The sequence below is a fragment of the Tetranychus urticae genome, chromosome 1 (genome assembly GCF_039701765.1).
Source record: "Tetranychus urticae isolate SD_2017Ah chromosome 1, NJAU_TeUrti_SD_1.0, whole genome shotgun sequence".
In the NCBI taxonomy this organism is placed as follows: domain Eukaryota; kingdom Metazoa; phylum Arthropoda; class Arachnida; order Trombidiformes; family Tetranychidae; genus Tetranychus; species Tetranychus urticae.
Window position 1 is genome coordinate 4,804,504 of NC_142958.1, and position 242,828 is coordinate 5,047,331.

The following is a 242,828-nucleotide window of genomic DNA, read 5'->3' on the forward strand; positions in this document are numbered from 1 at the left end:
TCTTCATTTGATTTTCGATATAATTTCAATTTCATTTCAATATCCTCTTTCATTATCATCTTTTATTATCATCTTTTATTATCATCTTTTCTTATCATCTTTTCTTATCATCTTTTATTATCATCTTTTATTATCATCTTTTATTATCAAGTAATTTTAATCACAAAACCAACATGTCGCAAAAATTTATAAAAGAACAGAAAATTGATTTATTGGAGTTTTATCTAGGGGCAAAAAAATCATGTGTGCAAGCTTTGAAGGTGGCTAGGAATGTCTGGAATACATAAAGAGCCTGATATGATTGAAGCATTCTATAAGGCTTAAGTAATTTGTATTGGGGGTCTTAATTCATTCAATTTGCACCATAAACTCCATGAATACAAATTACTTGACATAATCAAGAAACGAGTTGTTAATGACGGTGTGCCTTACATTGGTTGGTCTGCTAGATCTAATGTAGCCTGTCCCGATATCCGTACTACTAACGATATGCCAGTCATTTCAGCTTCTAGTCATTCAGCCTTGGTTCTTTTCCCGTTCAATATTAATCCACACTACACCGAGAAGACTATTCCTACTCATGGAGGAGAGTCTAGAAAAGATCGACTCAACAAAGCATTTGCAGTTAAAAGTCACCCAATTATAGCTCTTCCTGAGGGTACTGGAATCAAAGCGAAGGAATAGCGATCCCGAATGAATCTTAGTAAACATATTAGTACTGCTTTTCGTTCTTTCGATCAAATTTTAGTTTTCTCGTCATATCAACATCTTATCTTATATCTTGCTAGCTCAACTGCAGAGGTAATAATTCTTACAATTTTAGTAAGTCCAACGGACTGTCACCTGGATCGAACTGCGGTTTTTATCATCCACCTTGGTTATTCCAGCCAGGTAGAGCAGCTTCTTGAGCCTGAAAAACATTGTTAATATATCGCTTGATTAAACTGGTTTATCAACTGAAACTTCGCCGGGAATCAAAATTTCCATACTTTGCGATCTTCATTATTCCTACTGATTTCACCTGATGGCTCAGAGGAATCAGATGAGCTGTGATCGACTGAATTGAGGTGTTGTCATTGGTAAACTGAAGAAAGTCCAGAAGATGCAGGAGTTGGACACAAATGTTAATAACGATAACTTTGTCTGTAGACTTTAATTATTAATAAGCGAGGATATGTTTGATATTGGAAGATGTGAGATGTTACATTTAAAGTTAGAAATACTTCAAAATAAGGATTTTCACTATTTTTTTAACAATGAAAAATAGCTTTTTTTCAATCTCTCTTAATGGTCGATGTTTCCATAGGTTGCTTTCAATTAAAGCACTGAACACATGATCTGCACAACCATAAGTTCGAGTGCTAAGGTTATTCAAGGTCAAGTCTTTATTTGACCTCTTATTGACATTGATAGGTCATTATCTGAAATTGCAAAATTTTTCTGACTCGAAAGTGTTAGTCACATGTTCATAACTCATACCATTGGAAAGATGGAAAGAATTTTTCCTGATTGCCTGCATGTTAAGTGATCCTCATATCCTTTATCCAGTATGAATTATGAACATGTGACTAACACTATTGGGCCAGAAAAATTTTGCGATTGCAGAGAATGACCTTTCAAGTCAATTAGAGGTCAAATGAAGATTTGACCTTGAATAACCTTGAGCACTCGAGTTTATAATTAAGCAATCTGAATAAGCTTATAGTTCAAGTCTGAGGTCTTGAGCATTAACCGTTCGTGAGTTATGCCTGCATGGAGGCGTAAAATGAAAAAAATGCCCGACACCTAAAGAGTTGGAAAATTTATTCAAATGGAGATTAGGCTTTATTCAATATTTGGTATATCTGAAATTCAAAAATCGATTATTTAATCTTGACTTAATTGCATTGTGTTCATTATCAGACTCCATGCAATCGCTCGGCCCCTGATGGATGTGAACACAATTCTTTTTAGAGTCGAAGTTCTTTATTGCGTATAAAAACAAAAAGAATATAGCATAATGGCAAAAACGAAACACGCAATGTTTAAATACAGTTTAAATAACAAGTTAAACCGTTTCAATTCTTCAGGAGCAATGCTATTTGAAACTTTCTGTGTGCGAAGTTAAAATAAAGACGAGAGATGGCGCTATAAAAACAGAATTTCTACAGAATTTTTATTGTTAAGAACTTATTCCTTTAATATTTTTATGATAAAGCCGTAAACATCTTCCAATATAAGTTAAAATCCATTTTTGCATTAAAATTAATATTTGTTTGTTTCGTCGTTGTTTTCATTATCGTTGGATGGCCCTAACATTCAAAACTACCCCACTTTTGTCATTCGGAACAAGCTCACCATTGCTACATGCTTAATCGATCCGGAATTATTTTTAATTAGATCGTTATCAGATTTAGTATTAAGGTGCATCCGTCTTAGATTTGAACGCAACATGCTACAATTTACTTAAATGAAATCTATTTGCTTGGTTTAAGCTTACCTATTGACACCTTAACCCATTAAACCCATAAATGATTTAAGTGCGTTACATTGGATTTAAACAATATTATTCAACATTTGCTTTAATCTCAAAGGTCTTTTCATTTACAATTAACAAATTTTCTTTTCTTACAATCAATTGATTTTTGTTGCTTGTAATATTTACATTAAATAAACCAACTTAACATAATATGTGTACATTTTTCGTTATCACAGAAATGCTTAAAGTATGATGATTCGCATTAATGGTCAATTCATAAGTGGGCAATGCGAAATGAAATGATTGTATCAACATATGACAATAATAGTAAATCAGGCTAAAAGGTAAAGTAACGAAAAGAGAAGAATTTCTTCCTTGTCTTTCTCTTTACTCAGCGCAGTTCTCGAGTTAATAAACACCGAGTAAGATTCGATTTTGCACGATTTGTATTCCTTGAATTGATTTCCTGGCAGCGTTAACAGGCAGCGCAGTTTATACCATCACATTGAATGTGCCATTTTCACGTTTCGATAGTCAATCAATTTAATGATCAATGTGCTTCATGCAAACAGATCGATAGTAATTTCGCCTTTTCACGTTGACCTTCATCAACAGTAAAAGGCATGAGTATTTGATAGCGTCTTTACTGTTGCCACGGATTTAAAGACTCAACAAAATTGTTAATTGTTTATCACTTAGAATGTGCATCTCTAGATTGGACTGAAAAACTTAAACGGTAGACTCGAACTTTGGACTTCCACCAATCAAATCAACTCGAGTTCCTTTGGCCATTTCCTTTTTATATTCTAACGTGCTACTTTTCCTTTCAAGTGTGCTTTGAGAAGATGAATTTCTAACGATTGATATTGGCTCCATAGTTATGCATTTGTCCATTCCAAATTTATCTGAAAAAATTTGAAACAAAAGTAAGTCAAAAGTATCGCAATTGGAGTAAAATAGCTTGAAGCTTAAAGTATTAGCGCTTAAGTTATGCACAAAAAGGTCAATCTTTACCATAGGATGAAATAAACTTGTCTTCGTCTTTACTTTTGTCACAGTCAAAGTTATTGTTTGGTGAACAGTAGCCAATGGAAGGTATAATATCAGGCGGACCTTTACTCGCTTCAACTGAATTAAACTGATTTGCTCGTTGCTCTTGTTGTTGAACTGTTGTGGTTGTTAAAAGCATTTCATCGCAACACTCGTCATCACAACAGCAAACCTCTTCACCCTCATCAAACATGGTTCCACCTGCAGGGCCAACCTGTGAATTGTCGAGATCAGAGCGCGTCAATCCGATGACATGCCGATGGGTACGACGAACTCTAATGATGGCAATGATTCCAAGAGAAACGAGTATCAGTGTGACTACAATTATGCCCAAAAGTAAAGCCATCAACATGGGTTTCCCAGTAAAAATGTTGCGGCCGTTTACTGTCAACAAATTTGATCGTCCATTGCCAATCAACTTTTGAGCAGGCTGTGAAGTCTCACCAGATAACCACATAACTTGACTTGAGCCACGTGAGTGAAGTGAAAAACATTTGATTCGATAACTTGTTTCGGGTGTAAGGTTATTGATTAAAAATTTGATCTCATTATTGTGCATCAAATTGATTTCTGTAAATAGATGAAAAGAAAAATTAGCAAAGAGCAGAATAGCATTGAAAAGGTGCGAATTCAAAGATGATTCGCTTATCAAGAAAAACAATTATGAATGAATATTAGGAAAGGCACACGAAAGAAAGAAAAAGTGTAAAAACTTTTCTTTCGAGGTAAGAGTTGGGACTTTTACAGAGAGTTAAGTTTGTAGGGGTTAAATACTGACAAGGGAGCTTCCCCCAACTGTATCTGAAGGATTTTTATGCGACATAGCGCAATCGATAAGGACATATTGTGAGTCCATTTGTGTCATTGAAAACTTTCTCTGGCAGTTTTCAAGAAAATCAAATTTCAAGTTGAAACTTAGATTGCCTTTCTTACAAGTAAAGAACCAGATCAAACTCATTTTGCTGATGAAAATTTCGATAGTCAACTAAATGTACTTTATTTGTCAAACAAAATTCTCTATTGCCGGACAACGGCTGCTTTAAACCTGCCTCTTCGAGTTTAAAGAGCAGAAACTTATACATTCATTACAAACGGTTGGTAAATATTGACAATTCAACACTTTTTTTGCAATTTATCTACAGTTTTCACGATATCACCATCACCTTTGAAAACTTTTGATCCTCGGCTTCTTGGGCACTGTCAATCAGACAATTTTTGACTGCATAAATGAACTTCCATATTCCTACAAACCCACTAAGTCTCAACTCGAAAGTCAAAGTTTCTAACATTCCTTTTGAGAATCGGATTCATCAGATATCTATTCATAATTGTATGCCTTTGTGGTAAACTTACCATATGAGTGCACTTGATAGGGCACATTTAACGGTTTGGACACATTAGCGATAGGATATGGTTCGTTTTTGCGGAAAACTTGGCAAGTGAAAAAAGAGGCTGGATAAATGAATAGACCACGAGATGGGTTGTAATTGTCTTCTCCTTGTTTAACCTCTTCTTGAGTATAATTGACTCGAACATCAGGTAAGCAATGGACCATAAGAGATTCGTCACTTTGATTGGCAATTCGACATCGAAAGGATAAATTTGGTGGATCTGGAGAAAAAGAGAATCCAAAATTGGCTCAATTTCAATGTTAATGAAAAAACTTATTTCTCGCAAATCGCACAACGATTAAGCCAAATTACTCGGTCAACAAGTCTTGTATTGAATGACAACCTTACAGGTTTAACCATAATGCATGGTCATTATAACCGTCATTAGTTTGATTGGTTTTCATCGAGACTCGTGAAAACAATAGATTGGGCCTCTTAGTCAATTAGGTTTACCTTGTTTGGCTCACTGTAAGCCCATCATTTATTTAACGACAACAGTGTCGACTTAACACCTTAATCATTTGCTGTTTGGTAATTAAGATTTACTCTGATTTCGTTGAATTCACTCAACTGAACAATCTCAAGTTTTGTGGTGAGAAAAAAAGTGTTTCAATTTTTCGTTATTCATTCAATTTTGCATTAAACCATTCAACTGTTTGTTTTCACCCAACAATATGATAAATTGATTTGGAGAAGAAAAAAGTTTATCCAAAATGGATGATCATTTACTGAGCTTTTCCAGTTGACAGTGTTGAATGAACAACAAATATCTATCAACTGTTAAGGTCAAAACTTTTGCTGGATGATTACTTGAGAGATGATAACCTCAATTTAAGGAGCTAAAGAGAAAGGTGAAAGTGTCAGAATAACAATAAAAGACGAGAAAAAAAGAGGGAAAAGTAATAACATGAGCTTCGATTATATTTCCATTTAACCTTGATTATTGTTGAACATTGTATAAGCTCAAGGAAAACAGGCAAGTTATTGTTGAGGCTTAAAGGATATTTAACAGTTAGGATCGTCTTGGAAAAAATGATGATGATGATAGAGAGGATTGGGAAATGGTGAAGATGAAAAGAAGAAGAAAAAGTGAAAACAAAAAGTGGAAAAGGAATCAGAACAACTGGGAGTGAAAAATTAAGACTAAAAGTAAAATAACAAGATATGATTCAAACATGATTACTGGGGAGAGAAGAGGGATGAGAATAAGAAGGATGAAAAAACAGGATAAGATGAAGAGTTGGAGGTGAAGGATGGCCAGGTTATGATATTTTCTTGTAATAAAGACTTTTGTTTCTTTTCCTTTTCTTTTTATGCTTCTTCTTTCCAAGTTCCATGTCCAAGCTTTTTCTGCTTGTTTGTTGCTCATTTTTTGACCCTTTTTCAGGTCTCCAGTCTTTCGAGTACATAATGATCATGATGATGCTCAAAGAAACAGAGTTGATGTTAAGGTGACAGGATAAGAGTTAGAGGAAAGGAAGGGAAGAAAAAATGAAACAACAAGGAAATGAAAAGAAGTGAAATGATTGAGATAATGAAAAATGGTTCATCGAATCATTTCGATACTTTTCTCTCTTTCTCTTTCAAAGGAAAATTTCTTTCAAAGTTGAACATTAATCAGATTAAATTTTCGTTTACACTTTCAATTCATCAAATCTTGTACAAAGAAACTCACTTTGCATGCGACCTTTTCTCAGGAAAAGTCGAACCTGAAAAATTGAAACATTCACATTTCAAAATCGAAACTTGATAAATATCTAACAAGAAAAGTTGCTAAGTGTATGGACAGAATCGAGACAGAACTATCATTGAACAAAAAAATATACAATAGTTTTTATAATAATATATTCATAAGAAACTCAATAAATGATGAACGGAATTTCCGCCGTTTTTTTAAAGATCATTTAAAAACGCGCTTAGCTTCATTTGTTTAAAAATCTATTTACGTAGAAACAGTAGAAACATTTCATTGGGAAAAGTTTTGCGATTTGATTGAACTCTACTTCGAACATGAAATTGTCCCTTGTTAAGTTGAAAGATTTTTTTATCCGTTCAGTTCATCACCACAGATCTGATTGAACTTGAAAATCGAATAAAAATTGAATCGAAAATCTGGAGATTTGAAAATTTTATCAGAAATGTTTTCTTCTCTCATTTCTATCAATTCAAGACTTGCCCAAAAAGTATTACTTAGGCACTTCGCCTTGTAAGTCTGATTAAACTTGACCTTTGAAGTAAAACGTTTTTAACTGTGGCTAGAGTTTAATAAAATTTGAATTTTAATCAAAATTTTGCAATTAACTTGTTCACCGAACTTGAGATTATTCAATTATGATTTGCACCAAGAGTTGATTAATGAGATGGACTAATGAAAAACTTTTGTCTTGAAAGTTTTCGTAACAAGGTTTTCCTGGGTTTACAATTTGAAGGCTTACCTGATGAGGTTATATGAAATGTACAAGCTCTCTGTTGAAGTCCTACTTCATTTTTGGCAATACAGTCAATCTTTCCATAATCATTAGGCTCATGGGGTGAAAAGCTTAAAGTTGATCTGCATAACAGTTTTCGATGGAAGAGCAAGATGGCAAAGAGTAAAATCAATGAGATAATGATGATAATGATGATGAGCACAAGATTGAAGGATAATGGAGAGAGTTGTTGTATGAAAATGAGAGTAAATTGTTGGTGAAAAATCAAAGTTACTCCAAGAAGGCGGAGTTGATGGTATAAAAGGTGGATGGATGATGAGAGGTTGGGAAGGAAAGGTTAAATGATTGTTGAGTTGATTATAATGAGTTTAACTATGAATAAAGTTAATTCAATAGTAAACAGAGAAAGTAAAGTAAGCGAAAGCAAAATGAGAGTAATATTGTTAAATAACAACTAATATGATGATGATGATCATTTTGAAAGATTTTTCCTTCTATTATTTCATTACTATTTTTTCCTATTAAGTTTTACACTTTTACTTTTCTTCCATTTACTTTCTCTTCACAATTATCATCAACAACAACAACAAAACAAATGTTACATTACCTTGTGTCATTAACTTGGTTAAACTGGAGCAACTCGGAATTGTATTGATGTTTCCATTGGAAGGAAACTCGAGATGGATTTGCATCCACATCACATTCAAGATGAATTGTCTCATGAAGAGCTACTCCATAAACTAAACTATAAGGATGAGATGCAAAAGAAGTTTTTTTTTCGTCCAATTTTTTTGTTCCAAAGTTGAAAGTGTATCCAAAGTAGAGGATAAAATATGTTTACAATGGTAAAAAGATGATGAAAGGAAAGGAAAGAAAAATGTTGAATTCAAAGATTAATGGTGGCCATGGAATGGAAGGAAAAGTCGATCAAAATTTTTCATGATGATTACAGCAAATGGAAGAGGACAGGGAGTGGAAAATATAATAACAGCCAAATCAAAGGCAAAGTTAATGCATTTTTGCTTTTCTTTTTTGTTCGACTTCGATTTTGAAATTTGTTGAAAGATTCTGCAAGAAAAGGTCTTTTCTTTCAATCAGAAAATTCCTTTATCAATGAAATTGTAATCAACCGTCAATTGGTTGTAAAATTGCATTTAACTTGATCAGAAACGACAATAGTTTGTTCTTTTTTTTTGGTCAAATTGAAATTAAAACTTTTTTGGTCAACAAATTTTGTGAAATAATTTCATTTTCGGACTTTCGTTTTGAGCGATGCCAAAAATGATTCATCATGAAATGGAAAATATGGAATTGATTGTTGATAATGTTTCAAAAGGCTTTTTTGTTTGTCTTTGATAGCTTTGATCTGGGTTTTAGGATGCAAAAGACGATCATGATCATGGATTGAAAAGTAAACTTTTTTTTCTTTTTTCCAATTTTTCTTTTCTTTTCTGGTGACAATAGCTTTTCACACATTTCAACACTCATTCCCTGCAAGTATCTATTCATCATTTTTTCTCTTCTTTTTCAACCTGAGAATGAAAAGTGGTGAAATTTGATTTTCCATCAAATGTTCAGTTTAATGTGCTTACAACTTTTGCAGTCTTTATTCATCTTCTTTTCGTCCTTTTTTTGTCGGTAAAGAAATGGTAAAGTGAAAGTTGGAAAGGTTAAATAGTTTATCTTTACTATCAATCCAAGAAGTAAACATAAGGATAAAGTGTTTTGGATAAAGTTCATGGTAAGATTGAATGTGAACAACATCTTCTTCATGGCTTCAAATGGGCTGAAAAGATGGCTTATGAGAAAGGTAAACAAAAAGGAAAAGGCAACATTTAAAACGATTAGTTTAATCAAGCAATCATGATAATGAGGTGGAAAACTTGACACTTGCCAGATATTTTCCAATAAATTTTTCTATTAAATTCAATTGATGGCCCTTTTTCGCCACACAGATACTTTAAAATCGTGGCATAAGCACGTGAGAGTAAACTGCAACTAAAAACATTCAAAGAAACAAATGCCACAGAAAACGAAATCACCAAAAATCGAAGACGAACTCATCAAAACATCATAACAATTCTATCAAAAGTTTTGTTCGTGTTGTGTTCGACCACAATCTCATTCTAAAGTTAAAGATCTTCCTAAGATCAGGCAATATCTTCTGAAAGAAGCATGATGGAAATGTGCTTAAATGCGTCTGGATGCGATTGTCCGATGCTCATTCGTCATGCAGTGAAGCCGTTAAAACGTTTAGCTGTAATAATCGCAATGAGTTGGATCGCAGTGGAACTAAATACTGATTAGCTTTAAATTTTTAAAACTGAATCATCTTCAAGTTGAATATTTGAACTTCTAGCTCAGTAGCTGTGTAGATGAACCCAATGAGTAACCAGAAATTAAAGTCTATCATGTTTAGTTTAGAAGAGTTTTGAATTGTGTTTAATTTAGTTTCACTCATTTGTTTGATTATTAGACTAACTTACAAAGTGTGTTCAATATATGAATTCAGATTCATTTTTGTGTAAATAAACGGCTTTTTAGCGATGGTAAAAAAAGCTGTGTAGCATCGAAATGTTCATTTTCTCAATCATTTGCCTGCTTTTAAAAATATTTATGTTCAATGTGCAATGATAGCTGCTTGAAATACTTCATGATTGAATTGTTTCTGTTTCTTTTCTTGATCATCTTTTTGCCAAACTTTTATCCATTTTCCTTTTGCTTTTTACGCTCATCCATAAGTGTATCGGCAAATTGATTGAATCATCTTATTTCTTGTTGCACTTTTTTATTCCTTTAGCTTTGGATAAATGTGGCTAACATGGATAATGGTGTGAGCCTTTTTGTTGTTTGCTTTTCCACTTTAAACACTTTGCAAAGTTTCATCCATTTTTATATGGTCAAACAGGGAGTCGAGCAAAATTTGAATTGAAAATTAAATTCCACTTCACATGATTATTCAATGAACCGAGGATATAAAATTGGAATAACATCAAGTGTTACAAGTTTCTCTTCTTGCCATTTCATGTTTTCACTTAAAATTTCTACATCAAATGTAAAATGGCATTCTTAACCAACAAATAACGCCAAAAACTTTGAACCAATATTCAAGTTCGCTTCAACCCGACTGATTAACCTTACAATTAAAGCATAATCGAGAATCAATACGAATTGATAAATGATACGAACCGAAAATTGAAAAGTCCGAAAAAACTTGGAAAGCTGTTCAAACACTTAATTTCGTTAGACGGAAAAATGGACAAAAAAGTCTAAAAAGATTCTGCTTCTAGCTTCTACATTCTAAAAGCTGTATTTAACGAATTCAGCTTTTTATTTACTTAGCTTACATTTTATGTCATTATCGAGTTTACCTTTTCGTTGAAGAAGATGAATGTTCAACTCACAGGAATTGCATAAGAGACTAAAAGTTGAATCTGATGATTTATTCATTCAAATGAATGAAATGTTTTGCCGTCCAAAAAAGCCATCAGTTTAACAAAACTTTCAAATTCACTTTACAGCCTCGAGCACAAGTCAAAGTGTCTCAATCATTTCATTTGGCAATTGGCAAAAATGAATCAACTCAGCACTTGACAGGATCAACCTTTTGTTTAAACTTTTCCCTGATGAAGAAATTCAATCATTTCAATAGCCATTTGTAAACATTGTACTTTGTATCTCTTTGTTTCCACTCGAGCACTTTAAAAACTAATGAAAAAAAGGTTAATTTAGTTGAGTTGGAAAGAAAAAAAAATGTTGCCGAAAAGCAAAAAAAGCAGATTCATTCAAATATTACATTTATATCTGAATCAAGTTGTTCAATCGTAACGAAACAACTATTCAATAATAACTCATATTTTGCCTTTTTGCACATTTACCATTATAGTTTATATTCTGGTGCATCCCTAAGGCAATAATTTTGATGAATGATACTTCAACATTTTTCACCTCTTTTCTTCATGTAGAGACATTTTCATTCTCTCTCCACTTTCTCTCTCCATTCATGATGGTCAACATTTTTCCACTCTTCTCAACATCTTCATCATCTTACCTCATCTTTACACAATCCTTGCACCTTGTTTTCCTCTTTTCTCCTCATCATCCACTCCTTTTTTATCCAATAACATCAAGCTTCATAAAATGCCATTTGCTCTCATCTTTTTCTTCCTTTTCCCTGAACAACCCACATTCTTGCCAGACTTTGACTCACACGTATTGTAATAACATATTGACCACCAAGTCAACCAAAAATATCGAAATGTTATCAAAATTCCTTGAGGCTAAACATCTTTTTTCGTTTTTTTCACCAAAAGAAAGAGCAAAGTAGAAAATTATAAGCTCGAAAGGTGGATGGAAAATGAAAAATCACAGAGAAACAAGTAAATGCATTCCAATGATACTCAAAATTGAATAATGAGACATTAAATGTTACAAGAGATGTTCGAAATTCACTCCTTCTCCAGATCGATGAATGCGAAACATTAACATTCTTATTGGCTTCTTTGCTATTTCCAGGTCACCTCACTTACCGACGACTATTACCTCTAAATTCTTTCAAACGCAAAGACATTCTCATAATCTTAATAATCACCTTTCGTTACTAATGTACATTCAGTTTGAAGAAGCCACAACAGAGGAACTGTTGATCCGTTGAAGCTGGTTGACGCAGCCGAAGCGACTTCGATATCAAAGGTCGAAGTGTTTGTTTTCCCCAAACTAAACATAAAATATAAACTCAAACTGTTTAGCAATCCCAAGAAATAGTTTATCTTGGCAAAGTTCAGTTTCATTTGAAGATGTTGTTGTTACAAATGAATGAAGCGAGGAATATCATGTTTCAGATTATAATTGAATGAGAATCAATTGAATTTTAACTGATTGATTAGGAAAAGTAATGGCAACAATTTATTTGGTGCCAAAACTATTGACAAACTAATTGACTCGATCATATTTCCTCTCATAATTAGATAGGCTTTTGTTGACTAATGATAATCTTTCATGCTTTTTATTAGCTGATGGAGTTTAAAAGCACATCACTTTATCCTCAGTCGCTTTTTTCACTCTTATTATTACCATTGGATAAAATCATCATTACCATCATCATCATCATCATCAAAGATGTCATTTCACCATTAATCTTTCCTCTTTTCTCATGACTTCACAGGAAATCCTTCTTTAGCTACTTGTGTTGTTGGTTATGAAACAATATTTTTCATTCCTCAAATCATCTTTCTTCTTTTACTCTTCTTTTCACTCTTTCCTGGATCTTTTCATGATGAAAATTTCACTTTTTTTTCACTTTCTTAACAACCTTTAGAGCAACTTTAATTTCAACTCATCAACACTATTTTTTTAGGTGAATAGTCTCAGTTGACTTTGAAAATTGCCCAAAACCATCATTTACCGGATCAACTTTTATCCATCAACAAACGCTTGATGCCGCTTGATGTAACCGCTAATTTTGTCAACTGATTAAAGAGCTAAACTATTGACCCATTTCAACTGTCATTTGTTTTCACCTCAAAATCTGAATCCATCTGAATGGCTTGATATCAAATGTCAATTAAGTGTCGAGTAAAAGCCTGAAATTATCGTGAAAATTGAACTATTCAATTGTTGTTTTGGCTCAGCATTGGTTGAGAAGCTCAATGGAAAGTCATTGTCAAGATATTGTGATGAAAGATCATATTAGTTGAGAAATTAATTGATGGACTAAGTAATGTCTTGGTATTAATTAAACTTTTTACTCCTTGAAAAAGGTCGACATGGAGTGACATGGCTTGATTGATTACCATTTTAAGTCAACCTTTTTGTGTCTTGGATTACATTGAGTATCAAAAATGAGTTGCCATAAAAGGCTTTAAAATTGCCTTCTTTTCTGCTTCCCTCAACAATCAACGTTTAATTGAATGATTAAATAATGAAACAACAAAGTTAAGCTACTCGACTGAAACTGTGAATAATTGAATGGATTGATTGAACGTGAGAGACCGTATCATCAAAAGCTTTCGATATGAAAATATTGACGATTTGCTTGGAAAAGAAATTACGGCAAAATTAGCAAAAACAAAGATCAAGAAACCCTAATGAAACTCGGGAATTCGCTAACACTAACTGAGTTTCCAAAGACAATGTTCAATAAAGTTATTTTTCCAAAGTTATTTTCAAATCAATTTTTCTTATTCTTGGAAATCTCTGGGCTGTAAACTCCGATCGAAACATACTTTATATTTTTAGAAACAGCACTGAATATTACAGTAGAAATATTGTTGAAATCAATCGCTGGCAATTTTCTTATTCATTAACTGGAGTAAATTTTCACGAATTGAACAATAAAATTCATTGGTATTGTAAATTGTCAAGATTGAAATGATTTTCAAACTTTTCATTTCTAACAAGTTTTTCAGCTTACAAATGCAAATGGTACCAAAGAATAGTTGAGAAAAGAAAGTAGAAAAAGTAAATTCAACTCGAATTTGATGATTACACAGTCTGTAACATTACTCATTGTGACAAAAAGGCTGAGAAATAAAGTGTCTCTGAATATTACTTGGAATGATTGTACAACGTTTCAACGAAAAGCAAAGTAAAAACGAATAGAGAAAATGGCCTCAACAAATGAAGACACAATTTGCCTGTTAACAGAACAGTGAAAATGCCTTTACTCTTCAGCATTTCAAGTCAAATTATCTGGTGAGCCACAAAATTCAAGAATAATGTAAATTGTTGTAAAAAGAAGAGAAAAGAAGAAGAAGAAAAAAGGGAAAAAACATTATTTTCAACTTTTCTAATGTACTTTTATTCATTTATTGTGATAAATTTTTTCTTCCCTTTACATCTCTTCATCTCGACTTGTCTATCCAATAAGCCAAGTTCAACATTGAAACTTTTTTTTCTGAAAGAAAAAAGTAAAAATTCTTTTTCTTCAACCATTAAGTTTAAACAAAAGTTTTCTGAATAATTTTACTTCTACCTGAGATACAAAAAAAGGATTCTTCGACCTTAATCTTGTAAACTCCAACCAGGTGATAAAGATTAATTCAAATTATTGCTCTTCATCTCAGCGGATTTTCTTGCAATTTTAAAACGTTACTCGAGAAGAGGGAAGAAAAGCTAAAAAACTTGGAAACATAATAAAAATATTTTTCTTTTTCTTCTAAACCAGAATCTGAATTCTTCTTCTTGCCCAGACATTATTATTGAAGCCATTAACTTTTCTGCTTCTGAGTTTTGGCTTCTTGCTTGCATGAATTGACTTAAGTCAAAGGAATGGGAACAATGGAAATTATTTGAAGAAAAAAAAAGAAGTCAAAAAAAGAAGAAGAAAAACGCACGAAAAGAATTAATTTACTCCTTTTTATTGCACATTCAAAGTTCATTTTCATATACAAATGCAAATTTTAATCTCGTGAAATTGATAAGCAACTGAGAAAATAGAGTTTCAGGGAAATTGAACAATATTGAATTTGGAAGCTCGTGACTCAATAGCGTTCTCAACATTAACCATTTTAAAATTTTCCAACATTTACAGCTTAAATCAAGTTGCATAAAAGTTTTGATTCAAACAAAATTATCGATTGAAAAGTGAAAACAAAAAGTTGTCATTAACAACAGAGTAAAGACATTTCGATGGAAAAATGAAGAGTAAATGGAAATTGGTAAAAATTTCGAGTTAATTGGAATTATTAAGCTTTTCTTTTCCTTCGATAGCAATTTAAGGTTGAGAAAAGAGCAGATAATGATCATGTTGGATGAAATGGGGAATTGTTTTGGTCGTATTTTTTGAGCTCGACAAGAAAGTGTTCAATTTTAAAAGTGCATCAACTTTGCCTATTAATGGGCTGAAAGAGGAAAGTGTAATTGTTGGGAAAAATAAAGAAACTCAATTAATACTTACATGTTTTCATTGCGACAGAATGGAGCATATCTAATGGTAAGGTTAATTGTATTGCTTAGTGCAGCACCTTGATTGTTACCTGCTTCACATTGATAAGTACCACTTTGTTTACGAGAAACACGTTGAAGTACCAGAGTTTGGTTACTTTGAATTACTCCTGGAATGAATGAGAAAAGACAAAAAGGTTCATCATTTAACTCATTCAAAAGGCTCGAGTCTTCATTCATGCAAATCTGTCATCCTTCCATTCAATACTATTGTTTAGGTTCAACTTTAATCGATCTGTTTGCGAAAAATTAAGTTTCTTTTGAAAACGAAAGAAGGAAAGAAAACGAATTCTTTGTGCCATAAAGCGCTCTAAGAACTAGCTGTTTTCGTCTAAGAAATAATGATAGAATGCTCGTAATAGACTTAAGTTTTCATTTCGTCGAATGATTAGGATTGGAATATTAAGTTTTGATAAATTTTCTGTAAAATATTTTTCTTTTGGTGCAACAAGCACTTTTAGCATTCGATTTTCAAAATTATTCATTTTTCTTTCAATTTTGTTTTAATTAGAATTTTTCGTTTTTGTTTTGCTTGGAATACTTACCATGCTGAGAATGAAGAATATCACTATTAAAGCGCCAGATAATTGGACGATTGATATGAGGATTAGCATCAATTTCACAGTCAAAGTAGATATCATTTCCTTCTTGTAGTGTAGTTAGTGAGATTGTTGGTGATCCAAGTCTCAGGGAAAGACGAGGTACATCTGATTGGGTTTTTGGGTGAAAAAAGCAATGATATTATTAGCATGGAAAAGGGGAAAAAGGTGATAAAGCGAATAAGAAAAAATCGAATATTTGAATATCGCTAGATATCAAGATGAAACAAAATACTTGATGAGCGATTCTTCAGTGAATCAAGAAAAATTAAAAAGTTCGCTGAACACGATTTAAAGAAGTCATTTTCAAAACTTTGCTGGAATAACCATTGATATTGGAAAATAAATTTTGATGTAATTTGTTCACTTTACCATGTCTATAAACAAAAGATAATTGTCCAATAAAATGAAGATTGAAATAATAATGGTTAAATAGTTTGCCAAATTGAAAGTCAACACTTGAGATTTGCTTCCTAACATTGCCATTTACCTTGGGCTTGAAATTTAAATGGCTAACAAATTATGAGGTTGACATTAAATAGATGCATTAATATAATGACAACAATTGTGTGATAATAATTTACCGAGAAAAGGCCTCAACAAACGATGTAAAATGAAAAGCTCTTGATCTTTAATTCAATTTGCTTCAATCAATCAAACTAATTTTTTCCTCTCAATTGGCGAAATAACAAGGAAAATTCATGTTTTAATAAAGTAGAAAAAAAATGTTTTCAAATAAACTCGATTCAGTAAAACTCGAAAATAAAACAAAACATTGCCTTGAGTGAATAAAGTTGATACAAGTTGAAGCCAACATTTGCAAATTTATTAATCAAAAAAGACTTATTATTAACCCGTTTAATGGATGATGAATTTTGACAGAATTTTTCACCTTTTGTTGAGAATAGAAAAGTTTGTTTTTTCGAATTGAATATTTGATTATTCAACTTTAACCAAACAAATCGTTTTAATGCGATTTAACCGTATTCTGTGAGGCTTCCTTATCAATGAACTTGAAGTTTACATTGGGATTGATTTTGACAGGGAATGGAAAATATTGGAGAAATGATTGAAAAAGAAAGAAACTGAGAAAAATTTACTCTTTTCTTCTCTTCTCCTTTTCTTTACATTACTTTATTATTTATCAAGCAAAGTGAATCTAAAAAGAATCAGGTGAAATCAGTAAACATGAGACAGAGATAAAGCATGATTGTTGATGATTTGGCTGAGGCCAAGTTGTCATCACCATAAGACGTTTCACCCATTGTTCAACGTTATTGATGATGAATTTTTGGCTTTCTCTTTCTCCAACTATTCCCATTCCCATCATATCAACATTATGTATTCAGGAAAGGAAGGAGAAGTGAAGAGAAGTTTTGCCAGAAAAAATGTTGAAATAAATTCAAGTTTATCGGTTTATGTGTATTGAGTTATTCATTGATAATCATTTGTTATCAAAGAGCAAGTTTCACGGACAAATAAAGAATTCCAATTGATTATTGTGCTTTTTAGCTTTGAAAAGAGAGAAAAGAAGAAAATTTGATTCAAGAGAAAATTCAAATTTCAAGATTTTGCTATTTTACTCTCAAACTATCCAATTGCTTTCAACTTTTGCCTTCTTTTACTTTATATTTTCTTGTATAAATTGCAAAATAATATCGAAACAATAATCTGATTTACATGAGAGAGAAAGTTGGGAAAATTGAAGAAAAAAACAAATCCAATGAGAAAATTTTCGCCAATTTGTGTCCTTTTCTCTTCTCTTGTAGTGAAAGTTACTTTTGGATCGATTCCTTTCTAGTATTTGATTCGATTCTTGATTGTCAATTTTTTTCTATTTTCATTTTTCATAACTCAAACTCTGTCTTTTTGCTTCCAATTAGATTTTATTGAATCATATCCAGTGTTCAATTTGATAATTTGCAAATCAAAAGAAATAACAAAACTGAATCTCTGTGAAAATAGAAGAGAATTAGTTGAAGAATCAGTTTATGATTTGAATTTGTTCTTTCTTGCAGCTCTGTTTTCTATTTTTAGTAACCTCGTCGATTTTTTCGACGTCGTCGAGAAATGAACGATAGCTTATATCAAATTCGCTTGAACAGCTTTCATCATTTTGATTTTGGTTTTCTGAGCGATCTAAGGTCTCCTGCATCTTGGTGTTTAGCTCTTCTGATTTACTCAATTCCGCACTCAATTAATTTAGATTTTCATCATGGAATTACTTTTATTTTCCTAGCTCATTGCACTCGGACTATGAATATTAAGTTTCGATCAATTTCAATATTTTTTGTTAAAATTCTCTTAATTTGGTTTCCGTTTAGTTTCGAATCCTTGATGTTTTGACTTCTAGAGAAAGCAAATGCTATCGGGAAAGATTTTCACTTTTCTCGTTTAAATTGTTTCTTCTAATGATTGTAATGTCGACACTTTGTTAAATATTTCATAGCGTGATTCAATGGGAAAGGAAAAGCTAATGGCCTTTTGCCTTTCTTTGAATCGTTTTCATCAGAATCGTGTTACTAATTATCAGAATGAAATGGCGAAAAACTTGAAATTAAATGTAAAAAGAGTAAACAAGTTTTTTTGACAAAAAAGGCAAGAAAACTAAAGAGAAGAGAAAAAAGATTATCATTATCTTTGTTATTATTATGATGATAATGATGATAATGGAGGCAAAATGAATGTTCAATTGAACCAAAAGTGAATTGAAGTGGTAAAAGGGAAAAGAAAGGAGAAGAAATACTATTATTAAACTAATAGAAATGATGAGCGAAAAGAAATACAAAAGATAATTCTGGTTTAGCTCATTGTGAGTGAGCAAACCATTTGCAAAATAATTTTGATAATGACATCAAAATGTTATCAAATTACGTTCAAGTCTCGATAAACATTGCCAATTTTGCTTTACTATTGATCGGCCGAACTCGAACAAAACTTTCATTATCTTTTCTTTATTCACTTGTTCGATGTTCAGAGTTTTTTGACTTTAAAAGAAACTCTTCAAAATATTGATATTTCGTCTTCAACTTCTCGCTCAGCATTTCAATGTTACTACAGGACAAAAGATGATAATGTTGAGATTATTGTTCAAGGTGAAAATGCCAATGAATAAACTGAAGATTGTTAGTCTTGGAAAATTAAATCTCGAGTTTACTTCGAAATGCTTTTTTCATCAAACATTCAAATAGTTCATTCCTGTGGTTAACTTTACCTTGGAATACTTTCATTGCACTTCAATATTTGAATTAGAAAACTTTTTTTCTAATTTTGCTTTCATCTTAATTGCACATTTTTAGATGATACTTGATAGCTTCTGCTGCTTCTTCAGATTCTCAGAATCAGCATTTTCTTGAATCTTTATAATTTTTAGCTTCTTTCATGTTCGGATAAACTTGCATTATAGCTTTTTAAAAGCAAAAGTTTGTATTACTTCTTGAAAATCAATGTTCGATTCTTTACTGAAATTGACTTTTAGTTTGAAGTTTTCTGATTCACTGAGAAAAGATTGGACTCTGATTAAAGGTAAACAAAGAATAGAAATAGAAAAATGAAAAATTGAAATTCACTTCACTTACAGTGAACATCTAATTTAAGGTTATCGGTTATAGTTGATCCTGGAATCTTTGGATTCTCGGCTGTACAGATGAGGATTGCATTGTTGTGAATTTGTTTGAGCGTTAAAGTAATAGTTGTACTGGTTTGATGATCACCTGATGGAAAGTAGACAATAATGAAAAAAACGAAAAAAAGAGAAAAGAAAATTATTATCATAAAGAGTGAATAGAAAAAGATCGAAAATTTATTTTGAAACAGAGAATTAAAATGTAAATCAATGAGTTCTAAAAGTTTTATCGGTCTCAATGAGACTCGATGAAAGTTTTAGCTTGCTTGAACATCAAAAGAACAGAAATTTTAGTGTTAATAATGTTGTTTTCAATGTTATTGAGCAAGTTTTGCCTCAGACTGGTTTAGTGAAAATGAATTTTCAAACTTACCGTTGAGCGGAGTACTGAATCTTTGACCATCAAAAAACCAATATAAAATTGCCTTTGGTCGAGATCCAAAAGTATTGCACTCAAAAGATACTTCACGATCAGCAACCAGAACTGAAGTTAATTGAGTTATATGGACTTCTGTTGGTTTCACTAGAATTGAAAACAAATCAAATTATAAGTTGAGTTTCCTTTATTGGTCTACCTTACAAACTTGCATTTAAATGGACACAAAGTTTGTGGTAAAGGAGTGAAGAGTAGCAGAGGTGAACAAGGGCAGAGCAAGGTTTATTCAATGAACTCATTATCAAAAGAAATTAAATTTTAATACATTTCGATGAACCTTGTCCATTATAAACATTTTCAAGTCAAGTTATTGCAATTATAATCTTGGGAGGCTACTTTAACCATCATTCCGAGCAAACTTTTACATCGATATTGAATGTTATTAGATTATCTATAATTGAAAAATTCAAGTAATCTTGACTGAGAAATGTTTTCCTTTCATTTTTTTATTCAATTTTAGAGTCAAGTTTAGATAAAAGCTTTACATCTTTCCATTGATCTTTTTTAATTTTCATCAAATAAACCTTCATCTAATTTGAACATGAAGGATTTCAAGTTTCAATGTTTGCATCAAGAAAGAAAAGAGATTGAATATGAGTTTGAGACAGAAGCTAATCTGGACAGTAAAAGGATAATGACAATCATGATGATCAAGTTAATTGGAGTAAAGAGATGAAAAAAGAATGGAAAAGGTTGAAAGAAAAAGTGAGATTAGAACAAAAATGGATCAAGGGAATGGGGAAACTAAGAGAAACTGAGAGTCTGATGAAAGATTAAGAAAACGAAAGAAAACAAATAGTGATTTCATGAAAAATTTGCTTTCATGGAAAGAGAAACGTTACATTGCAAAGTGTCCATTTTGTGTGCACAAAAAAAAGTGTGTTGAGAAGGAAGGAAAAGAGATAAAAAAGGATGTAAAGAAACGCAAAAAATGCGAAAAAATGGCAGAAAACAAGATTGAAGAAAATTATAAGAAAAAAATGATAACTTTAAGAAGGTTTTTCATTGTTGGCAACATGTTAACACGGTAAAGGTAAAGGGATGTTTAAAAGGTTTATGTCCAAGGGAGTTGAAAATGATAGCATTGAAGGATGGGCTGGGAGTGAAATTGTAATTGCACTGAGAGTGGAAAGGTGAAGGTGAGAGATTTTTGAGGTGAGAGCAGAAAAAAGTAAAGAGGAAAAAAGATGAATAAAGAGGGAAAGGGTGAACTTGAAGAGAATCGAGAAAATTGTAAAGTAAAACTTACTGTTCAAATCTAATGTAATAGAGGTTGTTGATGGAAGGGTTATATTGTTATTTATGGCTTGACATGTGAAGATGGAAAGTAAATTGTGACGAGCTAAAGATGTTATCATCAATTGATTGCTTGTTACTTTTATTGGATACAAAATTCCAGTGTTGAAGAGTGAAGAGAGAAAGAAAAGAGTGAAAAGGCGAAAGGTTTTGATTAGCTTTAAACGTTTCCAATGATCAGTCAATGATTGGGAATCAGGGAAAAATGAACACAATGGAAATCATGGAAATGATGATGACGGTAGAATGATGAATGAACATTTAATGGCCAATGTTAATTGTAAATACAAAAGAGTCTCTTGAGATTTTCGCATCACTTTTGACGGTTTCATTTCGCTCGAGCTTTCGTTTGCAACAACATTTTTCGTTCCAATTTTTCGACTAAAATGCTATTTTGCTGGAATTTTCAGATTTTTCCAATTTCAAGAAAAGATTCTATTCGTTTCTATAAGCTTGACATTCAACAGTAAATATCGAGTTTCAGGCTTTTCTACGTTTTTCATTTTCTTTGATTTGAAATTTCTCTGCTTTTTCGAGTTGTGATTTTGGTGCGAAGTTTAATTTCGTTGAAAGAAAGAAATGAATCTAATTTTGTCGACTTTTCTCTCCATTGGTGTCTCAATGTGTTGACAAAATTGAAACTCTTTTGGGACTAAATTGTCAACTATTTGGATTAGTGAATGTTGTTGTAGCAAATGAAATGTTGAATGAAACTATAAAACTTGATTAACTATTGTTGAAGTGAATGCATAATTTATGTAATGAGAAGATAAGCAAAGTTTCAAATTTTGTTGCTTGAAACAAATTAGTTTACTCAATTGCCTGTTTTGCATTTTTCAGATTCACAAATTTGCTTCTTTGCTGGTTAACAAAATTAATGGTTATCGTCGTAATGATAAATCACTGTTGAACAGCATTAATGAACACAGTAAAGCATCAAACTCGACATCATCATTGGACAAGTTTTTGACTTGATTTGCCAACAAGAAACTTGAACAAATTTACTTACCATCTTTATCATTGTAATCAAAAGAATCATCAATGATATTATCATCTCTCCACCATGTTAATGAAGGCCTTGGTTTACCTGGGAATGACAGGGAGTGATAGAGGAAAAGAAAGAAAAGAAAAAGAAAAAATGTAAATTTTCAATTTATTCATTTACTAATCAATTTGAGGTTTCTCCTTCTTCTTTTTCTTCCTACTTTGCGTTTATGTAAAAACGCAATGAATGAGGAAAAGTTAGACTTTTGTGTTGTTTGGTGTATGCTTAATGATGTCAACGATTAGCTTTTAAAATCAATTGAGTTTATCATGGTGGAAGCGTGAAATCGATAAAGAAATGAGTTGAAGAAAAGAAAAGAAAATGTAAAGAAAAGGAAAAAAATCCCTTTTTGACTTTCAAATGATCCAAGTGATGCAAATGATGCTCATGATGATAACGTAAACTTTTCTTCTTCTTCTTCTTCTTCTTCTTCTTTACATGAAAATTCAAAGTGAATCTTCATTTTTTACCATCAATTGTATCGTCTTGTGTTTCAACAAAAATGTCAACCCCAAAATAATCATCTCAACATGGCAATATATTATCACGAAATTAATTTGTAGAAAAGAGCATTTCTTCTACTTATCATTCATCAAATGTTCAACTTGGAAAATCCGTTTTCACCAAACCATTTTCAACTTTACAAGTTTAATTAAATTTTTGCTCTTTCATGTTGCTCATCAAAACAGGTTGAATAGAGACTACACTTTTAATAAACCTTTTCAAGACTTTTCATAAAAGTACATTAACTTGAAAATCTTTCAGTTCATTCAATTTGTTCACCGAACAAACCGAGAAAATCTCAAATTCCACTGGAAAATTATCGTTAATTCATGAATCAATTTTCATCGCTCATTTTAATTTGAGCAACAATAGAAAAAAGTAGAGAAAATTATTTTCCAAAACAATCATAAAAGGTCAATTTTTTTCGTTTGTTGATCAAAAAAATTTTTCTTTTCGATTCACTCATTGAATCAAATTTTACTCCAAAATTGGTTGAATAAAGCCATTTGATGGAAGAATGATAATTCTCAGTCAGAGTGCCAAAGTTTCTTCCATTGTGATTCGAAAGATGGTTTTTTCGCTGAAAAATGATTCACTTTTGGCAACGACAATAATAGCAATGATAATTGAGAATCAAGTTTTGCCTCTTTCAATATTTTCCAGTAAATGGTCAAAGTGTATTGATTTTGATGGGTTGAACGCCCCGAGGTACAAAATGTTTCATGATAATGGTGGTCAAAGAAAGACTTGTGAGATGAAAATGATGTATCTATTGAGAATGGTCAAGATGTGTTTTCAGGAAATATTATCATGAAACATTTTGTTCTTATTAACACTCTTTTCATGAGTTATTTACTTCTGATGACAGTAACATCATTTTTCATTCGTTTTCTATCTTTGCTCTCACCATTCATCGACCTCTTTTCAATATCATCCTAATCTAGTTCAGAATTGAAGTCACTCGTCTTTTTCCTCAGTGATAATCTCTTAATATTGACTAAATAGTAACTTTGTTTAAATTGATTTTTCATCTTTTCTCCAATCATGAATTGAAAATAGTTTGAAAACTTTACGTTGATGTGTTCTTTATCCTCGATTTCTTGTGAATTTCGTTAGCTCAACGCATCTTTGAGAAGATTAAGTCAATTTTTGTTCGATCATTTTACTTATATTTTCTGAAAATCCGATAATCCGTTTGATTTTGTGACGAAATTGGAATATTTAATGTGAAACTTTTATCAGTTTTGAACAGCTTTGATTCATAAGTGCTGTTATGGCTTAGTAGATTAACTTGAAGCTCGATATTTCCCATTAACTACTTTCTAAGTTTCTGCTATTATACTTTACCTTCAGGCAATTGAATCACTTGAACTTGTCTTTCAGTTTTTGAAGCTGATTGAACGAGGTCTGTCAATTGTTAGGACAGAACTGAAAAATGGTAATCGAAGGTTGCTATAGCTTTGTTCAATCGAATTTAGAACTTTAAAAATTGAAGACTTTGTGCATGAACACTGATCATTTTGAGTGAAACGAGAGGATTAAATGGAACAGATTTACCAAAGTTCATTTAAACAAACCATTTAAAAGCGAAACTTCTTTGCATCAACTACATTTCATCACAACACAGTTAAATGATTTCTGCATTTTCTTAGTTCTTTCTGTCAGATATCGAGTCCTTTTATTATGTGCTTTGATAAGAGTCAGACGATCTTCATTCGAAGTAACTTGTTGTTTAATTCTTGTCCACTCTTCTCAGCAACGCCATGGTTAATCATCCAAACTCAATATTGATATTAAGATGAGACGATTGATTGAGATAATTTTTCTATTCATCAAAAATTCTGAAACAATTTTGGAATTCAATCAATTTGCAGATTTCTTTTCACGATTCAAATAAAATTGCTCCTCGTTTCATTATTTTCAATATCATGGATCATAAAAATTATTATGTAATGGGAAGCACAGAATTGAACAAATTTGCAAAAAGATAAGTGAAGACATTTAATGAAATTGGGAACAAGAAGATGAGGAAATAAGAAGGAACAGAATGATGTGCAAAAAATGAGATAAAGTCACAGTTGAAGTGAAGAAAAGCACTGGAAAAGATTCATGAATTATATTCATGGAGCAAAGAAAATGATTGGGTTAGGATGAAGAATGAGCGCAATTAAGATGCTTCAAACTCTATTAATTTTTCTACCCTTTTTGATGAGCTTACTCATCATTTCACTCGAAAATATCATTTCTTCTGAACTCTTGTGACGAAATTTGGATCTGATAAAGATTTTCAAAAATCAAATTTTCTTCTTTGATCAAAAGTTTCTTATTGTGAGTGAATCGCGATAATTGGTTTGCAGCTACGTTAGTAGCAAACGACTGGAGCCAGTCGGTTTAGGTTAGAACACTTTAATATATAGCAATAGGTATTTACAATAGGTGAAGTGGAGAGTTAGGGTAAAGGAGATAGACTGGTTAATGTGCCATTGATGGCTACTCTATTTATATCTATGGGTTACGCCATCAATGGCTAATCTAGAAAGTACTAGAAGGTGAATCATAGGGGACGTAATGATTGCAACATTGCCTTGACTATCTAACCGACAAGTCAAGGTTATCTAACACGCCCGCTCAATCATGAAGTCCTAACGCATTGGTGAACCTTTCGTGCTTTACTCTTGCTAAGCTCTTCGTCAATACGTCGGCAATCATATTGTCGGTTCCTTCATGATCAATTCTTATTGATCCTTCTTCGACTCTTTGTCGCACAACATGGTACTTTATATCAATATGCTTGGTCCTTGCATTTGTAACGGGATTGCTTCCAATTGAGATTGCACTTGTGCTATCACTGTAAACTTGAATTGGGGCTTTCACATAATCTCCGTGACCAAGTTCTTTCAATAACTGACATACGCCCATAGCATCATTTGTTGCTGTAGCCAATGCTACGTACTCAGCCTCTGCTGAACTCTGGGCGGTAACTGTTTGTCTTGCCGATCTCCATGCAATTGCTGCACCGGCCAAGATAACCACATAACCTGATGTACTTCTTCTGCTGTCGGTGTCAGAAGCCCAATCCGCATCAGCGTATACATGAAGCTGCTTTCCTGTTCGTCGGTACACTAAAGACTTATCTTTAGTTCCCTTTAAATAGCGTAGTATACGTTTTGCCGCCTGGAAATGATCCACTCTTGGATTCTGATTAAACTGCGATAACTTGTTAACAGCAAAAGTAATGTCTGGCCTCGTATACACCGACAGGTGATGGAGTGATCCAATCAAACTACGGTAAGTTTTTTTATCTACCGACTGGGCGTCTTTATCAAATTTCAAATTTATTTCCATTGGGGTATGAGACGCTTTACAATCACTCATTCCATTCAATTCAAGGAGCTTTTCAATAGCAGTGCGTTGCGTAATCTGAATTCTATCTTTATGTCGGTTAACCTCCAGACCAAGGATATTCTTTACTTCTCCTTTGTCGTCCATGTCAAAGTATTCTGACAACATCTGCTTTACTTCTCTGACTGCATTAAAATCTTTAGCAGCTATAAGCAGATCATCGACATAAACTGCTATCAGTACGCCTTTCCTTTCATATACGCACTGGTCGCTCTTCATTGACTTGAAACCATTGCTTTGAAGTGTTTCATTCAACTTCAAATACCATTGTCGCCCGCTCTGTTTTAGGCCGTACAATGATTTATTTAGCCGACAAACTTGACCGCCTGGAACTCTGAATCCTTCAGGCTGGTCCATGAAAATAGTTTCATCCAGTTCTCCATTGAGGTACGCCGTTCGTACATCCATCTGATGTATGCAGAGACCTTTCTCCATGCAAATTGCTATGAACGTCCTCAGACTTACTGGGTTCACGACTGGAGCAAAAGTTTCATTATAATCTTTACCGAAGCGTTGAGTATAGCCTTGAGCCACAAGTCTTGCCTTGAATTTATCGACACTTTTGTCAGGCTTGTACTTGATTGCATATACCCACCGACAACCAACCATACGTTGATTACTTGAAGCTTTGGTAAGAGTCCATGTATTATTCTTCATTAGGGAATTGTATTCACTTTTCATTGCTTCCCACCATTTGTCGGCATATGGACTATTTGTTGCTTCTTTGAATGATGATGGGACTTGAATCTTCCCGTCGGTTGATTGTAGCAAACCCAGTCGTTTCTCGTTTCTCTTACAAGATCGATCCCTCTTTTCTCGTTCTGGGAGATCTCTGTATCTTTTAGTATACGACCGTCTTGTTGTACTCTGCGATTCATCTATCGGTCGTACCGACTGGTTGCTCGTATCCCGATATTCATCCGCCGGTCGTACCGACTGGTTGGACGTACCGACATCAACATCTGAATTGACATCTTCTTCTTCAAAATCTTCAGCATCTTTGAAACTTTCGTCGTCGGTCACAGAACTTCTCTGAACTTCTTCAGGCTGTGTACACTCTACCGACCGGTCATCAATTTTAGCTGGATAGAAGTCAATTAGGAAATCATTGGCGGTTTCTGATTGAACATTTTCAATGAATCTAACATCTCGTGCCTTCTGCACCTTCTGAGTCTTTGGATCAAATAGGCGGTATGCTTTAGACTCAGAACAATAACCGACCATAATCATCTTTTCACCACGCTCGGCGAATTTACTTAAACCAGGTTTCTTATGTAACTTGAACGCTGGGCAACCGAATACGCGTAAATGTCGTACGCTAGGCTTTTCTCCATAGAACATTTCATAAGGAGTCTTTCCATTGATAGCCTTTGATGCAGTGCGGTTTCTAATGTAAGCTGCCGTCGCTACTGCTTCTGCCCACAGTCGTTCATCCAAACCTGTATCATTTAGCATTGATCTTGCCATCTCAATCAATGTACGATTTGCTCTCTCAGCTACACCATTCTGCTGAGGAGTATACTCGACCGACAACTGATGTCGTATTCCTTGATCTTTGAGATAAGTCTCATACTCATTATTAATGTACTCTCGACCATTGTCCGAGCGTAACGTCTTCAACTTCTTGCCGGTCGTTCTTTCCATTACACATTGGTACTCCTTGAAACAATCCAATGCTTGACTTTTACTCTTTGTAAAGTATATTTTAACCGACCGGGAATAATCATCTATGAAGGTGATGAAGTAACGTGCACCGCCATAGGAGTTGATCCTCATTGGTCCACATACATCTGAATGAACCAATTCTAATACGCTGCGACTACGTGACTGAGACTTTGGAAATGGCAATTGGATCAATTTATTCTTTAGGCAACATTCACATTGCGTATTACTAATCTGCTTTGGCTCTAACCCGTACACCGACTGGGACTTCATCATCTCTCTGATGGTATCAAAATTAACATGGCCAAAGCGTCTGTGAATGAGCATCATCTGGTTTGTCAAACCAGGCTTCAACGTAGCTAACTTGGCTGTAACGACATGCTTGTATACGTACAGACCATTTTCATGTTGAAAGTTCATTACATTCTCTCCCTTTGCATTGGAGATCCAGGCTACGTCAGATCTAAAGTTAACATAATTTCCTCTCTTTAGAAGAACACCGACCGACAAATAATTACAATCAAGTTTGTTGGTATACAATACATCTTTGATCAAGACACTAGTTGAACCGACCAGCATTTCAATTTCACCAACTCCAATGATGGGTATTTGTCGTCCATCAGCAACAGACATAATATTGCTTTCTGGTGACTTTAGATGCTTGAAATAACTTTTATCACAACATACATGTGCCGTTGCACCGCTATCTAGGATCCAAAGGTTCCGGTCGTTACTGGATCCTAATGAGAGTATTTGTGATTTTCCGGTCGTATTGTCTTGATGTCGGTTAGCCGACTTGCACTCAGATGCTATGTGTCCAAAGCGATTACATTTGAAACACTTAACTCTACGCTCTTTGCGTCTCTTTGTTGTCTTTATTGCAAAGGCAGCATCTGAAGTTTTCTCCTTTCCGGTCGTCTTCCTCATCTCCTCTTCCAAAAGCTTTGTCTTTAAAACTGCTGAGCTGGGCGGTGTGTCCTGACTTGTCACAGCAATCACGAACATCTCATAAGCTTCGCCCAGGCCGACTAGCAAAGCCACTGATATTAACTTGTCATCTAGCGTAACTCCTAAGTCCACCAACTGATCAACGACAGCAAAGTATTCAGCCAAATAGCTTGACATTGAAGTAGTCGGTTGATATCGCATAGTAATTAATTTCTTGAACGCGGTGAACAATAGGGAAGGTCCAGTCTTCGCATAAGCATCTTTCAAAGCATTCCAAACTTCTTTGGCGGTATTAAGATTCTTGAACAGACGGTAAGCTGAAGGCTTCACACTTAACGTAATCTCAGCTTTTGCTTTTTCATCTCGTCGGTCCCAAGTCTTATCATCGTTGACTTTTTCACCACCAATCACGTCCCACAGATCATTGTGAATGAGGACACTCTTCATTTGGATACTCCAAGTATCATAGTTGTCGTCACTTAATTTCTCGACTTGAAGGAACGCATTAGACGCCATAACGTATTGATGACAGAAGACTTAGCACAAGTTAAAGATAACTATATTAAAGGTAACCAGAGCAAACCAACCACGCTCTGCTACCATGTGAGTGAATCGCGATAATTGGTTTGCAGCTACGTTAGTAGCAAACGACTGGAGCCAGTCGGTTTAGGTTAGAACACTTTAATATATAGCAATAGGTATTTACAATAGGTGAAGTGGAGAGTTAGGGTAAAGGAGATAGACTGGTTAATGTGCCATTGATGGCTACTCTATTTATATCTATGGGTTACGCCATCAATGGCTAATCTAGAAAGTACTAGAAGGTGAATCATAGGGGACGTAATGATTGCAACATTGCCTTGACTATCTAACCGACAAGTCAAGGTTATCTAACACTTATTTCTGCCAATTATATCAGGTGAAACTGTCTTTTGTAAATTCACTCCCAGTCATTCCCCAGTCAAGAAACCGGAAATTCAAGATTCAAAGAAAATCAAAAAGCAAATGAACAAAGTAAAACAAAGAAAAATGAAAATCTGGCTTGAATAATAAAAAGATGTAACAACGAAAAGATAAAGGAAACTGTGAAAAGAAAATGAGACAAAAAATCGATTCATGTTATTAAATTTACTCCCAGTACTTTTTGTTCACTACAATAATGCCATGAAATTATCATTGGGAAAAAAACTTGTTCTCACCATCATGAAGCAGTAAATGATGAAAATGACGTTGAACATGATTCCAATGGAAATAATATCCGTATCAGTAAAGATAATAGTTTTCATTTTCTTTTCTTTTCCATCCAAATGAATACAGAAAAAACTATTCGATTTTTTCACTTTTTTTTATTGTTCACCAAAAGAGTAAAAACAGAAAGAAGTTTACACAGAGTTTCATTTTTGCATCTTAATTCAAGCAGAACCCATGATTCCATGCTAATGTTTCAGTTATTCAATGTGATGAATAAAGAATCAAAATTGAAATGTATAGCCAAGGAAAAAATAGTAGGCTGGAAAGGCAGCATTTCCATGCCAATCTAACTCGATTACAATGGATAATGTTGATCAACATTTGCTTTGATTAATCTTGTTATCACATTGTAAATTGAATTTACTTTAATTCACTTGTTTTTTTTCTCGCATGTTTTTTGCCTTTTTTGATGCGCAATCAACTCAAATGTTTCAATCTCACATGTTGCTCGAAACTCGGGAATCTGCAAACTTTTTCATTCTTTCACGATAAGTTAATCATGAACATGAACATGATTTTAAATGGTAATCTTTATAATTCTGTGATTACAACTGTCTAGCAATGCAACATAATTAGAAGCTGGAAAAATGATAAACTGTATTTACACACGATTATCGTCATTATTATCATTTCCATCAAATTGCCATTATTATCATTAATAACAATTTTTTGTTTACTTTTTCTCAATTTACATTCTTTTTCATTTTTTGAAACATTCCCTGTAACAAGCCAACATTTGTTTACCCAAAAGACTTTTTTGTTTCAGGTAAAGTTTCTTGTACAACTTGGTGTTTGCCTCTTGTTCGTGCTGGTCTTTGGTTACCTTTTATGGCAACTTTTAGGTTTACAAATAATGGCAATTGTCTTGAGGATGTGAGATGTAAAAATAATGGTAAGGGATTCGTTGGGGAAGGAAGAAGGGCAACTGGATCAGGAATGCAAAACTGGTTGAAATAAGTATTGATTTTACTTAAGGCTCTTTAAGTTTTTTTTTGTTTGGTAAAACTTTACCCATGTAAGAGTATTAAAAAGAGAATCAAAGAGAGAATGTTTCATTCCCAGCCAAAGGTAAAACTGGAAACATGAAAAGGTAAATCTTTGTTTCACTTCTAATTGGATGTTACTTTTGTTTGGGTTTTAACCAAACACACAAACACTTGCATTTGGATACAAGTTTTGTTTTCCCTCGTCTCGGAACTCAAAAAAAACAATTGCTAATAATATTATAACACACAGAAAATTGGATAAGGTTAAGACAATGAAATATCTGGCTAATCAAGGACGAGAAAATAAAAGATTCAAGTGGATTTTGTCTGCTTTCAGTTGAGTTTGTTGAGGAAGGTAAAGACAATGAAGGGAGAGGAAAAAGGTGAATGAAAACAAACATTACATTCAAATAATTAGATGATGCACAATACAATGGGCTTGTTACATTGTTTGCTTTGTTTTGCTTCACTTTCATCTAATTGTTGAATTACAATTGAGTACAAAAGCAATCGAACGTTTGATTGTAAATTTTCAAAACGCACAATTAGTTGGGTGCAGTTTTTCTCAATATTTGTTTGAATCATATTCAGACTAAATCATTATTTGGGATTCATTCAAAGCGTTTTGGGGAAGGTAGGGTTGAGAAATCCAGATCAATTAGAAGGAATAACAAAAAGACAAAATCAAGACGATTGAAGCCTTATGCAAATCGACCGAAAAATAGAGTCGAAGCTCTAAGGTCAATAAATGTCATTTATTTATTTAACCTTCAGACGACATCTCAAGGTCATTTTCATGGGTGCCTGAATTTTTCTATAATAAATAACTTGTTATGTTTGCCAGTATTTATTTGCTATTTCATGAGCTGAAATAGCACATCGTGAACCACAAGTCAGATCTTTCTTTTAATAATTAAGTGAACTTGTGAATGAATATATGTTCAAGGTTATTCAAGGTCACTCCGTCGTATAATATCTAAAGGACATTAGAAAACTGTTCACTCAGAGTTCCAGCTTTTATAAATTGCTTGCTGTTTGTTGCATGATAACTTATAAAAAAGATGTGGATGTTTACGTACTGCACCCGAAAATTTTAATCTCTTGCTGAGTGTGAAATTTAACTTACTTACCTAACCTAACCTGATCTAACCTCATCAAATCAAACATAGTTCGCACTCGCCTTTCGTTTTTATTTCAACGGTATAAGTTATAAGCGTGTGGAATAGGGTGTCTTAAAAATGTTATTGGCTATGAATGAAACCTTTTTAATTTGCACATGAAGATCGTTACTTCGCAATGAGTGAGAAATTTAACTTACTTACCTAACCTAACCTCACCTAACTTTATTAGCCCAGACAAGTTTACAAAGACGTTAGTTTAGTGATATCGAACCCTATATAAGAATTCTGTACGTGAACTGAGCTATTTACGAAACAGCATGATTCGCTGTTATAAAGCTAAATTAATACTCTCTTAATGAGTGCGAAATTTAACTTACTAACCTAACCTAACCTGATCTAACCGCATCAAATTAAACATAATCCACGCTCGCAATTTAGTACTGAAAGATAAGATATATTGCAAATAAAACTGCCGCTATAAAACAAACAATACTTGCGTTTTCATCCTGAATGCCTGTTTGCAGTCGATAACATTTTCTAATTTCAAAGTGATCACATAGAGAGTAACTTTTATTTGTGAGTCTTATTTCACCTTTCAGATCCTTAATTATGTAATTCCTAATGTCTGGGTGAATTTCAAACAAAAGTATTAAATAGTTCTTTTACCAATTGGGTGTATTCCTTACAGGTTAAATTTTTCCTTTTTAACTTGTTTAGACCATTCTATTGTTTAATATCTTTTGCCAATTTTTCCGTTCCTCTTTTAAGAACATCCTCATGAACTGATAAATCAAATCAAACATAGTCCAAACTCGCTTTTTATACTGAAAGATAAGATATATTGAAAATAGAAAAACTGACGCTATTAACTAAAATACTTGCGTTTTTATCCTGAATGCCTGTTTGCAGCCATAAGTCAGAAAAACCTTAAGTTTGAACGTTCGAGGTCATTCAAGGTCAATGCCTTTTTGACCTCTGAATGACATCTGAAGGTTATTTTCTGAAAGTGGCCTAGCAAGACTGCAATGTGTCATTAACAATTACTAAAATGTCTGACGATTACACTAGTAGAATTATAAATTGGAGTACCGTTCTGTCTGATTAAAATTTTTTCAGATCATTCAGTATTTTTCAGTAAAACTCATGCTATCCAGAGTGTTTACATACTGTTCAGTTAATTGGTTTTCATCTTTCGACTATCTTGTCAATGGTGAGAGTTTTGCATATGTGAATAGCATAAGCCAATTTAAAAAATTTTGACCTCTCAGAAAATGACCCCGAACGCAAATTAGAGGTCAAATATAGGATTGACCTCGAATGACCTTGAGTGTTCGAATTTTTGATTTACAATCGGCAAAAGCTCATAGTTCAGTCTGAAGTCTGTATCATTAACCGTTTGTGAGTTATAAGTTAATAATTTTCTGCCAAAGTCAAAATTTTTATGCAGTTAATAAAAGTGATCTTCCTTCAAAAATTTGCCATTACTTTGAAATAGATCACAAGAAAAAGCGCCTTGACTACTTTCTATACGACTAATTGAGTCAAGACTGGACAAAACTTTGTACGAGAAATTTCTATGAACGATGATTAGGCTTATGAGTAGTCATTCGATTCTCAGTTGGAATTTCCAATGATATCGTTAATTGTTTTTGTTCCCTCAACTTCATAAAAATTTCATTTTTTATATCAAATTATCAAGCGAAATAAAATTCTCATCATCATCATTAACAAATAATTACAATCTCATGGTACACATTTTTTTGCTTCTCCGTAAAACACTTTGTTTTCTCTGTTTTCCCTCTTTCGTCAGTTCATACAAACATACTAACACACAAATTGATAGCATTCATTTAGTCGACTTAATTTAATTTTGCTCTTTTTTCAGGATGAAAAAGCTTCTTGATTAATTAGTATTTGATGAGCTAATTAGAGTGGCAAAAGTAAAAACCATTAACTTTTTTTCTTCTTCTCCTCAGAATCAGTTAAATCCAAATGAAATGAACATGTCAAGATAGCAACAAGCAAGAGCAAATGTTTGAAGAGAAACGAATAAAAGTAAACTCAGAATAAGAAGACAAAATAGAAGGTAAATTCAAGTTGCTTCATTAGAGTAGAGAAAAATTGACCGTCAAAATTGTTCATAACTCGAATCACTCATTTCAATTCGAAAGATATGCAAATAGAAAAATAAAAAACGATTGATGACATTAAAAGATTCAAACAATTTTCCACTTGCATTCAACATGGGAGAATCATGTTTTTCTCTCATGATATTCTCGTTAGAATCCATCATTGGTTTCGAAGAACGCAAAAAAAGTAAAAAATTGATCCATTTTTGATTGTTTCCATCACCATTGATCATCCTTTATCTGTTGAACAAACTGAAGCAAATTGAAACAAACTGTTCAATCATTAAATATCCATCAAAATGGCTTACATTCTCAATGTTATCAATTTTAATTGATTGTTGGTTTTCCTGCTTCTTCCCTTTTTTCATTTCTTTATTCATTACCTTTTCATTTATTCATAATCTTGATTTGTTTAATAGAACAAGAAGTTTTTGCAAATTGAATGATAATTCAAAATAATGAATCAAAGTAAACAGTAAACTTGAAAGTACAAGAACAAAGGGAAAATTTGGCCAAACTTAACCTTTATAAGCATTTTCATTTGTAAACATTTCTTTTTCTTTCAACAAAAATATTCTCGATTCATCTCATATTACAGAATTGAATTGAACATGATATTTAGCTATTTCTGTCTTGCAACTATTTCTATCTTTGGGACAATCTTTTGACACAGACAAAGTTGAACTTGGAAAAGAAAGGCAAGATTAGTTGAAAGGAATAGAACATGAAGTTACAGTGGTTCATCAATAAAACAGATAACATGAAGATAATGATGATGATGAGGGAAAAGTGGAACAATAGGTAAAAGCCAAAAAGAGTTTGGAATATAAATGTTGTGAGAAAACAGGTAAATGGTGAATTGAATGAGAAGCAAAAGACAAGTTGAAAGATAAACCTTGTTATCAGATGAATTATATTTTCAGGGGAAAAAGCGAAGCAAAAATATTCTGTCGAGTAAAGCAAGTTGATGAATATAAAAAGACAGAGTAAAGACAAGCTTGTTAGCTAAACAATGAGAATTTTTTCTTGCCTCTTGTCGCTCTCGCTCTCTTCATTGCTTTACTTTTGCATAACATTGCTGTTTGATCAAAATAATGTGAAATGATAACTGATGGAACAAGAAAAGGACGAAAGAAGAAAAGTAATCTTGAGAATAGCTCGAGAATAGTTGAGCTTTTTTTCTTCTTCTCTTCATCCAAGTACAATTGATTCTATTACAAAAAGAATGTGCTCAAATGAAATTTCATGAACAACACTGAAAAAGAGGAAAGCAAAGGGAAAAGGTAAAGATAACTGTAAAAGCTAACTTTTTGTAAAGTTGAATAACAATGAAAGAGGATGAAAGAGTAATGGTGAAAAGTGAAACAAGTAAATGTTGAAAAACAAATTTTATTGATATTTTTGTATTTTCTGCAAATCTATGGCTTACAATAGTCAAGAGTAAATGTTGATACAAGAAAATTTGAAAACATCTAAATAACACATTGAAAGATACAGATGTAAAAAAGGATAAGAGTTTCACTTGAAATTTAAATTTCTCTCTATTTTGCTTTCCATTCATTTCTCAATCTCACATGCAACCTTTAAAGATGATCAAATTGTTGAACAAGTTTCAAAAACATTGTCGAGATGCAAAAGAATTGACTTTTCAACTTTATTGTTGGTTTTAACTAAGCATTGTTACTGCTGTTGAGTTTACAACTGAAAAGCAAATTTTCAAAATATTCTATCCTGGCTGTTGAATTCGTTTGAGAAATTTTCTGCTCGAGGTTAAGATCGTCTTGAAATTTCGACTTTTGATATTATCTAATCGTGCGAGTGTGACGAGGAGTAACACACCGAAAACCCAGCTTTGTCATCGGAAAACTCAAGCTTGGTTTCTGTGCGGAAAAGTTGGAAAGTCAATTCAGTGAGTGAGTGATTGAAAGAGCGAAGCGAGAAAAATTCATGTAACGATGTTTGGAAACCTAAATGTTGATAATCTTGGAGCAGCGATCAGTCTCAACTTGGGTTTTAGCTCAATTCGGAGTTTCAAGGTTATTCAAGGTTAGTCGTTTATTGACCTTGAAATGTCCTTCGAAGGTCGATTTAAGTAATGTAAAAGTATCGGAATGTTGGCGGAAATGTTTTGTAGATTGTCCTTTTATTTTTCCTTCTAAAGCAATGAAACAGAATTATCTGAAGAATGATGCTGATTAGAAGAGATTATTCACCCTCCAGTAATATTCATTATTGCACCTTGATGTTATCATTGTTGTAACTAATCATCAAGTAAAGACACAATTGTTCTTCTTTTTCATGCAATTCTTCTCTTCTTCCTTTGGCAATTCAATCCGATTAGTAGATGAAAATAAAAGATAACCTTGCATCATTGGATACATTTGAAAGATAAACTAAATTTAGACTCAAAATTTTGTCATAAAAGGTAAAGTAAACAAATGAACTTGACGTAAAGCTTTTTTTATTTAAAAATTTTTCCAATTCTTTTAACCAGGTCTGAAAAAAATCATAACCACAACCAGAAAAACAGTAAACTTTATTTTCCAAGTTGAGGCATTATTCATAATAAGCCAATTCCAGCGATTCAACTCGATGGCTTCAATTCATGGTAATTTACTTTTCTTCACAAGGAAACCTCTCGAACTGATCAATCTATAATGAGTAATGAATGAAGATATTTAATTATCATTGAGGTAAAAATGTCGAACACAACATTCATAGCAGACAACTCCAGCCCATTGCTTATAAATGACTGCATCTAATAAATACTCTTGTTCAGTAAAAAGTTTCAACAAAATGAATTTATAAATATCCATATAAAAGGCTGAAAATTTTTCCAAAAAAAGGAAATGCTCAAATCGAAATGCTGGCAGCTTATTCCGTCTTCGATAAGGCACAATGTACTGATAGCGACCAAGAAAAATTTCGATATCGATTGATCAATTTGTGAGGTTCTCTTGTCAAAGTCAACTTTTCAAATGCAGTTGGAAAAAGAAGCAAAGTTTATCGCTTTTGTAAGGTTGCTAAAGTTTCCATCATTAAAACTATCATTGGAATAGCGTTTAATCATTCAGTTCTTTTATTGAATAGAAAGCCATTTATTTGTCCAAGAATTCGAGAATTGGTTGTCTGAGAAGAAAAAGAAAAAACTCGCAAAACTGAATCGAAAGCTATTCATAACCAGACATTCAAATGAAAAGCATTTTTCTTTTCGCTCTGCCAGACTCAATTCATGAAAAGAGTGACACTTTTTTGTTTCCCTGTTGAGCAAAGGAAAGAAAAGAGGGAAAAAAATCCTTTTACTTTTCAGTTGCGAGTTGAAATTGTTTGATAGTAAATGTCACTAAAAGGTTATCGAGATTTGAATGGCTTGAATGAAAAGTTAAACATTATTTTTATTCACTTGAAAAGAAGAAAATGTTTTTCCAATTAGAAAACTTATCGACGAACAGCAAAATGGACCAAAAGTAATCTCATTATAATGAAATGTGTTCATGTCCATGGTCATGTTGAACAAGAATGGAAACAATTCTTGTTCATCTGGAAAGAATCGAGTTTCATCTTTTTACTATTCTAATCGATATTTCTGCTTTTTTCTTCTATTGATTTCTTTTTATTTCACAAAAAAAACATTCATATTTGAGTATCATATAGACTTTTGTTTTTTGCTTCTTGTTTTATTGTCATTTATGCACTTAACTCATTTTGCCTTTTCTCGTAAAGTTGAAAAGCTTTTGGCATAATATTGTGTTACCAACTGCTGTTGATATCAACTTGAACTTAAACATCAATCCCAGTGCAATTAGATTCGAATTGTGAATCGCCCAAAGAAATGGTTGATGTTTCCAGGCTAAAACTTGAATTCAACCGGATAAATCAACAATATTTTTCATAATTTGGAATAACTTTTTTTCCAAATCAAATTGTTGATTCTAAATTCATTGTTCATTAAAAGCTTAACAATGAGTCAAAAATCGATCGAAAAAATCATCACTTGGATCAAAAGAGTAAACTCGAAATTCACCTTTAAACTCAATCGAAATTATCCAACAAGATCGAGATTTCGGACGAAAAACTGTGAACTAATGTAAACGGAGCGAATCCTGATCAAGTTTAGAAAAGCTGTTTTTCGAGAGAAGTTTTTTCGATGATTTTCGAAATGACAGCACAATTCGAAAGTCGGATTATTTTGAAAAAGTTGAACTTTCAGGTGAAGAATTGAAGAAAATTTATTCGAAGAAATTTTTCAGTTGAAAAGATTAAATTGAGATTCACTTACCTCCTACTGTTACACAAACCAAACGAAGTTCATCGCCTTCATTATATGGACCAATCAGTCCTCTTAACTCATTTCCTTGAACATCAGTTATTATTGGTTCTTCTGGTGGAACTGGTTCCATGAGAATCGAAAAGTAAAAAAAACAAGAAAAATGAGCAAAGAAAAAGCAAGCCCAAGAAGTTGGTAAAAAAATTGATGACTAAAGTAAAGGGAAAAGGGAAAAGGTGGATTCCAAAAACATGAACAGAATAATCAATTAACTATCAAGTTGAATTTAATCAGCAAAAAGCGAGTGATAAATTTTTACAACACGTTATTCGACTCTTCTAATTGACTCACATCATCATCATCATCTTTATCACATCATAATTCTTGCTCATCATCATTATCTTGATCAAACGAAAAAAAGAAGAACAAAAAATTCATCGATTTCATGTTCTATTCATGTAGAGTTACTGTTGACTTCAATTGACCTCCCACTCGACATTTAAACACAGAATTTTTGATTCTCTTTTCCCTCAGCCTCGAAACACTCGATGATAATCAAGCAATTATAGCAATCAATAAACAATTAGAGTTCTATTAATAAATTTTCGAGAAAAAAAACATTCTTTTGTAGTGACGAGACTGATTCATTTTCATTGCCATGAACGTGATCCTTGGCTACCCTACGTGATGGTCGAAACTGAATGTTTATCAATATTTACTCAACCCTTTACACAACTCGACGCTATCCATTTCTTACCATCAACTGTTCATTAACATTCCAACTGGCGACTCGAACATTTCTTGTACTTTACCACAATTGGTTTCGTTCCGCTTTCATTTTCCTTTCCTTGTTCCATGCAATCATTTCTCTTTGCCTTCCGATTCCATGATGAATATTAATATTCATTTGTTTTGTACTTTTTTCACTTTTTTTCTTCTACTCTCTTCCTTCATGATAATCATGATTTAACGCTAACCATTTGTACAACACTCATTGTTATTATTCTTATAAAGTAATATATTTATTTATGAGTTAACAAGAAGAGAAAAAAAGAATCGAATAAAGATTATGAAGAAAAGATAAAAAACACGGAATTTTGAACAGTTGATGTAAATATCTTTTATGCACAAATCTTTGTTTCTAATATTGGAATCGAGTGAAAGGGAAAATGTTGAAATTCAAAGGTTAACCTGTTCGGTAACATTTAACCTTTCATTATTATTAATGAGCGAAACAATGTAATTAACCATGTCTAGACCTCATCTTGAGTGTAACCTCTTTTGGGTCCAATTTGTTCGTCATGATAAATTGATAATAAACTTGCAAATTATACATGAAACACTCTCGTCTGATGCATTGATGAGAAAAAATGAATTGATCAATTTTACATGATTAAATTGAACAGTTGCTTTTCTCTTGGAAAGGTGCAAAGCTTTTCGTTTAACAAATGAGCTGACATTTGGTTACGTCAAGCCTTTGGTTAGACAAGATTGGTAAATGTTGCTGTCTGCTTCACTGCTTGCTTTGCAATTCAATTTGTTCAATTAATTTTGTTGGTCAAAAAATTTAAACAGTAAAATGATAAATCTTTCAAATTGCTTCTCTGGTATAAATATTGGTAAAATTATGCAGTCAATGAACTTTTTTTTTCTCAATCTTTTTTCCCTCTTCTTTCAGTGTTGGAAAATGCAAAACTTGAAAATCTTTCAATGCAATTTTCTCTTGAATGTAAATTTTTCATGGCTTTTTTCAGCTCGAGATATTTCATTCTATTCATGCAAAATGCTTCAACAGTTCGATATACTAGTAATTTGATAACATTTGTGAGGCGTCAAAGCAAAGAAACGCTTCAATTTAAAATTCTTATCAAAGTTCTCTACATTTGCATGACTTTGTTTCTAACAACTTGAGATAAATATCCGTTTCAAGTTTTCTTCATGATTATCTTTTCTATTCAATTTTCAATGTTATCTTCATGAAAGTATCTATTATTGAAGTGACGAAATGCCAAAAGCATCTGAAAAAATCTTATCAATTTTAGATTAATTTCGATTTCGATTTTTTGTGGGATCGCTTTGAACTGCTAACGAGTCTATCTTCATTGCGCAATTAAACTTTTACTTTGATAGCTTTTATTCGAAAATTCATTTCATGGATATTAGCAACTCTTATTGGAGCATAATTTATGATTAAAGTCCTAAATTGAATAAGTCATGGTTGAAAATAGGCGATAAAAAGTGATCTTGAAAAACATTGATTTCTGCCTTTTGCTTTTCTTCCAATAACATAATGACTTTTGTCATGACTGTTGAAGCATTAAACTTGAGGTTGACGGTTCAAGTTTCAATCAATGTAAGGTTAAGTTAGATTAACTTGGATTAGGGGAGAGAGAGAGGGAGAGGCGAACAAAAAATGGTCCAATTTTTAAGAGAAATTACCAAACTTCTAAATCAGATGTTAACAGAAATGACAAATCGAACAGTAATAGTATAAATTGTACTTACCGATAACTTTAAGACTAATTACAGTGTTTAAAGTTCGAGCTTTCTTAAAGTCAACTCGACAACGATAGACACCAGCATCCATCAATTTAATGGGATCAATTTGTAAAAATGCTGGTCGATTGTGTAAATTGAAATACGCTCGACCTGAAGAAAGTAATGGGAAAAGAAGAAAAAAGTTAATAGAGAAATGAGAGAAAAGGCAGAAATGGAAAATGTAGAAAAGAAATAAAGTCCAGAGAAAAGAAAGAAAAAGGGCAAAGAAGAAAAATCAGTGTAAAAAGACGTAAAGAGTGCAAAAGGAATATCATGAAATATTTGACGAAAGAAGAGAAAAGAGTGGAAAAAATGAATCGACTGAATCATGATGCATCATCATCTTAAATTTTGTTGGTCTAAAAGAGCAATAAAAAGAGTGAGAAATGGTTTGAACTCTGAAAACAATCAATGAGCTTAAATTGATCTTCTCATGAGCTTACAATATTTTCTTCCTCTTCATCCATTTGCCATGAGTTACAATACAGGTAGCAAAGGAAAGGGAACAAGAAAGGTTAAGCAAGAGAAAAAATGAGAAGAAGAAAAAAATTTTCTCCTTACCCTTCTTGTTAAGAAGTTTCACTCCCAGTGCTTTTCTTTGCACTTTTACACCTCCTTCCTGCTAATCATCATCAACAACAATACTCTTCATCTTTGTCTCTTTTACCATCATCATCATCATCTTTACTCATTTCACATATCGTTTACCTAACAAAAGGCTATTCTATTGGAAGCGATTTTTCATTTGGCAAAAGACCATATTTAACTTACGCTTAACGTCTTATCTTCACCCTTACTTGCCTCTTCATCATAATCATCATTTTTCGGTTTTTTCTTCTTCTCACCATTTTTTCTCGCCTTCACTTTCCATTATACACAATGGAAAGTTTATCATGAAATAATCCATCATTGAGTTTTGGCTGAAAACTAAACACCAAAAAGATCGTTTCTCCCCTTTTCACCCATCAAACCTCTTCATCCTCACCATCATAATCATTGTCTTCTTAAGGAGAATAACTCAGTTTAAGAAAATTATTTTGCTGTGATTACTGGGCTACGCCTTTAACTAGGAATTGTCACAAATAACAAACAATCCATCTTGCTTAAAATGAGTTTGTTATCACTTTTACTTGTTCTCACCCTTTTTCGAAGTTGATTTTCTCGAGTAAATTCTCAACAGAAAATGAAGGGAAAAGCCTGAGAGAATGATGAAGGAAAAAAGTAGGCAATAAATGAGGCAACAGAAAAACATGAAAGGTAAATCTTTTTTTTTCGTCTTCTTTTCTCACTCGCAAATAAAGTTAAGCAAAGCTTCAAAGTCAGTTGAGTTTCCACCACGAATATCAATTGATAGCATTACTAACTTTCAATCATAACAATATACTTAAACGATTATCGAGCTTCTTAGTTTTCGATTTTTACTTTTTTTCTCATCACATTTTCCTTCTCTCTTGTGCTCATCTTTATCAGTACTTTGCAAAGTAATTTCGTGCTATTATCCCATCTTGAGCTTAGGAATAATTGATTAACAAAACTTTACAATTCATCCCGTTTTAAACTCTTTCGACCGACTCGGTTCGATATTGAATGATATGGAAATATTTGTGGTTATCTTTACTCGAATGACTACGATTCATTGAAATGATGAAGATGATTTTACTATTTATTGCAAATTGGCTTCACTTTTTTATTCAACCAAACATGAAATTCATTTTAAATTCATGTGATATCATGTTTAATGTGGTAAATGATAAACACAAGTAAGGTATGAAAAAAGCATTTAACTTGTGAAAGAAAGTTGAAGAGGAAGAAAAAAAGGTTTACATCATATGTTGATATGTGTTAAGTTTAATAGCAAGAAAAAGGTTGAAATACGTGTTGAGAAGAAAAGGTGAAAATTATCTCATCAAAAGGGAAAAATAAATAAAATGCAATTCAACGTGAACAACATTTTGTTTCACTTTGAAAGTCAATCCTCTAAAGGGATTCTGCACCTCTCAAAGTTTAACTCAATCTTTTATTTACAGGGCATTTCAGCTAATTTTACCGATGTTAAATGGCTATATCTTTGCCCCATAGTGACCTTGAGGTTAGATATTTTGTTTATAGAAATTTCGGCGATACTCAATTGTCATATTTCAAGGTCAAGGTCATTCAAGGTCATTTGTCGGAAATCTTTCCTAATGTGTTTAGAGGTCAAAAGAAAGTCAAATCATAATTTTCAAGGTCAAATTATCATACTGAGCGAGTTTACATCATTCTGTCACAAGTGCTTCGTGAGATATCTTGATTTGAACATAAAGAACGTGATCAATGCAGAGCTTCGTTAGAGTTACCCAGTCATTACCACGTGGAGGTGAAGTTGCGATTGAATGACCTTTGGGCAGTTTTGATGACCCGGATGCCCTTGCCTACCGGGTACAGCTATTTAACTGTAATCCTTGTGCATCTTCAGTTGCTTTCCTTCCAAAGCCACACAGGCTGCACACCTAACAGCAACTGAAGCACAAGCCTTCCTTATTTCTTCCTGATCAATCTCATGGAACTCTTCGTAGATGAACTCTTTGAGGTCATCTACGGTTCGAGGTCCTCGCGCAAAAACTCTGTCTTTCAGACGCCCCCAGAGGTAAAAGTCACAAACGGTCAGGTCAGGAGATCTTGGAGGCCAATCCCAAGGTCCTCTTCTTCCGAGCCACTCAGGGAATGTCTCATCCAAGAGTTCCGTGACCTGTTTTGCGAAATGAGCAGGAGCTCCATCCTGTTGCCAGATGAAGTACTCCTGCCAATCTTCTCTTACCTCTGCGAGCTTCGGAAAGACAAAAGTTTCGAGCATCGCTCGATAAGAGTCCCCTTTGACATTCTCAGTGTAAAAATAAGGCCCGATTCTCCCTCCTGCCCAAACCCCACACCACACCATAATCTTTTCAGAGCCAAGATTATCTGCCTCGAAAGTCCTATTTGGATTTGACGAGTCCCAATAGACACAATTGTGCCTATTGACAGTCTGCGATAAAGAAAATATCGCCTCGTCAGTCCAAATAACCCTTCCAAGGAGATCATCTTGGTCTTCAAGTCGGACTAAAACCGAATCACACCACTCAACTCGTCTGTCAAAGTCGTCCTCATTGAGTTTATGCATGAGTTTGATGTGATACGGTTTGAGTTTAAGATCTTTTCTCAAAATCCGCCATGCTGTGGTGTGGGACATACCAGACAAACTTGCTATTCGCGATGCGGAAAGAGATAAGCCATCCTGAGATGCCTTAGCAGCAATATTGCGAACATTCTCAATTGCTTCCTCAGTCCGCACCACTCTTTCCCTCTTTCTCTGGTATGTAACTGAGCCGTACTCTCTGAAAACTTTGTAAAGGTGCCTGAACGTTCCAGGAGCGATTTTGAGGAATCTCTGATTCCAGGCACTTCTGGCGACCCTCAATGCTTGAGTGCATGATTTTTTCGATTCCAGAAAGAATTCCAATAAATCAATTTTTTGTGCTTTCGAAAACTTATGCGACATTTTGATAATAATTTGATAGATGAAAATAACTTGATAACAAGAAATGTAATGAAAGTTTAATGAAATTTTGAATTGCGATATCTCACGAAGCACTTGTGACAGAATGATGTAAACTCGCTCAGTATGATAATTTGACCTTGAAAATTATGATTTGACTTTCTTTTGACCTCTAAACACATTAGGAAAGATTTCCGACAAATGACCTTGAATGACCTTGACCTTGAAATATGACAATTGAGTATCGCCGAAATTTCTATAAACAAAATATCTAACCTCAAGGTCACTATGGGGCAAAGATATAGCCATTTAACATCGGTAAAATTAGCTGAAATGCCCTGTAGAATCAACAATGCAGTTTTATTGCAAAATAAAAAGCATAATTGAAGCTTTTAAGAAACCTAAAAAGATGTAAATCTAAAAACTTAATACTCAATTCGACAACAAATTATTTAATCGTCATTTATTTGCTTCCAACCATAAAAATGGATTTGATTTAATATTTTTCCATTAGTTTATTTAGCATTTTTAGTTATCAGAATTTGAAATTGATTATACAAGCTGAGCCACGATCATGACTGATCGTAAATTTCTTTTGACCACCCAAGCTAACCGTCTTTTCACGGTATTGTCCACTGCCCAATCCAACACATCTACCAAATCAACTAAATCAAACAACGTCACTTTGTAAAGAAACTTTTTTCAACAAAATTGTCCATCATTTTAGAGTGGCTTTTTTCACACGTATTCAGATACCAATGACTGCATAATTTCAAACCTCTATTTATCCGGTGCATGGTTTTTCAGGGACAAGCCTGCTCTCCTTTGACAGTCTGCTTCTGAGCCAGTGATCATAATTAGACAGTTATGTCCCCGCACTGAATGAGCAGGATGCTATTACGCAGGCGATTACCTTCCGCACCCCTCCCATCACAATGAGCGTATGACCGCAGCAGAGTGTACACGCGAAGGACTGAAAGGCAACCAGGGAGACACTTAAGCTCCCACTTGTAAAGGCATCGCCGCCTACGATATCCTCCAGTGCCACCGTCCGGATGCGAACACCAGACACCAAGGGGCGGTGTCCGGCGCTCTAACCATTAGGCTACACCGAAGTCAGTCGATGTAGTCAGTCAGTCAGTCGCAGAAATTTCGACTAACAAGGGAAACACCCGAACCGCTCTCGAACTCGAAAAGGAGGATCTAAACAAGCGAAATTGGAAAAAATTAGAGATCACTGCCAGTTAATGTTCGCGGAAAGCCGCCGTGATGGCAATATTATTCATTACTGGAATTTACAAGAATGGGCTAGAGTCAAAGCAAGTGAAGTTGGATTACAGGACTTTAAAGCTTCAGCAAATTTTTTGCATAAGTTTAAAAAAGCCAACAACATTGTTAGCCGGAAAGTTACCAAATTTGTTACAAGAAGGGAAATAGCTGGTGAAGCTGAAATATTGGAAACGGCAAAAGCTTTTGTCAATGAGATCAACCAATTTACTGATGATGAAAGTATACCAGATGAATATGTCTTCAATACTGACCAAACGAAGATTGAATATGAATTGACCGGTAATCGCACTTTATCCATAAGAGGAGAAAAGGAAACATTGGCTCGAGTGCAAAACCTGTCATCAACAACTCATTCGTATACTGTTCAGCTGTGTATAAGTAAAGCGGGAATATTAGGTCATCGAATCTATATTTGTCTACAGGAACCACAAGGACAATTTGGCCCGCAAGTTCGTAGGAAAGTTGAAGAGGCAATGGCGCAGTTTCCATCTGTTCATGTTGACGCAAGCAAGAGTGGGAAGATGGAGCGGAAAAATCTCATAAGTTTTGCTAAAAATGTGTTATTTCATGACCTTGAAGAAAATAATCTATTATTACAAGACTCCTTCACCGGTCAATCTGATCATACAATTTTCACTGAAAATATTGGAGATAAAGATTTGATCATCAAGAAGATTCCTCCTAAAACAACAAAATACATTCAACCACTCGACGTTTATTTCTTCCGCCAGTACAAGGTTTTAATGCGAAGAATTACTGATTATACTCGAATTTCTCTTGCTATTGAACAAGCCGAGGAAAAATTACGTGATCGTGGATTCATCATCAAAATGAATGCATTGGCCCATAATCAGTTATCTGCACCTGCTTACAAACCGATGCTTATCTATGCTTGGCAAAAATCCGGATACAAAGTCACTCAGGAAATAAGCGAGTTTAAAAGCGTATTGGAAGTCAATTTCGCAAATTTTGATGACCCTTGTGTCATTGAGCAATGTGGTAGACATTGTTTCATAGTTTGTGCACATTGTGACGAGCCCTTTTGCTTTAATCATTTCGTTTTGTCTCCTCATTACCATAGCTAATAGGCAAAATCCTCAACTTCATTCGCTGTTATTTTCTCTCCCTCTAATTTGCTACCCCCAATGTTTTGCTAAAATTAAAGACTCATAATAGTCAATCGAAATATTACTAAATCATTCATTTTCGATCGGAGCGGTTCGGGTGTTTCCCTTGTAAGTCGAAGTTGATACGTTCATTGACTATCGACTAAGTCGACTCAATAACATTTGACCAAAAAACAGCAAATTTTGTCTGTCACAAGGATTTGAGAGGCTGAGCAAAATCATAAATTCGTTTATTTTTAAAAAGACAACATTGCTGCCAGCTAAAATTCAACAATCAGCCATTAGTGAATTCAAAAGGTTAATGTGTTCCGTCAAAATGAGTATGAATGACATTATTCATCATAATAACAGTCAAATTGCTGAATCAAGCTGCGTAATGTTGGAAGAGTTGGAAATGATCAGCCAAGCCAAATACACTTTCACCAACAGACAAGCTTTAATCGATGCTTAGTATACTCATCAAGAAAATCGAAAGAAATGTGACGGAAAACAAAAGTTCCTCCAGAAAATTTATGATTTATATTCTAAGACATCCTTACTTCTGAACTTAACTTGATTTTGACTATTTTTCTTTATTATTCACAGGATACCGAATCTCAATGTAATATCCAAAAATTTTAAAAGAAAGACTGATAAGAGTGAAAGTCAGTGTTAGTCAAGTCAGTCGGTCAATAATTAAAGTCGACTAAGTCTACTTTTAGTCAGTCAGTCACCATAAATTCATAAGTCAGTCAGTATCGACTGTTTTCGGTGTCTAATCATAATAACCTACCTCAACCCTACCATATCAGTATAAATAAACTTTTGAATGGAAACACAATTAAAAATAAAATAAATACAGCATAAAAGCCGTAGCTCGCATGTTTTCTTTTATGTTCAGTTGCTCTTGATTCTATCCATCGAGTATTTGGAGCCTTGAACTTTCCAGGAGGGAAGCTAAAAGTCGCGATCAAGGCGAAGACCAATAGGGTTATGGATTATTCCTTTTCGCCCAGTTTATTATGGACGTCTGTCAATACAATTTCTGCATGATTCCGCGCAGCAGCAGATAGTACAGCTTCGGTATTTGCATGGTCTTTGAATAAAATTTTTGTGGCATTCAATATAAGATTGTTATTTCTTGATCTCTTGAAATATAATTATTAACAATCGGCTTGAATACATCAAAATGGGGATTGTTCTGATTAGTCCAAAGGTCGTTCAGGTGATGCAAACAGAGGAAGAGTTAAAGATTGAGTTATAGATGTTTCAACTTATGTCAAAGAAGTTTGAGGATAAAATCAGAACATAAAAAGTTATGATTTACGGTTACCTTTTCAAACTACAAATAAGTTGCCGACCTTTACATCTTTCGAGTCAAAGTAAATGTTGAGCATGCTAACGAGGATCAGAAGCTTATATGCTCAAAAGGCATTTTACGTTAATATATTTTTGAGGTCTTCTGCTTTTATGGCAACAGTTGTCTTCGACACCGCGTCAGTCAGGCAGACGAAAGAGCTGCATGCATTAATGATGGAATAGACAGAGATGATTAAGGAATTTGCAGCAGATGAGATGCCAGTTGATTGATAGTCAATCTAGGTTGAGTTTTATTTTACACAAACAATCAGGTGAATGGTTCGACTAAGCTTTGTCGAATTTTGCAAAAATAGCAGAAGCATCAAGACTAGCAGCAATTTTTGTCGCATTTTGAAAGTATAACTTAGCATAGTCATACTTTAAGATCGTTTTCTTTCCATTTATTCAGAAGCGGACAGTTCTGCCAAATTGGACTATCAAACAAAACCCCCTTGTCCAAGAAAAAAACCATTTCGTGTCAGAAACGGACTTTTGAATGTTTCTCTTCAATCTTAGTTGCTAGAGAGATAAAATCGCTCCAACTAATCGTAGTTCTGAGTTACGTGTAACACTTCGCGAACATAAGATAGGTGAAATGCCAAGCAGAGTGTTTTACGCTGAGTTACCAATGCAAAGTACATTAGTGCAAGAATTGATAAAAATTAATCAGGTTAAATACCGGGCGTTTTTTCATTTTACGCCTTCATGCAGGCATTACTAACGAACAGTTAGTACTACAGACTTCAGACTTGAACCATAAGCTTATTTGGATTGGAAAATTCGAACGCTCAAGGTTATTCAAGGTCAATTCTTTATTTGACCTCTAATTGACATTGAAAGGTCATTTTCTGAAATCGTTCTCTGAAAAATTTTTCTGACGCGATAGTGTTAGTCAGATCTTCATAACTCATACTGACTAAAGGATATGAGTCATCCCTTAACGTTCAGTTAATCAGGAAAAATTCATTTATCTTTCCAATAGTATGATTTATGAACATGAATCGAGTCAGAAAATGACCTTTCAATGTCAATTAGAGGTCAAATAAAGAATTGACCTTGAATAACCTTGAGCGTTCGAACTTATAATTTTGCAATCTGAATAAGCTTATGGTTCAAGTCTGTTGTTTGTAGTACTAACCGTTCGTGAGTAATGCCTGCATGGAAGCGTAAAATGAAAAAAAACGCCCGGTACCGGAAACTGCTCTGGTTAGAAGCATTACTCTCTCACGTTGCTGATAGCCTAGTCACACCAACAAGTTCGGGCAAGCTACCTGGCTTTATAGTTAAATAAATTGAAATGTTGCAATTAGTATTGAACAAATTTTTAAATCTTTTAAATTGAAAATAAAAATTTATCTCAATAAAAACCTTTGCAGCGCTTATTTGTTACAAATGATCATTTCACTTACTTCTCTTTACTCCATCTTTTACACAATTTAATTGAATTTGACTCTTTTAACGCAATAATTGGCCCAGTTTTGACTTCTTTTATCCGCATTAATTCACTTGCAATTGAATAATACCATTATTACAATTGCAAATTACTTTATTATCTACTTTTCGTTGTCACGTCATCCTTTACTTTAATACATCAAACACTGGATTGACATTTCTCCTTCTTCTCCCTCTAACTCCTTTACAATTCAATTTCAATAATTCATCATTACATAAATATCGATTTCAATTTATCAGAGAAGGAAAAACACTTTTCACTCTTGATGTGCAAATCAAAGTTTTTTCACTTTTTTTCTCATGGAATACTTTACAATTGAAGAATATTTTTTTCTCAATTTCAACAAGAAAAAGTATATAAGAAGACAAAAAGTCATCAACATTTAAGGTCAACATTTTTCTTTAGGAAATTTTCCTTTTTACCTTGTTCCTTTCATGAAATGTATCGATGAAAATGAAAGAAAAGAGTTGATTTACAACCAATTTTTGGGTTGAAACTTGTTCACTTATTTGCTATTTGTGATATTACAATTTTCCTTTACTCATTCCTCTCTTTTGCATATTTCATCATGTTTTATTTTTCATGGTAAACTTTGAATCAACAACTCAATCTATGTAACTAGATATGTATGAAATGAGGCAAAAGGCAAGTGACTTTCTTTACTTTGCCAAAATAAATACACAAGTTGAGTGGCGAGGTAATATTTCAACGAGAAAAACTTAATTTCCTCTTCATTATGGGAATTGATCTTTCATCTTGTTCCTTTTACTTTATACATTTTTTTGCTTCTTGCTTTGCCTTCCCAGTGAGCCTGAAATCGTGTTTGATATGACGTTACAATTATGATGGATAAAAACAGAAAAATAACATGTTTACCTTATGATTAAGGCGAAATGAGATTATATGAAAAGAGAGAAGAAAAAGACAAAATGAAATGAAAATTCCATGTGTTACAGAAAAAATTCATGAAAACATTTTTCTTTTTCTTTTTAGCCTTAAAATCATGATTGTCTTGATAATCCTCAGTTTTGTTGAAATGAAAAGCATTGAAAAGTTAATCAAACTTTTCGATCAAAAAATGTTGATGAATTTTTCGTTATTAAATTACTCAAAGTTTTATCAATTTATGCATCAATTTGATAGTCTTGCAGTCGACTGTTAGCAATTGTTGCAAGGTGATTAAGTGTTAAATGTAAGGCTAATTTGGTGAGAATATTAGAGAATTTAATATTTGTGAATAAAGAGCTTGAAATTACTTTTCTATTTTAGGTTCTGAGTTCTCCTAGAAATGATTTTGATCTTGCGAACAGAAAACGAAAAAGAATTTCGAAGTTTCAGTTTTCTGGATTTTTTGGTAACAGGTTTGTTGTATTAACGGTTCATTATTGTTACCGCAGATGAGGAATTGAATAGGTGAAGAAGAAAGAAAGATTCTTATTCTTGGTTGAGGAGAGATTATTTGCTCGATCCCAGTCCTAGTTGAACTCGAAAGACCTTCGTAATTGGAAACAAATGGAATTGCATTCAATTTGTCATCTTTTGATTCTTTTCTTTCCTTTTTGGGTTATCTTTTTCAATTCAAACCAATTTTTGTGTCAATAATTTTTCCCTTTTCAAAAGCATTCTATTATTGATGATGAAATGTATTTCAACAATCATTTTCCTATTATCTCAATGCTTATGTTTATTTCAATATTTAATTTTCTCCAGAACTGGATATTTACTTTTGTGGCCAGATCACCTTTTGTTGTTTCATGTTAAACATCAAAAGACAAAAGCTATTCATTTGAATTGCTCTAAACCTTCCGTCTGTTTGCTTCCAATTTCACTTTTCTCGACCTCATTATTTCCCTTTCAATTGTGAGATTTAAAAAGATTACATTTCTTATCCGATTAAATCATCGAAAAGTATTCATTTTCAGTTTCATCAGATGATAGTTTTACCTTGATCCTGTGAACTCAATCAATTTTAAAGGTCGAGATTCCTAGACAGAAATGCCACATTCCATGTTTCAGAAAATTGTCTGTTTGCTTATTCGATCTTTTAAAATCGCATTGGTTCTATTTCGTTCGTACCAAATCATCTCTCTGCATTCAACCTTCCAAAGAGCAAATGCTATCAGAATCTTGATTATAATTTCCGATTTAATCATTTCTATTTCCGTTTATCAAGAATCACAAAGGGAGGAAGAATAAGGAATAGAACTGAAAATGTAAAATTAAAGCAGAAATAATAGGAATGCAAATAGTCTTAGGATAAAAATTTGTGAATTTTTCGAATTCTATTCTTTTCTTTACACAAAGATTCAATTTTTTCGACAAAAATACAGCAAAAGAGTCTTGAAAATCTATAGAGATTCAAATGTATATCACTTAATGTTCCTTCATCGAATCCCAAGGCAAGTTTATGCAAGGTAAGAAAAGGCAAAGACTCTTGCAAATTCACTCCACGCTTTGATTATAAAGATGGGAACAAGAAAAGTAGGAAAGTCTGTTAGCAAGATGAAGCATGATAATGATGAGGTAAGTTGAAAGGTTGATGTAAAAGTTGATTGAGTACAAGGAATGTCAATCCATGTCAAGTTAAATGTTTATTAAATTTCGACTATTAACTTAGTTGTTTGTCGAGCACACTCACTCCTACGTACGTATCATCTATCATCAGCTTGTTAACGTGCAAAAAAAGTGTTTAAACAAAAGAAGATTTTCCCTCCTTTAGTCTTGATTCATCAACAACTGATACTCAATGTTAGCCAAAAGAAAAGGTTGAAAAAAGAAACTCGAAAAAATGAAACGATAAAAAAAATTGATGAGCAAAGTTATTTAATGAAATTACGAGTTTAATTATCAGAACTTTGAATAATTTTGATTCAATAGAAGATTCACTTTTTGCAATCTCACCAAATGAAAACACATTTTTGCCTGAATTGGCGTTTATCTTGGATAAGAGCTTGGATGGCAAAAGGTTGAAAATCAAGTTTCGAGCTTCTTTTCATTTCCAACTTTTCAAGCTTAATCATCAACTTTCACTGATGAAAATGATGCAAATGGTAATAACTTTTTTCCCTACAAATTTTGTCATTTCAATGAAACATGAGAATCAATAGTCAACAATTTAACCAAGAGTTGTGAAAATATCATTAAAAGCAATTTTTTGAGGAGAAAAAAGTTCAACTTGGTTTGACAAGATGAACAAATTCCATCTCTTCAGTGGAATTGAACCTTTGTGAAACTTTGAATCCAAGAGGTTCATCTATTGACTGAAAATCTCATATTCATTGATGATTATCTCATGTTGAAAATGGTACAATGAGTTTTGGAGAAAAGTTTCTCGGACTAATTCTTTGTTTGACTTTACTCTGAATTGGCTGATAACAATAATGATGATGATGATTATGCATCCATCAACCTGCAATTGAACATTACCTTACATTGACTTTGCATTAGATGAATTTCGACTCTTTTTTATTGACCTAAATCGCAGTATAAACATTAGAAAACTCGAAATGTAAAGGGAAAAGTAAAGGCAGAAAAGTGCTCATTTAGAGACAAAACTGTAAAAAGTAAATGTCATTACAAAACATTTTGCTTGATAAAAGGTAAATGAGTTGCAGTTGAGTGCAAAATCAAAGCTTTACGAACCTCTTAAGCATGGAGAGTAAAGAGGAGGAAGAGAAAAAAGGAAAAGTCAAATGTTTCGATGGAAGGGTCAAATGGGTAAATGCTCGATATGAGTGGATACAATATAAATGGTCACCATATTTTGTTGCCATTTGCGAATACAAGAGAAAAGAGAAAAGGTAATTTTCCTTGAAAGGCTAATTTACGTCGAAATGTACGGAGAAAAGCACAAAGTGAACCTCATTTTTGCTGCTAATAAGCTAATGATGGTCAAAAGGTGAAACGTTATTTTCCCTTTCATTTCATTTTCCACTTGAAACATTCATCTTTTTTAGTTTATTGAAATTTTCTTTTTCATTCAATTGCAAGATATTCATTTTTATAGATTTTAATGAAATCCTTTCAAGCATTTTGGCAATTCTTGAGCAATAAAAAGGCACTTTTCAACGATAATTTGATAATGATTATTGAACTTATCGATTCCAAGTTGAAGATTCATTTTGAGCAAAGAATTGTTCATTTCTTGTTTGCTTGGTTTCTAGCAGTTCCACTGACAATTGATTGCAATAAAAATGAAAATCTTTATTTCCATTTTTTGCTTCCCTTTTCCTTCGCTGGTATTTTGACACAATCAAAAGTGTCATTAAGGTTAAGATTCAAAGAGTTGAGTTGAAAGAAGCAAAAAAGTTGAATAAAGATGGCATTGTTGGTGTAAAGGTAAAGTATCAAGTTAAAGTAAAGTTGAAAAGTTCCAAGTTTCCAAATTTTCTTTCATTTTCCTTGTTTATATTTTGGCAACTTTTTTCTTTTTTACTATTCTTTTCATTCTTGTACACTTTTTGCCCTTATTTTTCCATCAGCAATACAAACAATCGAAAAATTTTGTTTCACTATTCTGCTCAGGAACTTTATGAATTGTCTTTACAGTATAAACACGGTGAATCACCTTAATCATCGCACACATTGAAATTTTAGTAAAACTGTGAAAGGCAAAGAAACGAAAAAAACTGTGTAAACTTGAAGCTCAACATTTCTGGTCACTGAACTGAGGCAACAATAAACAAGACCCGAAAACAACATTTTCATTGTCTATTGCATATCCACTTTTACTCTTTACCTCGTTGGCCAACAAAATATCAAGTCAAGGCAAACATTGAAGCAACTCTATTTGCATCAATTCAAGACATCTTTTTGTATCCCATTACAGGCTATTTATTTGTCAATCACAACTTTTTTTTCTCTCTTCTCCTGTTCAAGCAGATCAGCTTGAAATTTTCATTGTATTCAAGATGATTTTTTCTCCAAAGCCTTTGTCCATTTAATGGTTATTGAACACGGCAATTGAAGTACAAAAAGAGTGAGAAAAAAGTGAAAGGTCAATAGTCAGATTGGGATGGAAAAAAAGTCGAGATGAAAATAAAGGCAATCCATGAGTGAAGAGAAAAAAGGAATGGAAAAAAATGAAAAAACGTACAAGAATAAACTGAGCTGTAGAAATAACATGAACATAATTCATGGTAATGTTGAAATGTATTCAAGTCCAGTTGGAAAATGATGAGGCGTAGTTATGATGAACTTTATCGAAGCGTGAAAAGTTTCTCTCATGATTCACTGCAACCTTGATCAATATCTTTTTGTATATAAAAAAGCAACTTGCACCTTCTTATCATGTCATATTGATGATGATATTTTGTACTCGAGTTTCAAAGGAACAATGAAAGAATTTGAACAAGAGAACAAGGTGAAAGGACGAAATGAAACGAAAGACTTGAAGCTCATTGATGGTCGTGGCCCTGGCTGGTTGGGTGTAAACGAACATGAATTTTTGACTAGACAAGCTTCAGTGAAGCTCACCTGGCCACGTTTGAGGAACAGAACAGAGAAACATAAGTAAATGTCAATTTAATGAGCATCAAGTTCATTCTCTTACAAATGATTGTTAGCTGAATCAATGTTGGGATTGCTTTCAAAAGTTTTACAAAAAAACATTTTCTCTCGAGCAGTAGTTCTGATGAAATAAAATTTACGAGTAAAATCAATTTTTCATAAACTTTCATCGAATTTATGGAAATTCAAAATCATTTATTCGAACTTTTTTGTTCAATTTTACGAATTGATGAATGCGATTCTCAAGAATAAAAATCTTGAAATTTTTGCAAAAAAATATTCGAATAAAAATGTCTCGTTTTTGTAATCATAAAATTGACTTTGATTTAAAGTTTGGAACGAAATTTTTATGGAGTTTTTACAGCTTTTGAATGAAGTTGATTTCAACTTTAATATTGGCATTTAAACATTTAAAGGCTCATTAAAGTGTCAAAGTGAAAGAGCAATAATAATGGTCATTAAGCATTCACCTTCAAGTCAATCAAGTTTGAAAGCAAAAGTTGACCCAAAAAATGTACTTTGACAAGTTTAATTTTCCATCAAAAGTGGCCATCTTTTCTCGTCCTTTTTTTTCACCCAAACATTATCTCAAAATAGTTAATCAATTTGGTCATCAATGAGTTGTAAAAAGATAAAGAAGAGAGAGAGAAAAGAGTGTTTAACTGATTCCACACTGAACCATTAATTAAAGTTGTTGTCGTGATTTTTATGCACAATTTTAACAACCCTTTTTGCTGTATGAATGTGACTCTTTCATTTCTCCCTGGATACTTATTTTCTTCATGTCCACTTGACAGAGACAGCATGGAACCAGCAAAAAGATTTAAACAGAAAACCAGAGAAGAGAAAGAGATTTTCTCTCTGCAACCTTCTCATCATTTTATCATGAATTTAATAGCAAACACTCCCAGCTACACCCTCCCACAAGTCATTACTCCTTGTTAACTTTTCTGCTCCCATTTTGAGTAACTCAACAATTACGGTTACAAAGCATGTTACACATCAATAAACGACTTCTTGTCCCTAACAGTGTTCCCTTCACTTTCCTGTTAACCCACACTTGTCCTTGCTTACTAATTTATCTGCAATCGATATTCAAGTTGAACATCATTTTCATGCCTCAAACCTCAACATGAGCTTAAAAATTGATAATCAATTCAACTCTTTCTCAACTGACCAGTAATTATAAATTCAATTAATTGACATCAACTAAAGATAGTGTTTTGCAGCTGTCGAAGTAATTGATCGTAAAAAGGGTCTAAATTGAGTAATTATCTATTAATTAAAGAGAAGCTGTTTTGGAAAAGTTCTAGATGTAAACGATGAAAATTGGCGAATTATTCAGTTTTGCCTTCTTCTCTTTTACATTTTCCAGTTTTACATGCTAATTTCAGGCTCATTATCAGCCAGTAAAGAAAACAGTAAATGATTAGTTTTCTGGACAAAAAAAGTAGGCAAAGATGGTAAAGATTATTTTGTTGATGCAACTTGAAAATGTTATCTGCTGAGTGTGCAAAATGGCCGCTGTGAGTAAAAGATGTGATAAAGAGGATGAGTGGAAACGTGACTAATGTAAAAATGAAGGATCATGTTGCTAAAGATTTGTTATCTTTTATTGATTCTTGTGCATATTATATCATCAAAAGGGAAAAAAATGTAGGAATGGAAGAGAGTGAATGAGGAAAAGTCTTGTTCAGCTGGCCTCACTGATGAATATGTGTGCATTTGTAAAAGATGGGGTCATTTGAGTTAATCTCGAGTCAAAGCAAAACAAAAATAGTCATCATCATTATCTTTATTCATTATCATTCGATTCAAATTATATTCATCATGAAAAGGTTACCAAATGAGTTGACCTTTTTTTCTGCCAGTTTTCTTGCAATCACTTGAGAATGACAAGATAATTATAAATTCAATCTTTCCAATGAACTTCAACGGAAAGGGTAAATAGCTGTCCTAAAATGCATCATATACCAAGAGAAAACATTGAATTTTCATCTCTACTCATAGCATGGATGGATGATGAATAGACAAAAATAGACATTCGATTTGCAAAGGATCAAACATTTGCAACATAATTGAGAGAAGTTCAAGGATCGAAAAGAATTTTCCAATTCATTCCACTCGAACTTGTAAAGAGAGAAAATCCGTTCAAAGTTCTGTCGAAACGTTACGAAAAAAGTTAAATTTTGAGTAAAAAAGAAAATACAAAATTTTATTGCGAAATTCAAACATTTAAACCATTCCTGATTTGAAACGAAACTTTAGTTTTTCAGTTATTGAATACATAAACTGGGAGTGAAGCTGGGAGTGAGTATCAGTGAGTAAATGATATGAATGAATATCTGGGAGTGAGAACGTGGAGTGAAAGCAAGGAGTGAATTGAAGGTAGTTTATTTTATTTACTAGCTTATTTGGGCGATGAAAGAGGCGAACAGGGTTGAAAAATGAAAAGTTGAAAATCATTTTAGGCTGGCATTGTTTTTTATCTCATTAAAAGGTGATAAACAATAAAATGGTATTAAATGATTTATTGCTGAATTGAGTCGAAATTTTTGTTTGAAGAGAAGAGAAATGAAAGAGAAATGCTCAACAAAATAGGAAAGTCACCATTTTTATTGTAAAAGACAATGTATTTCATTTGAATAGTTTATCCATTTTTGTGGGTTTCCATACTATTTTAACCTAAAGCTGGGAATGAGAGAGTTAACCATAACTATAAATCATTTCCAGATAACATCATTTTCATTTTTGGGAGAAACAATTGTTAACCCAAGTTGCTGGATAACTGGGAGTGTGTGAGTGAGCCAAACAATAATAATCATAATAGAGGGAAGAAACTTTTGATTCGCTGGATTAATTAGTTGGAAATAATGTTTATGTTAGCAACAGAAGAAGAAAGAAGAAAAAATTCTGTTATCAAATGCTTTATTCCATGCAACATTATTATTATTATTATTGCAGTTTTATTGTTCCTTGTAACTTATATAAATGTATAAATCCACAATTAATTGATAATTATCTAACTTTATTCATTTCTATTTTCTTCTTTACATTTTCACCTTTGCCTAATTTAGTCGACCAATTTCAAACGCTTAACCATTGCCATAACAGTTCATCTTTATCAATCAAATGGAATGAGGTGAAATGATGATTTCAACGAAAATTTTGAATTCCTTTTCTGTTTAACTTTCACTTCAACATTTGCCTGTAAATCTACAAGAAAATAATTTCCTTTTCAACTTAAATTCCCTGTTTAATGAGCAACCCAGTGTTGGCCAAGAAAAGAGGTTGAGCCAAAAACTCACACTTTATCTTTAATTCTGTTTACCTTTTTCATCATTTTGCTTCTTCTCCTCTTCTCATGTCTAATACAGATTCTTCTTGGCTCAACTTGACTGATTTCAAAGGCAATTGAATTCTGTGTTCGGTCAACTATGTCCATCTATAGCCAACTCATTACCTGTTAACAGCAAGTCAGTCGAGAAAAATAAGCAAGTAAACTTGTAGCAAGGAGCAAAATAAAAGAGAAGAAGATGAAGATGAAGAAGAAGAAGAAGATGAAAAAAGGAAAAGAAAGGTAAAAGGACGAAAACAAGAATGACCAATTGATTACCTGTACAAATGGTGAGATGTGATATTTCATCAACATTCAATATAAATTGCAACTTCTCTCAGTTTAACCAGGTTAACCTTCACTTGGTTAAATTTGTTTCCTCATTTTTTGCACCTTCATTCAGCTCAATTCAACCCTACCAAGTTGATCATTATCTAAACTCCCAGATAATTATGTTCAACACAAAGTAAAGGTAAACACTGTTTTTGTAGACTTTTTTTCCTTCCAAAGAAAAACAATCAACAAAACAACAAAATTAACTCTCCAATGCTCATTGCCAATATCATTTTCAATATTTCCATCTAAACAGCAAACACTTTGATAGAAAAAAACTCCAAGTTATTTTGCAAAGAAAAATATTTACTTGCAATTTCCTCACCAAAAGTTGACATTTCACTGAAAATTGGTTCACCTTTTGTGAGATGTGATAATTCACTTGCAAACTTTTGGTGAAATAGCGTCTAGATTATCATGAAAAGAAATTCAATTGAGAAAATTGTGCTTCTAATTCGAGTTGAGCAACTTTTATTTTTCGCTTTTTTCATTATTTCAAGATGTTCTCTTGGATGGATTATCATATAACATTACAATCTTCATTTATCATGAGCTATTCCAGGTAATAAATGAGCTTTTACTTTTTTCTCCTTATTCTCCTTGCTTTTACTTTTCACTTTCGTTTATTCATCATAATTCGTTGTTGATTCATTGAACAATTCATTAAACTCTTTTTGATCATTACAATGCTGTAACTTGTAAAATGATTATATTCACTTTCTTTTGATAAATTGTTGTTCTCCTTGTAAGCCGATGTGAAGTGATTTGAATTATCATTACAAGAATATTCATTTACATTTTACCAGTCAACATGAAACTATCTCAACTTTCATCCTCTTTTCTTCTTCTTCTTCTTCTTTCCCTCATCATATTACTCGGTGCTAATTAACATGAGCATAATTTGCAAACCAACAAATTGCAAGATTTGCCTTTTTCTTCCTTTTCCCTTCCCAATAATATTGTAACACTGTTCAGCTTCATTTACAGCCGAGAAATAATAACAGTCCAAAATGATTACTATTTAAATCATCATTGTGCTTATCAAGATAATTAATATTAACATCAACATTATCATTAATACATTATTGTTTTAATATGATAATTTTCGTCTTCACAAGACTAAATTAACAGGCTCAATGGAACAAGGCAAAAATGAAATGTTTATTTCCATTTTGGTTTCCGGAAAGGCGGAAACATGAGATTCTTGGTGTGTCATGTTTGCTAATTGTTGAAAACTGATTGCAGTCCATTAGAGTTTACTTATCAAGAGAACAAATTTTTACTAATTGTTACTCAACATTAGACTCGTAATCGAAAAAAACTTTGAAAGTTGTTCCAAACTTACTTCCTACTTGAATGACTTTCCACGTGAAAAGTGGCAACACAATGTTCCACTTTTAGTGTTACAAGATCGACTCTTTCCCATCAAAGCTGATGATTGAACACGTCTTTGCGTGACTTTGCATTTCTTTATTTTTATGAACATTTCGTTTTCTTAAATTTAGACTTTCTATTTATGGATTGTCTTGTTATTTATTTTTGACTTTTTTCTTAATTTCTTCTACCGGTAACCTTTCAATCTTGATCATGATGATCTGGAGTCTAGTCAAGATGAACATTATTCAAAATTACTCATAAACTTACTGTTTATCAACTTGTCAGCTTTTGATTGATAGAATATCTTTTTTACTGTTTTTACGGCGATTTCTTCATTTCAGTTTCATATCCGAGAATCATCACGGCATTTGATAATCTGTTATATAGCTTATACTCAAGCTATTTATGGAGTGTAATTACTCCAACTGGGAGTCAGTTTTAATTTAGATATTACGTTTTTCAGCAGATGAAAGCTTATCTCATTTTTGTATTTGCCAAATGCATCCAAAGTTTTATTTGTCCAATTCATCATGAAATTGATATTTAGTGGGAGAAACCTTAAAATGTTACATTTACGAACTTCAACTTCAACCGATTCATTCATTTGTAAAATGGCTAATGAAAGTCAACAGAAGATCAAGATTAATCGCTCAATATTCAAACAAACATAAAAATTGTTTTCTGTTATTGCTTCTAATTATTCATTCTGACAATAATAAAAATTTATTTTTAAAAGTTCAAACTTTTCCATTATTATTCCTTTTTTCCATTCCACTATTACATCCAGCCCTAAATTTCATTAAACTTTTTGAAATTTTCTGTCAAAAGTCAATTTAAATTCGATATCAAAAATTATTCATTTTTTAGATGTTCCATTATTTAAAGAGCATTCTATCATGTAGAGATAAGTTGTAAACTACGGTTATAATCTTGAATCAAAATGGTCCATTCCATGTTGGGAATGAAGATGATGATGATATAACTTAAAGGATCTTAAATATTGCCGATAAAGCGAAATAAAGAAAACAAGGAAAACTTGAAATAACAAGGAAAAACTATTGTTTATAGCAAGAAAAGAAAGGCAACATTTTCATTGTTGAAGAAAAAAGTATCTTTCAATTCATTGGCTTGTTTGGATAAGCTTTTTGTGTCCAAAATCTGATGAACCTGGTAAATCTTGGGATAATATTACAATAAGAAAGGCGCAAAAAGCTAAAACTCAAAAGCTGAGTTGGCAAAGACGAAGAGAGAAGAGCAATGATTTGTATGTTTTGATATTAAATTGTACTCTTTACTGTCATTATTACATAAAGAAATGAAAAACAAAATTTTGCTTCTCACAAACCCACAACTAATCCCTTCAAGTCTCAACTTTTTACTTGCTCTTCTTTTTCATTCCTTTAGATTTTATTGCTTTCAGCTACTTAAGGTAAAGGTGAAAATAATCTGAATCACCTCTACATTATCACTGAGTTTCTCTTTGGTATTAAGTAAAGATTTTTGATGAGACAGACTTTCTTTTCATGGTGATAGAAAGCCATTAAAAAATGATTGAATTTTGAGATACTTTTACTTTTACGATTTATTATTAAAGTTTCAAGGGCTTTCAAATGTTGAAGAATAATCTGATTCAGTTGCAACTGTTAATTTATTAATGCAAATGCAACTGATTTTTCCAAGTCTTTTTTTCTCCGTCCAAGGTAATAATTCTCATTAGAAGGTTGAAAATCAGATTATCAGTTAATTGCATGTTTTTCTGGCTGTCAAATGGTTCAACCATTTGATATGGAAAAAGTTTCAAAATTGATTCAACTAAACTCACGCAATCATCAAATTAATTAGATGAAATTTGAACTTGCTATGAGCATTACCTTGAGTCATGAACATTTTTTACTCTTAATAATTAACCAAAATTCTGATTATAATTGTACGGTTCTCATTAAACTTGCAGTCCACTTCGTTAATGAAATTCAATTTATCGTCAAGAAAATATCCATAAAAGAGGAAAGTCAGAGCATCAACTTTGATACCAAAACCAACAGATTGAGTCAAGAAAACTCACCAAATAAGAATAATTGAACCTCAATTTAGCATGTGAATTAAAAGTCTGAGTGAAAAACACTCATTTGAGAACCTCAAAAAATCGAAAGTAAGAAATGCAAACGAATCAATAAGTTTTGCTTTAAATAAAATTGTCTCTTCATAGGACGCAATCTAATAGCGGAAATTTTTCTTCTATCGCATGATGAATTTTTTCGTTTGAATAGTTGAATAGAGTTTTCATTTTTACACAATGGTTACCAATTGCAATCGATATGCGTTTTGTTCTGTTTCATTCAATTTCATTTGCGATCAAACGAAAATAAAGTTTTGTATTGAGTGTTGTTTTGAATTGAGACTGAACACTCAACTTTCAGAGTTCAATATTAAATTTTTTCGTTGTTTTCAAATGCTGAACTTCATCAAATTATCATTTTTTCTTTACAATTTGCAGCTGAACGGATGAATTTTGAGATTTCATGTTGTTCCTTTATGCATAAATGTTAGTCTTTGGTTCAATAAAAAGTCTCATAGAGAGTTTTCAGAGTTTTCAACGAAAAGGAAAAAAATAGCGAAAATGAAAGGAAAAGAAAATAGAAAGTATAATAATGAGAAAAGAAAAGTAAATGTTGATATGAACACATTTCAAGATATACATGTATTTATATTTATGTAGCTGAATATAAGGTATGATATATTTACCTTCTAATGATGGTGATGTTAAAGTTCGAGCTTGTTCAATAGTTCCTAAGGTGATGAGGAAAGAAAGGGAAAAGAGGTAAGAATATCATTAGCCAAGAGCATGTCAAATTATTAGGTCTTTAGTATAGAGAGTCAGGTCAGTGGAGCGATAAAAGGCTCTACAAAGTAATGCATCTCGTTTGTCATCCAAACCTTTTTTTTCCTTCTTCTTCTTCTTCTCTTCATTTTCCCATTTCTTCTTTTCATCCATCGACCAACTTATTCCAGGTACATGAACATCAATCTACATGATACAACCACCTTTATATCTTGCCATTCGAACAACCTATTCGCCTTTCATCTTCATCATTGCCGTCATCATCATCATCATCTTCACATTTTCTTGTCTTCTTTTTTTCGCCTCATCTTTATCCACTTTCATTTTTCTTTTGTTATTTTTCTTGGTTAACTTGTCGAATGTAATAACAATATTAATATTGCTTTCGCTTTTCATGTTGTTTCGACCATTATTTTTACCCTTATTATAATAATAACTGATTTACATTGAGATAAACAGTTTAAACTGTATTCAGTGAAACATGGACTTTATCATGTTAATATATCAGATTGTATATTGTAATGTTGAAAGTGCAAGAGAATGATAAACATGAATGAATCATGGAAAAAGGTTTGACAATGTTGTACATTAGAACAAAATTGTCTTTTCTTTTCCTTTTTACCTTTTCACATCCAAAGAGAGAAACGACAATTTTGCCAATCCAATTGAATAATTTATTCATTAAAATGAAGTAATTGACCATCAAAGCACAAACAAAATCAACCAAATTAAAATATTTGCTCCATTTTCTTGCTCTTCACCCAGAAAATGAACATTAAAAGTTGATAATTAAAAGCAAACTCCAGAAGCACATTTCATCAATTTGTCTCAATTGTTTCCCTCTCTCAATAAGAACTAAATTCAATTTAAAAGCAAAATTCCAAAGAGAAAGAAAAGTTCGAAAAAATTTGCTGCATTTCGCTCAGAGCCAAAATAAGTTGACTTTAAATGCGACTTTTAAACATGAGAGGAAAATGGCTGGAAAACAGACAAACCTTTTCTTCTCGATTAACATTTTTCCCCAATTTCCAATTCTGTAAATGTTTTGTTCACATGAATATTAAATGATAAACTTGTGCGTTTCCACTGAAAGAGAAACATTTAAAGCTTATTAACATTGTTTGCCATAATTATTGTAAAGTTGGACAACAAGGAATGATTAGTCAAAGTGTTGCTCTGGTAAAGGTTGAGGTTGACTTTGAGAGCAAATAGTAAATGGAAATGACGACTTTTTCAAATGAAAATCTAGTATCAACAATATGTTCTATTCTTTTGCTCAGCATCATCATGAATTCAATTGATGTTCCATTTGCAGAAGAGAGAAAAAACATGATGAAAAATATTATGTTTTCATTTCTCTTTTTGCACCCTTTTCATCACAATTCCATCAAATTTTCATTCCAACCATTTCTCCGTCTCTTTTAATATTTACATTATTCTTGTCACTGAATTCCCCAGTCTGTCAATTTTTCGCTCACTTTATCAGTCTCATGAGTTGACCAACCTTGGACATCAACTAACTTCAGAGGCTTGCGGCTTCCAAAGACAAACACTTCGCTAATGACTGTGATAATGGCTCTAATAACATCAATCGAGCAAAAGATTTTCCTTCTGTTCTAAATTTCATCGAATGATGAATTTCGAAATTTTATGAGCAATTCTTCATTCTTTTGGTTTCTTTTTTTTCTGGTGAAAAATGTTTTACTATTTTATAAGTTGCAATGAAGTTTTGTCAACAAAATGATTCAGTTTATTGATGAATTGGTGTGGATTGATTGAAACAAGAAAATAGTAATTTGAAAATTGGAATAATGAGAAATGAAAATCAAAGTTGCACCATTTGAACCAGAACATTAATCATGGAATATGCAATGGAATCGAGGAAAAAGGAAAGACAAAAAAGTAATCAATAGGCTTGATATTGATAGATTATCATTTTCACCCTCAATTTCAGAGAAGTATTACTCTACATGATTAATAGAGAGAACTTTTTCTGTCCAATTTGTGGTTCTGTGCATTTCATGATCTTCCAATTAACATTGAATGTATCAATGTTTCCAATTGGAAAAGTGAGGGAAAATGTTTTTACAAATCTTGTCTCAATTATAATTTTTCAATGTTTTTAAATTAAACTTCAAATTGACTGTCTTTTTGTGCCTCCAATGAAATGCTGGGAAAAATTGCCAGTCTATGAATAAATGGATGCTAATGACATTACCCTTGAGCTAATAAATAACAAGAATTTATTGCACTGGAATTGAATGGAAATGATCCAGAACAGAATTCATGTTTTTCTTTTTTTATTTCAATCGATTCATAAAGTCAATGTTCTAGTCTTTTAATAAAGAAATGTGGAATAAATTGATAATAAAATAAAGGAAAAGCAATAAATTGAAAGTTTTATTCATGATTAGAGTTCTTTTGATTTTTGCGTTCAACTTTTATTGATATTGTTTTCTAATTGTTCATTCTTGTTGAACGATGAAAAGAAATGAAATTGCTTCTAAACTTTGCTCATGTTTTTAGTTTACTCGATTTGAACTTTTAATTCACAAGTAAAATCAAATGCTGAGAATTTTTCTTTTCTCATTCTAAAGAGAAACATTTCTTTATTTCAAATTTTCTTTCGTACCGTCATTAGTCTTGTTGAATCTCTCACCTCATTGAGTTGGTAAACAGTTAAACCATTTCAATTGCACTCAATTGAACCAAATGATTGACTGGCATTAACATTAAGTTGCTAAAATTATCAACATTTATCTTCGTTCTTATGGTTAAAGCTTTTGTAGACTCTTCGAATCTAAATCAATCAGCTTTCTGCTGTCTTTCAGTTCTGACGAGCTTTCTTCAATTGCAAAATGAGAATAAAGTTCATTAACATGAAACTGTTATTCCAATAACAAGCATAATCGGATTTTGATATAATTTCATTTTTCTTTAAATTTTGTTCTTTTGATGGTCAATCCCTCATTTCATGTTTTCCAAAACTTGTTCTTTACTCTGCACAGTTGTGTATCGAATTTTCCTCGAGCGTTCACATAACATGGAAATATTTTGTTGACCTTTTATCACTCGTATCACTGACTTTTAAAACTCACTATTTATCAATTTTTGGAGGTTGACTTACCTTTTCTTGCATCTATTGTGTATATTGGTGCTAAAGCGTCATCCTTATACCAAAGTACAAGAGCAACTGAATCATCTGAGGTTGGCGCTGTAACATCACAAGGTAAAGCAACTTTACCCTTAACAACTGCCGTGTACAATATGGATGCTGAAAAGAGAGAGAGAGAAAATTCAATTACAATCATTTGCATAAAACTCAATATTGACTTTACACAATTGATAATCACGTTTGAGCTTCAGTAGAGCTTCGATATTATTTTGAAAAAGTTTTTAGCGCTTTCTGTTTAGTTCAAACTACGATATAAATTGGTTTCTTATTGAGAAATACTTTTCGAAATGGTATTTCTCTTTGCTCAATCTTTCGTTATTGGGTAAGTTGTGATTGAAAACGACTGAAAAAAGTCTATTTATATTGAGCATTTGAAACTTACCGAAAGGCTGAGCATCATTAGCTGAAGGTTGAACTTGACCATGGTTTACATAACACAATTGATATAAGCACAATGTTATGATCAACTTTTTCATTCCCAGTATAAAAAGAGAGACTGATTAGAGGAGAAATTTTAATGTGAACTTTTACACTTTAAGCTATTTTCAAAATTTTTATTCTTTGACTATTTTCTTGTCGCTAACTATTCATTTCACTTCTAATTCACAATTGGAATGTAATTTTTCATTTAAACTTATCACAGTAAACTTGAAAGAAATTTTGATGACAACGAAATGGCCGATTGTATCACAAAGTATATTATCGCTGGCATAATCCCGACAAATTGATGGGCACACAAATGTTGATATTTCAACTTTTCATAATAAAAGAGTTTTCTGAAAATTTTTCAAAGAACCACAATTTTATCAGAAAATTGACAATAAAATGGAGTTTGTCTAAAATTGTGAAGCACACACTTTGTTGATCTTTTAATCCTCACTTAATAATCCAATTGGATTCTACAACAAACTCAAGATCGACTTTAATCACCAAATTTAAATATAAAAATTGATTTCTTCAACAATTTGTCAACTTTATCGGTTGATTAACATTAAGCGTAAAATTCTGAAATAGACGAAAAGATGGGAAAAGAGCAGAAAAAATAAGTGAGAAAACGATTCTGACAGTTCATGGCAAGAATTTTCATCGAAATAAAAGTTGAGTTGAATAGTGACACCTATTGGTAGCCATCATAACTATGAAAAATAAGTTGTTCTCCAAATCGCCCATCAGATGGCAGCATAGAACAGAACTCGTTGTTCAACATTCGATTCTGTCTCATTGATGATTTGACTGCCTTTTCTGTTTGAATATTTGCTCTGAATAAAGATAAAACTTTCAAGCAAGTGTCACACTAAGCTACTAAAAGATTTCCTCCTGAAATGTTTCAATATTGAAAATAGGAGAAAAGCAAACAACCTCAAGGGAGTGAAAAAAGTGATAACAGATAATAATTAATGATAATCATTGTTTTAGCAGAAAAAAAGTCTGTTACAATCAGTTTCAATAATGTCAAGATAATGAGCTGAACAAAAGAGAAAATTTCCACAATTCGACTCTGAAATTCCAGGTCCCATTAACACTCTCAATAGCATTAAAATGTCAACAATCACAGTGAAAACTAAACAAACCTTGATTCATTTCAATCTCAACATCTTAACATTGAATTAATATCAAATGAGAAATGTTTCTTTCTCAAGTTTTGGTGAATCGCTAGGAATTTCAGAATTTCAAAGAAATTGCAATTTTCTAATTGATGCTTTGATCTAACACACAAGATCTCATTAAGAAACTTTTCATCCACTTAAAACTAGAATATTTTTCCTTTATTTTTTAGATTGAATCTTTGATTGTAAATTCACTTCAATTTATACCAAAATTATAACCTCATCATGAAATAATCTCAACAGCATTGACAACCTTTTTTATACAAAAGCAAAAAGCTCAACAGAATAACAAAATGTTCTTGATTTGAATAAGTTTGCCATCAACTATTTCCTGTTGGTCAATTGAACCAGTAACAATTTCCTTCCATCGCTATTATTGTCCAAATGAGATTAAAGGTTCAACTTTTCAAAGCAAAATTTGTTCAACTTGAACAGTTTCAAATGAACAAAAAGTTGCTGAAAACATGAAAATTTTGAATGGAAAACGATTAACAAAACTAACAGAAATACAAAATGTAATAATTTCAAAACTTTTGTATCTATTTGCTTCGATTCAAATGAAGGTACTCTACGTGATGTGAAAAGGTTTCAAAGGTCATAAAAGTATAAATAGAATGTCCTTTTCTGGTGCAAAAAGTAAATATTGAAAGGCTATCAATAATGACATCAACAATATCGATGTATCAACGGAATGGAAAAGTAATCAAGAGAAAAAATGAGCCTAAAAAAGAGTCTAAAAAAAGACTGAAAATCAATTGTTCGATAATGATGAATATCATGGAAATGTAGCAAAAAATAGCTCAACATCAAGACTCGAGAAAATGGTGAAAGAAAAAAAACTATTATGTTATCATTTTCAGATATCAAAATTGTGACAAGTTAGTTAAATATCGAGTTTTGTTTTTTCTCGAATTTTTTTTCTTCCACTTTTAAAACCAATCTGTATCTATTATATCGAGTTTCAATAACATTGACTTTTGCCATGACACAGAAAGTGAATTAATAAAAGGCTGGAAAAGTTGGAGAAAAAAATTCTTGTACAAACTTGGAAACCAACAGAGAAAACGATATAAAAATGAGAGAAAAAGGAAAAAAATTCAACATTCAATATCGTCGCAAATGGCAAGAGAAAAATATTCACCATTGGAATGATTTTTCTGGACAAAATTGATAAAACAAAATGAAAAGTATTGGTAAGTGGTTAGCGAAGGGAAAGAATTTCGAAAAAAAAAGTTCCAACTCTTTATTCGTTTCATTTTTCATTAAATTGTTGAACATATTTTTTTCTCATTCAACTTTTATCGATTTACACTTTTTTGGAAGAAACTATTTCAATCTACAAATGCATGTGAATAGAATTGATTTCATGGAGAAAAAAATGTTTCACAGAATTTAGTTTTCCTTTATTGACACAGTTTATCAAGTGTCCAGTAAAGGGAGTGAAATAAAGCGATTCAAAATGATATTCATAAGATGATGGAGTTGACCCAAAAAAAGCATTTCCAGTCATGAAAATTGATTCATTTGGGCTCATTAAGGTTGGAACTTTTTCTCTCTTTTCTTCTCTTTATCACATCTCTATTATCATTCTCATTATCACCACTTGAAGACTCGACTTTATTGATTAGGAAACATTTTTTTCTTCTCTTGGCTGTTCTTTTAATATGAACATAAGGGTTGTTAATGATGATGATAATATTGTTATTTGGGAACAATTAATAAGAAATTAATGACGGATAATTGAACAAATAACAATGAACAGAAAAGTAAAGAATCAGTCTGATTAGGGTCAGTGACTGTGGAATAAGAAATGTTGGTAAGGAAATCAGTTGATGATGGGAATAGTGAAGAAGGAAAAATTCTGGTCTTTTTGCTCTTCTCCTCTCTCTCCGATAAGTGAAACAAATGAATGCAAGTTGCCTTTTTTGTTGGTGTTTCACTACTGATAAATGAATAAACGGATGAATAGTTGGTTGAATAGAGTTTTGCTTAAAAGCTCAATCCAAGCATAATGTTAATACAATTTTCATGTGTTCTGTGTGTGTGTGAACAGCTTTGAATATGCCTCTTCATCATTTATGTATATCAATCTTGTTTCATTATTTATATTTCATGTTAACAATTATTTGCATACAGTTGCGGATCAAAGTGGAAATTGAATTTTTTTCTCGTTCTGTCCCGTTTTAGAAGTTTTTTTGGAAATGATTTTGTTGCTTGTTGTTGCTTTGGTTTACTGTTAAATTGAATTGAATCAAATTGGGACTTTAGGTTGCAGCTTAGCTGAAGCTCCATTGAGTGTAATTCCGAGCACAAAATGTGTTGGGAAAAAGCGTTTAAGATTATAATGATGATGATAAGAGACGATCAGGTAGATGATTATCTTAAGAGGATAAAGTCAAACCTTTTGTTACTGTTCAGTGATTTCATTGCAAAACTTGCTCTTATCCTTTTACTTTGTTCAACCATTTTTTCAGAGTTTCAGAGTATTTCAAATTACGATTATCAGAACAGTCTTGGAGTTGGAGTTTGCATTGGATTTAATGTTTCTGGCAAGGAATGAGATAATACAATGATTTACTTTGCGAGTTGAGCAATAATTTTGCGAAAAAATCATTCCTTGAATTTTTCTTTATTAACCAAAGTACGCTTGAAAATAGCGAAGCAAGTATATAGCGCAGGAAAGGAATGAAAATAAGCGATGAACTGATTAACAGCCATGAAAATTGTGGACACAAATTGCCACAGATTAATCAAACTTGAACATAATCAAGATCAAAATTGGTTCAATTATCGAAAAATGAAAATTGATGAAATTCTCAATTCTATTTTGTAGCAAGTTCGAAGTTGTCGAAAAGTTTGAACGAATTTGTTAGCTGTATCGATTAGAATGAATGAGCAATTATTCAAATTGTCGAAACTTTCATTATCAGAGTTGCACCATGAATCACTCTGGAAGAATATCAATTGAAATGACAAAAGAAGCAACGAAATGTCTCAAGAGAACGAAAAAAACGATAACAGATAATAAATAAAGATAATCATTGTTTTTGTAGGGAAAAAGTGTTAACAATGAATTCTATCATCTGAAGATAATAATTATTAGAAAATAGAGTGATAATGAAAACATTTATCGACTTTGGAATTTGACTAATTCCAAGATGCAAAATGTCGAGATTGTAAATTCCAAATGAGCCAGATTTTTTCACGAATTTCACTCATTCCATTGTAAATCATGTGTTCTCACAAGTCAAGAAAAGAGTGAAAATTCATGAAAATCCATCAACATTCAACTCATTTGGGTCATGACTTTTCACTGTTCACCTTGAAATACACCAAGAGACATGAACAATTGAACAAAGTGTCAAAGGAAAAAGATGAAAGTGAAAAGGTGTAAACCATTAGAAAAGGTAACGATGACAAAAAAATAAAGTGATTTTGTTGTTGCTCTTTATCCAAATGTTGATACAGTTGATTGTCATCAATTTATTCAAACAATTGATTGATGATGATTCAATGTTAATGATACAAGATAATTCTTCACATTTCATAATTCATTTTCGCACCTTATTCAACACAAGATACAACTTTCTTTTCTTGCTCAATCTTTCATGCACTTACAGTGATAAATCAGTTGCAAGTCAACATCCTTTTATAGTCGAAATTGAATTACTTTTTCTTCCATTATTCAGAGCAAAATTCTTGGAAATTGAAGAATCATAATTTTTCCCTGAGAAATCAATTTCCATGTAAAATCACAAAACATCAAACGAACAAGAAAAAAAACGAAATCAATTTTCTTTTGACCAAAATTCTGGAAAAACTTCACAAGAACGCAACTTTGTTCATCTAAAAACTGAACTTAAGAAATTTATGAAGAATGCGATAAAAGAACATTTTTTTCGAACCATAAAAATGTAAGAATAAAATCGAAATGGAACAAATATGAGCGAAAATTGATGGAAAAATTTGATTTTAGGATTTTCTGCTGTAATTTAAAGTTATCTGAAAAGAGAGAAAAAAGTTGTCTAGAAAATTCCAAAATTGTCCTGATTTGTATCGATAAGGTAAGGAAAGATCATGACCTTAAAGAAAAGAAGCAATTTCAGAATTTTATCCCTTATTTCAGCAGAAAAAAAGAGACTCGAAAAGAAATTCAAACATGTTGTCAACCATTTGGTTCGCTTCTTTTCCGGGTAAACATTCCTTACCTCATTGAGAAGGTGAAAAATTGTCCCATAAAAGATTAGATAAAAGGTTATAAAGTGAATCTAAAAGAAGGAAAAAGATGAAGATGAAAGGAAAGGTATAAAATGACAAGTGAGAACAAGGGAGAAGCTTGGAATTGATAAAAGGTTAAATCAGTTTAAAATGAAAATGGACAAAATTCATGAGAAGTGTCTCATGAATTGTAATGTAGAATGGACAACATTTAAACCTTTCTTTTATCTCAATTTTGTAGCCAATCTAATAATATTTAAGAGTTATTGAATGAGACACAAAAAGAAAGCTTTCAACACACTTTTTTTTCCTGTTCACCTTTTCATGAACATGAGATGAAAATGGTTGAAAAAAGAAATTCTTTTCTCATTCTCATTGTTTCTATTTTTTCACCTGGCAAACCTTTGGGAATGAAAAAATTTCAATTTCTCAGAGCAACGATTATAATGATATTTTCTAGATGAATGATATTGTCCAAAACGAAAATATTCTAGGGAATTGCATGATATGAAAGTTTGATGGATGAGGTTCATGACAAAGTCGACAGACAATTTTCCCGATTCCACTCGCTAAGTCATGTTATTGAGACCTTTTCAAATTTTATCGCTCAACGGTTTTCGCTCATTTCGACTAAACCAGAATCTTCACGGATCTTTAGTGTTTCGGAACAATTTCATCCTTTTCATTATTAACATGATTGTATTTTGAAAATACCGTTGATCGGTTAGTATAAGCACATAAATTTATTGTTCGAAATCTTTGTGAATCAAATCAAAGCTTCAAGAAGTTGATCAGTCTTGAATGAGATGCAGAAAAAAGCAAAAGGACTCTAAATGGACATTTATCAATATCAATTCAGAACTATCGAAAGCTATAAAGATAAAAATACCAGAAAAAGTCTGGAAAAAAGGATACTAAAGTCGACTCAATCAACTTGGTCATTCGTCATCAGAGTTGAACTTTTGACATTTTGACATTACAATTGATTGATGATTCTTGTCGCTCTTGCTTATACATCATCACCTGAATGTTTTACCTTGAACATCTTCCAACATTTACACACAGACTGGAGCGACTTTGAAGAAAAAAAATATGGAAATAAAGTCCAATAAAGGTTCACTGAATACCAAGTGAAAATTTCAGTCTTAGTTTCCTGTCAACTGATGTTCTTGTCATTCGACCGCATTTCAAGTAAATCAAAGATGAACTTTTCACTCTACATGTTGCAAGTTTATGATTACCGAGTGAACCAAGTGAAAAGGCAAATGAAGACAAAAAACACTTTTCAATCTTAATATTGATATAAACACCTCTAGGCTATTGTGACTTGTAGCTTTGAATAAACAAACTACTTCGATAATTAAGTTGCCGAAATGACATTTCCATGATAATAGAAATTAATCAAATTCTTTTTCAATATTCTTGTTTATACAAAATGTTGCCGAAATTTCATTCCAACAATCATTCAATTGCAATTAAATACAAATTGCTTGCTAATTTTGTTTCAATTTGAATCATTCGAGGCGATAAAATTGAACATTTTCTTTCCCTGAATCTGTTTATCAAACATTTTCTTTCATTTAAATTGCAGTAATAAATGCAAAGTTTACTTTAAAGACTATTAACTTAAATATCAATATTAATGATAACTTTGTATTTCTTTGCATTTCCATCAATCTATTTATAAGAATTTTGCGCATTTTCTTTTACTCCTTTTTTTTCGTTATCACGTTCATCTCAATTTCAAAGTTCGAATGTTTTTTTATATTCTACTGAATTATCCGTCTTTTTCTTCTCCCTGTCAATTCATCTGATTGATCTTTCCTTCATGAGAAAAGAAGAAGTTATTGAGAAGAAGAAAAAAAAATTCCAACACTTTTTTGTAGTTTCTTTCCTTTCATTGATTCAAAAGTGAACAACAATAAAAAAGAAAGAATGATAATTCAAGATATAACTATTCAGGATATCATGTCAAGGTAAGTCTGAATCATATTGGAATCAAAATTGTCCATCATTTGAATTACAGAATAATAGAGAGCTTTAAAAGTAGATAAAGGTTTTGTACCAAAAAAGAGTGTAAATCAAGTTGAACCAAAAGTGTCAAACAGAAAGCAACTAAAATCTTCCAACATCCAAAGAAACTTCCAAAGTGGACCTTTGGAAAATGAAATTTTTCCAAATTCGAAAATCGAAAAATCGAAAAATCCAAATTTTCGAAATTGGAAATTTTCTTTTCTCTTTGCCTCAATTTTCGTCGTGATCAAGTAATTGGCAATAATCAAGTACAAATGAAACAATTTGGGATGAAATTTAATCACATTAACTCATTTGCTCATTAGATCCTTCGTTAATCAATAAACACTTTCATCTTTACTCTTGATTCCTGTTGTACATCTTTGTTTCAATTGTAATTACATTTTACCTTTTCACTGCCTAATGATTTTCGCCGTTCAATCTTCTTCTCCTTTGCGCTTGATTATGTTAAACTGATAAGAAGTTAATCTAACCATGAAAGTAAATGTAAAGAGTGAAAACTTCGAGACTGGCAAGTCGAAAGAGTATAAAAGTTGAATAATAAATAATCATAATGATATCAAACGTTAACTTTGAAAGTTAATAGGGAATGTAAAGAGAGTGGAAAAAGTTGGCCAAAAAGTAGCGAGTAAAGAGAAGAGAAAAATTGATAACTAAATGTCATCAATGTTAATCACTCAGCTTTCAGTTAAGCTGCATATCATGAACTTTTCCATCTACAAGAATGTTTCTTCATTTCTTCTGTAAATTAAAGGCCTGTGGTTAATTATAATGAGCTAATGATGATTATAATTACAACCAAGTTTTCCATCATTATCATGAAAACTAATTCCCTTCTTTTTACCAGTTTTTAGTTTTCGCTTCTAGTCTATGCTACAATCTTGTTAACCACTTAATATAACTATTAATAACAGCATTAACTTCATTTTATTGAATATCTTTTTTTTCTTCATAACATTGAAAGTCTTCAAAGTAAATGTAACTTTTACCTTCAATTTTCGTGTTAATTAATTTTGATCCAATTCATTTTTTCTCTTTTCACTCAACTTCGAATCATGTCAATTTTTCAGGTTAACTTTAGCCTTTTTCCCAACTAACCAAATAACACCAATTAGAGTGTTCATCAGTGCATTCCAATGTTGACACTTAAATTGGAAATTCAATATTTTCTGTGATCAAACATTTTGATCAGTCATGAGATGGAAGAAAAAAATGTTCCATTTAGAAAGAGCTTTGCTAAAGATTTTGTCTTGTAATGAGTTTGTGCAGCTTTACTCGAAGTTGTTCAAAGTTATATTCAAATTTAATTCGATATAAAGTATCAAATTTTGAAATAATGAGCTTGAATAGAGGAGTAGAGAAGAACGAAAATCTTGATCTTCTCAAGTAAAGATATTGCCCATCATTTCATCACGATATATTGAAAAGTCAAGTTTTGATATTCAAGATGAAAAGCGATACAATAATTGCCTTCTTCATATTAAAGACGCTTTTGCATTATTTGCACACGTTTGTTCCCATAGCTTAAAACCATTTCAACATTCAAGTTGAAACTTTCAAGAAGCAGCAAGAATAAACTCGAAAGACAATTCGTCAAGATCATCAATTAAGCAACCTTAGACTATTCAATTCATCATTTGCATTTTACTGGTTTGATTCACCAAACTATTGAGGCTTGCCAAAAGTCATATTGGCAAACAAGTTTTAATCTAACCGATAGTCTGACGTTACTGAATCGAAATATTCCTTCGGGTTACTAAGAAACAGGATTCTCTTCTAAAACAACTCTTCACTTCGAATGGGATCTCGCAGAGCGACTAATATCTTCTCCCTTAAACTAATTGTGCTTGTTCCTTAAGACACAACTTATCTGTTGACCAGCTCAAATGAGGTGATTATTATATTGGTAATAGCGCAGTTGATCCAAGTGATTTAGCAATTCAAAATATTTTTATCCAAAAGCACTAATTAAGCATGTAAAAGTCAAAATCTGTCAATAACTTATATCCATTTGAACAATGCTTGTTAGAGCAAAGATTAGTGTTGAAACAAAATTGCTGTTGAATGTTAGTTACGAGTTTTGATCTTGAACAAATTTCGAGACAAATCGAGTTTCATGCTCATTAGTTGAAGCTTCATTTAACAGTGGAAAGAAAACGTAATATTCGCTGAAAAGATGGGTTGGACTTTTTTTATTTCTACTTTGTCTGTAATGTTTTTGATAAGTGTATTGAAATGTTTCATTTTATGGTTAAACATAAGTTAATTCAACAGTCAATGGACAATTTCGTTGTTGCGTTTAATGGTACAACATAAAAGGAAGAAAGGTGATAGAGAGAATAGGGTTAATCACACGGAAATAAGAAGAGAAAAAAATCAAGAGAGATTAGGGAGTGAGAAAGAATAAGATGATGATTAAGAAGAGAGAAAAGTTTAGTCGAGTTAATGGTCATCAGGAATTGTTGATACAGATAAAACGAAAAGATTATGTTGAGAGTGAGACAAGTTTATCTTTTCTTCCTTTTCTTTTCTTCTCCAGCTTTCCTTGGGAGTTAAACAGGAACAATCTGGGATTGATAAGGTTGAAGCAAGACTGAGAAGGTAAAGTTGACTAAAGAAGAAGCAAAATGGCTAAAGGATGATCATGATGAGCAACTAAAACTAAAGTGAATGAAAGCATCAGGAAGACACGTTGATTTACCTAATAAAATCAGTGTAAACATTGGTTCGTTAAGTTTAGTATTGTTTTGCTTTGTTGCGCCCTTTTCCACTCTTTATGTCCTTCTGCTCTTCTGTTCAATCCCTTTTCATGAGCAATCAAAATGAAATGTAAAAAGAAGCAAAACTGGCGACATTCACTTGATAATTAATCTTCGTATTAACTTGAGACTAGCAAATAAGCAACTTGCAAGTGATGTAATTAGCTGCCTTGAATAACGACCAATATCTGATCAACATTTTCTTGTTAATTAACTTTTGTCCAAACGAACCATCTTTCACTTTATCTCATTTCTTTGGATTCCCTGTAAGACGAAAACCTCAGACAAAAAAGGATTCTTTTCCTAATTTATTAATCATGACCATCAATCTAGATAATTAACATTCTCTTCTTGGCCCAACTCAATTAAACTCTTTAAATTTAATTCGCCATTTCAAAATGATTTTGATTCAAATTGAAATGGAAAATTAAAATGCATCAATCGCTTCATCGAAGTATTCGAAGCATTTTGTTCAGAACATCGCTTTGTTTACTTTTTGAATTTTGGTTTTTCGTTTTCTTTTTCTGAAGAGAAAAGTTTTTTGTCGTTTGATCGATTTCAGAAGCAATGTGCTAATGCATGCATGAATGGAAAGAAAAGCAGTCGAAATTGATCTTCTGCTCCAAATGAAATTCAATCATTGATCCATTGTTATCATGATGTAAATAATGAGAGAAAAGATGGAAGACAAGATCAAGAAATGAATTTTGATTTGATCAAACTTTAACATTATTAGAGCAGGTAAAGAGGGAAAAATAAAAGTAGACGAAATTTTGATCGGAAGAATTGAATCAATCATGAAAATAAGGATTTCCAATTCTCTAGTTATTAATATTTACGAAAAGTAAGTTTAAAAGAGCGAAACCGCAATTTTGAATTCGAAACTCTGGAATTCTGTTTTTATTCGAAAACTTTGCTTTAAATTTGTTTCCATTTAGTTTGAAGGTTGGAGGAAATGCAATAAAAATTTCAATGTTGCTTCAGTAATTGATTTGTAATACTAATTGTGAAAGCTTGCTTCATTGCAATTCGTTTTTATTGGAATTTTTGAGTTGAATGATTAAGAAAAGCTGAAAGTGTCGGAAACTTTAATTAGATTGAAGTACTGTAAACAAAAAGGAATCTGATTTTATCCAAAACTCTAAGTTGATTGAAACTCATTTGAATGTTGTTTACTCAATGTTGGTGCCAATATTGAAAGACAGTCAAACAAATAAAGAATAAGAAAATGCAATAAAGAAAAGTAACAAAATTTTGAGTGAAAAGAGGAAAAGACATGAAAGAGTGGAAGAAAAAGTTCCAACACTTTATAATGCCATTTGAAATTAGATTGATATTGAGTTGACAATGGTTGCTGCTGCAGTTTTGATAAACTTTACGAACATTTTAATACTTTCAGAGTGAAGATTGAATCACATTTGATGAGCCAATTCAATGAATATATCAAACTTGATGCTCAATAAAAGTAGAGACTCGATTGATTAAGCTCAAAAAGAGATTCTCTAAAAAGGAAAAGTTTAACATTTCAAAAAATATTGTCATTTTTGAAGAGTTTTCATCATTCCGAGAAAGTTGCAAGACTGAAATTGAAATGATTCAATGATGAGTCTTGCTTTGCCTTTTATGAAGAATAAGTTGAAATGAACTTTTCCACATTAATTGATGGATGAAATGACCAATGATTAATGGAAAAGAGAGAAAATGGAAAAAGTTCTGAAAATCATTTTTGTTCCAATGACAAGTTTGTTCAACAGAACTTATTGTTAAATTAAATGAACTCAAAATGAGAGTTCATCTTCCACTCAACTGCACCTTGCTCATCAACCAAAGTAAATAAGTTTCTGGTCAACTTTTCTGATTGGTTTCACTCTTGGAATCAATTGTTTCCACTGTCGGATAATCATTGTCATTGTTTCCAAGTTTCATGTTTACACAGATTGAGGTTAAAATGAAAGTTTAACGCAAATCTAACCTTTGATTACTGATGTAACAAAAAGTTAATACAAGAGTTTGATTGATAGTCTATTGTGCCTTGAATAAATTACATTTTAACAAATAGTGTTGAGGTCAAGATTATCATGTTTAACAGCATTTTGAGAGGCTACTTTAGGTCAATTGGCTCAAGGGTTTTTTCAACCTTTTTTTTCTCTTTTCTTGACCAAAGAATTGTTGATCAAACTCATGGTTGTCAATAATTTTGTGAGCGCCAAATGAGAAAAAAACGAAATTCGATTATGGTTCAACATGAACTTAAGAAAAGGTGAAAGGAGAAAAAAAAGTTTGAAAAATTGAGTCAAAGTTGATATCAATAAATCATAGTGGTTGAGCCTTTCGAAACATCGAATTGAGTCAATCTTGTTCACCATTAGTTAACCTCAAAAGTGTGTTTCAATTGCCATTATGAGACTATTTTTGAATCTCATTTTTACCCGAATTTTTATATTCATAGAGTTACAATGTTTCAACATTTGTTTCCACTTGGAATAATCTTGTTATGGTCAATAGAAAAGAAAAGATTTGTTCTTTTTTTGGTGGTTTTTTATTTCCAATGTAACCTTGTTTTTCCATTCTATTTTCAGTTTCCATGTGAAATGAACTTTGCTCAACATTAACCTCATTGGATATGCAAACTGCATAAACTTTACTATTCCTTTTGTTTCTTCTTCACTCACCTTTATACCTTTTCTTTTCAGCCTTTCATTACTTGGAATCATCAGCATTCATCTTGTTTACCCTTGTAGCCTCGACTGACCAGTAAAACTACATTCCAATTGATCTCAAACGTCCAATCAATCTCAATATGAAAGTCGAGATGAAAGGTTAGAGTTAAAAAGGAGTTTCAACATTCACTTTCTTCCACTCGATAGACAGTAGGGAAAAGTGAGAAATGCTGAAACAAAACCAAAAGAGAAAAATCTTTTTTTTACCAAACATTCGACTGAAAGTAGAACAGTAATGCTCTTCTTATATTCATAAATGCTTTCGATTAAACATTATCATTCTTTATGTTACCTTTGAATGATCAACTTTTCCTTGAACCACTTTGCCTCGAAAAGATTTGGATAAATATTTTTCTTCTTTTACTTTCTATTTACATCTTATTGCCTCTTATCCCCTCCAATGATGCACATTAATAACGATAAGAACAGTTATTCACAAGAAATAATCAGTCGAATCTGTTCATTGCAACCTTCTTAACATTCATTGAAATCTTGAACACAAAGAACAAAGATTTTCATCTTTAACTTGATCAACGAAACGAAACGAAAAATGCAAATTTTTAAAAACAATATTTCGTCCAAATGCGAGTTCCAAGTTTTCTAATCAAGTAAAGTCTCATGATGAACGTAAACTTCTTGACATCTTTTTCTTTCGTTTTTCTTCGTTTCTTTTTGCTACATTTTGCTGAGCAAATAATCTATTTTGATGAAAGAAAAGTTACCTTTTTCTTGCAATTCTCAGTTCTGATGAATGCAAGTTGTTTAATACAATTAGTAGATATTTGTTATCACATTTTTCCTCCTTTCCTTTCCATTCATTTTCTTCTTCTTATTCGTCTTATTTTCTTATTCCAATCAAGTTACAAGATTAATAAGAATCATGTCGTTCACTTGTTCTCATTGACGTTACTGCACCTTTATATTAATCTTGTATTCAATCAATGTGTACACTCGATCAATCCCTGAGAATCATATACATTTCTAACCTTATTATCATTCCTTTTCTCTCTCTTTCACTTTAACATTTCTTCTTCTTCTTTCTCGTCCTTTTATTTTCTCTGATATTCTGTTCCATCATCTTGTCAATAGGTTCAATAGTAAATATTGTTTACAAGTAAATTATTGTAATAATGATAACATGAAACAACATGTTCTTGTGGCTATTTATTGTTACATTTTTTGTTCGTTTGACACTTTATCTTCTTTACTTGATATTATAGCTCAACTTGTAACTTTACTCAGTCCAATTTGTATCTACTTTTACAACTCATGACCAAAAGGTTTTACAATTTCTATCATTTTTTTTGTTCCCTTCATTTTTTGATAACTTCATTATTTTTGGATTCTTTTTTTTGCTAGATTCTATTGATACTTTCTGCTATCGAATTTTGGAAAGAAAATTCTCAACAACCGGAAGAAAAAATGAAACAGAAAATAACTTCATTTGGCATTGCATTTAAAACAAAATGAGCTCAAAATTGTATCATTTTTTAAACGGCAACGTTTTGCTTCAGTTGATGGTTCGTTGTTTTCATTCAATTATTTCGTCGACTATCAAGTTTACTTTTCGAGAATATTTTTCATGGATTTTCTTTTTGTTTGCTTCTTGTTGGGAGAATTGAATTTTATACCGATTTGTTGGAGTTGAGTCAGGTACGATTTCATTGTGATTTTTGTCTCGGAATTTTGAGTCTTTGTTTGAGGTGTTGCACTTGATTGAGAAGAACGAATTTAGCAGAAAAATAAGGGAATTCTGAATCTAAGTTGGAAATTCTTGGATTCAACAGTCAGGCTGATGAACTTGACAAGTGAAACCTGATGAAAAGATAGATGAATCTTTGACAAGAAAAAGTGTGAAAAGGAGAAAAGATTTGTCTATGAGATTGATACAATGAGCGAAATAATCTTGAGAAACTTTCTCTTCACAGAATCTTTATCTTCATCTTCATTTTGTTTGACCATTTTCTGTCTTTCAATGTATTACATTCTTCTTTATCAGAGGAAAAGTGCAGAGTAAAAGGGAGTCACAGGGAGTGAAAAGTGATAACAACATTTGGACATTTTTATCGTATTCTAATCAAACTGTTATTCTTGCATATTGGTCATTTATTTTACCTCTGATTCATTGAAAATCCTGATAATCAACTTGAACAGGAAGAGACAGATAAAACTTGAAGATGGTAAATTGAAACAAAAGATAAAGGTTCAAATTAAGAGTACAATGACAGGGATCAGCGTTTGGAGTCGAAATTGATGAGGCAAGTAGAGTACAAATTGACAGACAGATCATGCAATACTAGAACTTACTCTGATTGAGAAAGAATCGAAAAAAAATTTCCATTTTTGCTATAAAATGTCTTATCGATAATAATTCCCTTTCTTATCAATTTCCTTCTTGTTCTGAAATGGACTTATTCTCTCATGCTATTTTTCCTTTATGTGCCGAACTCAGACACAACCGATAAGCACTTCAGTGGCAGTCGATGTCAGTTGCTGAATCCAGAAGAAACATTTTGAGGCTAACAAATGAGAATCTTTTTAGAAACGTTTCCAAATATCAACAGTTAATCAATTCCAATAATGGATATGAAGATAACAAAGCGTGGTTAGAAAGAGAGGAATTTGATATTCTCATATCTGCATTCCGCATAATCTTTCTTATCATCACTTTCCATCTTCGCATAACCAATATCATTGAATCATTTCTTTTTTTCTCTGCTCATTTCCATACAAATCTAGATTATCTTCATCGCTCATTTCTCCCGCTCAGTTTATAAAGAGGAGAAAATTACATTTTTTCATTCTGATGAATATTATTATCATTATGATGACTTTTTTACACCAAGAAGTTTTGCCTCCATTTTCACGCTCAATTAGTTTCTTCACCCAGTCCAAGTTAATCAATATTTTTTTACTTCAAACTCACTCAATTTACAGATTAAGTTGATTACGAGTTTAAATTTGAAATTGATATCAACTGCTGAACAAAATCTTCCTCACATGTTGACGACTCTAAATTTCGCTCCAATACATAATTTAAAATATTTATTCATTCAAATTTGGCTTTGAAATAGCGTCGAGTCAATTTGCTCTTTTGGTTACGAAAAACTTTTGTCTCATTCTTGAGTTGCATCCGTTCAAGAGTCAAACAGGATGTTGAAGTTAAACCAAGAAAATGGAATCATAGATGATAAGCTTAACTTTTGAATAAAATATTCATACTTGAATCAGAATTTCCATTTATGCAAAAGAATTTACCAACAAATAAAATTGATCAAAAGTGAAAACAATTTTGAATGAATCAGGAAAATTGTCTCGACATCCTCTTCAATCTGTAATATCTATCATGCCTTTTCCTTCCTCCACTCTTGTCACTGTCATTCATGTAAAGCACCCCATGAGAACTCGAAGATTCTTAAAAAATCCTTTGTTTTCACTCCATAACCTACGCAACTCCCAGTCAATCCAAAAAAGTTATGAGAGAAAATGGTTTTTGCAAAGTTGACAAACTTCTTACGAAATATTTGAAACGAAAACTGAGTCATGTCTGATTACGGTTTGTTGCCAGAGCATGGAAAAGCGAAGTAAAGATTCTCACTGAGCTTAACAATTTTCAAAATTCACTTTCGATTTCTGTAAACAAGCTTTCAGAAAATCTAAAAAATGAAATGAGCTCAAACTTGCCAAAGGAAGCTTTTGGGGCGAAACTTGAATGTGTCAAATTCCCAGTGTCATTGCAGACGATTTCGACCTTTGAAGTCAATTTCAAGATCACATCGATTCATGTGATTAGGATGAAGAAACAAAATTCCTTTTCGAATCCAGATAATCATTTGAATTGAAAACTGACCGAACTTGCTGGGAGTGAAAAATATTCGAATGAGATGCGCCACAAGAAATTTTCGCACTCAATTCAACAAATAAAAATGCATTGTATCCAAAAAAAGGCGAATCAAAGTGGAATAATAAAGAACGAGAAAATAGACTATTTTGTATAAATGAATGTATAATAATAAAAAATATCAGGGATGTTGAAGTGTTCCACATTCATTAACTGCCTTTAGCAATATCAAACCTAAATGTGTTTTTGCTTTGTAAACTGTTGGGAGTTTATCTTTCTCATTAGGTTGATGTGAATGCACAGACACAAGGCTGTAAATATCGTTGCTGAGCGAAACAACTGATAGTAGAGAGGAAAAAAAGAGGCGAAAACTAAGCAGAATATTTTGAATGAAAAAAAGGAAAAGAACAGCAAGTGAAAAGGAATAGAAAAAAAAGTTCAATGTTTATATATTTATTTAGACAGCAGCGAGAGTAAAAAGAAAGTAAAAAAGAGAATGGAATTGCAGAATGAATGCAAACTATTAAAAGGGGTTTCAGAGTGAGTTTCAACATGATGCCATGGATTGTGAATATTTTATTCGTCTCATTGTTTTTGTCTCAACAGCAAATTGCTTACAAGTTGAGTTGTAAATGCTGCATCATCAGTTATCATAGGAATGAAGAAAAGGCCAAAAAATGAATTGTTCATTGTGAATGAGGGAAAACGAGGCAAGAAACAATGGCAAAGATTTTGTTGGTACAGAAAATGAGGGAAAAAAAGACTTGAAAACAATACCAGATAGCATTCATTATGAAAAAGTAATAAAGAGCAAAAAGATTCTGAATGTTGAAGAGAATGGAAGAGAAGCGAGAAAAAAAAGTTTAATAAACGTTGTTTGCTTTAATCTTTTTCAACCTCGTTTGTTTCCTACATCAATGGGAATATTCATTATTATGCTCAACATTCATGTATAATTAAGTCAGCATTTCAATTGGAAAGGTCAAAATGAACGGAGAAAATATTTTTTCAGGGAATGAAAAAAAAACTTGTCATTCTTTTCAATTTCCACCAATGTGCATGATATACTTTGGCTTGTTTAATGAACATTTAATTCAATCCAAAAATTGCTTTTTCTGTCACAAAACTTTTTTACTCCAACCATTTTTGGTTTCAAGTTTTACGCTTATGTTTACACTTTCAACTTGAACAAGTCAATTATCAAGATGATAGTTACACTGATTAATCATTGTAAATTAAGGTAAACACTGCAAGATTAACATATTATGCCATTAAAAAACATAGTTACTCTTTAGTTATTATCATTAAGGAAAGAATGAGGAAAAAAGTGAGGAATGAAAGGAATGAGGTGAAGGAATACCAACAAATCCCAGTTACATTGTTAAACTAGGAATTATCAAGATGGGAATTAATATATTACCTATAAAATAGATTGATAATCCATAAAGAAAAGAGGAAAAAATTGAGACTAAAGAGTTTACGATTTGAGGTGAGGTTTGGGTATATGGAAGTGAAATGAAATTGATGAGGGAAAAAAAGAGTTTTGGGAGTGAAAAAAGATTAGAAAGATTCTTGTTGGAATCGTTGCCATCATTAGAGTGAATAAGAGTAAAGTAAGAAGAGGAGTGAAAAAAAAGATGAACCACATTATAACTTGGATGATACTTTGAGCATATTATACATTCATGATGGCAGTCAACCGGAAACAGAAATGCGAAAAAAGGTTTTTCAAGAGTAAAAGAGACTCGAGTATGGTGAAGCGTGGAGAGTGAGAGTGAGAGAGCAAATAAGATGGAGAAAAGAGAATGAAAACTGTTAACGTTATAATGTGAACAGAATGTTTTCAACTGAGAAAATTATTTGCTTCATGTTTCTGTTCTCATTAAAAGCTGATAATTAAGGATTTGATTAGAGGTAAGTTAATGACTTTTAAGGTAAACACTTGGGAATTGTGAGGTTTTTAGAGACATTGTTTGACAAAAGGCTTTCTTTAATGCAAAAAGTATTCTCTTCGATCTTTCCTAAACCAACTATTCTCCAAATTTACTCATTTATCCTTAACCTTTCATCCTTTTGCTTCAACTTGCGCTGCATTATCAGCTCAAGAGCCTCCCAGAATACATTGTAAATACAGTTTCATTGCAGAAACACCAAGAACTTCTTATGATGTCGGTCACTGCATGTTTACTTACAAGGGAATAAAACTCGTTGGACAGACCAGTGAAAGTTGGTTGGTGGGTGCTGTGAAAAAGTATTGAATGTGAAATACGCGATTATCCCTGAAATTTCTGGCGACTTGTAACTGACCGGGATAATTCCTTGTAGGTGAAGCAGTCTGTGTAGCTTGATCGCTATCATGTGATATCATTTCAATAAATATGGCTTCATCGTTCAACAAACTGTTGAACTTCAATATTCGGTCGGAGATGCGCTGAATAGCTTGCATTGGAAAACTATCACATTGTTATCGCTTAGCAGCTTTTCAATACTGGGAGGCAAATGAGGGAGTTGTATTGTTCTTGGAGTGAATTTGTATAAATTGATTCAGAGTGAGTTTATCATCGAGATGATAATGATAATGACGATAATGATGATAATAATGATTCCAAGAGAAAGAATAAATTGACTCTACTATAGAAATTATCATATAAATTTATATATATATATTATATTTATTTATATGATTCTCCCTGTTGGCTATTAATCTAGCTTAGTTATCATCAATCAAGTGAACATAAATCAGGTTAACCAGGCTTTCTTGACAAGTTGTCTTTACGGACAAGATAAATATCAATTGCACGCAGTATTAAGCAAATAATAGAAAAAAAGAAAGTGAATCTTTTCAGCATTAAGATGTTCATTTCGTTTCTTCTTTTATTTTCATCTCACAATAATAATAATAAACTTCTATTACTTTTCGCTAACTTTATTCTTCCCATTCGTCTATTTTTTCTCGTCTTTAATGCTTTTTTGTTTCACAGTTTTTCTCACATATCAGATTGAGCCTTTTATTACTCACTTTGTTCATCAGGTAACTTTGTAATATTGTTTTTATTCATTCAAACAATAAGGTTTTCTAAGAATAAAATTCTAAATTCAATCCCTGAAGTCAATGCTGATTTCAATCGAGCCAATATTCGACGCTGTTCGATAAACCTGGAGGTGAAAATGATCCTGAGATTAATACCCAAGTTATCCTTGATCCTATCTTACGAAGTCTACCCGACTCGTATCGCAAGATATCTTATGTTTTATATCATAGAGATTATACCACTGTTGGCTTATTTGACCAATGTTACAAGCCTGAGGTTGCTTTCGTTATCAATACCCTTCAGCCAACTTGGAGTGTTTTGGAGCCTGTCTTAAGACCAGCTCGTATGTATTTCTTTGCGCGATCCACCATGGATATCAACAATCTACAAGGTTTTACCGAGTCATTGGTACGTATGAATAATCTTGTATTGGATGGTTTTACTCGAGTTATTAGTATACGCCCTTGACCTAATGGTACAACAAGAGTTATTTTTAATGTCAGTTCCCAAAATCGTAATCGTATTCTGAACGCTGAGGGTAAGATGGTCTTTTTTAACCGACCGGTTATGGTTTATGATGACTTGGGACTGGTCTGCTGTTCACGTTGTCATTCTTATGATCATCCCACTTCTTTGTGCCAAGCAGCTTCACAGATTTGTTTGGTTTGCCTAGGTGAACACAGTGATGAGTGTCCCCTCAAGAATCTTCCTGGTGTTAAGCGATGTGCTAGCTGTCCTGCTGCTGTCGCAGGTACACATGCTTCTCATTCACGAAAATGTCCAAGCCTCGCTTTTCGAGCCTCCATTTTGGCTAATACTATAAACTTTACTTATAACTGGCTTTTGGTACCTTGCTGTCCTACTCTATATTGATACTGTGTCAGAATTAATAAGTTTGAATGAATTTTCAATAATTAACACTTATTTTGTGTAAGAGAAAAATTGTAACTGATTGCTCATCTTTGATTTAAATCAGAATTCAGTTAAATAAAGTATTAAGATTAAAACAGATAATACTCTTTGTGTTATACATTTCATTATGGGCGTGGTAACCCTATGATTTGGTTGTCCTTTGGTTCGCAAAGGAGCTCTTTGGTTGATTTTTTTATCATTTTGTTCACCGTCACGTATAGAATCGTTATTTTTCGGTTTTAATTAGATTTAATTATTCAATTAATGAAAAAAATTCCGGTTAATTAAGAAATTTTGGAAAGAGTAACAAGAATGAATCAGAGAGAGAGAAAGATAGAGAGAATCTGAAATCTCTCTCTTGATCATCGAATTTCTGTTTCATCAAAAACTTATCGAACATTCTTTACCTTCAATTTTCCGAACAAGAAGTAATAGCATTCCGTGAAATGGTACGAGCGAGTTTTTGAGATGATAGAACAGTTCTGGGAGAAGGTTCCGATTAAGGGACCCGGGCAGATTTTGATCTGGATCACAGCCAAGGTACTTCTAATGATGAACTTTTCGAAAATCGAAACCATTTTTTGCGCAAACTTTGCGTTTGCGCACAATCGCTTCGCAAAGTTGAAAATTAACATGGGCGTCTATGGGAAAATGAAATTTCATTTTTCATCGGCATTTTCATAACTATGTGCCCAGTAAGGAGTATATTGAGAGAAAAAAATTTACCTTCAGATATGCGAACTATGACGACTTGATTCCATGTTCGCTAACATGACGAAACGCAAAAAATGATTTTTTACTGATAACAAAGATATGACCTAACTCGATTTATGATCTAAACGGAATGCAAATATAAAAAACGCATGCTTGTCGAAGTCTAACCTAACCTAACCTAACCTAACCTAACCTAACCTAACCTAACCTAACCTAACCTAACCTAACCTAACCTAACCTAACCTAACCTAACCTAACCTAACCTAACCTAACCTAACCTAACCTAACCTAACCTAACCTAACCTAACCTAACCTAACCTAACCTAACCTAACCTAACCTAACCTAACCTAACCTAACCTAACCTAACCTAACCTGACTGACCAACCAACTTTACGTGCCCTAACCTAACCTAACCTAACCTAACCTAACCTAACCTAACCTAACCTAACCTGACTGACCAACCAACTTTACGTGCCCTAACCTAACCTAACCTAACCTAACCTAACCTAACCTAACCTAACCTAACCTAACCTAACCTAACCTAACCTAACCTAACCTAACCTAACCTAACCTAACCTAACCTAACCTAACCTAACCTAACCTAACCTAACCTAACCTAACCTAACCTAACCTAACCTAACCTAACCTAACCTAACCTAACCTAACCTAACCTAACCAAACCAACCAACGGTGGCGCAAACGGTAAAACGTTCGCATCCCACCAGGTTGGCCAGGGTTCGAATCCCGACCAAAGCTGAAAACGTTTGAACCCCTCTCGAAGCAGTCTAATTGAAGGCAGAAGAGAGAGGGATGTATCCTAAGTAGGCGAGGGTCAATGACGACGACCCGAGGGGGACGTAGGGCCTTAAGGCTGAACTGGACACCCGCAAGGGTGCTCCGATCCGTGGTCACTGCGCGCAAACCACATACGCCCCCCGGTTTTTAACCAAAGGGAAATCACTCCAAAAATCCTCTAAGGTGTATCGCCATAGGCTGCCAAAGAGGACGGGGAGTGATTTCTTTTCAAAAAAAAAAAAAAAAAAAAAAAAAAAACCTAACCTAACCTAACCTAACCTAACCTAACCTAACCTAACCTAACCTAACCTAACCTAACCTAACCTAACCTAACCTAACCTAACCTAACCTAACCTAACCTAACCTAACCTAACCTAACCTAACCTAACCTAACCTAACCTAACCTAACCTAACCTAACCTAACCTAACCTAACCTAACCTAACCTAACCTAACCTAACCTAACCTAACCTAACCTAACCTAACCTAACCTAACCTAACCTAACCTAACCTAACCTAACCTAACCTAACCTAACCTAACCTAACCTAACCTAACCTAACCTAACCTAACCTAACCTAACCTAACCTAACCTAACCTAACCTAACCTAACCTAACCTAACCTAACCTAACCTAACCTAACCTAACCTAACCTAACCTAACCTTTCAAATTGTGTATCCTTCCTATTTCGGTGACTTGGAAACAACGACCAATATGTCGGATGATATTATTACAATTAGAAGGAATAATTTCCTTAAAATGAGCAAACAATTTGCCGCCGTTTTGGATAACCTGGTTAAACCTGTTGTTGAGAGCGTTGGAAGTCACCTCATCAACGATGGAACTATGTCTGACAAGAAAACAGTGAAGACTCAAACCGACGTCTACGAATTTGTTGATTTGGCAAGTGGAGATGCAACAAGCCTTATTAGATACCTAGACGTGCTCTCTACATCGTGTGCCGCCAACTCAAGACCATATCTACAGAGTCTGCGAAGCGATATTGAAGTCTTAGACACCGAAGTCAGATCACTATCAAAGAAATTCAGTGAGCTATTGCCAACTTTGGATGCGATGGTTCCCTCGGTCGGTGACCAAGCACTACTCATCAAAGACGCTGCTTACATTCTCAAGCATTTAGATGTTGTTACTAGAACCAAGTCAGCTCCTTGGTACAAATATAAGGAGCTCTACACTGAGGAGGAACTCAGTATCTTTAGGAAACAATCAGCAGAACTTAGTCAAGGCGAGGACGATGATGATGAAGATGAAGCGACTCCAAATTCCCAGGAAGTGTATGAAAAGGATACAATTGGAGATGAGGAAGAATTCACCTCCGACAAGAATCCTACTGCTGAGCAAGGAGTCTCAGAGACACCACCGGTTGAATCTGTTGACCCTGACTCACCTAGACCTTTACAGATAGACACGGATAGAGATGATGAAGATTCCCAAGAAGATGAACAACAAAACAACAAAGCCACCGACTCGGATCAATTAACACAGGACATCGGCCTGAAGGAAAACCCTGACCCAGACGTAGCAGGAATGGATCCTGAGACCGACAACTATGTTATAAAGCAATGCTCTGTTGAGAGCTGTGACTATTCAGTTGACTTTACATCAAATAGGTCATTTGCAGGACACTTCGCCAAGTACCACCTGGGTATATACAAAGTCAAAAGTGGACTCTTAAGGACATTAATTCATCGACTTATAAAGCAATCAAGGAAAAGTGGTTCTCGAACGAATAGTGTTTTAGCTGATAATTACCAAATGACAAATAAGCATACTGATGCCTTAATACTTATATGCTTCACTGAATCTGAATACACCGGTGTTATCCCTCCCCTGTTTAATCCTTGTCCCTTTCCTCTACCTACCCTTCCAAATACAGTATTTTGGCTTTTATCTCAACTCAATGACTCTGAGGTCTTAAGTTTTTCTTTTAAATAACGATTTTTAGTTCATTCCTTACCTAAAGCTTTAGGTACCACAGCAGTCGCCTGATAGTACAGGTGACTCCGTTTAACCTTTTTTAAGAAATTTTATAACATTACAATACCGTTTATAACACTGTGACAGCTGTACACAACCCCTTCTTGGTGAAGTCATTTCATTGACAAAAATAATAAAAACACTTATAACATATCATATATATTATCTCCCATTAATACCTATTAGCTTTCAAACCATGCTTTCTTAGGTTACTTCAATACTCTGATTGACTAGGCAGGGACTGACTTCAATACTTAATGTTGGATATTTTCAGCTAGCATCAGATAATAATCTGCCTTCGACGAATAGCCGAGGGTTCAGATTCTTTTTCTGCTTGAACCTTACAATAGGCAGCTATCACTCTCTCCGCTTGGTATGTAGACTTCAGGAATCGCTGAATCCTTTTTAGTCGAGTCATTATGTACTGACTTTACTGATCAGCAAGTGAATCCAAATCAATTTAACCTGAAACAGATACTTACTTGCTATTCCTCTTTGAGTCCGACGTTGAAGATTAAACCTGAATAGGCTAGTGACACAGAGATGTTCAAATTACAATACAAAAGTAGAAGTCATTGTCTCTAAATAATAAAACGATCAAGGCCTAAAACTGTATGCCGAAAAGATGCTTCTAACTTGACAGACTTTTCGGTCAATGCATTGAACAATTCATTTCCTGACTTTATTAACTTACTTACCTAACATACCTAATCTACTAGACTTAGTCTGTGTTACAATTCATGCTCTTAGTTTTTACCAGGTAGAGTACAACTCATGAAATTCACGATCTTCTTGGCTGTTTGCCATAGTAAGTTTGGGCTAATTTCGCCTAAGCTAAGTCCTGTAATTAGAAGACATAGACTTCCTTTCTTCTGATAAAAGTAGAGTCTTAAGAAAAGACTCTTAGAGTTTAAAAATCTAGATAGCCAATGACAATGAAGAGAAGCAAAACAGCGAACCATGTCCGTAATTAGCAAATTAAAATTTTAGTGGACGCATAAAATCTGAACCTCGATCCTTTACGTTCAATTAAAGCTAAGAAAGGACTTCAAGTCTAATTGAAACACAAAGTCCGAGCTTTGGTCCTAACCTCAAAATAGGTCTTAACAATGAACGTTAAGTCCAATAAACAGTAGAAGTCTGAACCTTGTCCCTTTATTTTTAACAAAAATTTAAAGAACAGATACTAAATCTGATAGAAACACAAAGTCTAACTTTACTTCATATAAAAGTCGATAATGGAGGCTAAGTCCTATAGGCATTCGAAGTCTGAGCCTTGTCTTCTACCCTCATTCTGAGTCAATAACAGACGTTAAGTCTGAAATAGACACAAAAGTCTGAAACTTGTCTCCTTACCCTATTTCTAACTTGATAACAGCCATTAAGCCCGATAGAAACTCAAAGTCTGAACCTTATTCTTTTTCGCAGTTCAACAATCTCAGGCCTGAGACAGCATCGAGCCTGTCTCCTTTTATGTATGTTTTCTGGTCCTCTCAAAGTTTAATGTTTTGGAGTCGGCGGATTCAGTGAATCCAACCTCACTGACTCGATTGTTATTATAGTCAGTGACTTACACATAAGTCCCTGACTCACTAGTCACCGACTTAAATTTTCACAAATCTTTTTAATTTTGTATCCAGAGTCACTACCTCATAAGAAGTCACTGACGTTCAACAGTCAGTGACTTCACCTTGTAATTTGCGCCTGATGCGAATCGGGCTAACACCTTTCTTTTATTTTTTATTTTATATTTAATAAATAGTCTTTTTACTTTAAAAAAAAAAAAAAAAAAAAAAAAAAAAACCTAACCTAACCTAACCTAACCTAACCTAACCTAACCTAACCTAACCTAACCTAACCTAACCTAACCTAACCTGACTGACCAACCAACTTTACGTGCCCTAACCTAACCTAACCTAACCTAACCTAACCTAACCTAACCTAACCTAACCTGACTGACCAACCAACTTTACGTGCCCTAACCTAACCTAACCTAACCTAACCTAACCTAACCTAACCTAACCTAACCTAACCTAACCTAACCTAACCTAACCTAACCTAACCTAACCTAACCTAACCTAACCTAACCTAACCTAACCTAACCTAACCTAACCTAACCAAACCAACCAACGGTGGCGCAAACGGTAAAACGTTCGCATCCCACCAGGTTGGCCAGGGTTCGAATCTCGACCAAAGCTGAAAACGTTTGAACCCCTCTCGAAGCAGTCTAATTGAAGGCAGAAGAGAGAGGGATGTATCCTAAGTAGGCGAGGGTCAATGACGACGACCCGAGGGGGACGTAGGGCCTTAAGGCTGAACTGGACACCCGCAAGGGTGCTCCGATCCGTGGTCACTGCGCGCAAACCACATACGCCCCCCGGTTTTTAACCAAAGGGAAATCACTCCAAAAATCCTCTAAGGTGTATCGCCATAGGCTGCCAAAGAGGACGGGGAGTGATTTCTTTTCAAAAAAAAAAAAAAAAAAAAAACCTAACCTAACCTAACCTAACCTAACCTAACCTAACCTAACCTAACCTAACCTAACCTAACCTAACCTAACCTAACCTAACCTAACCTAACCTAACCTAACCTAACCTAACCTAACCTAACCTAACCTAACCTAACCTAACCTAACCTAACCTAACCTAACCTAACCTAACCTAACCTAACCTAACCTAACCTAACCTAACCTAACCTAACCTAACCTAACCTAACCTAACCTAACCTAACCTAACCTAACCTAACCTAACCTAACCTAACCTAACCTAACCTAACCTAACCTAACCTAACCTAACCTAACCTAACCTAACCTAACCTAACCTAACCTAACCTAACCTAACCTAACCTAACCTAACCTAACCTAACCTAACCTAACCTAACCTAACCTGACTGACCAACCAACTTTACTTAACTTAACTTAACTAACCAACTTAACTTGTGGAATGAACTGTAGACCATTCGCAACTTATCAGGTTGACCAGAGTTCGAGCCTCGTCTAGAGCTGAAAGCGTTTGAACCTTTCTCTAAGCAGACTAATTGAAGGCAGATGAGAGGTGGATGTATCCTAAGTAAGCGAGAACAAAAGTTACAACTAACTTATAAAATTTTGTGTCTCTGTTTAGCAAAACAGAATCACTGAAAAGCAAACTACAAAAAAAGCTAATTAAAAAAGCTTAAGAAAAAAACAAACAAAAATTTTGAGCAAATTTTTTTATTAACTTTCAATGAAAATGTTAGTATCAATCTGAATCTTCAGAATCAGTTAAGGGTCTCTGTGGAGCTCCCGGGTAAATTTTTTTGATATTTTTTAGCAAATTCTCAAATTTGTCAGAATTTTTCTTTTTCATTTCTCTTTTCCAGAGAAATTCGCATAAATGAAGATCTAGATTCTGTTGCATTATGCCTCCTCGTCCAATTGATCTTTTAAGCGACCGCCAACTTGATTCTATATTTTGTGTGTAAGCTCCGGTATTCGGGTCCACAAAATTTTCGGAATGGTTCACAGTTTTATGAATATATCCGTGACTTTCCAGGCTCAAATAACCTCGCCAAAGATCTGTGTGGATTTCTGTGCCAATTTCCACATGCTTAAGAATCAGAGGCACCAAACTTTCTGCACTTCGCTCATTGTTAGGACAAATTTCCAAGCGATAGCCAGTATTACCTCTCTCAATCATTCCGATTATCCAATTACCTTCCACCATCCGTCCTCTATTATATTTTCTTTTTCCGATTTTCGTTTCGTCGATCTCGACGATAATACCAGGACCTCCAATCTTACCAGACGCTTCATATAATTCATCGAGAGCAGCCATGGTTACCTCTCGACAGTAACTAAATGTATCAGAAACAGTTTCGCGTGATACTCGCGAGCCTTGAAGAATCGAAGATTCATTGATTGTTTGCTCGAAACTAAAATTATTTGCAAAGCAATAAGTAATAATAATTCTTTGCCTGATGTCACAGCGCAACTGTTCGAACCATGTGTTCTTAGCAGCTGCACGTTTGTGGATGTGCTCACGACCCTTGACTTTGGTTTTGCAAATAAAATAACCAAACAAAGGTCCATCCACCCAACGTGTGTCCTTTTCGTGGTCAGTACAAAACGAGGTCATTTTGACCAAGCCTTTTTCAATGCAAAAAGCTTTAGCGGCTTCTTCACTTTGTATTTTGAGGCACAAACTAAAAAGATTGGTCATTTTAGCAAAAAAAAAGAAAAATGAAACTGAAAAATTTGAAGTTGAACTGATGAAAGTTGAATTGTAAGTGAAAACAAAGAACGCATCAGCATAAAGAAAAATGCAAAATTTTTATCAACCAATGATAGAGCTTGACTGTAAAAAAGCGTAATTTTATTGTATTTTTGACAAATCAGGAAACGAATGTTAACGTCCAATAATGTGCAAGCTTTAACATTTGCGCCATCGTTGATTGGTTAGGTTAGGTTAGGTTTGGTTAGGTAACGTTATGCTATAACAAGTTATGTTAGATATGGTTTGGTTAGGTTAAAATCTGACAAGCAATATGTTTCGTTTCTCAATTCTAGTTATATAATATCTTTGTTCAACTTAATAATTTCATTTCTTCAATTTACTATACATGCAATCATCTCATAATGGCACGCATATCTGTAGCAAATTTTTTTTATCATAATGCACTTTATTTTATGAGTATAGTAATGGAAATAATCATATAAATCGATTTAGGTCATATCTTTGTTATCAGTAAAAAATCATTTTTTGCGTTTCGTCATGTTAGCGTACATGGAACCAAGTCGTCATAGGTCGCATATCTGAAGGCAAATTTTTTTCTCTCAATATACTCCTTACTGGGCACATAAATATGAAAATGCCGATGAAAAATGAAATTTCATTTTCCCATAGACGCCCATGTTAATTTTCAACTTTGCGAAGCGATTGTGCGCAAACGCAAAGTTTGCGCAAAAAATGGTTTCGATTTTCGAAAAGTTCATAGTCGAAAGTACCTACTGAGTGAGCAATATCAAAATCTGCCAGGGTCCCTTAATCGGAACTTCAGCCCAGTTCTGAATTCACATTTGTTCAGAATTCTTTGAACTTAGTTTAGAAGAATTCACCAAAATTTTCCAAAATTCGTTAGTTTTCTGGTACTTTTTGATCTGAATGTCGTTATGTGAGTTTCCATTTTTTCGGATTTGCCAAAAAATTCGAAAAAAAATGAACGCTTTTCTTGATTGATACTAAGCATTCGAGTCAATAACCTTTTCCTTTCATTGGATGGATAACAAGTTGAATGGACAAGAATAGTATTTGTGTGAGTTAATGATACTAATGATGACAATAGTGGTGATATTGGATTATAATTGTTCAAATATAAGCCAATGAAGAAGAAGAAAACAGAAGACTGAATGAGATGAAGAATGAAATTTTGTTACAAGGAAAGCAGAATGATGTTAATAATAAAAAACGCAACAAAAAAAGAGACGAGAAGAAAGTCAAGGAAACGATCTGAGATAATCAGCAAGGAATGTCACAGATGATAACATTTTCCAATTGATTGGTTCGATTTATGGTTTGGAATGAAATATTGACCCATTGCTGGTAATCGTACATTAATAGATGAATACATGTGATCCATAATATTATTACCAAAAGCAAACCTAATTTAAGGGAAAGTCTTTCAATGGATTTGACAAAAAAAATTCAATTCAACTTTGGTTCACCTCAATTCATGTTCCCTTGATGGCTGTAAGAAACTAAGCAGGAAAAGAAGCAGAAAGTGAGTTAACATTGAGAGAGAAAATGAAGCACAAAAAAGAAGAAGAAAAAATCGAAACAAAAGAAGAACAAAATTTTGATTTGCAAAAATAAAGCCTTTAAAATGGTCAATCAACCAGAGAAAATGGTTTACAGCACAGATTTACATGATCCTAAGAGCATGGAGAGAAAAGATGAAAACGATGAGAAAACAATCGACTATTATTAGCTCAATGTCATTACTTTAAGTTGCAGTGAAATGATGGTCAAAATGGCAAACCAATGTAAAGTAAATGTAATTGATTCAAGATTAAAGTTTTAAGAAGAAATAAAAAGGAAAGAAATGAGGAAAAAGTTGGACAAAATTTAAAACAGTTTCTCCAAGTTTACTCATCTACCTAACGAAAATGGTTCAAGTATAAAAATGTAAACTAAATCAAAGCATGGCAAGAATATTAATTTAAATGATCTTTCAATTTGCTTTCAAAAGAAGAGAAAAGAGAAAATGTTGGCAAAGATTTCGAACAGTTTGGAAGATCGATGATAATGATGATGATGTTCATAAAGATGTAACCCTAAAATAGATGCACGCAAGTATCGACAGAAATTTGAGATTTTCGTTGAAAAAATTCCAATCCAAGTTATTCAAAGAGATTTTGATTAACGATCCTTTTTCGACATAAAGACCATTTCGTCTCAAGTTTATTCAAATATTTGACTTCAATTGAAGGCCAGTTCTGTAAGTTCGATCTTTCTTTCGATTAAATGAAGTTCCATGTCAATATCAAGTCAAGTTTGATTATTTTAAGTTAGCCGAGCAAGGCTTTGCAAATGTTAGAATAGCTCATAACATTTCTTGAATTTTCTTATTCACAGCAACACGTGAGTTCTGACAGAAAAGGAAAGGTTCTTTTCATGTTTACTAACGGAAAGAGCTTTGATGTGTGAACTTTTCACCTTGCAAATGTTCTCAGCGAAGAAATGGATCGAAATTGCTGGATAAATGGCACCCATGATTGGTGTACAATTTGATTCAATTTTCATTTACAGTTGAAAGGGTGGAATCCATGTTTACTCCAGAAAAATATGACGGAATGGATTGATAATAATCTATTTTCATAAGGTGTATCATTATTATCATCACTATTTGTTTTCCTCTTTTCTTTTGTTTTTACGTCATTCTTTTCTTGGTTCATATTCAGTGTTGCTTCATTTCACTTTTACTTTTTCTCCTTTTCTTTCCTTCTTCTTCTCTATATCATAATGATATACAAATAGAGAGACAAGGGAAAGAAGCAGAGTTTCCGACAGGGTTGAGGAAAGAAACAAAAGAAGATGAAGAAAAGACTAAACAAATAGATTGTTTGTTTGCTCACTGAGAAAATACATATCGTTATGAATTCCCTGAGCTACTTCAATACATTTCGCTGTAATCTTTTTTTCCTTCTTTCTTTCCCTTCCATTCATGACTTTTAGTTTCATGTTCAACATCACTTGTTCATCCGTTGACAAGTCAATCATGGGAATGCACTTTTTCAATTTGAGTTCAACTTTTTTTTCTCGACTTTCTATAACCTTGCAAATTGACAATATCGAGTGTAAATGGAAAGAATAGAAATGGTTTAAACGAGTAGAAAAAATGGACTTTTGTTTTTTGTCTTAGATTGAACATTGGATTTTCTCGAAATTTACATGATTCAACACATGGCTTAACCCTTTTCTTTATTCTCAATTCTTTGTTTTCATCCATGTTAAATATTCATGATAATTGCAAAGGAAAATAAACATTATTCATGTAAACAGAATCTGGATGAAACAGTGTTTACCTGAAAAGTTAATTGCTTACAAACTTGTTTTCTTGTTTTCATTATTTTCCATTTTACGTTATCACCATTGATTGGTGATTTTCTGTGGTCATCTGAGATTTCGTTTTTTGCTCACTGACTATTCTTGCATATTGTAATGAAATGGAAAGATTGTGTGAATAGTTTTCAATGAAATATTAACTAGTTAAATGCTAATTTATTTACTCTCTTTTCGTTTCCTTATCTTGCTACGAAAAACTTGATGAAACTTTATTGAACCTCATTTACAGAAATAATCTGATTGTTTCACTCTTTACTTCAACAAATCAATTGCATGATCAATACTTAATAGTTTACCGTTACCTTGATGATTTTCAGTGAGAAAATACTTCTAATGATTTGCTGAATAAAAACATGAGATTAGATTGATGATAATCTGAGTTAAGCAGATTTTCTTCTAATCAATTATGAGTGTTAAACCATTAGATGGATTCTGCTCGTTTCTCAACATGAACTCAATCTAAAATCATTGTACTGGGCGTTTTTATCTTGTACGCTTGTTTGTCATAATGAAGCACGAACGGTTGATACTACAGGCTTGAACCATAAGCTTGCGCGGGTTGAAGATACAAAATTTTGAGCTCTCAATGTTTCCGTTTTTGCATAACCTCTAAATGACATTTGAAGGTCATTTCAGAAAGATGCTTTTTGAGGTTTATTGATGCTTTGTTATATGCTCATAACGCATACGCGTAAGAATAATCAACTAAATTTCATCCAAATATTTCAACTTTATTTTTTTCAAAAAATTCTCAAAAAAATAATCAAATCGCGAATTTACAAACAATGTTGTTCCAACAGGATCATCATTCACTGATTTAAAACGTGTATCAGTTGAAAATGATCCGAGTTAATCTTCCTTCGTTTCGATTCCTGTTTTACGATAATAAAGAAACTCAATCAGAGCATCCCATCCAAGCTCATTTACAGTAAATGTGAGGAAAATGTGGGAGGACCTAAAAGATTGACCATTGCAAATAAATCAGTGTAAGCTTTTCGCCAATAACTAGCATAACCGCGTAACGAGCGCAATGATGCATAAAGCTTTTTTCTCAATATATTTGTTCCTGCATCATTTTCAAGCTTTAACATTACAGATGTATCCGCCATTGCTTGCAGTCGTTCATAAGTGACTAAAGCATAATAGATATAATCTTTATTACGAGAATGTGGAGATGAGTAATTATAAATTCTCGCTTTGAAATAGCTTTCGCTTCTGTTGTTTTCCTAGATCTGTTGTTTTCAGTTCTAATTGGGGTATTTTTAAATATTTCACTGCTGATTATGCTAAGGTAATTACAGTTTCCGTATGAAATAGCTCTGGGAATGCTAATGCTTCAACTTTCAATGTATCTTTGCATGAAAGTGGGAAATGTTTTTGGCGATCAATAACAAATGCTTTAGCGTTATTGGCTTTTTCATAAACCTCTTGAATTGAAAGTTGCTGAGCATTTCCACTTAAAAATAGAGTTGTGTCCATTTTCAAGGCTAACTGCTGTGACACCAAATTATCATCAAACGTTTTAGATGATGCAATTAATTTATTCAGTATGAAAATGCATTTAGACCGTTCCTCTCAAAACCAATTGATATACTGAACAGTAATAATGCTAATAATCATTTCTTTTAGCCAGTATGTTATGAGTATTTAAGAATCATCAAACTATCTGCAAAATTTTTCACTTTCAGAAAATCTCTGTGTCATTGAGAGGTCAAATAAATGTGTGACCCTGAATGACCTTGAGAGTTCGAAATTATACTTATCCAATCGCGCAAGCTAATGGTTCAAGTCTGTTATCGGTAGTTATATTCGGTGGATGAAATTATCAGATAAAAAAACGTTTTTATTTTCTGCTCGTCATTAAACTTTGATTCTTGAATAAAACTGAATTTATCAACTTTTGGAATTTCAAGAAAATTGTAAAATCTCTGAATTTCAATCTTGAATATTTCAATAAAAAGAGATTAACCAGTTTTAAAACGTATTGGAACATCTTAAAAAGAAAAATTTCCGAGTTTTATTCATTTGACCTGGATATATGTACTATGTAAGCCGAATCATAGGAAATCGTATGATACTGCACATCAGAATGTATCACGTTGTTAATGAAAATTGATTTTTGCTGAATGAGTGATTTACATACATAACTATTTGTTCAATTTTGCAGTTCAACTTTACTACAATGAGATAAAAATTTTATTTTATTATAATTTTATTCTCTTTCACGCCTGTTTGCAAGAATAACTCATGAACGATCTTAGACTTGAACGATAAGCTTTGGCAGATTGAAAAACCATAATTCCGAACGCATTGGAGTACATTTTTTAGATCGATGCATGTCAAAAACACTCACTGCCGGGAAGAAAAAACAGAAAAGAGAACGACAGAAAACGACCTCCAAATGTCATTTAGAAGTCAAATAGCAGTTTGATCTTGAGTGGCCTTGAGCGTTCGTACTTATGGTTTTTCAATCTGCTCAGTATTCAAGTCTGAGGTCTGTAGCAGCAATTGTTTGATATTTAGGCCTGCCAACAGTGGTTAAGTGAATGAACACTTGGTGTAGCGTTTTCACTTTTTTTATACTCTTGATAACAAATTTCAGAGTCTTGATTTGAAGGCCAGTGACAAGTTTAGCTACCTTTTTGTCTTCCAAAAGATCCAACATCGTATCACTGATTATCAGAAAAATAGGGCTTGAAAGACGAAAAAAGTTCATGAAAATTAAACCAGACCTTGAGATCAATCAATTATCAAAATGACCAATAGCTATAGCACCAATCATTGGTGCATTATGAGGAAGAACAAACGTAAAATGAAGAAAAGGTAAATTTTGAAGTGAAGTTATTTTGATGAAATTGAATATTGGTTAAACTGATGATTTGGAAATGAAATTGTATCAGAAACAATTGATAAAAATGAATGTCTATTAGCAAAGTTGACCTGAAAATAAACTTGAAATCACTTTGGATTGAAAAATATATTCAATAAAAAATCAAATTCGAAATTCAATTTATTATCAGAAAATCGAAACACTTCATTATTCGATGAAAAGTCCATTTCCATAAGGCAATATTGCAAGCATAAATTTCTTTTGGAAATACTTTATTTTTCGTTTTTCCCTTCATTCGTCCATTCCATTTGTTCAATTTTTAATAAAAAAAAGTTGAATTTCAATTTTGCCAACATTTATTCCAAATCGATGTTCTCGGAAAATTTTTCAATAATTTTGTTTCATAATTCATCTAATTCGAACCATTTTCAGTTTTCTCCAAATTTGATTGAAAAACTTGTCAAAAGTGCAATATTAGACAATGAAATGAATAGAAAAGGATGAATTTCCAAGAAAAAAAGGAAATTTGATTGAACCAAGTTGTGAAATTATGAGAACGAGAAAATCTGTAAACTCGGTGAATGAACCGTTTAACGTGATCATTAACTATTCTTGATTATCTTCATCATCAGCGTCAACAGAAAAAGTAAATAAATATATCAATCGAGAATTTCATTTTTCATATTTCTTCTTTTCTTCATTCTCACTTTTCTTCTATCCATCAAATCTTTAATGGTTCTCACACTTCAATATTTTGTCTTATTTTATTTCCATCAATTTAACATCTAAATGATAAGGTATGATAAGATGGAAAGGGAATGAGATGAGAAAGAGATGAGAAAAGATGACAATTTGAAGCATCGACTGTTCACATGTGAGAATTGAAAGGAAAAAGTTTCTCAAAATTGGAATGAAATGATCTGAATAGTTTTTTCTTCTCTTCTCAATTTGATTCCATTTCTTGCAGAGTTTTGCAGAAAATAAGTGGAGAAGATAAAAAAGAGAAGATTGAAGAAAAGTTGAGTTGGAAAAAGTGATGTGATGAGCAAGAGTGAAAATGATGAACTTGGAATGAAAAGTTTGTATTAATAGTGAGAAAAGAAGATTTTCTTTCTTGTTCCAAATTTACATGTATTATTGTACTCAATTGTAAAGAATGGAAAATGTGATATTTTTATTTTCTTCACTCCATCAAAGATCAACATTTAGCTGTAAATATTTATACTTTATTCACAATTGCATTACTATTAATAGATTTGTAAATCATCGATTAAACTGAATCAAAGTACAAGTGAAACTTCACATGGACATTGCAAATCGACATCGGTTTCAGTCGAACCTTCTTGAAGCTCTATTTGTACGAAAATCGCTTGAATTATTGGCTTTCGGATTAAATTGATGTTTGGGTGAGAATTTTCTGGAATTGATTATGAATGTGAGATTACTGTTTTAATCGGAAAGGTTTAATTGATTTCCTTGAGCAAACTCTGTTAATAATTTGGTTAGTTAGCTGCAAATCATGATGAGATTAAAAGTATCTACTAATGAAATAAAATATTCATGCATGTTACTAATGATGATGGGTTGAAATTTTTACTCAATTAATCTAGAATTTGTGAAATGAAAAATGATGATAAGTTGATGAACAAAACTAGTAATATAAAGAGAAATAAAGTCGACTCATTTTGATAGAGTTCGTTCAATATGAACAAAAGCACAAGATAAATTGTCGGTCAATTTAGGTTAAATTCATTTGAGATTCGTGTTCATTTCAGTCTATTTCTTTTGCATATTCTCACAAACTGTCAGTAAACTTGTAAAACTAACAAACTTTCTCAAAGCCCAAGCATGGTGAATATGATAGAGTGATCCAAACAAGATGACCAACTAATGGAGATAAAGAGAGTGAAAACTAGTTGAAGTTGTCAACATTGATTTACATTTGATGTGAATGGCATTGTTTCAGTCAACATTATCTCATTCTTTTCAGAGTCATTATCACAATTATCAATATCATCACCATGCAAAACATGTTCATATACATTTCATTCATTACCATCATCAACATAATCACAATGGTTGCAAGAAAAAGGAAAGAATGATAAGAGAAGAGAATAAAAAGAAAGTGCGAAAAGACGTAAAAAAAAGTTCAAAGTTATGAATAAAAGTAAAGGAAGAAGGAAAACAATAAAAGTGAAAATTTGATGAAAAAAAGATGAGAGTTGAATAGTGTAAAAAGGAAAGGGAAAAGGTTGTGTGATGATGATTATGAAATTGATACAAGAAAATGTCGTCCAAAAGACAAAGACAAATGAAAACTGTGCAAAGTTGAGGTGTGAATAGACGAGGAAATGAGCAACATTGAGATTTTCAGCATTTCCAATTGTCAGAGTTTTTCTCCATTTTACAGGCCAACTCTCAAGATTGAAGATGATAAATAGATAATGAAAAATGGTTAAATGAAAGTGAAAAAATTGGAAAAGTCATTTAGATTAAAGGAAGAGAAAAGTGGAAAAAGAAGAAGAAGAGAAAAGAAGGAAAAATTTAAATTTGAACAACTTAATTAATTAAAGCCCACTTCAAGTTTTAGATTAATTACTTTTGTTCAAGACCAAGAAGAGCGAAAGAGAGAGAGAATAAGTTGAGAATGAATAAGGAAAAGGAATTGAAAATGGAGAGGCGTAAATGAACAACTCAACTTATCGCCTTTAGAGACATTAATTTACCTCTTCTGTTATCAGAACTGTTGTTGCCTTTTGTATTTTCATTCTGATTCTTTTGTTCATCCCTATTCATTCATTTATCGCCATGGATTTATTCATATTCCTTTTTCTCCTTTATCTTTACATTCAACACTATTTCATCTTCTTTTACCATTTTTGTTTTAACTCTCTTTTTGCTTTCCACTTTCGCTCCTTATTGCCAGGTTCAATTTCATACCTCAAGAGGCCATTCAATATCAGCTTACCATGAACGCTCCAGAGGAAATGAAATTTTCAATTTCCATTGTTGACCATTTTTTGTTCCAACAGTTTTACTTCAAAAAACTCTTTTACCTCTAGATTTGTCCCATGTGAGGTAAACTTGCACATGAGTTCAATCAACGAAACCATGTTTTTTACCTCATCTTTCGATTCGCCATTGATTCTATTTTGATGGAGAAAAAAGAATTTCAAGTTCTACTATTTTTGGGCTCTTTCTTAACAACCTTCATCATGTCATTTTTCAATGTTTCAGCGTTGAATTTAAGCGATAAAATTGTAGTTTTACTCGACTTGATTAATGAGCTTTTTGGGTAAAGGGAAACAAAAGCAAAGATTATTATCAAAATTATCAACATTATACTTTTTAACGATGTAGAGACGAGTTGAAACAGTTGCAAAGTGTCTGCATTGAAATAGCATTTTACTCCAATCTGTTGGAATCTTGTTCTTCCTTCATGATAACATCTTCAAGTGACTGATTACTTGAATTTTAAAAGGAAACACTTTTTACCGAATTTCAGCAAACTCAAATTTTTTGGCAATTTTGAACAATTTAGAAGTCGAATCGTAAATTGCAATCTACAAAAGTTTAAATCCAATAAAGATTTGATTTCATGTTGAAAAATGATCTGAATATCCAACCTTTTCTTCAATGAATAATTATTTGAATGGAAATATCAATAAGAAAATGAGTGAAAATATTGAACTTTGACAAATATCATTATGAAGAAAAGAAAACGAAAATTTCGTAAAAACTGAAAAATCATTGTTCACTTATTTAGCTAATCCTTCAGTATCTTTACTTCATGCGCTGGAAGAATTGAAATCTCTATAAATTTCATTGAATGTTGGACAAGAAAAAGAAAGACAGAAAATAATGAAATGAAAATAAAGTTGAAATGTTGACATAAAGAGAAATGAAAAAAATAAAATCACTTGGTTGGGTCAACAGTGAGTCTGAATGTAGATGAAAAAGGATGAATATAAAGGTAAAAGAGAAAAAGAGAAAAAATTGTGGGTGAAATAAAAGAATACACGATACATGGCGTGATTTGAAGAGGTATTATCTGTGACAATAATAATGGTAACATTCAACCAAATTGTATATTATATTTACTAATATTATGTTGAATCTTGTTCACAATTAGATGTTTAAAGGAAACAAGGTTTGTTTAGCTTTTCCTTGTTTTATTTGGTCTTTTTGTTTTCTTTCGAGTTTTTCGTGCTTCTTCAGATTTTGATTTCCAACCAAAACCTCGAAAGATGATCAGGTAAGCATTAAGCAATTGAGTGCAAGAGAGAGACAGAGAAAGAGAAATGGAGAAAATAGAAAGAAAAGATAAAAAGTAAACAAAGAGAAAATTTCATTTGTTCTGTGGTTTTAGGGCTAAAGTAAGGTCAACAAGCTCTTGTAACTTTACCATTGCATGTGCCTTGTTGCTGTTTGTTATTACCTTGATGAGTGAATGGAAAAGAGTTACAAAAAAATGCTAGAGATTCAACTTTGATTACTTGTCAAGTTGATGAAATGACTCTTTTCTCCATCTGAATCATTCATGTTACAACATGTATTAATGTGAATAAAGTCATGTAAGAGTGGAAAAAAAAGTAAAGAGGTTCAAGAAAATACTTGACTTGAGAAAATGTTGAGGAAAATTTTTCATTCCCTTTGAATGTGCATAAAATATTAAATTAAGACATTTTTACCTTGCTTGACCTTTTCATCTTTTACCTTTTCATCATGAAAAGCGAGAGAAGGAAAAAAAACTAATTCTTTCTTGATAAATATCAATTTGAAACTCTTTTCAAACTTGTTCATTGGAATCGAGTAAACTTTTTCCAGGTCAAATTAGAGTTATTTTTCATTCATTTTTTCTTCTCCAGTTAACTGGCAAGGATATTTTCTGCTTCTCACTCCCAGACTTTTTCTCATATTTTTTGCTCCAATTTTCGTCATCAACCTTTTCTCTTTCCACAATTCTGAGAACTCTTTATCATCATTAGTTACATTTTGAGTGAAACTTTTTTTTTCTCTCTTCTCTTTTCAGGCTTCTTTAACCTGCTTTTTTTCTTGCATATTTTTTCCTTCAGCCACCTTGAATTGGTTCACCAAGACGTGGGTTTGATAAGCCTTGCAAGTTTGCTTGTTGGGGAAAAGGTGAGCAAAAACATTGGTAAAGCCAATATTGGAAAGTGTCAAAGGAGCAAAAAATGTATCTACATATTTATCGTTAAAGGTGAGAGAGTGTTGCAGGTAAAGAGGTGATTTGAGGTTAAACGAGTGAAATGATGAATAAAAAAAAGTGAAAGAAAAAAGAATTTCTTGAAATTGGAAAAGCAAAATAGCAACGCCTCAGTTAATTTCATTGACACTTGCAAATTAGCATTTGACACAGTCTAACTGGGAGTGAAAAATATCTCAACTCCCAGTTCTTGTTTATCAACTTTTCTGCTTCATATTCATTTAGATATTTTTTTATCCAAGTTATGAAAACTTCTTGTGATTCCTCCAATCACTTCATTAACTTTTACCAACTCCTTCAACTTTTTTAATATCAAATGCCTTTCTCGTTGAACACGATTGGCAGTATTTTTGAGTCAATTTTGACTTCGGCAAAGAGCAACAGTAAAACAGTTTAGTTAATCATAATTATTAACGAAATGAAAAGGGAGGAACTTTTGATGAGTAAATGTTATGTAAATGTGAGAAATTTTTTGAGAAAATTTTCTTTTCGTTTCTTTGGTTGAAGCTTTTATCGACTCTTTATTTTTATGCCGATTTCTGTATTTGCTGATTGACTGATGAATATAATCGTCATCATCAAGTCACACAAAGTTTCATGATTTTGAATATTTAAAAGGCGAGAAAAGAGGAAAAGTAAATTTTGAAACTTTCTTCTCTTTTTCAGTATTCTGTTTTATTCTTCAAAATGAATTCAATGTCTTATTTTGTCTTGTGATATTCCTGGCAACAATGGAAACGATGAAAAATATTCTCATTTTGTGATAATAAAGATGATGATAATAATAATATTTATGAATGTTGAACCAAAAATATAAAATGATAACAGATGAAGAAAATATCTTCAACATTATCAAAGGGAAGGAAAAGACGAAAGGAAAAAAACAGATTTACTCAAGAAGGTAACTTGACTTGTCACGTCATGTTTTTCCCTTCATAACCAAGCTTGGAATTCATAAAGTAGGGAGAAAAAAAGTTGAATCCATTTTTAAACTTTGCAATATTGAATATTGTATTATAATGTGGAGGGAAAAAGAAGAAAGATTTGGAAATAATGTTGAAATGAAATTTTGTTTGGTAACAGGGAATAGAGTTTAGTTTATCCATACTCGTAATCATCAGAATCATTGAAAGTCACAAATTAGTTTTATCTGTTTAGTTCATTATGATTACAATTCATTCCTTTGCATGACAAAAGAGAAGCAAGATAAACAGTAGAAATAGAAAAGACTCACACTCTTCTCTCATCATTATGCACAGAAACTGAGGTTGAATAGAAACAAATGATGATTGCAACAATATTGATGATAATAGCAATGATAATGATGTGAATCTCGCATAATCGGGCAACTTTCTTTAAACAGTCAAAATGTTTTTTTGTTTCAAATTTTTCCACACTTTGTTCACCATAATTTTTCAGTTTTTCATGATATTTTGTTTCTTCTCAGCTTATGGTTGAATTCACATGTTGATTAAGTCAACTTTTGGTTGGGATACACAATTTTCGGTCTCAGCGCGATTCAATGGGTGAAGTAACTAATAATAACTTATTGATTGACCTCTCTTTCTATGGAGATATCGAGTTGAGTACAAAAACTGATAATCAAGCTAAGGGCTCATTTAGAGAGCTCCTGCTTTGACCAATTCTGATAGTGTTAAATAGAGTAAAGATAGAGATCATAATCCACTCATAAACTTATGTGTGGACGACTCAAAGGATCTTTTTGATTTGGCTGGATTTGAAATGAGAAAAGATTTTGACTCACATTATAAGACAGAATTTACTAAGTACGAATTTGCAATGGAACCGGACCCAAAGGTAATTTTTGTACGCCTAGACAATCTCTTGACGGGAACGAGTAAAGCGTATTGTTTACCACGTATTCTGTATAGAAGGACTTCTGGATGGACCGTGCGTTTTCTCCTTTCACGCCACATCGCCGCCATAACTCACGCGCGTCTGATGCTATTGACCTCAGAATTTAGAGCTTGCAGGTTTAAGCATCATCAAATCGTACGATCAAGGTCATACAAAGTCAATATGTTGTTTTACCTGATATTGACGTGTGAAGGTCATTTTCTGAGGGTACTATCTTTCAGATGATTCACGCTACTCTAGTCATTGCATCTCATTTCCTCGAACAATCTGTTTGCCCTCTCTTATCTTTAATCTGAATGTCCTTTCTCCTAGATATTACTGCATCTTCTGCTATTCAAATTTCAGTGTTAAACTCCCAAAAAAATCATTGTTAAAGTCATTCGATAAGATTTAACAGTTGGAACAAGTATATTCAACGACTATCTATTTTACTCCAGTTTCTTGATCTTTTGTGTAAGTTTTTGCCACCCTCCACAACGCGTTTCAAAGGAAATGGTATTAGTTTCTTTCGAAATTTTGCTCTTGTAAGGATTTGAAAATGTCCAAGCAACTTGCTTCGGTATGTGCGATCCTACTTTAAAAATATATTTCAGCCAGGAAACGGTTATAAAAGAACCAGTGTATGTGCACGCAAAGGTGAAATACTTTGTGTGTTAACCTGGATTACAATGGATTGTCAGAAGTCTCTGCCCATTGTGCTCCTTTACAAGGAAAAGGAATACAAAATGATCATATACGAGCCTCTCATTGCTTCCACGCTGCCCCTGTCACCATTGGCAAATATTCGCCAAGAAGTTGAAAATTAGGATATAAGGGATTGGTAATCAAAACCCTTACTGGAAAACTTGTGTGCGAAGGTCTCTACAAAAAGCAATTCAACTAACAGGTAAGGTCGGTAATTTTGGAGGTCGGCCATTTTATGCGTGAGAAGATTTTCTCCTCAACTATGTATAAAATGGCCATTTTTCGCTTGTATTGTTGCCGATTACGGACTCTGCGGAAGCCCTGTGCGATTGAAATATGATTCCTGCAAGTAAAACTCTACAGTGAATAAACTGGACCTGAAATGACAGCTTTATGAATCGCAGTTTAATAAATAAATTTATCAAGTGAACTACTACAACTGACTAGAGTGGAGCTCGAGTCTCATCTTTACGAATCTCATATTATTAAGTGAACCTAAATGGTTAATTACTAATATTAACTAGATAGGGTAATAAGTGACTAGTGAATAAATCCTATTCAGTGACTAGATTTAAGGTGTGGATTGGCTTTGTGAGCTGCTCAAGTGATCAAATTGGACTATAAACGCAACGTACTGAGTCTCATATGATGAATAGGGTGGATTGGACAGTAAACTTATAAATTTCTCTGAATGCTCAAATGGAGTTTGAATCTCAAAACTTCTGGTAACCGAACCTGAGCTGAGGGCCGTTTATGTTAATCACTTTATTTATATCTGGAATAAGAATATCTTTAATTGTAATAAGAAGTTATTCCTTTGTATTTTATTATGTACCTCGTAAAACTATGTAAACTCCTTAAATTTTAAAGTATAATATGAGGCTATAACCCAACATGCACATCTGGCTTTCATCAAGTATTTTATCAGTAACCTATGCAGCGAAATTCTTGGACAACTCGTTCCAGACCATTTAATTAACGAACGGCTAAAGGTACATACTTAAATTTGGTAACAATGAGTAGCTACAGATCAGAGCTTCAAGATGATATAAATCAAGCTATAATCCAAGATTGAATTCAGGATCATTTAGGACTTTTCATGTAGCTCGAAAATATGGGGGGGTCTAACTTTTTTGGCATAATTTTTGTCTTATTTTTGATCCTATTAATTAGTGCGTTATAATTTCGAGCTGCAAAGTCATCAGCATAAACTTGAGGTTTCATATTAATATAAAATGCTTAAATATACCAGATTTTAGGAATCGTAAGCGGATTAGAGGACATTTAAATAAGCTATTAATTTAGAGTTAAGGATTTTCGAAAAAATACAGAGACGCGCGAATTTCAAAACAGCCGAATAAACACTTAACTATTTCTTGCAAAATTTTCAAATTTCTACTGGACATTAATCATGATAAGATGTATAATTGCTGAAAATTTCAGTCGTTTATCTCCTTTAGTTCCTGAAAAAATCTTGATCTTATCTGTCCAAGAATTTCGCTGCATAGGTTATTGATTAGTAGTTTTGTGATATTGGGAGAATGGTAAGTGTTTTGAGTATAAGCGCGGTCTACGATAGAGAATCAAAAACCCTGACAATAGGACCAACAGAAAACGCAATGTATGAAAACTTGAAAGCAATATCTAATGTGGAAAGGCAACTGGATTTCGTAGTAAATATTAAAGGGGCCACTCACAACATCTTACTAACACTTATTTTTAAACCTCATAAAATTACCTTCAAATGTCTGTTAGAGGTCAAAAAATGATTTGACTTTTCATTAAATTTATGCTTCTTCAACCTGCGAAAGCACATGGCTCAAGGCTGCGGTCTGTAGCACAAACCTTTGTTAGCATTGCTTGCAACAGACGCAAATGCTGCGGAAGCTCATAGATCAAATCTGATGCAAGCCAAAGCTGTTCATGGGATATGACGACAAACAAGAGGAAAATATAATGTAAACAGAAGTTAGAAAGTTGTTAAGTGCGAAAGTGTAGGAATTTTAGAAAATTTTCTCATTTAATTGATTTATGCACTGGTATTCAATTAACTGCAAAAATTTGCGCAGCTTTAGCGAAACAAGTCCAAAAAATTCCAATATCACAGCAAGTAAATTCTTCTTTTTCGTAATCTGCAAGCGAAATTGAAATATTTATCATATTTTTAGATTATCCCGGTCCTGAACCCATTATATTAGGTAACCAACTATGTTTCTGCATAAAATTTAATAATTCAGTTAATGTTTAATTGTAATCAAATGAGTGATACAAATTAATCAAAATAGTCTCCATTTGAATCAATGGTCTTAGCCCATCGATCCTTGAGCTTTTTGATCCCATCAACCCAAAATTCGGGGTTTTTGGACTCAAAGAAGTCGTCGAGCGCTCGTTGAACTTCGGTTCGGTTATTGAACTTTCGGCCTTTGAAAGAGTTCGCCATAGACAAGAAAAGGTGGTAGTCTGATGGTGCAAGGTCAGGTGAATATGGGGGGTGAGGAATGACTTCCCATTTCAACTCAGACAGTTTATTCTTGACGATTCTGGCCACATGAGGTCGTGCGTTATCATGTTGGTAAATGATCTTTGACCTATTGACCAATGCAGGCCATTTATTGACAAGGGATTCGTGCACTTTGGTCAATTGCTGTGCATACAACTCACCGTTAACCGTTTGACCTTCTGGTAACAGTTCATAGTAAACCACGCCCCTTGTACACCACCAAATGGATAACATTACCTTCGATCGATGAATTGACGGTCTGGGGGTGGAGCATGAAGCTTGACCTGGGTCTAACCAAGCGTGAGACCTTTTGGCATTATCGAGGTATATCCATTTCTCATCAGAGGTCATGAGACGATCAAGGAAAGGGTCATTTTCCTCTTTCAAAAGCAATGACAAGGAGATTGACTTACGTGTTTGCTTTTGATCAATGGTAAGGTCATAGGGTACCCATTTATTCAATCTGTGTACCTTACCTAGGGCGTGTAACCTTTTCCTCACCCCCTCAGCTGATAAACCAAGTTGTTGGCCTAAAATGGCACAGGTTACCTCAGGATCTGACTCCACTAAGGCCTTCAGGTCACTGTCCGACACGGTAACGTTTCTTCCTGACTTAGCAGCATCCGAAAGGTCATAATTACCACTCTTGAACTTTTCGTACCAATTTTGCACCGTACGAATTGAGGTTGACCCTTGACCAAACGCTCTGTTCACTTTTTCAAAGGTTATGGGCTCTTTTGTGCCTAATTTAAACTCATATAAAAAACACGAACGAAAAACACGTCTGTCTATCGACATTGTGACCACTATAACAAGTTAACTGTAAATGACTGATCATTGATTTTCATTTCTCTGAAAAGCCCATAGTTTAATTAGTAATCTAAGATCATTTCCTGTAGTAATCAAATTTCTGGTAACTTTAATTAAAGTGTAATTTAAGATTTCCTCGATTTATGCAGAAACATAGTTGGTTACCTAATATAAATAAAATAATCTTCTTGATTGACCAAATAGCCAGATTAAAAATCTTTGGCCGAGTTCTTTGTAATTCGGTGATGGAAATGTATCGATTAAATGATTACACCGCACTGTGTTTGCCTTTAGAATGTAGAAAAAAAGAAAAAGTTTTGCTAAAATTAGCTTGTTGCGAAGGAAAAAATGAAAATCCGGTTTTTATGGTTATTCAGGGTGAAAATGTTTACTCCACTAATATTATTGTATACGATGTAAAACACAAATTAAAAGACAATCTCTCTTTTGAATATAAATGAGCCACAAGAATTTGCAACTCTTCACAAATGATAACATTTTTCCACTTTTCCTTCACATTTTTTTCTCTTTTCATTTATTATTATAATTTTATTATTTTCATTATCATTATTATTATCAATTTTCCATTCACATTTCATTTTTTCTTGCAAAAAAAGACGAACAAGAAAACAAAGCTTTACCCATTTCCAACTCTTTTTTTTTCATCTTTATACGCTTTATGCCTCATTTAGGCAACAATTTTTTTCGACTCGATTTTTGCTTCTTTCATCAGCATTTGATAATTTTCAAATTTCACTCTTAGTTAGTCTTCATTGAAAAGTTTCATCTCTTTTGCGCTTCTTAACTTTTCCAAAATCTTGAATCTTCTTATTCTTCATAATGAAAAGTGAAGCTCATAAATCATTATTCATTCTGTTTGATCAAGGAAAATACTTTTACTCTTTTAGTCTCAACCAATTTGCTATCAACGCATGGATAATGAGAAATGCAAGAAGATAAATCAAACTTGAATCATCAACTTTGCAACAATAATTTTTTGTAGAAAACTTTTTTTCTCTCAAAAAACTCTTAAAACAATTTCAAACAATTGGAAGATTCCCAATCAATCTTGACTTTTCAAATGAATCCAACAGAAAACATTGAAAATGATTTCATTTAGTTGTTCAAAATTCAATCAATACTCGATGAAATGAGGTGCTGAATCTTTCAACAAATAAAATTGTTTTTTTTTCTTCTTTTCTCTCTTTTCTTCTCATTTTCTGCTAATGTCTATAAGGTGATCATTAAAGGTGTGTATTGAATATTTCATTGGCATCATGGGTCTTATCGTCATCATCTGTAAGGTGAGCAATAAAGATGATAATGATGTTGATGAAAAGAGCAAAAAGTGATTTCTCTTATTTATAGAGAGATTTTTTACCTTCTTTTCTTATCAAACATAACTTTTCAAACATTTCATATTCAGAAGGTTTAATGTTTACAGTAAGAACGGCAAACTAAAGGAAAAGAAACATTTCTACATAAAATAGTCAACTTATCATTATTAGTATTTTACGCACAGTAATAAGTTGCAATTGTTTTTTACTGTTTCCTCGTAATAAAAAATTATGATCAACTTGTTTCTATTTTTCATCTGATTATTTCTTGTGCTTTTTACACATTTACTTTCGTCTTTTCCTTTCAAAAAAAGGTAACATCATTTGTCAAGATTTATCAAGTTGCAACTTGAAGTATCCATAGTTACTCTGTTGATCTAGCATTTGTAAATGTTTTTCCTTGCCTTCTGTTTGCCAAATGAAAATGATGTTTCTTAAAGGTTTAAAATTTGAAGAAGAAAAATTAACTCAAAGTTTGTCACTTGAAATCGATAAAGTGTGCTTTTAATTTTATGGAAACTTTGGTAAACATTGTAAAATATTAAAGAGGAAAAAACTTGTTCTTTTGCTTTTTTCTACAGATAATTTCATTTCCATCAAAATATCAAACTTGTAATGGCCAATTTGGATTTTGCAATTTACAAGAAAATGCTTTTCTCGAAAAAAAAGACTCGACTTTCGTGTTGCAAGAAAATTTTGCAACAATAATTGCTATTACAAACGATTCTATCAATTTCATTGCGAATTCAAGTCTTTCACTAATTGTTACGGTAACGCAATGAAATGATAAAGAGCAATCAACGGAATTGATGGGAATCGATTCGACTTTTTCAAATCAAATATTCTCACAAGTTGCAACTTTGTTTTTTCATTAAACTGATTTGAATGGTAAAAGCAACAAAATGTGCAACTTGAGTTAGACTTTTGATGAGAAAAGAGTTGATTACTTATTTAACCATTTTGTGGCTTCACATTATGTATTCGAGAAAAGATGAAAAACAATAGACAGTTTTGATGTTATAATAATAGTAGGCTGGGAGGGAATGTTACAGGGAAGGTTAGGAACGAAAGGTAGGAAAGTTGGGAAGAAAAGGTTCTCCTCGTGACAAGAAAAAATGATTAGAAAATGTTGGTTTTGGGATGAAAAGAAGATGAAAGATAATAGAATGAAAATCATGATTAAAAGGGAAAGTGAAATATAAACTGATGAAAGGGAATTGGATGAATATAAAGAGTACAATTTTGATGAGTACATTAGATGTCTTTAAAAGAGTTGCAGAGAAAGAGAAAGAGAAGAGAAAATTTTCTTCTCAACATTTTTTCTTCTCTTCTTTTTTTACAGTAATTTAATAAAGTGGCTCATTTGGAGGAGAAACGAACAAAGATCAAATGATGCTGTTGATGATGAAAGTGATGAAAGTAAAATGAAATGTAATGAGTCTAAAAAGGATTTGAGTTGAAAGATGAGAAACAAGAAGCAAGAGAAAAGGATAAATTTAAATGAAGGGAAGAAGAGCGAAAAGTTGGAGATTCAATTCTTGATCATCAATCTTTCATGTAATAATTGACTGATTTCTGTTTTCCAAATTTCTGTCTTTTCCATTTTAAGCTTGAAACAATTTTGCTCTCTGCCTTCCATGTCAACGAGGAAAACATTTAATCTAAACTAATAAAGTTATCGCCAAGAACTTTCCACTAAATGGGAAAAGGGTAAAGTTGATAATGATAATGATAAAAAATTAAGATCAAAAGAATGATAAAAAAAGGTTCCAACAAGGGAAGGACATTATATGTTTGCTTCAACAGTTTCTTTACTTCGATAATAATCATTTGCTTTTATGTCAAACTATTATTTTGTCCTTTCCATTTGCTTTTTGTTTCGAGACTTGCTTATTACTCGCCCATGTAATCTGACACAAGCAACTGAGAGCGTCAAATGATGCGAAATTGATCATGAGCTCATTTCGAAATGGTCAACTTGGAAGGAACTTCAAACTCGAAAAGAAAAAGTCGAAAGAGCATTTCAAATGGAAACTCAATTTTTATCGAAAAACTCTTTTCTCTTCTTTTTGTCTGTTCCAGACTTGCGAGTCATTTAATTGGTTTAAAATGATACATTTTTGTCGAAATCAATCTTCTGTTCATTTGATTCGACACTCAAGATTTCGAAAATGGACTTTTTTCGATTCATGTTTTCCGTTTCAAATTTTCTTCCCTTTTCCTCTTCTCTGCTTAGTTTTCATGGTTTCAATTTTGCTCACAATTTTCACAATCTGTTGACTCTTTGTTGCGACAAAAAGGCAATATCAATTTACACGATGAAACAAGAAATGATTTCCAATCGAAATTCAATCATTTGGAATCAACTTTCTTCTTAACTTACTTCTATTCAACTCAATCAGGTAAACTCTATTATCAATGTTGAATGTTATACAACATTTATCATCTGGTTAAAAAGGTAAGAATATAAATTGAGATGAAAATTGAATAGTTGAGCGATTATAACAATTGAATGATTCAATTAAAAGCAAGGTGTGAATGTGATAACATTTAAATATGAATACAATTTGCTTTCAGGGAACCTGAATTATCCCTCATTGTTCATGATAATTAGCATTAATATTAATATTTCCATTTTCACCTTTTCCTTTTTTCTCTCAATTGAAATTGATAACGTTTTTTCCTTCCTTACTTGATATTGCCTTTTCTTTCACCAAGTTTACTCCTTTTGCCAAAAGTGTAAATAATATGAACTTTATTCAATAGAATTGCTATTCAATTGTGCAAAAATTCATTTCTTTTCTTTATTCTCCTTTCTTTACTCAAATCCATCAACAATTGCATCTTACTTTTCAACTGAAATTGAATATCATTTACTTCAATAATTGTTAACTAAACAATTAATTTCTTATTAAAAATACCCTGAAAGGGTCACTTTTCAACGAATGGAATAATTTCCAAACAATAAACTTTTACGACCTTTGAATTTCAAACATTTCCATTCGAACATTCTCAAGTCTTTGATAATGGAATGCCAAAAGTGAAATGCTTTAAAATGCTCAAAAGATCTAAACATCGAAATTTGATTTTCTTGCCTTTTCAAGATCCATAGTCTTGCTATCGAAAAGAACATTCGTTTTGTTTTTCTGTTTTGGTGAATATTCAATCGAGCCGATCTTTCGAAATAAAACGATTTGTTTAAAAACTCATGCTTACTCGAAGGAGAAAATTCCCGTTCGATGACAAAAGTGCCGAAATTAGCAAAATCAACATAAGCAATGGAACAAAAAGCGCAATGAAAGAACAGAAAATATGATAAAACTTGTTATCGAAGAATTGCGTGATTCGATGAAGTTTTTTCTCGAATCAAAATTTCGAATGCTATTGACTTTGCTTTTGTTTTGAATAATCTGAATGTCACTTGAACTGTAATTTGCTCAAATATTTTCTTTCCAAAAGTAAACTTGAAATGTCGAGTCTAATTCGTTATGATATTAAACAAAATTAGAGGTTGAACTACAAGGAAAAGTTCACATCAATTTAAAGATTTTTTTTCTGCTCATCAAAAGGCAAGAGGTTTATTAAGTGTATTAACCTCAAGGCAGTATGAGCATTCAATTGAACAATTGAATCCATTTTGTCATCCTGAAGAGAAGCAAAACTAATTAGAAAAAAGGGAAAAAATGTTTTCTTCTCCTGCTTTTTTTACCATTTGTTGACCTTTTTTGTTTCCAACTTTAGCGATAAACTTCATTCATTTTATCACAACGCAAAAAGAAAAAGAAAGAGAAGAAAGGAAAAAAGCTTTGCTAATGTTCATTTAAGAAAGCAAAATGGTTAAAATTTCTTTTAATGTCTTCTCGAAACATTCGAGGGTTAACCTTAAGAGCTGCTCATTTTTGTCATTAACTTTTACTTCATTTACAAAACAAAAAACTTTCCAAATGATCAATTGATTCAAATTGCTAGTAAAATGAAATTCATTGAAATATTCATCAATCGAACTCAAAGAAAATGGAAAAGTTGAATTTAATAGATAATGAATAATGATGGATAACTGCAAGTTATGATTTCAAATGTCGAAACGCTTGATTTTTAAATCGACTGTGCAAAAGTCCCTCAAGAATTAGACCATTTTTCGACTTTTCTCTTTGGTTGCAACTCACTATTTTCAGGACATTTGATTATTCCTTTGTTTTTCACGTTCACTCTCGTGTTTCGTACGACTTTGTTTCTGTTATCATGTTTCGCATTTCATTTTCTAGATTCTTTTTGTTCACAGCTTCATAAAGAACTCACAACTTTGTCATGTTACTAGTCTAACACACTTTATCCTTAATCTTTTTTATCTTCCCAATGAGGAAAGTTCAGACAAAATCTGAGGCCAATCTGTTTGATCAAGGGAATTGCTGGGAATGAGGAAAAAAGTTTTCTCCTCTTTTCACTCTTTTTTTTCGCTGGTATTCATTTTTTTGTCTGAACTCCTGTTTTTATGCTCATTCACTTCAACTTTCATTTAGTAGGAAATGAAGAGAGAATGAAAAGAGTGAAAAGATCGCTCTTCATCATAACTCACTTTTTTCTCTTTTCATCTTCATGTATTTTACGATCTTTCATTCTTCATTTTTCCTCCTCATCCGAGTTACAATATTAGGCGCTCTTGAATGCAGCAAACAGCAAACAAATGACAATTGAACAAGAAAAAATCTTAAGATTCAATTGAGCTCTGAAAACAGATTTACCTTATTGAACATGAATGAAAAAATCTAAACAAGTTTACAAAGATTGTAAAGAATGTGTGTTTCTGATGAAATCAATGAGAGGAAATTTCGCAATGAAAATTTCTAACGAAAAGCAGTTCGAGTCTCAAGATTATTGTGATTTTTGGTTCATTTTCAAAATTAACTGATAATGCATGAAGATGATTATGAGCATGGAATTGAATGTTCAGGTTCCATTGCTGCATTTTGGTTGCATCATTTTGAGCTTCATTTCATCTCTTTTTTCATTTGTAACAACGATACATTCGATACTATTATTGGATTGCTAAATAATTAGAGGTTTGATCGATAACTGATAAGTCTGAATTATCGTAAAGTAATGCTTTTTTGTTTCTATTTCATTCCTATCCTCATCTTCTCATCAGTATCTTCATCTTTTCCTTTTCTTCTTCTTCTTCAGCTGATTGCTTCATCATCATTATTATCGTTTTTCCTCTTTTCTTTTTTATCTTACAATTGATAGTTTTGATGTATTGATAGAAATGTTACTTAGTTTTTTACTCATCCAATTTATTTATAACCTTTCTCTTCATCCATTTTTTATCCTGCAATTGTAATGATATTATGAGTTCATCTTCAAAATTCAGATGAAATGTTGACTAAAGTGGTAAAGAATGTTAGTTTTAAACAACATCTTGTTTTGTCAGAATTCAGGGGAAAAAAGAAAAGAAAAGTTCATCCATTTTCATTCAGATATCGTTTCCACCGATTAAAATGTATAAACATTTTGTTTACAACTAATCTTTGTCTTTCATTTTCTGAGCTTGAAAGTATTTCGAAATTTTCAAATTTCAAAAAATCGACCGTAAAATTCAAGATTGAATGTAAACTGAATTTTCGATAATCACATCTTTAACGATTTTTCCATCAAATATTTTCGTTTCTCCCCTGGTTGACGCGTTGCAAATTGTAATGGACCTATTTCAAGATCGATTTTTTTATTTCTCTCACTGAAAAATAGTGCGATTTCGCTAAAAGCATTCACTTGTGAGCCAAGAAAGATCTGTTGATACACTTTTCGAAATGTCTAGGAATAGTGTTTTTGGCAATGTTTCACTGATATAAATGTGTTTGTAAAAACCGGAAATCGATCGATTTCTGCGGAAAATTGATCGAAATCGATCTTATTAAAAATCGGAACATAAATTGCAGCAACACATTTAAAAATCGACACTTCGGAGCTTTGCATTTAAATCGAAATTCAGCCTGAAAATTTCCATTCTTATTCGAATTTCATTTGCATGGAGTGAGGAAATTCAATGAAAATGTGTCTACTTTCATCTCTTTGATGAGTCTATAAATTTTGTTGCAAATTTTTATTGATGGCCCGAGTTGAGGTTTTGCAAAGTGATCGCCATTTTTCCTTGAATTCATTTCAACATTTTCTCAATTGAATCGCATCATTTCAACTAAATGAACAGCAGCTGAGAATGCGTATGATGTGAGATAAAATTGAGAGGAAAATGATGATGAAAAGAGTAATAGATGAGAAGGCAAAAAAGCCAACAGAAAACAGATCAATCCATGTTATAATCAGATTATTGCAATTATCGTTTGAGGCTTTTTTGTCATCTTTTTCCCCAACTCGGCTTACCATGAATAGTTTATTGGAAACGATCAAAGAATGATAATTTTGCTAACAACACTAAACACAATCTGGTAAAGTAAAGAGAAAGAGCAATAAAGATTTTCGTGTTCATCAAGTGACTGATGATTTAACTAGAGTTAAATAAATTTTGATGTAAATAAGTTGATACAAAAAGTGAATCGGCCATTCATTTTGATGCGAAAAAATTTCATTTTCAATTAACTTCAACATAAATTACTGGCTGTCATCGCAAGATAATTAAGTATCGCCGTATTTAAACAATGAAAAATTTTGAAAATTCTGATTAATTGACATTTCTCTTTCATTGAAATTGATTGCAGCTTGTCCAAGATGAGATACAGTTTATTGTCGATAAATCTTTACCATAATCAACCTTTATTGATAAAATAATCATTAATAACTGAAGCTTACGTGCAAAGGCTTCAAACTAGATTTATATTAATATTGCATTTTTGAGACTCTTTTTGCTTTCCAACATTTCATTACAATGAAAAATAAAACAGTGAAAAATAGAAAAGAGAAAAATTTCGATTTCGAGAAAACTTGAATTACCTTTACCAATGAATATTTGAATGCAGCATATTTATCTTGATATTTTGCATTCAAATAATTTTGTATTCTTGCATTCTTGTGCTCAAAGTCATGTCAGTTATGTAACAATGCGAAAGGGAAAAGTTGAATTTTGCTTCTTATATCTCATTCTCAATCATTCGCTTCAATGAAAACTTAGTGAACCAGATTGGCTAAAAGCTTGCGTTCTTTGCTCAAGACGCGTTTAACCACCCAAATCAGTCAACTTTGAATAATTTTCTTTGCAGGTTTACTATTTATGCACAAAACTGAATTTGATAATCAACAGCTAATTGCTCTTGATCAATATCAAGAATGTTTATTTTTTTATTTTCAAAAATCTACAGGGCTATTCAGCTACTTAGTAAGATGTTGAACGCCAATAACTTTGCAACTAGACATATCATTGACCTGGGAATCGAATATAGTGAGTTTGGGGGACATTCATTTTTTATGTTTCAAGGACAAGGTCATTCGAGGTCATTTTTCGGAAATCGCTGCTGTTCATGTTAGAGGTCATTCTGAGGACCGGACATCAATTATGAAGACAAAAAATCTTCCTGATCAAGTTTCGACACTCTGTGATGAACGCTGCTTGAGTTATTAACATTTAAGTTCCAAAACTTCGTTAATTTAAATTTTTTATTTTTATGAAAATTCGCATTTTTTATGCTCATTTAGACTAAATTGGAACTAATTGACAAAAATAAGCCATCTTTTACTGTAAAAATTGAATAAGACCTTGTTAAATAAACTTGCTTAACCGCATTCGTGTAAAGTGCTGCTGGAGCTTTGAGCAGTCACCTGGATCGCGAAAATCTAGTGGAAAATGAATTTAGGGGTTGATTGCGCCCCAATGAGCATAAAAAATGCGAATTTTCATAAAAATAAAAAATTTAAATTAACGAAGTTTTGGAACTTAAATGTTAATAACTCAAGCAGCGTTCATCACAGAGTGTCGAAACTTGATCAGGAAGATTTTTTGTCTTCATAATTGATGTCCGGTCCTCAGAATGACCTCTAACATGAACAGCAGCGATTTCCGAAAAATGACCTCGAATGACCTTGTCCTTGAAACATAAAAAATGAATGTCCCCCAAACTCACTATATTCGATTCCCAGGTCAATGATATGTCTAGTTGCAAAGTTATTGGCGTTCAACATCTTACTAAGTAGCTGAATAGCCCTGTATAAGTACATGTATAAGTGTAGTAGTTAAAAGTCCGGCGTTTTTTTAATTTTACGCCTGTTTGCAGTCATAACTCACGAACAGTTGGTGCTACAGACCTCTGATTCAAACACTGATCTTTCACAGATTGTAGGATCGTAAGGTTGAACCCTCATATTCATTGAAACTCCCTCTATTATTTGACCTCTAAATGATATTTTTAAGTCATTTTCTGACTTTCAAATTTTAAATCGAAAATTTGAATAAATTCAAATATGGAAAATAGCGATCGTTGCTGAAAATTTCGAATTTCATTAGAAAATTGTATCTTTGCTATTCTCGATGAAATGAATTATAGTTTTATCTCGTTGTAAGAAAAATGAGTTGAAATAGCAGTTTTTACCTTTTAAAAAGAGATTTGAAAAACTGAGGCTCAAAAGAAACTGAACATTGTACAAAATTAAATAGTGAATCTTTTTTTGCCCTGTTCTTCATTCTTTCATCTCTTATCCTTTCTCTTCATGTTCTTGAGCAAACATTTTCCTACTTTGAAACTATTATCATCCCACCAAGAAAAGAAGAGAAAATATTGTTTCTTCTTTTTTTTACGGTTTCGCTTCATCAAGTCTTTACATTTGATTCAGTCTCAACGGAAGCCACCTTTAACCATTTCAGTGTCTCGGTTTGTACTGGCTTAACTTTTATTGGGATTTGAGTGGCAAAAAAAGTGCAAAAATTCCAGTTTTAAATCTTTAAACTTGAAATCAATATATTTTATCACAAGTTCCGGATCTCGGAGTAAATTTTTCCTCTTTTTTTTGTGTAAAAAATCCACAAAATTCAATCGAAATACTTTATCGATCAAGAGTTGAAAACATTCAATGTTTTATACGAGGAAAGAAAAAACATGTTCCAAGTTTTTATTGAAAGAAAACTTCTATTTAAATGTTATTCTCAACGAAATGGACTCGAAATAATGTTCCATTGCCATCAATGGACATTATGGTTAAATTAGTTAAGCAGTTGATAACAAATCCCATTGACGATAACAAGAAATGACGAGCATACAAATGAGATTTGGCAACTTTCGATTCTCTGGAAAAGAATTTTGTTACAAATAGATTTTTTCCATCGATAAAACTTGAACCATTTCAGACTGCTTTTGATTTGCAACACTTTACCAACTTGCTAATGATTACTTGTAAATGGTGAATCTGAATATCTGAATAAAATTATTTTCACTTTAATAATTGTCACAATTTCCACTTTGAATAAAATTCGCAGGATTATGCTCCTGAATTACCTTTTTTTCATTCACTTTTTTGCCTCATGAAATTAATGATAAAATATATTCTTTCTAGACATTCTTTCCATCTTATTATTGTTATGAAAAATTTTCCATTTGAAACATTTTCTCTTTCATTTCGTCTCCTTGAACATTACAAAGTTACTCATTTGCTCAGTCAACCTCAAGGTTGAAGTGAAATGTTGAATTCAAGATTGAATCAGAGTGGCGCATAAAAAAAGGTAAAACAAAAGACTGAAAGGAAAATGAATGAAACGAAAAGGTTGATAAACTACTGAAGATAATAACTTTGATAGTAACATTAATCTTGACTTTCAATTGAATACGAGTGTCAAAAGTGAAATGAACGGAAGAGCAGCAAAAAAACAAATTAAGAAAAGTGGAAGCAAAACGAATTTTCTCGACAATATTCACATTAATATTGCAACACGAAAACACTGAAAATCCAAGCACAAGATCGACTTAGTTGATGAAACTTTTTTCATTTTCCCCTGGAATCGTGAGAACGAAAAAAAGTGAAAAGAAAAAGCATCATTTCGAGTTATCAGTATTAGTGTTAAAAGTTTCAACTTTATTATCATGATTATTGGATTTTTTTACCAACTTTATTCAGACTCACAAATGGCGACTAAAATGATAATGATGGTAATGATTGGATGAGCAAGTTGAACAACAAAACAAACTAATGATTAAAGGTATGAAAACTGTATTCAACCCAAGCCAAGCAAAGAGAGAAATTGAAAAAAAAGGAAACAAAAAATTTTTTCCCATTTTTTATCCTTCTCACTGGTTTACACCTTGATGAGAATGATTACGGAATGGTAAAAGCAAGTGAAACAGTAAAGTAACAGAGAAAAGCTTTTCTTGGCAGATCATTAATCAACTTGAATTGATTGAGGTTATAATTGCCCTGGCGACTCTTGGAATGCTAATAAAAGATAACTCAAATCGTGGATCAAAATTAATTGGTTTAATGATATAAATACCATTGGGCTGTTAATGAAGGAGTAAAGAGGTGGAAGAAGAAGGCGAACAAGAAGAAAAAACGATTACTTTAAACAACTTTTCACTTTAACCATTTTCGCTCCTCTTCCCAGTCTACTTCATTTCTCACCTTCAACATTAAATATTGAAATAAAGTACTGGGATGTTCACTGGGAGTGATTTTTGAACATTGCAGTAAAAGGTCATTCCAATTACATGGGACAATAAAAGTTGAATCTTTCATCTTGTAGATCAACATGAATAATTAATTTTACTCTTTCAGGTTTCATTATTATTCGATAATGGAAAGGTGAGAAAAAAGGAAAAATTGTGATGGAATCGAGATGAAATTTGAATTGCATCTTTTTTTTCTGATTAAATGTTTATTGATAAATATTGTAATGAGTTGGCCTTTTATGAGAAAAGATTGTTTTCTTCATTGCTTCTTCTCTCGCTCTAATGTAACCAATATTGCTTCGACTTAGTCAATTTTCGAGCTGAGTTTGAACCATTTGTGTGAATAACGATTAAAGATTTAACTTCCTGATTCAATTTGGTTTTCCAATTTTACTCATTCTTCTTTTCTCTTCCTTCTTGCATTTTCTTTTATCTTTTCTTCTTCTTCCATTCTAGACATTTTCATTTTTACACACTCATTTTCTGTAACATTGAGCATGAAAGAGAAAGGCAATTCTCAACTAACCGTACAATCATCATTCTCATCTGATTGTAATGCTTTTCAATGGAAGAAGAAAAAAAGGTTTCCCTCAAAGTTTTTCCATTTCTTATCTGATTCTGATTCAGTTTCATTCAACAGACATTGAACAAGGAAAGAAAACATTGAACCTGTTTTTTCTTCTATCTTCATGCTTCTCTTTTTGGCTTGCAAATATTTTTCACTTTAATCATTCCAAGAGTAGTTTGTATTGAGCTTTCCGTTTTTTTAGTATTCCTTTCTTTTCCTTTCAGTTAAACAAATTCAGAGGAAAAAGAAAACTCCAAATTTTTCAATTCTTTTTGTCTCGAGCGATGAAAAGTATTTAAAGACAATCAAGGTGTACTGAGTATTAAACTGGTTGAATAAAGAGTCTCACAATTATTCTTCGAATTCTTGATCGAAAAAATCCAAAACTATTATTCAACCGACAATTAGACAGAGAAAACGAAATTTTAAACATAATTTATTCTTGAATATCAGCAAAGATTTCAGACTGGTTCGAAGTGTCTATGATAATATTTAAGACAAATGAAAATTCGAAAAAAAAGAAAAATTGATTTCGAACTTGATCAGCTGAACGATCAAATTTTCGCATGCAAATGACTTTTCTGCTAGCGCTTTCAAAGCAACCAAAAAGAAGATCAAAAATCTCTTTCAGCCAATTAATCATGAAAAGACAGCGAATCTGAAATTGAAAACTAATCTCCAATATCGACATAAATTGAGTTTTAATGTCATTAATTTGTCTCCTTTAAAACTGATCTGAAATTGATCTGGAATCTCAAATATCGATGAAGCAATTTATCGGTTCAGCAAATGAATCTCGAATCTGATATTTGAAAAGTAATTTAATTTCAACTCAATTTCACCCACAACATCAATTTGATTTGAAAGTTGTTACAAAAGTTGAACATCTCAGGTTGAACTTTTTTACAAAATGAAAAACACCAATTAGCTAATTTATTTTTCTTAATCAGTAAAATGAGTTGAAACGGAAAGGAAATTCGTCTCGTTGCGATTGATTCTTAGCAAATTAAGAAAACAAAAAATAGTTGATTACTTGTTCCATCGATAATTTACTTTTTCCATGAAATTGTAATCATCTTGGCATTACTTTCATCCAGTAAATTTATCAAACCAATGGAAAAGTCTTGATTCATTTTCAATCTAATCTCATCAGATTTCATTTCAATTGTCAAAACTTCCATGATAATCTTGACAAAACTCTAATAGCAGCATTAACATGATTAGGAGAACAATTTTATTAGGCATTTATTTGCATCTCTCTTCATCTGTAATATTAATGCATAATGATTTTATTCTCATTATTGTTATTATATTTGAGCTTATTTGAGTAACATTTTTTTTTATTAATATGAAAGTCGAAAAAAAAAGTTTATAAAAGGCAAGGAAAGTAAGTTCAATTATATAATCTCAGGAGAATCATTCATTTGAATTATTTCATGTTGAACAATGTTGATATTTTAATTTAAAATTCAACTGTTTGGGAATGAAAAGAACAACATATTTCGTTTTCTCTTCTTTTTTCCCTTTTTTCTGCACAAATTATTGGATATTAAAGTCACTGGGAATGAAATGAAAAATTTTGTTCCAATAAAAACAATTATTTTGAAAGGTAAAAAAAGAGAAAAATGGAAAATTCCAAATTTCGGTTTCGATGGATGAACTTTTTCCGTGGAAAATGTTGCCTTCCATTAACAAATGAAGATGATAATGAATACTCATTAACAACTTGTGATGTAAGAATAACTTTGATGAGGTGAACAACGAACATGATGCTAAAATAATGATTCCGAATGGAATAAGGTTTGAAAAGATTTCTCTTTATCTTTACAGCTAATTGTAGTTGAAGCCTGTGAGATTCAATTGCAATTATTGAACTAATCTGTAGTTAGTTTGTAACTATTGGAATGAGTAAAAAGCTGAAGAGACACAAAATTCGGATCAAAGTGTTTCAGGAAAATGTAATCAACCTTTTTTTATCGACGGATTAACGAATAATGAAATCTTCGATAAACACTTGCACAAGAATTGTAATTGGCTGATTAACGGAGAAATGAATAAACAGTGAAAGGTGTTTATTGAATATGGATTTAGATAATTCAATTTCGACAGAATTCGCTTCTTGAAAAACTTAAAAGCTAATATTGAATATCATTGAAAAGGTAATCATGATTCGAACTGGTTTCAGAATAAATGAAGAGAAATTTATTTACTTTTATCACCAACAGTTGTCAATATTTCAGGGAACAACTCTTGGCTATTCTGTAGCAGAAGACCGGAAAAGCCTCAAGGATGATGAAAGTAAACTAAGACTGTGTTGTAACCAATCAAATGGCAACTATACATTCATACCTTTTCCAGGTAAAACTTGTTTTCTGTTTTCTTCTCTGGGTGAGAAAAGGGCAATCGAAGAGAAAAGTCAGCTTCGAAAAGAATGTTCAACATGAAAAGTGGAGAAAAATAAGTTATTCTGTGAGTATCAGAGTATTATCATGATAGTAAATGATGGAAAAGAAGTGGAGGAAAAAAAAGAAAAATTGACAGAAAGGTAAATATCTATAGTTTTCCTTTTTATACTCTTTTCTAACTTTCTTATCCTCTAGTTTTTTCTTGCTCTTTGGTAGCTTGAAACTCGCCTGATTCCTTCATGTTGACGCCAATCATGATTCTTCTCTCCATTTTTGCTGTACTTTTCTTTCACTTTTTTCTTCTCTTCTTTTTTACTTTCGTTAGACTTTTTGACTAATAGCTTTGGATTACTTCTTTGTTGTTGTTGTTGTTAAACAAGGTTAGGAATCACTGGAAACTACATATGTTTCTATCAAGAGAAAACATGGAAAAAAAGAAAAGGTTTACCCTCAATTGTGTTGATATTATTTTTGCTTCTTGTTGACTTGGAGTGAGAAGAGTAAAGCAATATCAGATGACAATAATAAGGGTAATATTTTTGATGAGAAATGAATGTAACTCTTGTCGAGCAATTTCTCAATTTGGATCAGTCTTTAGTTTATTTGCTTGATAATGCTTGATCTCATTGAACATTAGATTGAGAGGAAGTAAAACTATTGCCTCAAGGGTTACCAATGGAAAATGTTCAACTGGCAAAAAAGGGTGAATTTTATATTATTTACTGTTTTTCCAAGGAAAGAGGATAAACGGTGAAACAAGATGAAAAGATAAAGATGATTTCGTCGAATATGATCAAGATGAGAATTGAGATGATAAACGATAATGTGGAAGAGAGGAGCAAAAAATGTATTGAAATGGATAGTGATGTGTAGCACAATGTTGATAAAGAAATAATCGATATACAGTTAAGAGGTAAGAATGTTTGAGATCATTTTTCTTCCAACATGAACAACAAGAAAAGATGAAAATTTCTTATTTCTTTTTCTCTCCCTCTTCATTCGTTTGTCTCTCGTAATCATTTTATCTTTATTTTCTTCTACATTATATTCATTCGTTATTCCTGAATGGAACCGGTTAAAGGTAAAAACTTTTTGACTCGAAAAGCTCAAGATAAATATTACCAAAGAATATTAAGTAAAAATCTCGAGCTCAACTTGAGGTAAACTTTTATCTTCATTTTATTCTCATTTCTTTTTCGACTTTTTTCTCTTCACTTTAATCATTTCTTTTTTACTTCTCATTCACTTAATTTTTCAACTCATCTTCTGGATGAATGCCCACAACTTGACTTATCATTAACTTTTTTTCTTCTTCTTCTTCAACCCTTTTCGCTATCATTTCCATCATTTCTCATTATCATTTGTGATTCTGTCTGGAAACTGTTTGCTTCTCAGCATTTCCACAAGAAACATTGTTTCAGACAAAAAGATGATAATCATGATTCATAACAACCAATAACAAATTTGCAAGTAAACACTTAACATGGCGAAACGAAGAGAAGAGGAAAAAAAGTGAAAAACTAAGCTGAAAAGATTAGCGATAATCTTTCAACAGATTTATTAATTCTGGTTACAATGTTATAAGGAAGCAATAAATTAAATAATAAATTGTTGCTCAAGTTAATAATTTATCAAGATTATCATGAATCCAGTAAATTACGAGTTTAAGGCAAACACGAATCTTGCAAATATTGAAATGTGCAAATTAAATTGTTAAAAAACTTCTCAGCCATGATTAGAATTTTAGATTTTTTACTTAAACTGTTGAATAGACGAAGGGAATTTTTGTTCTTTTTCTTTTCGAATCAATTCTCATTATGATATTTTTATGCTTTTTCTTGGTTTATCAACATTGCCTGTGATTAGCTTCATGAAAATTTGCTCAGTAAATTATGTTTTTCCATGTAAACATTTAAAGAAATTTGCTTCCCTTTTGTCAACTCATTTTACGCTAGATTAAACAATCACTCCGAGAATTAGACTGGGAGGCAAAAAATTCTCACTCCCAGTCTTTTGCTCGTTACTTGCACCTTCTGTTTTCAATATATTCATAGCAACTTGAATTGAACTCTTAATGTTGAAAATGTATTTCGAGCTGCAACTTTTATGGAACCAAATGTTGAAAGAAAATTTATTTAATATTGATTGATAATATTTACGCCTAAAGGTGAAATTTGATATTGACTTGTGTTGGCTGATAGCTACCTGAGTTTTACTTGTTCATCGATAACTTTTATTCTTCCTTTTTCTCTGCCTTTTCTATCCTTTTCTTGCTCATTTGTTTCGTTCACATTTCTCATCAAAATCATGAGTATTCCAATAGCATAACAGAGTGAAAGAGAAATAAAGAAATTCCATGAAAACGAAAATTACAATTTCTTCCATTTTCAAGGTTCGGAGGGAGAAAAAAATTTGTACCAATCATGTAACCTTAGGGAACAACAAAATTGTAGAAATAAATGTTTGATAAGAAGCAAAAGATATATTGAAATGTTGCTGAAAAGGCAAAGTTAAATGCTAATAAAGAGTTAAATGATATAAAGTCAAAGAAGTATTTATAGCGTAAGTTGTAGCTTTTCGTTTACAGCTAAAAACTCATTGTAATCGAGTTTGGAATTTTTCTTTCCTTAGAATTTCGAACTTACGAAATTTTCAATTTTTTCTAACCAGTTTTATTAATCAACTTTACCTCAAGTTTCATCTTTTTTACCATATTTAATCGTTCGTCACTGGGAGTGAAAAGGCAATAATTGTCTAACTGAAGGGATTGAGTGAGTAGCTCTTAATAAAGAGGAAAATTGATGAGTGAGAAAAGAATGTAAATGTGAGAAAAGTGCATTACTCGTGGAGAGCAGGGAAAATGTGAGAAATGAAAAGAAGAAAAATGAACCCAAAAGATGAGAAATGAGAGAAAATAATTTGATTTTTTCTTCTCATTTCGTTGATTATTTTTTTTTGTTTTCGTGGAGTTTTTTTTTCTTCTTCTCCTTTTACTCATCAGATAAAGGTTAACAGTTCAATCTTGATGAACATGAAAAGCATCATCAGTTATTGAAAAAAAAATGAAGAGAAGATGAAGAAGATGAAGATGGAAAAAAATGATGAGAGGCAAGAAAAAGTGCAGATAAAGATATTATCGAAGCTATAGTAAGTTTAAGAACCATTGATAGTACTTGATGTCATGGATACTTTATGATATTACGATGAGATGTGAGAGAATAAATGATTATGATACTGATGAAGATGATTATGAAGATGGAAGAGAGAGAGAGAGAAAAAAGGAATAGAAAAAAAAGAGAATTTGGTTGACAACTGTGTAATTTCGTTAAGAATCTCTCTTGGAATTTATCAATGTTCACCCAAAAGTGGGTAAAATTTTGCGACCATTTCCACACTTTTCTTGAGTCGAGTCCTTTTTTCGAGTCGACTTTTACTCTAATCTAGATGATTGGAGTAATGAAATTGGTTTCAACATTTAAAGGTAAATACGAACACTTGATACCGATAATATCATCATCATTATCATTATCAACATAATCATCATTGGTTTTTATTATCATTTTTATTGTTATTATTACATTTCTCAAGAGACTTGAAATGCTGTGGTTACTTGGAAAATTTTGTTTTCTCTTCATCTTCTTCTACCCATCATCATTATCCTCATGATGGACTTTTCTTGAGCCAATTTTATTCGATTATTAGAAGGTTGTAAGTGTGTTACAAACTATTATGTTTGATAACTGAGAACTCAACTTGTTATCGTCACAACTAGTCATCATTATAATCATCTTTTCTCATCATCTTTCGCATTCGAAGGCAAATTTTGGAAAGTTGACTTTTCGCTGAATTTCAACTTTTCCCTTTTATTGTATTATTGATCCTTGAACAATCAACGAATTGATCATTATTATCATTATGGTTTAGATGGGAAAATGATGAGGATGAGCTGGGAGGGAAAAGAGGTGAAGAGAAAAGAAAAGGAATTTCAAGCCTTTTCGAGTTCTTCTTTTTTGCACTAAAAAACTAATTTTTACGCTTTTATTTGATGAAAGAAAAACACTAAATGTGATGATAATGATGTTGATGATGATTGAGAATGAATTGAGATTGCACTTTAAACTATTATTTTGGTTGTAAAGCATTTCATAAACAATACAATCAGTTGAATTGACGAGTTTATGATTGGTTCAACAACAGAATTTCAATTCAATTTTTACTTTTTCTCTCAAAACATAATTATTGCTATCAAAAAGAAGAGATTTATCTGTAATCTTGAAAAAACATTCATTGGAAAATTCGTCCACATTTCATGACTCTTCTTTCCATTGTACTTTTCATAGCGATAATCATTGAGGAAAACCAATTGATCTCAATCAATGTCAATGAAACGTATTAAAAAGGAAAGCTTGAACGAACGATTGAATGACAGAGAAAAAAAAGTGAAAATGTTTTTCAAGTGAAGACGAAAAAAGAGACAAATAATGATGATAATCATGATGAGCAGATGGATGATGGAAAATACTGAATAATGAAAAAAATAAACACTCAATTCACTCGAGCTAATAAATTCCAAATATGATTCTTCTTTTTCTTAGAACAAAATTTTTTTTCTAATTTCTTCAAAATTTCAACTGTAATTTTCGACGATTAACGATTTTTGGTCGATCGGAAAAGTGTTGATGAGAGAAGAATAAAATTTTTCGATAAAGGTTGATACGAAAATACATGATTAATTGGTAAACAATTTGTTTCTCTGTTTGGTGAAGGATCATGTTTGTCAACTTGGTAATTGATTAACAAGCGCAAAATGTGTCAACAGAAATGGTTAATATTTGGTCCAACGTTTATTCTTTTGGTTTTTGCTCGATCAAACGTCGACATCAATTGTGATTGTTATAAACGGAAAATATGTTCACTTTGATCTTACCTTGAAAATTGGATATCCAATTGCCATGATTACGATTTGGTTGATCCAATGATAAACACGTTGCAATCAAAGTTGATCGCAATACTAAATACACAATAAACTTTACATTATCCATTTCTGTTTTGATTGTTGAACAAACTTTTTATCTTCTGTTCAACTCGATGTTGGGCCAAATAAACTTTTGCTTTTCAATGTTAATCATTAGTTTCAACATTGACACAGTAATCACTTAATGGGCACTTTGCATCCATCTCACAATCATCGATATTTTGGTGATTCAAGTTGTCGATTTAAACAAAACACTAAAGAAAAAAAAAACTTTTTTTTCTCAGTTTTTCTCCAGTTTTGTATTCGCAGTGACAGAAATCATTGGTTCGTCAGCTGAGGTTCGCAACCGATTTGGAAACTTAAATAAACATTTAGATTAATGATGATATTTTTCCAAATGAGCTTCAATTGATTCGCTCACATTGAAACGTTGCTTTACTTTTTTCTCTATTCAACTCAAGTTGACTGCATTTCTCACCCTAGATTGGAATTATCAACTTTTCGTATTTTCTGGCTCTGCCCATAATCTTGAACTCGACTTGTTCATCTGACATCTGATGGGAATCGAAAACATTATTTTCTCAAATAAAAAGAGTCGATATTTTGGTCTTTATTTGTAACCATAGATGGAGTTTTCATCTGGTTATCTAAATGCTCTGACAAAAGTAACATTTACCGACAAAAATGTGACCTCTCAGTTGTTCATTTAGATTAAGAGTGAGTCGATATTACAATCAATGAGTTGAATTGGGTTTTATCAATACATTGAAAAATCGATATATTGATTGAGTTGATTTTCCAGACTATAGATGGCAGTAGCTTTACCTTCTGATTGGCTGATCTCGTGGGGCAAATAAACCCAAATACCCAAATGTAAAGAGTTTATCCACACATTTTACACCGTCTTTCTCAGTAGTCTCAGTCAGGTCATTTGGTTTAAACGCTTTGTTTCAATCATTTTGTACAGTCTAATTTTATTACATTGATTATTATCATCTCACTATTCAATTTTAACACTGTTATTTCATCTGTTAAGTTTCCAGACAATGTTTACCAGAGGAGGTGCTGCTAAAAGGATCTTTAAACCGACTATTCCTGCGACCAGACGTTCCACTAGAAGTGGTGATAAAGATGGTGATAAAAACAATAGCTGCAATACCTCTACACCACATGGTAAAGTTAAGAGTAAAGATAAAGATAGATCTAACAAATCTAAGGGGAAAAAAGATTTGATCCAATTGGACGCAGTTTTTAACGGGATAAACGCAACGTAAGTGGCCTTAGATAATAATAATTAGTTGAATCTGCTTTTTTGGCTATTTTTTTATTGAAACAATAACTCATGCTTTTTTATTCTATATCTTGATCTTTTAGCGCACCCGTTGTCAAGGCTGAAAGAGGTTATGTTAATTCTGGAAGCAGCAATATAAATTCACTAAAAGATCGAGCAATTAAAGGCGAAGATGCTGATGTCAAGTCAATTAATGGTATTCGTATTAAATCAGAAGATGATTCTGTGACCATCGCAAATCACAGGAGTGTCGAAGACGCCAAGGATTTTAAAAAGCATGAAATTGATGATGTGGAAAGTATTCAAAGAGCTCTTTATAGAGACGATTTTATCTCTAATTTTAGTACCAATGATGATGAACTGGCACCTATTGGCTGGGAGCATGTTAGTCAGCTTCAGTTGTATAAACAAAAAGGTTGTGAAAAGGATGTCAAGTCAACAAGGCGTTTTGATGCATGGGCTTCCACAAAAAATAATCAAGATAAAATGGTTCTATTCCAATTACCAGAAATGGTATTAAAAGGTGGCGATGGTCGTCTTGGTAAAATACGAATGTATAAATCTGGTAAAATGGAACTAGTAGATACTCGATCTGGTATAGTTTACGATCTCCTCCATACAGACTGTGATGTTAACAACCAGCTTGCTGGTAAAGATGATGATGACAATTCTAGTGAAGAAGAAAGTGATGCAGATGAAGTCATGAAAGAATTAAATGAAAAGCAAAAATCGTCTTCAACCGATTGGATCAAAAAGGAAGTGGAAGATGAAACTGCCAACAATCAAAATTTTCCTCCACCACTGCCATCTTCATCAAAATCTCAATCTATATATAGTAAAACTAATCATCAAAATTATAGAGACAAATGTGATAAAAATGAAGATGAAGACGATGATGATGACGACGACGACGATGATAATGATGATGATGACGATAGAAAACTGAACCAATCTTATCGAGAAGCCGTGTCTTTCGATGGAAACCAAATTGTATGCCTTGGTCCAATTAGTAAAAATGATTTACTAATCGGACGCCCCAGACTAGAGATAAGGAATTTGCGAATCTAGTCTATTATCTAGTCTTATAATTACACGCAATAATGTATTGTAAGAAATATTGTTATATATATTTTATTACAAAATTGCTGATTGTTGCGCAGACTCATCATCAGAACTCTAAATACTCTTGAATTGGTTAACATCGAGATGAACATGAAAAAAGTTATGAGTCTTCGTCTTAAGGTCTCATTCACAATGAACGTTGAAACAAGTTAACATTTAAATCTTGTGAATCGCAATCATGTTAACCTTTTCTTTGTTTGTTTTTCATGAGGAATAAAAATATTTAAACTTATATTTTACACTGATTGTTATTTGTCATTTAATTGTTTCTATTCATCTAAATTACTATAAAGACTGTTTATCGTTTTGTTATACCAAGCCCAACTGGACACATGATTGAAATACAACATTTTGATAAACCTTTACTGATTTTTTTCTGGTCAACTTTTACATCATTTTCATTTGCTACTTGATTTATAATGCTTTTGTCCAATTTTGTCTTTTACTTGCTTAACAAGTTTACTTCTAGTTTTTTGCTTCTTTAACACCTTAATTGTAACAAGTGACAATGGCCATTACCTCATCGACTACAGCATTAATAATGTCAAGTCCAGTTAATTGGAGACATTTGTTTCTCTTCTCACTCATTTTTTGGTCCATTTCAAGTCAAATTGTTTCAATGTGGATATTGTTGATGTTGAATGGTTTTACATTAAGTTCAGGGTTTACTTTGACAACCAAGAAACCCATCAACTCGAATCATGATTCAAGGCATTTACCTCGAGGCTGGTTCGGAGCAATCCCTGATGATGATGCCAGTAATCACAATAATGATGATAATGATGAAGTTGCCCTTGTGGTTGAAAATGTTGACCCAAGTGAAGAGGCAAAGAAGGACGAAAAAGATCATTTCTTCCATGACAATCAAACTCCATCAAGTGTACCCAGTGATAAGTCAAACATCGATGGGCAATCAAGTGATGTCTCGGTTGACTTTAGCCATTCCTTTAGCCCAACAAATCCATCCATTGATTCACATTTTTCAACCTCTTTGCCAACATCTTCAACCAAGCAAACCTTTTCTTTTGAAAATAGTTCTGATAACTGGGTGACAACTGATTTAGTGTACAATAATTCTGATGAAAATGAGAATGAAGTTGACCAACAGAATAAAATAAATGAAGAAGATGGGTTCATGATTCGCGGGTCAAGTGAAACTCAGGAAGAAGCAACTGCATTTGATAAACACTTTTGTGCCTGTAAAAATGAAACAACTCACAGTTGGGATCATGTTGAAATATCATGTAAATGTTTCGGTGAAACAATAGTGGACATACCTAATCACCTGACGAAAGGAGTCGCGAAATTGTAAGTTTCCTTCTCTTATAAACTTTTCAACTTTTCAGTTTTACTATCGACAAGGACAACTCCAAAAATATCGGCCAAATAATTTCGAAAATTATCTCGAATTAGAATCTGATATTTACCAATTTCTTTTCTCATAACCAAAAGCCTGATAACTTGCTGAACTATTCCTCAATAGTCAAAAATGATAAACTCGACAAAAAATTACATTATTAAGTCCCTTTAGACAAGCATTGAAAAACAGAACATTAGTTTCATAGTTTATTCACTGAAGATTATTTCGACCTGATATCAATGTTTCTTCTCAACTATGAGATAGTCATGATGCAACTTGAACTTCATTCATCCTTTCAATGTTAATGATGTAAAATATGGCAATTAAGTGGCTAATAAATAAATCTTGATTTGGAAATTTCTATTCAAATGAACGTATCAAAGGGAATAAGCAATTTATGTTCTCGAAACCCTGATACAGTCAAATGGTCGTAATTGATAATTAAAGTGAATGTTGCCCTGAGCTTTAATTAGTTTACCAATTTTGCGCTCTTTTACTTTTTCTTATTACAACAAATTATTGAATCTCAATCAATCTGTTTCGAACTATTAATCTAATTGAATCTGAAAGTTTGATGAAAAGAGTGCAGTTGATGTAAACACCTTGAGACTCAGGAACCCCATGAAGGTTTACCATAACTTTTCTCCATCTCATGTAATTTGTTTCATTCAAATTGGTTTGTAGTCTTGGGATGCCAGTCCAAGTTATTTACCTCATGTGAAACATGATGAAATGAAATAACATTGGAACCAAATGAAAACTTTACTCGAGATTACATCTAAAGATTATTTTACCTGCATTTCAATTCATAAATTGATGGATTCAAGATGACCATTAGAATGCTATTGGATCCTTGGTTGACAGAAATTCGTTTTTTGTCTCGAGGTTAAATAAGGTTATTCTGGGCATTTGATAAGCAAAAATTTCGAAATCGATTCAAAGGTTAATCTTGATCAAATGAACTCAGTGGTTGAATGGAAGAAAAGATTTGCATATTCATTCAATTTTGGTTCAACTGAAATTCAATCTCAATCAACTTTCATTGACATGAGTTCAATCTCTATTGATAATGCAAATGGAATAATCTTTATCAATTTTCGATTTGAAATGAACTTTTCTCTTCGGAATCAAAACTTGTAATGATGGTGAAGTAAACAATGAAGTTGCATGAAAAACTTGATCAAGGTTGTAAAGAGAAATGATGATTCCAAGAGAGTGAACAATTTGGTTGATTGTTGGTACAAGAAGAGCATCTTAACATTTACTCCAATAATCCAATAATAACTTATTCCTATTAGAATCAGAGGAAAAAGTCAAAAAGATAACTTTTCTTGGTTCATCAATTTTGTATTTACTTTTATCTGCAATTATTAAAATTGCCAGCATCATCACCATGATTATCCTCCTCCTCATCCAAATCAATGCAATTTTTGTCCTTTCCAAATTATAGTCACTTCAGCATTTGTTTTTCTTCTCTCAAAAGTTACGAAATGCGATAAGTTCAATATCAGAATATCAGGATTCAATGTTGAATCACTGAATTTAAACCAGAATTTCCTTGAAACTGGAACAGTAAAATGCAATTTCCAAAAACATTTACATTCAATATCATTAAAAGTTTATTTTTTCACTTTTTATTCAAAGTTTTTCCAAACATTTTATAAATTCATAATCAGAATGAGAGAAAAAGGGATGCCCAAGAATTCATTGGAAAGCAACAGTTTTTCAAAAAAAGGAGTAGGTGTCATGAAGAATCGATGTTAGTCAAATTACATAACTTAATTTCATGAAAAGTGACATCAAAAAGTTCTTATCAAAAGTTTTATTCAGAACTCTTGGATCGCATATGATAACCATTAGATTAATTACCGTATTAACGCATATCGCAACATTGAGCTTATAAAACTTGTCGAACTTATTTACGATTACAAAGAGAAGAGGAACCGTGAAGACCAGCGAGAGACTCGATCCAGGGGCTTCTGGATCAAAGTCGATGCACTTTTCCTCTGCGCCAAGCACCTTTAGTTTTATCGAGTTCGCATCGAAAATATTTTTGTTTTCATTGAAATACGCATAAATATTCGGCCAAAAAAAGAATTTTGTTCAGTTGTAATGCTTTAAATCACACCTTAAGAACCGGCAATATGAACGAAACTTCCATTTTTTACTCTGTCTTATATATGAATTTCAAAGGCGAAAAAGGAAACTTGACCGATGCTGCATTATTAAAAACCGTAATGTGACAATCAAGAATTCAGGATGAAAATTTAATTGCTGATTCAGGGTTAAATTTCTTGAAGATTCCCTTATAACGGAACCAATATGCCACCAGATTATCATTCATAGGCACTCTGTGCTTCTATTGTCACAAAGTTGGGCCTTTAGGATCAACATTCTTATTTTAGAGCGCAGTGCTACGCGTCAAACACCCAAGTAAATGCAAATATAATTAATTTTATGCGACTTCTGAATATTTTCAGCCTACTCGTTTGAAGCACAATTTTTGGCCGAATTGGGCGAGCTACGGAACTTTTGATGAGACTTTGCATGGTTTTTGATGTTACCTTTCATGAAATTAAGTTTATTCTCAATTTGACAAAATCGTGACACATAACCCTTTCTACTCCTTTTTAAATTTTAAATTTAAAAGCAATCACAGAATGAAAGTTGAAACTGAATTGAAATCAATCCAAGAGAAATGAATATCTGACAATCAATCTGGATAAAGTTAACGATATCAGAATTATAATAGAAATGAGGGAGGCAAGTGATGAGTTTCACCTACGAATGAAGTTTTACAGAATATACTTTTTAATCTTCAAGTTTGACAAAAAATGAAGAAAATCAATATTCAAATGAATAAGTATATCAATGGAGGGGAAAAATTTTTCTGCCTTCTATCGAAATCGCAGTTTCGTTGAAAAACGAATAAAAATTGCAAACCAATGAATGCAGGTGCAGAAGTACTGATACATTATTAGCACAGCGTGGACTCGTTTATTTAACTCTTCAATTAACAGATTCAGTCATGTTGAATGGCTAGACATGATCATTAAAATCGAAAAATTCAAGGTGAATTCAGTTAAAATAATCTATTAATATAAAAACACGTGTAATCAGGTGAAATTACGCAGGGCAAGAGTCTCAATCAAAAATTCTCTTTATAAATTTTTAAATGGTAGCTTTGACGTCACTTTCAATTGATATTTACCAGTTAGAGTCACTAACTAACTCCTAAAATTCAAGAAATAAGTTTAAAAAACTAATTATCAATTTGAAATAATTTGGTCTATCAAAGAAGATCAAATCTTGAAAATACGAGGCCCGGCTAATTACTGCAAACTGTTAGTGTAAATAAGCCATTTCAAAATAACCTCATTACACTGTATCACAAAATGATGTGGTAGACCTTAAGATTAATTACAATTAAATAGAGCAACGTTGAGTTAACCTCCTTTTTAATATCTTTACGCATTGAATACAATATTAGCTGAAAATAGTCAATCTTAAAATATAATAAGACATCGAATGATATTAATTTTTAAATATGAATAAAATGAAAACGCCCAAATTTAAACCCAAACCACTAGGCCCACAGATGAAAGTCGCAGTCGTCCCACTGCTTCAACTCGTCAGAATTAGCTGCATTGTCGAATTATTCTGTTAAATTAACAGCACATTTTTGTTTGCGAGACTTAGGTCACCTTCATGTCACTGCCTAGCGAGTGACATCGTTCTCAGACAAATCTGGCTCAAGCGTTATATGTACTTACTTTGTTTACCAATTTTATTTAGATGTCTCCCACAATATTTTATGACTGACTGTATTTCTCAGTGCGTATTAATACTAAAAATGAGACAAAACTTAATTTTCTATACTGTACTACTTTATTCACATAATCTAGTTAAGGCTGTTTGAGAGGATTGCTCATTAAATTAATTATCATACAATAAAGCTTTTTACACAAATGAATTACAATAAGGCTTACTTTGATTTAAATACTGTTTACTCATCTCAATAGTGAATTGTGTTACAAGCCTGTGAATATCAGTTTCCGAAGAGTCACCAAAGAGACACTTAAGCTTACCTCATTTTACCTGTTATGTTTGTAGGTCGATGGTTGAGTTTTCGATAAAAACACATAAGTATTATAATTTACAAAATTCACAGTTTCATATCAAATACTGTTTACTGGTTAGAAAGGAAAAGGAAGAGGAGAAGTGAAAATGCGAGGGAAAATGTTAAGGGAACAACTGTTAATTACAAACTGTGAATAAAAGACAAACTTGGAGTAATCATGTTACACTAATGTTATGGACTAATTATTGAAATTAAATTGCGACAATTAGATTCCCAGACATCATTTAACCATTAATTTAATTTACAATTAAATCACATTCACGCTTATTTGATAGCAAATTATTCAAATCACTCAATGAAAATCTTAATCAAGATTCTCTTCTGGAATGACATTTTCAGCCAAAAAGACGATTCTTTTTATTCGCTTCAAGTTGAGTCTCGTCTGTCGACTAAACAAAATGTAAATTCCATGACATTTACAAGGAAATTATTCTTTGAAGAGTTCATTTCGATAATTCACATTTTTTTCTGGTTAAACTGAACAATATCATGGTTTATTAAATAAATATGTAAAAACGAGGACAAAAAAGAGGTTGAAGACAATTTAAATAATCCAATAATGCAAATGAAATTGTTCAAGTTTGGCGGTTTTCCCACTCAATGTGATTTGAGAAGTCATTAAAAATGATAACATTTAATCAACTCGATTCACTTGTCGAGTAATTCAATTAGTAACTCAACGTTGATACAAAATTGGAGAATCTAAATTTTGTTTAAATTGCTTCATTAAAAGCTTTGTTCATCTTCTTCTTGTTCAACATTAATTTACACTTGAATGATAGTTACCTTTTTTTCAAGTGCTTCACCAAATCAACTGTTGAATATTGAAGCAATCTAGTGTCACTAGAAAATGAACTTTATCCTGAATGATGAATTTGCGAGTTTGGGGGAAAATTGGAATAATTTTTATTCCTTTCTATAGTGAAAATAACGATGAGATTATTTTCTGTGTTTCAACTTGAACTTTGGATAAGAAAAAAGGTTAACAGTAAAGTGTTTTTGCTTTGCCTGTGAACAACAAAAGCATTCAATTCTTTCTCAACAATCATTATTCTTGTTTCATTCCCATTCATTTGAATATGATGACAACATGATGGAATTAATTCAATAGCAACAATTGAATCATTTTCTTGTTTGTCCAAAGAAAATGAGTCCATCTGTAAGACTTCATTGGAATGAGAAAACAACTTGAATAAGAATTTCTTTTTCTCGGAATCTTTTCCAATTCCAATTATTCAATCTGTTTTACATTTATTCATCAATCTCTTCAATCATTAATCTTAACAGATTTCATTAAAAACAATTCAACTGGAAAGAGTTAAAATTGTGCCTTTCAAATGACTTTCAATTGTATTTCATCTTTCAAAGTTCAATTTTTGGAAATCGTAAAAAACGATGGAAATGTTCAAGGTTCATCATGTAAAGGTTAACTCTGAATACGTCTGAAAAGGACAAGAAGAAACAATGATTTAGAGGATGAAGATGAAGAAACAGAGAAAAAAGATTTAGTTGTAAAACACGAAAAAATAAGAGATAAGGTAAGAAGAGAAAAGAGTGAATTTCCCAGGCTGGTTAACCTTATTCATGGTAATTCACTGAATTACAATTCACCTTTATAATGAAAGTAAGGAAAAGACGAAAATCCAGTCTTTCCATTGCTTGGATACAAGATCAATCCCTTAGACTCGAGTTATCTCATCACAGTCTTTTCCTGCCTTTTCTAGTCATTTTATCCTCTTTTACAGAATCAACTTGTTAACCTTTTTCGCTTGACTGAAGTTTGGAAATTTTCAAATCACTTTCAACCTGTGAATCAATTTTTCCATTACATTGTTAATTGTCTTTCAAACAAAATTTTCGCCAAAAATGTACTCTATTTACCGTCTCCATTTTGCACTCTCAACTGTTTGTCTAGCAAAGTAAATGTAAATTTTCATTGAGACAGTTTCGAGTTTGGAAAAGCAAAGACAATTGTAAATAAAGTTTGAAAACTTTTTGTTGACCAAAAAGCAAATATTCACTCCCAGTTATTCACTCCCAAAGTGTGAAGAATCCAAAGTTTATCCTAAAATGCAAGAAACTTTGGATTCTTCACACTTTTTACCTTCTATTAATAAATGCAATAAACTGAATGGTTCAATGATTAAATTGTGAAATGCTTGAGATGGCATAAATATTTCAACAAACTGAAAGTAAATAGTAAACATTTGGAAATGTCTTTTTGCTTTTCTTTTGCTCAGGTCAAAGTCTCGACGCTTTTGAATGCATGGGAATTTGGAGAATCATAACCAGTTCTTACATGTAATCTAAGGTTCCAAGTAATCAGGAAATTTTTCTTTTCCTTATTTTTTTCATCTGTCATTGAAGCTTGGAGTTTGAAAGGGAATGAAAGGAAAATCACTTGAAGAGTCAAGATGATAACATTGATTATGATGATGAGCAATGGGAACGGTAAGGATGGAAAAGATGGAAAAGGGAAGAAAAGATGAACAAGAAGAAGAAGCAGAGAAAGGATAAAATAATCATTATCAATGGTTTGTGGCAACGAAATGACATTGTTTTGTTTGATGCTTTTTCCCTTTAACTTTATAAGCCTTTAAGAGCAGGAAATCCCTTGTGCTGTTTTGTGTTTGCCATTTGATGAAATGAGCGCAAATGAAAACAAGTTTAAGATGTAAAGTGAAAAAGGCTCCAAGTCTTGCCAATTTTACCATTCCTTTGGCTTTGGTAAAGTCACTTTGGCTCGAAGATTTGGTCAATAATTTTGATAACGGTTGAGAATTTTTCAAAAACTCTCGTAATCTGGTCGAGTAAATTTTTACATTTCGTTTTACATCAGCTTTACCTTGACTTGGCTTACCTTTTGTTGGTCCAATCGACTTTTGTCTGACTTTTTTCTTTCAAATTAATTTACTTTTTCTCTCCACTCAACAATGTCTCAAGTGTATTGTAGCGCTTTTGTACGATTGTTCATTTCTTTGCTTCTTTTGTCAACCTATTTTGATCAAGATTTATTGCTTTTCATTTGTATCAGTTTTGTACAGTAAGACGAGCAAATGAGCGTTAATGATGTTTCAAATTATGTTCAAACCAATCTCTGTTTCAATGCGTTCGCCACATTAATCAATCAATTGAAAATGTACAATCTTTGAATCTCTTTCAACACCAGAAAAAGTTTCTTGCAACGGCGAAGGACAACAGCTTATGTGTGTGCATTCAGGGAATTTATAGTGCTTGGAAAAATTCTCAAATGCTCTGTAAATAAGCAATATTTCGGATTGAAGTCATTAAGGTGTAGTTCTTCCATGGAGAAACGAAAGCAAAAAATATTCTTGAAAACAATGAAATGGGAATCATGAGATTAACTCGTTCTAAATCTCTCTTTTACCTTGAGTAAATGGCTTTTATTTACTATGAAGTTTTTTTTATTTTCAGGGAAATTTCCACAGTTCGAGATGTTTTCATCATTGAAACGCTTTGTTAAATAAGACCCTCAACTATCAAATTTTTCGTTTCTGTACTGATCATAATTGATTGGTGACATAAATTCTGTGTCTAGATACTAGACCAATTTGCTGCAGTCAATCGCTTTTGAACTGGAGTAAAATTTCAGAGAAAATAAAGAACATTTCATAGTAAATGAGAACCATTTCAATCATGATAAAAAGAGATTAAGAGCGAGAAAGATTTAAGCTAAGATTTGCAACAGTTGTGCGTTGTAAATTAAATACATCGAATTACATGAGTTTGTTGTACAATGATAAGCTTATGAAATGAAATATTGAGTTTAACTGTTGCATTGTAGCTACTGAAACTGTACAATTGAAACTAGTCAACGAAAAATCTGATTCTTATCAAATTTTCTATGGCAGAAGAGGAGATGTACCAAGGATGTACAAAACTTTTGCTTCAGAATCTGACTTATTTGTTGCTAATGCCAAATAAATATTTTATCAAGAGTCGAAATCCAGAATTTGCTTCAGAATTTGTAAACTGACTTGTAGCTCTTGATGATTCTATTAGGGGGTCTCACGCAAATCGAACCAAATTTGTTATTTTACTGAATTTGATCTGATTATCGTATTGAGATGAATTTCGGTAATCAGTATTTCAAGTAGTTCAAATGTTTTTTGCAATTAACAAAAATTAAATATCTCAATTAGTTTAAGAGATATTTTAATGCAATTAAAAAATCACAAAAATTTACATGTCCCATTGAATAACATTGATTTTAATAAAAAATACAGTTCATGCATAGGGTCCCCCCTTTGACCATTTTTCAAAATACAGCTCGTTTTTGATTTTTGATTTTTTGTCTTTTTTAATTGCATTTAAATATCTCTTAAACTAATTGAGATATTTAATTTTTGTTAATTGCAAAAAATATTTGAATTACTTGAGATACTGATTACCGAAATTCATCTCAATACAATAATCAGATCGAATTCAGTAAAATAACAAATTTGGTTCGATTTGCGTGAGACCCCCTAATAGCTCTTGTTTGACGACAACTTTCTGTTTTTAAATTGTAATGAACATTTTGACCAAGATATTGGACTATTTATACTTATAAAATGTCTGGTTCTCGGCCAAAACGTATTTTCTGGGACCAAACTTGTGCTGGGTCTAGGACAAAGTTCTGGGTTGGAACAAAGTTAGTCAAATTTTTTGCACCAGTAGTTGTAAAGAGTCTGAATCTGCACAACTTGTTTGACCTGGCCAAAAATGCTTGTTTTGCGGTAGAGCCAATCGAAGAAAGATTGAAAATACTGGAATTAATGTTGTTGGTGATATCCTAGTGGTATAAATGTCCTTTGAGGAAGAGTGGTCGTTTTTTCGATCGATTCGGTCTCTTTGTCCGCGAAAGTCTTTGACTAACTGCATTTGATTTATGGAGCCTAATAGCCCAAGTTTCGCCCTTTATATCGGTTGTTTTATTCTTATTCAATTCGAAAATTTCGGGTCTTTCCCATGATCCAATTTAGAGTGATTAAAAATTTTACCATTTTTACTGCCATACTAAACTGTCCTCTGAGTGACTTGATAAGTATGATAAAGCATCCAAAAAGAATATTGAAATTATATTTAGTAATAAATCAAAATATATAAATGTACTGCTTATGGACTTTACATCGAGACTGAAGTTCTTACTAGTAATTACCTTATCATTATGGATGGGACTCAGAAATTTCAGCAATCATCTGCAATCGCATTTAGTTTTCACATCAATCTCAGAACAATCGAAAAATTCGTCCTTTTGAACTCATCTGAGAAAAATTTATTACTAAAGTTTCTTCTAAAGCGCCAATAAAAAACAGTTAAAAATGCATTACAAAAGATAAAATTATTTGGTTCCACAAGAAAAGAGCAAAAGGAAATGTGAATCGAAATAAATTGTTTCCTTTGCTAAGAATTACAAAAAGAAATGAAAAATTGCGCTTTTTTAGTTTCTAATTTTTTTCAATGAAGAATATGAACAAAATTTCAATCATTAGCTGATTCCTTTTATTCATTATCATGAGTATTCAATGTTCATTTTGTTAAAACTCAACTCAAAAAGACAAATGTTGCTTCATGAATATTTCACTTTTTTTCACCATAAATTCAATTTTCATGATTAAAAATTTATTAATTGTAAATGAGATGAAATGTTACTAACACTTTGACCTACAGAAGTGGGCTTACATTTCATCCTCCAAATTGTTCATTATATTGTTTACAAGAGTTGATAAATATTTTGACAAGATTTGATCATGAAGAAGGAACGACATGAAATGTAAATATGCAATTGAAATGTAAGCATTAATAATGTTGTATAACTCATGAGTGACACTTTAAACATGTTATCTGAGCAAGAATGCTGAATGTTGGTTAATTTGGTTGCAAACTATTGCAATATTTCGTTGTCAAATGGAACAAGAAATATTTTCGCAAAAATATTTTTGACACAAAATAGTTTGACAGGTTCATTTAGACCATTTTTGACACAATTTTTCAATAAATTCAGTTTCACTTCACAAAATTTTAAATCAAATGCAAATTGTTTCAATGTCATATTTCAACCTTTCCGTTTCATCATTCATTTGGAAACAGTTGAAAACGTTCAAATTAGTTTAATCGAGAAAATTGTCACTTTTCCTCTCAACTAAATCTTTTTCGAGTCAATATAAGTTGCCATTAATCAGAAGGAAAAGCGTCAAAATTTTATTCACCCTCAAGCTTGTACTTTAATTTGACTTTGCATTTCATTTATTGATTCATTTTTACATTAAACTGATAAACTTTTCAACTGGCTCATGATAAATTGTCTTTGTAACATTGTCATTAACAGTTGGAGTAAACTTTTTCAACAAAAAAAGGCAAAACATTTAGTCTTTGAATATGAATTTATTTCAACTTTTTGCTCTCCTCTTCAGTGTATTATATCTTTTTGATCTGATCATTTCATTAACAACTTCATCATCATTATTGTTGAATATCACTTTAGTATAAGTAACATAATCATGATTTACTCGACATTTTTGTTAACACAACCAAAATTTTTATTACTTTTTCTTCTTTCCCTTCTCCTTCAAATCTTAATTGATGCTCTAATTGAATTCCAATTTTCTCATATTATCATACTCTCATAATGTTCAATCTCATGATGAATAAATTATACATCTAACATGTACTTCTAACTTGTTAGATAACTTTCTTTCTCTTCACAAAAATTCCGTTTCATCAGTCTTGAATCCCAAAAGACTGATGAGTTGGTTAGTATGTAAAGTTTGCTCCAATAGCTAATAGTCAACTTGAGTAAGTTTAAGCTATTGGCATAAGACAAGTTTAATTTCGCAAAAAAAAAGAATCAAAATTCAAAAATTTACAAAGTAACTATAATTTATTTTTGACAAAGTTACAAGTAATAAAACATCTTTTTTCACAAACTATCAATTTTTACAACTTTTGAAACTGTGGAATAACAGAATCGAAGAGTCAATATTGAATGTCAGTTCTGTATTCAAATTTTCAACTCGAGACTCTGTCAGGTGTAAGTTCTGATTCATCTGGTTGTTCATTGTCCATTATTGATTTGATGAAGACGAAAAGGCCTAACAATTGTATTTATGTTCGATTTTATATCTGTTATCAGTTAATCATGTATTTGTTTCATCACCTCATTGATCATTCACTTGATTTACTATTTTCACAGTCTGTCTTTTTGCATGTAAAATGATTGATTCGCTCATTTTGAGTTTTTCAGTGATAACACTGTTTTGCTTTTTCTTATCTACGAATTATTTTTCCACTTTTCAAATTGTGGTTGATTGAACACATCTTTGACACCCAATTACCGCCTTTTGATTGATCTTTTGCTGTAGTCGGGTTAATAAAAGACAGTATTAACAAAGTGACATTTTGCATTCAAATTCGAGATTCAAGTTCGATTACACATCGAATAAAAAAGCTTTTTTCTCAAGATTCAACGCGATTTTGGTTTTCAACTTTTTTTGACTTGAGAAACTATGATATTAATATATGATTCTTTCAATCAAACTAACATTCTTGAAAAGACAAGAGGATTCAATTCTAGATTTTGTTTTAGGTCACAGTTACAATAGAATTCGAATCAAATGTATATTAGTTTTACGAAAAATTAAGCCCTTTTCAGATGACGACCATCATGCATGGTGGTTTAAATACAAGAACTATCATAATGCTCAATATTAAAAGCAACATGCTCAATATAAAAATTGAAGGATGAACAATCATACAGAAAACATTATTGAAAAAACAAAAAGGAAATATCTGATTATCACCAATTTGAGTAGAATTATAGAATGATTTTGCAAATAATATAGTGATATTTACAAAGCTATAATTATGATTAATTTAAGACAGAAAAACCGGTATGTATGAAAGTTATAATCACAGAGAAATTCATGAGGAGGATTTGGTAATGTTCTTTGGGAAATTAAATTAATTGGCGCTCATACCAAAACTGAAGTCCATATCGCTAATTATTTTCCTTAAAGATTATCAATATCGAAAATTGATTCATTAATTGAACGAAATTTGAGAAAAATAAAAACAACGCAAAAAGTATCTACTACATGAATTATTCGTTGTAACTATAAGTTTATCAATACTTCTATCTGATTCTGACCTTTTGATCTGTTTTTAGATTTTTGTTAAATATTGAAGAATTCTAAATTGATGATTTCATTATGTTTGTCGAGGCAAGTTTTATCATCCATTTAGTGACAGTTTTTAAATAAACACAGTTAAAGGTCAATTACAGCCTACGAGTTTTTTTGCACATAGTCAGGCAAAACAAGTGAAACTAACCTGATCAGATGAAAACTATTAGAATAACAGTTATTTATAAAAATAAACATTTTTAATCTAACAAGGGAAGTACCTCCGGTGTCTCAATAATTTTGGATCGGGACTATGTTCATTCGATAGAGCATAAAAAACTAGGATAAGGGTTTGTCGGCTTTAGATAGGAAACTTTCGGTTCACGAGAAAATTGAGGTCAAAACCCGTTTTCTTGCAAAAAATACAAAGTTTACCCAAAATTTTTTCTAACTTTAATTCATTTTTCGGGGTTTGTAGACCTAAAAAAATCATTGGAAATATTTAAAACGCTATATAATGTCTGCTAATAATGAGTAAGTTCAAAATAAGAGTAAATTGATGATTATTCCAATAAAAATCAGAAAAATCAAATAAATTCGTAGAAGCAGACACTATATAGCGTTCAAAATATTTCCACTGATTTTTTCAGGTCTGCAAACCCCGTAAAATGAATTGAAGTTAAAAAAAATTTTAGGTAAACTTTGTATTTTTTGCAAGAAAACGGGTTTTGACCTCAATTTTCTCGTGACCCGAAAGTTTCCTATCTAAAGCCGACAAACCCTTATCCTAGTTTTTTATGCTCTATCGAATGAACATAGTCCCGATCCAAAATTATTGAGACACCGGAGGTACTTCCCTTGTAAGTTACAATCATGAATAATTAAAGAAATTTGAGAAAAAATTGTAAAATAAGTAAATTAGCAATTGTGTAGCGATGTTTACACCGAGTGTGGACTAGACTGATTGCATTGCATGCTAAGTTTCACTGTCATTCTTACACGAATTTTTCTCTTCAGATATTTACTGTGATAATGGTCCGATAAGTTTTACAGACAAAAAATGATTCCCTAAAATCTAATTGATTACATTTTTAATTACATTAAAAAGTGAAAAGTCTTTGCTCTGAAAAGCAGTATTTAGAAGAAAACAGGACACACTTCGATCTCTGTCTTTAACTCCATTAAATTCTTTGCATAAAACTGACCATATCCCATACAATTTATTATTGATGACAACATTTTATTTTGACAATTACTTTTTAGCAAAATGATGCATAGGGAAAGTTGTTGATAGTTTACTCAGATTAGACTAACAATTGACTTTGCTTGAAAATAAGGACAAAAGTCTTCGCGAGAATTCAATCTCTCAGTTCAATTTTTTCTTACCTTCCTTGATGAAATTCATCATAAAGACAAGCACTTAATGTTTAAGGTTGATAGGGAAATTAATCAAACTAATTGGCTGTTCATGATGAATAATGATAAAAAATAACTTTTCACTTCTTAAACTTTCATTATGTAGTTGTAGTATATGGAAAGCAGGGTAACTAACATCTTCGAGCCGAACATGCCTGAATGCACACAATTTTATCAAAAGTAAGATGAACTAATGAAAACTTTTCTCACTACTCAAAATTACTTGATTAACTAATGAAGTAAAACATTGAACTCAATAAATGAAACATGCAGGAAGATGAAATGAAAAAAGAACAAAAAGTTTATCATAGATATATGCGCATAAATTTTAATAGATTGACTTATCCAAAAACTGCGACAAATTATAAAGTCGCAAGCTACAATTTTTCGATTATACCGTAGGACTTGAAAAAGGTTCATATCCAACCTATCAGAGTATTTTTAGCTAAAAAAGTCGAAACATTCCATATCACCTGGATAACATCCCTTGCAAGATGAAGTTTCATTTTACTACTTTTTAGTTTTCTCTTCTTACATATCTCATTTATTGAGTTCAATGTTTTCATTTGTAAATCAATTATTTTGATTAGTGAGAAAAGTTTTCTTTTCTGCATCTTACTATTAATGAACTTGTGTTTATTCATGCATGTGTATTGATTGACTAGAAGCTATGAAAAAATTCAAAAGTTGTATTTAAGTTCGAATTTTCTTTTTTTGAAACAATTTTATGTCTCAAGTTTCTTGCAAAGTTTGACTTTTCATTTACTTTTTGTTGCTTTTTATAACTTGAAACATGGACCAATCTGATGAAGGCTCAACTGAACATATTGTGAATACAATAATTCATCAATTCAGTGTATTTGCTTTTTGAGCTTATGAAGGCGTATAGTACGTTGGAATAAAACTTCTAGTGTCGAGAAAATCGACTCTAGTCTATAATGAAACTACACGAGACATTAATTCATTCGCGTGATTTCAAAAAATCGATATTGCTATTCGTGTAAATTTATGCATTTGGCTGTAAATTTTCATACGCATCAACTGAACATTCCTGATTGAACAGTCTTGGTGATAACTAAAGAAATGAAACGTTAAATTGTTTGAACTTTTTTGCTCTTTCAAGCTTCTTTTGTACGCAATAAGAGTTTGAATGCATAATTGAATAGTACAAAGAAAAGTTCATGTGTCAATGGTCGCATTATTTTCATCATTAACATGGTGAAACAACACAGGATTACATCGAAATCTATTAATAAATTAGTTTTACTCATAAAAACTGCACAGCTATTAGATTTGGGAGCAAATGAATGTAACTTTTTGTCTCAGATTATATCCCAACTTTATTGCTCTTTATCATTTATATTATTAATATATTCATTTGATTTTATCAAATTGATAAAATGACTTGACGAGAAATAATGAACAGCAAAAGAACAAAGGCAAACACTCAGAAAATGCGATAATATCAGTTTCGTTTCATGGGAAACTCAAGGAATTCAGATTAACATTATTTTTCCATTCTCTTTTTTCCCATTGTGATCAGAAGAGAGAAAAGCAAATAAACTGAAAAATGTTGAATCGATCAAGAAGTGAGTGATATTTTTATGCTCAAGGCACCAGAAAATTGAGTAAAGCAAATTACAACGAAATTAACCCTAAACTGTAGTCTTACTGTAAAGTTTTTTCAACTTCACAAAGAATTTTAATGTGAAAACGATAAATCTGATTTCGATTGAATTAACTTTATATTGTTTGGCAAATCTTAATAGACTTCATGCATTGATTGCCTTATTTATAAATACTTTTGTTTCTTGCCTCTTTTATTTCGACTTATGAGATACATTGACTGAGCGAAAAGTTTCGCATTGTTTAGTATCAAATGTTATTGTTCAAATATTATTACTGGAATTGGTTACTTGCGTCTGGCGTGTAAAGTCAATAGACATTAATGAGTTTTTGACAAATTTCAGGAAGAACAAATAGAAGCCATGAGAACTGAGAAATATTGAGAAAAGACGCGTGGAAAACATAAGTTATAGTAAATTTTTGCTCTTTTTCTGTCATCTTCTGCAAGAATGAAGAACAACAGTTTCTATTTACCTACTTTCTATTAATATCTTAAATGGTGAGATTTTTGTTTACTTAGGTTTTTTTGACAAAGAAATATTCGGTCAAATTTCGAGAAAATCTCTGTTATTTTGTCATTCGAACGCTGCAAGTTTACTTGGATTTTATATCTACATTATTACATTGAAATTGATAGTAACCAATGCTCGTCAACTTTGTTGCCTTTCGATACATAAAACTGACTTATAGTTTATACGAAACGATCATCTTGTAACTCTAAAGAACAAATGTTTTCTTGATTCATCTTTTTTTCCAGATCGATGATCTCAACGGGAATCCAAACTCTTGTTCAAAATGCCTTTCACTCTTATTCAGCCTCATTGAAAGATTTGTAAGTGAATCAACAATCGAAAATTTGCAAAACAAAAACATTCTTTTCTTGCATGCATTTAAAACAATCTCTTTGAACACAACGCTGAATATCTTTATACTTATTCGCATTATTTTCACAGGTATTTGGAGTCAGTAAAAAAGTTGCGTTGGATCGAACCAGGTGCTTTCAACAATCTTCCTTTTCTTAGAACAGTGTGAGTTAGAATTTAAATCCAAGATAATTTTACGAACTTAAAAGTTTATTTATACATAATTCATTGTAAATAGGTACATAAAACAAGCACCTTTGTTGAAGTTCATTCATGACGGAGTCTTCTTTGGAAGCTTCCCAAAATTTCAAGTTCTGTGAGTATTTCTCAAGTTAATGCTTTTTATAAATTTATAACCATTAGTTGATAAGTTTTATACAAAGTAAATTGGATTAGAGAACCGCTTATATTTGCTAAAGACGAAAAAACGCGTTTTGAAGTTTCGAAATTTCGATTGACTAAAGCAAATTATTTTCCCTTCACAGAAAAATCATTCAATCTGGACTGGAAGTTTTACCGTCAATGAAATACTTCGAAACTAAAGGAATAATTTCACTTTTGTAAGTATCATTATCTGTTAATCCCAGCCAATAGTCAAATGTTCAACTAGTCTGGAAGTTTATAATTTACACTAAAATCCGATAAAACTAATCCAATGTGTCAAATAAATAAATTAATCCGAGTTGCTCCCAATCCAACCCAACATTAACTTTACCAATGGACTTTCTCATCACAAACATCATCAATTGTCTAATTACAATAAACTTTATTCAACCCAATAGAGATTTTGACAGCAATAGATTAAAAAATATATCAAGTGCTTCCATTCGTGTTCGAGCAAGTAACATGTAAGTATTTTTAAATGATTAATCATTTCATGGAAACCAATTTTAACCATTTTTCATCATTTACTCTTTACGTTTCTTGCTCAGGATTTTAGATTACAATAGCATTGAAAAGGTTTACAGTTATGCATTTCTCGGTTCACACATTGCCAAGTTGTAAGTAACTAAGCAAATATCAAACTCTTTCATCGAAATTAATTCCTCAACTTAATTCTCCCGTTATGATATCAATTACATTAGAAGTCTCAAAGGAAATCGACGATTAGTAACAATTGACGATGAAGCTTTTGTTGGATTAAGAAATTTGGCCAAATTGTAAGCATTTATCACATTTAATCTCGATTCTCTCATTTACTCAATCAACTTACAACAAATGTACCAAAAACGATAATAACGATTATTCATTTCCTTTCTTTTTACTCTTTTCTGGAAACGAAAATGAAAAACAAGAGATTTATCAGAGACGAGTATAACTCGATTACCAACGAAAGGATTGGAGGAAGTTGAAGTGATCAAGATTGTTGATACTTTTACGCTCAAAGTATTTCCATCCGTTTTTAATTTTAAAAATTTAAAGGAAGCTCAACTCACTTATCCATACCATTGTTGTGCATTTAAATTTCCTGCAACTCACGATCCAAAAGAGTTTGCATCTCGAGTTTTTGAAGAGAGAAGGTAAAGACTTTTCATAATCATTATCATGAACAATGAGAGAAACTTGAACATGAAAAAATCAGACTTGCCATTATCATTTTCCTGTTCCATTATTTCATTGTGAATAACGAAGGAAAAATTGAGAGCAACTTTACAATTGACCTCAACGACCTCAACTGTCGAAGAAAGTTTTTTCCTGTTTTCCCCGAATCAGAATCTCTTTATTAACAATGTTGAGGTGAACAAGTCACAGTTGAATGCAGACTCAGAGATGATTATTTCAACTTGTCAGGAAACCTTTCAAAGTTTCATTTGCTGTTAATCTTGCCACTGAATCTCATTGAGTCAACTTTATTATTCATTGATTGCAAGCTTTACTTTTGTCCTCAAATCAACAAGTCTACTTGAACCAGATTAACCTTTAAACACTTTATGGAACCTCAATCAGATTCCATTGTGATTCTTTATTAATCCCTAAACTCACCATTTCTTGTATCGCTGAATAAATTTCTGGTGAATCCAATTACAAAGTCAATAATATGCATATGAGAAGAAAATTTTATCCTTTCATCTGAAATAGAATATTCCTTTTATCGAAAAATTTGCAGAAAAAAACAACATCGATAACAATTGATTGAGTTACTAATGAAACAATTTATTTTGCCCAACATCTCAATGACCATTCAAACCTATTCACTTGTTAAACATGATAACAGTCAATTTGATAAAAGTCAATAGCAAGTTGATACAAATGGTTGCAAGAAAAATTTCTTTTCTCGTTTCTCTTTACTCCTTCCAATTTAGTTATTCACTCCCAGTCAGGAAATGATAATTTTCTAATCTTGTATGATAATCATGATTTTTTCTAGTGTTTACTTCACCTTTTCAATCAACAAGAAACAGACAAAAAGCCATACAGATAGAAACTCAGAATTACAGGGTGTTATGGAAAAAACTACAAAAGTTAAAATCGTTGAGCAAAAAATTCGATTTCATCGTCAAATTTTTTTTCTATTCAGAAACATACAGAGATAGAAACAAAAAAAACTTTCAAAATGTTCACTTCACACATTTTTCAGCATTTTGAGTTTTTTTCGAAAACTTGCAAATTTTTTATTCTAAGAAATTTCTGAACAAAGGTCAGTTTTTTCGATGCTAACGGTTCAAACGCGACAAGAATCGCTCAAGCAACAAAACTAAAGATTGCACCGAGTTTGTGACAATTAGTAACACAAAGGAGGATTCACAAAGTTGATGACAAAAGTAAAACGAATGTTGTTGGAATAAAAAGATTCGGAGATTTTCGGTTTTTCATGAGACCCTGTGTAATATCAGTGAAAATGTTAAAGTACAATACGTTATTGTATTAAGCTGGGAGTAAGACAAAAGTAAATATTAAATAAACAAGTGGAACCCCCGATCATGACTGATCGTAATTTTTTCACTGAAATACAATAAATTCAATCCATATTTAAAGACTCAAATTCTTGATGAAAAACCATCGTCAATGAGAAAAACTAAAAAATAAAATAAAATCTGGTTATACAGCTGAACAGAATGAAATCTTTCTGTACAGTTAAGGTACCATATTTTTCACTTAACTCTTTACTCGAAAGACGGTTTTACTTATCCTTCTAAACCAACAATAAAGCATCAACCTGAATAACCAAGAAGTTTTTCCCCCAAAGTCAATAGTAAAAGATACGGATTCTGCATTTTTTCCCCTACCCTGTTTGAACGCTAATTTCTCAGTAACCTGAATTCCGAGAAAGTTCGAACTATTTTTTGCGATTGTAGTTTAATCATGGCTTTCATCCTATGTGAAAATTTTCTTTAGAACCCGTTTAGTTTGGCCACAATCTTCCCGCAAAAATTTCATAGTTTGACTTTATATATTGTATAGATAAGGAAAGACGAGAAGAGTTGGAATAATCAGAAAGCATAGAAAAGGAGTGAAGAAAAAAAAGTAAATTAGATCAAAATCTGTTAGCAGTTTTTCTTGTTATTTAGCCTTTAGTTTCGCTTATTTATATCTATCATGCTATATCAACCATGTGAAAATTCAGTTATCTGTTTATAAATTTTTTCTTCTTCTTTCGATTCAACCTTTCTTTTTCTTTTCATGTATACATTCCAACCCGAGGCTTGTTTCATCTGGTTATGAGAAACACTTTTTTTTCTTGTAAAAAAACTCATTGTGAGTTTATCTTGCCTCTTTGAAGAAGAAAGATTTTTTTGCTTTTCTATTCTTTTTTTTACCCTGTGAACAGAGGAAAAGGTGAACTTTTCTGTCAACAAGCGAAAAGTAAACAGATGAAATTTGATAATGATCAGATCAAGTACGGTGAAATTTTATTCAATTTGAGATGAGAAAAGATGCCATGATTGTTACGAATTCAAACATTGGTGACATTCAGAAAATCGATGGAAAGAAAGGAAAGAAAAAAATTCAGAGTAAACCTATTTTTTTAGACAAGTACATTTATACTATTTTTGGCTTGTTTTGCCAGTCAAAATCCATTACAGTGTTGATCTAATTTCAAGAGTGAACAAAACGAAACTGGAAAAAACTTTTTATTTCATTTTTTCGCTGTTTAAATAATTGAACTTTAACAAGTTTATTTATATTTGTATTATTTATATTAGTTATTACTTGTTGTTTCTGTTATCTTTTTGTGTCTTTTTGTTCAACTTTGGTGTTTACTTTGGCGCAATAATATTAAACTTACATTTCGCTCAATTTATCGTTTAATATTGAAAAGGCCGCAAGGGATTCATTTATAGACTTTGCTTTTCGCTTCAAATGTGTAAAGGAAGAAGAAAAAGTTTTTCTCATTTCTCCCTTTCATCTTTTCCATCTTATGTGACAATTAAATGCTCGTCGACAGTCTAACTAAAAATGTACTTTTCTATTCTGTGAAAACAGGAATTGCCGCCAAGGGACGTCTGGTTCCACAGTTTTATCAACACCATCATCAACAACTGTAGCAACAACTTCAACAACTTTATTAACGAGTTTACATTCATTGGTAAGCCGATCTACTTCACCATTTACAGATGATTCATTTGATGAAAGAAACCAAGAGAATGTCTTCAATGATAATTATCATGAAAAACAGGTAAAATGTCGATTATTTCAGACTTCAAGTTGAATGCAAAGACTAGTGAAAAGCATTGACTTAAATCTTTACATGAACCAAAGTTATCAAGTGTTTACCGCAATGATGCATCAATAGGTTTCGAAGTGAAAAATACTTTGATTTTTAATTCCTTTGCAATTGAAATGACTGTTGAAAGTTTTTAAAAAACAAATACTTCAACAGGTTTCCATGAAATATACCGAAAATTTTGTTCGCTTGCAAGAAATTTCAAAGAGTCAATTGAAGTAAGTCTTGAGGCTATTCACCTAAAGCTATTTACAAATTATTCAAACTTAAAACACTTGAAGAATATGAACTTCTAGCGAAACAAAAAAAACTATTCAAGCGATGAAATATTCCAAGAAAAATTTTCTATTGAAATTGTTCAATTGCATTATTAATGACGAAAACTTGAGATTTGCAAGATTGATCAATCGATGATTCACTTATTCATATTTCATGCTTTGGTATTCAAAATAAGTAGAAACACGAGTTGTCAGTTGATCATTATTGCCAAGTAATGAGACTAAATCAAATCAGAAGAAACCTTTGAAATGGAACGGTGAAATTCGAAGCTTCAGAATTTAGAGAAGCAATATTTGATGAAAATAAATGATTTGAATTTTCCACCAAACTCAGTGAGCGTGAATATTAAGTATAAATTTATTCATTGAAATGTCAATGGCATTCAATGGTGAAAGAATCTTATGTTTACCTGTTAAATGTATTCGAACCTTTTAAGGTCGTTTCCGCTCATTTCCCCCATGACATTGTAATTTGGTTTGTATTTTCTTCCTTTTCTCCTTTTGTCTCCATCCAAGAATTTGATCAACAATTATGAACTTAAATCCAATGGTGATCTGATTGGTTCTTACTGGAAGTTTATTGGTGATGGAATAAAACATTATACTCGACGATTAAATTCACTGCTAAGTGATAACAATTTTATTGGATCAATAAATTCCCAAAAGAGTATCGAGTCTTCCTCTTTGCTTTTCAGTGATAATATTATTAGTGAGGATGAACAGGATGAGAATGAGGATAATAATAATGAAAATAATGAAAAGGATAAAATTGATGATGATAATGGTGCAAGAGATAAGATGAGGAGAGAAATGAAAAATCATTTAGACGATAGCGTACGGTTCAATAGTTCATCCATCATCAACTCTAACAGTTTACCTAATGGTGAATATATTACAACAACCTTAAGCCCTTTAATGGATCAAAGTATTTTTGGTAAACTGATTGTCAGTCCATCAGATGCAATCGATCAAAAGGTGAACTCTTCATCCATCGACATTTTGGCTGGCGCTCTTAACCCACAATCACCGGGTTTTGGCCAAGTTCAACCATCCATCTTTGAGCTGCCCAATGAACAGCACAAGCACAGCGAAGGTGATTTCATTGGACAGTTTCATCCAACAGCGGCTTCTGTTTTACCGGAGAAACCAATTCATGTGAGTTGAGAGAAAAATTGTTTTTTTTCAAATGGAAAAGTTTAGTTTGTCGAGAGTTTGATCGTCAATTTGTATATCTTTGTAAAGGCCTTTTGTGGTGAGTACGCTCAAATATTTCGTGATATAAAATGTTCACCTGAACCTGATGCATTCAATCCTTGTGAAGATGTTATGGGAAATTTAATGCTTCGCATTGCCGATTGGATCATATCGATTGCTGCCGTTTTAGGCAACTTGGCTGTTATGGTTGTCCTCATGTCGGGAAGGTTTAAAATGAATGTTTCCAAGTTTCTTATGTGCAACTTGGCGTTTGCTGATTTTTGTATGGGCATCTATCTGCTTATAATAGCAATCATTGATATTCACACGGTTGGAGTTTACTTCAACTATGCCATTGACTGGCAACACGGTAAGATTCATATTTACTCAATTTTTTGTCGTTTGTTAAATCATGAAGAGTGTAAGACATTGAGACATAATGTTACATTAGGAATACTGAAACTTGCAAATTAGATGGAGAACTTGAAATTGTATAAAAATATTTTAAAAATTCTTCAAAGCAACTTTCTAAAAACTTTTTCTAAAACTTTTACTCTTTTGAGAGAAACTTGCCAAAATAGATTTATTAATACATTGTCAAAATTATCGCTGGTAAGATGGCTGTTGGTGGAAAACTTTGAGAACAAAGAGTTTCAAAAGATTCAACAAAGTAGTCAAGTCATTAAACAATTTCCTGCAAAGTATGAGACTGGCCATGTTAATTGCATTACTGTTGAAACTTGGATTGATTTGAAAACTCAAAATCACTTGAAATATTGTTTTTTGAAAACACTTTCAATGAAAATTTTCAGTTTTTTCACAAAAATGAAAAAATGTTCAAACTTTGGCTTCAATTATCAAAACTATTAAGTTATGTCAACTTTGTTTCTAAAATCGATGCAAAATATTCTCATAAAAACAAGTTATTAATAGTTATTTAACTCACTTTATGGATTTATCCATAAAGTTGTAATCCAAGAAACGAAACACTCCATTCATCATTTTGATTAATTCATCAACAGCAAACTTTACTAAAAGAATGCTTGTTATAAATTCTGAATAGTTGATGATTATGAAATTGAACTTTTCTCCAAACGAAGGATTGAAATTTATTAAAAATTGAACATTCTTTACATAATCCTGGACTGATTGACAAGCAAGCTCACCTCGCACTTTAATCTAAGTAAACATAGTTGGCAAGGTAAATACAGTTGAACCCTTTTCCCATGCTTGATTATGCATGACAGCCTTTGAACATGAAATTTTCGGTGTAAATAAAGATGGTTGGAATGGTTGAAGAGAAAAGCTGCCTTTTAATGAATAAAGACTGTAAAGCGAACGACATTTCAGTTCAACTCTGAATGATTGACTTTTTGATTAAAGAGTGAAACCAAAGCTTAACCCAGACCTTTCATTGTCTAGGATTGGGTTGCATGATAACTGGCTTTATAACCGTGTTTGCCAGTGAACTCTCAATCATTACTCTGACTGTGATAACATTGGAACGTTGGTATGCGATAACGCACGCAATTCACTTGCACCGTCGCCTCAAGTTGAACCTCGCAGTTAAGACAATGATCGGTGGTTGGATTTACTCGCTGTTGATGGCGTCCCTTCCCTTGTTTGGCATCTCGGGATATTCAAAGACAAGCATCTGTCTTCCAATGGAAAACAAAGACACAGTCGATATCATTTACTTGATTACACTTCTCTCATTCAACGCTTTGGCCTTTCTTTTAATAACTGCTTGTTATGGCAAAGTAAGTGGAAAAATATTTTCTCATTTCCCTTTGAAGCAACAGAGAAAATTCAGTTTTCTAATTTACTTAGGGCCATGGAAAGAAAATTAATTACAAATGATTGCATATTAATTGCAACAACTAAATATTGAATCGAACCATGAAATGATCAAAGTTTGCAATTTTTTCCGTTTCCTTTTTGTTTACCCAAAACTCAAGTAAAGACTTTGATTGCTTCCAGCTAATGAATAATTCAGATTGTCATTCACTTTCATTTACTTCAATTATTACGAAAAGCAATGGAAAGCAATATAAACTGAGAAAATTGTAAATAATCTTCACTTGATGAGAAACTTTCATTTTATTATTAGCCTCTCGAGTTGAGAGTTGCATTTTCATTGAAAAATTGATTGAAAATGTGACATCACTAGTCGACATTTCAAAATTTTAAGTCTCTTGATATGGAATTATTTTCATTTGAAAAGTTTCCAATGAAATTTTGTAATAAATAATTCATTTGCAGTCGAGATTTGATCAGTTGATATTTTCGTTTCTCTACAAATTTCCATTCGAGTTATGATTATTTTTCATTTCATCTACAGATGTATCATGCAGTTGCAAGTCAACATGGAAGGATAACGGCAAACGATCAAACAATAGCCAAAAGAATGGCTCTTTTGGCATTAACCGATTTTGCCTGTTGGGCACCGATTGCGTTCTTTGGTCTAACTGCTGTCGCTGGTTATCCCTTGATCAACCTTACCAACTCGAAAATTTTACTAGTTTTTTTTTATCCTCTCAACTCGTGTGCCAATCCTTTTCTTTATGCAATTTTGACCAAACAATATCGAAGAGACTTTTTCATTCTCATCTCAAGGTATGGTCTGTGTAGAGGAAGTGCTGCCAGGTACAAGGGAACCTCAAATAACTGTAAACATCGTCGTAAAGGATCGTGTAAAAAAGGTAAAGCACGTTAACAATAAAACCTCGTCTTGTGTAAATCCTTTTGTTGCTTCTCAAAGCCAATCTTTACGTTCTTTTGATTTCATCTTTGTCCTTTTTTTGCAGCAACAGCAATAATTTCATTTCTTGTGATTCTGTTTACTTATAGTTATGGTTATCCTTTTAGTTGGATTAGCTATTCAATGAGCATTCACTTCTAGTTGACTGACTTTGTTTGACCTTACATTATGTTGATACAAATCCGAGCCAAATTAAGTGCAATGTTTGTTACATTTTCATCAGCATTCAATATCCATCTTTAATTACCTTGCATGTTCATGTTGGTAGTAATTTTTTTCCTTTTTTTCGATTACTTCATGCTTGGAACTTTGGATTTCTTTTGTGTTGTGAATGTGAAACTGAATTTTGTTTTGATTGAAGTCAATTTCGTTTAATTACAAATTTAATTCTAATTTAGTCTAACTTTTTTCTCTTGCAAATTGTTCACAATATCAAGGAAGATTTTGCCAAGTAGCCTATGATTGTCGAACTGATAGACACAAGTGTAAACGATGTCGCCATTGTCTCCATTCAAATACTTCTTCGGAGGAAAACTCGTCTCGATCCGTCATCTATTCGGCAATTGAACTTTATCCAGATAGCAGTGTAAGTGGTGATTCGGTGCATGAAGTTTTGAAGATGGGTCACGTCATTTGTGATGACAAACAGCAAAGTTGTTCACATCATCATCACCACTACCATCACCATTACCATCACCACAAGTCCAACAAGGAGAGTAAAAAGTTTCCCAATCACCGTCCAATAAGCCAAACAACAATAGTAAGTTGCCGAAATTGGTCTCCCTCTAACCAAAGTTTTCGACCTTTTCCATATTCGCTTTCAAAACTCAAAAAATAATTTGTTGAAAATAACAAATGACAAAATGAAGATCATGATGAGAAAATTATTCAAACTTATCGATAAACTCAATACAAAAATGAACTTATAAAACTAAGTTCTCGATGTAAAGTTGCAATGAACAATCAAATTATATTAGGCAAAAGACTCATTCAAATATCTAACATGAATAACCCAATTCAGTAGAAAATGGGCGAAAAGTTTATGAAAAATTCACTTTTTCGTCCTGTTCGATTGTCCAATATTTATTATTGTTGGTAACTCCATCTATAGTTAGTGTGCCATGCATGAAATGAACCAATTTTCCAGAATTTATTTTCTTATCACGAAAAGCTTAAAACTGAAACATTACTCTTGAGTTTGCATTGAGTTTACTGTAGTTATACCGAAGTTGAAGATATTTTGAACTTAAGGCAAAGTCTTAAAAGTTTCCAAGAAATAGCGATGTCTTTGCTGTTAGTCAAAGCTACGGTTCGAAATGTTGTGCCAAACTTTTGATTCAATACGTTTTATTGTTGCAGATTTATTCAGATGACGAGAGCAATTCATCAATCTCATTAAAGAAAAGTCCATTGATCATTAAAAATGGCAAGGAATTGCGACGCCTTCCAAGCTCCGAACGTGATGAAGTACTGAGAAAAATGTTGGGTGATTCGACTCTTGCACCGACAACTGCGGGTAAAAATGTTGTCCCAAGCGTTTGGACAACATCAAATTCTTGTACAAGCATCCACAAGAGCCATAAAAATTGCACCTCATGGATCCAGCGAGACAGTTCATCGGGTGAAAAAAGTTCTGCTGGAAACAACAATTCTTCAAGCAATGGAACAGCCATTGAAATTATCAAGCGTGAAAAGAGATGTTATTGTTGTAAACATTGTAAACGGATTCCCATTGAAAATGGTAGCTTTGTGTTGAGCAGTCATTCGAATAGCGCAGCTGATGACACTGAAATTTGACAATCTATTAATCCAACATGAAAATCATCTCAAGTTACAAAATAAAAATTTTGTTTCTCTTTTTAATCTCATCTTTCTATCGACATTTTTCCTCATAAACTGTTGATAAGTTTAGAACCTGGGAATTCGGAAACTAAATCTGTTCTCAAGTCAATTGGCATTCTTTTACTCAGACTTTTTATAAACACTATTGATCGATGTTAATCATTTCATCCAAAATCTGATTAAACTTTTTTTTCGTGAAATGGAATTTAATTGCATCAAATCGATACTTGTACTCAAATTTGATATCAAAAATATTAATATGTTGAAGGTTTTGCGATCCTTCAGTGTTCGAAGTAAATTGGATCGTTAATTAACTTGAAAAAAATCAACTTTTATTATGAATTATTATCGTTATTGTCATTCGAACCATTATTATTATTACAATATCAACTTTGCTTATAAAGCAAATAAATAGTAATTTTGCTGGATTAAAGCTTTTAATTTTTAGATTACTTTTAATTAGTTGAAACAAACTAATTTAATTTGGTCTCTTCTTTTACAAATTAAAGGATTAAAGTTGATTTTAAATGTTGCTTGAAGTTAATCTTGTGAGGCTTTTTACGGTAAACAAAATTGCACAGTTTTTAGTTATTGTTGACGTTATATCTTTATATTGTCTCATTGGTCGTAAGTTTCAAGTTTTAAAATTCAAAAACTCTAATTTTCGGTCATTTTGTTGCTCTCTTGATATAATGTCCATGTAAAGTGGTGAAGTTCAAAGATGAGTTTTCTTGTCGATTTTAGTATATTTAGCGAATTGAGTAAATTTGCAAAATTCTCCAAAAGTCGATTAAAATGGATTCACAATTCCGATTCCGGGCTCATGGATAAACTGATTCCATCCGTTGCTTGTTTTCTAGCATTGCGTTCCCTTTGAATTGCATCTGGAGCGAAAGTAAAAAGTCAAAATTAGAAAATCATTAAAGTAGTTTCCAATGTTTATAGAATGAAATTCTGATAATTGCTGAAACCTTTGTTGATTCGCCACTTGAAATCATTCACCAATATTTTATATCGACTTTTTACTCAACTTTTGTTTTGAGTTCTTTCACAGGATTTAACTTACTAAGTAAGTGATAAAACAGAAATGGTCAATATCAGTCAATTCGAGTTCATTTGTTCGCTGTAATGCGATTTTTTGGAAAACTTGATCACAATTTAAAATAATATTACGATATACGATATATAATATATACGGTTTCTATGTCAATTATATGTGACTCAAAATTCGATCTTCTAAAAAAATGTTCTTTCTTTCAATAGTCTTTTATTGCCGTTATTGTGATTTAAAAAGATTTTCATTTTCTGTTTTCTGCAAATTCATTTTCTGTTTCAATTTGCGTTCTGTTCACTATTGGCTTTACTCTACTCTCAGTACAGATACTACTGCCATCTGTTGACTTCAAGTGTTAAATAATTTATCGAGTTCTGATTAGAATTGGTTCTTACCGATTGCCGCCCTTTCTTGCCACCTTTTACGATTATCATCTAAGTTTTCAGCCCAAGGACGTTTTAATCGTCCACCTTCAATTTTGCAGTTACCAAATGATGAACAGTGTGAGAAACGTGGTGAAGCCGGTGCACTGGCAACAGGCCTGGAAAAACGAGAAAAAAACGAAACCTTGAAACATGATATTCGAAAATTGTTCATTTTATGAAACCGTGAGACGCATGAACTACTAACTATTAGTATTATCTAGACTTTTCTCATCAAGATAAAAGACTATGACTCGTCCATCAGTGATCTATGATGTAACAAAATCCATCGAGTTATTTCCACGAGAAAAGAGCTCTTGTAATCTAATGAGTTATGACTATTATTACAGTCTCTTGTCTGACTCAATTTCATTAATAAACATTTCATAGTCAGAGTTGAACTGAATACAAAGCCATAGACACTTAAACATCGAACACGAAAAATGCAAGAATGTTGATTGAAACCTTGATTTCGACAATAAACACTTTTCTCGTTTTATATAAAAGAGCCAAAACTGGCATAACTCGAACCTTAATCTCAACCAATCGAAAACAATTTAAACCCTTTTCTTGAACAATACCTTGAGTTGAGAGATGCATCAGCTGAATCAATTGACAAACCGCTTCGCTTATTCTTATAAGTAGACAAAGATTTAGGTCGAGATGCGCTATCTGGCAGTCTTTCCTCTAAACTTTCCTCTGAACTTCCAGATGAATGTCTACATCCTTCCATCTGTTGATATATTTTATCCAAAAGGTCACCACAAACCTCCAAACTCGGTGCAACAATAAAATCAATGAAACCTGGGAAGTAAAAAAATAAGTAAAACATGAAAACAAGAATGAATAAAATTCAAACCCAGAAAAAGCACAAAACAACTCAAGAGAAAAGTAAATTGCAAAGTATCATATTATAATCATTATTGACATCAAATTACAGAGTAAAAATGAATTTTTCTTCTTACCTATTTGTGATTCAGCAACCAGGGTTGTATTACGATCGCATAAAGGTGAATAAGGCAAACCAAGTTCTCTCTCTTTATCGCCCTAAATTGAATAAACAATTTAATGATTAAACATTCATTCAACAACAAAAAGTAGACGAAATTTGAAAAATAAAAAGAGCGAAAAAAAGATTTCTCCATATTCATGATTCACCTCAAGGGTAACGAATCTGTCGATCAACTTTCATGTAAATGTTTCAAAGAAACATTTCGTTGTCAAGTTGCCATCATTTCACAATATTAATGCACTTTGCTCTTCAATTGAATTTCACTTTTTCACCATTTTCGTCCCATCAAGATATTAAGGAAATTGGATTGAGCTGAAAACTTCATTGACAGCTAAATCTATTTTTTTCGTTGCTTCATTTGAAATTCTTTTCTTCTTTTTCTTCTCTCTTCCTTTTCATTTCCATCTTTACTCCATTTTCCCCTCTTGGACTAAACGGATAAAGGTAAAAGTTCAATTGATTTTTCTTTTCAACATTCATCATTTTTATTTCTCTCTCCTTCAATGACATGGTAAAATGTTGGCTAAATCATCCTTCATTGTAATGAACAAGTAAAGATGATGAAGACCTTGCAGGCAAGCTTCAAGTTTTTTCATGTTTTCGGATAGAAAAGAGACATTCCAATCATCAATTTATCGCTATCTTTACGTCGCAGTTTCCTTACCTGACGGAAAAATTCTTCCAATAAAAGTTCAGTCCATTTTCGATGAATATCCCATTGTTTACTTGGATGGCTTATGTCACAACAGTGTAAAACCAAGGAGAGAGCCTTTGATTTATCGACAGTAAATTCATTGGAATTGGTTAAAAGACTTTTCATTGTTTTAATTTGTTGAAAATGTGAAGACATGTCAGTTGCTAAAACCATATCAATAACTAAAGTACGTAATTCCCTTTATTGATATAAAAAGAAAGAAAAAATTTTTTTTTAGAAAAATAGTTTGTTTGATCGTCAATAGGTGGCACTAGTGTACAGAAAAAAGAGTTTTCTTGGCATCCAGTTTCCTCCAATGAGTAGAAATAAAATTTGCTCAGATTTATCCAATTAAGTGAGGAATTTTTCGAACAATATTTATAAATAGTTTTCCAGTTTCATTTATTTATAAAATCACAGCAAGAATAAGATTGAGTAAATTCACTTTAAATTGGAATCAAACTCAACTTTGACATTTATTGATGTCGATTTCGATGAACCATTAAAGTTGCTATTAATAAAATTGATAATAATAGATAATTGATTCATGGTGGCTCTGATGAAAGGAAAACAATAAGTAATTTCTGTGGCCTTTAGAGACTTTTGGTCTTGGCAACATTTTGTTTACTCAATTTAATGTTCATCTTGAATATTTTCTGGTCTTTTAGGTTTGCGTGAAAAAATTAATGCAAAACTGGAAATTTTCGTTTTCCTAATAAAATTTTGTCCAAATGTTGGAAATAAGAAACTGTTTGTTCTGCAGACCTCGAGAGTCAAGAGTCGAGATTGACGTTCATCAGCTTGTATCTTTTTTGTGGTAAATTGCCAACCCATTGAGCTATAATAAAGTAACAAAGACTCGACTTACCTGTACTCTTCTTTATTTAAATTTACAAGTATATTACAATCAGATTCCTTCAAAATACGAAAAGCAGCAGAAACGTGAAAATTTTCTAGAACTGCTCTATCATTATATAACAGCGCAGTTTCAGACCTGGTTAAAGAAGAAAAAATTGTGAATAATTCCATTGAAACAAGTTCGAATTATTTGCAAAATGAATCGGTGAAACATTCAGAGCAATACACTTTGAAACAGATTTAGAAACAGAATTACGCATTGGTAAATTAAATCGCGTTTTCACTGGAAAATCTCACGATTTAGTTTTTAAATGCAAATCCAATCAATCGCCGATCTAATGAATGGCCAATTTATTTTGTAAATTATTCGATGATAAGGAAATAATAAAGAATAATAATAATAAGAAAAAAATGAGTCGAAAACTTACTCAGACATAACATGGAAATTATTAGTTGTTCCTGTATGCTGAAAGTCGTGAATTATCGCAGCCAGTAGAGTTGCAAATATTTCGAGATCAGTTAACCAATTCTGAAAAGGTGAACAAAAGGCGAGGAGGAAAAGAATAAAGAGATAAAACAAAAGTCATTTACCATTGAATTGATGAAGAAAAGACAAAAGAACGAAAACAATTGTTGGAAACATTTGATTAAATGTTATCTTTTCTAGTCAACTTATTCACTTTTACCATCAAAATGTGACCAATTATTTATTCAAGCTCAACTGGGAGTTTATTTTCCCAAATATTGAACAAAGAAGAGAAAAAAAAGAATGTCTTTTTTTGTGAATAAATTATCTTTTACCGAGTGTTGAATCTTGTTGATAAAAGTATTAAAAGTAATAAATTGTGCATCAATTCAACTCAATTATGTGGCAAAATATAAAGAGTTATTTATCAAGTTTACAAGAAATTTGCTCAATAATTGAATAAATTCACTTGCGAATAAAATGTTTTTTCAAAAAATGGTTTAAACTGAAAAGCGATTAAAAGGTTAAACAAAAGAGACTCACAACTAATCCCATTTTTGATAACATGTAATGGACGGTTTGGGTTACATCAGCTGCATGAATATTATTGTGATATGGATTTTTAAATTTTGTATAACCTTGTTCAAATTGGTTTAAACAACTTTCCAGTGTTTCAAGTGGAATCTGGTAAATGAAGAAAAGGTGAAAGATTAAATGAAGAATCGATTTTTCTTTAGAGAATAAAAATTCTATTTTCAGAACATTTTTCGCTTCAACCTTTTTCAAAGGTCGAGTTTAATGGTCGAAACATTACCTTGAATTTATGGACTAAACCATAACGATTGAGAAGCTCATAGCTTATATATTTGAGAACTTGATTGTTTGAAGCTTCGTTTAGCTTGAAACACTCGTAGGACCAATTATCGATACTCTGGAATGGTAATGTTTTGAGAAAATTAAGTTTTACGATTAGTATAATTTTTCGAATGAAATGGAAATTCTTTTGCAGATATGATTGGAAATTGACTTTTTTTACCTTTAGTTTATCGGCAATTTTAGGTGGAATTTGAACCATATTTGAACAGCACAGTCGACGATATAATCTGTCAACCATGATACCGGCTCGTATTGCATTTGCAACTGAACGAAATTTGGGCTTCTCTTCAGATCGACGTTTTTGAGCGGTATTATTGCGTGTAAAGGTTGAGGCCAACCATTCTCTAACCTCGTTTGGAACTGCATCAGGTTGTACTTCAGATAAATCATCTTCTTCATCCAAAAGTTTTCTGTTCAAGAAACAAAAGACAAAACAAACGAACCAAACAAAAGAGTAAAGTTTAAAGGTCGTTATTCACTTGAAAATGGACAAGAACTAAAAAATGATTGAAAAGTAAATGATGATCTATAAGTAAAGACGCCTTTTCCTGCCCACGATTTTAAACCAATAAATGGCTCAATTTTTAAAACTTTTTTTTCGCAAATCGCTCTATAATATAATCGATTTGAAAATGGTTATTTCAGGCATTTCAATTAATCATGATCATTTTGCAATAAAATCACTAAATTTTCAAAAATCATTCAAGATCTAAATAACCTGTGCGGACATATTTTGGTACAAGTGATTTCATTTATTTTCTCGATAATTATATGTTCAATAGACTTGAAATTTTCGTGAAAGGATCATAATGGTAATATCTTTATGTAACTCAAATTTCAGAAAAATAGCTTGATTCGTTCAATAGATTTTCCTATTAATTACTCGCGTTTCAAACAGCTGAAATGCTTCATTTTTGAATTGACTTTTCCCTGCCTTAGTTTTAAAGTCATATAATTTTTATATTACGCATGAGATTCTTTTAATTTAAACATCTTGTAATCACCTAAGGTCCAGGGTATATGCTAGTAATTTTGCGGTCTTAAAACACATCTTGATCGATTAGTACAGGCGAATTAGTGCACTAGCTCTTGCAAAAAATGTTTTAACCTCAAATTTTGGAAGATTATTAAAAAAGTGAAACAAAAAGTTAATCTTGCCTCTGAGGGTGGATTAAAAAACTCTACCGGAAAATACTGATTTTAAGCTTTTGAATGATGTGTGAAATGTATAATAATTGTTATCGTTTAATTTTGAAATTTCATTTTAACAATTTGTACCAAAATATGTCCGCACAGGTTAATCAACAGTTTTCGATGTCAATAAAGTTCATATGATTTTAAAAAATTAATTGAAATAAAAGGTGAACAATGAGAAATTTAAGTCCAAGTACTGGGGGCTTTCGGAAGATATTCAACTTTTTGACGTAAATCTCGAAATTCTTTGCTTTTACCATGGAAGCCTCTAGTGATTACTATCAATATTAAACAATTCTTACTCGTAGTATATTTTGATGGAAAATATAATGCAGAATGATCATGAAATGTATGAAATGATCGAAACCGTCAGAGACCAAAAGCATCGAAAGCCAATTTCAGAATGAAATGTTTTCAACTTTTTAGAGATTTTGAGATTTTCTAGTTTTTAAATCTTTACCTAGCCATTTTGTCGCATTTACTTATTGATCATCATTTGTGGATTCATTTGTAAGAGAAATACTATTTTTTATCGCGAAAAATATTTTAATTTTCTAATCAAGCTGAGCTAATTAAATGTGAAATTTCTTTTAATTTTATCGTTTTTTTTTCTCAACATGTATACATAAAGGGACATAATGGAATGAACACATGATCATGATGAGATTGGAAGACATTCACTTTACTTGGCATAACAAGAGGTGCAACACATAACATAAAACAAAACATGAAACAACGTCGAGGTAACATTTAAATGCAACATTAATAGAGACACAAAATTTATCATTTAAAGCAAAAGCTAAAGACTCTAAATGTTGAGTGCAAACCATCTTCAGACTGGGAATGAAACAGAAAAGGAAAATGTAACAATTTCTCAGAGAACATGAAAAATGGCGAAAAACAGAAATTTTTTTGAGCAATTTCCCCCTTCGCTTAATTGGCAAAGCAATTGTATACAATTTCATGGTTGAATATGAAGCAACATGAAACATTTCAACTCTAACTTTGCATAAAATTACCATGAGAATGTGAATGGTTAAGAATAAGTTAACAAGTAATTAAAGTTGAAACATGAAATTAAACTTCTTGATGATTCAACTTTTCCAAAACTTCTTTATTCAGAGTTTTCTTTTCTCTCTCTCTCTCACTCCTTCCCTGTTTAACGAAGTTGAATTTTCAACTAAATTCGTTAGCTAAATTAGTTACTTTAAATGTAAATTAAATTTCTGGTTTCATTTCTTTAGTTGTTATTCAAAGGTATTAAAAAGGAAAAACGTTGAATACTTGAATGTTGAACATTTTCTTAATGAACATTTCTAAAGATTTTACAAAATTTGAAACTTTTTCTTTTCCTTTCATTCAGAATAATTATTGCTCTTTGAATAAAGAAAATTCAAGTTTAAACAAAAAAGAAGAACTTTGATTTCTATTCAATTACAAGTTCAACTTGAATAATCTTTTCACCCGACTTTTCTCTTTACATTCAAATTAATTGGTAAAATTATCATTGATATTAATTAGTTTGACTTGTTAATTTGCACTTCTCGAGTTAATTTTAAGTTCGAATGACAAAAAGAAGAAGAAAAGTCGACTTTCTAAGTTGATTAAAAGTTGCATTTCCAAACGTTGTCTTTAGTCAAAACTCGAAAAGAAATTATTCGATTGACATTGAACAATAAAGTTGAATAGTCATGAATAATCTTCAGAACAAATGATAAAATAATTATGATGATAATGAAGGCATTAAAATGAGAGTTAAAAGGTAAAAAGATCAACTTGAAAAGTCGACGTGAAAAAAGCTGTAGAAGCTCATTAAGCATGACATGAGTCAGTTGCGATTTTTTATCTTTTCTATTCGCTCTACTTTGCTAACCAAAGTAGACAGGTAAATGCTCATTTAAGCTGTTTTACCTTTTCTTTTGCGGCCCAACAGAATAACTTGTTCAAGTGAAAACCCTGAAAATGTGTACATTTAGAAGAGTAAAATCCCTTTCCTCATCCAATTATCTATAAGTTTTTTCTTCTTCAATCAAAATGAACGAAAGCTTTTTTTCCCAATTTCATTCCACCATCTATTCTTGATACTTTATCTCGAGTTTTGTACTTTTTTTTCTGGTGAGTTTTGGTTGGTTCGAATAAAGATGAGACAAATAAGGTGGAAAGTTGATTCTTGTTAGAGAAACGATGATGAAATGAAGAGCAAGAAAAAGGTAAATGGTGATAAATTTTTGAATCTCATTAAAGTTGATGAGAGAATCCAAAATGAATAACAAGAGTTGAAACTGTGGAAAAGGAAAAAAGCTGATCAGCATCAATCAAACTGGATTTGCATTTCGAGTTTACTCTTTTTTTCTCAGTCTTGTCTTTCCTTCGTTTTTTACTTCATTTTACCTCGAGTTTTGCTCAACATTTGCTGTAACCATGTCACTATGACCTACAAGATGAGATTAGTGTCATTAACTGGGTAACAAAAAAACAAGATTTTGTTATCATTCGTTTGATTTGAGCTGATTTTTCAGAATTAATTTCATCGGTTGACAGGAAAAGAGGAAAAAAACTGATTGTTGATTTATATTGAAAGCAGAGTGAATAAAACTCGAAATCAACTCGAAATCAAACTCGAAAGGTTAATTAGCATTTTCCTTTTTAGTTGAATCTACTTTGACTTTTATCCTGCAAACGAACTTTTAATGACTTCAGGGTAAATGAGAGAAAAAATTCTGAGGCACGAAAATTTCGAAAAACAATTCTCGACGAAACTGTTTCGATTTCCAGTTTTTTAAGATTGACATTTTGATCAACTGTGATTTAGTTGCAAGTCTGACAAAAAATATCAAAATCGTGCTTTGAATATTTCGAAATAATTATTTTCGATTTTTTAGCTTTCGAAGCTCAAAGGAGAATTATTTTTCGAAAATTATCGATTCATCGATTTAGGTGAGATTGTTGATGGATGGAAATTTTGGAAGAGAACATGTAAAATTCGAAAATTGTTTTTTGATATCGATTTTCGACATTTTTGTTACCCTTTTCTTTGCATTTCTAGACACTTCGGTTCATCAATTGTCAAATGCATTTTCAGACATCAACTTTGATAGAGTCAAATGAGTATCATTATCATGTTGATGATGATTAAACCAGAAAATTTCATTTACATGATGAGAAGAGTTGTGAGAAATGTCGCCACTTCCATCGTTTCCCTTCTAATGGTGAACATACAGGGTTGTCAATATTTATTTGAACAGTTTAAAAATTAAATATCTTAACAAATATTTTGTAAAGTCGCTTAATTTTTAACCGACTTATAAATTGGAATACGGAGATTAATTTAAGCATGAATTCAAGTCAAAAAAATCATTATTTCGCTGATTAATCATTAATGAAATTAATTTTGGTTTTTTCAACATTTTAGCTATTTATTGAATTGAGTAATTTCAAAACTGATAATTTTTTTTAAATCTGGTGAACTTATCATATGCTTAATAATTATGTACAGTCAAAAAAAGAAAATACTGCGGCAATGTCAGGAAATCTGAACTTAACACTTTCATTGAATCGTTATTTAAAACCATTATCAGTCCAGGAGAGTTGAGGAGAGTTCTGGACAAAATAACGAAACGCGCTGAATCTTGTTCAGCGCAAGGTGGTTTGCCTTTTGAGACAAACACTAAAATAATCTCCTAATCAGAGGCTTCATTTTGATATTAAACTTATATCTGTGTGTGCATTAATTATTGATTTATAACTGATTTGAACTGTTCAAATAAATATTGACAACCCTGTACTTTTTCAAGTGATAACATTATTAACATTTGAGCACAAAATATCAATAATGCTTTCAGTGTGTTGAGTGAAAATCAAATAAATAAACATGTTCAGATAATAACTAATATCTGATCAATATTTATTCATGTTGACATTTTCACTCAATATGCTGATTGAGAACCAGGCGAGTGAAGAGGGAATCTCGGGTGAACAATTTTACCGGACGAAAAGAGAATAAAGTAAAAACGAAAAAAAAGTTGAACCAATTTTGTAAATTAAGTAAAATGGTAAATGATCAAGTCGAGATGAAGTAATTAACAGAAGAAAAAGAAAAAGTTTTTGCATAAATTTATCATTATCTCAGTGAACAGTTGGAATTTTAGGAAAATCTAATATTCTTTGAATAATTAAATGCCAAGTTAACCTTTTTTCTGGTTGCAGTTCAAATTTCAAGTTTCAACTTTGATGTAATAATAGGAGGCAAAAAAGCTTGTTAAGGTAATCACATTATGTTGGGTTTCAACTTCAACTCTTGACAAGTCAGTTATTCAATTATTTTAATGGAAAAGATAAACATTTTTTTTCTACAGATAATCAGGATTACTGGATTAAGGAATGATAATGAGAATTTTTTTTCTCTTCTTTTACATCCAATGAATACAAATTTGATTGGTGAAAACAAAGCAAATGCAGGTTGATATGAAAGATGAAAATTGAGCAAAAATTTGTACAGGGAATGACTGGGAGTGAACAAGTTTCCATGAAAAGGGATTGAAAAGTGAATTACGAGTTTTGGATAAAAAACGGGAAAATCGAGTTCAAGTTTCTTGGCAATCTTTTACAGTCGAGTTTCGAAATGAAAATGAATAATAAATGAAAGGAAAAAAATGTAATCACAAAAAGGGAATGAAAACTGAGCAATAAAGAAATGCAAATGTTGAAGATAAAACTGTTTTAAAAAGGTAATAATGAAAATGCTTAGGAATGATAATGGCATTGAAACAACATGAGAATATCAACATTAACTTGCGCCTTCGAAAAATGCTGGAATGAAAGGATTGTTTTCAAAAATTCTGACACTTTTTCATTCTAACTCACTAATGTTCTGGAGGAAGAAAAAAAAGAGTTTTGATAACTTTCTTTAAGCTCTGTGATTCTATGTTGCACAGGGAGTAAATGTTATTTTGATAGACAGTAACCTTGATATTGAGCTGGTTGGAATGGTTTTGCTTGATAAATTCCGTAGCTTATCTGAGCTCTGTACAATGGAAGAGGAAATTGATGCTGATGATGTTGTCAACATTGTTGATGCCTCTTCTGTTCCAGATCCGCAAACGGAAAGGGATTTGGTTAATGAAGGTGTTGGATCAGTTGGAGCTCGAGCTCCAAGTCCCTTTTTCCTAACCAATCCTGGACGCCATTTCCTTAATCAATTTCAATGTTTGTTTTGTAAAAAGGAAAATGTTTTTTTTTTCGATTTTTTTATTTTCGATTGCAATGATTGAAAAGATTCCAAATGTTGACAAAACACAGATTAAAAGCGAATCATTTGAAGGTTGAAATGAGCACAAATAGAGGAGAAATGATAATGACGATGATTTGATGATTGAAACAGATAACGTTAAAGAGAGAGAAAGAGAAAGAAAAGAAAATGAAGAAAGATGAAACACATAAACATGAACATTTTTAGTGAATGAACACACACACAATTATCTGGATTCTTTGAAGCTTTTGAATAATTGTTTGGATAAAAATGATGAAAGTCAACTTTTACAGTTTAAAAGTTGAACATTTTTCTTTCGTTGGAAACACTTAAGGAATTTTTACACAAACATTTACATGTAAATGATTGAGGATAATTTGCTAATGATAGTGGAAACTGTTGCCAATGAAAATAGTGTTCTGATGATTTGATTATACAATGAGAATTGATTGGAAAATTTTCACTCCATTTCATTGTTGGTCAATGTTGATACTGGGAGTTGAACAATGAAACATTTAATTTTTGCTTTTCAGAGAAACAGAGAGAATCGAATTTTCTTGCCAATTTGCTTATTAGTTTGATAGCGAAAAAAAGTGATAATTAACATTTATCAATTATATTCTCTTTTTTCTGTATTCATGATAAATTCTGCGCAGTATTTTGGAAACTTGTTTTGTTTCTGGAACCCATTTTTTTGTTCGAGTCTCATTATTTTTGCCTTTCACTTTTGCTTGTCTAACTAAACTGTCAGTGTCATTATTAACTCATCGTAATTCATAACAATTGTTAATTTATCAGTTCAACTTGAATGGACAATGATTACATTAAACTAATATTAATGTGAGATAAAATGTAATTTACATGGATAATTAGCATTAAAGTTCATTTTAATGGACAAATGATGAACGAGGAAAAGTTTTTTTGTTTTTCTTCTTCTGATAAATGTTCCAACTAGACAGGCTTAGGTCAAGTGAATGGGTGACTTGGAGGGTTGCACTGTTGGCATCAAATTGAACACAACAGTTGCCCTTCTGACGTGAAGGTTACTTGAGTCTAGTTTTAGACTTTTATGTTTAGAAAAATTTTGAGCAAATAAAAAGTTCTTACCTTGTTTCATCCATGGTAACAGTATCGAGAACACAGGCAGCATATTGAAGAGTCTTTTTAAGTATTGATATGGGTACTTCACCATGATCCAAGTGCTGAGCCAACTCTCTTAATCTGAAACCGGAAAGGGGAAAGAGAGCAAAAAGATTAAATTATTGAATAAAAAACGATAACTTTTTCAGTGTCGATAATTTCTTGCCCAGTCGATTCTTTAAATCGCTTTTCTAGCTCAACCGAACTCGACAAGGTTAATTAGTATAATAAAAGTATGTAGAAAAAAATGAACATTCGTTAGTTTGTTATCTTGTATGTTAATGATCATGTATATTGTATAAACATGGTAATGATAATAGGATAGATAATGTGTTATGAACTGACGATAAGGTAAAACCCTGAAATATTGATCCATAAGTTGATCATGATGATTATGTTCTTATTATACATTTTTTTCTTAACATTTGGCTTTTCCTTTCCATTTCCATTAGAGATTCACCTTTCAGAACACAATACGATTAACTGTTTGGAATCCATTTTAACCATTTTTCGTTGTTCAAATTCCATTGAATTTCAAGTTTAATCATGAAAACTTATTTAAACTTGAAAGTTGAACAAATAGTCATTTAATGAACTGTTGTTGAAGATGTTATCATTTCACGATTTAACCTTTAAAGTTGCAAATTCAAGTTTATTTATAACTCGATATTGTAATTGGCAGGTTGAGACGATATAAAGTATCACTTGAATAATGAAAACAATAATCACAGTAAAAATAGATTTTTTCAGGTTAAATTGAAACAATGATAAAGTCAACACTTTTCACCCAATCGATTGAAAATTTTCTTCTCTCATTACCATTTTTATTGATTATTATGAGAAGAAAGTTGATGAAATGATGATGTAGGAGTAAATTGTGGGCTAATCTTTAAATGATGATAACATGATTATCATATTACTGTCAAGATCTAATCATTAATTGACGTTGTTAACATTGGTAATCAACAGTGACAAGTTAATATTTGTCAATATTGTTGGCCAATTCAATTCAATAACCTTTACATTAACGTCAAAAGAAGAGTGACAAAACTCGGAAAATCAGATTCGTTTTATCCAACGAAATGTTTTTTGTTAAAAAATTGCTCAATAAATTCAAACATTTGCCAAACGTAAAACAAAGATTTTTATTGCTTGTGAAATGATTGTTGATGTTCAACTTGAAATTTGTTTGCCAACGTTTTCACACACTTTCAAGGTATTACCTGATCAGATAAGCTGAAGCATCCTTTACTCATCTTGTGATCAAACACAATCAGTTAATTGGTTCATCAAGGTCAATCAATCAACACTCATTTAATCTCTACATTTTCTTTCAACGTTTTTCATTCTTTTGTGCCAGACTCGCTAGTCAATTGATACATTTACTGGTTCCCTAATAAGTAAGTAAGTATAGTAAATTCTGATTGACATGTCTTCCAACCTTGACTTTGGCTGAGACGAAATCAAAGCCGAAGAAATCGTCTGTTCTTTTCTTCTGAATCGAAGCTCTACTCTGATTACGAATAGTTAATTTTTTCGAAAAGAGTAAAAGATAAATTTCTTTTTTCATTCTGTTTGGCGATTTTTAAGGAACCTCATTCCTACATGTACTTAGATTTTCATTGAAAGTGGTTTCGTTTTTCTATGTTTCACTAATGTGTTTTTTGTATTTCTTTACACTTGACATTGTCTCCATTAGATGATTGCCTTTGATGCTTGAATATCCATAATGGTTGCTAACAGGAAAATGAGGATAATTGAACTTTACAGCTCAACGGATGTGCAATAATGACCGGTTCATTTTATTATTCATTATCTATGAATATAACCTGATGTGAGGTGAGCAAAACTTGAAGTGCAAACAGAAGAAAAACAAACGAAAAAAATTTACTTATTAATGGGATAATCAGCAATTTCCTTCAATTTAACTTATATTGGTCAAAATTGAATAAATTGTAATTGAAAGAGTTTCTAATCAAAAGTTTGTTGATTCAAAATTAATAGTTGGTTAAAGTTTAAAGGAAGAGCAAAGTTAAATGACTAGTTTTGATGATTTCAAAGGAGCCTTTTGGGTTAATCATGAAAAATTTTGTTCTTTCAACTTCGAAGCAAAGCAGCGAGAATTCGATGGAAAGAAATTCTGATTCAATGAGATAAGAAACGAACAATTTTTGCCATTGAAATTCATTCTTCAAATCCTAATGACAAGCACTGACTCAAATCCATCGATATCGTGAGTCGAGATTAAGATTTAAAACGAACCAAATGCAAACATGAAGTTCTTAAAAATCCAATTTCGATATCAAAGAGTTCCAGAGCAACCTAATGAACACGTTCAAACATCAAAGTTCCCAATTTTCTTTCTAAATATCAAACTTAATAAACATTTAAAAATGAAATGAACTCTTACTAACAACCAATGTAAGAGACCAAACTTGATAACATGAAATTTAACAGTAAACTAGTGACTGAATTTTTCGCTGTTCATTCCTCAAGTGCAAAGAAAAAATTTCATTTGAAGACTTAAAAAATGCAATTCAAAGCACTTGAGCTTGTGACAATGAACTTTGCTGATTACTTTAAACACTGCATCCTGTAATCCAATTACCTTGATTTATCCCGCAAAAGTCTCTTTGTTGCTCTTTTCATTTCTTGTGATTAAATTGTTCACTTGATTGTGATAAAAGTTGTAATAAAAGCATAATTAATAACTTTTACCTGACAAAACGAATCGAGTCGAGAATTTAATGTCATATGGTTAATTAGAGTCTAATTGATATGTTGCATTTGCTATACTATTATCATCTAATATTGTCTAATATTAAAAGATAATTTTCCATTGTGTTACCTTTTTTGTTCTCCTTTTCTCATGGAATCAATTGCACTTTATTCTGGTCGTTGATTCATTTTCCCTCAACTCGACATTCTCATGACTAGAAATGATAGTCAATCGATAATTTCCGTGAGATTTCAATAGCAAAGTGATATTGTTCATCTTGTTCATCATTAGATGATTAACTTTTTTTGCTGCTAAACATTGAAACATGAGTTGCAGTTATGAAGAGTGAAAAGCAAAATCTTGAAAAAAAGCAAAAGGGAATTGAAAGTTGTTGTGATGCAAAAAGTGGAGAAGAAAAAAAACTTTCTTTTCTCAAGTAAATAATTCAACAAAATTGAATCAATAATGATGAATATGAATGATGTTAAAGATGATGAAGATTAGCATGATGATGATAAGAGTAGACTTTTGCGTTTAGATTGGAAAAGCAGCAGGAAAAAAAAGAGTAGAGAGGAAGAAGAAAAAAAAGACAAAGTAAATTGTGTTGGAAGAAGAAGGGAAAATATTCCGAGGCAAATTGAACTCAAAGTGTTTATTCAATGTTAATAATGATTTGGAAAGTGATGAGTTGATTGCTTTTCACATTTCAACAATTGAACCTAGACAAACATGCATGATAAACATGGTAAAGTGAATTTGTTGAGAGGCAGCAAGGCAAAGAGTAAGTTGTAAACAAAAGAGTAAAATGGATAAAATAATGATTGAAAATTATTTGCATGTTGATTGAGAAAATTCATTCCAATGGCAATTAATTTGCTGTTCAACTGTTGATTAGTAGGCAACATGTAACACAGCTAATCATGGCCAAGTTTGGGTTTGTTTTGGAAAAGAAATTTTTTCATTTTTTCTGAAATTCTACCATCGATTTGAAGAGAAATTTCAGTCAATTGGTTTGGCAATTTTCGCTTCTTTTTCAATTATTAAGATTCCTTTAGCATTTTCATATCACTGAATTTGAATAATGAATTTGTAATTCTTTTTTTCTCTTTTTTCTTCCTTTTATATTTTTGATTGTCTTCAAAGGAAGTCATTTAAATAGACCGATGGAAATGATTGATTTATAAAGTCAGTAAATGATTTTTTAACCTTTGTTTTTATCTCTTCTCAGTTTCAAAATAACAGTTTTAACGATAAATTGATTGATTTCCGTGATTTGTAGCTATAAAGAAACCAATAGAAACTGAAAAAACTACAAAAAACAAAAAGCTATTATTTTACTCAGTGTCAAGTTTAACTGGCTGACTGTTCGAGTTGTTGCATATTGAAAGATAAATATTATGAGTTAAGTTTTATCGATAGTAAAAAAACAATCTGGTGATCTAACACCTAAAATCATACTACACATGAGCAAATCCCATATCCGGATAAAAAAAGTGATTCTTTCATTTTTATTTCCAAAGTTGTTCAAGAATCGAAAATTGAACCTGAGCAGGCAAACATGATTGGCGGAAAAATGATCGAACCGCAATGCTGAAAATGTGCGTCGATCATTCGCGCTAATGATGAATGAGTTTTCAATTCCCTGTCTGTGCTCGAGCCAAATGGCTTGTTCATGAATCAAATTGCGAACAATAAGATTACGTGTTAGTAAATTAGGTTGAAATATGTACAGATAAGTATCGAGTATTAACTCGAAATTCGAAGTTTCTAAGTTTGCCCTTTTTGAACAAATGGTTAGATCAATGTGATGGCGAAGTTGTGGCTAAGGTCCTCTTCAGTCTTACTCAAAGTTCAACTGTAACTATTGAACTTTAATGCAGTGAGGGGCACGAGATAAAACATAAGATAAGTCTTTGTTTATCAGTTGTTATCATTTGATGAAGCTAATTGTTTTTACATTAAAGCTCAAAAGGTTATCAATCAAATCTATTTTTACAAGCTTCCTTTGTTTCAATGTTGAAGCTACAAAAAAGGCAAAAAGTAAATGTAACAAAAAATTAAACTTGACAAGTAAGCATAATCGAGTAGTTTTGCATCACTATTGTGACAAAAAATGAATAAAGTCCAAAGAAACTTTACCTCATTCGTAAAAAAAGTTGACTTATTCAAACTTCACTTATTGTGAAACTCAAAGAATATCCGAAATTCCATATTTTACATGAAACAGAATCTGCTCGTCTTCATTAAGTCCTTTAGATAGAAAACTGTCTTGAAAACGACTTTTCCGTGAAAAGAGGAGAATCATCGATTACTAAAGTAATCGTCAAAATTGAACGTTAACATTTCAAAATTCACTTGTGATTTACCTTTTGAGCAAGAAATTTATCGACACTTGCCTTGTTTTCATTTAAAATGGTGTAAATAAAAAGACATTGATTTACCTTGAAGCGGCTTTATCACAAGCTTCAACTGTATCAACCGGTGGTAAAGTATCCATAGAAGTTTCCTTCAAACTTAAAGAATCACCAATTTTATCTGTTGCACGTTCAGTATCCTTTAGAGTCCATTGGTCTGAGGTTGTCTTTTGCACAGTACGACGAGCAACAATGGCTAGAGACGAGTAAAAGGTAAGTGAAACACGACAGCAATGGTACGCAAAAAGAGTGAATAAAAAGTAAATTAATGTTGAGCCTTGGAAGAGTATAAATGTTAAAAGCTGTTTCAAGTTTAAATGGGTTGAGACTTTTTTTTAATTAGTTCAAATACAGTTTGAGGAAGTTGAGCGAAAGTTTAATTGGCAAACTGAGCGACGATGAGAAACGAACGAGAAGAAAAAAATTGAATTTCCAAATGAATAGAAATCTATTTTGTTAGCTTTACTTCCTTATCTTTGGGTATTAACAGTCTATTAACAGATACAGTTTTACAATTGTTATTGTTAAAGCTCTACATCAACTTATCATTCTCATCATTATCTTCACTTTTCGTCATCAGAATCATGATCATCATCACAAAGGCATCATGAAAGTAGAAGAACAGAGGAAGTGAAAGAAATCACTTGTTACAAGTTTGTTTACTAAACCAGTTTCAATGAAGAAAAAAAAATACTCAAATTCAATGATGGAATAGCGCCATCTGTTTTGTAAAGAAATATTGCCAAGAATGGATAAGATATGGAAGATAGAAAATGAGTTTTTCTCCATGAAAGAGGTCACCACTAAAGGAGAGAACCTGATGAGACTGAGTTATTTTCAGCATCCATTTATGATGATTGACTAACCAGACGTAAGAGTTGGACAAAGTCTCGTTAAACATTTGCAAGTTCAATGTTGCAAGAAAATTGATCGATAATTTTAAAATCATTTTCATTCTCTTTTTCACTTCTCTTGTGGTTGTCCAATCATTTTGATTCATGTAGTTTCTTATCAAATTTTCTCGATCAATTGAACTTTCTTTTTTCGTCGCTAAAAGTATCCAATGTCAATTATCGAAAAGGAAAGGTAAAGTTGACTTTTTTTTCTTTGGAAATCTAGATTTTCTACAGAAAAATGAAACTTTTTCTTTCACGTTTTTTTTCTCTCTTTTTATCAGCATCATGATCATGATCGATAATTTGCTCTGCTCATTATTGGTTCATGATGAAATACAAACACAATAATGGATGAATTATTGGTCCACTTGAATTGTCTCAATTTTGGGTTTCAATATTCTTTATCTATTCTAGTCACGAAGTCTTTTTCCTTTACCATTGGCTGAATCAAATGGCAAAGAGAAAGGTTTGGAGAGAAAAAAGTAAAAGGAAGAAAAAAAAGATTCAGAGAAAGTCGAAATGATAATGACGATAATGAGCATGAGAATGATGACGATGAGAGAAATGTTGAAAAGAGTAAAAGATTACAAGAAAATGAGTAGAAAATTAAATCACTTTTGCATCGCAATTTTTCATTACAAGCTTTCCATCAAGTTCAACGCTCCATTGACCTGAATACTGGCCAATTTAAAGCAAATATCATTATCGTTATTAGTTGATAATCAAATGTAACGTAAAACTCGATAAATTCATTCGCCTTGAAACAGTAAAAGGTAATTTGAATAATTGCAAAACGAAAAAAGTTTATCTGTAAAAAGGTGAAAATGAATGCATTGAAACTGCTCACTTTACCAATAAACATTTCTTTCAACTTTTCATTTCTTTATTTTGAATCATTTATTCATAAGAAGGAGAAAAAATTTGAAAGGAAAAAGAAAACAAAAAGACCAAAATATGAAAAAAGAATGTTTGAGCTTACTCGTTTCTTGAGGTCGATTTTGTTCGTGATGAGCATCTTTGGTTACCTTTGTTTCAGGTGGATTGGCAACTGTAAAGAGATTAGAAAATTTAAAGTTTTGTCAAGATCATTGAGTTATAAAAGTTGCAAACACAAAATTGGATCAAATGTAACATTGAAATGTCAATCAAACAATCACAGATTATTAAAGTTTCAATTGTTGCCGGTTTCCTGTTCCATAACGCTTGTGCATTTCATTTCAGGATAACATTAATTTCGGTATGAAATAGCCAAGCTTTTTTGTTCAAGTTTACTCATGGATTAAGTTTTGATTGCTATTATGATACTTCGATGTCTTTATCATTTGGAAAATTACATTGTTCTAAAGACTCGACAATCTCGAAAATAGTGAAGAATTTTTTCCGTAGCTGGATGAATACATGAAATCACGTAAAATTGAATTTTATTTCATTTGTTTAATTAAAAGCAAACTCACGCAAAGTTGTCTATTCACTTGTGCGGAAACTGATCACTTACAAAATTGATTCAAATTGTAAAATTAATCAAAACCCGCAACATTTCAGAATTCAATTTTGATAATCAGAGAAAAGCAAAAAATGAGCAATTTCGAACAATGACGAACAGTCTCATCAAAATTATCATTTCGAGTTTGGCGATTCGAATAATCCAAGGACTATCAAAATCTATGATCCAAATAATTGCTTTTTATTGATCGATATTTTGATTAATTTTTGGTTTCGCTTTCACTAACTCAGCAATCGTTCTTATAAATTATCCAATCATTTCTGTTTTCAATCAGCATACAAAGGTACTGAACACCAAACCACTTTAATTTGGTAGCTTGTGTTTGATCAAAAATATAATCGAAAGCAATGGAAGTTCAAACTTGGATAATCGAGAAGTTTTTCACCTTTTCGCTTCGGAATATGACTTTTTTTAGATGCAATACAACTTTGCTCAAGTTTTTTTTCATCTTCAAAATTCCGACAAAAAAATCGTCAAAAAAGTTGAAGAAAAAAACTTAACCTGGAAGTGAAAAGATATTGTAATTTGTCAATAATTTACAATTCAATAGATGGCGTAACAAGATGGGAAGTCGTTAGTTATTGGTGAAACTTCAACTGGGAATCGAGATATTTCAATGAATTTTGCTTTCTTAGCGTTGTTTTTATTGATCAAATTAAAGTCGAGGATTTTGCCATTAAAAGGGTTTGTTTTTGCCAACTTTGTGCTGCAATTTGAAAGTCGAGTTTATATTCTGAACATTTCACGATGGAATTCAATTTTATTGGCTATTTTTTACTGCAATTGTAATCCAAATCCAAACTGGTTCAAGTTGACACCAATATCACACCAAGTCTGGCAAAAGTAAACTTACGATAAATGAAAAGCTATCCTTTCATTGACTTATTTTTATTATTTTGTAATCAATTGTTATCAACAACTTTTTCCAAATAACTCAGTTTGCTCAGTTTACTGAACATTTGTTTAGTTTTTATTGACATTCTTGTGGTTTAAAAGCAAAATTATTAATAAAAATTTTTTTCTTTTTTTCGTTATTTTTCATCTTTAAAAAGCCAAAAGGTTGATGTATTTGTTGATGTTAACACTATTTGGGATTAAAGTGTTTAGTTAAAGACTTGAAAGTTTTCCTAAATGAACAAAAATTGAATGCAACTAAAGAATAATATTTACTATTTTTCATTGTTGGATAACTTTTTGATCACAAAAGCAGTTGGTTTAACGAAATGCTGAGCAACAATGTTGAACCAAAAATTGTTCAACAGTAACAATTTCGCCTAAACAAATATTGATTCAACTTTTCTTTAATATTCATTTCAATTTCAGATTCACCGTTCACTTCAACGAAAAGAAATTGTCGGAAATTATTTACTTTTCAAGGAATAAAGAGTTTGATAATGAACAGTATTCATGAATCTCAGTTGACGAACAAATGAAAACATCGAAAAATCTCTATTCAAAGATTCAAAGTTTGTAAGTACATTATTTGTAAAAGGTTCTAAAATGAATCCATTTTTTCGATTTCAGAACATTTTGCACATTGAGTCAACTGATTTTCTTGAGATGAAATTCAACGGCTAAACATCGTTGAATCAGTGATTTATGAAATCACCAAATGATTAAAGTTCATTCAAGTGTTGGTCTTGTTTTTAAAGGTTTCCAAAAAATCGATTGAAAAACTTATGCTCAGAGTTGCCCAAAGTGTCCAGTGAATTTTTCATCCCTTTTTATTTTCCCATCAATTTTCATTGTAAAAGTATTGTCAGCATTCTGGGAAAAGATAAACAACTGGAAAAGTCAGGGAATGAATGGCAAAGAAAAAGACTCGACTTTAAACACTGAGCGAGTGTTATTATAATCTTTAAAAATTTGAACAAACAAGTTGACAAAAATATATTAAACTATCCACATCAATGAGTTCATAATGGTTCATTGAGAAATGATGAAAGGAAAAGGTTGAGGAAAAGGCTGAATAGGAATGTGAGTGGAAAAGAGATAAAGTAAATCAATTGGTAAATGATGACATGGAGAATAATTCATTTTAAATGAAATAAAATGGAAAAGCAAGAAAAGTAAGAAAAGTATTTCCATTTCGAGTTGAAAAGTAAATTGCAAACGAGCATATTCATTGGTTGAAAAGTCACATAATAATTTTGATGAAAAAGATGAGGAAGCGAAAGTTCTTGAACTGATCAAGGTAGACAATCAAAGGGTTAAAGAATGGAAAAGTGAAAAAAGGTTTTTGGACAAAGTTGACTGAAAAGGGAAAAGTATTCAACTTTTCTAATTCTTGCTGTCTTTTCCAATTATCGTTTCATGATTTTTTTGTTTGTTTGTAAATAATCGGATTGGTTCTTGTTGCAATGTTGAAAGTAAAAGGTCAAGTTATCCTGGATTTTTGTGAATTGAATAAGATACACTGAAAGACAATGATAATTGTTTTCTTTTTTTTCTCGTCTCTTTTTTTCTACTGTTAAGTAATGTTACGAGGTAACTAACTCGAGAAGAGGTTTAATCAAAATAGGTGTTTATTAACTGACTATTAAACAATGATTTTCAACTGTATATATACATTGGTAATGTAAGGGGGAGAAGAGTATGGAAGAAGGGGTTTATGATGAGGTAATAAGGGAGAATTAAGTAATCTCGTAACATATGCCCTTTCGATTTTTGAACGTCTCGTTCAAATTACTAAATTACTGGTCCAGGACCCTCGATGTTGATGTTTAAGGTTTGACCCAGGGTCACTGTCATATCTTTAGGTAGGGCAACTAAATAAGTTGGTCGATGTTTGATATCAGCTTGTCGGACAAGCATATTGTTGGTAAGTTCACGATGCTTGATGTGTATTATTTGACCAACTTGACAACCAAAATCTCGTTCAATTCGTGATCTTAAGTCACGTCCTGAGTAATCCAAAGCAACCCTATGATAAGTCTTGGTACGTTCACCAAATCGAACGGTAATATCAGCACCACTGCCATATGTATGGAGGACTTGAACAGAATTTGAAATTGCTTTAACCTTAGCAGTTGCTGGAGTTGATGAAGCTTCGCTTGGCCCTGGGCCCTGTCGCGACAGCATAGCTTTTAGCTGAGCTATTTCATCTTTCAAATTTTGGACAAACTGTCTACACTCATGATCATTGTTTTTCCTGGTTCGACAATTTGAACACCAAATCCTTGGATTGTAATTGCAGCTTGACTGATGATTCCTCAAGCGTGAAAAAGCTAATGTTTCATCACAATCTTCATAACTACAATTAACCAAGAGATTGTCAAGGACATCTTGTCTTTCTCGATCAATCCTTCGAATATCAGGAAAACCATGTCGAGTAGTCATTGACCGACCACAATTCTGTGGACATGTTAGGAAATTAACCCAGTCAGCGTTGAATACGGTAACATACTTATTAAAACATCCATCACAGAAGACTGCTGAACAAGGTGGTTGGTTGGCCCTGGGCCCAAAAACACCATGTAACTCGCCATGAGTCACAGGTTCAAATGGTACATGGAGACACAATAGGCAAACAAAGTCACTAACTTGAGTGCGGTCAACAAAGTTCGAGTCATCATAGACGATATTAGGATCGACAAAAGGTTGAAAATCCATCTCCAGCACAAGTTCAAAGTAAGCTTTTTTTTGAATACAAGTAAAATTGATGTCACTGATTAGAAAGCTAATTAACAAATGACCATCAAAGTTAATTAATTTGATAAGGGTCGTTGACCAAGAAGTTAGCCTCTGAGGCGCCAAGCTCAAACTAATGATTACTGTGTTATACAATAATCTACGCAGTAATTGTCAAATGTTACGACTATTATAAGGTTTTAAACGTTCAACATGTACAACTTGAGTTCTTGCTGGTCCTTTCAAGTTAATCAACTCAACATTTACTGGTCCTTTGCGTTTGATAATCCGATATGGTCCCTTAAATGGTTTATTCCACTTCTTCGAACTACCTTTCTTCAATCGTGGTTGGGCTAAACTTACTAAATCGCCAACTTTGAAGTTATCGTCTACTCTAGATCGATCGAAACGTTGTTTAGCTTTGCCTTGAGCTCTAATAATTTGCTCACGCGCCCAATTACGAGCGACTCTGAGTCGATTGAATGGGCTGGACTCAATAGTCTCTCTCAATATAGGTGCAGCACCAACTCGACGTTCTAACGGGAGACTCGGTTCGAAACCATGGACAAGATAAAATGGTGGGAATCCAGTTGTCGCATGCGTAGAAGTATTGTATGCAAACAAAAGTTCATCAACATATTTTTCCCAACTTTCCGGATTATTTTCAGCAAATATAGATAGACCAACACCTAATACGGAATTGAAGCGTTCTGTTTGGCCATCGGCTCTTGGATGATAGGCAGAGGTAGGAGTATGAGTAATGTTCATACTTTTGAGGTATTCCTGGAATTCCTCTGACATCAAATTTTTACCACGATCAGTGATTAGCTTCTTAGGTGTTCCAAACCGTAATACCATGCCATGATGAAAAGCTTCTTTTACATTTGTACTTGTAGCATCAGTTATTGGTATTGCCATTGCAAATTTAGTCAATTGGTCATTAACCACTACCAAATAATTGTAACCAGATTCAGATTTAGGTAGACTCAAGAGATCCATTGAAACAGTTTCGAAGGGATTACTGGCAATCTCCTGGAGTTGCATTTTACCACGAGCCTGGCTCAAATATGGTTTACGCATTTGACATGAATGACACGATACACAATATTTCTTGACTTCCTCGTCCATTTTAGGCCACCAAACTCTTGCTTTAAGACGGGATAGAGTTTTCGCATAACCCAAATGTCCACCAGAAGGAAGATCATGAGATTCTTCAAGTATTTTAGCTACCATGGATTTTGGTAAAACAGGCAATAATTTACTTTGACAATTACGATACAAAATATTGTCAACCAGAGTAAATTTCTTTGACGTTCTTTTCATTGCTCTTCTTGATAATTGTTCTGAATTAAGAAGTGAAACGATTCTTTTACAGAATTCATCTTCTTTTTGATTGATTGAAAGTAATGAATCATGAGATTCATCAATGGAACATATTTGGATCAGATCCAAGTCATCAGAGTCAGACTCAACGGTTTCCAGTGGGTTTCTTGATAAGCAATCAGCATCTTTATGTAATTGACCACTCTTATACTTGACATCGAAATCAAATGATTGAAGTTTCAATGCCCATCTAGCTAAACGAGCAGTAGGATCCTTAATACTTTTAAACCAACAAAGTCCACAATGATCCGTAACAACAACGAACTTTCGACCATACAGGTAATGACGTAACTTAGTAATAGCCCAAACTATTGCTAAACATTCCTGTTCTGTGACACCATAATTCTTCTCAGCTGGGTTCAGTGTCCTGCTTATGAAGATTAATGGTTTCAAAACACCATCTTGCTTCTGAAGCAAACAAGCACCAAGACCTTTTTGAGAGGCGTCAGTCCTCAATTCCAATTCACCTTCATCCATGATAGAGGATAAAACTGGAGGTGAAGTCAAAGCATTTTTGAGGTCATCGAATGACTCTTGTTGTTCTTGACTCCAAACAAATGGAACATCCTTTTTCAAAAGATGATTGAGAGGATAAGCTCTTTTTGAAAAACCATTGATAAATCTACGGTAAGTTGTGGCCAGGCCCAAAAATTGTCTAATCTCATGAACATTTGAAGGAGGCTTCATCAATGAGATAGAAGCGGTTTTATTAGGGTCTGGTCTGATACCAGTATCATCAATCTGATGTCCTAAATAAGCAATACGATTGGTAGAGAAAGTACATTTGTGGCGACGAAGTTTAACATTATGTTCTTTCAAGCGGTCAAGGACCAAACGAAGTCTCGTATCGTGTTCAGCTTGTGATTTCCCAAACACAATGATATCATCAAAATAAACATAGCAATCAACATAGTTCAAACCACCAAGAATAGCATTGATAGCACGAACAGCAGTTGCAGGTGCATTCTTCAATCCAAAAGGCATTCTTACAAATTCGTACAACCCCTGGGGTACGATGAAAGCGGTTTTACATTGGTCACTAGGATCCATCCTAATGTGCCAATACATAGCAGCAATATCAAGTGTTGAGAACACTTTACTTCCTTCTAATAGGTCGAGGCCATCTTCAATCCGAGGGATCGGATACTTGTCGGAGACAGTAATGTCATTTAACTTACGGTAGTCCACACAAAATCTTTTACCACCGTCCTTCTTATCAACTAAAGTAATAGGACAAGCCCAAGGACTTTCCGAGGGAACAACAATGCCAGCATTAAGCATCGAATCAAGATGCTCTTGAACAATATTTCTGTTCTTAACAGATACTTGATAGGGTTTCTGGTAGATTGGAGGATGATCTCCAGTATTCACCTTGTGATAAACATTTTCAATTAACCCAACATCACTTTGATCATTAGCAAAAGCTTCTGGATAATCTTTCAGTATTTCAACTGAAGATACTTCAATTCTGCTCCTGGAGCTTGGTTTGGATGCGATGCGATAAACAGCAGTTTTATTAACATAATCCAATAATAAACCATGATCCTGATTGAAATCATTACCAAGTAAAGCTTGCTGGTTACCAGGTAATACGCAAATATCAATAGTATCATCAAGGTCATCACCTTTAATGTGAACTGTGGCCTTGCCAACTGGTTTAACTGTCCTACTATCAGCGACAGATACTGACGAACCAAGCCATGGTTCAATTTTAATTTGATTATCTTTACAAATCTTTTCACTAAGAACACTAACATCAGCAGCTGAATCAACTTTAAAGGTTATTGGTTTGTCATTGACCAATAACGTCACCTTTGGTTTAAAACTGTTAATATTACAGTTACTAACAGCGGAAGCGGAAATGTTGCCACTCCTCTGTCTTTTAACCTGCTCAGCATTTTGCTTGATACGGTTAGTATCTTTGGGATTTTTACAGGATCTAACACCATGACCTTTACCCATGCAATTGTAACATATAAGATCATGTGACGGCGTCCTGGGACTCTCTTGTCTTTGAGAAGTTGATGGACCAGGTCCATGGGAATAAGAATTGGAGACTCCTGGAGTCCTATTCTTAACGGTTCCCTTAAAATTAGAACGTGAAACAAATTTCTGACTACTCAGATCTTGTACAATTTCTTCTAATTTATCCATAGTACGACCATGAGTACGAAGATAAGAGAGAACAGTTAACTTATAAATTTCTCTCATACCTTGAGTAATGTAACCAATCACCTTTGCTTCATCCATTGAAGAGTCGTATTCTTTAAGCATAGACAGCATAGAATACACATAGCTTTTCAAGCTCTCTTCCGGTTTCTGAAACCTTCCACTAATATTGTGTAACAATCGAGATCTTTCCTCTTCATTAATAAAAACAGCACAGAATTTCTTCCTAAAATCAGGCCAGTTTAGTCCTTGACTAGTTCCAACAATGCGAGACCAAAACCATTCTGAGGCCATGCCTTCAAAACACCAACCAACGCCATGAAGAAATTCATCTCCAGATAAACCATTAAGTGTACAGGTTTGCTCATATCTTCGAAGCCAACCTGAAGCTTCACTTTCTTTACCAGAGAATTTCGGTGGTGGACCATTTTTGAAGAAGGTCTTTCGAGCGTTGCTTTGACCAAGGGTCTGATTATTCGGCATGAAACTAGTATTGAACATTGATGAATCTCCTGGAGGTTCACTTATTTGAACGGGTGAAGGTTCACTTGTTGAAGCTCCTGGAGCACTAGATATCTTCTCATTAATCAAATTAGTCATTTGACTAGTAGCTTGAGTAATACTGGTCTGGAAGATATTAGTCATCTGAGCGTTATTTGTCTGGATGAGATCAGCCATTATTTTCATCATATCAGTTTTAGCTGCTTCACTTAATTCCATTATAACACCTTTTTGTTTCCTCTTCTCGGTTACCAACTGAACAAAATTGAATCCTTTTGATGTAGACCTTGTCTCAACACTAGAACTGGTACCTTTGGTTAAAGATTTCTTTTCTCCTTTACCCGCTATTTTGGCGAATGTTAAAGATGTAACAATTAGTTGAGCCCAGGGCTAAAGACTATTGACCAAGTCAATTTGAGAAACACTTAAGAAATTAACACAAAAGTAAAACACAGTAGACACTACAATCAATCCAGGATTGCGAGAGGTACCGAGATTTGTTACGAGGTAACTAACTCGAGAAGAGGTTTAATCAAAATAGGTGTTTATTAACTGACTATTAAACAATGATTTTCAACTGTATATATACATTGGTAATGTAAGGGGGAGAAGAGTATGGAAGAAGGGGTTTATGATGAGGTAATAAGGGAGAATTAAGTAATCTCGTAACAGTAATATCTTTTCAATTTACCTGACGAAAATGTAATGGCCAATAAGTCAGAGATTAGAGTTGAGATTCTCGATTCTTTTGATGCTTCAATTGACGTAAAGATTCATTTAATGAACAATAAAATGCAAACCAACAATAGTGTGCAAAAGAGTCAGATAATAAAAAACGAGTTTAACTTGTACGTTTCAACTCTTTTACTCTGTAAGGCAATTGATAGGATAACTGTTTATTGCAGTTCATGTTATAATGAAATACTCCAAGATCAGATGAAGATTGGCATTTTCGAGTTTTTCAGTTTCATTTTGGTACAAATTTGTCCATAAAAATTTACTCCATTACTTTATGGTTCACATGATTTATGATTATGAAGGCTTACACGATACGTCGTAAAAGAGTTTGAGAGAAACTCGGAGAAGATTAAAAATCTGTGTACATTTTCGATTAGCATTCATGTAAACAAAAAAAACTCAACCTTCATGAGATCAAGCATTTTGCTTCATCTCGAGGGAGTTGCGTTGTCATTCTGTATCAATCTCGTTATGAACGATTCATTTTTTTCTAGTTTTTCAGCTATTGCTACAAAGTTCTCTTTCTACATTTCTAACCTCAATTAGGATGGGAACTCTTATTGAGTTAGTGAAATGTGCTCTTTTACTGGTCCAAAAGGTAAAGTCTTGGTTAAATTCTCGATGTTCTTATCACTTGTGGTTCTTTCATGAATCCTGAAGAAGGTACAAAGTCTGAGCCTTCATAACCAATTTCGTCTCTAGCTTTGGTTTTCAGCTTGAATATAAGTTTGAATGAGATGAGTGTAGCGATTCCTTTAGCAGCGATCTCGATCATTAAAATCATTTATCCAGCTAAGTCATTGATTATGTTTGTTGCGCGAAATCAAGCTCTGATCAATTTGCAATTCTGGACAATGAATGGTTTTAAATTGGATGATTTAGGATTCTTTGAAAAATTAATCAGATTTCGAGTCATTTTGACTTGAAATTGATTTTGCTTCTATTCAGTTTAATGCAATTACCTTGAGCTGGTATTGCTGTAAGAAATATGTTGATATCAGAATCGGGTTAGGAATGATTTGCAAGTGCATGAAGCATCACTGCTTTGAACTTTTTGCAAATATTTATCATTCCAAAAGAGACAATTCATTTAGTTTAATTCCTTCTTTTCAATCTGGAAAAGCTGCAACTAATTGAAATTGTAATCTTTTCATCCTTTCCAATGTTAATAGTAAAAGTTGTAAATATTTGATAGTCTCGAGTTGATTGAAGAGACGAAGAAAAGACTGCGCAAAAAGGGCAACTCAAACAGAAGTATAATCAGTCAAGTTTAAATTGACACTCTACTCATTAATCAAGAAAAATTGTAATATTGAACAATTTCAATGAAAAGTCGCGATTTGTCAACAAAAGAAGAACAAAAAAGGTTGAAAAGCGAAAGGAACAAAAGCTGTTTATTCGCGATTCTTTTGTGTCTCAATTTTCTCATCGACTCTTTAAAATGACAATAAATTGTCTATTTAGCACGAAATTTTCTTCTAAACTCGGATTCCAGTTTATCAATCAAATTAATTACACTTTCTTTCCAAAGTTTACTGTCTTTGATTAAGTTTGCGCTTTTCTCCTTTACAATGGCGTTTAATAAACTTGTCAAGAATGTAATTAACTTTAAGCAAAAAGCTCATCAATAAATGGGGAACATGGAATAACTAATGAGATTATTTTAATCAACTGACTTTTCCTTCGTCAACCAATCAGAGTAAAAATATTTTGACAAACTATTTGAAATTCCAACTTCTTTTGTCTTTTCCCTGAATTGTGTTAATCTTTGCCTTTTTGTGTGTTTCTTGTGACTTCGAACCTTTTGTTTCGTTATATTACTGTTAGTAGTTTCAGGATTGTTGAAACAATGAAGAAGCGAACAAAAAAGGTAGAAAAAAAAGAAGAGACGAAAAAATCTCATAAACTCGTCTTAATTTAATAATATTATCATGACAATGATTAAAAGAAGATTGAACATTTCATTGGTAATCATGATGATAAAGTCTTACTTTTTGCTTCCTTCTCTTTTCAGCTTCAACTAGTCAACATTTTTCATCCTCATTTTCATTAGATCATGTAGAAACCATTTAACGTCATTCAGATAACTTTTGCTTCTTTTATCGTATTTTTAGTTGCAAATAAAATTAACTCTTTTTGGATTCACAGTTTGATATCCAATCTCTAACTCTGTTAACCTGCATCAATTTATCATCCAGTTAACTGGTTCAACTTTGAATTTCGAGAAATGTTTAGATTAAAGAATCGTAAAAATACGAACAAATAACTTCAAAGAACAGAGCATTTATAAAATCGATTTATTTCTTTTCGATTTTTCAAAACTCATTTTATTCAGATCGTCTGTTTACAGTGAAAATCCTTTGAAAAGATAACTCAATCAACTTTCAATTCGATGAACTTCCAAAAACAAATTGAGAGAAAAGAAATCTTCGAAATTTTCGATTTTCGAATTTCAAAATATATAATACATAAGATTCCATTTGATTTTTACAGAAAATTCCTACAAAAGTCTGGTTCTGATATCAGTTGATTACATCAGAAATTTTCTGTTTTTTATGCGGGAGTTTCGAAAATTGCTTGTTCGTTGCAGCAAAATTTTCGCGAAATCGAAAACTTTTTAGAATTCTTGAGATCGAAAAAGTTCATCTTCGATTCGAACAAAAATTTAGCGAAAAATTTCATTTTCATGTCAACTTTAAATTCTTTCGTAACTTTTGGTAACGAAATTCAATTAGTGTTATAGCTTTGATGAAGTCTTTATTAATTTTACTGGAAACTCATTTCAATGCATTTTGCAAGAGCAAAAATTTGACAGAACAAGCAAACTTGAATTCAGATGAATTGGCAACATTGAATGTTTCGAGATTCGCCCCGTAATTGAATAAATGAAATTACAAACTCTAATTAAAATTTACTATTTATTCAGTGAATAAAACTGAATTTATAGAATGTAAAAAAACTAGAATTGATGAAATTTTGTTCCTCTATTTGATTATTCAATAAATGGTTATTAATTCAATTTTTCCTTCTCTTCAGCCATCTTCATGTATTCATTGAACCAAAGAAAAAAAGTTTTACTTTTCCATCTCAACCTTTGATCGTTAATGAATTTTACAAAAAAGTTGATTAAATAAGAAACAAAAAACTCATTGATAATGGAACATTGATCCTTCTTTGTTGCTCTATCACAGGGAACAGAAACTTTTCACCATTAAATTCAAAAATTATTTTGTCCTCTTGTCTGAGAAAGAAGTTTATTGAGCAAAGAAATTTTGTTTTTCTTTTCATTCCTCTCTTTACTCAACGTTGCAACATTTCGCTGTCGTTGGATCGTTAGCTTTCATTATTTAATCCTTTATTCAATCAACTTTACAAAATGTTGAATTGAATGAAATGTTAAAAGATGAAATTATAAATGTTTTTTTTCCTCTCATCGAATAATGAACAAAATTTTCAAAATTTTTTTCTCTTCCAACAGAAAAGGGATGCAAAAGTAATCATAATGTCATTGGGTTATAATGGGATGAAATTTCATCTGAAAAGTAGATAAGTTATGAATTTGGAAAAGTAGAAAAAAAGTAAATTTCTTTCTTCATTGAAGAACATTTTTCATTACATTTTACTTCCAACTGGGAGTTATTTATATTTGGATAATAACTTGTTTGCTATCATTTCATGGTTCAATTGAAATAACATTATTAGCTTCAAACTAATCATTAATCTGTTGAAACTCGAGAAAGTGAAAGAAGCAAAATTTGAATCACATTTTTGTCGAGAGAAAAGTTGAGTTTTAAAAGTTGTTGATTCACAATTACATGAATCGTTGAGCGAATCCAAATAATCCATTTAATGATTACCTTCAATCGTCAATGAATTTTGGCAGAGGAGAAGAGAAGGAAATGTCGACAAAAAAATGTTTCTTTTTCTCTTTTTTCATGGAAAGCATCAAATGATGAATGAAAAAAGTTCAATAGATGATGAGATAATGATGAGATGTGCACAAAAATGATGAGAAAATGGGTGAAACAAAGGAAAATGAAAAATGATAAACTTTAAGTTTTTTTCGTTTCTCTCTCTTTTTCTTTCCATGATAATGTTTTTGAAAACAAAATGTGATTCTTATAACTTTTATTTACTCAAGAAAATGAATGATGAGAAAAGCGCCTCGAGCCAAGTTGAGATAAACAGAAATGTTTTGCTTTAAGAACATTTTCTCAGAATGGAAATGTTTATCATGAAAGAGTAAAAAGCCAAGGAAAAGGAAGAGAGAAAAAAAGAATAGAATTGCAACATTTTATTCCATTCTCAACTTTATCATTTGGTTAGACTTTTCTTCTGCTGTTGTTGTTCAAGAATCAAAATCAATGGAATGAAGAAAAAAGAGAAAAATGATAAACAAGAATCAACAAGAATGGTTAAACATGGAAATAGCATTAATCTTCAATTGAATATTATTTACTTTCGTCTTGAACATTGAGAGATAAGAGAGTAAAAAATCAGTCGACTTTACATGGATTCTGAAAATATTGTTGATTCGTTGGAATCAACGTTAGAAGAGAAAGAAACGAAATTATCTTTTTTCTTTTTCAATCGTTCGAATTGAGAAAAGTTTAATCAGATTTTTTGTGAATATTTTCTTCTTCATGAAACAAGATTTCGAGTTTAAAATTTTTCTTCTTTTCCATTTTTCAAACTTAATTTGGTTTACCAAAAGTGATTTTTTGATCACTTTTTTTCGTCACAAAAGTTGCATTTTTACCTTCAATGTCTTTTTTTTGGGTTGATCAATTTTCCAAATGAAAGAAGCAAATATTTAATTTCACATTTTGTTTTTTCATTTGGATGAAAATTCTGGCGAAGGAAAAATTGTTGCTTCAAAAGGATAATCTTGTTCAATTCTTTTAATCATTTTCTTGGCTCTCAATAAAAGGTGGAAATTAATTATAACTCAATAGAAGTTGCTTTTGGCAAATTCATTCCAATCAATTTATTCCTTTTCTCTTCTCCTGGAAATTACTCAATATTGCTTATTCATGTTTTACACTAATCGCTGATCAATACCAACAGCATTTTTATAGTCAACATCTGAAATTATTTTGCTCGGTTAAGGGAAAACACGAAAAATGGATCAATCTTGAGAATCCAATATGAATCAAGATTGGTTTGGATAATGATTACGATTCATCATTCATTTTGACGATTAGAAGGATAAGAAGCAAAAAAAAGTTGTAACGATGTTTTGTTAACGTTCAAGTCGAGTCTGTGGTATTCTTGAACTTCCTCAACTAAACAGTGGTTATTCAACTGATTTATGAGATTCTATTCCAACCTCGAATCCATACCGACCTTTTGCCTGAGAATCAAGAATAGTTTATTTTCAACCTTCATATTAACTCGCAAAGTAACTTTTCCGAACCTTTATTGGTTCGAGTTTATTGGTTGTACTTTCATTTCGAGTTGAAAAGAAAAGGGAAATTTCGTTTTTCGTTTCTTGGAAATTTGATGAAATGAAATGAATTTTTATTTCATTTGTGAGCATCTCATTGATGATGATTATTAAAATGTAATTTAAAGTTGTGTTTCAATAGAAATGTTGAGTTAACAATTGAGTTCGAGGGAAGCATTCGTTCGTGAGATTTAGTTGGAAAATTGAGATTATTAATGTTTAAAGGTGAAAGTTGAATAGAGAATAAAAGGTTGAAAATTAGGATGAAAAGCAATGGAAGCAGAAAAAAGGTACATAATGATGAAAATCAAAATTTAATACAAGTTTAGTTATTCTATTAGATTAAGGATTAAGGTGAACTCGAAATTAGAGTCAACTTTTTTGTTCCATCTTTATTCCATTGTGATGCTACTTTATAAAGGTTTCTTGACTTTAAGATTATCTATTATTCACCATTTGTTATTTACTATCATTATTAAATTAGATGGAATGACAAATGAAGAAACGAGCAAAATGATTGCAAGTGTTGATTTTTTGTAACAAAGTTTCATGTCTGAGTTGATGGAACATGAACTGTGCAGTCTTTCAAAGAAATTCACTCCGAGTATGGAAAATGAGTAAATCATTAAAAAGTTTCAGTAATTTATCAATCTCAAGATTTGTGTTGAACGATTAATATATTTACAGGTTGGATGAATATCCTTGTAAACTATAAATATTAAATTTTCAGCATCTTTTCAGTTTGAAAGTTCAAGTTTCAATTTTCAGAAATTTTCATGAAAAATTACACTTTCTTCACTGGAAGAAAGAAATTTATTCTCTAATTTAATCTTTTTATTCATGTTTCATTCAGAATTTAATACGATTTTCAGTTTAGATTTGAGATTTAAGCCTTTTTCAGAATGAATTAAGAGCTCAATTTATTATGTTGGATAATTTGATACTCGCGCCCTTGACAAGTGCATTGGTAGCAACCGGGTTGCTAACCTTTACAGTTACTTTGAAATACTCGGTATTTCCTATTTTCGTGTAATGTCTTATTTTACGTTTCCTAATTTATTTTGTATAAGCTCTACTTTTTGTAATTAAGTGACCTTTGATAGATTAAACATCAATCAGATTATCAACGTGCATCCTTCAAATTCGCGAGATTCATAGAATCTAGTTCAACTGTATTCTCGGAATACTTCTGCCAAATCAACTCGTTTGATACAAGCCATTCTCGTTACAATAGAACCAGTTTTCATATGAACAAAACCAGCATTCCAAAGAGTAAAACCGACTGACTGCAAAGACACAGTTTTCATAACAAAACCAACGTTCAAATAATGTGTGATCTTTATTATCCCCGATTTGATGTTCACAGTGTTGACTGTGAACTGTTTGGTCATTAGGCTTGCTAGCTCAACTCTGATTGTGTTTAAACCTCTGATTATTGCGAGTAGTCTTGAGTAGATCTCAACTTGATTGAGTCAAGCATTGCGATTCTAGAACGTTAGGAGCTAGGCTAGATAAATAAGCTAGAAGTGCTTTTGAGCCGATAGTCATGCAACTATTATGATTTTGACAAAGGTTTGTTCAGAAAATTGCAATTCTCAATAATTGAGTTTCTCAGAGGTTCGAGTTATACGATAATGACTTTCTTCTTATGAGTTTCAAATTTAGCTGTCTTAAAACGATGCTCATTCTGGTCTCTTGAAAGTGTATAATTTGTTAATAAACTATTCTTGTTGTATCATCTAGAAATACTTAGCACTGGTTTGAATCTTTCATTTCTTTGAATCTAATTTCCTCTTGCTTTATTAAATGCTCATGACGCATCTTCCTTCCTTTTTAATAAATTAATTAAGTGTAACAATTAAACCAATTACCTTAGACAAAGTATTCAGTAATTTTGTAAGTCAGTTTCATGTTTCCGCAAGTTTCCTCCAAATCTTTAGATTGTGTGTATAATGAATTACGACACAAATTCAGTCTACTCAGTTTACTAATTCTTAAAATACTCGATGCTTCAACCTGTTATTATGATGAAACAATATCTAAGCATTTAATTAGAATAATGACCTTTGAAAATCGCAGCTCATTACTCAACCCTTGTACAAAAAAAGCCTTTTCAATATGCAGTACTAATTCCGTTATAAATGCATTCAGGCTCAAACAATCAAACAGACTCAACGAATTGAAAACTCAAAACATTAGCAAAGTTTCGATCTAACAAAAACACAAGATGCTGACCTAAATATTGTTAATGGTCATCATTAAGCATTGCCAATCGCATGAAAAGATGAATACTTTAGACAATTCAGTCTTTTGATAAACTATTAAAAATGGAATAGAAATTCTGACAAAAATTGCGCATCCGATTGTTGAGATTAAACAGTCAATCAATTGTCTTCATTTTTTGAAGGTTTAAAGAAGCTTAAATGTTCTTGTTAAGAAGACAGTAAATTCATTTTTTGTTCATTTTTCTTTTTCTTCTCATGTTTTAAAGATGACAATTATTCATTGAAAAAACTGTTATCAAGATTACAAAAAAGGTACAACAATGAATGAGGTAAAAATGAATCTTAAAAAGACTAAACAATGATAATATTGTTAAGGTTTGGCCAACAATGAATAAATGTAAATCAATGTAAATTGAAGTGAAAGGAGTGTTGTTAAGAGCAACATGAAAAGATGAAGGTTGACGGAATGAGGATGCATCATTATCCGAGAACTTTGATATTCACCTAAATCTGAGTTTTCCAATGTTGCTCAGATGATGGGCGTACTAGACTCAATTAAATTGAGATAATTTTGACAATTGACTTATGAACGTTTTCAGTTGATCCCTCGAGTTGCAAAAAATTGATAAAGTTATGTGAATAAAAGAAAAAAATTTTTATGAGAAAAACTTTTTTTCCTCACTTCCTAGTTTCACTTTTAATAATGGTTCATGAAAAAAATGTTTAAATAGTCTTGTAACGGTTATCATTTACATGATGATGAGCATGATGAGTATCATGATGAAAAGCTCTTCAACTGGGTTAACGAGAGAAGAATACAATTGAGGTTAGAACTTTTCTTTTTTTTCTTTGGCTGTTGACAGGTAATAAATTTGATTGCCTTTGGATATAAACTGTGACTGAATTTGCTCATCATTATCATAAATTCATTGTAATTGAAAATTCATTGATCATGGAATTGTTTTTCTTCTTCTTTTCTTCCTTTTCCAGTCAATCAGCTTTTCCATTGCTTTCAACATTCAATTTCGACTTGTTGACATTCGCTCATTTTATTGCTCCAAATTGAATCAATTTCATTTAAATGAGAATCAACACTTAACTGTCTTTGATGAACAATTTCATCATGAAACTGAACAACAACTGAAAATGGAACTTGATGCAAAATGATCAATTTTTTTCGATTCGACAAATGTTACAATCGAAAATAGTCTTTTCGTCATTTCTCAATCAATTCCATGGTTCAGTAAATGGTTCAATTTTGCCAACTTTTCTTCTTCTTCTCTTCACCTTTTCACTTCATCTTTCAATTGATTTGTTCATTATCATGAGATTGAAGCTCAAAGAATGTAAAATTAAACGGATTCAATGTGAGATTGGGAATAAAAAAAGGACAAAAAAGTGTTTCAAATTTTAATCAACTTGGATCAATTGAAATCTTGGATAATGCCGAAATGTAATAACTTTTTTTTTCTTCTTCGTCTTTTTTTTCTTCCAAATTCTGATAATTCTGGGTAGAAATTATCCTTTTCTTCTTTGTCCGGATATTAATACATTTCTTTACTCAATCATTTCTCATGTTTTGTCAGTCTTGGTTTTTGGTTTGCTCTTGAGATGAAGAAAAACATTCAAGTTAGCATTTTGGTGTCAAAATGTGATAACAAATATTAATACGCTTCAAGATTCAAAACAAAATAACAATTTTCTTCATGATTTATGAGTCTTTCCATGGAAAGTATAAGAAAAGAAAATGGGAAAAGAAAATTTCAAGTCTAGAATTTTCAGGTTCCAACGCAATTCCACCAACTACAAAATAATGGTTTAATAATGAAGCCAATAAAATGGTTAGAAACAAACACTTCTCCATCAATTTGCGATTCAACAAATCAATCTGAATACACAAACACAAGACATTCGTGATTTTCGGACAATTTTTTTCGTCCAAAGTTTGACTCAAAGATTTTTTCGGACGAAAAAAAACGAAACAGAACTTCGAAAGCATTTTATCGTTAATCGTTTCGCAAAGTTATTCATTTTTCATTTCATGTTTGAGCTTTTTCCATTCGAATTTTAAAATAACTTTGAACAGAAAAGATGAAAATCCAAGTTTCGAATCGAAATAATTATTGCCAGACATTTTGTGCTTGATTCGACATAAATAGGAATTTCAATTTACTATTCAACATTTCAAACCTTGAAACCTTTGCTCAATGAGATTGGAAAATTAATCAAAATTTAGATTAAAATCCCGGTAATTTGATATCTGCTAATGAAAATTGAAAGTAAATGACATTTGCAATAATTGAATGAATAAAGCTCGACTAATGGTTAGTCAAATAACAAAACAAGTTGACAATTTTATTTACATTTTTCAATTTTCCTTTTCCTTCTCTTGCTCTCCAGGTGAAACTGAAATTCCCGCGAGCAACTTTCATCTACTCAATTTCATTTGGCTCAACAATGGAACCAGTCAGAAACATGTTAAGACCTAGTTTTAGGCACAAGATGAGGAAGAAGAAGATGACGATGAATGTATAAAAAAAAGAAGGAAGAGAAGAGGAAATAAAAGATAATGTAGACTGGGAGTGAGAATCGATAAGTGAGAAGTTGAAGGGACTGAGAGGAGGTGAGTATTCAATGAAGCAAGATGAAAATGTAAACCCAAAACTAGTTGTATGAGCAAAGCAATAACAGTCTCTTCATGTGAGTTTATCGTTCAACGAATAAATCGATATTTACAATCGATTCCATGTGATTATCCTTTTACTCGTCTCATACTGTCAATCAATAAGTGTGTGTATCAAAGCTAAATGACTTTGTCGACTTTCCTTTTTTTCATTTTACTTTTTTCTCTCTCAACTTTTTTTCCAACATTTTTCAAGTTAAACAGCAAACATAGTTTTTTCCAGTGTTTACGGAACGAGAAAAATTCATTACTGAAATTGATAACAAACAAGGTTGCAATTGAAAGGGAAACAATGTTGGCTCATCAAAGGATTCATTGGCAAGATTAGGTTTACCAATAGTTTTGGCTTGTTCAATGCTCTTTCAACCGATTGTTGACTGAAAAAAGGTGAAAAATGTTGATATTAATCATGACTTTACTTGAGCTTTGCGAGTAAACACAAAATGTATAACCAAAAATGCAATATTTACTTTTTTCTCTTTGACCTTTTTTCTCTCTCTTTTTCCATCATCAATATATTGATAAACAAATGTGCTTGCTGATGATGATTAACAATGACTTGATGATTAGAGTAAAAAATGAGCAAAGTTAACCTTTTTGCTTAAATTGAATTTCAACTTCAATTTTGTCAAAACCTTGGGAATGTTTGAATAAAACATTAAAGTTATTATCGTTTATTGGCATTGTTTGCCATTAAACTCTAGTTTTACAGTCATTATGAGTTGTTCACAGACTCAAAGGTAACTGACTAAGTAATGAAAGATAGGTTTGCATGGATCATTAAAGAGCGACCGATAAATGTTACGAGTAAAACTTCCGGGTTCATCAGTAAATGTTATTTTGTTTGTTTGTTTTTTACTCTGTCTTTTAGGGCGAATTATAGTTTCAAGTAAAATGAGCAACTTTTTTTTGGATCAACAATGAACATTTGGCGAGTGTTTTGTCGAAAGAAGGGGCTTTCGGGTTGGTTAAACTCACCGATTAGATAAGAATACCCATCTAGACGAAGAACACATCTTTTAGTGTTGGACATTTGAGAAGAGAAGAACTGTGATGCTGATGAGGCTGCTGTCGATGAGGAACAAGTGACTGGTTGAGGTGAGGTTGAAGGTGAAGTTGAATTTTTTGATGTCAACGGTTTTGTTAAAGTTGATGTTGTGGTTGGTTGTGGTTGGTTTGATGGTTTATCCGGTTGTCGGTCAATATGGTTTGGTAAAGAGTCTGCTGGTGACGAGGTTAAATGACGAGTTTCCGTGAGGCAAGTTGGTGTTGATGGAATGGGTGAAGTTGAAGGCACCAGGTTAAGTGAGGTTGGTGAAGGTGACGAGGAAGATGATGGCTCTACAAGAGATAAGTGCAATGGTGACTTGTTTACTGGCTTTGGTTTAACTGATGAACAACATAATGAAGCTTTTGTTTTTGCTGTTGTTGTTGTTGGTGGTGAAGAAGATGATGATAATGTTATTGTTTTTGATGAAAGTATATTTGGTGATCCGGAGTAGGCTCCAGTTGTTAGTAGGAGAGCTGAAGTGTGAGTTGAATAAGTGGCTGATGAAGCCATTGTTGGGTCACTTGAGGATCGATGAAGCCAATTTCGTGATGAAATCTTTTTACTCTTTCGAGGTGAAGGCAGATGCGTACGATGAGAGGAAGAAGGAGATGATGATGATGATGAGGAAGAGCAACAACAATAATGATGATATTTTGAATGAGAATGACTTGGTGTCAATGAACTTGATCCAGATGAATGTATCATTGTTGTTGCAGTTGATGTTGCCTTTGGTAAAGGATTGGTTAAAACATTGAAATCACTTTTCCCATCATTTCTCGTTTTATCTTTTGAACTGTACAACCTATTGCCATCAGGTAAACCCAAAGGATTTGGATTTTCATTCAACCTTCGAGTGGAAAGTGAAATGTTCATTTCACCCTTGTTCGAATAAACATTTAAATTTTTGGCCAAATTTTCTTCCAAACTGGTTCGCTTGATGGACTCGGCAACACTTTCAGCTTTACCATAAACCATGTTGTTGTTGTTGTCCAACCAATAACCAGACTTGGTTAAAGGTGAACCTCGATTAGGATAATGACGATGATGATGATAGTGATGAGGATGATGAGGAAAACATGGGTTTACTGGTTTAGTCGAGGTTGATGGTGATGAAGAAGATGAGGATTGGAATGAAACTTTATCACTTTTTTCACTTGCAACATCTTCGCTTGCCTGTGAACTTGTAGCCTGGTTTTGGGTTAAACAGGTTACCTCTTCTGGTTTACAATTTTTACGACCCATGCTTGGTTCAACCAGTAAGCTTGACTCTCCTAATGTAGAGGCGGAACTGAGTGGAGAAAATAATGATTTTGATGTTTCCACAGATAATGATGATGATTCCTTCTTCAATTGCTTTTCCCTTTCATTATTATTTAATCTCACCGAGACTCTATTTTTTTCTCCCTCTTGTTCATCTTCCTCTTCTCGCCCAACTTTATCCATTCTTGGCTAAATTTATCTCCTAATATTGACACAATTTGGCCACATAATGAGAAACTGTTAACCTTAAACACCAATTCATTTGATACCAATACCATTATCATTATTATCTAATCCATCATCTTTAATCTCGCCTTTGATTCGCCATTTGGTACTTTTTTTTAAACCCTTTTCATCACAACTTTAATCTCGACAAAATTTTATCATTTAATCGAAAAAATTTATTCCAATTTCAGGTTTCCTTCAAATCGTCAGTTTTTAAAGTAAAATCTGGAAAAGAGAAAAAAAGGAAAATTAAATTTTCTCATTCAGCCCCTGCAAAGACTCTTTACACCAACTCTTAAACTTAATCAGAATTCATTTTCTTTTCATGGTTTATTCAGTGCTTGGTGAATATTCAGTGAATCTGACTTGTCAGTGATTTTGTTTTAAAGTGAATTTTTTCTCTCGAAAATTGTTATTGTTTCAAATGTTGCTGTCAATGTTTGATTGCCATTGAAAAGGTGATTTCTTTTGAATTAATTGAATAATTCTTGGCTTTCTTTTCACTTAAATTTCTTCAACCTGTCATCTGACTGAAACCATAAACAACTTTACAATTGTTTATTGTCACTCTTTTCGCATTATTACCATATTCTTAGAACAATTTTCATGGCGAGAAGAGAAGAAAAGAAACAAAAGATAATGAGAAAAATTCAAGGTTATCCGCTTTTCTCCTTTTCTACATTTCATTTTTTTTATTCTGAAACAATATTAAACTGTCAAAAAATAAGTGAAAAGGTTTGAAATGGAAACGAGCTCAACAGCTAACATTGAAACAAAAACAGTGAGAAAAAACAATTCAAGTGATTAGTGGTTAAACAATTCAACTTACATTTTCATTGAAACCCGCAAGTTGAATGGAAAAAAATTGTTGTCCATTTGAATCACTTAGAGAAATATTCTCATCACAAACATGAACATAGAAACACTGAAACACTGATTCACATGATGCGACACTTGAATCCTTTGGTTGATCCAGTTAAGGGTTAGAGGTTGGAAAAGGTGTGAATCACAATCCAACCACAACTTTGAAAAGGTAAACCAGATTAAGCACAACTTGTTAACATTCAATTTACCTTTTTTTCCCTCTTCTTTTTTCTCTTCTCTTCACCTCTTATAGCATCACCATGGGAATAAAATCAGGCAAGATGTTTGGATGAACGTAAATATTATATTGGTTTGTGAGGGAAAAAAGAGATTAATCAATGATTATGATTGTGATTACAAGGTTGATTGGAGAATAGGAAAGGAAAGCAAAAAAGTTGTTAATAGATATGTTGAGGTTGTTTTTTCTTGTTCGGTTGATCCTGATGAATATTCAATGAATGTAGAAAAAAAATTTGCTCATTTTTTTTGTTCTTCTTCTCTCTTACAATTCCTTTGCCTTTGTTTCATCCATTTCCTCAATTATCATCATTTTGAAAAGGAAAGATGAAAAGGAAAAAGGTGAAAACACTTGACAATGCGTTGACGACGTTATTGATGAACTTTTGCCGGAAAAAAATGGAAAAATTTTCTCATTTTTCCAATTATACAAACTTGTCTCTCTTTAGTTGCTAGTCAATTGATATGGAAAGGCAATTTGGTCCAGGTTGAAATGGAACTCATGATTAGTGGAAATTCACGGAAAAAAAGAAACTGTTATTTGATGATAATAACATGGAGCGAAACAATATGTTGGTAAACATTGGAAATGATTACAGGGCAATACTTAAAGTCATGTAACTTGAAATGAAACGTTCATTTCGCTTTTGCCTTGTTTACAACTCAATGGCAAGGTCATTGATGATGAAGAGGAAAGCAAAAAGGCTTAGTCTACGTCAGTGAGAGTTTTTCAGGTTCGAAGGGAGAGTGATGATGAAGAGAGAGGAAAAAGAAGACAGAACAAGTGAGAAAGGCAGGAAGATGAGCAGAGAGAAAGAAAAGGATGAGGATGAGAAAAGGAGATGAAGAAAAGGTAAAATTTGGTCTTTACGCAACAAATGTTGAGTTGGTATCCTTGATGACGATAATGATGGTGATGATGATGATGCGGAAAAGTGAGTCAACAATAATTTATACTTACTGATGAAACTTTTCTTTCTCTTCGAAACACGCAAGCTCGAAGGATGCTATTGAATAACGAGAAGCGCCAGATCAGACGAGAGAAAAGGGATGAAGAAAAGATGAACAAGAACAAAAGATGACAACTCATTTTTTCTCTTCTCTTTTCTCTCTTTTCTTTATTTCCTTTTCTCTGCAACTTCTTGTAACTTTATCTTTCCCTCATCATCATCATTGACATAATAATGATAATCATTTTCTTTTTTACTTTTTTCCCATCGAAATTGATTCAATCAGTTTTCAGAATTTTGGAAATGAACAAAACTCTTTTTTTTTCTTTTTCTTCGTCTTTTTACCCAAACTTACAAATCAATTTGTAATTTTTGTCTTTTTTTTCGGCCAACAAAAACAAACTCAATAATCAGTTGTTGGTCAATGTAATTGGTAGCGATTAGAGAGTGTATTACATGATATTGAACACGAAGTTTTTGTTTCAATCGAATTTCGGAAATTTCTTTTTCTCTCAAGGATTTTCATTACATCGCTGCAATTATCATGAATTGATTGATCATTCTGGATAAGAGGAAAAGGTCTTTTCTTTTACACTCTTATCGATCAAATGAACATTTCTTTTGGTTTCATTCAACTTTTACCTTTTCTTCACCTCTTCAGGTTGTTAATTAGATCCAACTTTGGGCAACACTTGTCATTACAATCGAAAATTATACTTTGAGAAGAAGAAGAAGAATGGAAGGAAAGACGAGGAAAAAGATTTTCATCTTCGATAAGTTAACCTTTTTTTCTGTGTAACTTTCTTCGTCTGGATAAATACGATTATCTTGATATTTTATTAACTTTCAACACTTTACCATATTAATGATTTCAAGTCACACAAAGAGACATTTATCACACCTTGTTGCTGTTTTATTAGCAATTGGCTGATTAAAAGCATCATGTGAGATGTTAAAGGTTAGTCACATTGATTGTTATCGAACCTAATGAGATAAGAGGGAAAAGAATAGAAAAAAAAGTCAAACCCAAATCCCGAGTTAAATTGAGCTGTTGGTTAATCTTTACTGTTGAAGAGAAGAGAGAAGATTAAGGTCGAAGATGAATGCTCCATTTTTATCATGAAAATCATCATAATCATCGATATTAATCCCTTTCATTGTGATATTTTCATCAATATTTTTCAATCAACTTTTACAGTTCAACATTCACAATGACAATGGCTTAACAGGATTCAAAGTCATTCAGTTGAAACAATGTTTTTCAATAAAAGCCGTTTTTGGACTTGGATTTGTTCGAAGTTCAAACAAAATTTGTTCAATCGAAAAGAATTTTTTCTTACAACCTTTCTAGAAAATGGTCTTCGAATGTTCGAGTTTTTAGTTGAATGTTAAACAAGACTTTTAGTCAATCCAGATTACTCCGGAATCGGGTTTACATCAATTTGTACATTCAAAGATCTACTTTGTCAGAATGTAGAGATTTTTGATTAAACTTTTTATCATCGATTCATGTTTGATTTCCTTTGTTGATGAAAACATTGATGCTAAGTGAATATGAAAGTTGAAGGAAAATGTTTTCAACCTTTTAATGCTTTTCGTTGTTATTCATTTTTCTGATCAACCATCAACAACAGAAAATGCAAACTGAAAAAAGGTGAAAAAGTTTCACTTTTCTTTCCCTGTTGATGGTGAAAAGGAAGAAGGAAAAAAAGTGAAAAGATGAGAAAAGTGAAACAAAATTGTTTTCCTTTCTTATCCTTTTCTTTTGATGAATGCAACTATCGATCGCGATTGATTTATACTGAAAGGTGATTCAATATGTATCAATTGAAGATTTATGCAGAAGAAAATTGTTGTTCGAGAGAAAAAAAGAACACAAGAAGCGAGAAAAATTCCAAGAATGATAAATACTTGAATAATGATGAAATGTTGAGAAATTTTTTTCCTCCAACTTTTCACCTTTTCCATTCTTTCTGGCCAAATGCCGTTCTCATGATGACTTTATATCATGTCATCATTTTCCTTCTCCCATGTGAGTAATTTTTCTCTTTAAATCATCATTGGTCAGTAAAAGTGGGTTGCACTAGTAATGGTCATGTTATGTTTCCACTTGAATCGATAAACGACACTTTTATCATTTTTCTCGTTATTCCTTATTCTTTATCGACAATGAATAGTTTATCGAGTTGAACCTTTTTTCACTTGGAATCGTGTTTTATCTTCTTCATCAACATTTACATGAAAATGATTTTGTCAACTTGATGTTTCCATGAAAAATCATCATTTTCTCGTTTGGTCTTTCACTCGATCTTTAAATTGACTTTAATCAGTAAAATGTCAATTGAAACAAATCTGTAAATTGATATCAACTGGAAAACATTTGTTCAGTGAGAGAAGAGCGAAAGTTGAAAAGTGAAACCTTTCCCTCTTGTATCGAGTTTTCAGCTTAAATTATCGTGTCAACAATCAATCATCATCTTGTAGAATCATGTCAATAACTGATAACATCCCACCCAGGTTCACCTTTTCATGTAACCAATTTATTCTTTATTTTTAATTCAATCTCAGCCGGTGACAAAATTTTAAATAACTTTCAATGTAAAGTATAAATCATAAGAGTATGTTAAAGGTCGACTCGAGTTAAAAATAACTCTGCACTGGTTACGGTAGTGATGAAAAGTTGGTTGAGAATATTTGTTTTTTAGCTTTTTTTGCAAATCAAATTGAATTGCTTTTCGCCAGTCAAACTGGGAATGTGATAAACATGTACTTTAAATGCAAAAGGTTAACAAAAATGAATGAATCAATTTTTTCATCAATTGACTGAAACTGCAAAAATTGAACTTTTCCAAAAGAAACATCTGAATCTAAAACGATGCATTTTACAGCGTCATCTCTAGTTTACCAATATGAACTTTTCACTATCATTCCCTGTTGTGTGGCGCCATCTATCGAATAGCATTGGAGATAGAAAGCCCATTAATGGAACATTCATTCTTATTCGATTTTATGGCGAAAGATGGCACTTTATACTGACAAGGTTCTCAATGTTCTAACAATTTTTCCTCATGATAATTTGAAATGCTGGTAGTTTTATTCATTAACGAATCGATTGTTCAATTCGAAAATTAAAAATTATTTTTTTGCTGAGAGATGAAATAAACAGGATTTCCCATCTTTAAATGTCTAACTTGAAGCTTCCCTGTTTGATTTTGCTTTTAGTGAAAGTTTTTTATTCAATTGGAAAATTTATGTGTCTAGAAATAGTCAAATAACTAATTAAGGTTGCAAGACTGGTGGTTGAAGGCTCTTCTTGGTCTTCGAAATTTTTATTTTTTCTTTGTTTGTTTTGTCCATTTGGTCTTTGAAATTTTTGATCTATGAACTTTTGGTTCATCAGATCTTGTGATCTTGCAACCCTCAGGGCGATAAACAGTTTGATGACTTGTCAAGTCTTGTGTTTATAACTTTTGTGACTCTCCCACTCTTGATCTTTTTTAAACATTTTCGTGACTCTTGCTTTTGTTCAATCCAACGCGTAAACTCAGTTTAGTTTCCGCAATGAAATTGCAATCATTCGTCAACTCTTCACTCTTCAGTTTACTTTTGTCTCTTTGTTTATTAAGAGAGAAGAGCTTCATCATGAAGACTGATAACAGTTCAGAACTAGCCTTGACTCTACAAAACTGTTCATTTCTTTGTTTTTCAGGTGAAAAGTCAGGAAACGTTTATGAGAAACTTGGACATTGTCTTTTCATTACTTTTGCAATCTCTTTTTTTCATTTGTTTACTGGGAATTCAGTTTGAAATCACGGTAATAATCTGTAAACAAAGAGCTAATCACGAAAAAAGAAACTATTGCATTCTCTTCTCACCTTTCGTGAACAAATAATATACTCGATGAATCGCCAAAACCTGCCAACAAATGCACACAAAAGAATTTCAATCAGTTGTGACTCTAATAGATCAAAACTTTTTTGAATTCACTTCTTAAGTTATTTCTTTTCGACAGTTGCATTACCAATTATCTAGAAATGCATTTCTGTAGAATATTGACTGATGCAAAACATGATAGACGTTTTGACCATATGCATCAACTAAAATCGTTTTGACTTATTATTGAATGTTCTCTTAATATGCAAATCTGTTTTAAAATAGTACTGAATCAATTTGAAGCTTAAAGTTAAATCGCTCATTCAGAGTTTAGCAGTCACTCATTGTATAATATTGCAATTGTAAAGACAAAAAACGATCAATTTCTACTCTTGCTTTAATCTGTTTCTTTTCTGCTAGCTCCGATCATTTCAGTTGCGTCTCACAGCACTTGCGGCATACTAAAATTACTGTCATCTTATAATATTAAATAAACATTCGTGATACGTTTACAGTGTTTACAATAACCTCTTACTTGTTAGCTTTTAACTTGTATAACATAATTCGTCTACCAAATGCACCTTTTGATAAAGTTCGTTCGCCTGCAAACAAAGCTAGTTCTTAAAGGTATCTTAAGATATCATAAAAGAAGTATAATGTTAACATGAAAATGATTTATTAAGATTTAGAATCGTTTATTTACAATTTTAGATGCAATACTTTCTGACTCGAATCGAAAGAAACGTTGTTGACTTGACTTAACCCTTCTTAAGATCATTTTCCTAAGCCTTTGTTGCTTCAATCGCTACCGTTGCAATGGCTGTTAGCCTGTTCATATGCCAACAAAGGCTACAAATCTTGTCAATTATGGCCGAACTGTCATCAATCTTATTTTATGAATTGATTTTATATTGAAATGCAAGTTGTTCAATAAGCTCTTTTAGTTAACCAGCAATGCATCCAAAAACAATTCTAGCTTGACTTTGCATCAGAATGTTTAAAATTAATATCAAACTTAGTTTAACGAAAGTGATTTGACAGGCTGAATTGAATTATCGAAAGTTTGTGGAAGAAGAAAATATCATTTCATTAGAATCTTTGTTGTTGAAGAATGAAGAGAAAGAATGAAAGACGGAACGAACTTTGAAAAATTTTCACTTCGAATTCTTAAATTGACCATCAATTGAACTTGATTAAATTTCGTGTTGTGGTCTTGTTTGTATTTGGTCAGCATCAACTAAAAGAATTTACAGTTTTCTTGTTAAAACAAGTTTCTTCGAGCAAAGTAACTTTTCAGTAAACATTGAAAATTGAATAAAAATTTTTGCTCCAAAAGCAAGAGAAAAATAAATTCTCAAACTTAGTTTTGCTCAACATTTAATGATGTTTACCTCGGTAACATAATTGGAATTGACATTGAAACTTGTTCCAATAACTTTACCTTTCCATTAATCTATAAATCGATTCTGTCTCGAACTGATTTAATGAGCACAAATGTGTGTCCAGATTGAAAAGCAAATAAAAGTTTCATTTCCATTCAACTATTTTTTACAATTTATTGATGGAAATTGGCTTGACATCGTTTACAAATAATGCTGAGACGATAATGAGAAGAAAAGAAATCAAGAAATGATTCTTTTCGTTGCAACGACAATAAAAATAGCCCTTAATATCGTCCAAAATTGTGCTTTACTTAGCTTTAATGTTCGTTACAATAGAATGGATTGTTGAACGAAAGAACATGAAAATTTCATTACGATTATTTATCATCATTAATGTGAATAGAAAAAGTGAAAATGAAGAAAAGTTCTGGTGTCAGTGGAAACGCGATTATTGATGGTCTTTGTTAATCCTTAATTAAACGCTAAACTCGAGTTTCATCGTGAAATCATTTTCTTTTTTCCTTTTCTTTTCCTCTTTTCGAGTTTTACTTGTAACTCTATCAGAGAGACTCGATTAGGGTTGTATAATGATGTTACTTGCTTGTGCTAATGATATCCAAACAATTAAACAGGAAAATGGACTCTTCAGCTCTAGAGACTTTAATCATCATTCAATTTTAATCTGTATTAACAGGCAATGAGAATTGCCATTTTAGCCTTTAACCAAATTGTAGTTTTGTGAAAGGTTGGAGTTGACAAGGAAGGGCAAGAATAAGTTCAATTATTATTTAATGAGCTGAGTTTACTTCAATTGCAATAACAATAACAAAGTATCAATTGGATTGTCAACTCAAGGGTCAATCTTGTGTCACTTCATTACCACAGAAAGTTTATGAATAACTTTTATCCAGTTCAAGATGTTCAGTCTAATAATGTCATTTTTAGATTCGAAAGTACATCAAGCTAATGGAATTTTCTCAAAAATGTTTTTGTTCAAAATTCTTTCTTCTTTCAACCTTTTCCATGCTGCAAGGCTAAACATTTTCAACGATATGATGATGATTGTTAACATTAAAAGGACGTTTTAACCTCTCAACCTCGTAATGACTTTTCTGCTTTCAATGAATTCTTTTCGTCACTAGATTCGTGGAAAGGAACGAGTTTAGAGGATAACAACTGATAAATTGCTAGTTTCAAGAAAATGAAAGGTCAATTGTTGAACAAATGGCAGCCCATGGAGTCGAGAAAGTGAACAAAATCACTTGTAGAAGGAAGCATTTCAAATTGATATTCTGGTCATTTAGATAGTTTAGATACTGGAATGAGTTTACATTTCAGCATAACAAGATTGGTTACAAACTTTGAGAGTTAAAGAATCATCCTTCATGCCAAACTTTATTCAATACTAGAGATACTTCCGAATGCGGAAATCTCAATGAAAAAACTGGAATTTATCCATTTTATGGACCAAAAGTAGCAAGAAACTCGAAAAGTTGCATAAAACTAAGCAAAATACTATTCATTTACCAATTTCTCAGAAAAAATTGAACAAGACTTTCTTGCGAAGTCAAGACCAGAGAGTTCATAAGCTTTGCATTTCGCGATTTTTATGAAACAAATAGTCATGAACAGAAAGTTGATCATTATGGTGATGAGGAACATGATTATCACAAAGACTTATCAAGCTATAAACGCAAATAAACAGAATGCATCGGAACACAAAAAATCAAAGGAATTGTTCCTCGATAAATTAAAGCTTACTCATGATCTCGCAAAACATTTGGATTGATAGCAAAGGGAAAAGTGGAAAAATGATGTCCATGCATGAAACAGAAGTGGCTTGTGAACTGCCAACTCAATGGAAAATGTTTCGATAAAATGATGTAAAGATGAGAAAATAGTTTCTAAGTGATCGCAAGATTAGAGGCAAGATTATCTTGGAAGCAACCAACTTGTAATACTTGGTTTGAAGAAGCCTTTCACCTTATCCTTTTGTGGATGAGACAACTTTTGCTTGCCTCTCATTATAACTGTAACTATCAGTTTTACTTGTTAGTTACCTCGGAATGAAATTATCTGGTCACTGAATAAATTACAGAATAAAAGATGAGAGGTTTTTATCTATTAACCATGAGAGAATGAATCTTATTCCTTGTTGTTGCCTTTTCCCTTTTGCTTTTATCATTTCTCTCCTTTTTTTTACCTTTTCATTTCATTCTTTACACTGAACATTATCCATTGATATGTATACATAATACATAATGCTAATAACAAATGATAATGAAAATAAGCAACGAAAGAGTGGAAAGAATGAAGAAGAAAACCAATGATAATCTTTGATTGTCTCATTTCCTTCATGTACAACATTATCACACTTGATTAATGAACGAATTTCAACAATGAGCAACATTTCAACTCTATTTAAACATAAATAATGACATTACAATAATGACAGTAAAAGCAGCGAGAAAAGCTCCGAACTTTGCATTTAATCATGTGAAGCAAATTAATTCTGACGATCAACGATATTGCAATCATTTTTGATCGTTTTGAAAAAAAGAGAAAAAACTTGAGAGAAAAAAAATCTCATGAATATTTGAACAGATGATAATGGCTGTTGGCTGATTAAGTAGAAATTTTTGTTGGCCCAATATTCCGATTATATCTTATTTATTGGCCATTCGTAAGCCATATTAATGATAATCTATTGATAGAACTGCTGTATTTGTACTGTGGTTTTATGATGTATTTAGTGTTGATACTAAAGGATATTGCTAGTTTCCGAGAAACTCTTGCATTCTGGTTTACTTGTTCATCTCTCTCTTTTTTTTCTGGGTTAATTTATCTCCATTGCTACAAGGTTAAGCTTGGAGGCAACTTTTCATGATGAAAGTTATAATAGAAATGAATTTTTTTCCATTTCCTGTTATCATCATCATTATCAATATCAGAAGGCAAAGAAAACAAAATTGAACTCATTTTTATCCATTATAATCTTTTCTCTTTCACAGAACTTTTCTTTCTGTTTCTTCATCAGTCTTGATAAACCTTTTTCATCTTTACCCAAAAACTCTGATTAGGTTAATGTTGACCTTTGTTTAGTGTAATGTTAAGGTGAAAAGGTTATAACGAACAACGAAACAACATGAAATTGGAAAAGATTGGCCAATAAAATGAAAAATATTCTTTACAATTAATTCCCTGTTGGATTCTTATTCTGTTCATTTTTTCCTCTTTTCTTTACTTTGCTTTTCCATTTCGCTAATGTTTAGATTTTTGCCTTGAATATCGAAGATTATCATTGGAAAAAAATCTTTTTCTTTAATACTTTAAAACTGAGCGTTCGTCTGTGCTAATTGACCACTTGTTGACCCATTAAAACATTATTGTTTCACTTTCGAGATTATCTCATGGAATGATCGGCTTAGTTGATGAAACTTTGTAATCCAACATTCGGTTAACCCTTAATGGACTTTTCATTTTTCATCATTTTCCTCGTCGAATCTTATTCTACTTTAAGTTTGACTTTGGGTGAAAATTGTGCGAAATGAATTATCACTTAATGAACGATCAAAAAGACATTTAGACGTCAATAAATCAAATGAACGAAACGATAAAACTTTCAACTCATTATTGGACTATTGATGCATTTAAAGTAAACTCAGGGAAAGAGATTGAATCTGATTGATATTGACATTTAATGGCATGAATATTGCTTTTTATATACACTAATGTGGAAAAGATTTTTTTCTTTCCCTGTATGAAAGAGAGAAAAAACACAATTCTCTTTTTTGGATCATTTCGATTGTCATCTGAATGAACATTTCTATTGATGCCAAGATAAGATTCTTTTGGATTCTTCCTTTTTTCGTCTCTTATTCTTTTCTCTCCCAGACAATAACAAGCATGATAACATTGAGATAATAAGGGAGTGAGAAGATGATGAAGAAGAAGAAAACGAAAAAAAGCAAATGTATAGCCTCAAGTGATTAGGTTATTCAAGTGAATCAAAAGATAATAATGGATTCACACTTAGCCTGAAGATAAAAGTTTCAATATCAACATTTGTAACATTACAATTTAACACAATCATCTTCATTATATAAATATATTTGTGATCATCAATTGGCAAAAATAATCAAACTCTAGTTGTACTTAAGCAGACTGTTACTGTCCAGGCGAAAGCAAAAGTTAAGTTTGTTCCTGTTTCATCTCATTATCACACTAATATCAGGTTAAACTGGGAGTGAAGAAATTTTTCTTTTCTCATGATAATGTTTCATGGTAATCTTGCTTCACTTTTGCCTGTTGAAGAAGGAAATGAGTTTTGTAAATTGAAGTGTTCCTAAGATGACAGAAAGGGTGAAATGGTGAAAAAAGGAAAAAAGAAAATTTCATGAAGAATTCGGTCGAAAATATCATGTTATCGAAAGAGGTGAAAATGAGCAAAGAAAAGAAAAGACTTGTTGACATTTAAAATTTTTTTGGTTCCTTTTTTTGGAGAGAAAATTTGATGAAGAAAAAAATGAAACAAAATTGACAAAATGATGGAAGAAACAAAAAGGAAAAAATTTGTTTCATTTTTCTGTTCGCTTCAGTTTTACATGAATGTTCACTCGATGCTTTGTGTTAACACTTTTCGCTGGAAAAATTTTATTCGACAAAGTATCAACTTCTCATGTTTGGTTCACCATGATAACCTTGTATCGAGGGAAGAATAATGATGATGAAAATTGAGTGAACACAGGGAAGAGAAAATATTGACCGAAAAAATGATGAATTTTCAAGGTTTATCCAACTGTATTCAAGGAAAAATTGGTAAACAGAGTAAACTTGAGAATGAGCGAGTTGCTTGAAAAAACTATTTTTTCGTTGAAACTTTTTTCTTCTCTTTTGTTCTTTCTCTTTTCTGGTTTCAATATTGTTCATTGAAGGGTTCACCAAATCATGGTTTTGAATCATGGTTACCTGAACAATTGAATTGCTCGTTTTTATCCAATAAAAAGATTGATGAAAGGATAATGTACAAGTTTTTTTCTTATTCGCCTGGTAAAGGGTAAAGTGTACAACAATGAGAATTGATAATCGAAAGAAAAGCGAAGAAAAAAAAAGTTTCCAACATCAATATTTATTCTTGGCTCATTGTTGATATCATTTCTTCTCATTACCAGAACGCCGTTCAATTGAACATGTTTTTTCTTGATACATTTATTATTCCATCTTAAATCACTTTGGTTTAAATTGCGATTATTTAAGCCATTTCGACGTAAATCTTTTACCATTTTTTGGAAACTTTTTTTTCTCTCTCATGCATTTGTTCGCTGATTGTATTTATTCATGAATGGTGAAACTTTTTTTTCTCTTTTATTCTTCTTCTTCTGAAAAGTGCAATTTCAAGTTTAAAAATTTGCTTTACCAGAGAAAAGTGTTTACTCTTTACTCATGATTCTTAGCACTTTATTCAATTCGCAGTTTGAGTGAAACTTTTATTGCCATGAAAAGCATTCGATTGTTGCATTTGATGATATTCAAATTGACCGACTTCGAAGAAACTTTAATCTGGAAATTAATCAACTGTAATTGATGCTCATAATGGATTCCTTGATTCATTAAAAGATTAAGTTTCTGAAGTAAGCTGAAGCGAAATGCATCCAATTTCAACATAATTCAAAATTTCATTCTTTTTTTTGGAACTTTTTTTTGCGAAAATTTCATTCGATATTTTTGAGTGAAAAAGTTAATCAAAAAATTGTTCATTCAATGATTATTTGGAAATTGTTTTTTTTGCCTTCGCAAAATGATCCATTTCTTTCAAGAGAATCATTTTTCAATATTTCTTTTCATGATATTTATCATGATTAATCGATGCTTGTTTTGTTACTTTAGATTGTAATCATTATTCATCGTCACTCTGATATCAACTTGAACTTGATATTTATTGCTATCGACAGAGAAAACTTTTGATAACAATTTATTCGTTTTAATGATTGATTTATTTTTGCCATTATTTCGGCAACATTTCATTTCGAAAGAAAATGGATCAGAGTTGGAATGGAAAATCAATATTTTATTTCATTTCACAAAAATTCATTTCATTGATCAGATTCAGTTTATGTTTACAATAAAAGTACAAGTTTACAGAAAATTGAACAATTTTCTTCGATTAATAATGAAGGTTTACTCGGTTGAAGCTCATTCGGGAAACGAAAAAAAAAGTTGAAAGTAAACAACGATTTTGTTACCCAATGTTTTTGACTCGCTTTTCACCGTAAATGTAATCCGACTGTTGAATGTAATTGAATCAATAAAGAAACCAGGTAAATCATCTCAGATTACAGATTATTTGTTATCTTTACAGGTAGAAATATGGAAAGTTAAAGATGCTCATTGACGTATCGATGCAATATAATTAGTTTATACCTTTTCAGGTCTTCAATTTCACTTTTTACCTTTTCCCTGTCAACATGTTGTGGTATGATGTTACCATTTATGCGCTTACAAACTGCCATGTTAAAGGTCAAAGGATTCACTAATGCAATTTGTTTGATCGAAGAAACAAAATTTCATTTTCCATTTTTCTTTTAAAATATTTTTCCCTCATCCTTTAATGTTATCAACAGCTTACGTTTGACTTTTAGACTGAAACAAGATTAAACTTGTTTTTCTTTCTTCTATTCATTATGCAAATTCACCTTTTCTTACGATGGACATTTTTCTCCATTTGCTATCCATTGACCGTTTCGATAATTGAATACATGGTTTGATCCAAGCGTGATTAGGATCATCAACATGTTTTCAATCCTTGTTAACCTTTATTCGGGCTCTTTCAATGAAACTAGTGAACCGCATTATTAACTTGATTATCTTGATAATTCAATTTGCGATCAGAGTGTTCAACCTTTTCCGAAGAGATTACAATATAATCGTTGGAAAACTTGAGTAGACCAAAGCTAATCATGACTCTAGACACGGAGTGAAAACTCTTTGCTCAGAGGGAAACTTATATAAATAAAAATGCAGAGAAAATTTGAATTTTAAAATGAGTTTAAATAAAGTTATCTTTTCCTTCTGATTAATCAACACTTTATTTCGTCTTTTAACGCTTAATCTATTCCCTACAAGGGAAGCATCCTCAGCTTAGTTCCTATGTCATTCTTATAGTTCTTATATTTTCAAAGCACGAAAACTTACTAGTACGAAGAGTAAGAGTAATCTACAAACATTTCAACAAATCTCATTGCCTGTCTCGATTAGTTTACTTGAGATCTTTTGCGTTATTTTTGACTAATAGATGTTGGCTAGTATAACGCTTCGTTGTGGCTGAAAGAGCATTATTCTTTGATGATAACCACGGTTAGACCAATGTCGCAATATCTTCAAGCTTTGTCTATCCTGCAAATGCATCAGTTTTATTCAGTTCACTTCATAAACTTCTCTCTATTGAGCTGAAAAATCAAATTGTCAGTCAGTTCTTGAATACAGATCCAGACGTAAGTTTCATGTTTGACGAAAACTCTTCAATCATGAACTTTGCTCGAATCTACTTAATTCAAACTGTAATTCATTCTGTAAGTCCATTTTATTCGAAATTTAAACAAGGGGCACTAAATATTCTGCAAAAAATCGGTTTTCTGCAAATTGAATAGAGAACTTACATTAACTTTTAGTCTCGAGTTAATATCATGAACATTCTTGACAGTATCGATAATGATCATAGTTTTTGAGTAAAGATTTTGCTTGTCAAATATTTTTGCAATATTCAAAAGAATTGCGAAAAAATAGAATTCTCTTGAATTTTATTTGCATGTGTAATTTGCTGATGTATCATTGGAATAAATTATGGAGAAAATGTAAACTTTTTGTTTCAAGGTATTTATATCATGAAATTTCAAGCTCAAACATGATATTTGTTGACTGTTGAAACACGAAAGTGCAACAATTTCAAGTGAAAATTTTCATTCAATGGGAAATTTTGTTTTCCAATGATTATTGTGATAACTCAAATATAATATATTTTTGCACACATTTCGTGACCGTTTCATGTAAAGATAATACTAAAGGGTTTTGCATGTTTTGTTTGTCATTTTTTCCCTCTAATATCCAATGTTGAAATGTAAACACTTAAATATCTGTTATGAAACATGATAATTCAATAAAAAAGGTGCAAGAAAAAGGAATTTATAAAATTCAAGTTCCCTCAACAAACAAACATGTATTTTGACGGAAACTTGAATCAATTTTGTTCACATCTAATCATTTCAGTCTATTTTTAAAGCAATCAAATTATTACTGAATTTTTCTTTCTTTTTTATTCGTTTCAATTTATTATAAGTTCCCAGAAAATGTCTGCATGCTACTTCCCAAAGAGATTCAACATTATAATCATGAAATTATGATATTTTTAAACTTGAATTGAAACTAAACAATGAAACGAAATCAATAAGATTTGTTGAGATTTTGATGGAAGTAAAGTGAATGTTTCCTAAAATAAAGTTTCCCAATCAATTCAGCTTATGATTTTGGATTTTAAAAGATTGAACCAGAATCAAAAGTTTCCATGAAAACTGTGGATTTGGATTAAAATGGATAACATTAGCAATATATAAAATACTTAAAAGAAGAAAAAAGATTTTCTTACAAAAAAAGAAATGCTTTTTGAAAAGAAAAGATCATAAAGTTATTGACCGAAAACCAAAATTCTGTGGTCATTCATTTTCTTTTCATCTGTAAATCGGTTTAATTGAATCTCGAAAAGATTATTGAATGTTGCAATCCATTTGCTTTCCATGACGATGAATGTTCTGATAACATTTCGGCCAACTTTTTACTGAGAAGCTTTCATAAGGTATAAATGTCTGTTCATTGACTAAATTTAACATTTCTTTAATCATCTTTATCGAGCATAAGCATCAAGAAAACACTTTTAGTAGAGACGAAGCAATGATAAGTTTCGATAGCAGATTCGACCGGCCATCAGATATTCGACTGTTCGAGGTTGGATGTAATGAAATGCTAATGGAAATTTATGCTTCATCCAAGCATAAACATGATCTTTGGAAGAAACTTTTACTGACATCGAAATTTCTTTCATTAATTACGGGTTAATCAATTTTCATTGCTTGAGATTTCATTTATATATCAAATTACCGAATTATGTTAAGATGCAGTTTTGATTCATGATAGAATGTAAGGAAATCCATTTTTTACCAGAATTGGCAACACTCTGAAAGAATCTCATTTATAAGCATAACTCATTGCGGAATTGGTTATCTTTGGAAGCAACATTTCAGTCATTTGTTGTTCCATAAATGGAAATGAAGTTTCTAAAGATGATCAACAGATCGTGCTGTGATACGCCGAAAGCAGATTTGCTGAATCAATGCGATTCATTTGTTTGCTCAGTTGATAGAGTTGTGTAAATTATTTGCATCCTCAATGAGATGAATTGTTGATGTGAGGAAAGGACGAAAAGTCAGAAAAGGCTGCAACTGAAACAGAAACAGAAAAGGCATAATAAATGAATCTACAACTGAACTTGATATAATAACATGATAATAACTTTACATTTCTCTTTCTCTCTCTCTCTTTTCCATTTCTATTTTTCGTCCCATAACTTGAAATAATAATGCTCATAATAATGGTAATAATAATCGTTAAAACGAAGCCAAAACCATTATCAGTTTTTGATAACAACTGTGAATATCATCATATTACGTGAACTTTAATATTAATACTTATAAAGTGATGAATATCAGTCAAGAAGGTTAAAAATAGTCTCAAGAGTGTTATTGACTTTTGGGTAAGAATAATTATTTATCTTGTTAGCAGGCGAAAAAAGGTAGAAGGTAAGAAGTTGACACAGAATATTATAAATTACCATGATTATCCTGGTTAAATGATCTCGGAATAGAAATTGATAAGAATTGATATGGAAGAACTGATCGAAAAGAGCGAAAATTCGAGAGCAACAGTCTTGTATTAGGTTGTCCGGCTCAGAGTGTCGGTACTTTGAATGTGAATATTTTATTGATAATCGAATCAATTAAAACAATTTTTTTGAAAATCATATAAAGAAGGATGCAGAATTTTTATGGCACATGATTTATAATTCTCCGTTTGCTAATTCGAAATTTATTGGGAAAAAATAAAAAAAATGAAATTTCGTGTGGCTCAAAATTTTCTAAAAAACTAAGGGTCCCCCCTGTGATTTTCTCGCGATAGAAACTTTTTTAATCGAACATTTCTCGAAAACTTGGAGATCAGGATAAAAACTGAGAAAAGTGATTTTTAATCAACCCAATTACTATAATTTCATGAAATGACTTTGAAAATTTTTTCATCAGTAACAACGCTATGTGGCCTCAAAGTTCGAGATTTTCAAAATTGCCATTTTTCGATTTTTTTATAATAATTTTCGAATTACCAATGTCTAAAGGGTTTAATATGTGTCAAACAAATTCTGAATCTCTACTCACATGATTTAAAAAAAAAATGACTGAATTGATTCAGGAATAAATAAAATATTCAAAATAAAAGTCCCGACACATTGAGCCGGACAACCTAATAGTTAAATCAGTTGCAGCTTTTGAAACGTCTTTAGAAGATAGCAGAAACCTCTGAAAAAAAATATTCTAAGGTAATGTAAACTGTATGTGAAGTGAAAAGGAAAATCATTTGTTTGCTCATGAAAAGTCTGAAGGTAAATCAACACGCTCTGAAACTGTTGTTTAATCCATACGTCTAGATGCGCCAACATCTACTTCACACCAAGAGTATGCAAAGGTTTTCGTTGTTAACAGCGCTAGGAGATCAGGTCGAGATTAAAATTAGCAGAATTGAAGTGTTAGGCGAACGTCAAAAAATCGTCAATATGCTGATGGACAAAGTTTGCTGTGATTTTATCGCTGTCGCAGATGCTCAAACTGACCGCGAAGAGTATATCAACTCATTTGGAATAATAGAACCCAAAGTGTCTTCTGAGCGAATGTAGCGTGAAAATTCAAATTCATCGACTGAAGGTAAAAATTGGTTGCCAAGAGTCATTCTGATTGATAAATGCTATTTAGATCTTCAAGATTCGATTTTTTATGGTTCTGATCATTGAACATTCAAATTAACCGAAAACTGCCTGGTCATGTCATGTCAAAAATTGACATTTGGATCAAAGTTGATGGTTCGAAATCGGCTAAAAGAGATTTTGCAAGTTCTGTTTTTATCTGACTAAAGGGTTGCATTTCTTTAGCCATTAACTTTGCTTTGATAATTGGCTGCACACCTCTTGAAGAGGATAAAATTTCCATTAAAAGCTATTCGAGATCGAAAATTATCATTTTCTTTTTATATGTTTTAAGTGACGAGATGGATTTTGCTGAGGAATTCAATTCTCTTCTAAATCCGAGCTTTTCGTGGAATGAAATGTTTCAATTTATTTCAATTTTCATGTTTTTCTGTATCTTTCTCGTTCAACTTGATTCATCATTTAATATCAAATTATCATCTTGATTGGTTTATCATGAGATAATCAAATCACTGGGAGTAATGTAAGAAAAGGTGAAAAAAATTAACTCCAAGTTTCCATGTGTAATGATAGAGATATCAACATTAAACTGTTGTACAATTCAGTTGCTTTTCTTTTCGTTTCTTCCTGTAATCTAATGATAATAGGAAAATGAGTTTTATTGAAGTGAAGGGAATGAAGGATGAAACAGACGAAGGAAAAAAAAGTTACCTTATCATCATTTGTTAAAGTTGATTGTTACAAGTAGAGAGACACTCTAACGATGCTGAATCAAGGTTTCATAATGAACCTGATATTGACAAGAATTCATTGGTTTGCTTGGATAAACATGGAGAAGAATGAAATTGTTAAGATTTGTTAGACTAAAAATGAGGCAAAAGTGACATTAAAGGATATTCAAGTAAAGATGAGAATCGTGGATGAACATGAACAACATGATCATGATGATGAACCAATGAATGACAAATTATCATGTTGACTGTGGCACTGATGAATGATATGAAAAGTGAAAAAGTTTCAAGTGACGGACGATGTATCATCAATATGTCAACTTGAGTCGAGCATAAAATTGAATTTATCGTGAAAAGAATTGAAAATGAAATATAATGATGTTCATTGTGTAATTTCATCATGAAAGGGATGACCGAAAATGAGTCAAGGGAAAGACCATGTGAGGAGAAGAAAAATTCATGATTAAACTCATAATGGCGATGAGTGAGAAAAGTCACAAGAAATGAAAGAAGGTGAAAAAATGTGGATCAAGAAGCAAATGGTTTGTCTCTTGATATTAGAGGAATAATGATAACTCCAAGCTTTATCATTGACCTTTCCACGTGAAACTCGACAGAACTTCGAGAAATTCTGATATCTTTTTCAATAACAATTTTTCATCCCTCGACAGATGGAACATTTTGAAAGAAAATTCGAATAAAATTTTTTCCAAAAAAATTGTTCTATTCGACGACTGACCAGAATATCACAGAATCACTCCCTGTATGATGAGAATTTTTAACCGAAAAAGTAGCTTGAAATCGTTTGAGCTCATTTCTATCCATTGAAGTCTATTTTATTATCGAATTTCTGGTTTTCGAAAAATCACTCCCAGTAATTAAAAGTTATTCTTTTCTTGGATTGTTTTGACAGATTTCATGTTTACTGTTGCCTATTAGATAATGTTCACATGTTGAAAAATTCATTCTTGATTGTAACTGTCCGTCAAAAAGATTGAAATAAGTGATTATTGGAAAAGTAGATCTGGGAGGGAAAAAACTCCCAGCGAAAAATGTTGAGTAATAACTTGAAGTTTCATTTTAAGTTTACTTTTTTTATATATCATCAAAGTCATTATCATTTCATGTTCTTACCTTGACTTGACTTAAGCTAAAACCCAAGGTTGTACAAAATTTTCAACATTTTGGACGAAATTTTTTCTGGAAAAATTTCCTCCTTCGTTTTTCAACTTTAATATCAAGCAACAAAATTTCAATCTTTTTTTGTTTTTTACTTCATCGTCATCATTTTCTGTTCTTCATTCTCGTTTTTTTCCCTTCAACTTACCTACTTTTTTATTTCACTTTTTTTCTAAATTTCTGTTTACCTCAGCAATGTTGGGTTTCATTTATCCTTGCTTCCAATTTGCCTCAAGGAACCAAGTCCAAGGTAACCAAGAACATTATTAATACAATATAAAGATATTTCATGACGTAAGATTGTATCAAGAAACAAACTTGAAATGTATTAACTCGAAGTTTCATGTTTTTTGGTTTTCATGACTTTCTTAATCACATTCATTGCACAGAAATGCATGAGACTTGCCGTTTCTTAATAAGCTTCATTGAGCTTCCGAATTTTGAATCAGCAAATTATTCAGAATTCAAAATTATAGTAAATTCTTCGACTGTAATTAATGCCTAAAAATAGAATTTTCCGACTCGAGTCACATTCGAAAAAATTTGATAACGATTCAACTAAGTTTAGCATAACTACAACTTAAATGTAAAAAATTGGATTGGAATGTTATCAGATCTGGGAGTGAAAAATCCCTCTCTTGGATAGAATCGGTTAACGAAGATTTTAAGAAAATAAAATGAAGAAACAAGCTTTTATCGATTCAAGTAACTTGAGCTACAAATGAAAGTGTCCAGTGAATATCATTTCACTCAAAATATATTTAAGACTGTTTTCTTCTACTCATTTTATTGTCCATTACTTATTTTAAAAGATACAAAAAAGATCTGAAGAATCGAGAAAAAGGAATTTTTTGCCACTTTTTGAATGAATTTTGACCTTTTGTCAACGATCAAAGCTGAAAAACTATCGTTATTGGTTGTAAGCTCGAGCAAACAGGACAAATCCATGGACTTTCAATAATATCATTTTTCCCGATTAAACCATTAAAGTTATTGTTACATCAAGATTTATATTACAATTTGTTGGAAGCATTTGCAAGACACAAAAACAACTCGAATAACATATTGATGGATCAATTGTTATCAATTTAACAGAAAAGTCTTTAAATCTCAAGCGTATTAAGAGCAAGTCGAATTTGAATTGTTGGTGAAAAATTGATTGGTAAAAGCAAAGAGAAAAAGAGAGAAAAGATCAACATTGACTTTAAAGATACGATTGAACCAAATTTAGAATTGCAATGAAAAGAATGAGATCAAAATCCGAAAACATTGTAAACATTTTACATTAAAATAACAATCATCGATCATGATTCATCGAATTTTTTAATCTTAATTGCCTGAATATTGGATTTTTATCATTTCGTTAGCAGTTATTTTAAATAATTTCATTTTTGTGCTTTTTATCATTAAGCCATGAAGTGCCTTAAGTAACGATTGAACTTTCAAACCAACTACTGCACTTCAAGCACGAACCAATACCCAGCGTTATATTGTCGCCGCCATCTCGCAGCACCAGAGTGGTCTTTTCTTAGTCGTCTTCCAACAATTGAAAGATGAACCTATTAAAATTAGTATTAAAATTAACTTATACTCATGGATTGAACATTCGTCGAACTTTTTGCACAAGAGTTTCTAAGCGGAAAAACTTGATTATGAACCCCGGTATATACATGAACCCCGGTATATTAGATGTATAGATATTAATATTTTATGTTGAGAAAAGTTTGTAAAAGAATTGCTTGAATTGTTAAATTCAAGTTATTACTGCTCATTGAATGAGCAAAAAATTAAGTAAAGATGAAGTTACATTTCACAACATTTTAATGTTCAATGTACTCAGTCTACCATGAATTTTGAAATGTAAAATGTAACCAATTAAATGTTGACATTTCAACACATTTGTTTCAAAAAAGCAAAATATCAACAAGTTTCTGATTTAATGATTACACGAATTACGATAATGAATCATTTCCATGAATTCAACTTTTGTTACAAAATTAGAGTTTTGTTTTAAACATAATTAATTACTGTTAATTAAGCAATCACTTGTTGGTGAAAAGTGTGAAGTCAACAACTTTAATGGAAAAGAATTTTTAGAATTTTCCATGAAATCGAAAAAAATCGAACTCCATTTTGAAATGTTTCAATAAACTTGCAATCAAACTCATCGAATTGAACACAAATCTTCACTGCATAATTATTTTCAAATTATCATGACTACCGACTTTCAAGTGGAATAACTAAATTGATGGAAATGAAATTTTCAAGTTTTGCTTTTATTAACTAAAAACGACTTTTTTTTCTTTCCAAAGAAATGGATAGAAGAGGAATAAGCCCTTGAGCATTATCATGATCATGAAATGAATACTCAAAATTATCAGAAATGGAAATTTTTCATTTTTCCTTTTTCTTTTCATCAAATCATGTTATGTTCAGTTTCAATTCTTTACACTCGCATGATTTTGGAATTTGCTTCTCCTCTCAAATCAAATTTCATCACTTTTTCCTCATCCGATAATCTTATTTATATTAACAATTTTCATCATTCCATCATCTATTTGATAAATAAAAAGTATAAATATTTTCCTCTTTTGCAGATTCTTCTCTTGAGCATTATTCCTCATTGAAACTTCTCACAATTCAATTCCATCAAATCATAAACTTATAAATTGATATTAATTTCATTACCAAAATAGAAAAAAAAGAATCGCAAGCCTTTTCATGAAGAATTGATAATTTTCTCATTCATCGATAAACACCAAAAGATGAACATTTCATCTTGTACACTCGCTTGGCTGACAAGCAGTTGCAGAGACTCAACTGTTCATCAAGATTTTGTAATGAAAACCTGTGCTTAGTCGAGTCAATCAGTCAAAGGTTTACTTTGTAAATCTTATCGAGAAGAGTTTCAAATTTGAAATGTTAAAGACTGAGCATTTCAAGTTGCCATTGAGTAACAGATGAATAATGATTATTGGCTTTAATGTTTACCAACATTGAGAAGAGCAACCAAAATGCTAACCTTTCAATTATCAATTTACTTTTATTTTTTGGAAAATCAGTTGCAAAGCCTTTTCCATTTTCAGACTTGCAACTCAGAGTAAAATTATTCACATGAAATGGAAAAGAAGAAAATCTTGTTATTTCATTAACTCATTATCTATCAAATGACTAATCTTTTTCATAGCAAATTGTCACCAGTATTTTGCTCAACCCATATTCAGTCAACTTTTGAGAACTCTTTATTGATGTTTTAACCCAACAATGTGAGCTTTCCAATTTCATCAGAAATTATTTTTTTTACCTCTTTTCATAAATATAACTCTAAGGATGAAAAGCAATATTCTGTTGAAATGCTTTTCAATTTCACCGTCTTTTGCATCTCAATTTATTACCTGCATTTGAATAACAGAGTAAAAAAATATGTTGGAATAAAGATTTTTACAGAATTTCCATCTTTCCATTTTGTTATTAATTAACCATTAAAATAGCTTTTCCATAGAATCATGAACAAAGTTGATTAATTTCCATGGAAAAGTTGATCAACCTTGATTGATGGTTAATTATCAAGGAACAGCTCACACCTTGTCCATGGAAATAAACATTCAAGGGTTAAGTTTAATCATTATAAAATGAATTCTCTCGGTGATTCTAATTGAAACAAGATCATGTCATGCACAAGGTGAAAAAAACAGTCTCGATTTTCACGAATTTCCAATCTTCTGTTCAAGTCTCAAATCGAAACGAAATCACATCAGAATCAACAAAATTAAACCTTTGAATGTTCAACTTGTTCCAACATTGACATTCAGTTGAACAAACTACAAATGTTAACATTGAGCTTTTCAATCGATGACAACTTGCATCGATAATTGTGATTATCAAATTAACGAAAAGAGAGAAATATTAAGAATTAGCTTGGAATGCAATTAAATGCAGAAAAATTATCATGAACCAATTAATGAGTCTTTCAAAGTTGCTATTAATAAAGATTGTAATGGAAATACAATTTAATTTTGCTAATTAATGCACACCAATGCTCTCATCAACTAATTATTAGTGAATTAAGGTTCAACAATCAAGAATCTAATGCAAAATTGTTCACAAATTTGATTAAATAGAAAAATGTAAATTTGGAAAAGAAGAAAAAAGTTGGTCCAATTTTTAAATTCATCATTGAATTTAAATGTAAAACTGGAAAACAAAAAGAAACAAAATTGACAAAATTGTTCAACTTTGCATTTCCAATGTTGATCCAGTTTCTCATTCATCATGTTATGACCAAAAACGGAAGTTTACTTCAGTAAATATTGAACAATTTTGACTAAAAATGATCTGAATTCAGTGTTTAAACGAGAGAGAAAAAAGAAAAATGCAAAATTCGAACGAAAAGAGAAACGGAAATTTACTGTTTAACTTTTTGTCAACTTTTCTGTTTCATCATTCTTCTTCTCATTCACCTCATGTTATCATATCAATTTTATTACAGATTCTGGTTCAAGTTATTTATGTACTTCAATATTGGCTCAACATGGAAAAGTAGAAAAAAGTTAATCGAAATTAATGGTAAATGATATTTTCTTTTCCTCAATTTTCGGATAATAATCTTTCAATATGCAAAATGCATCAATTATTGACTCTTTGATTGCAAGTTAGTCAACCTTTTGATTCAATAAGTAAAGATGGGAAAATGTTGAACAAAAAGTTTCAATATTTTGCTCCATTTTAAATATTAATAAACTTGACTTTTTCTTGAACATTTTTACCTTTTCTCAAGCTTTTACTGTAAACTTCATGGACAGAAGAATAAATTTGCTCAGTAAATGTTTATACATTTGAATCACCTTTGAACAAATTAAAGGTTAGAGTAAACATTTGAGTTGAAATTGAAATAAAAAAAAGTCAATGGATAATCAGATGATCCTGATTCAATTCCCAAAAGTGCGTTTCTCTCATGTTCAACATTTTCAACTCTTCTCTTCATTTCACCGTTTTCTTCCTTGTAATGATGATCAATTTGATGGTGATGATGATGTGAATGGAAAATGATAATGAAAAGGAATAAGAAGTAAACATGAAAATATGAAAATTGGAATAAAAATGATGGTAGAAAAAAGTGATTTTGACATTTCTCTTTTCCTAATATTTTCCTTTGAAACAGCAAAGGATAACACTGAGAGATGAGGATGATAAGAGTATTGTTGTTTGAAATTTTATTGCAAATATTTGAATGAAAATTTTCTGTTAAGTTCAACTTGAGAATGGAAAATGAAGAGAAGGGAAAAAGAAATGTTTCAAGGGTTCAATTCTTTGACGAAAAGAAGAAAAACTTTTCATCTCAATTTTATATTCTTTTACATTTATTATGCAAAACAGTGAAACAAAGAGTATTGTTGAATCTTAATAATTAAAATTTTCTTACTCATACACTTTACCATTGCTTTTTGTCTTGCTAATGAAAAGTTTAACTGAGAAAATGTTAATTGTTGAAAGTTGTTCAAAAGCTGTCAAGAAATGAAACGAGTTACAAGTTTGTTTTGTTTATGACAACTGATTTAGTTGGCTCAGTTGGTTCCTTTGGTCCAAATTAGAGTTGATCTTTACTCAACTGAATTGAGTGGAAACACGATACTTCAAAGTTGAAATAATCAAAGTTGATTCTCCATCTAATTACCAATTGTCATATTTTGTTCTTTTCCTCATCAAAATCAAAATATCGAATCTTTTCCTTTAATATGATGACGATCAAGTTCAATGAGCTTAGACAAGATTGCATTTAGACATCGACTTATTTATTATTGATAGTCAGATTCTTGAAGGCAAAATAGTTGCGCTTTGAAGAGTCAAGTCATTCAATGTAACTCAAGTCTTTGCATTCATTTCAATACCGCTAGTTAGAGTCAGTGTTTTTAACCAGCAGCAAATCGACTAATCGAAGGCAATGACAGTAACTTGACTTGCTTCGGTACTTAGACTGGGGACGGGGTTTTCGTCGTCTAAGCTGGAGTCCTTTTCGACTGTTTTTCACTGTTATTCTCGAAAGTTACCTCAAAGACTGACTTCCTTTTGTCTTGTCTTTTCTTGTAAAGAAAATTTTCTTGACAAAACTTTAACTTTGAATGACATCGACAATCTAATTAACCGTTAATCATTAAATTCAAGTGTTAATCCAATTACTTATTTAACATTTTTTTTCTCTCTCCTGTTTCTGATTCATTGATTTTTCTTTTGTTTCTCATAAGACAATAAAGTGCTCAATGAAACAAGAAAAGGCGTCAATTTTCCTCTGCATTTCAGCTTTTGATCAACAATTTTCCCTTCTTTTCCTTCGTCTTTTCCTTCAAATATTCATTAGCTTTCCATTGATAATGGTACAATATTTAGCAACACATTTTTATGTTCAATTTCTTATTCCTTTTACCCCTTTAATCCAATAATGTAAAAATTTGGCTTTTTATTTTTTCTCTTGCATTTACTTGTTTCTTTCATTCTTTCTTGACCATTTCACTTTGCAGCTGACCTTTGCCAACTCGAGTTCCCACTGAGCAATCAAATGAGGCTTCCCAAGGTAAAGACTGCGTAAAATGTACTTAGTATTTTGTTGTGTTACTTTTATTTATTTTTTTGTTGTTGTTCTTCTTCTTCGTTTCTTTCATTTCCTTTTCATCTTGTTCGTCAGCTAAAAAAGATATGAACATGTTGAGTGAAGAAGATGGAAGAAGAAGCAAAAAGAGAAGAAAAAAGGTAACAACAAATGTGATTACAGAGTTGATGGTTATTCTCATTTGTCCATGAACCATTCATGATTTGCAATTTTTCATCTTTTTCTTCTTCTTTCCATGTTTCATCTTTTTCTTGCCTTCCATCAAGTACATTAAAAGTTGCACTTTACCTGTTCACTCTCTTCGAATAATGATTGTAATGACAAATATTAGTCCAACTGTTAAACTTTATTTTTGGTTTCATCTCATGAAAAATTTATCTCTTCCATTTAAATGGAAAATTATTGAACTTTCGAACAATTTCAAAAGATTTAACCAGAAAATTGAATGCATCACATCTTCAACTTGTCCGATTCTCTGTTATTAGATTGAATGTTTGGTGAGGAAAACATGATTTTCAGAGATTCTTCCACTGATCCAATATTTGAATATCTCGTTGCCATGTAAAGGGAAACATTTTTCATGGCAAAATAGCTGGGAAAGTAATCATTTGTTTTTACTCGAAAAATGTTGTCCAAGAATAAAAAGAAGAGAAATGAGAATATCATATTTGATGGTGAAAAATGAGCATTTCTCAGTGTTTATCTGGGAATGGAAAGAGAGTACTGAATGAGAATAACAATGAACAGAAAAGTAAAAACTGGAAATGGAATGAATAAGGTGTTAAAAGAAAAGATAAGAAGGTGAAGATGATAAAGTTTATAAGAAAGTAAAGTTGAAACTTTTCAGGTTCAAAGAGAAAATCAGATTTTCTAGTTTTTTTTCAAGAGAAAACCAAAAAAAGGTGAAAAAGGAAAACAAAGTAACTTGCAACAAATCTGATGCAAGGAATAATCTTTCAAATCTTGATTTCTTCTTCAATACCGTCAACAAGCTAAAAATGAAAGAGTTTTCATGAAAAGGGAAAACAAAGTTATCAGTGGAATATCAGGGAAAATGTATTGAAGGAAAGAAGACAAAAAGTTTGAACATTTTTATCTTTGTTGTAACTTCAATTTAATCAACAAGAATATCAATAATTTCCGTTTGATTGTTGATATCGAAGAGAAGAGATGGATCATTTCGGTTTCGAACAGAAAAGGTTGATAGCATTTCAACTGTGAAATTGACAATTATCAGATTGAAGGGAGTTTTCACTCCAAGAATAATGTTTATCCAAAATAAAGCTTAAATTAAAACGATTCTCAAAGTCGATTGAATTTTAAGTCTGTTTGTATTTGTTTCAAAATGAAAACAATTTTATTCAGAGATTTTGTTGTTTTTGTAAATCAGAGAAATAAATCCTCATTTCAACTTTTTTTAGTTTTTTTGATAAGCTGTTTATTGAGCTGAAAAGGCAAACTTTTGCGTACTTTGAAATCGACTATAGTCTGCTGGTCAACGGAAGGCTTGGAAGCAATGTTACAATTTATTTTTCTGAACTTCTTCAATTTTCTGTAAATGAAGTAAATGAATTTACCCGAAGTTAGAGCTTCAACCAAGTCTGTCTTCTCGTACATATTTGATGTAATTTCAGAATCTACTTCATCTGAAGGGAAGAACTTTGAATGTTATTTTTAAGGGAATGACGATAAAGTGGTTTTTCAAAAGTCGACTGTTTCATTGTTAGCACAAGACCAAGAGATTCATTCGAGGCTCAGCTCAATGAAGATCTGGTAAGCTTTAGTAGTTGACAAGCCAAACTAGATCTTCAGAAATGCTTGAAAAGTTTCTACTTTTCTTTCAACAAGCTTTTGAAAAAAATCGAAAAGTTTGATTCTTCAACAAATTTTGTTTGCTTTTTGTCAAAATCAAGAGGTTCTGAAGTATCTCAAGAAGTGTCCGTTTTAAATAGAATTTAAATTTCAAGGAAAATTCAACCTTTATGGGATGAAATTTCCAAATCATTTGACCCAAATTCATTAGACTTTAAAACGTGACATTGAACAAAATTCGTAGCAACGAAGCAAGATGAACACGATTAGTTGAAGTAAAGGAAAACAAGAAAAAATCATTTCCAGTGTGAAATGAATGGAAACAAGTTTTTAGATGCAAAATAAAACCCAGAAAATTGAAGTATTACAAAGAAACGGTTACATAACATGTTAACAGAATTGATTCAACATTTACTTTTTACTGGTTAATATATCTGTTTGTTTTCCTCTGGATAAATCAAAGTAACCAGAAGAAGAGAAATGTTGTGAATGAGAAAAGAAGAAGAAAAGTTTCAAAGAGTTTTTGCTTTATTGTGTGTTGAATAATGCGACAGTGAATGTGCCATTATCATTACATATTGAATTGCACCAATTGATTTTTAGTCTGCTTTTTGTTTCCCTGTTACCCTGAACCATCCAGTTCAAGTTGAATCATTTTTTTTCCTTTCCAGTCTTGTTTACTGTTCATTCATTTGTACATTTCACTGTTTCTCACTGCCTTTCATCATCTCTCATTGTATTCAAATCTCAAGTGAATTATCTTGAAACTATTTTCCTTCTTGTTCTCGGTGTTGATCTTGCAACTGTCGAGCCATTTGTTTCCCAACATTTTCATTGCATTATTGCTCTCATTTTAAAGATTAAATGGGTTCTTTGGGAGTCTCTAAATTACACTAACATATTTGTAAACCTTTCAAAATGTCAATACAAATGAGTCAATCAACAATAAACAGTAAACTTGAAGTCCATTTCAGGTCATCAAGATGAACCCGAGTCTTCATTCAGCATCAAAAACCAAAGCAAAGACACTCAAGAATCGTGTTTTTAGCAAATCTTTCATTCGTTTGAATTTGATTCAATTTTACTAATCAATAGTTGTAAGGAAGGTAAAATCGTTTGATCCAATATGATCCAGGTGAGAATAAATGGAAATTGTTTCAATGGTGAAAAGAAAAGAAATTAATTATTTATTATTGTTAATGAGTCTTGAAGGATTCCAACATTGTACCCTTTTGTGTTCATTATCAACTCTATTAATAGCAACACTTTCAAGTGTTATGATGAACAATATTTAAAGGAAATCTTTTTTTTCTCGATGAAAAGGATGACATTTTTTTGTCTTTAATTGTTTCTTGATTGTAATTGTTGAACGACATTTCAATTTTTGGCAGTTTGTGTCTCACTTGATATGGAAATGAATAAATGGATTAAGACTTACCAATTGTATAACATAATCCGTCGACTGAAATTGTCGTTGCTTTACTTTTAAGTGTAAACTCATTTGATCGGCGATTAACCTCATTAACTGTTTCCCTTCGGGCCAACAGTTGACTTGGTTTATCGGATGATGAATTAATGGATGTTGTCGATGTTATTGGTTTTGTTGTACTTGATGTTGTTGTTAATGATGATGAAGGTGATTCAGTGATAAATTCAATTGGTTGGTTAGAGTTTGCTGTTGGCTCATCAACACTTGTAATTATTACCGTTGAGTTACAACAATTATTCTTATCATCATCAGTTGATTTAATTTCACTTGATTTATCACTTTTATCCATTTCTTATCAATATCTGTGTGTGTTGTGTTTATATGATATTAATGGTTAAATAACAATACTGTGAATGGAATGGCGAAAGAAAGAAGAAAGAAAAGAAAGAAAATGATGAAAAAGGCAGAGAATGTGAGGTGATGAAAGGAACAGAGTGAAAATTGATGAGAAAATGGATGAAGATGGAGAAGATGATAAATATGAGACTGAGTAGGCAGAGAGAGTCAATAGAAGAGTAGAAAAAAAACAAAAGGAGAAAAAAATGATGAGCAAGATTGAATGGAAAAGGAAATGAGAAGTGAAGAAACATGCATCATTGATGGAAAGGATAAACTAGATAAAGATGATAAAGATGCAAAAATTGAAACTCGAAAAGTAAAGATCAACTGGTCGATTCTATCAACATTGTCGACATTTTTGTCAACATTTTTTCTCCTTCTCTTTTCCAACCAATCATTCTTATCACTATTGAATGAATTACGTCTGAAAAAGTCATGATAAATATTTTGCTTCTCTCGCCATTCTCAAGCAAAGACTCAAGTTTGACAGGTCAAGGGATGAAAAAAGGGTTAATATGATTCTACAGAAATTTAGTTTTTCTCTTTAATCTCACTTGTCAAGTTTGAGTCGAGATCAGTTTATATCCATGGAAGAGTGAAACAGGGAAACGTTGTTTCGTTGTAACCAAAATTTTGAGCAGAAAATTGTCCAAGTTGAAGCAACAAGTTTCGCTTTTGTTCAAAACTCTATTGAAACTTTGAATGTAATCACAAATTGGACACGAGATCAACACAGTTCACTTTGACTTTGGTCCAATCGAGTTTGGGAATAAAATTTAAACGAAAAAATATAAAAGACTAAAAATCACTTTTTCATTGTTAATGAATCAACATATTGAGGGAACAAATTTTTCTTTCAAGTTGAGGGAAAACAATGAGTTCTAGTTGGTTGTTGCTGGTTAAACTTGAAACTGTAGATGGGAAGACATGAAATGTGACTATCAAGTTGACATGAAATAAGCTGGAAAAATGGTTCAGATGAGAATCGAGATGAAAGTGGAAACGAAAAAAGGAAAGGATTCTGTTGGATTGATGACGAGCAAACTATTTTGAATGACTGAGAACTTCTTCTTCTCATCTTTTTTTCTCTCCATCTCATCTTTTCTCTCCTCTTTTTATCATCTTCTCTTCTCTCGCCGATCAATTCTCTCATTTTCTGTTGAATATAATCTCACTCTGTTTGCCATGCTTTTTTCCTGTTCCACCAAACAGTCCAGATAAGTTCTGAGTTGACTCCAGAAAATGCTGAATATGGATTCTTCTCCTTTCATGTTAAATACTTTTTTCCTCATATTTTGCCTTTACTTTTTTCTCCTCTTCATCTTGCTTCACCTTAACTTTCATAATGGCCTTCTCTTTGCTCTTTCCCTTTCATCATTCACCATCATTATCATTATTCACTCAGTTTTATCACATTTGAACTCCATCAATTTCAACTCCCAAACAGTCAATGTTTGTCTTAATTTTTTTTTCGTTTTTTTAGAAAAACACATTTTCATGTCGAAAAATGAACTTATCTTTACTTTAACTGAATGTCCATTTTATTGCATGTTGATGCTGCCATTTGCATGTGCAGTTAATTGAACCATCAAATGGCCCATTAAATCAAAATAAACCTTTCTTCTTCTTCCTCCTTCTTTCCTCATCTTCATTTCAAGTGAAACACTTGACTGATTCACGAACATTATTCACTATAAATGGTCAACTCGAGCTTCCGTTTTCATCAGACAATATTTTTTCTCTTTAATCCTTTTCTCTTGACAAATTCAAGCGCAAGATAAAAATCGCTCTTTATTCAACTTTTGAATTTCGAAATTTCCAAATTCTAATTTTTTTCTTGAATCTCGATCTTTGTCGACTTTTGATGAACAAATGAATTGAGTGGGAACAAGGATTTGCTGGAACCAAAGCGTGAAATGTTCACCTTTAAATCTCAATCTATTCAATAAGTCATTTCCTCTTGAATTTTGTAATGTTTATTAAAAAGCTCAAGCATTAGATGAGAGAGAAAGATATTTCTCAGGTAACTCTTTCTCTTTTTTTTGTGTTGTTCAGATTTTCTCTTCTCAACCTTTGCCTCCATCCTGTTATCGGATATTCTTACCATGTTCAAAATCATGGTTCACTGAGTTGTGAAAGCTTTAACTTTGCAATGGTTAAAAGCTGGTAATACCTTGAAACCATCACTTTGTTTTCCTTCTAATCTCTTTACCAATATCATTCCCTGCATTACAGTTTAAAATGATTCTTACCTAATCATTTGCTCTTTACCCTTTACTCTGTAAGATTGCATTTCCTTGACTAGCTGAGGATAGCAATTAGTAAATGCTTTTTTGCATTCTTTAACAAACTATTTGGCTTCACCAGTCAATGCCTTCAATTGAAGCCCAGATTCATTAATAATAATCTAATTGACTTAAGTAGACAAATGATAACTTGCGAAATTTTCCAAACTATTTCAAATTCCTCAAGATTTATTCATTCCAATCATTTGATCGCATTCAAAGCAAGATCTGACTTTCGCTCGAATACAAAAAGCAAAATAATTTAGTCAAAAAAATAACCAAAGTCTCCAATTTCGAAGACTCGAAGTTCGATCATTGATCATTAGAACCTTGATTTTCCAATCGAATGTTATTTTCTCTAATTAAATCAATGGTTTGAGTTGTTCAATCGACTTTGGTTGCATGATGAAATGCTCAATTCTGTTGAAATAGAATATGAAAGTTTTTCAGAAAAGTAATGAATTTGCACAAAACTTTTGTTACTTTGAATACAATCAATTTCAACAAATCAATCTTGTTCTGATAAAAGAAAACAAATTGTTGAAAGAGAAAGAAGGATTTGGTGAAAATTGATTGTTATCATGAAAATTGGTGAGCCATTATGAAAGTAACGAAGAAAAAACCAAACATTTATTTCTTTTTGGTAAATGTGATATCTTTTTCTTCTTCTTCTTCAACACTATTTATCACTTTTCCCTGTCAAAATATTCATCATTTTCTTTGTGCTCCTAGACGTATTAATGAATTTTGAGGTTAAACTTGATCTTTACAAATTGAAGGAATCAAAGGAAAAACAAAACAAAAAAAACGAATTGCAATAAATTCATTTCAATGTCGCTTCCTTTTCCTTCAACGTTTCAACTTTTACTTTTTTCTCTCTCTCTTCTTGAATCATTCAATCATGAGAGCACATTTTCAGCCTTTTATCTAAACCAATCAAACTACCGAAAACATTTGTTACTCTATTTTAATTAACCTCAAAATGTCATCAATTTCATATTCATTTAGTTCAACTTGATGAAGCTGTAATGTCGACTCCAAGTCTTGATTAACTGGGAATGCAAAGCAACTGATAACGAGTGAATGAAAAGCTTCCAAATATTCTGGATAAACTTTTTTCTTCTCTTCTTTCATTTGTATCTTTATTTTCCAATTCAGTTGATTTCTTGATATTTTGTTTTCTATCTCGCTCGCTTTTCACCTTTTCCATTCTTGAGTTCAATTTTAATTCCAATCATTTTTCAGCCATTCTTCATCTTTACCTTGAAATTGTTGAAAAAGTTAGGAGATGAGCAAAAACTCGGCAATTCTCATTAAGCCAGAATTGAACATGAAGTAAACCCATAAATTATTGTAATGTAAATTGTACTATTATATGTAACTAGTTATAATTACAACTTATTCATGTGAAATTATTTGTTTCACAGTTGAATGAGTTTGAATGAAACAGAATGGCAGATTATTATTATAATTAGTGAAGATATTGAAGAAGATGATCAAGTTGAGGAAAAGAGTTGAAATGAGAAAAAAAGGATTTTTGAATAAACTTGCAAGTTATCAGTTAATCCATTGGGATAATGAAAAGAGAGATCAAACTTTTACCATTGATCAATTTTAAATATTAGTTTTGTTAATTTGCTATTTTTTGCATCTTTTTTATTCGTTCACAACTGATAATTTCATCAACTTTCAACAATCCATTGTCAGTTGTGCAGATGAAAAACGCTCTGTTGATTGTAACTCCATAATTGAAACGAATTTCTAGAGAAAGTTTTTGTTTTTCGAGTTAACGAGTAAAACTTTTTGAAAACAATTCAATAGAGTGATGTATTTAGTGCAAGACAAAAAACAATCAGTAGATTGATGCAACTTAATTCAGTAATTTTTTCATTATGAGAGTAATTTTTACGCATAGATACCTGGAAAACAATAAGCTATATTCAAATTTGAACGCAAAAGCTTTTTTTAAAAATTTTTGCAAAATCGATAACATCTACACTCCTTTGTGTTTTTTGCCCAAAAATTTTACTCGTGGCAACTCATGTTCATTTATCAATAGCGATTCAGTTTACGAACTTGGATGATCGAAAAGCTGAAATCATCTCATTACTCTCGAATTACTCTCATCATTGCCGATTGAGTGGATTGGTGTCCTTTTTGCATAGACTCTGACAATCTCGAGTGTGACCAGCGAAATGATTTATAATAGCGAAAATTACTGCAATTTGAAAGACACAAATCAATCAGCCACCATAGAAGTGATATCCAGTGCAAATCAACCCACAGAGGAAGTTACTACATCTTTGAGGACACTTGACCAGTTAGAAAAGACTATATACCGTGCCAGAGGTAGCACATTTCTTCCTCTACCGAAATCAATTGCAGATATTGTTATTCCAGAGAATTCTTCAGAGGAGCCAGAGATGGTGGCGTTAAGTTTTTACTGTTTGCAACTGATAGTTTTTTGAAACACCTCTGTGAAGGTGATCATGTCTATACTGGCAGTACTTTGAGAAGTGTTCTACTTATTCCAATCTTTGTACATGCTACACATAATGAAAATGGCAGAATCGTACCGGTTGTTTACGCACTGCTTTCAAACTCACTTTCAACTTTCCGACATATTTAGCACTTTACAGAATGATTCAAGATCTGTGCAGCCATGAAAGTTTACTTTGGACACCTCGAAGTTACCACAGACTTTGAAATAGCTGCAATTAAAGCCATCCAAACAATCTTCCCTCTGTGTGAAATCAAATGTTGACATTCTAATGTAGCTTACGTCCTAATTTCTCGAATTTACATTTAAAATACTCTTGGAAACATTCGGCAAAAATCGAATCAGTGAATCCTGAGCAAAATTTACTTGAAAAGCAATCCATTTTTATTTTGTATTCTTTGTAACCTGTCAGCACGACCCATGAGACAGCAGGTAACTCTCGTTACAATCAAGTCATATAAGCAATTTAATGACATCGATAATTAAATGCCTTCAAAGTATTCAACTGTTTCACATTTTGTTTATTTTTACTGTAAACTGTTCTGCATTTGGTTGATTAAACTCTTTATGAATTGTTAACAAAAGCCTTTGTTTTTTGGCTAAAAAAACTAGAAAACAAAATCCTTTACTCACATTTATTCATTCATTGTTTAACCAAACTAATCATCGCCATTTATAATAAATAAAATAATCTTTCTTTATAGCTTATTAAAATACAAGCTTTTCCACTTTTTCCAGGCAACGTTTTCCAGTAAAGACAAAAACATCTTAAAACTTCATCATCCAACAATGTTTCAAGTTGTCTCGTTTACAGTTAAAAAATTTCACCAAATTTACCTCTTTTTTACATGAGAAAAGGTTGAAACAAGAAGAAAAGTAAACAAGGAATAAAGGATGAAAGGAGTGCAAAATGTTGCAAAAATGAGCCGAAAAAAGAGTTTAAATTAAAGTTTGAAGAATAATTTTCCACGTTAAATTAACCTTTGCTTGAATAAGCAAACAGGTAAAGGTATTAATAACAAGCGCAACTTTAATATCACAACCTTCATTAATAACCTAATAATAGACAGAAACCATTTCACTAACCATTCATCATTGTTAATTAGATGAACGAGTAAAGGTTTGAAGCAACTCATCTTATTGCAAACAAATGGATGAAATGATTAAAAATTAAACAATTTAATAAAGTCATCAACGAGAAAATAGACAAACGAAAATGTTCAACTTCCAATGTTTTTCACTCGATTACATGTTGGGGTTACATTTAAAAATGTAAATATTTTATTGCAACAAGAGAAGTGTAAAAAGGGAAAAGTGATTTACAAAAGTTGACATTGATGATTGTCAACTTGATCCAAATTGATGTAGATTAACAAAAGGTAAAAATGATAATAACTGTGATAATGTCAAGTCTTGAAAAGGTAAACTTGAAAGTGTCAAAGTTGTAAACTTGAAAAGCCCATTTCTATGTAAATCAAGTTCACAGTTTCTTAACATCTTTACCTTCAAGGCTCTTCACTCTTATATCAACCTTTTACCCTCGAAATGCATAATCTTTGACCTTATTTAGAACAAATTTTTAGCCTCTTTTCTCGTCCCAATCATCATCATCATCTTTTCCTGCAATTTCATGAGATTCTGTTCTTTTTCCCTCTTTACCTTTTCCAATTTCAAAAGTTCACATTCCAAAAGTTTCCAAAGTGATATTAGTCTTGCATTTCTCGACTCTTCTTACAGCATCTCAATGAGTTTCACACTGAACATTGTTACCCTGTTGGCTTCCTCTTCTCATGGGAAAACCAATGTTGGTTAACTGAAAGACAATCAAATAAACAGTTGACTTGATTTACGGAGCATTTGATTTTCGAGTTTTGTCTCTTCTCTTTTTTTCTTCGACTTTTTTTTTGTTAACCATTTCAACGATTCCTTCATTATTCACCTAACAAGCCAAATACCTTTACATTGTTAACTCTTCATTACATTTCTCATTTGGTTCAAGGGAATGATTAAAAAACAACATTTCAATGTAATCTTTGAAAAGAGTTAACAATTGGATTCTTCATTTCATTATGTTCAACTTATTCCGTTGGAGAAGGGAAAAAAATCGTGAAAAATTCTGACGAAAAAAAACCGTAGATTCAGCAGACTTGCATTAGCATTACAATATCATTTGGTTCAATTTGATTTGATGAAGAGAGGAAAGTTTCATTTGATTGATTTCAAGCTGTACATTTAGAGCTTTTAAAAATTGCTTTTTTCGCTTCATTTTGTTGATTTGATTTGGGTTGTCAATGAACAATTGGAATGGTAAAGTTAATGAGTAAATGTTAATAACTAATTTGCTTGAAAAGTAAATGAAAAGGTTGAAAAGTATTTACATGAGAAAGGAAAGGAAAAAGGGATTGATTTGGGATTCTTTTCCAAATTCAGGGCAACATTTTATTCTCAACAATTTTCATTCAAAGTGTAATCAAAGAAAATTGTAAACTAATATTGAAACCTTAAGATTGAATAATGGCTTTCTTTTTGCTGTTAAAACCAGAAAATTATTTTTTTTTTCACTTTTCTTTTCCATTTTGCCATTCAATTTTTCCTCATTTTTGTCCTTATTTTTGTATCACTTATTCAACTTGTGCTTTAAATGTGAAAACTTTCAATCTTTCAA

The 242,828-nt window shown here is 32.0% G+C and overlaps 4 protein-coding genes across 9 annotated transcripts; 2 read left to right on the top strand and 2 right to left on the bottom strand.

Annotated features, from left to right (window-relative positions):
* Positions 1-2,534: 2,534 nt before the first annotated feature.
* Positions 2,535-132,889, bottom strand: LOC107368324 (protein turtle-like). Of its 2 annotated transcripts, none has more exons than XM_015936136.3 (16): positions 132,363-132,889; positions 66,325-66,471; positions 63,101-63,145; positions 41,049-41,192; positions 38,556-38,666; positions 22,238-22,315; positions 21,182-21,307; positions 19,870-20,019; positions 19,450-19,584; positions 15,818-15,979; positions 15,226-15,382; positions 7,936-8,073; positions 7,335-7,450; positions 4,862-5,119; positions 3,473-4,078; positions 2,535-3,363 (listed from the first exon to the last, which is right to left on the bottom strand). In XM_015936136.3, exons 1-16 carry the CDS (start codon positions 132,475-132,477, stop codon positions 3,188-3,190), a joined length of 2,664 nt encoding a protein of 887 aa, XP_015791622.2. In that variant the 5' UTR covers positions 132,478-132,889; the 3' UTR covers positions 2,535-3,187. The 2 variants fall into 2 exon arrangements, with proteins under 2 accessions (XP_015791622.2, XP_015791631.2); XM_015936145.3 differs by lacking the exon at positions 132,363-132,889 and adding an exon at positions 66,755-67,384.
* Positions 132,890-133,319: 430 nt separating this feature from the next.
* LOC107367525 (uncharacterized) lies at positions 133,320-135,057 on the top strand. Its single transcript, XM_015935231.3, has 2 exons — positions 133,320-133,680; positions 133,785-135,057. Exons 1-2 carry the CDS (start codon positions 133,457-133,459, stop codon positions 134,767-134,769), a joined length of 1,209 nt encoding a protein of 402 aa, XP_015790717.2. The 5' UTR covers positions 133,320-133,456; the 3' UTR covers positions 134,770-135,057.
* Positions 135,058-135,197: 140 nt separating this feature from the next.
* On the top strand, positions 135,198-163,114 carry Lgr1 (Leucine-rich repeat-containing G protein-coupled receptor 1). Of its 3 annotated transcripts, none has more exons than XM_015935208.3 (16): positions 135,198-136,131; positions 152,247-152,321; positions 152,443-152,517; positions 152,591-152,668; positions 152,838-152,912; positions 153,135-153,200; positions 153,285-153,353; positions 153,438-153,512; positions 153,648-153,872; positions 156,778-156,970; positions 157,813-158,451; positions 158,539-158,860; positions 159,913-160,250; positions 160,832-161,192; positions 161,689-162,011; positions 162,611-163,114. In XM_015935208.3, the coding sequence occupies exons 1-16, from the start codon at positions 135,332-135,334 to the stop codon at positions 163,046-163,048; spliced, it is 4,152 nt and encodes a 1,383-aa protein (XP_015790694.2). In that variant the 5' UTR covers positions 135,198-135,331; the 3' UTR covers positions 163,049-163,114. The 3 variants fall into 3 exon arrangements, 2 of the variants coding, with proteins under 2 accessions (XP_015790694.2, XP_015790702.2); XR_016201000.1 differs by having other exon boundaries at positions 135,199-136,131; positions 161,693-162,011; XM_015935216.3 differs by having other exon boundaries at positions 135,199-136,131; positions 156,778-156,880.
* Positions 163,115-163,403: 289 nt separating this feature from the next.
* Pde1c (Phosphodiesterase 1c) lies at positions 163,404-236,428 on the bottom strand. 3 transcript variants are annotated; one of them, XM_015932584.2, is made up of 16 exons: positions 235,933-236,428; positions 234,989-235,386; positions 183,066-183,134; positions 181,218-181,386; positions 176,025-176,138; positions 174,634-174,858; positions 168,636-168,885; positions 168,414-168,530; positions 168,143-168,283; positions 167,562-167,662; positions 167,144-167,269; positions 166,246-166,474; positions 165,535-165,616; positions 165,151-165,373; positions 164,543-164,688; positions 163,404-163,977 (listed from the first exon to the last, which is right to left on the bottom strand). In XM_015932584.2, the coding sequence occupies exons 2-16, from the start codon at positions 235,326-235,328 to the stop codon at positions 163,895-163,897; spliced, it is 2,415 nt and encodes an 804-aa protein (XP_015788070.2). In that variant the 5' UTR covers positions 235,329-235,386; positions 235,933-236,428; the 3' UTR covers positions 163,404-163,894. The 3 variants fall into 3 exon arrangements, with proteins under 3 accessions (XP_015788070.2, XP_015788046.2, XP_015788064.2); XM_015932560.3 differs by lacking the exons at positions 234,989-235,386; positions 235,933-236,428 and adding exons at positions 203,344-205,126; positions 205,731-206,700; XM_015932578.2 differs by lacking the exons at positions 174,634-174,858; positions 234,989-235,386; positions 235,933-236,428 and adding exons at positions 203,344-205,126; positions 205,731-206,700.
* Between the last annotated feature and the right edge of the window lie 6,400 nt (positions 236,429-242,828).

What these genes read in the sequence shown, in the direction of transcription:
- LOC107368324 (XM_015936136.3), bottom strand. Translation starts at nt 132,477, where the DNA reads ATGGATAATGTAAAGTTTATTGTGTATTTAGTATTGCGATCAACTTTG. An exon ending in TGATTACAATGATAAAGATG is followed by an intron (nt 21,308 to 22,237) that starts GTAAGTAAATTT and finishes ATCCAATAAAAG; the next exon opens with TAACAAGCAATCAATTGATG. An exon ending in TATTACATTAGATTTGAACA is followed by an intron (nt 20,020 to 21,181) that starts GTAAGTTTTACT and finishes TTTCAATTCTAG; the next exon opens with TGAAACCAACAGAAGTCCAT.
- LOC107367525 (XM_015935231.3), top strand. Translation starts at nt 133,457, where the DNA reads ATGTTTACCAGAGGAGGTGCTGCTAAAAGGATCTTTAAACCGACTATT. An exon ending in TTTAACGGGATAAACGCAAC is followed by an intron (nt 133,681 to 133,784) that starts GTAAGTGGCCTT and finishes TTGATCTTTTAG; the next exon opens with CGCACCCGTTGTCAAGGCTG.
- Lgr1 (XM_015935208.3), top strand. Translation starts at nt 135,332, where the DNA reads ATGGCCATTACCTCATCGACTACAGCATTAATAATGTCAAGTCCAGTT. An exon ending in CTTCCTTTTCTTAGAACAGT is followed by an intron (nt 152,518 to 152,590) that starts GTGAGTTAGAAT and finishes CATTGTAAATAG; the next exon opens with GTACATAAAACAAGCACCTT. An exon ending in TTCCCAAAATTTCAAGTTCT is followed by an intron (nt 152,669 to 152,837) that starts GTGAGTATTTCT and finishes TTCCCTTCACAG; the next exon opens with AAAAATCATTCAATCTGGAC.
- Pde1c (XM_015932560.3), bottom strand. Translation starts at nt 204,859, where the DNA reads ATGGATAAAGTTGGGCGAGAAGAGGAAGATGAACAAGAGGGAGAAAAA. An exon ending in AAATCGACCTCAAGAAACGA is followed by an intron (nt 181,387 to 183,065) that starts GTAAGCTCAAAC and finishes ACTCGTCTCTAG; the next exon opens with CCATTGTTGCTCGTCGTACT. An exon ending in TATCAAAAATGGGATTAGTT is followed by an intron (nt 167,663 to 168,142) that starts GTGAGTCTCTTT and finishes TCACCTTTTCAG; the next exon opens with AATTGGTTAACTGATCTCGA.